This window comes from Lissotriton vulgaris, unplaced genomic scaffold, assembly GCF_964263255.1.
Source record: "Lissotriton vulgaris unplaced genomic scaffold, aLisVul1.2 SCAFFOLD_968, whole genome shotgun sequence".
In the NCBI taxonomy this organism is placed as follows: domain Eukaryota; kingdom Metazoa; phylum Chordata; class Amphibia; order Caudata; family Salamandridae; genus Lissotriton; species Lissotriton vulgaris.
In genome coordinates, this window is record NW_028255614.1 from 573,123 (window position 1) to 825,573 (window position 252,451).

Here is a 252,451-nt window from a genome sequence, read left to right on the forward strand (position 1 = left end):
GGGTACAGTGTCTGCGGGCACTCGGGAGACATGCAGGCGCTGTCTGGGAGGGGTGAAGGGGGTATTGCAAGGGAGGATGCGGGGAGGGCTGAGGGTGATGGGTGCAGGTATTGCCGAGCAGATTGTCACCTTCAGAGGTGGCGTGGATGGAGTGACCTGAGTTAGCCGGGCAGAGGGTGTGCGGTTTCACGGGGCGGAGGGGTGTAGGGCTCCAATTTGGATGAGTGAGGGAGTGTCGCAATGCTCGGGAGCAAGTGGAGGCGCCTGTAAGGGGATTGTGTCCCGGACAGCAGGAGGTTGAATGGCGGTATAGGAATGCTGGTGGGGGGGGGCGTGAGCACGTAGAGGTGGAAGAAGCAGTTAAAAAAAGTGGGCGGGGTCTCAGTGGAGGGGACAAGCCTTCTGGGCTAGGCTGGTAAATCAAAATAGCAAACATACACGCTGACTAGGGTTAGAAGGTGGCAAAAGCGCGCCAGGGGCAGCAATTTACATAGCTGAGGTAGAGATAGCAAAGGGTCTGATTACAGGGTAAAGGAGGGAGGGGACTGGGTTGGGGGGATGAGGTCGTCCAGGAGAAGGACTGTCTCAGATAAAGATATCAGGGCACGTGGTAGTTATTAAGGAGCTTTTATTGGAGGTCAATGGGTGGGGCAGAATCAAGACAAGAACCGCATATGGGGGAAGCAAGGTGGGGTCAGGGGGCCTGAAGCAAGAGGGAGGTTACAGTGGAAGTCAGGCGGAGGAGCGGCAGCCTTTAAAGTCTGATGCGAGGCACAGACAAATGGGGCAGTGGGGAAGAGCCTGTCAGGGAGAGCACTCCGAAGTGAACTCGAGCGGCCATATGGAGAGGGAGGGGGTGGGATGCCTGGTGAGTTTAATGCCCATGGTAACAGAGGGAGAGCGCGACGCGTGCGCACGAAGTCTCTGGGAGCAAATGAAAGCTCCTAAAACAAGCTTGGAGAATATGTAGGAGCGAGAATTAATTAGCATAATATGATTATGTCACAGGGAGCGATGGCACACAAAATTTGACATTAATGGCAAGAGAAGAAGGGGCATCAATGAAATGATTAAATCAAGGCAAGTTTAAAATACCGTCAAAGATGTCACTAAAGTAAACTTACTGCTTACAACAAGCTCTTGGCATTGCTGTGGGGAGGGAGGGGAGGAGAAATGCGAGACACGGCCGGGCGGCCGTGAAGTGTGAAGCAGTGGGCGGGGGAGCCCTTTGAAGTGAAGCTGTCCGAGGGAAAAGCGCCTGCTTGTGTTCATGTGAACTGTCGGAAATCTTCCCGATGGTTTGAGACACTAAAATTCGACCCTATCCATTCCTTACGGAATGGGATAGGCTCGACCTAATAAGTATCAGAGTTTGACCAGAGTCACAAAGGGAATGGTTTGCGCAGCACCGCTTCATCGCAATAAAGTGCTCGAGTTCCTGTTACAGAAGAAGTAGCAATAACAAACAAAACAAAATATAAAATGCTGAAATTCTCGGGCTCAAACCTTAAATCAAACAAGCATTTGCAATGCAAAAGGTCTCGCATTCGGAAAGTTTGAGCTATTGGTATTGTAAATTACAATTTTTTTATTTATGTGTTGGTTTTGAAAGTAGCGAAATTAATAGCTTTGTCATTTACAATGCCAATAGTTATAACTTTCGCAAATGTGACACCTATGGCATTTGTAATGCAATATGTGTTGTATTTACGTGACTTAGATGTATTGATGTTGCAAATAACAATGGATTTTAATTTTTTTTTAAATTAATACTTAAATAAAAGTTATTGTAATTTATAATGGCAATAGCTTAAACTTTTGTAAATAACTTTTGTGTAGATTATGTTCAGTGTATTTTATTGTGACGAAAATCCAAGAACAGAAGTGAAATATTAACATATTTTTGTGACATTTGTAATAAAGCTTGAAACATTGAGAGAACATATTTGAACCAGTTGTTGTTGAATGGTTGCACAGATTGATGCTGTGGTGGCGCTGAGTGATGTTGTGGTGGCGACCAGTGATGCTGTGGCGTTCAGTGATGCTGTGGTAGTGCATAGTGATGTTGTGGTGCCCCATAGTGATCCTGTGGTGGTGTGATAGATAGAGTGAAAGCGATAGATAGATAGATAGATAGAGAGATAGATAGATAGATAGATAGATAGATAGATAGATAGATAGATAGATAGATAGATAGATAGATAGATAGATAGATAGATAGATAGATAGATAGATAGATAGATAGATAGATAGATAGATGTGTGTGGTTGTGTGTGGTTGTGGTTGTGTTTGTGGTTGTGTGTGGGGGGTTGTGTGTGTTGTGTTTGGGGTTGTGTGTGTGATTGTGTGTGTTGTGTTTGAGGTTGTGAGTGTGGTTGAGTGGTTGTGTGTGTGCTTGTGGTTATGTGTGTGTGGTTGTGTGGTTGTGTAGGTGTGTGTGTGTGTAGTTGTGTGTGTGTGTGTAGTTGTGTGTGTGGGGGGTTGTGTGTGTGGGGGGGTTGTGTGTGTGGGGGGGGGGTGTGGGGGGGGTTGTGTGTGGGGGGGGGGTTGTATGTTTGTGGGGTTGTGTGTGGGGGATTGTGTGTGTGGGGGTTGTGTGTGTGGGGGTGGTTGTGTGTGTGGGGTTGTATGTGTGTGGGGTTGTGAGTGGGGGGTTTTATGTGTGTGGGGTTGTGAGTGGGGGGTTGTGTGTGTGGGCGGTTGTGTGTGTGCGGGGTTGTGTGTGTGTGTGGGGGGTTGTGTGTGTGGGGTTGTATGTGTGTGGGGTTGTATCTGTGCGGGGTTGTGAGTGGGGGGTTGTGTGTGTGGATGGTTGTGTGTGTGTGGGGTTGTGTGTGTGTGCGGGGTTGTGTGTGTGGGGTTGTGTGTGTGTGTGGGGTTGTGTGTGTGTGGGGTTGTGTGTGTGTGGGGTTGTGTGTGTGTGGGGTTGTGTGTGTGGGGTTGTGTGTGTGGGGGGTTGTGTGTGTGTGTGGTTGTGTGTCCATCCGAGTGAATCTGGACATAGAAATGATTTTCAGTAAAGCGAGAGCGTTTAGTTCATAGACCCACTCGCTAGCGGAGAGAGCCAAGTGAAGACCTCAGAGAAAAGATGTTCACATTCAGGTCAAAGAGCACAAATTGCAATGTATTTATATGGCTTGGTTTTGGTATTTTTGCTGTTTGTGTGCGATCTAATGAAATATTGTTCCTTATCTCTGTTACCGATACTAGATTATATGCTTTATTCGAGGGTTTGCATATAGCTATAATGAATGATTAATGCTGAAACCGACGGAGATGGTCTTTGGTAAAGACTCTCTAATTCGTAAATTTATGATCAATCGGGAAGAAAATTATACTACGGAGTCACAGTTTAAAGGCTGTCCAATATGCTGCCTGTCCATCTGAGAGAAAACATAAGCTTGCATCTTTCTGTAAACTTCTATACACTTGTTCAGATCAGATATGTTTGGAAAAACTGTTATGGCAGTATTATATTCCACTAAGACCCCACTAGCTCTTTTTCATGGCACAGAGAAACCCTGCGTGCATTTCGTTATATATGTAACAGTTTCGCTGGCTATAAATCACAGGGCCACAGCAATCTGGAATGATGCCAGGAATCTAAGAGCAACTGGTAGGGTGGTTGTGCAGGGGGAGCAAATTAAATAAACAATTTTAGCCTTCTTTTACTTGACAAAGCTAAACGTTTACCCAGCTGCAACCAAACAACTAATGGTGATGCATTTTACTATTAACTCCAAAGTAAAATCAATCTATCTTTTGCCCAGCAGGTGGCGCTTTTGCCCTATCAATTGCACGCAAACTCTAAAAGCTGCTAAAACACTGTAATCTTTGCTGTTTAAACAGGACAGAGCACCGTATTATCTGAAGCCAATAAAAGCATAGGCGTTTGGCTACAAAAATAGACTCTTAGGAGCTGCAGTCACCTAAATTATTGGAAAATGCCTTCGGCTTTTATCTGAGTGACAAGAACCCTAGTGGGGCCTGCGGCACAAAGCATCATCGATATGTTGCCGAGCCTGTAAACAAGCAGGAAGTGGAATAAGGGAGGGGGTGGCAAATGGTGAGCATTTAACGGCCGCTTTGATGTTCTCAGTGGCCACGCAACTCACTGAGAACATCAAAGTGGCCGTGAAAATGCTCCCAAAGGCTGTAGGCGGACAAATGGTGCGCGCGCCCGGCGTACATGCACTGTGCCCGATCTGCCTGCAGACTTTGGGAGCATTTTTGAAAGCCCCCTTACCATACTCTTGCAGAACATCGCATACGCGTTGGTTCAGCGAGACCTAGAAAATGGGAGCAGATGCCGTCCTCTTCCACCCATGGCAAGTTCAGACAGCAGGATGAGCCTTGGCACAGAAAATGGGCCACATATTTTCTAGTGAGCGGTTGAGCTTTGTTCTATAAGGAAGCCTAGAAGTACTTTCACAGATTAGGTCCCAACTTTACTAAAATGTAGGCAAGGAAGCCGGTTTTTAAAATCAAAAGTGCTGTATTGCAAGAAAGGTAAACAATTGTGCAGCATCATATTTATAAAGCGTTGTGAGTTGATGGCATCAGTGCTTATGTCGACAACAAAAGTATCTTTAGTATGATGCTAAAGTCTTGCATGACTACACTAAGGAATGTTAGGAGTGCCTTGCATGAGATCTGTATTCGAGGTGGACACTCCAGTGCAAATTTAACACGAGCACGAATGTGCAAGAGTAAGTTGTGTAAAATGAGTCATTTTGTCACAATTACACATGGGAATATCACAATTATGAGATGTGTACCTTGTCTGCTTGTAGTTTCATTTGACAGAAGGGTTTCAAGTAAAGTCAGGTCAAGTTATTTTAGAAGGTTTTTGCTTTGAATGAACCCAAAGGCCGCAGCAGCTGCGTCCCTACTTCCATGCCATTAAGCCCCTTTTGCATAGACTAGAAGGGAGCTGGTTCTCCACTCAAAGCCACTTGGCTCATGTGATGTACAATGCTCTAATTACTTACTAGTAATCTTCATTACTCTTCGTCCTACTCGCCCTCGTCACAGTCATTACAACTTGAGCTGGTTCCACCTTCCAGACACAAAAAAAAACGGAGAACCCAACCTCCCGGGTGCTATATAAGGGTAGCTTACCAAGTATCCTCTTGTTATCTAAGCATTGTCATAGGCAAGGAGGGAGGATGGGTGGTATTTGTTATGTTATGTTAACAGAACTTGTTAAGCACAACGTATACCCGGACGTGTCTTGGCGCTGGTTCAGCGAGCACAGGTGAGGAAAAGGTAAGAAAAAGAGAGCTTACTGATTAAAAAGCCATGTTTTCAGGTGCTTTCTGAATTGAAGTAGTAAGGTGGCTGACATTATATGGAACGGGAGGAGATTCCAAGATTTGGATGCTTCAACCAAGAAGCTGCTTCGCTAGACGAGTACGACTAAAAGTAATGAAGATTAACGGTAAGTAATCAGAGTATTGCCTGTATGTCCCTTGTCCTCATCCCACTCAATACAACTTGAGGCATACCAAATCATATGAAAATAAATAACACTTTGTCACAAGTATGCGCACCCAGTGATCGTTAATGTACTCTAACATGATAACAGAAATAAACAATCATACAGAATCAAGATCTACTCAAGAACTGATTTTAGAACCAATACTCTAAAATGTGCATCATAGTCAATCATATGATTCAGTTTGTAGTGCGTGACAAAACTAGAATCTGAGGGCCAGGTAGCAGACCTACAAATTCCCTGATTAGAAACCCCAAGTGGAACTCTGCCCAAGAAGGGGTCATGCCTAGTTGGTCTACCCTGACTGAGCCATACTTAGAGGATCCTTGATCGACATGCAGAATAGTAGATTTTAACCATCTGCTCAGTCATTTTGGTTGCCCTCTTTCCTCCTCCTGCTTGCATGAATGTTACAAACAGATATTCAAATATCCTGAAACTTTGTGACTGGTTAAGATAAATGCAAAAAGCCTTTAACATCCAACAAGTGTAGAGAAAACTCTTCTTGTGAGGCAGGGGAAGAAAACAAATGAGGAAAGTATCACCTCTTGTGACTTCTGGAAGGAAGGAAGGAATGAAGGAAGGGAAGGAAGAATTGATCTTAGGTAAGAAAAGAAGATCTGGTCTTAAGATTACTCAGTCCTCTAAAAACCTTAAAAATTGTGGAAGACAGAGTAAAACCGTCAACTTATCAATTCTACACGCTGAAGTTATGACTACTGAAAAGACAACCTTGGAGGAAACAAATGTGAAGTCCATCGCTTCTAAAGGCTCAAAAGAAGGAGCCTGAAGAGATTTAAGAAACATAGCAAAATCCCTATTAGGAGAAGAAGACTTCATGACAGGTCTCAAAATCGGGAAGCTTCTAAAGACCTTATTGATTAAAGTGTCAATCTCCTTCTGAGGTTTGTAGAATTCCCTAAAAGCCTTAATAGCAAACCACTTTTGATTTGAGTGTAGAAATAAATAGATTAAAGTGAGCTGTAGCCGCAGCGGGGGCCGCTTCTTCTCCTACATCATTGCCTCTTCACCTCTGAACTGCACCCTTACTGGTGGACTTCAGAAAGACACTCAAGACTTGACTTTTTGATGGAGACATGGCACTGTCGGTGCAGAGATACCCCTAGGGGTGACAGTGGTGTGCTATACAAATACTGACTGATTGAGAACTACTTCACAGAAAGCCATTTGTCAAATGTCTTCCTATGCCTAGAATAGGCCTTCAAAGTAAAGGGTCTTCTCAAATTCTAGACCATCTTAACCAAATTAGGAGGAAGACCCCAAATCAATAAGTTCGGCCTCTCAACTTCCAAAATGCTAGTTCCAGATTTAGACAAGGTTAACATGTCCTTATGAGAGATGGGTCTGGAGCAAAAATCCATGGAGGGCAAATTTTCATACTGGTCAGGGTTGGAAACCACGGCCATCATGACCAATTAGGTACTATTAGTATCACATCTGCGCTCTGGTTAATCTTTGATAACGTACTATAGTGTAGAGGAAAAGGTGGAAATACACAGAGAAGTCTTTAGGGCCTGTTTACCAGCACTGATCTGTTCTCCATGGTTCCTTTCCCGGGAACCTTGTACAAAACTTTGGGACCACTGCACTGTCTTCGAAGCAAAGAGGACTAGAAAAAGAGTCCAGAGCTTCCTGCATATATGTTTTAAGAGTCTCCGGGATAATCTGAGGTTCACTGAGGAAGGAAAGCTCCTGCTGAGATGCTCTTCCTGAACATGGTCTTATTCTCTGATATGAATTGCTGAAAGACTTAAAAGATTGACCTCCACCCAAAGTCCTTTTGATGTTGCTATCGGATTCCAGGATTTGGACCTAGTGCTTCCCTGATAATTAATATAAGCTATGGGGATTGTGTTGCCTGATCTCACTAAAATGTCCTTTTGAAAAAAATCAGAGAATAGCTCTGTGGATCGCCATATGTTCTCTCCAGTTTGATCTCTGTTCCAAAATGGACAACTTCTTTTGACACGAATTGTCCACAATTGTTGCCCCCTATGCATGTCTTTCAGAAGATTGTTTGACCTCATCCACCACATCAGATCTAGCTTGACCTGATAGGATACAGGAATAGGGAGATCCAAGGAGTGAATATCTGGAGAATAGGAACTGTACAGGTGCCAGAGGAAGGGGGGCAAATATAGACATGCCCATGAAACAGTGAAAACACAAGCTGCCATTTGCATCTGAATGTCCATACATAACTAGCTGGAACTTCCAAGCTGGGGAGAAGAAGTCTGATCAAACTCTGAAGACATGTGATCCTATCTAAAGGAAGAAAGATCTTCCTCATCTCTGTCTTGAAAATAACTCCAATTAATTGTCCTCCTGTGATGGCACAAGACTATATTTTGGAATATTGAGTGAAAGAACTAACTTGTCCATCATGGCCATAATGTTTTTCAAAATCTTGAATGGTGCCATTATGGAAGGAGAATGAAAAATGTCCTAGCTAGTGTAACAGAAAGTTTCAATTCTATTAAGGACTCGGAGGCAAGGATTATACTCATCTTTCTTCCCTTTATTAGATAGCAGCCACTTTAAAGTCAAACAACTACTATTCCCATGAACCAAAGGGAATAAACATCAAAACAATAGAGTGTCCATAGATAGAATGTCCCATCCAATGCACCAATCAGAGGTCCCCAGGGTGCTGATAGTCCTCTGTGCCTCACCATGAGTCAGCCAACACAGTCGAATCAGGAGTCTTGTTTAGTCGAATCCCCTGGAAAACCAAAAAGAAGGCATAAGCGACAGAAGTGGCTAAGGTTTAGCCCTGAGGAGAGAACATGTCAAACATGTACATGATGACAGTACCGTAAGCCAAATTACACACTGTACTTACTCCAATACGTAGGAGGGAAACAGTCAACCAAGTTGTACCCTGGGTGGGATAATCCTCGCCTCCGAGTCCTTAATAGAATTGAAACTTTCCGTTACGCTAGCTAGGAAATTTTTTATTCTATGTCAGGACCGGAGGCGAGGATTATGCTTGTTTAAAGCTTGCTCACTACCAACTGAGCCATGTGAATAACTGGTTTAAAGTAAAGCCGTTTAAAGGTGGAGTCTGAAGACCAGTCTGCTGCATTCAGAATATCTTCCAGACGAGCTCCCAGGGTAAAAGCTTTGGAGGCATAGCCCCTCTAGTAGAATGAGCGCCACAGATACTTAAATCAATGCCCACTTCCTGCATGATCCAACGGACCCAACGGCCAATCGTGGGGAAAGACACCGCCTTATGAGGTTTTTTGAGTTCAATGAGCAACTGGCATTCCCCAGGAGGCCTCAATTCCTCAGTCATTTCCTCGTAAGCTTTGAGACAAGCGACTACACATAGCTTTGGGGAGTCTGGAAATGCAGGATATGAGACAGAAGTCGTCCCACACTAGGGGCGTCTGCGTATGATAAATGTTACACCGGTGAGAGAAAAGATTCTTCCAGATACATCCAGAGCTCTGACATCCGAGACCCTTCTGCAAGAAATCAGACACAGCAGCATGGCTAGCTTTGCTGAAAACTCTTTCCTGGACAGGAACCTATTCAGTTGCCAAGAGTGGAAGAGGTTCAAAACTCTGTTGACATCCCACAACTTTAAATAACGAGGTTCTGGGGGAAGCAAGAGGTGTATACCCCGAAGAAGGCGACAAACCAAAGGGTGTTCTCCAGCTCGAGAACCATCCACCAAGGTGTGACCAGCGGAAATGGCAGATCTGAAGGTATTGATGGTCCTATAGGCGAGACCATCCTCTGCTAGCGAGGCCAAAAAAATCAAGATGGCGGTCACATCAGTTGCCACAGGATTGAAACTCTGTCGCAGACACCAACAACACCACCACCTCCAAGTGGATCGATACCGTTTGAGTGTGCTGTCTGCCCAGGCTTTGGACAAGAAAGTCTCAGCTGCTCCCGAAAGGTCCGGAACCGCCCATTGTCCCCTTTAATCCGCCACACCATGAGAGTCAGTGAGCCTTGCTCGATCAACGGATGAGGACAGCCGTCCGGATTGAGAAGAAGAGTCGGAAAGTGCGGGAGTGGAATTGGAGAATCCCAGGAAAGTTCCAGTAGAACTGGAAACCAAACTTGAGACCTCCAGATCGACGAAATGAGCACTATGGTCGCTCCCTGGTGACGAACCTGGGCCAAGACCCGGGTTATCATTGCAAACGGGGAAAAGGCATAGCTCGCTTCGGCCTGCCAGTCCTCGAGAAACGCATCCATTTGCTCCGCCAGAGGATCCGGCCTCCAGCTGTAGAACCGGGGAAGCTGGTAATCCAGGCGAGAGGCGAAGAGGTCCACCGAAAATGGACCCCAGAGACTCTGGAGATCCGCAAACATTCCTGGTGTAGTTTCCAGTGGCTCAGATCGTGGAAGTTGCGAGAGTCGAAATCCGCCACTTGATTGTCCTGGTCCGGCAGATATTCCGCCGAGACCGAGATCTGATGATCCAAGCAGGACTGCCAGAAATTCACAGCCAGGTCGGAAAGGGCTCTCAAGCGGGTGCCCCCCAATGGTTGATATACCAGACTGCGGAGACATTGTCCATCTTGAGAAGGAAGCAGAAACGAACCGAGTCCTTCGTCCAGCATTTGATCGTGAACGAACCCGCCAAAAGTTCCAGACAGTTGATGTGTAACCGTTGTTCCGAAGGGGATCACACACCTCCTGTGGTGAAGTCGCCGAAGGTTACACCCCATCTGGATCTGCTTGCGTCGGACTCGATAACGATATCCGGCGCGAATCCGAAAATGTCTTGACCATTCCAGGCCTCCATGTTGGAGAGCCACCACTGAAGTTCTTCCCTGGTTTCTGCTGTCAGGCACACCCTGTGGGAATGAGGGCAGCCTCTGAGGAGGTGAGCCGCTTTGAGCCACTGGAGCACTCTGTAATGGAGCGGGCCAGGAAAGATCCCCTAAATGGAGGCCGACAGGAGGACCACAATCCGAGCTAACTGTCTGAGGGGAAATCTGAGTCAAGGATAGAGCCCTCCGAATCTCGTGGTGAATCTTCATCATTGACGAGATGGAAGGCTGAGAGTGGACTCCACTGAGTCTATTAAGAATCCTAGGAAAACAACTCTCTGGGAGGGAGTCAGGGTGGACTTGGACTCGTTTATCACAAACCCTAGGTTCTGCAGCAGATCCACTGCGGTTTGCAGGTGACGAGAAAGGGTTCTGGGATCCTGCACCATCAACAGAATATCGTCTAGATACACAATGAGTCTCATGTTGGACGGCCGAAGCCGTTCTATTGCCGACCTCAAACCCTTGGTGAAACACCAAGGAGCGGAGAACAGTCCGAATGGAAGGGTAGTGAACTCGTACGTTTTGTGGCGCTAAGGAAACTGAAGAAAATGGCGTTGAGGGGAAAAATGGGCATTGCTAAATAAGCGTCCTGGAGGTCGAGACGCGCCATCCAGTCGCCAGGCCTGAGAATGTCTCGAAGGAGGTGGATTCCCTCCATTTTGAAGTGACTTTAGACCAGCCACTCATTGAATTCTCGCAAGTTGATAACCAGGCGCCGACCCCCATCCACTTTGTCTACAAGAAAGAGGTTGCCGGCCTGGACTTCCTGGTCGACCAGAACGGCGTCTGCCTCGGGAAAGCAAAGAGGTTGGGGAGGGGTGACTTGCAAAGGAGTTTCTAAAAATTCTATATGAAAGCCCCTTACTGTCTGCAGGACCTAAGCATCCCCGTGACAGAAGTCCACATTGGGAAAAAATGCGCTGGATGGCCCCCAACTCTTAGAAGGGAAGAAGGGAGAACACTCACCGGAAGAATTGGTGCCGCCTCCTCCTCTGCCACCTATGCCTTTGCCTCACCGCCCATCGGTGGGGTAGAAAGTTCCGAAGCGGGCTTGATCCTGATATTGTCCTTGATTGGAGCCTTGCCCTCTGTTCTGATTTGGACGGCCGGAGAGCGGCCCCTACCTCGTCCGGCCCCTCGGAAAATCTGGGGGCAAAACACCTTTCGAATGGAAGATTGTGCCCTCTCCAGGGAGGTAAAGGTGTTATCGAACCTCCCTAGCTCCTTGATAAAGGGTTCACCGAAGAGGCTCCCCTGAGCAACTGGGCCTGCTTCAGTGTGCGCCAGGTTCCCAAGCTTGGGGTCGACTTTGATGAGGAAGGACCTGTGGCGTTCAGTGGAAATCGCGCAGTTGGCATTCCCGAGGAACACCACTAAGCGCTGGGCCCATGAGGAGCAGTGATCGGGGGATATGAGGGAGCCTGAGACCTTCGCTTCTTCAGCCATATCCATGATTTTGGTAGCAGGCCAAAAGACATCTATCAATTTATGTTGACAGGCGCTCCAGGACCTGTCTGTGCCCTTTTTGGGGTTTTTAACAAATTTTTGTAGGAAGGGAGCCATTCTGGAGTCAATCTCAGGAGTGGCGGCTACCTTCCCCTCCAAGCAAGGGCAGGGACACTCTGCCCTAAGGCAATTACAGGTTGCGGGTTCAAGCGGGCAGTGGATCCTGCTGGCCACATAGTTGCTGACTTCTTCCGTAGGGGCCCAGTCAGAGGAGCGCGGGTGCAGGACATCGTCCGGGTCCAGCATATCTGCACACAAGTTTGCCTCAGTAGCTGCTGGCGCTGACTTGGAAGGAAGCCAGGGCTGGGACTGTTCAGGAGAGGCGTCCCCATCCCCTTAGTCCCCGGGGTCCCTGCCCGTCAAGGAAGAGAGAATTACAGGTGGAACCGTAGAGGAGTTTGCTGGAGGCACACAACAGGCTAGGAAAGTCTGCTTAAGGCAGGAGAAGGTGTTGGAATCAGCCCCTATGTCCCTAGCCCGTTTGGATGGTGGTTTTTGCTAAACTGTGGCAGGGCTATTGGGGGAAGGGCCTGTGGAAGAGGCTTGTGCAGCTCTGGTCAGCTTTTCGCAAGCTTGGTCGATTTTGCGGGACAGCCGCTCCTCAAGAAGGGTCATGGCCTGCTCCACTGCCTTGTGGATGGATTTGTCAACCGCGTCGTAAAAATCATCGCTCCAGGGAAGCGCTGCTAGAGGATCCTCTTCCCACTGATCTTCTTGGTAGACGTCATCTTGAAAGGCCGCCATAATTGGGTAAGTATAAGACACTTGTCAAGAATAGGTATAGACAATGAGGAGATAAGCCTCAACAGAAGGGGGGGCTGGGTGTCAGCCTTACTATGGGCAGACAGTGTCTGCAATAACCGGCCCGAAAGCCTAGGACCCCAACAGCCCTGGGGCGAAACTGTAAATGGGCAGTCTGCCAAATGGGTCCCTGCAGTGTAACCTGTGTTACAGACCCTGTAAACAGAGCGTGTAGACCTAAGCAATACAGACCCCCAAGGCTAGTAACTATATAACTCTTTCTAATGGCAGCTACTGACCCGAGAAACGGGCGTTCAAGGGGGCGTGAAATCACTGAATTCAAAATTGCCTAACGGCAAAGGTACAGACCCTTGTCAAGGGTGTTCAGGCAGACAAACAACAAGGCTCCCGCAGTGATGCAGCGCTGGTTTCCGACGTGTTTTTAGGAATGCGCGGAATCCCAAGCTTGCTCGCCGCCTCAGAGACGCAGTCAGGCACCATCATGCCGTGTCCGGAAGACACCGCAAGCCGGAACCAATACACGGCCACTAGGGAGCTGAAGACTCCCACGGCCAGAGTGGAGCGACGAGTAGCGGCAGCCCGCAGGCTAAATAAAAGTGCTGAGGAATGAAGCAAACAAGATTAAATAATACGGGTGATGCGCGTCAGAGTTAAAATGGCGCTCGCGCCCAGCACCACTGCGCCGTGAGGGAACCGGCAACCGACAGAATGCCGCCAGCAGACGTGGCGTCAGTATGCAATCATAATACAACACAATCAATAATAGTGCAAATAGCTCCTTTAGCAAAAGAAGGTATATTCACACATTAAAGAACAAAGTCAATGCACAAGAGGAAAAGAAGACTTATCTTGGCTTCTAGTAGCGAGGAAAGAGGAAGCATGGTCAGGGACAGAGGACTATCAGCACCCTGGGGACCTCAGATTGGTGCATTGGATGGGACACTCTACCTATGGACACTCTATTGTTTTGATGTTTATTCCCTTTGGTTCATGGGAATAGTAGTTGTTTGACTTTAAAATGGCTGCTATCTGATAAAGTGAAGAAAGAGGAGCATAATCCTCGCCTCTAGTCCTGACATAGAATGAAGCAACCAGTTGTCGAGGTATGAAAAACTGGTATCCCCAATAGATAAAGATGTGCTACCACCAGAAATATCATCTTTGTAAAAACTCTGGGAGCTGATTTGATTCTGAATGGTAGAACCATGAATTGCCAATATCGATTCTACACTGCAAACCTCAGAAACTGCCAATTTACCTTGCTATGGGATAAGTTGATGCTATGGGATAGGTTGATAGGTTTCCATAAGGTTGAGAACAATTATGAAAGGAGAAATTCTCTGCAGAGTCTCCATTTTAAATTTGATGCCCAATATAAATTGGTTGAGGTCCTTCAGGTCTATTACTAGGTGATAACCCCCAGATGCTTTCTTTGACCAGGAAGACTATTAAATAAACCCCCAGGCCTCTCTCCTTCGTTGGAACTGGAAATAATGCCCTTTTCTTGAGCAGAGAAGCAATCTCCTTATCAGAGCATGCTTCTTTACAGGATTCCTAGGGACTGGAGTTTGAATTATATCTGAAAGAACCAGGTGAGACTGAAACTCTACCCAATAACCTGATCTGATGATATTTAGGACCCATTTTTCTGACATTTGCCTTCAATCCAGAGAAAGTCTTTCATACTTGACCTTTGACCTGTAATGGTGGGACATTCCATGCATAGTCAGGAATTTCGAACTTGGTCTGCATTTTTTAAATGATTGAAACTAGGAAGAAGATTTCCCCTGAAATTTAGATGTTTGACTGTCACTGTGGCAGTTGCTTGAAAGATTACCATTTCAAGGATTTAGAGGGTTTAGGAGTGTCCCTCTTGAAAGATGAAGAAAGTTTCCATTCCTTGAATAGGAAAATGGAGTTTATCCTCTGAGTCTCCTTTGAATAACTTGGGACTCTCGAAAGACCTTTGCACTGCATCAGCATTCCAATCCTTCAAATACAAACTTATGTCTGGCAGCAACTGATGTTCCACTGGCTAGAGTGGAAGGCTTAATCACATCAAAGGATATGTCCGACAAAAATTCTATCTGTCATTCTATATTCTCCATTAGTTGAAAACAGCCTGATTCATCTTGAATAGCCTGAAACAGAGATTTAAAGTCAGAAATTAAAGATTTCTCTATGTGGACACCATAAATTTCAGCCCTTAGGGTAATATGAGAACTTCCTGAGAGAAGAATACACCTTCTTATTTGCGAATCCTTTAATATGTTCTCCTCCGCCATGGATGATCTGCCCACGAGGCTGGCAAACTCTAAATCCAGGTGTATATTATCTGGAAGAATAGTGTCCATATCTTCAAGGGGACAAATCTTTGCCATGAACCTGGGTAGGGAGATCTTCACCTGGTACTTCCACTCTCTCTCCTCCCCGCTCTGGCGAAGGTGGCGGAAAGACACGTGCACAGATCTATCTCTGACTTTATCGAGAATAACAACTTGTTGCACACTACTCAATCTGGGTTTCGTGCGAATTACAGCACAGAGACCGCATTACTTGAAGTCACCACCGCCATTAGAGAGGTTTTAGATACTGGAGGAAAGGCCATGTTGGTCATGCCAGACCTGTCGGTGGCGTTCGACACCGTTCCCCATGATACCCTCCTAACTCGACTCTGGAATTGTGGCCTCAGGGGGACGGTGTGGAACTGGCTTAAATCATTTCTAGCCAGCCGTCGACAAACGATCTGGGCGCCACCTCACTCCGCAGCTATGGCAGCCCTGGAAGTGGGGGTCCCTCAGGGGTCTATTCTTAGCCCCCTGCTTTTTAACATCTTTATGGCCCCCCTTGCAGAGGTTGCGGAGTCGTTTGGCGCTCAGATCGTGTCTTACGCTGACGACACCCAGCTCTTGTTTACTTATAACAAGAACGAGGTGTTTGATGGGATCCGTATCAGAGGCTGCTTAGAGGCAGTCTTTGATTGGTTCAAAAGACACGGTTTGAAATGCAACTCCGATAAATCGGAGCTGCTGTTCTTCGGATGTGTCTCTGAACCAAACTGGAAAAGTTGGTGGCCACAAGATCTGTTTCCTCCTGCCAATGCTAGTACCAAGGCTAAAAACCTGGGTATCATTGTTGACAATGAGTTAACCTTTGGGCCTCAAATTGCGTGTCTTTCGGGGAAATGCTTTGGAATCCTGCGGATGCTCAGGAAATTTCTCCCCTTGATTTCGGTGAACCATCGAAGGGTCATAGTCCAAGCACTTGTCGGGTCGCGTTTGGACTATGCAAATGCCCTCTATCTGGGACTCCCAAAATATTTGATAAGGAGACTGCAGGTAGTCCAAAATTCAGCCGCTAGGGCCATTTATGGACTCCCCAGACGAACTAGTGCCTCTAACTTGTTGAAGGAACTGCACTGGCTCCCTATAGCCAAGAGGGTTCTCTTCAAAAGCCTGACGTTAACCTATAAGGCTCTTCATGACTCAGGCCCTAGGTATATTAGAAAGCGCCTTGCTTTTTACAAGCCGAGCAGAGCTCTGCGATCTGCCTCCTTGTCTAAAATGGTCGTTCCATCCATCAAGCGAACCAGACAAGGAGGGCGTTCCTTCCACTACCTGGCTCCGTGCGCTTGGAATGAACTTCCTATTGTTCTTAGATAGGCCCGCAGTCTGTTGTCTTTTAGAAAGGCATTAAAAACCTGGCTTTTTACTAGTTAATTTTGCTGTTCCTTTTTTGCAGTTATGTTCCTTTCCATTAAAGGACTTCTTCGCCAAAGCGCCGGGACACTCCGACTGGAGTAGCTGTTGCGCTATAGAAGAGCCCAATTAACATAACATAACATAACATAACAGGTGTAATGACCGCCAAAACATGCTGATCTATGGCAAACCAGAATTAAGATGCAGATGGAACTGGCATATTACTGAATCTTGTAGAGTGGAAGGCTTCTCTGCTAAAGCAAAGTCCATGTTTTTCCTGACATGGGACAGCACTTCCTGTAACATCTTCTTTGAAATGTATTTGCCCTTGTGGTCTGGAGGAGGGTAGGGGTCCTCGCTGTCAGATGAGATACTTGAGGCAGAAAGTATCTCTCCAGCCAGCTTTATTTTGCGAGTCTCTTTCTTTGATTTGTCCTTAAATGCTTGCAAAGTTTCTAAAACAATCCTGCAAATCATTCCTTCTTCATCCTCCTCTCTTGTGTCTCTCAGGAGAGGGGGAGGAGTCCTCATATGAATGAAACGCGGATGGTGATCTAGAAGGAGACAGATTGTTGGAACCTGCATTTTCTGGTTGGCTGAAGGAATGACACCAGCCAGGCAGAACTTACCACTCCTGTCAAGGGTGGGTGATTACACGTGCTGTATAACCTGTGCTCACCCTTGGGTAGCTTGGTACTAAACAGTCAGGTTTGATCCAGAGGCAATGTGTAAGGCAAAGGCACAGCAGGCAGTCGCAATAAATGCACTGAGCATCACAAGAGAGACTATTCACACATTGTATGTAAAAGCATTTGTATTCAAAAACATAATCAATCTTTATAACATAAACATCAGGCACTTTAAGGCATAAAACACATTTTGTAATATTATTAGCAGTACTACGCCCCTCTCGTATTAATACATATAAATTGTATGTACATGGGGATAATTCCTAATCTAACCCCTCCCCCTCCCGAGAGAGAGCAATCTTGTGCGGTCTGACACGCTGTCTACCCCAGGCACACCCTGGCAATCCTGATAATACAGTCCCACACAGTTATATGGACACACCAGATAAGAATAATATCAAAAATATGTCCGTACACAAAACAAGAACACTTTTTAGCAGCTCCATGGACCGGAGCCACGCTGCTAAACCCAATGTCAAATGTATTATACGTGTGGCATAGCTACCAGTGTCGTGAATGACAGGCAGACTGCATACTATCACTCACACTCACTCACTCACACCACTCTACCGCAGCACAGTCCGTACAGAACACTCTTGAACACATACACACTCAGCAGCCTAATGCAGTGCCACTGGTACCCAGCAGATAAATAGATTACACTCTGCAGACTCCGTGGCCCCAGCCTACATCGCTCCTCTGATTCACCCCAATTGTCCTATTCACCTGGATGGAAAATAACCAACCCCGCCTCCCTTACAAGAGGCAGCACTCGACAGAAGTCACTTAGTCAGTGTCCTCAGGAAGCAGGTGAGAATATGTAGCAAGTCTTAATTCAGAGGTAGACGTAAACAAGGGGAGTTTAACCCCTTCGCTGCGGCGGCTATTCCGCTGCAGCGCTAAAGGGCGGGGCGGCCGCGCGGCGGCCGCATGCTGGTGACAGAACCGCTCCGTCACCAGCCGCGGTTGAGCTGTGCTGGTGACGGAGCGGTTCCGTCATGACCCGCCCCGCTCATTAGAACTGCCGCGCAGGCGCGGCGGCTGGGCCATGACGGAACCGCTCCGTCATCAGCACAGCCCAACTGTAGCTGATGACGGAGCGGTTCCGTCATCAGCAGGGGAGGAGTTAACAGCCACTCTGGAAGTTTACCCACAGGTCTCAAAACACAATGGAGTCACGCAGTCTCTTGACCCGCTTCCTCACTGTTTTAGAAGCATTCCTACAACCCAGTCAATCTGTTTCATTATTACCTGGCGCCAAGATGTCTTCGGGAGGGACCTGGTATGGAGAGGGCATTTGGTTCGCTGCAATGAGGGTCAAAAGGGAGCAACTGATGAATGGGAGGATGGGATGAATCACCCCGACAGGTACACGATGATCGGGATCATGCCCAGGCAGTCCGGGTACAGCGTCTGGTGAGCGTTGGTATAAGTCACACTTCAGATCGCAAACACAATTAGTTGCAAATTCCACACCTCCCTGGAGGCACACGAGTGCCTGCACAAACATATAGTAAATCTGGGTTCAGTTTTCCAAGATTCCTGACTTTACCATCTGCCAGAGATGTACATGACATAGATTTTAACATAGCACCAGGGCTCGAGTCGGAGTACCACGCGGGTGGACGGCGTCCCCCCACTTATTTTACCGGGAGCTCGATAACTGGAGCAAATGGAGCAACACATTCACTCTTTGGCCTCTCTGGGGCGAGATCGCTGGCTTCTCTGATGCCATTGCATCTAAGGGGTGAGCGAGAGGAGGCAATGAGTCTGATGGTGCAAGCCACCTTTTGTGATGTCACTTCCTGTTGTGATGTCAGTGCCCCCCCCCCCCCACTTCTTTTTTTAGGACTTGTGCCCTGCATAGCACATAAACCGAATTAAACAGATTGACAACTATATTACATCCTTGAATCACCTCCGCCGCACAGCCTCTAATCTACCAAGAACTGAACTATTTGACACACCCAAGTGATGGGCCTGCACAGAACTCTGCACTATATTCCGAATACACTGATCTAAGAACAATCAGCATAGCTGCTCACCCCCTAAGAATCAAGCCTGCAAACTATTTTTTAGACAGAAAAGCTACAAATTACACATACTGATGACATCAGGGCTTAAATATTCCTTAAACAGCTGAGCTTTCCCTCTATTTACGTCTTTCAGTGTAAGTACATTTCAATGCACTCTTTAGACGGCAGGTCTATCAAAAGTTTGGATGGATTCTACATATTCCTGCCACAGCAGAGCTAATCCTCAGGGCTCGCGCATTTCACTTATTCGTTAAACAACCGATTTGTGGATGATGAGATGGTAGATCTCCCTAAGACAGCAGAACTACCCCTCAGCGGAAACTGAGCGCGCATATACCTCAACCAGCCCCGCTGTGAGCAGCAGCACTGTGCTTAAAACTCCAGTGTTGGTTTGCAGGAACTATCTGGTAGAAGAACAGTACACTGCCTGTGTTTAAATTACATTCAAACCCGTCCTGGTACCTGAGGCTGGCATTGTGCCCGTCTACAGCTACCGAGCCTAATGCCAGCCCGCCCTGGACTCACCTGTTCTGCTTGTGCAAGTTTCGAGCTGTGCCGCCAGCGCACCTGTGCAATCACTGCGCCAGTCTGCGAGCTGCTCCAGCGGCGCGCGTGCACTCCCACCTGGACAGGTGCACGCGTCGCGTGGGCTGATCAGCATCCAGTTACCTTGGTATCCTCTGCCGTCAGCGCCAGTCACACCTGTGCCTCCTGGCGATCAAGTGTCTCCGGGCCGCCTCGCCTCGTGTCCGTCGCGTCTGGGAGACACACAGGGGAACTTGACACTGAAAGGAAAGCCCGTCCCGCCACAAACTTTCTCTGCAGCCCATCGCCTGCTTGAGTTACACATACAGGCTCCTTCAGTGACTTTCTAAGAATAAGGCGCCCGTAGACAAGGGCTAAGAGGCCCTTCTATAGTGTCCATTTCACTCCCTGAAGCAAGACCATAGAGTTGACCTGAAGTTCAGACTGTCTGTGCTCGCGCGCTATTATCACGACCCTTGGTCAGCCCCAAGGCTTGGTGGTATGCTGATACCGATGTTGCCCACACCACTCCATAAAGTTGGATAATGAGGTACTGCTGAATCTCCACCACCCCGTGAATCACCTTATTAACACCGTTCAAGAGCCATGTCTGGAGGAAGACTCTCACCTGCTCCCATGTTCCTAAACTATATACGTATCTGAACGTGTTACTTACTCATATGTTTCTCCGCCAGGCAGCTCAGCCTGAACATCTTTCACCACCTCTGCAGGTGTTCCCCTCGTCCCAAGATTCACTGTGCTCAGTGTTTTCATTTTGGGGGTGTGGTGATGAGGTCTCCAGAACTGGTCACAGTAATCATGAGGTGAGACCTCCAGAAATGGGCACAAATACTTTGGGGACGCAGATTCCACACAGTCTTTTCTTTTTGTGTTAATTTCTGGACTTATAAGGTCATTTGTTATTTTTGAAACCGCCACAAGTGGTTGGCCAAACTAGGGCTGTAGTTTCCATTGGTGCAGTGGCACTGGGACCCAGAGGCCTAAGTTGGCCACTGAACTATCAATATTGCTGCATTTTATCATCCAAAGGACAACCGGGGGCCTTTTACTTCCTTGCACTAGGTCCAATGACACACTGGCTAAGTGCCTGGTCCAAACCTCTCTTTAAGACCCGATGTGCGGACTTGGCCCATGTACCATGAGTGAGGGTGTCCACAGCCACCGACAGAGTGGCATGTTACAACCTCTGCAGTTGTCATTCAGATGCCCCTCAGTCTCATAAGCACAGTGACATGTTCTAAAGAACATTGAGAAAGCCAATGTAGTCAAGGAACTTCTGCATGTGGGAGGTGGGTACACCTTCTCTCTTCTTAGCAAAGGAAGATTTGTTATAAGCTGAAAGTAAACTGGAGCTTGTGGATCTGGGACACTGCTTCTCAAGAGTGCTCCCGCCCACACACATCCTCAAAGTACATAGGTGCACAACCTTAAGTGAAGCGAGTACTGATAAATGTGATCAAATTTGTGTCCATCATGTGCTGAAGTAAGTACCTGTAGGGCTGGGAGCCTGGATCAAGTCTGAAACCTAAAAATGTAGTTACAAGTGAAAAATACTTGAAGCAAAACAAGTAGAGTGAAAGTGTCCTCTAAGAAAAGAGAGCATTAAGGAACAAGTGTTTCTAAACTGGGAGAGAAATCGGAAAGTGAGAAAGATGCTGTAATTATTATTGAAGGGAAGCAAGGAGGATAGAAAAAGCATTCCAGAGCCGAAGTAAAGAGGATATCTAATGAACCTCCAAAGGGGGTAGCATGTTAGGGATTGGGGAAATATTTGGGGAGTGATGCACCAAGAATGGAGAACAAGAAAATGTTTTCCAGAAGTAGTACAGAAAGTGGGAATAGGGAACGAGCTGTTGACATTTCACAAAGGACTACTATATATGAAAGGTTTCTCGACCTGAAGAAAAGGAGGTTACTGTACGCATTCCTGTATAAACTCCGATTTGCAGTGAGTGCATAGTAAAGGATAAGCGCTATCATGCAGCGCTGTTGTGCTCTTCACCTGCCCTGAAGCCCGCAGTGCCCTGCGCCACCCTGCTAGTGGACTCGGGCATGTCAAAGACCCCGGCAGCCCCTACCTACGGGGTAGGTGGGCCCCAACCTTTCAGGGCTCCTCAAGCCTTCAGGGTCCACCCATTCAGCCGTAGTCCAATAAATAGCTATGATATACAGGAGTCTCAGGGGGTCCCTCGTCACACTCCGGAGGGAGGTGAATCAATCAATCAATCAATCAATCAATCAATCAGAGTACTAGTAGAGCGTGCTACTTACCCGTGAGGGTCTCAAGGCGCTGCGCTGGGGGGAGGGGGTGCTGCTACTGCTCGAAGATCCAGGTCTTGAGGAGTCTTCTGAAAGCGAGTAGGTCTTGGGTCTGCCGTATGTGGGGAGGGAGGGTGTTCCAGGTCTTGGCGGCGAGGTAGGAGAAGGATCTGCCGCCGGAGGTCGTTCGTTGGATGCGGGGGACAGCGGCAAGGGCGAGGCTGGCGGAGCGGAGCTGGCAGGTGGGGGTGTGGAAGCTGAGTCTGCTGTTAAGGTAGGCTGGTCCGGGTTTGTGGAGTGCTTTGTGTGCGTGGGTGAGGAGCTTGAAGGTGATCCTCTTTTCGACGGGGAGCCAGTGTAGGTCTCTCAGGTGGGGGGTGATGTGGCTGCAGCGGGGGATGATGACGATCAGTCGGGCGGAGGCGTTTTGGATGCGTTGTAGTCGTTGTAGGTGTTTGGCTGGGATTCCTGCGTAGAGTGCGTTTCTGTAGTCCAGTCTGCTGCTGATGAGGGCCTGTGTCACTGTTCTTCTTGTTTCGGTCGGGATCCACTTGTAGATCTTGCAGAGCATGCAGAGGGTGTTGTAGCAGGAGGAGGAGACGGCGCTGACCTGCTTAGCCATGGAGAGGGAGGAGTCTAGGATGACTCCTAGGTTGCGTGCATGGTTGGTGGGTGTTGGTGCCGTTCCCAGTGTGGTCAGCCACCAGGAGTCGTCCCAGGCTGAGGGGGTGGGTCCGAGGATGAGTACCTCTGTCTTGTCAGAGTTCAGTTTCAGACGGCTGCTCCTCATCCAGTCGGCGACGGCCTTCATTCCCTCATGGAGGTTGGTTTTGGCGGTGTGAGGGTCCTTGGTGAGGGATAGGATGAGCTGGGTGTCGTCAGCGTAGGAGATGATGTTGAGGTCCTGCTTGCGGGCCGCTTGTGCGAGGGGGGTCATGTAGATGTTGAACAGCATCGGGCTGAGGGATGAGCCCTGGTGGACGCCACAGATGATGTCGGTGGCTTCGGATCGGAAGGGTGGGAGGCGGACACTCCTGGGTTCTGCCGGAGAGGAAGAATGTGGTCCAGTCAAGGGCCTTCTCTTGGATTCCGGCTTCTAGGAGGCGTGTCTTTAGAGTGCGATGGCAGACCGTGTCGAAGGCGGCCGACAGGTCCAGGAGGATGAGTGCTGATGTTTTGCCGTTGTCTAGTTGGTGCCTGATGTCGTCTGTGGCGGCGATGAGGGCTGTCTCGGTGCTGTGGTTTCGTCTGAATCCGGACTGGGATGGGTCCAAGATGTTATTGTCTTCCAGGTGGCAGACCAATTGCATGTTGACGATTTTCTCGATGACCTGAGTGGATGAAGTTCATGACCTTGCGTGTCCCGTCGTCGTTGACGTTGGACCAGGAGGTCAGGCAGATGGCGCTGGTGGTGTTCGCAGGGGAGGTGGAGTCTGGCATAGTCGGGGCGGTTGTGGTGTTGAAGCTGTCGTAGATGTCAGCGATCTTGCGGTGGAAGAAGATGGCTAGTGAGTCGCACAGTTCTTGTGAGGGCGGGATGTTGTTGGCGCTGGGGTTGGAGAGTTCCTTTACGATGCTGGAGAGCTCTTTGCTGTTGTGTGCATTGTTGTCCAAACGGTCTTTGAAAGAGGATCACTTGGCTAATCTGATGAGGTGGTGATTTCTGCGAGTGGCGTCCTTGTGGGCTGCGTGGTTGTCCGGTGTGCGTTCGTGGAGCCATATGTTCTCCCGTTTCTGGCATGCGCGTTTGGAGGTCTGGATCTCGTCGGTGAACCAGGTGGCTCTCTTGCTGGCGTGGGTGTTGGAGGGTTTTTTGAGCGAGGCGAGGGTGTTGGGCAAGTCGTCGATCCACTGTCTGAGGTTGCGGGCTGCGGCGTCTGGGTTGGTGGGGTCAGTGGGGGGGTTCTGGGCAAGGGTGGTGATCAGCCAGTCTTCGGTGACTTTGCTCCTGCAGAGGCAAGGCAGCTGTTGGCTGCAGTGGTGCGTGGTTGGTTTCTTGAAGGTGAAATGAATGCAGAGGTGGTCGGTCCAGTGGAGTTTGGTGGCCTGGTTGAAGGTGACGTGGGTGCCTGTGGAGAAGATGGGGTCTAGCGTGTGGCCGGCGGCGTGGGTGGGTACGGTGACGAGTTGTTTGAGGCCGAGGTTGGCGAGGTTGTTGATCCGGGTGGCGGAGTTGGCGTCGTTGTTCTCGAGGTGGAAGTTCAGGTCCCTGAGGAGGATGTAGACCGTGGAAGCGAGTGCGAGGGTGCTGGCGAGGTCAGCGATGGAGTCGCTGAACTGAGCCCGGGGTCCTGGGGGTCTATAGATGAGTGTTCCCCTGAGGGTGGTGTTGGGGTAGGTGTGGATCCGGAAGTGCAGGTGTTCGGCGGTGTGGAGGGTGTCGTCTGCTTGAGTGGCGACCTTGAGGGTGGACTTGTGGACAATGGCTATTCCTCCTCCGGTTCCGTTGGTGCGATCCCTGCGGGTGATCTTGTAGCCGTCCGGGATGGGTATGGCGATGTCAGGCACCGAGGAGTCATACCACCAGGTTTCGGTCAGGAAGAACACGTCTCGGGCGGAGGTGTCGAGCAGATCACAGAGCTCAACGGCGTGTTTGCGAGCCGAGCGGGTGTTGAGGAGTATGCAGCGGAGGTGGTTGGGTCCAGTCCTTGGAGGTTTGGTGAGTCTGTCGCAGGTGAAGCTGCAGGTGCGGCAGGAGATGGGTCCGTGGGTCCGTTTCGGGGTGGCCTGGAAGCAGGTGTGGTTTCGGCCGGAGTTGAGTGCGTGGAGGCTGCTGGCGTCGTAGTGGAGTCTGGTGTCGTGGCGTTCGCGGGGTCCAGGGGTTCTGGTGCTGGGCGCGGTCCAGGCACGGATGGGCGCAGACGGGCTTGCCTTAGGTGCGCCTTTGGTGCGTGTGCTGCGCAGCCGCGTAGCTGGTGCCATTTGAAGGGCAACTGGGAGGAGGAGCAGCCGGGAGGCGGGAGGCAGAGGACGGAGAATGGGCGCGGGGGGCGGAGCCACAGGGGCAGCAGCGGTGGGAAATTGAGCAGTGGGCACGGGGGCAAGGGAAAACAGCTCCCAGGAATGGTCAAAAACAGAAGGATGCGGGCACAAGTGCTGGTGGAGCTGCAGCAGGGGGAAGCGACCTACCAGGCAAGGTCAAGGGTCACTCTCCTCACCGCGCAGCCGGCGCCTTTTGAAGGGGAGCTGGGAGGGAGGAGCAGCTGGGAGGCGGGAGGCAGGGGACGGAGAATGGGCGTGGGGCTGGGCCGCAGGGGCAGCAGCGGCGGGAAATTGAGCAGTGGGCAAGGGGGGCAAGGCAAAACAGCACCCAGGAATGGGCAAAAACAGAAGCTGCAGCGGGGAGAGCGACCTACCTGGCAAGGTGAAGGGGCATCATTTTGGTTACGCTACTACATGGACTTTTATCAGCACTCATACATACATACCAGCCAACTTAAAGAACAGTCTCACCGTGTGAGGAGGGGGCGGGCCTCGTGCCTAGAAGTACCTAGGAGGCACCTTTGAACCCCACCCTGCGCTCCCCAAGAACCCCCCAAAAAAGGCTTGCTGAGGCTGGTGCAGATGTCCTGGGGTGTTTTCACACCCCTTAACCAACGACTGCAGGTAAAAGCCTAGGGAAACGAGCTAGAAACCCACTATTTACAGTGGTTTTTAGCTCCTTTTCCTTGCCACCGTGTGATATCGGCTCCCCACCTGGTGACCATGTGAGGGTAGCCGACATCGTGTGTCACACGGCGACACTGTGTGAGTTGACATGTCTGCTCATGGGTCCTGCAGATAAAAACATTTTTTTTTCTAAAATTGACTTCACTGTATGACATGCATTATTGCCATGAGAGTGAAGAGCACCCAGAGGGTTAAACGACAGAGCACTGCTTCCAAGAGGTGCCCTGCCCAAACCTGTTCTGTCTGTCACTTCTTCGTGTCACTAACTCTATGGATACTGCTCCTGACTGTACTGGCAGCATGGAGGGCCGAGGCTTCAGAGAAAAGCCTTTTTACATTCAGCCTTGATTGAATAAGCTGGACTAGGGTAGCCAATGAGGGAAAATCAGTTGTTATTGTGCTCCCTCATATTTTATTCAAGCTGGTTTTGACGGTATCTTGACCAGGGCCGGTGCTAGGCATGGGCAGTGTGGACAGCTGCCCAGGGCCTTGCACTCCGCCCAGCAGCAGAGGGCCCACACCAGTTCAACACACCACAAGCCCTCTTGTACTCCTGCCAATTCAATTCAAAGAAAGGTGTCTCTTTGCAAGTGTGCCCATTAGAGGGAGGAGCCCTCCCTGGATCTCTTAGGGATGGTGTCCCAGTTGCAAGGAGACAGAGTTTGCATGTTTGTCCTGCAATTACGACTCCTGCCCGGCTGACCATTCAGAGACACTGCAGGATGCCCTTTGTTCAGCACTTTGGCGCCTCCACAGTTTTATCTCTCAGCCCCAAGCAATTCTCACACCTTCAACCCAAAATGGGCTGTAAAAGAGATGCTTGTAGGTGGCTGAGAGGAGGAGCTGCGGCCCAGGAAGAGTCTCCACAAAGCAGCTTCTGGAGCTCTGAATATGTCATGCATGCAAATTAGAGGGGCCTTGCACATTCCCTTTCGGCCCTGGGCCCCAACAATCCTAGAACCTGCCTTGATCTTGATTCTAAACACTTCGAGATTGCTAAGCGGCCTCTCTGTGCATGTGGTCTGCTGTTGTCTCCTTACACAGGGACAAGGAAGTGCTAACGTCCGTCTGTAAATTGAACTTTTCACGCAGGCCTTGGATGGCGCAACGGTCACATCATGGCTGCAGGTTTGCACTTCTTACTGGACTGGCGGTATCCTATGGCAGCTGGCTGTATCGAAGAAGGCAGACTCCGCTTTGACATGGTGAACGACCCACTCACCATATATACAATTATAAAATGATGTTTATATTTCAGCCTGCGTGTCACACCACAAGCACGAAACCTGCCTTTTACTGGAGGTCGAAGGAAGATGATTCCCTATTAATGACCCCACATGGTCGCTGACAGTACAAATGGACTAGGGCAGCTCTGGCAGAGACGAGTAGGCCGGATGAGCAAATCCGGGCTGCAAAGATAGAACCAGGTAGAGCAAAGGCGATATGTTCTTGGGAGGTCTGGGGCACAGGTGACTGTGCTTGTTTAGGTGGGATCCTCGCTGACCTGACAGGTGAGGCATCTAATGGAAGGAGATTCACCAGGGGTGGGTCACCAGGAGCCTTCACGGGGACTGAAGATATCTGGTAATCTAATTAGCCTCAGAAATGCCACCACTTGAAACGATTTCTAAGGCAAGTGGGGAAAACCCTAGTAAGCAGAGGAGAAGATACGCTTAGAGTCAGATGCCCGCCGACCCACTCTCTGGGACTAAGACCACTGCTTATCACTAGAGCATTTTGAAACACATCAGAAGATGGACAGACATCATAGTACAGACTGTAGGCCTTTCCATTACTAAGTGAAACTGCTGAGCAGATTTTGCAAAAGAGGGCTGTAGCAGCCTATGGAAATCCTGGGACTAAACACAATTTTCAAAAAGGCTGCAAGAGGTGGCCCCTTATAGACTCAGGAATTAGAAAGGCAAAACATTACTTTTACACAGAAAAGACCAATTGACCAATTCAAAGTGTTTGGAGCCACACATTGTTCAGTGATGTCCAAGGAGCCATCTTGTGGAGAGATGAGTGCTCTAAGCATAAGCAAGACTTGAAAAACAGGAACTGGCGACCTTTCCTCTAGGTCGCAACATGACAGTGGAGGGTCTGAAGATCCTGCCCTGCCTCAAAAAATCCACAGTCTGGGACTCCTTGAAGGAACTTTGAAGGTGAAAGCTTGGTCTGTGCCAGCTGGCACAAAGATAGTGATCCTGTCCTGCCTTCTCGTCAATGTAAAGGTGCAAGCACCAGAATGAGCTGGAAAACCTAGATTCAAGCTTCGTCTACCTCTGTTTCCTATACTCAGTCCTCTCTCAAATGCCTCCTCTACAATAGTAAATCTGCAATGCATCAAGAGCAAGAACCTTGACCTCCTATGCCTCACAGAGACCTGGCTCAACAAAGCCTGTCAACTACTACTAGATCTCCTGACTCCACCTGAATACTCCATCATTCACCTAGACAGGATCAAGAAAATTAAATTGCATGTGAAGTGGCAATCATTCATAAAAAACCCTTTAAAAGCATAGTAACAAAAAATGAATTCCACCCTTCTCAAAGCCTCTTGACATAAATTCAGTCTACAGACACCATTCTGACCAAATACCATCTGATGTACCACATTTCCAGAATTACCACTCCTTTGTAGAACACATAACCACACTCATCCTTGAGAAACTATCATCTTCAGCAGAACACATCTTCCTTGGCAACTTTAAATTGCACTGGGGTACAGTTAATGACTCGCATGTCTCACAGATGAGCACGGAGATCCTCATCCTAGGGGCCAACCCCCCGGCGTGGGAAGATTCCTGGTGGCCCACATCATTGGGGCCCCCCCTGCACCCACCAACCACGCACGTAACCTGGGAGTTATCCTCGACTCGAAACTCACCATGACCAAACAAGTCAACGCTGTCTCCTCCTCCTGCTTTAACACCCTCCGGATGCTCCGCAAAATCTACAGATGGATCCCTACAGACACAAGAAAAACAGTCACCCAGGCCCTAGTCAGCAGCAGGCTCGCCTACGGAAATGCCCTCTATGCCGGAGCCCCGACCAAGCTCATCAACAGACTGCAAAGAATCCAGAATGCCTCTGCACGCCTAATCCTCGACGTCCCGCGCCGCAACCACATCACCGCCCACCTGAGGAACCTGCACTGGCTCCCTGTCGACAGAATGAATCTCCTTCAAGCTCCTGATCTACGCACACAAGGCACTCCACAAGACGGGCCCGGCCTATCTCAACAGTTGACTCTCCTTCTACGTACCCAACAGGAATCTCCGCTCCGCAGACCTCTCCCTGGCTACCATCCCACGCATCCGCAGAACCACAGCCGGATGCAAATCCTTCTCCCACTACGCCGCCAATACCTGGAACACCCTCCCCCTCATCCTACAACAAACCAAAGACCTTCTAACCTTCAGGAGACAACTCAAGACCTGGTTGTTCGACCTGTAGCTACAGCATCCCCTTCCTCCCTACCCCTCAGCGCCTTGAAACCCTTGCGGGTATGTAGTGCGCTTTACAAAATATATGATTGATTGATTGATTGATTGATTTCCTCAGCAATAATGACCTCACCCAACTCTCCTACCCATGTTAAAGGCACTTTCTCAGACCTTGTGATCACTAATACGGATTAAATTTAAATTTAAATCGGAATTCCAGTAGAGTGGTCTGACCACTTCTTAATTCCATTCTCTCTTTTCTCATATAACATGAACATCAATAGCCAAGCTCAGCACCACAAACAATGGGCCAGAGACTTTTCAAATATCAACTCAATGGACCTACATACCAGCATAACAAGATCTCTTGCCATCGTTTCATCCTCCCCAGGGGTAGAAAACAAAGGTTAATCCACATCTGAACTCATTGCCCACAATCATTATTGATTCTGCTCCTTTAAACATTAAGAGACTCAAACAAAACCCCTCTATGTGATGGTTTACCCAGGGATTAAAAACAGATAAAAGATGAGAGAGTAGCAGAAAGAAGAAGGAGACAATGTCACACCATTTTCAATTAAAAGAACTTCAAACTGAGAAAAAACCCACAATAAACACATTTGAAGTCAAAGCCTCATGCATTTGCTCAGAGATCAACCTTGCAAAATATCAACCAAAAAATCTATTTCACATTACCAGGCAATCTACAAAGCCTCCACCTATAACGCTTCCAAAGAACAATCCTGATAAATCAACGAGAACTACGCTATATTTTTTTAAGCTTTTTTAAAAGCAAAATTGAGGAAATCAAACTCGTTGTCGTTATTGCTCCACCTTTAGCATCTCTTTGTGACCCTACCCAGAAGCCCACTGGCACGTGGTCAGAATTCAAAGAAGCTTCACAAGCTGCCCTTCATAAAGCCCTGTCCAAACTAAACAGTTCTTCTCACTTCTCAAATCTACTTCCACCACAAAGAACTTTAGCTCAGCCTTCACAACTTATCAATGCCTCTCTTTTTCAGGACATTGCACCGCACATTTTAAACATTGGGCAAGTTTCCCCAATATTGAAAAAACAAGAGTGTGGCCCAGTAAACTCAAACACCTGAAGCCCAGTCTCAAACATTCTTTTCTGGACAAGGCCCTAGAATGCTGTGTGCAATCTCAGCTAAAACATTTAGGGCCTTATTACGAGTTTGGTGGTACGGCTGCCGTAGGACAGCATCCCCCCTGCCAGCAGCCCACAGTGCTGGCGATCCAAAGACCATTGTATCACGAGTCGAAAACAGGGCCGGCGGTGTGGAGGTAGGGATCTTGCAGTGGTGGTGAGTAATATTACCAAATATATCGATGCCTGTCTGTGCATTTTAACTGTGTATGTGTCGGATGCACACGTATGCATGATATATGTGGGACAATACCATATACCCATTACTGGGTTTCAGCCCATATGTGGGCAGTCCTGGCAATGGGTATGTGGTACAAAAAGGACTCACCTGTAGATCGCTGCACACAGGGTTGTGTCCTCGGGGTGAAGATCCTGCTGTGAAGGGGGACCTGGAAAAGGGGATCAACGTGGAATCTGCCCGGAAGAAGAAGAAAGGGGCAAGTACGCACCATAAATTCCTTGTCACCACCACCTTGAAGCAGGTGGTCGGACCGCCGTGGTCTGCTTGTGGAACAGGCAACTCATAATATGCACAGGGTGCAGCTCCCCTGTACATCCCTATGGTGGCTGCCTTTCCCCGTTCGCGAATCTGGCAGTCGTCGGTCTGCTGAAGGTCTCTGCAGTCCAGCGGTGGTCTTTGCAAAGCCAATCCACCCAACTGGTAATAAGGCACTAAATCTACAACAACAATCTGGTTTGAGATCAGGTTGTAGCACTAAAACAGCAATACTCCACATTGTTGATGATGCTCTCATTACATTGGATAATGGGGAATTCTCCTTCCTCACCCTCCCTGATCATTCTGCGGCATTTGACTTACTCAAACATCCCGCTCTCCTTAAAACCTTGCAAATCCTAATGGGGCTGAAAAGGACTAAGCTCAGTTGATTTGTCTCAAATCTGGATGCCGCTTCCCATTCATAAAAATTCTTAATGTATCTTCTAATAATATTCCACTCCCTCAATTTGTTCTCCAAGGCTCCATCCTCTTCCAGCCTATTTACCCTTTATTTGATTGTTGTGGGTGCCTTCCTTAAAAATTGCAACATCTTATATCCCTTTTACGAGGACAACATCCAGCTATACCCGAAAGTCACTTTACAAAAGGACATAGACTTCCTAGATCTGGCACTTGAGAACATACAATGTTGGATGTCCCAACATGACCTCAAACTGAATCCCATAAATATAGAATTTCTTCTTTGATCCCACATACCAACAGTTCTATGCTGGTACAATCCTGGTACAATCCTGGTGAAAAGTTGCCAGTATCCTCAATTGCGAACTTTCCACCACTGACTATGCAAAGTCCCTAGGCTTTCAACTTGACAAAGACCTGAACTTTCAATCCCACATTAAAGAATTAGGATAGGGGGCTCAATTCCAAATCAAACTCCTGTGTAAAATGAAAAATGTATTAGCTTGGCTGACCTCTAACAGTCTCCACATCAATTCCAACAAAACGGAATTATTGTGCTTTCCTGCCTTTCAACCTTATATTTACTTAGTCCTAAATTGTATTCCTCCCACATCATTCGCTCTCTTACCACATGCAACCTTTGAATTATTGTCAACTTGCTTTGCTTTTTCTATTCACATCTTCTTATTGTCTGGCACCTAAAGGTATTAGTTATACCATCTTTACGTAAATTGTTTTTACATTAACTAAAACGGTCATCCTTACCACTGTGCGATCATGGTTTCACCATTGTTCAATGTTTTGTGAGGGTACCCACGTACATCTGCAGTCCATCATTTTTTGCCTCAATTAGCATTCTCTCTTAATTTCTTTATTCTCTATTGTCAGCATATGTGGCATATGTAAAGTTTCAATATCGTAAAAGGAACTCGCTCAAGCGCCATTTTCCTGTTCATGCTAGCACTGCTCACAGGAAGTGCCCATCTCTAAAGCGGAGTTGTTTTCCCCACTCTTGTTTCCTTTCGAATCAAAGATTGTATTTTTTTTTTTAAGGAAGTAATCACATGAACCGATTGGAAACTTGGAAGAATTAGTATATTATACATTTGTGCTTCATGGACAAACAGCTTGCTCCTTTCAAATGTACTAGGGGCGACTCTTGTCGGTTGACTCTGTGTTTCACAGACTATTCATTCTTTTGCTATTAAACACTCAGATTTCGATTAGTATGTCAGAAGATTTTCTTTAACAGATATCTCTCCCAGTTGGTTACCCTTTCTTTTTAAATTAGAATTCCAGCTTTTTTTATTGTTTTTAAATGCATTTGTGGTGTAGGTCTATCGTAACTGCTGCGGTCCCAACTAGTAACACCCCAACTTTCTCGTTACACCTTTCTAATTATACACAATATATATCTTAACATCCAGCGCGTACTCTCTCCTACTTCTGCTCTTTAAAGCGTAATGCCCTTAAGATCAGAAATTAGCTCCACACTTCTGCACACAATGCCTTCAACCTTTGTGTCTTATTGACAAAATATCTCTTCTCTGCAGCTTTCCCCATCCATGTTCAGTAATGATGTTTTCCCTAATTTTTAAAACTCAATTGTGAAGTTCGTACCTTTCTTGTATTATTCTCTATCTCTATGCCACTACACCAGCCCAATGTTATATCCAGAGAAAGGTCTGAGCAGATTTCCTGAAAGACTGCTAAAGAAATCCAGTTTCTTCCGCTGGCCTCTTACAATCTAGATGGCCTCCTCGAATCACTGCATGCTATCTTCATCAAACCACCCAACTTGGCGTCATTGCAGACATGTAAAGCAGGAGTCAAGGTGTACAAGAGCTTGCTCCTATCATTCGGTTGACTCTGTGATTCACAGACTGTTCACTTTTGATGCAAATCTGGCCATCCAAATAGACAAGACCATACACTAAAGGAACTGTCGAGATAATCTAAACCAGTTTAGCACAGACAATTCTGCAAATCCCACACGAGAAGTTACCACATGGAAGTCTAAAAGGCAAAGAGAACCCCTGATGGCTTCAAATCAACCAGGCATCAAACTAAACAAAGGAGCTTTTAAAAAAAACAAAATTTTTAGCAATTCATAAATTCAAAAGTCTGAAGAAACACATCGGTCACCACTAACCTTTTCTGTGGAACTTACCTTTTTAAGAAACAATATCTACAAAAGTCCTACTTGCATCTTTGACAAATAGGTGCATTCTCCAATTGATCCACTTGTTTAATCATCCCTTAATGTAGTCCTCTCAATCTCAGCAATCATGAGTCAGGACAAAGAAAGCCAGGAAAATAATAGCTTGAAATGTCCCAGCTAAGCAGTGGCCCAAAACCTCACTGAAAGATCATCAACAGGGACTGTCTGTAAGGACTCGGAAATTGGCAACAGTGACCACGGCCAATTTTACTCAGGGTCTGGCCTTGAATTGCCCTAGTTTGGATCAGGGTGTGGATTTAGCTAAACCACAATTGGAAGATTGGATAACGGGGGCACTCAATCAAATTGCATCAAGAGATAGTCATATCGCTAAAAGTTCTAAACCTTCGGTGGAATTGTTTAGTGAAGAACTACTTAAAACAGAACTGAACATGCCTAGAGCACGTTTGGCGCAGAAACTTTCAACTCTCTGATATGGCCAACTTTCAGGTGTCCTTGAAGGGATATCACAGGTATATTATGGTGGCTCATCATATTCTCTATGCTGGCAAAATTGAGGCGGCCCAAAATTCCACTCAAGAATGTTTCTCAATTATTTAAATCCTTGTCCTCCTTGGATCAAGTGTCAGTGGCTACTCCGTCCTCAGAAGGACGTTGCAATGCAATAGCTCAGTTGTTTGCCAACAAGGCTGCATCTATTTATTTTATGTTCCCTGGGGTGTCCAGAGGTGCCCCATGCCTCAGTTTTTGGTTTGAACCACTCTCGGATAGATTAGGGCTATTCTCATTTAAAGCCATTTAACTTGAGGAGATGCCTTCCCAGGTGGCAGCAATGAAGTCGGGTTATCCCTCTGACCCTGCTGCCCTAGGAGGTTTGGAACGAGAAATATAATTTATAGCATCTATGCTCTGTGACCTCTTGAACAGCTCCTTTAAAGCAGGTAAGGTCCCTCAACGCTGGAGGCAGGCCACTGTGGTGCCTCTTCTTAACGAAACGTGTTTAGATCCATCTAAGCCTGAACATTTCAAACCAATATTTATGCTCTTTTTTGCATCCAAGGCGGCTGAAAAATGGGTAAATCAGCAGCTTTCCATATTTATTGAGACAAAAGGGCTTCTTCATAGGACTCAGTCGGGATTTTGACCCCTTTATGCGCCCCCTTTATGACGCTGCTAGTGTCAGAATCTATCTGACAAGTCATTGATAGGGATGATACAGCAGCAGTGCTGTTGTTAGACCTTAGAGCAGCTTGCGACACTGTGTCCCACAACCTTCTGCTTGAACTATTGTGGAGATGCGGTGTCGAGGATAGTGCCTTGAAGTGGTTAGCTTACTTTCTGGAAGATCAATCCTTTCAGGTGTCATTAAAAACGTTTCTATCCCAGGTTTTTCCACTGCAGCAGAAGGTGCCTCAGAGCTCTTACTCACAGATGTTTTAAGGCATGTGCAATGTGGGTGATTGTCCAGGGCCCCCACTTTCCAAGCCCACCCCCTCGCCCCCGGGAAAGTACATTTTTTTTAAATCTAGCTTGCCTCAGTCTATTTCTATGTCAGCCTCTCTTCTTTATGCCTACTCTGAGTCTCTCTAGCTTTCCCAATGGCATCTTGAAGGTTTTTGGGGCCCTGCAAAGACATATTTCAACTGTTTTTGTGTGAACCCCAGTTTTTAAAGTTTGCTAGGCATCATGTGAGCTTCAATTGGTGATCATCCTGTCACAGAGTGAAACTGACACTGTTGCACTGTTAAGGGCCTGTTTGACAGAGGTGGCTCAATGGATGGGCCTCAGTTGTCTTCAATTAAATACTGGAAAAATTGAGGTCCTTATCTTGGGAAACCAGCCATCCATTTGGTCCTCTGCCTGGTGGCAGATGTGCTCGGCCCTTCAACTTCTCCTAAGCCAAAAGTCAAAGAGCTCGGCATATGGTTTGATGCCAAGCTTCTTTCGATAGTCAGTTAATAGCCCTAGCAGGCAAGTGCTTCGGGATTTTAAAAACCCTTAGCAATATTCTTGGACTCCTCCTTGAGTCTGCTGGAAAGACAGTAGTCCAGGACTTGGTTATTTCAAGGCTGGAATATTGTAATGTTCTTTATTTGGGTTGCGCAGTTTCAGTTGATGAGTCTTCAGTGTGTAAAAAATGAGTCAGCTTGTCTGCTCTTTCAAAGTAGCACTGGCTACCGCTTGAGAAACGACTAACCTTTAAAGACCTGTGTTACTGTCTTAAGATCCTTAGGAACAAAGGGCACTACTATTTGCACCCTTTCTTTAAGCCCCATGTTCCTACTATAAAGTTAAGATCTGATGGGTTTCTGCTAGCATCAGTCCCTATTGTTAAAAAGGTGCGGCTTGGAGGATGCTCCTTTAGCTTTTTATCAGTCAATTGATGGACCTCTCTGCCTTTTCCAATCAGACAGGAACCTTCAGGACCACTGTTCCGCAAAAAACCTGACTGTTTAGGTCAGCCTAATGGGCCATGTTTCTACTATAACTTATTGTGCTGGGGATCTGTGTCACTTTACCTAGAACTGGGACAGTTTGGTGCGAAGTAGCCTTGTGCTTTATAAGTGATTTTATTATTATTATTATTATTATTATTATACTCAGTAAATATTTTACAAATACCAAAAGTCTAGTCTTCAACAAGCCAAAATCCCAAGGCCACTAAAGCATTGGCAAAAAAGGTCACACATGAACCACAGGCCTTTGTGGAGACGAACAACCTGATAAACAAGCTGGACTCAGACCAAGGAGAAGAACAAAAAATCACTATAGCCAATATTTTAAAAGATTTTCTTACGACATGGCACCCCAGATTTCTTATTCCACTTGATTTATTTGGCTGCCTATGGTGAGGGCACTGGAATAATGCAGCAGTGGAGGAACAAATTAAGTGAAAGGATTGATTAAATTATGTGAAAAGGAAAGGCACATTTTTCTGTACTGAGTGCCCACTTGAAATTGCTGCTACCCTAAACATTAATTTGCACAATTAACAAAACAAAAAAATTTCAGCACAAGAAATTCAACTTAATTTCCCCCGTACATTTCACTGTGTAAGGTGGTTTTTCCCATTGTGCAGAGATAAGCCCTTCCCAATTCCATCAAGCGGGATCATTAATAAAATCTCCCTGTTAGCAATGGGGGTCTTTAGTTGGCAGGGGTAGGTCCCTTTGTCCAAACAGGGACACTTCTTCTAACTAGGGTAAGGGGGATACACACTCTAGATAACCCCTGCTCATCCCCTTGGTAGCTTGGCACGATCAGACAGGCTTAACCCAAAGGCAATGTATAAAGTATTTGTACCAACACTCACAGTAACACAGTGATAGCACCACAAATGGACACCACACCAGTATCTTTATTTAAACTTTAACAAGACCAAAACGACAAAAATCCAACATACAAGTATTACGAAAAATTACTTTCAAAAGGTTTTAACAACTGAGTCCATAGAAAACTATGAATGCGTGAGTTCTTGCAAAGTACCTGTTGTTGCAACAAAATTCACCAAGCCAAACAGCCACACTGATGAGAAGGGTCGATAAACAAAGAGATGCATTGTTCCTGAGACCTTCGTGGATGTGATGTGAGAGTTCCGCTGTACACAGGGGAGCAATGTGTCGGGATCTGGTCTGTAGGGGGAAGCGATGCGTCGATTCTGAGACGACTCCGAACCGCGGGTGATGCATCAGGGAAAACTTGCCGCACAGGGACAATGCGTTACAAACCGGGATCCGTTGCCGAATGATGCAGCAGCGGAGAGCGGCGCTGCGTCGACCTTTTCAGCCGCGATCCCTCGATGCGTCGATTCTTGCTGCTGCAACAAGTGCTGCATTGGTTTTGGCAGCGGCACAGTGATGCAGGGAGATTCTTCTTGCACCAAGGCGTTGCGTTGGAAAAACTGTTGCAAGAAGAGCGATCCGTTGATTTCCTTGTCGTTGTGTTGCTTTTCCAGCTCCCAACAGCAGAAACAACCTCCAGAGGCCCAAGATAGTCACAGGCACCTCTTTGCAGGTCAGAACTCCCAGCAAGGAAGTTCAGGGTAGCTGGGGGTGAAGTCTTTGTATTCCTGAGACTTCAAAACAGGAGGCAAGCTCTACTCAAGCCCTTGGAGACTTTCCTCAAGCAGGGGACACAGCGCACAGCAAAGTCCTTCTCCTTTCCTTGGCAGAAAACAGCAACTGCAGACCAAACCCAGACACACAGCAAGGGCAGTACTTCTCCTCAGTTTCTCCAGCTCTTCTCCTTGGCAAAGGTTCCTCTTAGTCCAGAAGTAGTCTAAAGTTCAGGGGTTTTAGGTCTAATATTTATACCCCAAAATGTCTTTGTTCTCTTTGTGCAAGGGTCTCTGAGCCCAGTCCAAACCAGTTCTGTCCTCTCTTGCGCAGCTGCCCGGCAGGAGGTGGAGACAGCATTGTGTAAGGCAGACAGGCCCTATTCAGGTGCAAGGGAAATCTCCTACCACCACTCTAAATGCAGACCGGGCCTAGTCAGGTGCTAGTGAGAACTCCCCCCCCCCCCAATCTGAATGCAGCCCAGGTCTATTCAGCCCAGCCGTGACTCATTCAGGTAAGGCAGGACACACATCAACCAACCCGCCCCTGAGAAAATGCACCTCCCCAGCCTCTGTCACTCCAAAACCAGACAGTCAATACACAAACAGGCAGAGGCACACAGAATGGTTAAAGAAGAAAATACCTACTTTCTAAAAGTGGCATTTTCAAACACACAGTTTAAAAACCATCTTTAGTAAAAGATGTGTAATAAAAATTCTGAGTTCAGAGAGCCTACACTTTATTTTTCTATCTTATCCCTATGGGAAGATTTGCTTGTAAAATGTTACAAAGCATTCCCCATTCTGTCCTATGGGGCAAAATACCCTTTCAATAGTGAAAAATGAAATTGGCAGTATTTCACTATCAGCACATGTTACACACATTAGTACATGTCCTACCTTTCACGCACACTGCACCCTGCCCAGGGGGGTACCTTGGGCCTACCATAAGGGTGTCCTATATGTAAGAAAAGAGAAGGTTAGGGCTTGGCAAGTGGGTGCACTTGCCAAGTTGACATGGCAGTTAGCAAACTGTGCACAGACACTGCAGTGACAGGTCAGAGACATCTTTTAAGGGCTACTCGTGTGGGTGGCACAATCAGTGCTGCAGGCTCAATAGTAGTATTTGATTTACCAGCCCTGGCACACTCAGTGCACTTTATTAGGGACTGACCAGTAAATCAAATATGCCAATCAGGGAGAACCAATCATAATAACAACTTACACAGAGAGCATATGCAGTTCAGCACTTATCAGTAGTTGGTAAAGTGCCCAGAGTCCTAAAACCAACAACAATAGGTCAGGAGCAAATAGGAGGAAGAAGCAAAATGTTTGGGGATAACCCGGCAAATAGGGCCAAGTCCAACACTCCCCAACAGTTTCATCTCATCAGTACCAGTTTAACGCTTGAATACATCATCAAAAACTGTGTAGTTGACTTTCGCAACTTGTCTACCAGTGCACTGCCCCATAAATGATTTTAGTCCTTTAGAAATGGTTGATCCACCTGAACTAGAATGTTTTTCATCTAGAAGTCTGCATATAATATAGCAAATGGTGGGAATATGTGGCAAGTGCGGTAAATCCATGGTTTGGCGCAGAGATGCTCCCTGGAGCGATTGTAGCGCGGTATAAATGGGCAATTACATTACATTACATGCAGAAATTATTGCAGCCACATAATTTCTATTGGCCTGCTTGTGATAACGAGGATTAAAAAATCCTTCTGTAATGTATGGAGAGTTGGGCTGGTGCCAGTGCGGTAACTCTGCAATGGCTATCATCATTCCTCTCGATTTTAAGTCAAGAATCAACATGGGCATTCTCCATCCACGCACGTCACTAACTGTGAGGGGCCCTCAAAGATAACCTCTGTCCCGATCAGCCTAGGATGTTTCCCTCTACAACATTCAATTTCAAATGTATGCAGATGACTGCCAACTCATAGACACACTGACAAAAATGCGGAAAAAACGTAAAATCATCACAAAACGCCTAAATACAGCTACTACTTGATAAAGAAACATTATCTCCAATAGAACGGCCTGAAGGCTGATCACTCATAAATGGAAGCTCCCCAGTAAACAACATGTCATCTGCGTAGCATGAAGAGCTAGAACCCGCCAAAACCCCACGGGCTCAGACAAAGAAGAAAATTTGGATCCAGTGCTTTAAGTTGGCCAGGTCTTGGCGGAGCTCAGCACCGGCACTTCTAAAAAGCAAGTGCTGAGACGGGTGCCTATCGAGCTCTCAATTTTTGCCCTCAGGATGAAAATCATAAATCTTAACTCAGCGGCAGTACCGCCCTTCCCTACCTTTGAGGTAACTTCAAAGATACTCAGAGTTCTTTCACAGTCCTACCATTTCAGAACTGAAGCATTTTCAACATGCTATAGTACGAAGCCATGGTTGTTGCCTATTCATGTTATGCAAAGAACACCCATTGATGAAGCCAATAGTGCTGGCTTGTTTTAAGTATAAAGTTACCTGCTGTATTATATATCTGGCTGTAATGACAGAAGTAGCGAAATACCAGTTGGTAGGCACACTATACTAAGCATAGATTTTTAGCTTATATGCTTTTAGGCCACGCCCGTTACTACATTGACCACGCCCCTTTAGGAGACCCCTTAATTTTTTCATATCACTTAAAGCCCTGCTTGGGTCTCTCCTTGACCTTCACACACCAAACCGCAATAGTGATGAAAAATATCAACTGCTCATGATGCAGGTTCCTGCCACGCCTCCATTTAAATGGCGGGGCTTCCGGAATGGTGAGGGCAATATGCCCCAGTGAGAGTTCACTATTGTGTTTCCCCGTCCCATTCATGACTGCACGCGGCACGCTCGCAGCCCTGGAGGGCAGCCGCTGTGCTTTGTTTCTGTGTCATGGTGACTGTCACTCTGCGGCTTCACTTCTCAGATCCAAAGCGGAAACCGCATGGCCCTCGGTGTAAACAATGAATAATGCACAGACATGTGGTATGGCAGGTTGTTAACGCGTCTTCAAGTGTCTGGCTTAAACGCCATCTCGCTGTGCGTCCGGTAATGGGGCGAGAGTTTGCCCCATTGTTCTTAATGTTTTAAACGCCATCTCGCCATTAAAGAACAAGCGGGCGGGGGAAACAGGCTGTCCCAAACCGGTTCAGGGCTCACAAACACACTTCTGGAGTATAAGCAACTGAACATGAAAACTAAACAAGGGTTGACAAAGCCAATAGGTTTGACTGTTCTATAGTATAAACACACAAACATACACACATCATTCATAAACGCATCCTTCATGCACATATCACTCATGCCCGCAGGGTCATGGATAATGCATAAATGCAAATATGCAGACAGAGTAAAATATCGGCTGGCATCTGTGCACATACAGAACAACACCTCTACAGCCACTCGTGGACTAAGAAGGGTACACACGGCACTGAGGCACACAGACCCACAGGCACCCCTACATACAGCCCCCTGACATGTAGTCACCAATAAACACTGCAAGGAAAAACATGAAACAAGCCTGCAATATCCCGAGGGATGGTGGCCGCCCTATGTGTTTTGTGATGATGGCTGCTTGTGTAAAGCATCGCAAAAGCAACAAGTGAGAGGGACACTAGAGGGAGTCTTGTGAACAGAAAGATCTTTCCCGAAACAGAGCACTGCTTGGAAGCCGCCTCAGGCCCGGTTGGCATGAAGGGAGTAGAGGGAATGCAGCAGCACACGAGGCCTGCTGCTATAAAGCAAGTGGAGGCAAACAGTGTGAGAAGTCACCTGACGTGGAGTGAAAGATGCCAGGCCCTACCAAAGAGAGACAGCTACCCATGGTCACAACCCAACACACCAAGGCTCACCCACGCACACCCAACAAACATACAGGCACGCAAAGTGCCCCACACTGCACAGATACACATGGAATGCGAGCAGACACACATGGAGGAACAAGGGGCAGAATAAACTGAAGTATGGCTGCAGGTCTCATGTCCACTTCTTCCCGTTCGTTGCTTATGAAATGACATTTGAATTAGAGGAAAAGCTGTCACTATTTTTTCTTGGTTTGATTAAATCAAGTATAAAGAAGACCTCTAGTGTAGAGACAAAAGTTCTCTTTGCCCAGCCTTACAACTCTAACAATCATCAACAATAGGCACTCTAGGATGTTTGCTTGATTGATGATGTCAGCTGGGTGTTGGGGATCAATTGTAACATAATTCACTAAATTGCCTCTTTAAATATGGACATAAAGGCATTTGTTATTTTGCCGGTCATTTTAGTTGAATTATGTTGCATGCAATAATGCTCTTTTATCAAATCGGTATATTAAGGTTTTTAATCATCAAATGTTAATCATAGCTCATAGTCATAGGAAGTTATTTTGAGAGAATAGTGAAACACAATTCTAAGATATCAAAGGAATACCCATCAGTGTTTTGAAAAGGATGATGTCAAAGGAAGCACTGATAATTATTCACATAGCTACCACAAAAATCATTGGCAAAGCCAATAGTCTCATCTTTCAATGGTGCTACCTGATCTTGCTTTGCCAATGCTTTTTGCCAATGCTTTTCCATATCAGAAAAAGAAAAAATGTTTATTAGTCAGTGCAGATCAGCATCATCAAAAGCAAAAAAAGCTGCTGCATCATGATACATGTGTGTGCATGAATCATCAAACATGCGCTTGTATACATTTTCATGATACAGAGGTTTTTTTTGTTTTTAATAATTAAACAAAAACAAAGAGTTGGATAAGAGCTAGCAGGTCCCTGCCGCTAAGCAGTGGGATCAAGAGGGAGCAGAGAGAGGGGAAGGGAGCAATGGAGGAGCCTAGTGACCGGGGGGAGTTGGTTGACAAAGAAAAGAAAATAAAAGCAACCCGTATGGGGAGCAGAAGGAGAAGCAATGGACACGCTGGGAAATGGGGGCCAGGGGAGGAAAACAAAGAGCATGGGGAGGGATTTAAAGAGGAAATCATCACACATTACACAAGAAAACACTTGCACGCCCATGTAAGCAGTAGAAATAGGATATAAGTTGTAATGTGAACATTGGAATGCTGGGAGCTCCATTTAAGACACTGAAGTGGCTCGGGGCTAATAATGGCTATTATAAGCCTTCTGCTCCAACATTCCAATGTTTGTCTTTCTGTTTCTCCTTTTGTACTTTAGAAAATTCCACCCTCAGTGGGCGGATGTTCTCTTAACCTTAAAACCTTTCTGCATCAGGCTATACCAATTGTTAAATGCCCTCTCCCTATTTATAGGCCCTCTCCTGTGACTCAGGCCTAACCCTTGGGCTCAGCTCCTTTAACAAAGGATAAAGCCTTGACAGCGGGATCTAAGGCCATAATAAATTGAATTATTAACAGAGTGGATGGTAGTCTACCGCAAATATTAAAGTCACTGAACTGGAAGACCACCTGTGCTCAACTCTTGGTAACTATGGCGCAGAACAGAAAGGCTTAGCTTAGAAGAAATGTATAAAGCATTTGGAAGTACAAAAACATTTAAAAATTTGAAAGCTCAACCAATAAACATCTCACTGTAACATATGAAAACAGAGTACACTTTAGCAGAACAAATGACAACAAAATGACAACATTCAATAATGGGAACTGGAGTTATGAATGTTTAAAGATGTAAGAGAAAAAGCACCAACAAAAAAATAAAGCACCAATAGAAGATACTGTGAGAGTGTAACAGGGACCTAGGAGGGATTTCAGGTTGACAGCGATAAAGCACCGGTCAGATATACCAAGCAGGTTCGTCCTAGTCAAAGATTTTCCTTTTGACTTAGTCTCCGAAATGGAAGTCTAAATCCTCCAATGGCCGAGGCCTGTGATCGCCGGGCTCCTCATCTATGCTCACCGTGATGCGATCCTCAGCTATGCCCGGCTCCACAAGGACAAAATGTCTTTTGAATCCCATCCCATCATGGTCTTCCCAGACTATACCAGGCTGCTGCAGCAGGAACGTCACTCATTTGTGGCGGCCAAACGACATCTTCGGGAGCTGAACTTATCCTACGCACTGCTGTTCCCTGCCAGGATGAAAGTGATATATAATACCAAGACTCTCTTCTTTGACTCCCCGAGGAGGTCTTCGCTTTGACTGATGAGAAACGTACTCTTAAGCCACACTCACCGCCACCGCTGGACTCAGACACTTCGCAGGGATCCCATCAGAGCAGCCGGCAGGACAGAGACACTGCGGCAAGGCGCCACAAATCCCGCTCTAATTTCCGTTCCCCGGGTCAATTGGGGAATGCTGACTGAGCCCGCCCTGGCTGTGGGCATATTCTAGCCTTCATCTTCTATAGAGCACTGTATTGAAGCTGTCGTTCAATGCTGGGTAGCGTCAGGTCCTGGTGTGCTGGGGTCTTCTTCACCTGCTCTGAGAGGGCTAGTCGATGACCGCCCTGGACGATTTGGGTAATGTTGGATGATGTTGGGTAGGGGGGATCCATTAGGGGACTTGCTTGTATCATCATGTTTGGGGCAGGATTCCACCGCAACAGGTACTCCTTGTTTTTGGAAGTATGGGGGTGAGAGGAGTGGGTGGGTCATGTTGGGTTTCAGGTTGTTTGTTTTCTGTTCTGCGCACCAGATACACAACTCCAAGCTCCGTCATTAATGCACCATTCGGACACTGCATACTTTAGAGAGTAGGGATGACTCAAGCCACAGGTAAATCTCCCCTGGGGGAACTCAATATTCTTGCATGGACAGGTGGCTAGCCCATGGTACTCCGCCATCTCTACCAGATACAGACTAATCCAATTGAAATACCTCCACAAGGTATATTACACGCGTCTCCGCCTTTGGAAAATGGGGGCAATTAAGTCCCCTATTTGTCTCTGATGTGGCGCAGATGAGGGGTTGTTCCTACATGCAATGTGGAGCTGCGGGGCATTACAGCTCTTTTGGTATGGTGTGTTGTCTTGCATGGGGCGGGTAGTAGCGTGGGAGGTCCCGACAGACCCTAGATTGGCACTCCTACACAGTACAGAAGACATTGGGGGAACAGGTATAAAAGACACCTTTTGTTTTTGGGGCTCACATTGGCTAAGCGGGACATAGCACAGCACTGGAAGTATACGTCCCCACCCTGTATAATCAATTGAAAAAAGGCCCTGGATAGGTGCATGTCAGCGGAGATTGCGGTGTTCCAGGTGAGGGGGTGTCCCCAGAAGCATGGGAAGATCTCGTCTCGGTGGGCCAAGTATAGCGGTATAGATCTGTCCTTAATGTCACAGACAGTCACCAGGGACCCTATTGAACGACTTGTGGTTAATTATTTACCTGTTTAAAGTATTAGTGCTGAAAAGACGTAGACGGGACTTCCTTTGGTTTGTGCATATAATACTATCAAAGTATGTATGGTGAGCTCACGGGGTGGGGGATGGGTGTTTCTTGTGGTCTGATGTTCTGCAGACTCTTGGGGTGGGAATTATACAGTACCCGGGGACTATCCATTCTGCATTACGATTGTACTTTGATAGCTGCCTTCGCCCTTGTGGTACGTTGAAAAATCAATCAAATCTGTTGTTAAAAAAAAAAAATCCTCCAATGGGCCAAGGCGGAAAGGTACACCTGGCAAAGTCCCTTTAGAGTTGGATAAGTGTTGAGCGAGAGTCCACTGAAGCAGTTAGTTCAGCCCAGAGTACAAAAAGCCAAATTTCATGCCCAAGGAAGTCTCCTCATCAGCCGGATACTTCTGACGCGTTTGCCTGGTCAATATTGCTACCTTCAGATTTAACCTCTTTTTTGCACCTCGAATTACTGCAGCAGGCTGTATTCGGGAAGGTCGCTCTGTAGTCAGACAAGCTTGCTGCAAGGGTATGCTGATTTTTCAGACAGCAAGCAAAAATGCCTGAGTTGGACCAACTGATTTTCTAGCCCAATGAGATCACGCCATGGATGGATTGAACAGGGTGGTTTGGTTCCAGTTCTCTGGAGGTCTGGATGGCCAAAAGTTGTCTGAGTCCATATTTTTCAGAGATTTTAGAATGAGTACTTTTGAACACCATTGGGGCTCCCAGGGACAGCACTTATGAGTCAGAACTTTAAAACTGCCTACGTCTATTAGTCATACAAGGAGGCAAAAATACAACTTGTGTCTCTATGATATTTGACTCCAATGAATATTATAATGAATTATTTATGAATCCATTTGCAGAAAATAATTTATTGTATTGCTGAAGGTAATGGTTTTGATGATTAATTGGATGGTTGGGCTTCAAAGAGTTGTGTTTTGGTCTCACTCCAGCAGAGGACCTCAAGATGGTCGAGTCCTCTTCCAGTTCCAACTGGTCACTTCAGGAAAAATGCCTCTTTAAGCTTGTTGTTTCCCTGTAGCCAGGCAGGCGATCAGCTAACTAACCTTTGCAAGTCACTTCTTTGTCCTGGGTACAAGTGAACTAACCCTTGCAGGTCACTTCTTTGCCCTGAGTACAAGTGGGAGCAGGTCCAGTTTTTTAGTCTCATTATAGGTCTTATAAAGCAGGTGCAGTCCTACTTCTGTTATTCTACAGGTCCAGAAGGTGTTCTGAGGTGGTGAAGTCCATTTTTGCATAGTTCAGTAGCAAGCGGGTGAGGGTGACTTCTGGACACTCCCTAACCAATGGGAAAAAAGTCCCCAACGGCAACCCTACCCACTTTTACAGCCCATCCCGAATACCTTACTGCAAACTATCCCAGAGTGCACTATTTTAAAGGAAATCCTAGATAGCACAGGTCTCTGAAGTTCGAAGGGAACTTGAGTGGGAGCCAGGGGTGTGATAAGGGGAACGAGCAGTCTCCTTGTCCCAATTTTCACAAACTGGTTCTGGAACCAGCTCACCCTCCCCCAACAGTGCTGGTGCCCAACTAGCTGCTTTGGGTTTCTACAACAAATGTTTCCTCTTCCTTAAGTTTCCATAAACTACAGATGGGTAGGCTTCATCTCTCCCTTTCAAGTGAATGAATTCCTGGAACCTTCCCTGATACTCTTCCTCAGCAGATAGGGATCACCTGCTGGACACCCAGTTAATCCTGCCACGAGGTCAAAGCTATTGTTCTGCTCTGGAAGCAGTCATCACACCTCATTAAGGTCAAGCACTGATAGGCAGTGACCGACAGGGTAATGCACATTAGCCTTCAGGAGCTTCACGCAGGGAAAAGGTAACTTTCTACAAGTTACCTTTCCTAACTATTTATCAAAAGTGCAAATGAACTATTTAATTGGAATCTTAATAACTATTAAAAAGTTGTAGGATGAAACCGCACATGCCTTTATTATTAAACTGCAGCACTCAGACTACATTAATAGGCCTGAGGCCATGTTTTCCCTGTGACATTAGTTAATGGCACAATACTGTTGTAGTCCACAGAAGACATTTAACTTTTCATGCCATGGGTATACTTTCTACACCATAAACTATGGGCTTACAGGACAGTTAAATATGCCAATCCGAGATTAGCCATTCGTTACTAGTTTTAGGGGTCGGAGCACATACACTGAAAAATTGATAGTTGTTTTCTAGTGTGTGGAGTCTAAAAACCAGACAATAAAATTTTGCAAAAAATGGGGTGTCCATGCAAAAAGGGGGCATTTTCTTCACACAAGTCATCTAATGAGAGGGATGGTAAAGTAGCTGTACTACAACAGAGGGATAATACAAGAAGAGGAAGATTAGCCATCAAATAGGAAACCAGCAAATGAGATTGACAGGAAAGCCAACCAATGGTGAGCAATAGGCTTGCCAGACACGTTCTGTAAGGGTTGGTATTGTACAGAATAGATCAGACAAACAATGGACTGTCTTAAAAGCAGTTACTTTAAATTATTCTCTGTACAAACTGCACGTCGACTCTACCAGCACCACCGGGCAACCAATGCAGTTCTTAATTTGTTCTGGAGTTTGCTATTAGGGCCCACAGATGCTTAGTTTTCGGGACCAGCACTTATTTTTCTCTACATGATTTTGACCTAGAGCAAGAAAGGAAACACAAAGGTAGAAGAGAGAACCACAAAACAGTACAATGCAAGAAAGCAGGGATGAAAAAGATTGAGATTATACGGTAGGGAGTGCCTGGTGGTGGACGAGAGGCAGAATCAAGACTGGTGTTCGTCACCCTGAACTTTGATAGCACCCCCACGCAGGTTTTTCAGCAAACCTTTGGGCCCCAGAACTTGTTCTTTTACAAATGAAGCACAGAGTCATGTAAACAGTAAAACAAGAGTTAGCACGTCAGAAAGTCATAATCCATTTCCAAGCCATGATACGTGCACACCCCTCACTCACAACCAGCCGCACCACGTTTCTACACACTTACCCACTAGTTCCTTCATATAGGTTTATATGAAGTAATGTACCAAAAACGCACCACTAAGGGCAAGTTAACAAATGCTGTATAGACACATTGTACGGCACATTTATCCTAAAGGTGTGAGGCTCGTTCACTTGTTCGTTTTCCCCTGAATCCTTTAGTAATGTGAACAGAAGCAGTCCTACACAAGCTAACAAATGATTTAAAAAAAAAAAGATAAACCAGCAGTAACACTGCTGTCAGATTCAGAACACTCAGTTCCTTGTCTATATTCGTTTATTATGGTCGCAGCAACCTAAATGCTCTTTTTTACGAACAGGTAGATGTGCCGCCACCTAGCGACCAGATCTCCATCACGAAAAAGGAAAGTTGCATTACATTGTAAGTGCATTTTTACAGCGCTTCGCACCTCCGTAGAAGTGCATTTTGTTGACAGGCGTGCTATTGAGTGGAAGAGCGCGAGAACCAGAGGTGTGCTCTTACACTGATGGACCACCGCCCCTTCCCCTCCGCCCCTCCACCCACACCCAGAAAACGAGACTCCAGCCTTATTCTCCTCATAGGACTTTACAAGGTGCAGATTTCGACATCGCAGGTGACAAGGATTAAACCAGAGGTCTCCAGCCTTTTCTGTGATGAGAGCATCCTATGGTCAATGAAAATCATCCCGAGTTACCAATATTAAGAGTGTTGTCAAAGTGACAAAACCCAATAAGCTTACATATATTAGGGGCCATTATATATACGTTTACCAGAAGCTGTCGCCTCAGTGCGTCAGGCAGGATTTCTAGCTGTAATGTAAACAACGTTTTGTCACTTTGGAATGTCTTTGCATAGTAAATACATATGAGCCATAGTTGCCGAAGGTAATCCTACTGATAGCAAAAAGTCTCACAAATGTCACATCATTTATTACTCAAATATCAGAAAGTATTCTGGAAATGTAACCATTTGTCTCCAAAATCAGCGTATTAGTTCTAAACATGCATGCGTTATGTCTCAAACACATATTTTAAAATTTTGGTAAAAATATATTAATTCAGTCTTAGCAAAAGGTTTTCATTTAGTAGGCTGGACTGCAAACAGAAGGGATTTACGGGGAGCTGAGGAGCTACCAGCAGCTTATGAGGTACTTCTTGGAGAAGCCTGGCTTAAAGAGTCTACACCAGATGCTAACTTCCTGAGGATAACTGGTACAAATCAGTGGACCAGAATCATTTCTTTAGATGCATGGAGCTCCTCCCTGGTGCAATTTAAAAGAAGACTAAAAGCGTGTTAGTCTCTTTTTTTGTCCTTACCTGGCATTGGAGCTATGATACCTAAGGATACACAGCCAGATGTACTGGAAAATGGTAAGGAGCAGCAGTAAGTAAGTGCATGGCCTAGGAATGTCTGCTATTGGACACCGCAGGTGTAACTTCAGGCAATGATAGGATTGTCACATGTCTCCCCCCCTAGGCTGTGGCTCGCTTTAAGGGATATTTTGAGGAACCGATGTGGCTTCCACAGTCTGCATCCCATGCGTTTGGGATTTTAGACCAAAGGTATGAACACTCTGCCTAGGCTATCCAGAAAGAATAAGTGGGTAATGGAACATTTTACCTATTTCCTTCTTCCCTCATTGGTCTGCATGCAAAGCACTCTTGCCTTCCTAATGGAGAGTATGGCAGAGGGGAAAGAAAGGGCAAAAAGAAATTAAAACAGATATACCAGGAGTCAACAGGAAAATAAGCAGACAAACAGGAAGATGGAGAGAGGACATGAGACATTAAAAATGAGGCCATTTGGAATGGAATGCCCCTGTGTGGGAGAAAAACTGTACCCCAACATTTAGGCACCACAAAAACTGACCTCATCCGGTACTCCCACAGGTTGAATTGCGCGGCAGGGCACACCTAAACATCAATTAGCAGAGTAAAACGTTCAAATAAATCATGGGTCCCACTCAATAAATTAGTTCTAGATCAAAATAAAACTGAAGGATGTTATTACAAAATTCAAAACTAAGCGGTACAGAGTCAATGCCATGAAGCCTCTCAAATGCAAAATTATACAGAGTATGTAGAAATCGGGGCTGACTGCGAAAATGGACTGAGGGCTGGGCCTCTGTGACACATGCCAACTGTGCAACCCAAACACCCAGTTCTATACTCTCCTCTTGGATGCTGTTGCAACCTTGCTTTTCCACTGCTTGTTTATTTACTGTGCTTTACCTCATTGTGCTGGAGCCTGGAATGTGTGATGCGTGCCTGCATCTTACATCCTTGGTTCCAGATTCTGTCCCAACTGTTATATCTCCTTGTACCTTTGACTTAACGGATGTGCTGTGCTTCTTTCCATCCAACTTGAAATAAACTACTATTTTTTATATAAAGGAGCCTCTTACTTTTTTACACTGGCGACGAGGGACTCTCATCAATTTTCTGCCACATTTCTTCGAAGCACAGGAGCAGAAATCAAAAGGATCCGCGTTATCAGCCTCAGAAGTCGTTTCATTTACTTCAGGAGTGAAGCGGAGTATTTCCTACGTATTTTTCTTCAAATCCGGTGAAGCTGCGCTAAGTATTCAGCTTTTTATCTATTTCTTCGTGTTTTCTTTGTTTTCCTTCGTAAAAACGGCAGCGGCCCTACGTCAGCAAACACCTACGCTTGGACCAATCAGTGTCTTCGAGGGTTTATTACTCCTGATTGGCTGTTGGGAACCAACCTCTGTGAGTCATCACGCGTCATCGCGTATCACCGCGCATTGAATCCCAAGCCATTGCGCATCACGCAGGCCTGCCGTGTTCGTTGCCATAGCAACTAAATCACCGAGTGTGTGCAACACGAAGGATCACTTCAATTTCACCGGGCAAACGCAGTTTTATCATTTCGCTCTATCTGAAACGACAAAGGTACTGTTTTACACGCTCTGTCTCATTGCGTGTGTGGTTCCTATATTTATTTATTTTATTGATTTTCTTTTGGACATAAACTTGTTATTTACTTCATCAGTACTATTTTTTTGGAATGTTATTTCAGTGACTTATTTATTATTACTTGGCTCCAGACTGCTTCTACGTTACAAGTTTTTTTCTTGAAGTTTTCTGTGGTAATCTTCAGTGGAAGTTTGTTCTCCTTTTATTAGACTACCATCTACTGGATATTTTTAGTATTTATTTTTTCTTTAATATTATTCTCAGGCAGTTATTTTGACATTTTTCTTCATTCCGCTTCCAACATGCAATTTGATCCACCATCAAAATTTTTACAGTCTAAGGGTGATCCACCTATTCCATGGACAAGATGGAAGGAGGAATTTTTTACATATCTCAAAGCCATGGATGGAGAACGCATGTCTGCGGAGAGAAAAAAGAACATATTTCTACACTGTCTCGGCTCAGAAGGGCAATTAGTTTTTAGAACCTTACCACCTGTAAGATCTGGAGGTGACAGTAGTGTTTATGATGAAGCGGTTGCTAGAATTGAAGGGAGGTTCAAACCTGTTACTAGTGTCGCTCTGAATAGGTTTAAGTTCTATACCAGAATTCAAGATGAAAAAGAATGTTTTGATGATTTCCTTACAGCTTTACGTGCATTATCTTTACATTGTAATTTTGGCCTTATGACAGACGAAATGATCAGAGATCAGATCATTGTACATGTAAAAAATAAGAAAGTTCAAGAGCAATTATGGATCTTAGGTGATCCTAGTTTGGAAATAGCGATCAGTACTGCTAAAGCTCTTGAACAGTCCGATAAATGGATAAAAACATTAGATAAAGCATCTACTGCTTCCACCTCTTCAACTAGTTCTACTTCTTCTAGCGAAGTTAGTGTTGTTAAACCCCAGGAACAAAGAAATGTTGTGCCTTCCAACAAGAATGATGGGAAGGCTAGACAGTTCTTTTGTTTTAGATGTGGAAATCCTGACCACATCGCTTCTTTTCCACAATGTCCAGCTATTTCTAGGCAATGTAATAAGTGTGGACGCTCTGGTCATTTTTCCAAAATGTGTAAAACTCCCACAAGACCCTTCCAAGACACAAAGAGGTCTTCTTTTTCTTCATCTAAACGTCCTTCTGGTAATATATCATATATCAATGACGATGCATGCAATGATCCAGATATTAAGGAATTTGGTATTGTCATTGCTATACAGGAGTCATTTGACTTATCTCAAGCAGATACTCTTTCCTCTCCTAAAAGTCCTGTTACCATTTTGGGTAAAGTGCTAGAGCTTATGGTGGACTCCTGTTCTCCTTGGACCATTATCACTCACGAGTATTGCATTAAGTCTTTTGGTGATCTAATTGATATTAATTCCTTATCGAAGCCTGATATACGTGGTTACAATTTTGATGGGTCCAAGATCAACATTATTGGCTTTAAGGAAGTTATGCTTACTATCAAAAATAGTTCTGCTAATGTGAAACTTTATATTGCATGGAAAGGTGTGAATGTTTTGGGGTGGAGGGACCAAGCGAGACTTGGTGTTTCTTTAAATCCTAGACTTAAAGATCCTGTGTTAGTTTTGGCTATATCTGACGGAGACTCCACTGAATCATCTGAATTCACAGAGATTTCTTGTACCTTTCCTAAAGTGTTTTCTGACAAGTTAGGCAAATTGAATGGGTTTAGCCATAAGATTAAAGTTAAACCTAACTCTGTCCCTGTGAAACAGAAATTAAGGGGAGTGCCTATTAGTATTAGGGACGAACTTAGAGATATGCTTGACACCATGGTGAAAGATGGTATAATTGAGGAAGTGGAATCGTCCGAATGGGTTTCCCCCATTGTTTTAGCCATTAAACCTGATAAAAGTATTAGGCTATGTGTTGATTTAAGGGCACTGGTGGACCCGGCCCATTAGGCAGGTTCACCCCTAGACTTTTTGCGTTTTCCTAGCCTATTTATGGAACCTGGTATTGGTGATTTTAGGCCTCTGCGCACTTTTTCACTGTGGTACAGTGTAAAGTGCTTGAGCTCTCTGTGGATGAATGGTGAGTGACCTGCCCTCCCATAGGAATGAATGGGGAATATGTATGCCCATGGTAGTTCCGGATGCGTGGGGAGTGCAGGGGCGAGTTTGGTATGAGAGAACTCGTGAGAATGAATGCTGCAAAATGATGTATGCGACATGGCTGTGTCTAGTCTAGAAGTCCTACTTTTGGAAGTTGGCATATTTGTGTAAGTTGGTGCTAGCGTGTGATTGGCTGGTGAGCCTGGCCCAGAGTGCATGGGCCTGCATGTGGATTGACTGTCTGGTTTGAGGATGACAGGGGCTGGAGAGCCCAGGAGGTTGTCTGAAGTCAGCCCATGGATGAAAGGCAGCATCTGCTGCCAGGGAAGTGGGAGGAGATGGCACCTGATAGTGAAGGGCTGTTCCTGTGTAACTACAAAGCTGGCTCCACCTCCCGCTGGGCGACTGACACCTCTGTCCCTGATACTGAAGGGGACTTCCCTCTAAACCAGTCCAGCTGGTTCTCACACTGCCTGCTTCAAAGGACTTCAAAGGTTTTGCACTGTATAAAAAGGGGTTGTATCCCCTTCCAAATTGTTCTTGTTTTCAACTTGAATTTGCCAGGGGCTGCTGCTGCTTGAGCTCAGGGGAATCCCTGGCTCTGCCCAGCCCTGGGCACCTGATGGACTTTCCTGGACTCCTGGGGGACCCCTCTGCCTTGCTGGGCTGATGGGGGGGACTTTGCTTTGCCCCCTGGGACTCTCTGGACCTTTGTGCAGCATGGTGGAGCTGCATTGCTGGAAGGACCCTTTGTACTTTTTATTCTAGCGCTTTGGGAGCGCTTTATTGCCCATAGCGCTTTCGAGCGCTTTATTTTTGATTATAGCGCTGAGGAGCGCTTTGCCAGCCTGGCGAGTGCCCACCTCGCTTATTTGCGACTATATTTAAATTTCGGCTGCCCACGCCGATATCTTTAATGCCTGCCCGCCTGAATGCCTAAAGGAGAAGGGCCGCTGCGCTGCCCGCAGCGACCCGGAAGTACCTGGCCGGCCGGCCAATCTCAGCGCGGCCGGCCGGAAGTCCCGCCCCCGCAGCCCGGGTGCCGAGAAATGATCACCGCCGGGCCCGGGGAGGAGAGGAGAAGAGTGATGGCGGCCGGCTGACAGGGCTCCCGTGAGCGGAGGGAGCCCTGCCACGAGAGGAACGGCCTGAGGACGGAAGCGGAGGGGGCGCGAGGCACATTTGTCGGTGCCTGCCCCCACCGCGAGGCTCCCCGGCGAGAGAGAGAGACCGGCAGCAACGAGAGCCCCGGTGAGTCTGGGCTGGGGTCGGGCGGAGTGGAGCAGAGCAGGGGAGGGGCGCCGGGACACGTTGTCGGTGTCCGCCCCTCCCCCGCAGTAGCGCGAGCTCGCGCTCGAGAGAGAGAAGCCACGAAGGCTTCAAGGGCGGCCCCAGATGGCAGTGGGCCGCCCCAACGTTACGCAGAGTGCCAGCAGGAAGCCATGAAGGCTTCATGGGCGGCCCCGGTTGGCAGTGGGTCGCCCCAACGTGCACGGAGCCCGAAGAGGCTCCCCGCCCCATTTTATTGTATTTAGAGCCCTGAGAGGCTCTGGGGGACATTTGGTGAAGTAAATGGAGAGTCAGGGCGGCCCCGTTTGGCAGTGGGTCGCCCCAACGCTTTGAGAGAGCCTGTGTGGCTCAGAGGGGCCATATGTGTTTTTAAGAGCCTGTGTGGCTCCAACGTTTGACCAGTGTTGGCCAGAGCCTGTGTGGCTCCAACGTGCACAGTGTATGTGTTTTAGAGCCTGTGTGGCTCCAGCATGGCGAAGTTTGCACCCAAGGGTCAGTGAGGACCCTGTCGCAGTTTATCTTATTGCGATGCCCAGGTGCCCAGCACTTAGTGGGCACCTGCCACGTTTAGGCTTTTTGTACTTTGGACTGGCGCTGCATGGCAGCGCGCCCTGACTTTGGACCCAGGGCATCCTTGCCCCAACAAGGCCGGTTGGCCTAGGGACTGCCACAGGTAGTGGCTTATGTAGTGTAGGCGCAATGTGATTTCTATGCTTTTAAATAGTAATTGCCTACTGTGTGTTTTTGCGCTATTGACTTATGTTATGGCACCTCTGAATGTTTATGCATTATGTGTCTTCCTTTCCATGCGCTGCACCTCTGAATGTTTAGTCATCATGTGTCTTCTTGCGCTGCACCCCTGAATGTGATTTTATTGCATCATGTGCTCTATTCTTAACACCTCTGAATGTTTAGTCATCATGTGTTTCTCCTTATTACTCCTCTGAATGTGTTCATGCATCATGGGTAAGGTGTTCTGGTTTATGCCCCTAAATGTGGTTATTCTTAGGTGGTTGTCTTTTCTACTCCTCTGAATGTAGGTTTATTGCATCATGAGTAATGTATTCTTTCTTAGACCCCTAATGCTGTGTAATACTTAGGTGGTTCTTCTTTCTTAGTACAGGTGGTCCTAGTAAGGTCCTGGTTCCTGTTACCAGTGGTTACTGGTTGTTATCTTTGTGATTACCATTTTATGTTTTATTATTTCTTATTCTAGAAGTGCTATATCTGACTATGACAGTGGCCCTTGTGGCCCTGTCTTGTGTACATAATCCCTGTGAATATTGCCCGTGCCAGTTGGCACCATGTATATGTGTGATTTTATCTGATGTGTTTTTACAATACAAAAGTTATTTTTATAATAACCTTGTGTGGAGTCTCTTCTGTGGTGTGCCTAGTATGTTGTTGCTGTTGTGCGCTGGCGCAAATGCTTTACACATTGCCTCCGAGTTTAGCCTTACTGCTTGAGCCAAGCTACCAAGGGGGTGAGCAGAGGTTATCTTGGCGTGTGACTTCCTTGCCCTGACTAGAATGGTGGTTTCTGCCTGGCTTTGGCGTCAGCCTTAGCCTACCAGAAATAGCCAGTTCTAACATTGTTGGTCAGCGGTGCGGATTTGGAACTTGTGTTTGCGCAGTGCCATAGCGACAACTGGCTACATTACAAAACTCTACAATTGTTTTTTCAGATAGTCACATGTTTGGGATTATTGTTTTTGATATTTTTTTCCTCAAGAGTGTCATTTTCAAATGTGTTTCTGCGCTTTATGTTTAGTGGCAGATGAGAGAAAGTGACAGGGCGGGACGCCATTAGAGGGGGAGGTTCCCCTAGATTAGGAATTCCTTGCTGGGTCCCGTGTCCAATCCCAAATCCTGTCCCTGTGTGGGTAGATGGAAGAGAGGGAGTGTGAGGAGAAATGACTAGCTCAGGAGGGTGGTTGTTCCCTGAGTGTAGTGTGTGTCTGGATTCCCCAGTGTGGTAGGATCCAGTGGTGGCAGCTTTAATGTGTCCAGTGTGTTAATTCCCATTCCCCGCTCCCAGAGTTTGGTACCTGTGTCACGTGTGGTCAGGTTGAGTGATCAGGGGTGGTGGAAACTGCCTTACCAGTCCGAGGGGGGGGAGTGTGCGAATGAGTGATGTGCTGAACTGGAGGAGTTGGTGTGAGTTTTCTTTTTGTTAAAAAGCTTGCATGAGAGGTGTACCTCTGGTGGTGTGCAGGAGGTCCTGCAGAGGCACTGGACAAGAAGGTGGATGTCTGGCGGTGTGCTAGATGTCTTGCAGAGGCATTAGGGAGTGGTTCCAAAAGGAGTGGCTTGTGTATCTGATGATCCTGTAAAGGGGAAGAGGTTCATGTGTAACCCAGCTTGGTCCCAGTAGTATGGTAGGGGTGTAGGGGCTCACGCCCTGTCTCAGTGGAGGCAGAGTGAGTGTAGGACGGTGTGTCCCGCGTTGGCCTGAAACCCTATCTCAGGGCCTGGAGGGTTCCTTAAGGGAGCGCCAGGTCAGGGGCCTAAGCTGTACATAGGTCATTTGAGGAGGATCTTCCTGTGTCTAGCGGACGGGGAGTGTCTGTAACCAGAACTCCGGCGGTCCTAGTGTTGGGCAGTACCGCTCCTAAGTGGAGGGTGCAGAAGTCCTGGCTCGCTGAGCATTTGACCGTCTAGAGTGCTTGACCATTTGTGGGGCCTCTGGAGGTCGTTCCCCGAGGAGGGGGGAAAGCCGGGTTGGGGTGTGGCCTGACCTGATAGGGAGTACTGGAGGAGAGTGTGTCGCTGATACGCCGCTGGCGTGTGCTCTGTCTAGCCTGAGACATACTGGAACTGGAAGGGGGTGCAGAGGGACGGTGTCCTTACTTCTGACCCCGGTGTAACCTGAGGGTTTAGATCTTAGGTTGGGAGATTAGGAAACTTCTAGGTCAAGAGGAATCTCTACCAAAGTGGATCAGCTGAAGAGACTGAGGGGCTGCCCTTGCTGTGTGTTCTGGGGCTCACCTGTAGTTTGTTGTTTCCACCAAGGTAGAGGAAAGGGGGCTTTGCTGTGTGCTGTGTCCCCCCACCTGCTTGAAGAGGGACTGTGCTGTGTGCTTTGTACTTCAGAAGTGAAATAGTTTCCAGGTGGTAGACCAGTGATGGAGTGAGGTCCTGATCTGGTAGGAGAATTGTGTTCTGGTGAAGTGCTTTTCTGTGAGGGTGCGGAAACCCAGAAGTAGAGGTAGGGTGGGGCATTCTTGCCCGTGACCTCTGGTCAGCCTGAGGGTATGGTCCCTAGGTTGTTGGATCAGTGGTAGTTGTAGCTACACTGAGAGAGAAAGTGGAGCATGGCTATTGTGTGCCAGGGGTTACTACCCCCCACTCTGTGGATTAGTTAGGACCTGTGATTTGGATGGCCTATGGCCTGGTCTTGGCTGTGGATGACTAGTGTGTACCAGTGGGGTACCCTAGTTGAGTCAGAGAGTTATTATTTGGAGGAAACCATGTAGGTTCAGAGTGGCAAAAAACTGGACGGTGTCCCTGCTGTGCGAGGCCGTGTCCGTGGTTTTGTCGCCCAAAGCAGTGAAGCCCATCAGTGGTGTGATTGGTCTACCCTGCGTTTTGGCTGGAAGGGGGTTGTGTTGGACCCGGCCCATTAGGCAGGTTCACCCCTAGACTTTTTGCGTTTTCCTAGCCTATTTATGGAACCTGGTATTGGTGATTTTAGGCCTCTGCGCACTTTTTCACTGTGGTACAGTGTAAAGTGCTTGAGCTCTCTGTGGATGAATGGTGAGTGACCTGCCCTCCCATAGGAATGAATGGGGAATATGTATGCCCATGGTAGTTCCGGATGCGTGGGGAGTGCAGGGGCGAGTTTGGTATGAGAGAACTCGTGAGAATGAATGCTGCAAAATGATGTATGCGACATGGCTGTGTCTAGTCTAGAAGTCCTACTTTTGGAAGTTGGCATATTTGTGTAAGTTGGTGCTAGCGTGTGATTGGCTGGTGAGCCTGGCCCAGAGTGCATGGGCCTGCTTGTGGATTGACTGTCTGGTTTGAGGATGACAGGGGCTGGAGAGCCCAGGAGGTTGTCTGAAGTCAGCCCATGGATGAAAGGCAGCATCTGCTGCCAGGGAAGTGGGAGGAGATGGCACCTGATAGTGAAGGGCTGTTCCTGTGTAACTACAAAGCTGGCTCCACCTCCCGCTGGGCGACTGACACCTCTGTCCCTGATACTGAAGGGGACTTCCCTCTAAACCAGTCCAGCTGGTTCTCACACTGCCTGCTTCAAAGGACTTCAAAGGTTTTGCACTGTATAAAAAGGGGTTGTATCCCCTTCCAAATTGTTCTTGTTTTCAACTTGAATCTGCCAGGGGCTGCTGCTGCTTGAGCTCAGGGGAATCCCTGGCTCTGCCCAGCCCTGGGCACCTGATGGACTTTCCTGGACTCCTGGGGGACCCCTCTGCCTTGCTGGGCTGATGGGGGGGACTTTGCTTTGCCCCCTGGGACTCTCTGGACCTTTGTGCAGCATGGTGGAGCTGCATTGCTGGAAGGACCCTTTGTACTTTTTATTCTAGCGCTTTGGGATCGCTTTATTGCCCATAGCGCTTTCGAGCGCTTTATTTTTGATTATAGCGCTGAGGAGCGCTTTGCCAGCCTGGCGAGTGCCCACCTCGCTTATTTGCGACTATATTTAAATTTCGGCTGCCCACGCCGATATCTTTAATGCCTGCCCGCCTGCCTGCCTAAAGGAGAAGGGCCGCTGCGCTGCCCGCAGCGACCCGGAAGTACCTGGCCGGCCGGCCAATCTCAGCGCGGCCGGCCGGAAGTCCCGCCCCCGCAGCCCGGGTGCCGAGAAATGATCACCGCCGGGCCCGGGGAGGAGAGGAGAAGAGTGATGGCGGCCGGCTGACAGGGCTCCCGTGAGCGGAGGGAGCCCTGCCACGAGAGGAGCGGCCTGAGGACGGAAGCGGAGGGGGCGCGAGGCACATTTGTCGGTGCCTGCCCCCACCGCGAGGCTCCCTGGCGAGAGAGAGAGACCGGCAGCAACGAGAGCCCCGGTGAGTCTGGGCTGGGGTCGGGCGGAGTGGAGCAGAGCAGGGGAGGGGCGCCGGGACACGTTGTCGGTGTCCGCCCCTCCCCCGCAGTAGCGCGAGCTCGCGCTCGAGAGAGAGAAGCCACGAAGGCTTCAAGGGCGGCCCCAGATGGCAGTGGGCCGCCCCAACGTTACGCAGAGTGCCAGCAGGAAGCCATGAAGGCTTCATGGGCGGCCCCGGTTGGCAGTGGGTCGCCCCAACGTGCACGGAGCCCGAAGAGGCTCCCCGCCCCATTTTATTGTATTTAGAGCCCTGAGAGGCTCTGGGGGACATTTGGTGAAGTAAATGGAGAGTCAGGGCGGCCCCGTTTGGCAGTGGGTCGCCCCAACGCTTTGAGAGAGCCTGTGTGGCTCAGAGGGGCCATATGTGTTTTTAAGAGCCTGTGTGGCTCCAACGTTTGACCAGTGTTGGCCAGAGCCTGTGTGGCTCCAACGTGCACAGTGTATGTGTTTTAGAGCCTGTGTGGCTCCAGCATGGCGAAGTTTGCACCCAAGGGTCAGTGAGGACCCTGTCGCAGTTTATCTTATTGCGATGCCCAGGTGCCCAGCACTTAGTGGGCACCTGCCACGTTTAGGCTTTTTGTACTTTGGACTGGCGCTGCATGGCAGCGCGCCCTGACTTTGGACCCAGGGCATCCTTGCCCCAACAAGGCCGGTTGGCCTAGGGACTGCCACAGGTAGTGGCTTATGTAGTGTAGGCGCAATGTGATTTCTATGCTTTTAAATAGTAATTGCCTACTGTGTGTTTTTGCGCTATTGACTTATGTTATGGCACCTCTGAATGTTTATGCATTATGTGTCTTCCTTTCCATGCGCTGCACCTCTGAATGTTTAGTCATCATGTGTCTTCTTGCGCTGCACCCCTGAATGTGATTTTATTGCATCATGTGCTCTATTCTTAACACCTCTGAATGTTTAGTCATCATGTGTTTCTCCTTATTACTCCTCTGAATGTGTTCATGCATCATGGGTAAGGTGTTCTGGTTTATGCCCCTAAATGTGGTTATTCTTAGGTGGTTGTCTTTTCTACTCCTCTGAATGTAGGTTTATTGCATCATGAGTAATGTATTCTTTCTTAGACCCCTAATGCTGTGTGATACTTAGGTGGTTCTTCTTTCTTAGTACAGGTGGTCCTAGTAAGGTCCTGGTTCCTGTTACCAGTGGTTACTGGTTGTTATCTTTGTGATTACCATTTTATGTTTTATTATTTCTTATTCTAGAAGTGCTATATCTGACTATGACAGTGGCCCTTGTGGCCCTGTCTTGTGTACATAATCCCTGTGAATATTGCCCGTGCCAGTTGGCACCATGTATATGTGTGATTTTATCTGATGTGTTTTTACAATACAAAAGTTATTTTTATAATAACCTTGTGTGGAGTCTCTTCTGTGGTGTGCCTAGTATGTTGTTGCTGTTGTGCGCTGGCGCAAATGCTTTACACATTGCCTCCGAGTTTAGCCTTACTGCTTGAGCCAAGCTACCAAGGGGGTGAGCAGAGGTTATCTTGGCGTGTGACTTCCTTGCCCTGACTAGAATGGTGGTTTCTGCCTGGCTTTGGCGTCAGCCTTAGCCTACCAGAAATAGCCAGTTCTAACATTGTTGGTCAGCGGTGCGGATTTGGAACTTGTGTTTGCGCAGTGCCATAGCGACAACTGGCTACATTACAAAACTCTACAATTGTTTTTTCAGATAGTCACATGTTTGGGATTATTGTTTTTGATATTTTTTTCCTCAAGAGTGTCATTTTCAAATGTGTTTCTGCGCTTTATGTTTAGTGGCAGATGAGAGAAAGTGACAGGGCGGGACGCCATTAGAGGGGGAGGTTCCCCTAGATTAGGAATTCCTTGCTGGGTCCCGTGTCCAATCCCAAATCCTGTCCCTGTGTGGGTAGATGGAAGAGAGGGAGTGTGAGGAGAAATGACTAGCTCAGGAGGGTGGTTGTTCCCTGAGTGTAGTGTGTGTCTGGATTCCCCAGTGTGGTAGGATCCAGTGGTGGCAGCTTTAATGTGTCCAGTGTGTTAATTCCCATTCCCCGCTCCCAGAGTTTGGTACCTGTGTCACGTGTGGTCAGGTTGAGTGATCAGGGGTGGTGGAAACTGCCTTACCAGTCCGAGGGGGGGGAGTGTGCGAATGAGTGATGTGCTGAACTGGAGGAGTTGGTGTGAGTTTTCTTTTTGTTAAAAAGCTTGCATGAGAGGTGTACCTCTGGTGGTGTGCAGGAGGTCCTGCAGAGGCACTGGACAAGAAGGTGGATGTCTGGCGGTGTGCTAGATGTCTTGCAGAGGCATTAGGGAGTGGTTCCAAAAGGAGTGGCTTGTGTATCTGATGATCCTGTAAAGGGGAAGAGGTTCATGTGTAACCCAGCTTGGTCCCAGTAGTATGGTAGGGGTGTAGGGGCTCACGCCCTGTCTCAGTGGAGGCAGAGTGAGTGTAGGACGGTGTGTCCCGCGTTGGCCTGAAACCCTATCTCAGGGCCTGGAGGGTTCCTTAAGGGAGCGCCAGGTCAGGGGCCTAAGCTGTACATAGGTCATTTGAGGAGGATCTTCCTGTGTCTAGCGGACGGGGAGTGTCTGTAACCAGAACTCCGGCGGTCCTAGTGTTGGGCAGTACCGCTCCTAAGTGGAGGGTGCAGAAGTCCTGGCTCGCTGAGCATTTGACCGTCTAGAGTGCTTGACCATTTGTGGGGCCTCTGGAGGTCGTTCCCCGAGGAGGGGGGAAAGCCGGGTTGGGGTGTGGCCTGACCTGATAGGGAGTACTGGAGGAGAGTGTGTCGCTGATACGCCGCTGGCGTGTGCTCTGTCTAGCCTGAGACATACTGGAACTGGAAGGGGGTGCAGAGGGACGGTGTCCTTACTTCTGACCCCGGTGTAACCTGAGGGTTTAGATCTTAGGTTGGGAGATTAGGAAACTTCTAGGTCAAGAGGAATCTCTACCAAAGTGGATCAGCTGAAGAGACTGAGGGGCTGCCCTTGCTGTGTGTTCTGGGGCTCACCTGTAGTTTGTTGTTTCCACCAAGGTAGAGGAAAGGGGGCTTTGCTGTGTGCTGTGTCCCCCCACCTGCTTGAAGAGGGACTGTGCTGTGTGCTTTGTACCTCAGAAGTGAAATAGTTTCCAGGTGGTAGACCAGTGATGGAGTGAGGTCCTGATCTGGTAGGAGAATTGTGTTCTGGTGAAGTGCTTTTCTGTGAGGGTGCGGAAACCCAGAAGTAGAGGTAGGGTGGGGCATTCTTGCCCGTGACCTCTGGTCAGCCTGAGGGTATGGTCCCTAGGTTGTTGGATCAGTGGTAGTTGTAGCTACACTGAGAGAGAAAGTGGAGCATGGCTATTGTGTGCCAGGGGTTACTACCCCCCACTCTGTGGATTAGTTAGGACCTGTGATTTGGATGGCCTATGGCCTGGTCTTGGCTGTGGATGACTAGTGTGTACCAGTGGGGTACCCTAGTTGAGTCAGAGAGTTATTATTTGGAGGAAACCATGTAGGTTCAGAGTGGCGAAAAACTGGACGGTGTCCCTGCTGTGCGAGGCCGTGTCCGTGGTTTTGTCGCCCAAAGCAGTGAAGCCCATCAGTGGTGTGATTGGTCTACCCTGCGTTTTGGCTGGAAGAGGGTTGTGTTGGACCCGGCCCATTAGGCAGGTTCACCCCTAGACTTTTTGCGTTTTCCTAGCCTATTTATGGAACCTGGTATTGGTGATTTTAGGCCTCTGCGCACTTTTTCACTGTGGTACAGTGTAAAGTGCTTGAGCTCTCTGTGGATGAATGGTGAGTGACCTGCCCTCCCATAGGAATGAATGGGGAATATGTATGCCCATGGTAGTTCCGGATGCGTGGGGAGTGCAGGGGCGAGTTTGGTATGAGAGAACTCGTGAGAATGAATGCTGCAAAATGATGTATGCGACATGGCTGTGTCTAGTCTAGAAGTCCTACTTTTGGAAGTTGGCATATTTGTGTAAGTTGGTGCTAGCGTGTGATTGGCTGGTGAGCCTGGCCCAGAGTGCATGGGCCTGCTTGTGGATTGACTGTCTGGTTTGAGGATGACAGGGGCTGGAGAGCCCAGGAGGTTGTCTGAAGTCAGCCCATGGATGAAAGGCAGCATCTGCTGCCAGGGAAGTGGGAGGAGATGGCACCTGATAGTGAAGGGCTGTTCCTGTGTAACTACAAAGCTGGCTCCACCTCCCGCTGGGCGACTGACACCTCTGTCCCTGATACTGAAGGGGACTTCCCTCTAAACCAGTCCAGCTGGTTCTCACACTGCCTGCTTCAAAGGACTTCAAAGGTTTTGCACTGTATAAAAAGGGGTTGTATCCCCTTCCAAATTGTTCTTGTTTTCAACTTGAATCTGCCAGGGGCTGCTGCTGCTTGAGCTCAGGGGAATCCCTGGCTCTGCCCAGCCCTGGGCACCTGATGGACTTTCCTGGACTCCTGGGGGACCCCTCTGCCTTGCTGGGCTGATGGGGGGGACTTTGCTTTGCCCCCTGGGACTCTCTGGACCTTTGTGCAGCATGGTGGAGCTGCATTGCTGGAAGGACCCTTTGTACTTTTTATTCTAGCGCTTTGGGAGCGCTTTATTGCCCATAGCGCTTTCGAGCGCTTTATTTTTGATTATAGCGCTGAGGAGCGCTTTGCCAGCCTGGCGAGTGCCCACCTCGCTTATTTGCGACTATATTTAAATTTCGGCTGCCCACGCCGATATCTTTAATGCCTGCCCGCCTGCCTGCCTAAAGGAGAAGGGCAGCTGCGCTGCCCGCAGCGACCCGGAAGTACCTGGCCGGCCGGCCAATCTCAGCGCGGCCGGCCGGAAGTCCCGCCCCCGCAGCCCGGGTGCCGAGAAATGATCACCGCCGGGCCCGGGGAGGAGAGGAGAAGAGTGATGGCGGCCGGCTGACAGGGCTCCCGTGAGCGGAGGGAGCCCTGCCACGAGAGGAGCGGCCTGAGGACGGAAGCGGAGGGGGCGCGAGGCACATTTGTCGGTGCCTGCCCCCACCGCGAGGCTCCCCGGCGAGAGAGAGAGACCGGCAGCAACGAGAGCCCCGGTGAGTCTGGGCTGGGGTCGGGCGGAGTGAAGCAGAGCAGGGGAGGGGCGCCGGGACACGTTGTCGGTGTCCGCCCCTCCCCCGCAGTAGCGCGAGCTCGCGCTCGAGAGAGAGAAGCCACGAAGGCTTCAAGGGCGGCCCCAGATGGCAGTGGGCTGCCCCAACGTTACGCAGAGTGCCAGCAGGAAGCCATGAAGGCTTCATGGGCGGCCCCGGTTGGCAGTGGGTCGCCCCAACGTGCACGGAGCCCGAAGAGGCTCCCCGCCCCATTTTATTGTATTTAGAGCCCTGAGAGGCTCTGGGGGACATTTGGTGAAGTAAATGGAGAGTCAGGGCGGCCCCGTTTGGCAGTGGGTCGCCCCAACGCTTTGAGAGAGCCTGTGTGGCTCAGAGGGGCCATATGTGTTTTTAAGAGCCTGTGTGGCTCCAACGTTTGACCAGTGTTGGCCAGAGCCTGTGTGGCTCCAACGTGCACAGTGTATGTGTTTTAGAGCCTGTGTGGCTCCAGCATGGCGAAGTTTGCACCCAAGGGTCAGTGAGGACCCTGTCGCAGTTTATCTTATTGCGATGCCCAGGTGCCCAGCACTTAGTGGGCACCTGCCACGTTTAGGCTTTTTGTACTTTGGACTGGCGCTGCATGGCAGCGCGCCCTGACTTTGGACCCAGGGCATCCTTGCCCCAACAAGGCCGGTTGGCCTAGGGAGTGCCACAGGTAGTGGCTTATGTAGTGTAGGCGCAATGTGATTTCTATGCTTTTAAATAGTAATTGCCTACTGTGTGTTTTTGCGCTATTGACTTATGTTATGGCACCTCTGAATGTTTATGCATTATGTGTCTTCCTTTCCATGCGCTGCACCTCTGAATGTTTAGTCATCATGTGTCTTCTTGCGCTGCACCCCTGAATGTGATTTTATTGCATCATGTGCTCTATTCTTAACACCTCTGAATGTTTAGTCATCATGTGTTTCTCCTTATTACTCCTCTGAATGTGTTCATGCATCATGGGTAAGGTGTTCTGGTTTATGCCCCTAAATGTGGTTATTCTTAGGTGGTTGTCTTTTCTACTCCTCTGAATGTAGGTTTATTGCATCATGAGTAATGTATTCTTTCTTAGACCCCTAATGCTGTGTGATACTTAGGTGGTTCTTCTTTCTTAGTACAGGTGGTCCTAGTAAGGTCCTGGTTCCTGTTACCAGTGGTTACTGGTTGTTATCTTTGTGATTACCATTTTATGTTTTATTATTTCTTATTCTAGAAGTGCTATATCTGACTATGACAGTGGCCCTTGTGGCCCTGTCTTGTGTACATAATCCCTGTGAATATTGCCCGTGCCAGTTGGCACCATGTATATGTGTGATTTTATCTGATGTGTTTTTACAATACAAAAGTTATTTTTATAATAACCTTGTGTGGAGTCTCTTCTGTGGTGTGCCTAGTATGTTGTTGCTGTTGTGCGCTGGCGCAAATGCTTTACACATTGCCTCCGAGTTTAGCCTTACTGCTTGAGCCAAGCTACCAAGGGGGTGAGCAGAGGTTATCTTGGCGTGTGACTTCCTTGCCCTGACTAGAATGGTGGTTTCTGCCTGGCTTTGGCGTCAGCCTTAGCCTACCAGAAATAGCCAGTTCTAACAGGCACTCAATAAGAGCTTAGTCACAGACTGTCATTCACTTCGTAATATTAACGAAATGCTTTGCATGTTGGATGGGGCTAGCGTGTTTTCAACGTTAGACCTGAGATCTGCATATCACCAGATCGAACTCACTGAAGACTCCAAACAGTTTACTGCATTCATCACCCCTCATGGGTTATTTCAGTTCAAGAGAATGCCATTCGGTCTAGCTTCGGCTGCTTCAGTGTTTCAGAGAGCCATGTACCATATTTTTAAAGACCTGTCATTCGTCAAATGTTTTCAGGACGATATCCTTGTTTTTTCCAAGAATAACGGTGAACATCATACTCATCTTAAAGAGGTCTGTTCCAAGTTAGAACAGTTTGGCTTGACCATTAAAGCCAGCAAGTGTAAATTTTTCTGTAAATCAGTTGAGTATTTGGGACATACCCTCTCTGGGGATGGGGTGGTACCAAAGAAAAACCTTGTAGATGCCATTATGAATGCACCAGCCCCTGATAGTAAAGAGAAGTTACTCTCTTTTGCGGGGTTGTGCGAATATTACAGTAAATTCATTCAAAATTTCGCCAACAAGATGGAACCTTTAAGGGAGTTGACTAGAAGTTCAGCCAAATTTGTCTGGACTGACAAGCAAGATATTGCTTTCAAGCAAATTAAGAGTGAGATTGTTAATGCCCCTACACTCAAATCTTTCTGTATAAGTAAGAAATGTGTCATCACTGTTGATGCTAGTTTGTATGGCATTGGTGCTGTGTTGAGTCAAACTGCGGGTAAGGATGAATGGTGTGTAGCTTTTGCTTCCAGAACCTTATCCTCCACTGAAAGGAGATACTCTGTTATTGAAAAGGAGCTACTAGCATGTATTTGGGCTGTAGAACATTTTAGAAACGATGTCTGGGGGAACAGGTTTGTTTTGAGAACGGACCACAAACCGTTAGTAGGAATTCTGTCCCCTGGTGGTGGTTGGAACTCGACTGCTACGATTGCTCTTTTGTCCTCACGTCTTCAGGAATATAACTTCGAGATTATGTATGTTCCTGGTAAAAGCAATGTAACGGCAGATTTTTTGTCCAGGTTACCATGCAGTGTTGATAAGGTTTCTACCATTGACCAGGATGTTGATGTTGTTGCTTCCATTGAAGATTGTATATCTCAGGAGTTCTTAACATTATCTGAGGAGGAATGGTTTAAAGAAATGGCAAAGGATTCTGTTTGTCAACAAATCTTAGGCTTTGTGAAAGGTGGATGGCCGAATAATAAATCCATTCCTTCTGACTTAGCTTCCTTTTCCCAAGTTGCTTCAGAAAGTGAAGAGTTTGGTGGCTTTCTGTTCAAGACTGGCAAGTTAATTCCCCCTGCTTCTTTACAAGAGAAGATTTTGTTGTTAGCTCACCAAGGCCACATTGGTATGTCATCCATGAAGCGCCTGGTTAGAGAAAACTTTTGGTGGCCTGGCATTGACAAAATGGTTGATAGAATGGTAAGGGAATGTTCTCAGTGCATTAGCAGCAACAAAATGCTTCATTTGTCTCCTGCTCCTCTTAAACCTGTGGCTTGGCCCAAATTTCCGTGGCAAAAAGTGGCTTTTGACATCTCAGGCCCTTTTAAACAGTTGCCTTCTAATGCCCGATTGGCCCTTGTTTTGGTTGATTATGGCCTGAAGTTAAATTTGTAAATAGTGTTTCTTCTCAGGTTGTTTTATTTTTTTTGAAAGAGACCTTTGCCAGGGAAGGTTTTCCAGAAACCTTTGTTACTGATAACGGCACACAGCTGATTTCCTCTGAGGTTAAACAGTTTCTTGACTGCTGTGGAATTAAACATCATACTGTGTCTTTGTACAAGCCTAGGGAGAATGGTCAGGTGGAACGTTTTAATCGTGTCCTCAAGGATTGTATTTCTGGGATTGGTTCTTCTGACGATTCTTGGTTGGAGGTGGTCAAGAAAAGACTTTGGGTCTACCGTATCACGCCTCACTCTGTCACTGGTGTGAGCCCTTTCAAACTCTTGAAGGGTAGAGAACCCTCTTCTGTCATTTGCCCCTGGTGGGTTAAAAAACTTAACAGGAATGATCCTAAAGTTGATATTGAAAGTGTTGCCAAACGTGTTGAAGATAAACAACAGTGTATGAAACTTGCTTTTGATTCTAAAATGAATGTTAAACTTCATGATTTTGTTGTTGGTGAGTGGGTGAGAGTAAAGAAACCTGTTTTTTTGGTTAAAGGTTTCTCCAAATTCTTTCCTCCTATTAAAGTGGTCAAGGTATTTAAAAACTGTGTTGCCACATAAGATGGGAGGGTTTGGAATGTTCGTAGGGTTGCTAGATGTCCTGTTTCTTCTAACTCTCTTCCATCACCATCACGAGCGCAGATCAATACGCCTCCTCCTGCACATGTCAATGCTTCTCCTCATGTGCAAGTTAACGTACCTCTCCAGAGTTTTATTCATAAAGATTTGTCTGTTGCTTCTAGGGTTAAATCTGATGTTAGACCCAAGAAAACTCCTAGTAGGTATCTGTGTTGATTTTTCTTTTATTGGGGTAAGATGTGTTGCATCCTTGCTTTTCCACTGCTTGTTTATTTACTGTGCTTTACCTCATTGTGCTGGAGCCTGGAATGTGTGATGCGTGCCTGCATCTTACATCCTTGGTTCCAGATTCTGTCCCAACTGTTATATCTCCTTGTACCTTTGACTTAACGGATGTGCTGTGCTTCTTTCCATCCAACTTGAAATAAACTACTATTTTTTATATAAAGGAGCCTCTTACTTTTTTACACATGCATGCAGCCCACTCTCCCATATTGATCTAATACTGCTCCCGGCCACTGATGCAGCCCACACACCCAGCTCCCACATTTTTCTTCTCAGTATTTCACACCACTCGCCGGTGACACTGACCTTTGATTTTTGGAAGGGAGGGGCCACAGCGAATCTGGAGGCTTAATGCACGGTGTCTTACTGATCGACATTTCATGCTCAAGGAATAAAATCATATTATGACCTTAATGCTGATACATTTGACTCACCAGGTACACTTAGGCCGACTGGTTAAGACAAACTACAGGGAGTGGCTCTCATCATTACTGAGGTCAACATTTATACAAAAGGCCTCACCAAAACGTGTTGCCTCAGGTAGTTCACTATCACCATTGTGGGTTTATGCCCCGCCGAACTACTAGGTCGAGACTTGGAGCATACTAAACATTGTGTTAGTAAAGCGGTCTCCCAGGCAAGTGCATTAAACCGATTTTATAAAACTTGCAGGAGACGCCATTTTAGCCATGTCTTATCTGTTTTCAAGGTCAAAATTCCACCCTCGTTAATATATGCTGCTGAGGTGTTGGATATGAATTATTGGCTCTTGTTTGATAAGGTGGAAGGACGAATTATGCGCCAAATTTGTAATCTAAACTCTTTGGCTGCCCCACATGTTCTGCGCCTTGAATTTGGACTAGTCTCGTCCATCATCTTAGCCCAGGCAGCAGTTCTCAGGTGGGGTAACTCTCTCTTCTTGGGGCAAGAGGGTACACCTAGGGAAGCCCTGGGAATAGAAATCTTTGGCACTCTAAAAGAACAATCAACGTTTTTTAGGTCTTTTTTATTTGCAAATGATACTTTTGGTCTTAGTTTAATTCCCTCTTCTCCTATGTCTAAATCTGGCTTGAAACAGTTTTAAAAGAAATTTAGATCCCCTATCAGTTTGGCGAGAGACGCTGCTTTAACCAAATCGAGGCCCAGTAACGTGGCGGTCAGTGGGAGCACTCTGGGGAATAAACCACAGCCTTATTTAACCTGGAATAACCCTCACGGGATTAGAAGGCTGATACTCCTACTGAGACTCAATCTGCTGCCCTTAAGAGATGTTACTGGCATCTGGGATAAAACACCTAGAGAGAAGAGAATTTGTGAATTGTGCCAGTTGCAAATCCAAGATCTAAATCATGTCCTATTTGTATGTTCAAAGCTGCAAAGTGCCAGGCAAGTGTTTTTAAAATCAGTATTTATCAGATTTATTATTCACTCTGATTAGGATGCACGTTCTTTGGTCTTGTCCCCTCCGAATGAAATGGCTTGTTTTAAGATACATATAGTTAATCAAAAAAGGACTAGCTGGGATGGGGTTGGTATGATATTATATTGTAATCATACTGGTGACTCAGTATTGTTTTGTCAGGGGGAGATGGCACCTGTTGGGTGTCTTTAGAAAGCCCTCACCCACCAACCTAGTTGGTGGCATGCTTCATCATCGGGCCCACCCAGTGACACCTAGCGTGTCCCGGGTGTGCTACGACGCCTGGCTACAGCGGAACAGGTATGCCAGGCGTCGTAGCACACCCGGGACACGCTAGGTGGGTGAGGGCTTTCTAAAGACACCCAACAGGTGCCATCTCCCCCTGACAAAACAATACTGAGTCACCAGTATGATTACAATATAATATCATACCAACCCCATCCCAGCTAGTCCTTTTTTGATTAACTATACATATAAACCGGGGATCTGGACTAGCTATCTGGTCCTCTCTCTCCCTCTTGATACACGCACTTGTTTTAAGATACACCAATTTTTTAGAATACTTTTGCCTATTTATTAGAACATTGTCCAACAGTAGTACTCTGGTTACGATTTAATACCAATTGGTTGGCTATCTGATTGTTTCATGTATTCATAGCACTATTTGCACATTTCTTGGTATGTTTGATATAGGGATTTTTATCGGTCGGTTATGGATTGTTTTATCATCATCAAAGCTTTATTTCGATATATATAATATCAAAAAAACACATTTATAATTAAAAACACAGTTCATTAACAATACATTTAATAGAAATTACAGATAAAAACCTTATATATTACAATAAATAATTAAAAATGCATTAAACTGTAACAGCTTTGTAGATATATGAATATATAAAAGATATTTTGCTTGTGCTTATTTCATCAAATAGCCTTCAGCCTAATCAGCCAAGCCCAACTTAAAAATTTGGCCACCCCACACACTAGAGTTGTACTAGCATCAGTCTTAAGTATTCTGAGTGCGACAGAGTGGTCCCTGGTTCCAAGCAACAGACACACAGGTTTGAGCCATTTCTGTCTAGGTTTTGTATAGGCTGGGCATACAAAAAACACATGAGCAATATTTTCAATAACACCTTTACAGGTTGGACAGTCAACGGGAGTTTGATGCGGTGGCTTCCACTTGCTAGTACGGTCGCGAAGATGAAGAGTACCCACCCTAAACTGAATAAAAAGAGATCTGTCTCTAGGCTTCATAATAAAATCTAAATAGGGCTCCAGGCGAGGCTTAGGCTTGTTCTGACGGAATGCCTCAGTTAGCCTACCTTGGTTTGGGTCCCTCTGCTCTTGGTCATCGACCCATGCCCAGTAGGCCTCTTAGTTTCTGCCTTAGATAGCAATGCCCCAGACTCCCAAGATGTTAAAAGTCCCATTGCCAGCAAAAACTTCTTTATATTGGAGGAGTGGTGTGGCTCACTGGTTAGAGGCGGCGGACCTGAGAGCAGAGGACGGCCCGGGACCAGGGTTCAATTCCCGACGCGGCAGGGTCGTGAACCAGGGTCAGCGGACTTGATAATTCTCATCTCTGTGCCTACTCTAACCAGGGATCACACTCAGCAACTCTGGGCATTAGCTTTCCTCATCTCCACAACGGCCCCCCACATACGCCGGGGATGCCTGGTTTCACCTTGGAGATACCCAGTAGAGACCATCTCACAGGGAAAGCCAGGACGGGTTCCCCAGCGGTCTACTGCGCAGAGATACTCCTTCGGGAGTCGATTCTAGCGCATTACAAACCCACAATTAATTAATATTAGCTAGCCAACTAATTTTATGAGCTCTTTGAAGGTTCATAACCTCTTTTAGGCCGTCGACGTACCTTGAAAGCTCCGGGGTCCGCCATAGTCGGGCCCAGTATAAGAGAGGGCGCAGAGTAGCTAGGTCCTTGATAGAACGAGGACCCAGATCACTGAGAAGTGGCTTAGTTGGGGTACCCCTTGGGAGCGAAACAAGCTCCCTAAAGAACTTGTTCTCTGCGATAACTAAGGCATCCACACATTCGAAGCCCCAAAGCTCCGCACCATATAGGGCGCAGCCTACAGCTTTTGCAGCATAGATGTCCAAGGCAGGAGCAACGGGCTTACAGGTGGAGGCACGATGTTCCCTCCCCAGTACTCCAACTACCCTCTTATGGTTCAGCGCCATTTTATCAATGTGTGGCTGCCATTTAAATTTATCGGAAATTTTAATCCCCAGGCAGTCAAACTCTTTTATACGTTCCAGAGACTCCCCGTCAAGAGACAAGGTAGATCTGGACGATCTACTTGGGTTAAAATAAAGAAGCTTGGTTTTCAAAGTATTTATTGCAAGGCCCCTCAGCTTGCAAAACAAACAGAAGCGGTCTAACAGCTTCTGCAATCCTGTGGGAGTTTTTGATACTAACAGCGTATCATCCGCAAAGAGTAATGCGGGGACTTTATCACCCGCCAGGACCGGGGCGTCAGCATTGATTTCGAGCAGAAAGGAGACTACGCCATTCACAAATAGCGTGAAGAGTGTAGGGGCCAGTACGCAGCCCTGGCGTACCCCTCTATTCACAGGGGTTTTATCAGTTTTTGTTCCTGTGCTCCCCATCAAATACGGGCATAATTTCCGTCATGCATACGAGCCAAAAGATTCAGAAGGGGCGAAGGAATCCCCATCTCTTCCAGGACCAGCCATAGGCGGTCCCGGGGGACCAAGTCAAAGGCGGTCTTCAGGTCAATAAATGCCAAATAAAGACCGCCTTTGCCAATGGTAACCACCTTCCAGTGTAAGAGCACTAGCCTAAATGCCTGGTCTATCGTGCTTGTGCAAGCCTTAAAGCCCGCCTGGAAGGGTGATATAATACTATTTTCATCCGCCCACAAGAGAATCCTCTCCAAGAGTACCCTGCCAACCAGTTTCTGCCCAGAATCTATAAGACTTATTGGGCGATAGTTGGCAGGGTCCCCCCTTGGGCCCTTCTTGTATATAGGGATCACTTCGGCCCCCTTCCAAGAATTCGGGACCGGTGAGCCTTTCAACAAGGCATTCGTAAGAATTTCAAAGTAGGAGGCCCAGCCTTCGATGTTAGCTTTAAAAAGGTCACCCGGTACACCATCTTGTCCCGGAGCCTTAGCGGGCACGATCTTGGTTAATGCAGCCAAGACCTCTTTCTTGTCTACTCTAGTGAATGGAAGCTGGGCAGACTCAGTAACCATGGCACCATGAAAGGGCCCTGGAGTACCCGAATGCTCATCACCCCCGTACAATTTCCTAAAATGGTCAAACCACTCCCCATCCTTTATATGGTTAGGGACTTGATCTGGGTCGAAGCCATTGGACCTTCTGACTAGAGTCCAAAATAGCTCACCATTTTTAGATTTACTCGCTGCTCTAAGGCCATCCCAATGGGATTCTTCCCACTCCCTCTTAGCTATTATGATGGCTTGTCTATAGTGTGATCTTGCCTGCCGAACAAGAACTGGATTACTAGATTTAATGGCAAGAATTAGACTATTTTTTTTCCTTCTGCATTCTCTATCAAACCACTTCTGTACTGGATTGACATTTGTTGGGCGCTTTTTTACTGGGAACTGAAAATAGAACACCAATCTGATCTATTGTATCAATGTAGATGGTTTCTGCCGCCGCAGGTCCGGCCACGTCTTACATGCTGCAGAAAGCCTTAGAGTCTGCTCACTAAGGATTTCTTCCAATGCACCCAATCTTTGCTCGTCCATAATAAACTTTGGCCATTTGAGAAACCTATTACAATTGGATGGTACAACTATCTTAGTTAATAATCTCGAGCTAGGGAAGGGGGTGTGCTCCTTCCTCTGCCATAGGTCCACCATTGTGAGGGACAAGGGGTTATGGTCACTGTCTACTGATGGAATAACGACCATATCCTCCACCAACTTCCATGCCCTCCTATCCACCATTATATAGTCAATTCTGCTTTCGCAGGAAACCCTGTTATATGTGTTTGCCCCCTGAGCATCGGAGATAGTGCGCCCATTTACAGCTCTCAGACCTGATTCTATCGTTAGGGCGTTCAATTGGATGTCAAACGGTGACCATTTCTTGACAGGCATGAGCGACAAAGACGGAATGCCCCATCTTGCATCTTCCTCATTAACTCCGAGGGTGTCATCTACTGCCAGAGGCTCAAACGAACAATTTAGGTCACCAGCAACCAGAACTAAGGAATCTGAAGGACACAACTGGAGCAAATCAGAGAGAACAGAAATGGTGGAGGATTTAGCCCCGCTTGGGTGCCTCTAGCGTATACATTAAAAAATTCCCAAGAGGTAATGCCATTCATACCCTTGATGGAAAGTCTCATAACATCTAATGTTGGACACATGTGGTGAGTAATCTTAAGGTTGAGGTCTATCCTTACCCATGCCATAAGCCCTCCAGAGGGACGACCTCGGCCAACCGAGATAGCAGGTACATGAAAACAAAAAAAAATCAGGCTTATACAAGGGTTAAAGACACCAAGTTTCCTGAAAAAAACACATATCATACCCATCAATAAAATCATTCCAATCCGGTAATAAGAGCTTATTTCGCAGTCCCGCCACATTCCACGAAACAAGTTTAAAATTATTGGTGGGATCATTACAGGAAATTAGAGCACGTGGAGATTGATGTAAATCCTGACTAACTGTGTTAATAGCCCTCAGAGGCGCTGTAACAAGAATTGGTAACTCTGGGCCCGGAGGCTGTGGTGATACAGAAGGGGAGGGGGAACATCTACTCAGGGGGGGGGAGAGGAGCTAGTCAGTACTCCTACTCTGTCCTGGAGTCAGTCAATAGCCTCCAAACAGCTGAAACGATTTTGTGTAGGGATAGGGTCCAAGGGTAAGAACGGCCCTGGCCTACCCCCTTGGGGTGGCCACCTCCCATTCCGCTGCACCACTGTGCAGCCATCTGCTAGTGAAGTGAAATGACCTGGGGGATAGAAATAAGACAGTGGAAGGGAGCGGATAGTCGCTCGTGGGCTAGGATATCTCCAGTTGCAAATATACTCAACAGATCTGGGGTCGCTAAAATTAACCAAAATGCAATCCCCCCTTATATTTTTGGCCAGATGGTCAATCCATGGCACCCTTCCAACCATAAGTATTTTACACACAATATGTAAGGGCAGTGGTCTGTTTATGTTTAACCAATGGACAACCCTGTTCCTCAATGTTGTAGGGGACTCCACCTCATGCTTGCCCAACTCTGGAACCCCTGCTAGAATTACCACAAATGGACATACTTCCGGGGGTAAATTTATGATGTTTTTCCTCTTAGGAATCTGGGTTTCTCTCACACAATTGTCTAGTGTTATGTACCTTAGCTACATTGGGCACGGTGGCAACTTGTTGGGGGAAAGCAATAATGATTCAGAAACCTTGAACTGTTCTCCAGAGGAAGCATGCGATGTATCATAAGAAGGTAACTGTAAGATGGGGGTGTTCTATGATTGGTGATGCCAATGCCACTATTAAGACCTTGGTAGACAGGAATTCATGCATTAGCAATATTTCCCATTGAAGACCTTCTTGCAATGGCGAGGTCCTGGGATACACGTCGCTCCATAATCGTGATCCCCTCGTCGATAACACAGTTCATCCTCGTTATCTATTGGTCCATGGTTCCCGTGAGGTTAACAACTTCCGCTTTCCCCTTGGCCTCCTTAAGGGGCATGAATAAAAAACCCGGCAAGACTATAACAATAAGGAAAGATACAATGTACTCACAAGTCAATGCCACACATGAGCTGAAAGAGGGGTGGCCCGTCCCGTCCTTGTCCGGTCTTGAACGGGCTTAAATGGGTCCGCCCTTGGCCCGGGCTTCGCCCGGCGCCCGTCCGCGCGGGTCCCGTGATGCGCGGGTCCCGTGGTGATTAAATACACCTGGTTCACGGTGTGCTGGGCGTGTCTGGGAGCCCCACTGCCTTATCGGCGATGTAGTTTCCCCACAGTCTCTGCCCTGAAGGTGGTTGAAGGCGAGCGTTTCCCGCGAAGCTGGAAACGCGAGAGGTTGGCAAAGTGACTCGCAAAGGGGTTGAATGCTCTGCCCCAACCGCTTTTCCTGCTACTGCTGCTCCACAAACTGCAAACCGACTGCAAAGGATTGTTTTATGCATTATAGCATTATTGGCACATATCTCAGTATGTCTGATATAATTTTATAACAATGTTTAAGGAAGGAATTTTGTATTGTATGTAATGTTTGTCCTTTTAATTGTTGCCGTGTTTTTGTGGACCTCCGCAGGAGTTCCAAAACAAAATAAATAAATAAATTGAAATTGAACCACTAGACTCTGCATTCACAGAGTCCAAGTGGCCCGTGCATGCCTTGCTAGAAAGAAGACCCCAAGGCTCTCCTACTCATAGACTATGAAAAGGTATTTGATTCCATTAATTTGGCTTTTCTTGATGAAGTGCTGGCAAAAATTGGAATCAGACCTAAATTCACATAGTAGATCTGGATATTATACTCCACCTCATGGGCCCAGATACTGATCAATGGTACTCTCTCTAACCCATTCTCGATAGGACAGGGTGCCCAACAAGGCTGACTATGGAAGACCAAATTATTCCCTATGTAGATGAGGTAATTCTGTTTATCTCCCACCTTTCCTTCATGGGTCCTTGTTTATTTCAGATGCTGACCCTTTATGGTGAGGCATCTGGAATGCAAGTTAACTGGTCCAAATCACTGTTTGTTCCACTGGGGGATGGTAGAGATGCAAAAGACTGGCAATCACAGTTGCGGGTCCACAGACTCCGGTTCCAATATCTGGGAATCTACATAGCCCTGGAGCCTCACATAACCTGGACCCACAATCTCAAACCTATAACAGACAAGCTCACCACTGATCTTGACAAGTGGGCAAAACTCCTTCCGAATATGGGTGACCCTGTCTAAAAGGAGTGCATGTCCTTCAAAACTTTCCATTCCTTTTACCCAAGACACAATGGCCAAGATACGTTCATTCCAGTGACTCAGCCGCTCCCAAAGTGGGCAGCCTTGGCGCGTCTCCCTCCCCAGCCGCCACTCGCTCGACCTGCTATGCCCCATCCAAACACTAGCACTGGGAGCCATGTATAGGATCAGAACCCATCGTCTGAACCATGAGCCAAAACCAGACACCCTGAGCACCTTCAATAGATACCCCCAGTCCACTGAGTCGAAGGCCTTTTCCAAATCTATGGAGACCAAGGCTAAGTCCTCATTTCTTTGCCGTGCTTCATGCGGAATATGTGTCAGTCGCCTAATATTCATGCCCATGTTGTGGGTTGGTATGAAGCTGCATTGATCCTTGTGGACTAGGTGTACCATACTAGAAGCCAGCCTAGCCACCGGGACCTTACACAAAATTTTGACTTCTGTATTTATCAACGTGAGAGACCAGTACGTAGAGGGATCCTGATCATTCCCTCCTGGCTTAAGGAGCATGACTATTTCCCCTTCACACATTGAAGGGGGAAGCACCCCCGCTTCGAAGGCCTCCTCGTATACTTGTAGTAAGGGCTGCACAAGCTGATTTGAAAAGGCCTGCAAAAAGGTCATCAGGAACCCATCAGACCCAGGGGCCTTGGCTCACGGCATGGCCTGAAGCACCTCCCATGCCTCTTTGGCGGTGATCTTAGCATCTAGCTCCAACACAGCTGTGGGCGAGAGCCGCGGGAGCGCCAAACCCTCAATAATGGGGACACATCTTTATGCTGTCACTCTGGGGTTCGCAGTATAGACACGTGGAAGATGGTGTTGGAACACCTCCAGTATACCAGCCTTGGTGTGGACTAAGTTCCCTCCCTCAGTTTTCAAAGTGGTGGTCAATGTGGGAGCCTTTTCCCTTCTGAGAATCCATGCCAGAAGGCACCCAGACTTGTCGCCCTCAGCGTGTGATCTCTGGCAGTAACGCGTTAGTGTGTACTTATCCAGCCTAGCCCAGACATCTGCTTTGCGCTTGCGCTGTTCCCGTTCCCTTTTGCACGCATCGGAGTCAGACAGGCTGTATGGCAGTTAGAGTTTTCTCCTTGGTGTCAAGCTCACTTAGTAGTTGTCTCCTGACCCCGCACACAAGTCCCATGCTCGCCCCATTTGCTGACACTGTTCAAGCCCTTGTATGCGGAGCCCAACACTCAATCAGATGCTCAGATCTCGAATGTGGAACCTTTTTAGAAAGCGAAAAAGACAATTCCACAGAGTAAAGTAACTTTTTCTTCTAATGGATACTTATAACCGCAGATTCCTCACCTTGTGAATACATACCAATAAAGTACCCTGAAGGTTGGTGGGCCAGTAACATGGTTTAGATCAAAAACTCCTGCAGAACTGAATGGGTGAAATGCAATTCCCAATTAATAGTAGTGCCTTGTAGATATGTGCACTGACACACATGTTATAGCCTACCAAATATCCAGAATGGGCTCTCCATGTGCCAACGCAGTTGGCTCTTTTGGAATCCGCCACCAAACCTTTTGGAGGCTGCTTATAAGCCAATGCATAGCAGATCTTACTACAGAGGGCGTTACATCTTGATAAGGTCCTTTTTCTGCACCTCCTAGCCTTTCATTGCCCCAGAGAATCCTACAAAGAGGTGATAGTCCACCTTATGGTCTTTGGTGCGATCAATGTAAAAACTCACAGCTCTTTTGGGGGGGCAGAAGATGGAATCTCACCTCCAGTTTTGGGGAGGGGTGTAAGTAAGATGGAGCAAAGAACAGCAGAAGATTGATGAACTATGCAACCTGAAAAGGAGTCACAACCTTTAGCAGAAATGCTACTCTAGTACTCAGCACCAGTTTATCCATAAAAAAAGGTGGTGTAGAGCAGCTGGACTGAAAGAGCCTGAAGCTCACTCACGCAACAAGCTGAAGTTATTGCAATGAGAAAGACTGTCTTCCACATCACAAGACCTAATGAGCAGCTGTGCATCGGTTCGAAGGGGCTGCACATAAGAAAAGCGAGGACCAGATTAGGATCCCACTTTTGCATCACAAAATGTTTTACAGGAACATATAAGTTAAGTCTTTAAGAAGTCTCATAACAACAGGTGATTAAACAAGGATGACTGGTCCTGCATAGGCACAAATACTAAATGCCTAACAAATAACCTTTAACAGTGCCCACTGCAAATCCTTGCTGGGTCAAAAACAGAACAAACAATACATCTGACAGTTTGACCTGCAATAGGTCTGTATAACAGGTGTCAACAGCAGGCCTCAAAGTTGTCCCAGCACCGGGCATAGACAGACTTTGAAGGACTCTTGACAGCAAGGATGACTACTTCAGGAGAGGAATTGACAGCAGTCATCTGCCACCACTCAATTTCCACGCATGGATGTAAAGACTGCACAGACCACCATGAAATATCAGTCCCTGTTGCTGCAAAAGAAGATCCTACTGTACCGGCAGACTGATCAGAGGACATATGATGATGGCTGGGTAGCACACTTGGTTAGCCAAATCTGTAACCACTGAAATGATTTGGGCCCAGTCATTCCTGATCTTCTGCAGGAGAGGCAGAGGTCGAAAGGCATACAAGAGTTCTGTGCACCACTGTAGGTGGAATGAGTCAATGAGAGAGAGCATTCTTGGGAATTACATCACACAAAAGTGTAGACATTGCGCATTCCCTGCAGCGATGAAAAGATCAAGCCAGGGTTCTCCCCACTGAGGGAAGACGCCATGTACCACCTCCGGGAGTTGTCATTTGTGATCCGCTAGGCGTTCAAAGATCATGGCAGGTGGAACAAGACCAGGGAAATGCCCTGACAATTCATCCAGAGGTCCTCCTGGTACAGAACCCAGGACCGCACCCACCCCTGCTTGCTGCAATACCACATGGCGGTGGTGTTTTCCATGAGTACCTCAACCATCCACCCTTTGAAGGATGATAGGAAAGCTTTTAATGCCAAGCGAGCAGCCGGCAACTACAACAGATTTATGTGAGTCAAGTCTCCATAGGAAGCAGAGTCCTTTAATCTCAGACTCTCCCAGATGACCTCCAGAGCCCACTAGTGGTGCATCTTTCAATACCATCAGCTCTGGAACGGTAAGGAGAAGGATCTGCTGCTGGTCCAATTGCAGCCGGACAGGCCCACTGCGGATCTTTTGCAGTCTCCTCTGAAACCTGGCATGGAATCCAAGAGGTTCCCTTGGTGCTGGGCTCCATGAGACATCAGACCCCACTGTCAATAAGACATATGTCACCTGGCATTTTTGACAAGCAAGATGCAGGAAGCCAACAGGCCAAGAAGCTTCACAGCCAGTCTAATTTAGACCCACAACCGAGACTGAAACATCTGGATTATAGTTTGAATGGCTTGCACATGTTGATCCAGAGGGAAGACCTAAAAACACACCATATCCAGAATAGCTCTGATGAACAGGAAACTCTGTGAAGGAGTCAGTTGTGACTTCGGCATGTTGATAGTGAACCCTAATGATGTAAGAAGGCTTGTCGTAGTCTGGGGGTGTACTGCGGCTGACTGTGGCGAGCCCACTTTCAACAGCCAGTCACCGATGTTGGGTGAAAACGGGTATATCCAATCTCCAAAGGTATGCTTTGACCATTGCTATCACTTCATTTACACCCACTGGGCACTGGTGAGGCTGTAGAGGAACACAGCAAATGGAAAATGCTCCTGGCCACCTTGAACACGTAAGTAGCATCTGTGGGCCTGCAGGCTGGGAACATCCAATTAGGCATCCTAGAGGTGCAGCACTACCATAAAGTCTCCTGGTTCCAGGACAGATAGAATCTGGGCCAGTGTGAGCATCTTGATTTTGTTCTTACCTAGAAAGACATTGAGAGGTTGAAGATCTAAACTAGGATGAAGACCTCCATGTTGTTTTGGCATTAGGAAATTGCAGGAGTAACATCCAGTCCCTATTTCCAAGGCCAACACACCCTCTCTTTGTCTCATATCACCCAAAAAGCCAGTTCTTCCTTAGACAAGCCGCTATGATGTGGGTGGACAGGACAAAATGGCAGAGCCCCATTGAGCGATCTGCAGAACCCACTTGTCAAGATGTTATATTCTGCCACCCATGGAGGAAAGGACTGATCCTGCCTCCTACAGGGTGGTCAAGTGCAGCTAGAAGCAAACTAGGGTTGTTTGGAACGTACATTTGTTCACTCGAGCTGTCACGAGCGTTCAGGTGTGTCTGGCTGCTCGTGACAAGCTCGTGTTGTTGTTACACTATGTGATTGTTTGAACATCTAGAATGTGGTCGGTTGTGGCTGCATCTGTTATCGTTATTACAAGCTTTGACTTGAAGGCGTGAGCATCTAATAAACTCCGTCTCTAACTGCAACCTTCTTGGTGTTATTCTTGACTTCCCTACACTGGCGACGAGCGGGAGTTACTTTACCTGCGTCTAAAGACTTCAAAAGAAATTGGATTAATTTTTTTTTAATTTTATTTTTCCTTTTACCCTGGATTTACATCGAAATTGTCCAGCGCTATCAGGATTTACATGAACAGCGTCGGATTACTGCTGTTTTAAGGGAAGCGGAAGACCATTGGTTTGTTTAAAGAACTTTAAAGTAAATTTTTCGTACTTATTTACCGTAGCGGCATCTTTTGGAATCGTCTGTTGCAGGGGTTCGCGCATAGAACTCTGAACAGCGTAGACATACGCTACGTCCTTTGTCATCGCGCAATTTTGATCAACGTGACGTCTTGGGTCATCGCGCAATGAGTGTCATCACGCAACGTTGCTAGGCGACCATTTTGCCAGTTTCTCATCGCGCAACACAGGAACAATAAGACGAGTTACGGATTGCACTCTTCTGATCCTTTTCTGTGGAGATCGTACCAAGGCTCAATTATCGGACAACTGTGGAATCCAAACCAAAGATATATATAATTATTTTTTTTATTTTCTGTTCATTAGAAGGTTCTAGTCACACACTGATTCGTGTTGTGCATCCTAAATATCTCTGTGACTTTAAAGTGTATTTTAAGTACATATATATTTTAGTAATAGATATATGTGTATTTCAACTTACTCATAGCTTGTAAATAATTAAGTTAACATGTCTGGTATTGTACCTCCTCCCTCATTTTTGTCATCACCTGGTGAACCACCCATGGCTTGGGAGATTTGGGAACCTGTCTTCTTAGCTTATGTTGATGTATTGGAAGAAGGAGAGTGTGAACCAGAAAGGAAGCTATCGCTGTTAAAACATTGTTTAGGTGGTATAGCTTTGAAGGAATTTAAAACATTACCTGTTCTAGTAAATCCAGGGAATATTGATGTATACGAATATGCTTCACAACAGCTATGCTTAAGATATGGAAAAAAAAGAACATTGTCATGGAGAGGTTTATATTCTATTCTCGGAAACAACGTGCTGATGAACCTGTTGAGGATTTTGTTTCAGCTTTAAGATCCTTGGCCGTAACATGTGATTTCAAACACATTTCTTATGAGCAAGTATTAAGGGACCAGATTTTGATGAGAACTAATAACAAAAAGGTGCAAGAACGTCTTTGGACAACCTCTGATATGTCTCTTAATAATGCTATAGATATTGCGAAGTCTATAGAACACTCAGAGAAATTTGTCAAGGAGATCAGAGGCAATGATAAAAGTGACGTTTTTAGTGTATCTAAAGATGTGGATAAGTTTAAGAAAAGTTTTTCCCAGAGAAATGAGTTTTCTACTAGAAACGATAACAAATTTAGGAATCAGAAATATGAGAGGAAAACTTCTAAACTATTGTGTTTTAGATGTGGAAGTGACGGACATTTAGCAGATTATAAGAATTGCCCTGCTTTAGGCAAAACTTGTTCAAAGTGCTACAAGAAGGGTCATTTTACAAAATTTTGTAAATCAGTACCAGGGAAGATGAATTGTGTACATGAATGCTGTGAAGAGTTTCAATTAGATGATGAGGAAACGTTTCAAGTTAACACTGTTATCAATGTATGTGAAGATGGAGATTGCACCAAATTCCCATCTTGTATTATAACCATTGATGAAGTGAGTTTTGAGATTTTTGTAGACTCATGTGCATGGTACACCATAATTTCTCTAAATGTTTTTAAGGATAAATTTCCGAATAGGAGCCTACTCGATTCTGATGTTTCCCCTGGTGGTTATACTGGTCACAAAATTGACCTAATTGGTTACTTCATAGCAAACATACAATTCTCTGACCGACACATATCTGGAAAAGTTTATGTGTCAAGATCTGGTTTGTCACTTTTAAGTTGGCCACACCAATACCAATTGGGGATGAAAATTGACCCCAGGGCTGATCCTCCTGTGTATGTTGTGCAACCTTTGAATGTGTCTAGTGTTACTGGGGACAGTTCACTACTTGTTGAGAATTTACGCAAATCTTTTCCCACTGTATTCAGCGGTACTTTGGGTCGGTATAAAGGTTTTGAACATGTCATCAAATTAAGTGAGAATGCCATTCCTGTAAGACATAGAGTGAGGAATGTTCCTTTATCTTATAGAGTTAAACTCAAGGATATGCTAAAAGATTTATGTGAGAAAAACATTATTGAACCTGTTGAGTCGTCACCTTGGGTTTCTCCGATTGTGATTTCGGTTAAGTCCAATGGCGAGCTTAGGCTATGCATTGACCTCCGCAGTGTCAATGGCGCTATTTGGGTTGATTCGCACCCTTTACCAAACCTCCATGAGATGGTGTCGACATTGGCTGGTGCACAGGTTTTCTCCTGTGTTGACCTAGCCAGCGCTTATCATCAAGTTGTACTTGCTGAGGAGTCCAAAAATATAACTGCCTTTATTACACCTGAAGGTTTATACAGGTTTTGTCGTATGCCCTTTGGACTGGCGAGTGCAGCTTCCGTGTTCCAGAGGCTAATGAGGGATACTTTGGAGGGTTTGAGTGGTGCCATAGCATTCCAGGATGACATTTTAGTGCATGGGAAAGATGACTCTGAGCATGACAATAATCTAAGGTGTGTGATTGCTGCGTTAGCGCAGAAGGGCCTCACACTTCGCCTTGACAAATGCAAATTTAGGCAAAAGGAGGTGGAATATCTAGGGCATACTATTAGTGGAATGGGAATCAAACCTAAGAAGAATCATGTTAAGAGCATCATGGATGCTCCTGTGCCTACGTCAAAAGAGCAACTCGTGGCTTTTTTAGGTCTTATCGAGTTTTACGCTAAGTTTATCCCAAACTTTTCAGTAAAAGTTGACCCGTTCAGATGTCTTTTGAAGAAAAATGCAAAGTTTGTTTGGGCTGATGAAATGACACATGCTTTTCAATCCTTAAAAGTGTTTATTGTGAATGCTCCTTGTCTCAAACCCTTTGTTGGCGTGAAATGCATCATCATGGTGGATGCTAGTTCTTCCGGTTTAGGTGGAGTACTTCTGCAGAAAGATTGTGAGAAAGAATGGGTTGTGGCCTATGCGTCTAGGGCTTTGCGGGATGCTGAAAATAATTATTCCGTTATAGAAAGGGAGCTACTGGCATGTGTTTGGGGTGCTGAACATTTCAGACCTTTTTTGTGGGGTACCAAATTTTTGATAAAGACTGATCATAAGCCCTTGGTGTATCTCATGGCTCCAGGTGGAGGAAGAACTATGTCAGCACGTCTCGCAAGATTAGCTTCTAGGTTGCAATCTTTTCAGTATACCATTGAATATGTTCAAGGGAAGGCGAATGTTCATGCAGATTGCATGTCCAGATTGATTTCTGACTCTAATGTTTCTGAAGCTGTGCATGAAGAGGAGTGTGAAGTCGCTTTCACTTTTAAAGATGTCAACTCTGTGTGTGGTGAACGATTTTCTTTGCAAGAGGACGTTTGGATGGAAGAGATGAGTAAAGATTTGGAATTGTGCAGTGTTAAGAAGTATCTTGTACAGGGTTGGCCTGAACAGAGGAAGTTGTCCGGTAACATGATGGGTTTTTTTAAGTTTCAAGAGGAACTTGCTGTGGAAAATTGTTTGATCCTTCGTGGTGATAAGATTGTCCCACCCTTTCAACTCAGGAATTCCCTCCTCGAAATTGCGCATGAAGGACATTTGGGGATATCCTTTACCAGAAGACGTTTAAAGGAGTTTTTCTGGTGGCCGGGTATTGACTCTTGTGTTGATCATTTTGTACGACAGTGTACCCATTGCTCTAACAGTGATAAAACAGCTGTCGCTCTACGTCCTGAGCCATGCCCCATTGATTTACCTTTGGGTCCCTGGCGGAAACTGGGGTTAGACATCATTGGGCCTTTCAGTTGTTTACCTAAGCAGGAGGCTTTTGGCATTGTACTCATAGATTATTTCTCTAAATGGCCTGAGGTCAAGATGGTTAGGGAAGTTACTTCGAGTAAAGTGATAGAATTTTTAGACGAGACTTTTTGCAGAGAAGGAATTCCTCAGGAAATTGTGACTGACAACGGTCCGCAGTTTGTGAGTAAGGAGATGGAACTTTTTTTTGTTAAATGCGGTATTGTCCATAGGAAGATTGCAGTTTTCCATCCTGAAGCGAACGGTCAGGTTGAACGCTTCAACCGTGTGGTCAAAGAGGCCATACAACTTTCTATTAAGGGTAATTTGAATTGGAGGAATGCTTTGCAATCCATGTTGTTGGCTTATAGAACTTCACCTAATTCTGTGACATTGGTCACTCCTTTTGAGCTTCTAAGAGGGCGGAAGCCCAGCACCAAGTTAGTTCCTTGGTGGCTAAAAAAGAATTTAGCTGGTTTTGAAAATTGTTCCAAGGTTGATTTTGAAGCTGTTCAACACAGGGTTCAGTCATATAAGGAAAGAATGAAACGTGATATGGTCAAAAGGATTGGTTCTACGTCTAATCGCTCTATCAAGGTGGGTGATTCTGTTTGCATCAAAAAGAAAGAGGGTGTGAGTAAGGGCTTTCCTGTCTGGTCAAACCCTAAGACGGTCATTGAAGTTTTTAGAAATGCGGTCAGGGTTGATGGAGGTTCTGTATGGAATTTGAGCAGGGTTTCCTTGTTTAATGGGCCTTGTCAATCGATGGATGATTCGGACAGCAATGTTTTTTATGATGTTGGGAGACAGGGTGATAATGGCGAATGCCCTCAAGCTGTGTGTGATTCTGACAACACTAGAGCTACACGCTCTCATCGTTTACCTGTTAGGTTTAATGACTTTGTGATGAATTGATCTTTGTTTTTTGGTTTTTCTTTTGTTGTTTTTTTTTTCTGTTTTCTTTTAAGGGGGGAAGGTGTGTTGGGAACGTACATTTGTTCACTCGAGCTGTCACGAGCGTTCAGGTGTGTCTGGCTGCTCGTGACAAGCTCGTGTTGTTGTTACACTATGTGATTGTTTGAACATCTAGAATGTGGTCGGTTGTGGCTGCATCTGTTATCGTTATTACAAGCTTTGACTTGAAGGCGTGAGCATCTAATAAACTCCGTCTCTAACTGCAACCTTCTTGGTGTTATTCTTGACTTCCCTACAAGGGTGGCTTGAAGATTGATGCACCAGGGACGGGGTCTGGAAATGTTGCTTTCCCTGAGGGCCTGTAAGTTCTGTATTGGATCCCAAACCCTCTAGCGGGGGTGGTGGGCTTTGCCATTGCCTGTATGGCAATCCCCTTGAGCGCGCACAAAAGGGACGAAATTGTTTGAGATAATACCTTGTGGGCATAGTGAGGGCCAGGGAATATGGAGAGGCTTTGCTAACTTTGAAGCAATCCAATGAGGAATTGGCCATTTCACCAAATAGGCGAGATCTGTCAAAAGGAATATCCATTATTAACAGGAGGATGGGAGCACACTGCCTCACATCCCAGCACTCACTTAGCCTCAATGCATCTTGGTAAATGCAGTGCATCATAACAATTACCTCAGTAGTAGTCCTTTAATTTTCACCCTTATTGGTGTAGCTTGTGCTATATAACTCTATACAAGTGTTTCTGCATTAATTCCTTCATCATGAAAGAGCAACAAGTTTTGGGGCTGCTGTAAATGCTGCCCAAAGTCTTCTAAGATCTCTGTACCACTCACTGGGAACAGATGCATGAACACGTTTGTCAACTTAGTAGCTCAAGGGAGCCTTTTCAAACAGGAGGAGGGTGGGAGTACACTGCCTCACACCCCAGAACTCAATTTGCCCCAATGCATCATGATAAATGCAATGTAGGTTCCTGAGATGGGGTATGATTTGGGACCTTTCGGGCAAGTCAAGTATGAGTTGTGCTGCTTCGTTCTGTATTTTCTGTTTAGGAGGCGTGCTGTTATTCTTACATAGAGTGTTTTTCAGTAGTCCAGCCTGCTGGTACGAAGGCTTGAGTGACGGTCCTTCTGGTGCTGGTTGGGAGCTACCTGAAGATTTTGCGGAGCATGCAAATGGTGTGGAAGCAGGCATATGATACTGCGTTGATTGTTTCTTCATGGAAAGCTTGCTATCCAGGCATAATGCGTGGTCTGTTGGGGCGAGGGTGGGAGGTGCCGAGTTTCACTACCCACCATGTATCATTCCAAGGTGAGGGAGTGATTCCCGAGGATGAAGACTTCCGTCTTGTCTGTGTTGAGCTTGAGGCAGTTGTCCTTCATCCAGTCTACAACATTTATCACGCATCTGTGGAAGTTGGCTTTGGTGGTGGAGGGGTCCTCGGACAGTGAGAGGATGAGTTGTGTGTTGTCAGCACAGGAGATGATGCTGAATCGGTGTAATTGAACGGTGTCGGCCAGGGGGTTCATGTAGGTGTAGGTGTTGAAGAGGGTCAGGCTGAGGGATGATCCTTGGGGGATTCTACAGATAATCCTCTTGGGTTCCTAGGTGAATGGTGGGAGGCGTATCCTTTGGGTTCTGCTAGTGAGGTACAAGGCTACCCATCTGATGGTGTTTCCTTGGATCCTGATGTGGTGGTAGATGGTCTCAAATTCAGCGTACAGGTCCAAGAGGATGAGGGCTGCTGTTGCCCTGTGGTCCAGGACGGCAATGATGTTGTAGGTGGCTGCGATCAGGGCAGTCTTGGTGCTGTGGTTAGCTCAGAATCCTGATTGGAAGCTGCCCTCTAGGTTGTGGTCTTCTAGGTGTTGGGTGAGTTGCTGATTTATCACTTTCTTGAGGACTTTAGCTGTAAAGGGGAGCAAGGAGATGGATGGGTAGTTCTTTAGTTCAGCTGAGGGTTTCTTCAGGAGGGGCCTCACTTCAGTGTATTTCTAGTCCCCGGGGAAGGAGACTGCAGTGATGGAGGTGTTCAGGACCTTCCTGAGCTCGCCACAGACTGTTTTGCATCCAAGAATGAAGACGTGGTGATGGCAGGGGTCCATGGGTGCTCCTGAGTACATGGATTTCATGATGGAGATTGTATCATGCTTGGTGAGGAGGTGTTCGGGTTTGTGTTCGTGGGTGGGAGCATGGTGATGCTGTCGGTGACGGAGGGTTGGTGTCTTAAGTTTTCTTAGATGGTTGAGATCTGGTCGTGAAAAAAGTCAGTGAGGGAATTACACAGTTCCTGCTAGGGAGTAATATTGTTCTCAGAGTCTGCGTGATTGGTAAATGCCTTCCCGATGGTAAAGAGTTCTTGGCTGTTGTTTGTGCTGGCCTCGATACAGTGTGCTAGAGTGTCCTCCTTGGTCTCTTTCAGGAGGCGGTGGTTTTTGTTGAGGGTAGTGTTATACTGGGCATGTAGTCTGTCTTCTCCCTTGTTCACTTGTATCATGTCTAGAGTGGAATGTGGGGACTATGACATACTGGGGATTCTGAGTCACTTTGTGAAGATGATCTGTTGGTGTCTGTGCCCCTGGCTTGAGGTTCCCGTGCTCCAATAAACCTACGAATAGTACTCCCCTACAGTTGGTGTCTCTTTTGGATGGAAGTGAATACATCCTTTTCGCGAGGAGGATGGGATGTGCCAAAGACACCAAATCCCATCCAATCTTCAGCTGTGTCTACTTGGAGCCTGTTGATGGAACCCTGTGCCCTGCCTACATCAGGCCCGGACTGGCCGTTGCGGGCACCGGGCAATCTCCCGGTGGCCCGCACGGGTGGGGGCCGGGTTGGGGCCCCTGGGGGCCGTTTTTGTTACAGGGCCGTTTTTGCAGCATAGCTGCAAAAACGGCCCTGTAACAAAATCGGCCGAAAACCGGCCCTGGCAGAGAGCGCGGCCCCCCCTTCCCCCGGGAGTTGGGGAGGTGGCCGGCCGAGCACTTCGCCAGGGCCTACATCCTTGCTCTACTGGCCTTGGTGCGGTAGGAGTTTATTATGTACCTCTTTCAACTGCTGCCCTGCAAATTTTTCTCCCAGTTGCGTTTTTCTTCACATTCCTAATTTTTTCATTTTGCCTCAAGGCTGTTTTCTAAGCCAGTTACGAGCGCCTCCTCGTGCTCTGGCCCCGCTCTCAACGCATCTCCTTTGTGTCTCCCTGCATCACCTACATTGACTCACACTCTCAGAGTGCAATCTCTACCACAAACTGCCTTCTTGCACATTTACTACAGTTCTGCTGACAACAATAGCTATCACGCGCTGCCTCCTCACGCGTCCGGTACAGTACTGCTGCCAACAATAACCATCACACGCTACCTCCTCGGGAGATGTGTTATACTGGGTATGTAGTCTGTCTTCTCCCTTGTCCACTTGTGTCATGACTGGAGTGGAATGTGGGGACTATGACATACTGGGGATTATAACTCAGTTGGTGAAGATGATCTGTTGGGGTCTCTGCCCTTCTTGGATGTGGAAAAGTGGCATACCTACTACTTCCATTGATACTTGTTTGTCTCCTAAGGTTGTTTTCTTTAAAGTAGGAGATCTAGTCAAAGTCAAACCAGGGGGTGTCAAACCTGGCTTTTCTAAATTTCCAGGTCCTTTCAAAGTTCTACAGGTGGGTCATAATTGGGTGAAGTTGGACAATATGCAAGTCTGGAACATGAGAAGAGTGGCTATTTTTCAAACAGGTGGTAGCAACTCTTCACCTGGTGCTGTGGTGTCTGATTTGCCTTTGTTGGATGTAAGATCTGAAGTCTATAATGCACCTCCTCTGGTGATTAAAGAAGGTGCTAAACATGTTGCCTTGCCTTTTGTCAGACCAGAGAGGCAAGAGTTCCATTAAGTTTCCTATGTGGCTCAAAGATTTTGTCACTTGTTGATCTCATCTGTTATCATTTTGCTTTTCTTCTTTGTTGTTTTATGTGTGGGTGTGGGTGGTGTGTCTTGTCTGGGGTTCCTCTAGGGTTTGTTTTGTCATCCTCGTTATGTTTGTGAAAGAGGGGGGATGTGTTATACGGGGTATGTAGTCTGTCTTCTCCCTTGTCCACTTGTGTCATGCCTGGAGTGGAATGTGGGGACTATGACATTCTGGGGATTCGGAGTCAGTTAGTGAAGATGGTCTGTTGGTGTTTGTGCCCCTGGCATGGGGTTCCTGTAATCCAATAAACGTACTGGAAGTACTCCCCTGCAGTTGGTGTCTCTTTTGAATGGAAGTGTCTACATCAGGTGGTCCTGAAGGCGCTGTGCTCTTCTGTTTTTTGGCTGAGGCGCCACTTTCTTTTAAGTTGACGGCAGTTGCATTTGACAGAGTGCAGTTGAGCAGTGAACCAGCTAGCTCTTCTGCCTGGGTCTTTGGCCTTGGCTATCTTGGCGGGGGATATGGTGTGGGTGCATTCTATTATCCACTGGGAGAAGCTCTTCTCCCAGTGCTTGTTCTGGGTTGTGAGTCGAGTCTGGTTGGTGGGAGCGGAGGATGTTCTTCCACTAGTCTTTTGATACCTTTTTTCCAGTTCCTCCATGTGTATCTGGGTAGTGTGATCCTGGGAAGGAATGCCCACAGATGGTGAAGTGTACCCAGTGGTGGTAAGTCCAGGTGAGTTATGTGGTGTAGTTATATCTGACTCTGTCGCTGGAAGTGAAGTTGGGGTTGAGTGTGTGTCCAGCAATGTGAGTGGGGTCCGTGACCAGCTGTTTGAGGCGGATGTTGTTCTTGTTCTCCAGGTGGTCGGTGTTGTTGGTGTCACCTGGGTCGTTGAGGTGGAAGTTGAGGTCTCTCCTAGGAAGATGCAGTGCTCAGAGTCGATTGCGAGCAGGGTGATGAGGTCTGGGATAGCCTTATAGAAGTTGGGGCAAGGTTCGGGTGGTCTGTAGGCAAGTGTGCCTCTGAAGGTGCTTTCACCGTCTCTGTAGAGTTAGAAGTTGAGGTATTCCATTATCAGCATCAGGTTATCCGGGGATATCTGGCAGCGGATTGTAGGAAAGTCAATGAAGGACGCAATAACGTTGTAGTTAGAGACGGAGTTTATTTTGATGCTCTCGTCTTGAAGATCAAGTCAGTAATACCAGACCAACAGAATGTGTTACAGCCATCACATTCTAGGTGTTTCAAAACATAACACGAAGCAAGGAACACGAGCTTGTCACGAGCATCCAGACATGCCTGAACGCTCGTGACAGCTCGAGTCAACAGGAATGCATTTCCAACACACCTTCCCCCCTTAAAAGAAAGAAAACAAAAAAAACACAAAAAAAAAAAAAAAACAAGATCAATTCATCACAAAATCATTAAACCTGGCAGGTAAGCGATGTGAGCGAACGGCTCTGGTGTTGTCAGAATCACACACAGCTTGGGGGCTTTCCCCATTATCACTCATGTGAGAGCACTCGCCATTATCACTCATTCTTCCAACATCATAAAAAACACTGCTGTCCGAATCTTCCATCAATTGAAAAGGACCATTGAACAAGGAAACCCTGCTCAAATTCCAGACAGAACCACCATCAAGTCTAACTGCATTTCTAAAAACTTCAACAACCTTCTTGGGATTTGACCAAACCGGAAAACCTTTACTCACACCCTCTTTCTTTTTAATGCGAACAAGGTCGCCCACCTTGATAGAACGATTAGACGTGGAACCAATTCTTTTGGCCATATCGCGTTTCATCTTTTCCTTATACGACTGAACCCTGTGTAGAACAGCTTCAAAATCAACTTTAGAACAATTTTCGAAACCAGCTAAATTTTTTTTTAGCCACCAAGGGACTAGCTTGGTGCTGGGCTTCCGCCCTCTCAGAAGCTCAAAAGGTGTGACCAAAGTCACAGAGTTGGGAGAAGTTCTATAAGCCAACAACATGGATTGCAAAGCATTCCTCCAGTTTAGATTACCCTTGATAGAAAGCTGTATGGCTTCTTTGACCACACGGTTGAAGCGTTCAACCTGACCATTCGCCTCAGGATGGAAAACTGCAATCTTCCTATGGACAATACCACATTTAGCGAAGAAAAGCTCTATCTCCTTACTCACAAACTGTGGGCCATTGTCAGTCACAATTTCTTGGGGAATCCCTTCCCTACAAAAGGTCTCATCTAAGAATTCTATGACTTGATTTGAAGTAACTTCCCTAACCATTTTGACCTCAGGCCATTTAGAAAAATAGTCTATAAGAACAATGCCGAAAGCCTCTTGCTTTGGTAAACAACTGAAAGGCCCAATGATGTCTAACCCCAATTTCCGCCAGGGCCCTAAGGGTAAATCGATGGGACATGGCTCAGGGCGTAAAGCAACTGCAGATTTATCACTGTTAGAACATTGGGTACACTTCCGCACAAAATGTTCAACACACGAGTCAATACCTGGCCACCAAAAAGACTCCTTCAGACGCCTCCTGGTAAAAGAAATCCCCAGGTGTCCTTCATGCGCAATTTCAAGTAGGGAATTCCTAAGTTGAAAAGGTGGAACAATCTTGTCGCCACGAAGAATCAAACCATTCTCGACAGCAAGTTCCTCCTGGACCTTAAAAAACCCTATCATGTTACCAGATAACTTCCTCTGTTCAGGAAATCCCTGTATGAGGTACTTCTTTACACAGCTTAACTCCAAATCTTTATCCATCTCTTCCATCCAAACATCCTCTTGTAAAGAAAAACGTTCGCTGGACACAGAATTGACGTCTCTAAAATTGAAAGCAACTTCACACTCCTCTTCATGCACAACTCCCGGAATGTCAGATTCAGAAATCAGTCTGGACATGCAATCTGCATGAACATTCGCCTTCCCTTGAACGTATTCAATAGTATATTGAAAAGATTGCAACCTAGAAGCTAATCTTGCAAGTCGTGCTGACATAGTCCTACCTCCACCCGGGGCCATGAGATAAACCAGTGGCTTATGATCGGTTTTTATCAAAAATTTTGTCCCCCACAAAAAGGGTCTGAAGTGTTCCGCACCCCAAACACATGCCAGTAACTCCCTCTCTATAACGGAGTAATTCTTTTCAGCATCACGTAGAGCCCTAGATGCATATGCCACAACCCATTCTTTCTCACAGTCTTTCTGCAAAAGAACTCCACCCAAACCAGAAGCACTGGCGTCTACCATGATAATGCATTTCACACCAATGACAAAGGGTTTTAAACAGGGGGCATTCACAATGAACAATTTTAAGGATTCAAAAGCTTGTGTCATTATATCGGTCCAAACAAACTTTGCATTTTTCTTCAACAGACATCTGAATGGGTCAACTTTTACTGAAAAATTTGGGATGAACTTAGCGTAAAACTCAATGAGACCTAGAAAAGCTACAAGTTGTTCTTTTGATGTGGGCACAGGAGCGTCCACAATGCTCTTAACGTGATTCTTCTTTGGTTTGATTCCCATTCCACTAATAGTGTGACCAAGATATTCTACCTCCTTTTGCCTAAATTTGCATTTATCAAGGCGAAGTGTAAGGCCCTTCTGTGCCAATGCAGCAATCACACATCTCAGATTACTATCATGCTCATAGTCATCCTTCCCATGAACTAAAATGTCGTCCTGGAAGGCTATTGCACCACTCAAACCTTCCAGGGTATCTCTCATTAACCTCTGGAACACGGAGGCAGCACTTGCCAGTCCAAAGGGCATGCGACAAAATCTATATAACCCTTCAGGTGTGATAAAGGCAGTAATGTTTTTGGACTCTTCAGCAAGTACAACCTGATGGTAAGCACTGGCTAGGTCAACACATGAAAAAACTTGTGCACCAGCCAATGTTGACACCATCTCATGGAGGTTTGGTAAAGGGTGAGAATCAACCCAAATGGCATTATTGACACTGCGAAGGTCAATGCATAGCCTAAGTTCACCATTGGATTTAATTGAAATGACAATCGGAGAAACCCAAGGTGACGACTCGATAGGTTCAATAATGTTCTTCTCGCACAAATCTTTTAGCATATCCTTAAGTTTGACTCTATAGGATAATGGAACATTTCTTACTCTGTGCCTTACAGGGATAGAATTCTCATTCAATTTGATGACATGTTCAAAGCCCTTGTACCGACCCAAGGTACCACTGAACACTGTGGGAAAGGATTGGCGTAACTCCTCAACAAGTAAGGAACTGTCCGCAGAGACACTGGATACACTCACAGGTTGTGCAATATACACGGGAGGATCAGCCCTTGGGTCAATTTTCATTCCCAATTGGTATTGGTGTGGCCAGCTCAAAAGTGACAACCCAGATCTTGACACATAGATCTTCCCTGAAATGTGGTTGCCAGAAAATTGTATATCTGCAATGAAATATCCAATTAAATCAATTCTGTGCCCCGTATAACCACCAGGGGAGATATCAGAATCAAATAGGTTCTTATTCGGAAATTTATCTTTAAAAACGTGTAAGGAAATTAATGTGTACCAAGCACATGAGTCTACAAAAATTTCTAAACTCACGTTATCAACGGTTATAAAACAAGATGGGAATTTTTTGCAATCACCATCCTCACAAACATTGATAACGGTGTTAACTTGGAACGTTCCTTCATCATCAGATTGAGACTCTTCACAGCATTCATGTACACAATTCGTCTTACCAGAAGTGGATTTGCAATATTTGGTAAAATGGCCTTTTTTATAGCACTTTGAACAAGTTTTACCTAGTGCTGGACAATTCTTATTATCTGCTAAATGACCATCACTTCCACACCTAAAACACAATAGTTTAGTGGTTCTTTTGTCATATTTCTGATTCCTATATTTGTTATCTGTCCTAGCGGACAATTCATTTCTCTGAGAAAAACTCTTCTTATACTTATCCCTGTCTTTAGATACACTGAAAACATCACTCTTGTCATTACCTCTGATTTCTTTAACAAACTTTTCTGAATGTTCTATGGATTTAGCAATGTCTATGGCATTGTTGAGAGACATATCAGAGGTTGTCCAAAGACGCTCTTGTACTTTTTTGTTATTAGTTCTCATTAAAATCTGGTCCCTTAGAACTTGCTCATAAGAGATATGTTCGAAATCACATGTCACAGCCAATGATCTTAAGGCTGAAACAAAATCCTCAACAGGTTCATCAGAACGTTGTTTCCGAGAATAAAAAATAAACCTCTCCATGACCACGTTCTTTTTTTTCCCATATCTCAAACACAACTGTTGTGAAGCATACTCATAAACATCTATTTCTCCAGGGTTCACTAAAACAGGTAAAGTTTTAAATTCCTTCAGAGCAATGCCGCCTAAACAATGTTTTAACAAGGACAATTTCCTTTCTGGTTCACACTCCTCTTCTTCTAATACGTCAACATAAGCCAAAAAGACAGGTTCCCAAATCTCCCAAGCCATGGGTGGCTCTCCAGGTGTTGACAAAAATGAGGGAGGAGGTACAATACCAGACATGTTACCTTAAATATTTATACACTATGAATGCTCTTAAAACTGTTGTAAAACTATGTATGATTACTTAAGAAAACACATGCAATGTAATTCATGAGTAATTGTAAAATACGAATGAATAATGACCAAAATCATGCAATACAGTCAAAAATGAAAAATGAATAAAAATAGTTATTTGGTGTTTATAGTTATCCTCAGTTGAGTTCCAGTAATAGTTCCAGAGTACTTTAGGAGAAAGGAACAACCGATTTCTGGTTCTGCGCGAAGGAAAACCGGCAATGAGTTGCTTGAAAACCGGCAATGAGTTGCTTAGCAACGCTGCGTGGTAATTGATGTGCGCGATGATGCAACACGTCACGTTGATCGTCGTGCGCGGTGATGCCTGGGGTCGCGCGATGGTAAACGTGAGATTGCGCAATTGGAAAGGAGCGCGCTGATCTCTTGCAGCAGGATTTCAAATAATGCCGGTAGAAGAAAACCAAGTAAGAAATTACGTTCAGCCTCTTTCCGAAACCCGACAAACCAGTAGTCCTTCCGCTTTCCTTAACAGCCGTAGTCCAACGCTGTTTGGTAGAGCTTTGGTCCGAAACTCGACAATCCAGTAGTCCTTCCACTTTCCCTAACAGCAGTAATCCAACGCTGTTTTGGTAGCGCCGGAAATTTCCGAACAAAAAAAAAAAATTCGGAATAGTAATAAATGTAAATAATCCAAGGTCTTAAACGCAGGTGATGAAGCTCCCGCTCGTCGCCAGTGTAGGAAAGTCAATGAAGGACGCAATAACGTTGTAGTTAGAGACGGAGTTTATTTTGATGCTCTCGTCTTGAAGATCAAGTCAGTAATACCAGACCAACAGAATGTGTTACAGCCATCACATTCTAGGTGTTTCAAAACATAACACGAAGCAAGGAACACGAGCTTGTCACGAGCATCCAGACATGCCTGAACGCTCGTGACAGCTCGAGTCAACAGGAATGCATTTCCAACACGGATGGTGTCCCTGTAGATGATGGCGAGAAAAATGATGTCCGGGGTGAGGGAAGAGAAAATGTCCCAAATCTCCGTGGCATGTTTGCAGATTGAGCGAACGTTTAGTAGGATGCACTGGAGTTGTGTTGTGGTGGTCTCGGTAGAAGCAGAGGACGTGGCTGCCTCGGAGGTGCTTCTGGCGTGGCTGATTTCTACGGTGCTGAAGGTGAGGCAGCAGTATCGGCAGGGCAGCGGTCCATTGGTGATCTGAGGGGACAAGTTGCAGCAGTGGTTGTTACGGCATACAGTGTCTAGGCCTTGTAGGTCGGCAGTAATGTAGCGGCACGGGGTGGAAGGACCAGGGTTCCTTGTTCTGGATGCGGTCCAGCAGCCTCCCTAAGTAGTCCTGGGAGGTTAGAGCGGATGTCAAGGAGGTGGGAGGGCAGGGAGCAAAATTGGCAGAGAGTCAAAAACGGTGGGGCGGGAAAATGCTCTCTGAATATCCAGTCAGTGTGAAATGTATACAATGAAATCCAATTGCTTTAGTATAAAAGTATTACACTACTGTGACTGAGTCTGTGAATAAAGGTACAGTGATTACCCCAGTCAACGGTGTCCCTGGACCAGAGGGATTGAACAGGAGGCCTTGGGGATTGCAAGCAGAGTGTGTTCCTTACAATTTTAACCTGTCTATCTAACCTGGAAGGAACCTGCAATAAAGGATTTTAACTTATCAAGTGGACTCTGCATCTCTTCCTTTACCACACAGAGTCCCAGGCTTGTGGAGCTAAGACGCAGCCAGTGAGCACCTCAGATCCTAAGGAGGTCGGGGGCAACTCAATGGAGCCACACAGCTGACTCCATAAGTAGTCCAGGGAGGTGGGAGGGGCTGTCGGGGAGGCGGAAGAGCAGGGATCGAAATAAGTAGGAGTGGCAAAGATGACGGGAAAATATTCTCTGAATATCCCCAGTCAGTCTATGTGAAATGTATACAAAAAAATCCAATTGCTATTTAAATGCTAGTAGAAATGTATTATTAAACCACTGTAACTGTGAGTCCATGAATAAAGGTACAGTGGTAACCCAAGTTAATCCCAGGAGAAGCGGGATCGAACAGGCAGTCTTGGGGACTGCAAGCTGTGTGACAGGAGTCCCAGGCTCCTGGAGTTAAGAGGCAGCAGGGGACTGGGGCACACGGCCAGGAGGTGAGCTTGCTTATTCACCAGTGGGCAAGAGCAAAGCTTAGCCAATTAGAATGTCAGTCAGGCTTGGTTTAATGGCAACAAGGGCTTGGACAAAGACTGCCTAGGTTGCAAAATATACATGAGAACAATAACTTCTCGTTTAATAGAAGGTAACTGTTAATCTAGGACTTTCACTGCATGTCAGATGACCACATCACAATAAATTAGACCATCCCTTCAGTGGAGGGACTGGGGGAGAATCTGCCCCAGAATCAAGGGGGGTTTCCAATCCATTGGCTCCTTATACATCGACACTAGAAACTGCACTATCATACTGTCAATCCATCATTCAGGGATTTTTTAGAGCGGACTACTCACCTGTGAGGGTCTCAAGGTACTGGGGGGGGGAGAGGGGTGGTTCGGGCAGCTCCAAGGTCATCCGAAGAGCCAGGTCTTGAGGTCTTTTCTGAAGGCTTGCTGTGTAGGGCTCCATGTGATGCTGAGGGGGAGTTTGTTCCAGGTTTTAGCCGCGATGTAGGAGAAAGATCTGCCCCCCGTTGTGCCTCTGTGGATGCGGGGGATCTTGGCAACTGCTAGGTCGGTGGAGCGGAGGTTTCTCTTGGGGACACGGAAGGAGATTCTTTCATTGAAGTATTAGGGTCCAGTGTTTTGGAGGGCTTTGTAGGCGTGTGTGAGCAGGTTGAAGGTGACTCTCTTTTCGATGAGGAGCCAGTGGAGGTCACAGAGGTGCTGGGTGATGTGGCTGTGTCGTGGGATGCTGAGGACGAGTCTGGCTGCAGCGTTCTGAATGGTTTGGAGTTTGCAAATGAGTGATTGTTGATGCCAGCGTGGGAGTAATTAATCCCCATTGTCGACCAAAGTTGGCAAGATTCTGATCCAAAAAGATGTTGGAGTGCTTTATGGTTGGTCCAAGGTAAAGGCAATGTTTTGCTAAATTTAGAATGAACAGGATCTGGGTGCACTGGAACTGTTCCGGGATGCAACCTTGGTTACAGTCCGAGCAAATTTGGTTATGAGTAGGACACACACATAGGAACGGCGTTCTCCTCCGGCACCTGGGCCTGTTTTGCCGCTTCAGGAACCAGGGTGGATCTTGCTGCCGGATTTGAGTCCGCTCCTGAGATGAATTTGAATCCAAAACAGGTTTAGGAGGCACAGACAACGCAGAGGGTGTACCCAAGGGTAGTCCCCCGACTGGAGGCCTGGGTGGATCCATGGGGCCCGAAGGCATGCCAGAGGGAACCGGAAGAGTGCTAAAGATTCTCAACATGGTTTCTCTGAAAGCCTCAACCTATTGCAACATTGCTGACAGACCAGGAAATTTGGGGTGCAACGGGATCAGCTGTGGAGTCAGCACCCTGGCAGGCGACCAGAAGCGTGATGGAGAGGCACTGTTATGTCCTCACGACTTCAGAAAAAGGAGTGTGCGCCAGGTACAAGTTTTGCTTGGCCTGCTGTGCCTTCGACTTACCTGCAGACTTGGGCTGTGACAATGACCTTCCACAGTAACAGCCAGAGAGTGGTAACAGGTTCCCTCTCGAGCACCCTGAACTTCAAGCCGTAAGAGTCCTTATGCAACTTCTTTTTTGGTGTTTGGCAACATACAGCTTGGCTTTGAGTTCCCAAATCACCTTTAGATTCACAAGGCCAAACTCTAAGCACAACTTGGTTGTCATGGACGCAACCTAATTACCAGAGACACACTTCATGGTGATCTGTCACAGACATCTGTTTGCAACAGTATCTACAAGGCTTACATCCTGTAGTGTTAGGAGGAGATATGTTCCCTCACACAATGGAAAACCAGAATTGTGAGAAAAGACCTGCCAATCAATAAGAAAAAGTTGGGATCTAGCACTGGATCCTCATAAGAATGCACAGGAAAAATGTAACTGCCATCATCGTGCAGGAGTGGAACTTATATGCCGCTCTGACTGTTATCTTCAGGGCAGAACAAGGCCAATGTAAAGCTGCACAACGCCATATACCTACATTCGGGGGAGCTGAAAACATCTGTTGAATCCAAGCTGGCTCCTGGGGATATTCACATGGTGAGGAATCGGAGGTTAGAAATTTTATTCAGAAAAGCCAGATTTTAAGAGAATAGCTATGGTTTGAGACCTTTCCTGAACAGTAAGAGATTAGAGATCATTTTAAGATTGATGAGAAGATTGTTCCAGAGAGAGGGCCAGACTGAAAAATCCTGCCCTCAATCCAAAAGGGTTTTACAAAATCTGGGAATGTTGAGTGTCTTGGATGAGTGGAGCACTCTAAGAAGTATCTCAACCACAGTAAAATCCCAAGAAAAGAAACCCTGGAGCTGATTAGTAGGAAAGCTGGAAGGAATGGAGATAGCACTTTTAATTATTTGACAAAAGGACAACAGGAAGCTGCAGCAAAATGAGGCAAAACAATATACTTCCTATTTTCAAGAAAGAACACAGAAATAAAATTAAGAGGGAACGTCAAACCAAAACATGATTACGGGAGGAGCACAAGATGCCAGAGCAGTATGCTGTTTCTGAGGTGGCATGGCAGGGCAGGGAAAATGGCATGGTAGAACAAGGTAAGCGGCACTTGAAACAAAGTGGCTGATTGAATAGAAAAATTTAACTTTGATACTCTGAGTAAATATTAGATTTTCAGTTGAGGTTGCTAAAAAAACTGGATGTTGATGAAGCAAGGTGGAAAACAAAATTTTGTATACCTCTTGTGAAGTTAATACTCCATAACACTGACAAGTACTAAAATGTGTGGTTTTGAAAATTAATCAACCTAGAGTAAACTGCATACACCAATACACGTGGGATACTAATTTGCATGCATTGCATAAGCAAATAATCTATTAATTTGTTGAGTATTGTGTAATAAAATGTACGCATATGTTATAAACTAAAAGAAAATTGCATGAATGTGCTTTCGTTTGTTTACTTGTGGCATAAAACATGAAGATTAGTAAGTCAAAATATGCATAATGGTTGCTTACAGCTAGGTAAATACTAACTGGGTTATCATTAGTAGTAGGGAGGTAAACAGAAAAGGCTTTATTTCGTAATGTTACATCTATTTGTGTTTGTTCTCGTGATAGTTCCTAAATTGAGGCCTAAATGGGTACATGAAATAAAAGAAAATGGAGTCTGTCTGAAAATCCGAGATGGTGACAGAAGTACACATGTGCCAGAGTCGGAGATGCAAGCTGCCTGTGACTGAACAGTGTGGGTCAAGGACAGCGTGGTCATTTTATGGGGCCTAAGCCAAAGATGACAGCGAGGCGAAAGTCCTACCCGTGGGAAAGAAGAGACAACTAACAATTTAAAGGACACTTCAAAGGAAGTCATACTTTACACAAAGAAACCCCAGTAACAGCAAAGTGGTGATGACTTGCAGGAAATGTGAATAAAGAATGATGAGATTATGCTCATCCGACTCCAAATTGACCAATCACAGACATTACAGAACTTAAGAGTTACGAATTTAGATAGATAAGTTAGTGAAAAAGGGTATAAAAAAGGAAGTTTCGGACATTGAAGAGAGCTCGCTTTCAATCTGTTTTTTGCACCTCGAGATGCTGTCGGTCTGTGCAATTTTTGCTTCGAGGCGCAGAGACTTAGAACATTTCTCTTTTTGACTTTAACTTTTGAATGGGTGTGACATCCAGAGAGGGAGAGAGAGGCAGAGAGGTTTCCATTTGGGATTATTGCATTCTGTACTGATGTCTTTGTCCCTCCATTTAGGTAATATTTTCGTTGCTTATTTCCTTTCGCTGTCATTTATTAATAAATGAATGTTATTGAAAATGTAATCTTTCCTTTCAGGGTTTTATTTGCAAATGGAGTTTTTATTTTAGCCATATTAAAACATAGAGATCTTTCTAGAAAACTTGAAATTTTGAGAAAAATAAAAATTTAATAAATGAAGAATTAAACTGGTTTGATACTTCCTACAGTCAACTTTTACTAGCAGATCCGAATTTAAATAGTGGGATGATATTTTGTTTTCCTTATTTGAAATAAAATCCATGGTTCTTATAAATTAAACTGCAGTTGTAAATAATGTGTAAACTATAGTTTAGGCATTCCACTATAGCAACGCAACTTCCTTATTGAACCCATACTGAATCCTCGGAACGGATTAAATGTGTGTATGAATGAGTGATGGGCCCAAATTTGTACGTTGCTGTAAGAGGTCAGTGGGTTTATTTGTGGTGATTTATGAAGAATTTTTGGAGCTGCGCTGCGCCAATGTGTTGGGGTGATGGAATAGGTCTCAAACAGGAAAGACAAGGTTTTAGTTGTCTTTTGCAATTAGCTTTTCTGACAGCCATGGGTGTGTCGTAGGTACAGAAATGGGGCTATGGGGAGGGGTGTCAGAAGTTGTGAAGTAAGGAAAATCAGAACTGTGCACTGTATTAACATCTGGTAAGCTTTGCAAAGATTTTGAATTAAAAAATGAAAAGGCAGCTTTGGTGGCCATTTGCAGCAGCAGGAAACTGTGCTGTGTGCCACAAAGGGCAGGGGGACTGCTGCCAATTAGCGACTGCCCCCTGCTGAGCCCTTACCACCAGCATGTCCCCTACCCGTATCACCAGCAAGGTTTCCTGTTCAGACCCCGATGCACCATTTCTAGGGCTCTAGCCTTTCCTCAGCTGCTAAGCCCCCCACACCTCTGTACCATGCGTTGGATGTCTGTTCCAGTGAGTGTGTCCCACATTTTATGGGTGCGACATACAGTAGCCGGACAAGAAACTAGCTGTGTGTCCTGGGGCATTTTACACTTTACTTCTCTGATGTTAGGGATGTCAAAACACTTTGCCTCCCTTTCCCATGTGGAACATCCTGAATTCACCCAACCCAGGAGAATGAAGAACCTTTGTTTACACCTGGTTAAGGGCTCCCCTGGGTTAATGGCTTATCCAAAGGGTTACCTTCCTTCCCCTGGTTAAGCGTGCCCCCCCAGGCAATGATGAACCACTGGAATTCTCTCCAAACTACAGGGTTCAACTCTGCCTCTACAGTTTTTGCAAATCACCTAAACAACTCCATCGTGTTTTCTAATTGTGTCACTGCCTTCACTACCATTGGTATTTTGTATGTTTTGAGGCCCTTATTTAGAGATATTTGTGAATATAATGTTTCCAAATTCAGAAGACTGAATATCAGTATGTTTTGCCATTAGAGGGAATTTATAATGCGCCACAGCCTACCACAGAATATTCAATGTTGAGAGCTAGTGGTATATAAGCATTTCGAAATATTCTAACAGCTTTTGCACCATACATGTGGCAATTACCAATAATAACTTTATGTCAACATTCAGCCTTTTGACTAATTCACATATCATTGTGGAGGAGCCTAACTGGTGGGCTCCTACAAGAACACATACCCTGTGTATCTCTAGAGTTTTATTAAGTTGGAAAGAGAGGAGCTCACAGACATGTAGTGACAAGGAATTTCTGTTGTGATTTAGAAGGTGTAACAGTGATCCGTTTCTAGGATATTTCAGCAGCAGTGCAAGTTGAGTAACAGGCAAACAATGGACCAAAAGTCAATGAACAACATCTCTACTGCTTTGGGTGAAAATATACTAGAGAAGATAGGTCCTGAAGGAATTTTTCTTCCATTCTCTCACCTCAAAACTGTGCAATACAGAACAGACTCAAAGTCCACATGGTCTTGACCTAGTGCACGTTGTAACGGAGACAGAAAGGACTCGTGAGCTACACAGTTTCTTCATATCATACTGTGCTGAATTGCATTTGTATTTATATTGCACTTTTTAAACCAGTTGCAAGGCCTAGCAGAGAGAAAGAAGCTCCTGCAGGATAATGGAAAGCACAGGGGAGATTAAAATCCAAGAGAATCTGTCATCTGTATATCAACTCTTTCCACTAAAATAAAGCGATCTCGTATTGATATGCATCAGTCTGGGTTACCCTAAGTCCATGTAATTATTTGTTTTGCTTCTAAAAGTCCAATGGGAGTCTTTTATTGACTTTGTGCTTCAATGATTAGTTCTCTTTTAAATGTATCTCAATGTAGAGGTAAGAGAATGAGGTGTACTGGGAACAATGTGACCTAACAGAAGGAATCCCTGCTTGCTGTAAGGACGCTGTGGACACTTAGGCCTGCCACATGAGGGTTAGAAATCACCTCATTCACTCCTCCAAGGCTTTGAGCATGATATCCAACTCATACAAGCAGTCTTCTCTCTCCAGGTCCTGGAGAGCATAATATAGTTGATCTATGCTTGTTTCTGGATATTTCTCAAAGACAAGGGCGGTAGAGGAGCACTTGGACCGTTGAGCATTTGCATCCAAGGTCTGAATGTCCTGGTGGGTTGCTTCACCTATCTTCTCCATCAAGGATCTCCAGTCTTTAAATGTGGGATGCTCAGGATCCAACAAGCAGCACAGCTGGTGCAGGGTGTCCGCATGCAGCCAACGGATACTTGCACAGCGCTTCAGTCTGGTCAAAACAGTGATGTCATAGCCAGCCATAAGTACCCTCCAAGGCTGGTCCTCTACACCAGCTGGTTTCCTACAAAGGGTTTCTTGTTTCTCTGCAGCTGCCAGGACTTCGTCGAGGGTGTAACCTGCGATCTCCCAGGTCAAGGATTCTCTTCTCTGATTTAAGACAACAGGACTCAAGTACAGCTTGTGCCAGTCGTCATCAGCACTTGTTTCGGCCAGAAGCTTTTCGATGTACTTCCCTACTGTTTGCAGCAGCCCCCAGCATTTGGATCTTGTATCCAATTTTGACCTCCTACACAAGCTACTCTCCCAGAATCCACGCACTATCACGTTCACAGATAGTCGTGACTCTGTCACCTGTACCAGCACCTCTGCCTCTTCCATACACTTGATCCCATCTTTCCAAATGAGGAATCGTTCATCTCCAGACCTGGTGAAGCGCTTCAACAGACGGATCTGCAAGCGAGCAAAGAATGCTTGGCTGAAGAAGCCAGTTTTTGACTTCCAGCTGTAAGCAATGCCATGGTATACATTAAACTGATTGTTGTCTTGCCAAACGGAGGTAGCCCTTCCGCTAGCCAGCCATGCTGGAACAATGTACTCATCTGTCCCAGGTGGAGCAAAGAGCAGCTCCAGCTGCTCCAGAATCTCAAAGACACATCCAATCTCCCCACTGCCATCCAGCTTCAGGCAGGACTCTAGGTCACTGCGCCTCCATCTCTCACGATCTGCTTGCACCACAGAATTCAAGGTGAAGTTTCCAAACGTGCCAAATATATCATGACACAACCACTTCAAGTTCAGAATGACCAGGCCATCGGTTGAGCCTTGACTGTTGTCAACAGTAGGAAAGTAGAGTAACTGTAAAAACAAAAGAGCAAACACATTATTTAGGAAAGTTCATACTACTGTGATAAGATGTATTAAAAACAAACACTTTGATCTAGTTCACAGTAACTTCAGCTGACAATCAAGGAATTCTTCAGAGAATAAAATGCATACTGTGGCTGCTCAAATTTTAAACTTTCTAAACGGGGCCTAATACTATACATAAAGAGAAATTGAGATGATTTAAAGCAGATGAAAAGCACTAACTAGTAAGGCCCTCTCCAAGCAAACTCCACCTTATCTCCGCACTTTTCTCTGCGATTCAAATTTTGTATGGAACTCATGATGCTAGCTGCCATTCTATGACTTTTCAGCTGAGTTAATGCTGTGGGTTTATTTATTTGTTGAATTTAATGAGTCCTCCTTAATCAGTGCATCCATTTTTAAGATACAAAAATGTATTTTACTAAACAATCATAAGGCACCGAACAGTAAAATCAGTCCCAGTGTATATCAAACTAAAACTTGATAGGCAACATTGATATTTCGTAGCTGTTAGGCCTGGTAGCCTTAGAGCAGTCATTTCCCAAACTTTTTGCCTTCACCCTTCTATTCTGTGGAATTTGTTTTTGTTGCCTTGGGACTCTGCACACTTTACCACTGCTAACCAGTGCTAAAGTGCTTTTCCTCCTTAAAAGAAGGTAAAATATTAGCTTACACCTAATTGGCAATTAGCATAGTTCACTTACATATAAGTCCAAAGTAAAGTGGTATAGCTCTCAGTGTTTTTAAATACATTGTCGGAGTGCTCCAGTGTATTGTTTCATTAGTAACAATACTGCAGCCTTTTGGCCCAACCTGAGAACAAATTCACCAAGCACCTCATGTCGCTACGCCCTAGTTCACAAATGACATGCATTCAACACCGCCAGTTTCTCACCGATACCTACCTCAGAAATATTGTGCAGATATTCCACTGCCATTATGAGTTGTTCTTCCTCGATGGGCTCAGCCAGATTCTCTCTCACTTTACTTAACAAATGCTTCCAATGCATGAACTTCATCTGCAAAAGTATCAGAAAACACACTAATAATTAAAAAGTGTCCTTTGATTTTTTTTTGTCATGCCTCCCTCTTTCTTCTTAAGAGTGCCAGGAAGAATAGTTTCTACCACTACATCTTTTGTGGGGATTGTCAGTACTATAGCTGGCTGCCACTGTTTGAGCCCATGCCTGATGTTATTTGGCTCTTTTTTCTCTCTAGAAAATGGGTTACTTGAACAAGGTTCTTCACCACAGGCTTCGATTCAGTTACAGATAAGGAATATTTGAGTCTTTATTAGCTAACACTAGTCCCAAGTTTCTTATCGCCATACTCTTCCTACCTCTACCCCAGCCACTCAAACCTTTCAAAGGCACACTTGTCCTAGTGATACTCACTGCAGTATAGGAACAAAGCATATCTTCACTCCTAGACCAAACAGCTCTATTTTTCATTGTACAACACGGAAGAGCTATAAGCTGCAATATATTATAACAATTTGCAAGTAAATGACATCAACCAGAATAGAAGATATCCCAAGCAGTGACTGATGATAATGCATGAGGTGTAAGATCACCTCCATCCGCACACAGGACCCATTCCAATTCGCTAACACTGCCAAACCCATTAGACACCTAATCCACCAACTAACGTCACTGATCTTCCCTCACAACTTGCAACGCCAATTTCCAGTTGTGTCCTTTATCCAAATACCACGCTTCAGTGCTCAGATCCAACCAGATATTAGGACTGCATTTAGCTTCGCTAAGGTCACGTTTGACATTTTAATGTACCACATGGCATAACTTTATCAACCCAGGAAGGGATAGGGCAAGTTTTGGGTAAATTTACCTACAGAGGGAAGGTTTTGGGTAAATTTACCCCACAGTATTACATTACATTGACAGATCTCAATTCTAGCAACAGCAGTTGCCGCTGGTGAATCGGATTATAACATTTATTCTTCTGGGTTGAGGTAAACAAGCTTGAGCACTGTAAGGATGGGAGTCAGGGCTGAACAAAGCTCCCAGGAACTGTGGCCTTCTCTGAGCATTGCTGGGACACACCTAAATGCTCCTAATAGATGGCAAATCCAGATCCTCAGGCATTCGCCTAAAGTAGGGCACACATATTTCTGATGAATTGGAAGCAGTGGAGCATTCTTACTGAATAAATTATTATTGTGAGTTTTTTATTTTATTTTCTCCAATACTCTTAAATGGATTAACTCTGATATTGGGTGGCTTTAGTCACTGATGATGCATGATGGCACTTGGCAATCAGTCAATCAATCAATAAATCAATCAATCAGGGCGGCAGATTGCATGTGTTTGGTGGGTAGGTGAAAGTTCAGGCCATAGCTGATGTATACTGGTCCTTGGTAGTGGGGGGGGGCCTTGTATGCGTGTTTCATCATCTTGAATTGGCGTCTTTTCTGGATGGGGAGCCAGAGGAAGTTCCTGAGATGAAAGGTGATGTGGGTCCATTTGGTGAGGTCCAGGATGAGTCTGGCAGCTGAGTTTTGTATCATCTGGAGTCTCTTCAGGAGTTGGGTGGTAGTGGTTTCTGCGTAAATCGCATTGCCGTAATCCAGCCAGCGGGTGACTAGTGCTTGAGTAATTCATGGTGATTTGCTATCCAGGATGATGCAGAGATTGCGGGCATGGTTTGTAGGGGCTGGGTGTGGGTCTGCGTTCGGAGGGCCACCAGCTGTCGTTCCACAGGGAGATGTTATTCCCAAAGGTAAGCCCTTCCGTCTTGTCCAGACTGAGCTTTAGGCACTTGGTCTTCTTCCAGTCAGCAGTCATGCAGTTGTGGAAGTTGGTCAAAGTGGTGCAGAGGTCTCCTGAAACCAAGAGGATGAGCTGGGTGTTGTCTGCATAGAATATGATGTTGAGGCCCTGGGTTCTGACGATGTTGGCTAGGGTCCTCATGCAAGTGATGAACAGAGTAGGGCTGAGGAAGGATGTGCTTCACAGGAGGGTGTTTCCCTGCATAGGAGCATCTTAATTGATTGTATATTAAAGTCCTTTTCATGTACACTAACCCTTACCTCCACCCTCACCATTTGTCCTGATAGATTCCTAGCAAGTATCCTACATCTAACCCTCGTTTTAGGACTATCCTGAACTGTTAACATAGCCCAAGGCAATTTCCTTACGCAATCACATCCCTAACTTGTTGAATAACCTAAATGCATCTGTAACGCTAAAATAAATCTGTTTATACACCTTTTTCTTAAATTTTGCAAAAAATATATTTTCTAACTAAACTGTTTTCGATTTGTTTTACAAGGTTTTTTCTTCGCACTTTGCACTTTTGGTGTGTTTATTTTTTTAACGATTGACCTAAGTGGGTTCCTGCATCATGATGGAGTAAACTATATTAGCAAGCATTTCTTCTCCCCCAATCTAGGTTTTTGATCATGTAGGTCAGGTGTTTAAAAAAAAACACTTATAAAAAAAAAAGAGTTACTCCTTAAAACAGTGTGAAAAACGTACGCAGTTGGCTAAAGTAGGAGAGAAATACTAAATATAAAAGGTTATTTAAGTGAGTCTGCCCAGTAAGTATTGCCACAGGTTTGGATTCTAAAGACCAGTCAATATTACAAAACTCAGCAAAATACTGATGGCACAGCCGAATAACAAATACCAGTTTTACCTCTAGGACAGTCCCTGAATTCTACTGTTTGTGTTAATCTGCCTCTTACGGACAGTTACAATGCCTTAGACAAAGGAGACTCCCAAATTCCTAATTTATGAATGTTGGTGTCAATAACGCACCCTTGACTTCTCTTTGGACAGTGCATCATTGTCTACTTTGGGGTTTAAACATCAAAATAATTTCCAGGTGCCATACCACTTTGAGATTCAGAAGCTCACTACAGAATTCCTTGGAGAAGTGCAGGTATGAAGTGTTCTACTTCATAAGAGAAGAAATTATCTGAGTGTTGACATGGGCTCATTCTTGGAGTGATCTGTGGTTTAAATAGTTCATAGCTGTACGGAATGAAGGACATCAACAAGTATTTTTAGAGACTGATAAGATTAGCGTCTTGGCAATATATAAAATGAATTCAGCGTTCAGAGAAAAATCGAATCAAGATAGATGCTCATCATTTCTTCTTCAGTAATAACATTTTGTGCAACGAGCTCTCTGATATTTGCTGATCTGTATTTTGTATAGGGTCTAACACTCATAAACAGTCTACCAGTCAAAACAAACTCTAGCATCTGTAATATAGAAACTAAGCAAGCAACACAAGGAAGTACAACGAGAAGAGACATATCTTATACAAATGAAGAGCATAGATGAATCTACCCTCTTAGCTGGAATGACAAAAGGGAGTAACATGTTTTGGAACAAAAATGGACAGCAGATTATGAAGAAATAAGAAGCTTTTAGGGCTGAAACCGAGATTGACAGGTTTGGATGAGTGGTTTTCAAAAACCTAAATTTGCAAAAAGAAAGGAGAGGGAAAAACAAATACTGTTGCACAAAGAGTACAAAGCATCTGGAGAGGTAGATGGACAACTCCACACACTGCTGATTTTTAGGTCTCGACCTACAGCATTGCTCTAGCAATGCTTGTTTGTTTGAGATTATAGTAGGGCTTTCAAAAGTCTACCCAAACTGCTGCAGATCGGGTACGGTTCATGTGAGCCAGGCGCGTGCACATTCACACCCACACCATTGCCAGCCACATCCCACACCATTTGTCTAAGCCTCGGCATCAGACTTCAAAGGAATGTGCTCTCCCGCCCCCGCCACAGGAATGCTGAGAGCTTGGGGTTTTTTTGGATTCATTTAACGAGACGGTCCACGTTGCCTTCCTCCTCTCCAGAATAAAAATACTGCCGCAGGCCTCTTTCGTCTCACTCCTGCAGGATTCGGCAGAAATCAACCTGACACCACACGGGGGTGACAATGCTCAACTTTTCCGATGAATAAACAGAATTTACATTTCAGAATGTTATCTCCCTACTTATTTTAACGCACTATCATCGTGGCGCATTTGTGACCCGCCAGTGCCCCTCCCCCTGTTATTTATCACGTAAAAGAAGCAAACTACAGAAGCCGCATCTTTTTCCAGTACAAACTGGGCGCAACCACTTTACCCCATGGGGTGGCTACACACCCCTGCCTCCACTTCCTCACTTCCACCCTCCCAAGTTTCAGAGGCAGCCTGCCAGACTTGCGACGAGTGATGGCGCTCTTGCGCTTCTCTGGTACGAGCTCTGCACTGACAAGCGGGGTTGTCGTCGGCTGAGCGCTTTACGTCTCACAATGAGTTTGGTAAGCAACCAAGCGCTATATGAATTCAAGCACAGTACAAAACACGTGCTCGGGCAATCGGATCTGTGTTGCTGCCTCGCTGAACCTACCTCACAATCCCTTATAAAGGTGACAATGAACACACTGAGAGGACTGTGCATGTAACCTGCACTCTGTGACAAATCTTGTTACACATCTGGTGTTTGGTCCTATATTTCAGGTTCGTTTTCCACTTCATTGCATATTTCTTTTGCTTTCTTGATGAACGGGTGTGCGCATATGCTTGCTTAGGGCAGGTCACGGGAACGCAGGACAGCTCTCCAACAAATATCCGTCCAGGCCCCCCACCACTCACGGTGAATCCGCAAATGACATGCCTCTGACTTGGAAAAGTGGACTTGGTTCTTATAAAAACATATTTTTTTGTGTTTTATATCTTGAACCACTAGAACATTTGTCTATTCCGATGTACTTTCAAGCAAAATGTGGGCAGCTGAGCAGTCACAGTTCACAGCTGTACTATTTGAAACTAACTGTAGACGTGCTCCCTCTTCTAATATTTCGCTCCTCTCTCCCTATTCGACCTTTTTTACTGTCCATTCTGCATTTCTCATCTCTCTCATTACCTCCTTTTCTCCTCCACTATCTTCACTTCTGTCTTTTTTTGCTCTCAACTCTCGTTTCTTCCTTTCACTTTATTCTCTCCTGTCTTCCATCGTCCATCTATGTATAGACCAGTCGCCTGCTTCATCTTTCTGCTATTTTCTTTTCTCTCTCACGCTCTTTCCGACACCTCTGCTTCGCTACCTCCAAAATGTGCTCACTTTATTTTCTTTCTCTAATCTCCTCTTTTATTTAATCGCTCATAACCTTTTCACCTGCCTTTCTCCCTTTTTCAACCATGCCTTTGCTTCACTGTCCGCCTTTAACATTTTTTTTTCTTTGAATATCTACATTTATTGGTCTCTATCTGTGCAACTCTCTCCAGACTGCCAACCGCTAGTTCTTTCTGTCTCACTCCCCACACACACAAACACACACACACACACACCCACACACACACAACCACACACACACACAAAACCACAAACACACAACAACCACACACACAACCACACACAACCACACACACACACCACACACTCAACCACACACACACACAACCACACACACACAAAACCACAAACACACAACAACAACCACACACACAACCACACACAACCACACATACAACCACACACACAACCACAACCACACACACACACACAACCACACACTCAACCACACCGTCAGCACACACTTTCACCAGGCACAGACACCACCAGCCGTCAGTGCACGCTTTCACTGGGCACAAACACCACCAGCCGTCAGTGCACGCTTCCACCAGGCACATACACACCACCAGACATCAGTGCACGCTTTCACCAGGCACACACCACCAGCCGTCAGTGCACGCTTTCACCAGGCACATACACACCACCAAACATCAGTGCACGCTTTCACCAGGCACACACCACCAGCCGTCAGTGCACGCTTTCACCAGGCACACACACCACCAGCCGTCAGTGCACGCTTTCACCAGACACACACACCACCAGCCAGCAGTGCACACTTCCAACAGGCACACACACCACTAGCCATCAGTGCACAATTTCTACAGGCACACACACCACCAGCCATCAGTGCACACATCAATTGTTAACACATCCACAATTAACTATTGTAGCAATCACAGTATAGCGCACTTTACTAAACATATTCATCTAAAGCGCAGCATGCCACCATTGCTAAAAAAATAAATACACATTTTTTTGGCCTACAATTTATAGACTTTTGTTGCAATTGGTATTGCAATATTTAGCAATGCCAATAGCTCAAACTTAATTAATGCGAGACCTATTGCATTGCAAATGCTTGTTAGAATATACTATTTAAGTGAATCGCAGGTTCTCAGTCTCTTTAGCTTAGGATTTCTTTAAACTTGCAAAGGATGAGTCTTGCAAACCAGTGGTATTGATGCTTCACTCTCATTTTGAGTTTTAGAAAACACTTGCAGTGCTCCAACATGCAGTGAATAGATTTGATAATAATCTCAACTGGGAGAAGGCCCAGTACTGCACAAGATGGGGAAGGATGTCCTGAAAAATTTTCCTACCTCATTCGTTTAATTACAAGGTTGTGGCCCAGGGTAGTTTGCAAACTACTTTCAGGGCCCCCTTTGCGAAGGATACCCCTCTCGTCCCTGACACCATTCTCTGCTCTGTGTGCATATATAGTCTATAAGAGATGGAGAGAGGGTGGCTGTGAGCAAGCCAGTAAACTGTTCTCAAATAAAAGATTTCTTTCTTTCACGCAGACACAAAAGCAGTTTGAGTTGGGTCCTGGGCAGTTCAACACTACGCCAGACTGGCTAATGTGGCACATTCGTCACAGATAAACTCTAAGAGCATGTAATTGTGAAGCAGTTGGAGGCGGGCAGACACTTGATAACACAAATGTATGCAGCTTTGGTGGTGGATAAGGGGGGTTCAACTGACCGAGCTAGAGAACAGTAAGGTGCAGATTGTACCAGAGTGGAAGAGAGCCAATGAACAGGCCAGACAGGGTTCCCCTAATGACAGATTTAAACAGATAGAATTTCACTATTTATATAGGACCTACAAGATGCCAGGCAAGCTGTCTAATATTTACCAAGCCAGATGTGGGCGAAAGAGGAGGGTGGGTGTACTGGCTGCTATACAGTGTCTCTGCTGGTTTAATGTACTATAGGGGTCGGGATTTTGGCTTCGCCATGAGCCTGAAAATGAAGTGCCTGTGTATGTTTGAAACCTCAATAAAAATCCCCTCCCTCCAAAAAACACTCGCAGTCTCAACGTCATTGGGAAGTCAGTGGGATTTTTATCAAGGAGACTGTACTTCGTCACAAACCAAGAATCTTCAATCCTGAGAAATCGCACATCTTTTCTCTGCTCCACACGGATGCTGAAATCTGCTTTGTGCTTCACACCTGACCTGTAATGTTTTCTCAACTATAACTAACAGGTGTATGTTCCATGTCTCTACGTTTATAGAGCTCCCAAGAGACAAAAACAATGGGGATTCAGAGAGTGGTATATTCTCAAAGTGAGCTAGCTGTCTGCCTTCGTGAAAAGGCTAATTTTATTTGTGGGTCAATCCTGGAATCAAGGACATTTCATAAAGTGTCCTGGTAAAATACCCATTAGATGTGCACAAGGAGTAGGGGGGTGGCCAAGATGGCCACCACATCAGATGCATTTTAATCTAGCTCCGTGCGAAGCCCACCATTTCACCTGTGACCCAGAGCCATCTACCTCTGAACAGGCTGGGCCCGTACTGCCCGTCCCTTGGTGACCTCCTGCGGGGCCACATGGAGCCGGCAATTGCCGAGGTTTGTCGCATAGTTGTCAAGTTTTCAGATTGCTATGTCTGACATGTTGATATTTTCAGTGTAATTATGAGTGACATTTCAACGACTATGAGTAACACTTTCATGCAAGCATAAAAATCAAACCCTGAAGACCTGCCCAACTGGACAAACGTGCTCCTGTAAAAGTATTAAGAAGAAGATGAATTACTTTACCACACCCATTACAAAAAAAAGGCTATTAAAGGAAAAATTATGTCTGGCAAACCTGGTAGCATCCAGACTGCATTGCCGTTTCAGAGCAAATCCAGGAGTATGCAGGGCTCACCTGTACACCTCCTTCCTGGTACAGGAGGATAGTGAGTTTGTGCAAGGACAGTGGTGGTCGCCTCCATGTAGAGCGATGAGACGTAGACACTATTAGAGGTTTCTGCAGGATTACACACACACTACACTAGTATAGTTTTGCATCACCATTGTCGATTGCAGATAGATGGCACTTGTGCAATCTTTTCCCTGCTTATCAAATACATGTGCAACATTTGCACAAACTGACCAGTGCAGAAATGTAGTTTGCACCGGTAGGTCATTCTTCTTGGACTTGTGCGATGGATAATATCTGGTGTTTGTTTATCCGTCTTGTAGAAGAGCACACAAGCAAGACAAATGTTTAACAATGAAACACATACATGTGAAATAAATACAAAAATGATACCAGATTATATTGATGCGTCAGTAGAGTTTTGCCCCAGTTTCTTGCTAAAGAGTGAAGAGTGGCCTCCACTGTCTTCGTCACAACATTTACTAAACAGCTGGCACAAGTGAGCGAAGTTAGTGACCAAAGTGAAATTAAAAGGAAGGGTTGTGCACAGCACCTGAAGGATGAGGCACTCTTGTAAAAGTAAATTAAATTTGATGAGGCAGTGACACTTATCCTAACAACGCATTGGTGATGTCACTGCCCCCGTCTACGCATGTTACAGTTTCACTCATGGCTGGTGGCAGTACATTGCTGGCGCAGGGGTCCACTTCTTGTGGGTGCGATGCCCCCAGCTCTCCTCCACAACCACCAACCACGTTGGTACTTGGCAGGGCTGTGTTGTCAGTGAGCAAGGATTGATGGTGGTCAAAGAACATGAAGGATAGACCCAGTCGCGAAGGGTACTTGCTAAGCGGTCCAAGAGGAGAGGATGGATTACGACTTGTAAGGCTGCATTTACTAGTGCACTGGACTGCAGTAAAGATCATCCACGCTGCAGAGGCACCTGGCTCCAGCACTTTTACCTTCAGATAGTGCTTAGCAGCACTGTTTGATACATATTCGAGTCCCTACCTCAATGAAAGCTACCAGCTGAGTAATATTCACATTAGCCCTCTGTGGCGGGAGAAGAATATCCCGGTGCATGCAGACACAAGGTTCTTCCGCCTCCTTTGGAATGGCAGATATGCTGGACCTCCGAGAGGTGTCATCTGTTTGTGTCAGAAAAAGGGAGATCTGCTAGGTGAAGTGACCCCACTGTGTAGGGTCAGTGGCAGGCGAACCATGGTTCAGACTGTCTCTGTATCAATATGCAGATGGGCCCGGCACAGCCACACGGCACAATGGGGTGCAAGCTGCAGAGGCAGGCTCCCGGCTGCACTACCTCAAGCTGGCTCAGACTGCCACACTTAAATGTACCACACCCGCCCGTTTGTGGCACACTGTCGGCTGTTGTGATTGGGCAATTGATCACATTAACTGACTCTCGTGATGGGTGTTGGGTGAAACACTGTAGCCAGCCGAGCCCAAAGTGAGCTAAGCCAACTCACAAGCTTAGCTTGCTAGATGCAACCAGTACACGTGCTGTCATCTAAGAGTGTGATGTGGTGTCAATCAGCAGCGTTTCGGCATTTGCTGAGGAGGCGCTATAAATGCGTGACAATGCATTTCAGTGCGGTGATGCGGACCACCACACTGAAATGCGTTAGTCTAATGCCTGATGCGTGATACTTGGCTGCGCTGTTGTCGGGCTTGCACTGGTTCGGACGGCGAGCGGCTGGAAGTGCTACCTACTACGAAAGAACACTGCCCGGAAAGGGGTTGGCCCTGGGGACTGTGTCGCGGGGCGGACCTCCGATCCCTCACTAATTGCTGCCCCCGGGTGGTTGCAGAGCCCGTGAGGGCAAACAGGGTCACTGTGAGAGGCGACGACAGGAGAGACCCAGCGTCGAGAGGACTGCACCTCGGTGAGGCCGCTGTGCTCTGACTGTCTCCATAGCCAGCCCACCCTGGGGAGGGTGCCAGAGGCCGCAGTGGAGTTCTGGGGAGCAGAAGCCCTGAGGGGCGAGCCGAGGACTCGCTGGAAGGAACCAGGGTGCTGCCTCCTACACCCCTCCAACACTGGTGTGGCTGCTGGGGATGCTCTGCAGATGACTATAGTGAGGGCTGTGACGTGACAGTCCAGTTGTGGAACAGGCCCCGATCCCCGTTGCACGGCTGTACTTGCTGAAGACCTGCCCTTTGCAGTGCGGAGTGATGACTGCCCTGTACTGGCACTTAAAGAGGGTTCCTGGGAACGCTGAGGAGAGCCAGGCTGAGGCAGACAGAGGACTCCATTCTCCCCCTGAATCACCGGGTGTAGACTCTGCAGCTGGAGGTGATGCAATGGTTGTTGGTGGCCCTTGAGGGTGCCACCCGACGCTGGAGGGATCCCCGGAGTGGTGGTGAGTCCACTGGTTTATGAGTAAAGGAGAGGGAGCCGAGGCCCGCCTGCCTGATAGCGGCCTAGGGCACCGAGAAGGCAGCTCATTGCAGTGATCACTACCGATAGAACTTGGACTTAGCAGTGAAACTTTGGGGAAAGAGCACATAACTGTGGTGGATTCACCATCTGGTACCCCCTTGTGAAATTAAGGCTTCTTGAGAGGGCAGTAGAGACACATGGAGCCCAATGTAGATGGTGGTTCTCTCCAGTCTTCAGTGTTACAAAGCCCCGCTCTGAGCCGGCTGACACCTCCCATACACCTCGAGTGCCCGGGAGACATTGCATGCTGATGGTGCCTACCTGGTGGATTTTGTCCTTGCGACTGTGGCAGTGAGGCTTGGGGAGTCTCGACTTGAGGCACTGTTGAGAGTGCGGAACACAGAAAAGCCAGTTGTAAGACACTGCAACACAGACCACCCGCTGCCTTATACGGGAAGCTGCCAGCGCAACTCCAGGTGCTTTGCCTTGTTTGTGGTGCCCTACTTACTGTAGCCTTGATAGCGAAGGCACAACTTAAATCGTTGGGGGTCCCGCCTGACATCGCGGATCCTACCCAAGACATAGGGGCCAATGGCGCGCCCAGACAGGAGACCCCATATGACTCCAACTGGATAGGATTCTAGCGGCCATGGAAGATATAGGCACAGTGACGGTGGGTCTGGGCCAACTTCATGCGGAACATCACAAGCTGGCAGACCGAGTCAAAGAGGTAGAAACCTCCATTATTGAACTCAGACCCGAACACACCACATTTGCTAGCCAAGTGTCTGAACTGAGAGATAGAGTACTGTTCCTTGAATGGAGAGCAGAAGATGCCGAAGGCTAAAATAGATGAAACAATATCAGAGTGGTGGGGCTTCCAGAGAGAATCGAAAAAGGGAGATATGGTGAGTTACCTGGAGACCTGGTTAAGAATGTAGGAGGCTGCTGGATTACTCACACCCTTTTTCGCACTGGAGCGAAAGCACCATGGACTGGCGGTGGCTTGACTGCTACATTACACGGACAGAGACATTATATTACGTAAGGCTCGCTCCGATGGCCCCTACGTGGTGGGTCAAAACAGGAGATCCACTTTCCCCTCAATATGCAATCTGTAGAGCCATGAGGCAGGGCTGCCCGCTATCACTGCTGTTGTTTGCCTTGGCCATTGAACCACTAGTGGAGCTATTTAGATGAGAAAAGCCTGGGCCTTGGCATAGCAGTTGAGGGAAGTGAACATATCATCTCCCTCTATGGTGACAATATCATTTTATATCTTGAGGATGGAACGAAAGGTGTTCTACGCACTCTGGAACACCTGTGGAGCTTTGCGGTGGTGTTTGGCCTGCGGGTCAGTAAGACCAAGACACATGTCTTCCCCATCTCCCTGAGTGTGGCGCAGCCCCAGTGCTTCCCCTTGGATTTGATGTGGTCATCTACCTCTTTTTGTTATCTGGGAATCCAGATCTTTCACTAACTGGAAGAGCTACGAGAAGCTAATGTGGGGACTGCTCTCCATTCTCTGAAGACCTGTGTCGCCTTTTGGTGGTCTCTTAAGATGCCTATAATAGCCAGGATCTTGCTCACTAAAATGGTCATGCTCCCAAGACTCCTTTACTTTTTGGGGAATTTACCAGTGGGAGTGCCACTCACATGGTTAAACACTTAAATGCCCTGGTACGGGACTTTATCTGGGATGGTGAGCTGCTTGGCTCACCGACGATTTTCCAAGGCCCAGGGGTGGTACTTTCTGTAGCATTGAAATGCTGACGTAGGTGCGGTTCAAGAACGGCAGGGACACAGTTATATGCGCCTGCTATGCCCTTGGTGGGCCTCCCTCATGGTGGCTCACCGCTTGGCAGTTGTTAGTGTGGACAGATACTGGGCTTGTCATGGTGGGTGATTGCTACCACCAAGGTACCTTACTGCTGTTGGACGAATTGATGGAGCTGTATGACTTGCAGCTGGGACAATTCCTTACCTATGAAGCACTGACATGAATGTTCCGAGACCGATGGGGGTGGGAATCGAGAAGAGCCTTTGACACATGATCTTTTACAAATAATGGTCTCAATGGGATGAGTTAGGCACCTAGTGACATGGCTCTATCGACCCCTTGCAACAATGTTACGTAGTCCTCTAGCAGCCTTGCAGGGCAGATGGGAATAGATCCTAGAATGGGAATTATCCAACCCGGAGTCGCAGAGTTTTGGCCTCCCCACGAAAGTTCTACAGGAATACGAGGTTAAAATATACTCAATTTAACTATATACATATGACGTGTATGACAGCTCACAAAGTACAGGTGGTATATGGAGGGGAACCCCGCCCCTACCCAAGTGGTCACTTAGATGACTATTATACAAACCTGGTATGGCACTGCTCTAAATTGCGGCCCTATTGGGAAGAAGTACTTAGGGCCCTGGAGACAGCACTTGGCCAGTCCCCTTCATGCACTCTGGAGGCATGTCTTTTGGGATTACAACTGAGACTGGGCACACTAAAAGTAGAACAAGGTTCATTGACTTAGCGCTGGTGCTAGCAAAAATACAGTTAGCCATGACCTAGAGGTCAACTAGTGATCCTACGGCTCAGGCCCTGAGGGAGGTTGTCACCCAATAGGCGAAGGCTGAGGAGAGGGCGTAGGCCAGAGAGGAGGCTAGAGGAATACAGGCTTGCCCTATTGCAGATTTTTGGACAGAGGTGCTGGTGACTTGGGATGGTCAAGGGGAGGAATCTGTAGAAGGTGACGAACAACCAGAGGGTGACTTAGCCAGGACACCTGTAGGCCAGACTGAAGGGGTGACCTCTGGATAATCCGGAAAATACTAACTCTGTACTGAGCTTTCCATACTGCTCAGACAGAGGACACATAGGAGACTAAATTCCCCTGCACTTCACACTATGCAATAGGCACTATCTGAAAAGTCCTGAATATCCTTAAGGACACCGGGAGGAAGCCCCCTCTGTTCACCCCTGTTTATTGAAGGCCATTGCCCATGGGCATTGAGAACTGGGGATGCGATACTGCTTGGTTTATTTCTATGTTTGCAGTCTCCCTGTCCATCAGTATCTTTTTTCTTTTGTGTTCCTTATTATTGATATTTGTGTTTCCGGTTACATACCTGGCAGCCTAAATCTCTCGTCATAAAGATCCATAGTATAGTTCTGATGCTGAAATGTCCCCTCTTCTTAAAAGCACGGGGTTATTTCCATATGATCAATGTTGATGTAAAACGTTTATGCTACCTAAACTTGTCTCAATCACAGTGATGGATGTCGTTATTGAGGCTAAGTGTTGTCTTATTACCCTGTAACACACTGCTGCGACATGTTCAAATATAAAATGGCAATAAAAAAAACTTTAAAAAGATGTGCACAAGGAGTGAACACTCACCTTTCCCATCCTGCAGAGCTGTGCTACCGTTTCCATCACGTGGTTACAGATGCTGGGGATGCTTTGGCCAAAGGTGTCCTGGAAACAAAGATTGAGCCATGTCTGTAATTCATTAACCTTTAGTGACAAAGTCTGCTTTAGAGGATGGTTATCAAATGACTGTACAAAAAGAGGAAAGACCAACCATAAAGAAGCAGCAAGACAGGAGGAAAGCCATCCACATGACTAAGTGGAAAAGATGTTTAGGGGCTGGAGCAGTGGCACCTGGAAAACTGCAAAAAAATGGGTGTGAAAGAAAAAAAGAGAGACAGTGAAATAAACTGTGCTGTCTAGTCAGAAAGGAACTATGATGGGGTAAATCTGAGGATGATGAGAAAGAAGTCTGCAGTGGAAAAAAGAAAGGATAGAAAGGGGAGTGAGTGGAAGAATACCATTGTATACAAATGTTGGGAATACTGAATAAGAAAGACCAAAGAGAATGATTATAGGGTGGGACATAATGCGAAGAAGGAAGGGAAATAGAGGTGCACAAGATGAAAAGACAAGAGGATGGAGGTAATAAGGAAAGGTCTGTGGCTGCTATCTGTGTACAGTCATATATTCCAATCCGTAGAGAAAGGACTGCAGGGTTTGCCAGAGATCCTCTGGCAGGTCAGCATCCGTTCACTCATTTGAGTAGCTGAGCCAGCACAAGGTTTAGACTGCAGCAGACAGATACCAAAAATTCCAAAAGCAGGTATAACAGATTGCCACATTACAGCATCAAATATGGCACTATTGTCTGAATAGTCAAGATTGCCTAGGATGTCAAATATCCCCGATACACAGACAGAGACAGACAAAGTTAGAAGTTTGATGCATAGGCATGCAGAGAGTTTGAATTCATTTTCACCAAGTTTAGTGGGGCAAAATTAGGCTTCTTGGGTTCTGGGATTCTGTACTAATGGGTACCCTGGACAAGCTATAGCCCTCTCATGATATCTAATGAGAACCAACCATGTGTCAGAAGTTGCCTTCCTTTATTCCAGATGGGTCCACATAGAATTTCACGAATCCAAAATCTAGAGTAATTTGTGTGGAAAAAGTACACTGAATGTCACTGGTGGAGTTATGTATTTCACTTGGAACATTCTTGGTCTAAAATGGAAGTCATTCCTGCATATTCTACGCGCTGCAACATCCTAAGTGTTTTCGAATGTTGAAGAAATTTTTGGTCACATTAAATAATATTAGCTTGAACAAGCATGTGTTTCCCATATGGTTGTAATACACCCAGACTCATCAAAACTGTTATGTCACAGATACTGTGAAACTTCAACACTGCTTCTTTACAGATAGAATAGCCCATCCCAAATTCAAAAGAAGACAAAGCGCTTACTAAACTAATGCATGCTACATAACCAGTAGCAAAGCACTACAGTCCACAATAGTAAGATGACAATCATAGGACACAGTTTGAAAACACATTTGAAAATTATGGTGTGGGCGTATGCCCTACTTGCAGCATTAAGTGGTAGCAGACAGCAGGATATGTAAGAAAATGACCCCCTCTTGGCAATACATTGCCATTTTCTGAGATTTTTAGAAGACTTATAAGTTAATTTTGCTTCAATCAGTGGTTACAAATGTTGTTTATCCCGCACTTAACCTCTCTCAATATTGGCTTTTAAGGAAAGAGACACATGGATTAGAACAAAGGTCTAAAGCTTCCACAATCAACGACTTCGCCATTAGGCTTAGGCCAACCATGGCCACAGGATAGAAGCCGCACAATGTCAACTGCAGGTATTAGGAAGCGGAGTCAAGTCTGCAGAACGCCTGGGATGTTCAGGATTTCAAGGGAATAGTATGTTTTCCTGCATTTTTATAGAAGATGAATTTATCCTACGTTTGTTAATTGCACACAAATAATCGCAATTTGGTATTAGCCACCTCTTGAATGTAATCCTCCTGCAGAAAATTAACTACTGCCTACTGACAATTCTACAACAGGGAACACTGTATTGTCAGTGTAAAACAACTTTGAAAGATGCTGCTCTTTAACTTACAACTGAGTGTTTTACTACAACGTGACAGTGAGCTTTTACTATGTTATGGACAGAGGGGTCCCAGACTAGAGAGAGCAGTCAATATGCAGTATAATAAAAAAAAATTAAATAAATAGAGAGAAAGAACAAATCACAAGTGCAATATTTATTATTCACACTGCACTTATATCAACCTTTTCATGGTTAAACATATCAAAAAGAGACATTATTTTTTACTTTTCAGTGATTTTTTGTGCCCATATAGGAATGACGGAGGGAGGGGAGTGCTGGGTGAGGATTAAGGAAAAAGTTGTGACTCCGTATTAACTAATATGTAATACAGACAACATACATTCTAGTTCATGTATATATTCTTTAGAATGGTCCCCAAGGTTCAGGGCCACACAATACATGCAAAAATCAATACGTTTTTATGCATAATCAAACTTCTCATTTATTATGCATGAGGATTCTCAGTTTCACAGCTGGATTACCATCTTCGGCATAATACTTCTGTATAAGGGTCACCACTATCATCATCCTTGTCTGACATGCCCACAGTACCATGCCACATTAAGGTAGAACCCCTGAGGGTATCTTTTATAAGTACCACATGTTAGCTGGGAAAACCAGAGGAGAAAGACGTCCATGCTGACACGCTGACATGAGAAGCTGATGTCTCTGCCTGCAGAAACTCCAGCACACAGTAGTCTGACATCCCTAGCGGGGTGTTCAACTCAAGATCAAGACGGGGTCCTACGCTCTCTCACATCAGGTAATGGGGTTGTCTCTTTCCTAGGGGGATTCTTGGCTATACACCTCCATACATTCTGAGTACACTTAGGTACATCTAGTTAGGATTGCATCATAGGAGTACGCATTACTACTGTCATGTATTTATATGCCTGCATATAGTCCTTGTTTTAGCGCTATGGCAGAATTCTATATTTTATTAACTCTTTTGGTGCTAATAACCATATATATCGGTTTCTGTCTCATGGTTGTTGCAGCACACGTATTTAACACTAGACTGACTCTAGTTTGATAAATACTTATTGAAAATGTCCCCACAGTTTATTCTGCATATCTCTCTGAGACAAAGTGAGCACGAGTGACTGAGCAAAAAGTACTGTACTGTTTCCATGTTCCCTGAGGGGACAGGGATGTAATGTTCGATAGTTCCCTGACACTATTCGCTCCTTGGTAAGGTTGTGGGGGCTTATAGTGGCACTGTGAGCTAGCTGGTCAACAGGCGAACATATCCTGTGGGGGTGTCTGGAATCAGTCTGAACACCAATCCCTTAGTTTAGATTGTCTAAGCGTTCAGATCCTGTATAGATTTATAGGAACTTCACAATATGTGTTCTGAGAGAATGTTTTTGCCAGACGTTTTCAGACCATGAGCACAGGCATCGAGCTAATGTGCCCTGACTGCAGCCAGTCTTCAGATAGCCCCTCGGAATTTAGTGAAACAACTTGAAACGAAAGCTTTAAAACTCCAAATATTTGAAATACAAAACTGAAAAAGGTTTGAAACATTTAAAATAAAAATAAAAATGAATTGTGAATGCAGATTACCAGCCAGGGCACAGGATACATTTCAATATACTTGGCATTTTACAAAGTGTGTTTAATGTGGTGCAAAATTTGTCTGTGGCTGCATAGGCAAGATTTTATTTTCACACCAGTGCATTTGCAAACCTTTGTTTCCAAAGTGATAGTCTGTAACTAATTCATAGACTTTACCTGCATCATCCCCACGGAGGTCTCCTCCAGCTTACCACGCAGAGTCTCCAGGTCAGCAGGGGAGGTACAGTTCACATAGAATTCCTCCACCTCAAAGCAGCTGAAGAGTTCCTTGAACCGGGTCCTGACGCATGTTGTGAAGTGCTGAGCTGGGGAGGGAATATCATCAGAGGGACTTAGACTTTATTGGACCACTGGGAGCCCTCTTATATATATTTTTGTTGTTGAAATTGCACTAGGTATGTGCAGGTGTTGCAGCACTTGATAGAGATTAATGAATTGCACATTTTCTAATACGATTTGGAGAAACTTTTGACTTTGTCAGGATTAGGCACAGACGATTTTCATGCATATTCCTCCTCTAGATTTACCAACAATCGACTTTTTTAAGGTCAGACAATACACTGGAGTGAAAGTTGCAGAAGCATGCATTAGCAATTAAACTGTATTATATGTATTCACAGGCAAAATAATTCCTGAAGCGCAATGAAAAACACTGGGGTTTGGGGGATTTTTTCCTCCTTATTTACACACTAATTGTCACCCACTTTATTGTAGATTACATTTCTGTGTGTAAATATGGTGGGCAAACACAAGGTAAAAATTCAATACCAATAAGACACAACTTTTCGCGTGTTTACTGCCTTTTGAATGGCCTTCGCCAACTTGCCCCCTTTTGGCATTCATCCCTCCAAAAGCAGAAATATCCAGTGGCAACGTCAGGGGATTTCACCTCTTTAAATCAAATGGGTTTCTAGCTTTCTGGGGAAATCTTACCCAAAATGTAGAGACCTCGGAACCAGCTGCTTCAGATTGGGAGCATTCACATTCTCCTTTGTTTCCTTCTGCACAAGCTCACACAGAGTAAGTCATTAATCGCTTTTTTATAGGCCTACTGCAGTATTTTAATATATTTTTAGGTCTCGGCTGCGAAAGGCTGGGCATGCCCAGTATCGCTGGTGCAAATTTATGTGTTTAGGTTTTTTTAGGTATGGGGCTTGAACCCGCCCCTCTTCTCCATTGGCTGGCTCCCTAAACGGAGGCCAGCCATTGGAGGAGAGGGGCTTCACTCCATTTAAGCCCCATCGTTTTCCAGATTCGGGGGCATTTCTCTCTCGTCTTTTGCTTTTTTAAGCCCCGCCCCCTTTCTAGTGGTGGGCGTTACACCCGCCCTCTCGCCAAGGTCCCAGTCTATTCCTCCTGTAATGTACCTTTTGCTACCTCTTGTATTTTGTTTGCTCACAATTGTCACTTTTGCCTCATGTAACTGATCGTCTGCTTTTGTAATTTGTTCACTCGTAATCTTCTCATGTATCATTACTGTTCCTATTGTGAAGCGCTGTGACGCCTCCGGGTACAGTCCGCGCTATATAAAAACGCATTAAATACATACAAATACCATCACCCCGTGTCGGTGTCTGGACTTGTTAGGGGTAGGGAGAGCTGCGGTGTTACTGACCCTGATTTGTGCTTGTTTGTAAGCCGCACACACGGCCGGCAATGATGCGCAGACCGGGACAAGAGGGAAGCTGAGGTGAAAGCTTGTTATTAAAACCCTTAGCTTGTGAGCTACGCATCCGTGTCCCCTTTCCATTTCCATGCCTTGATAGAATTGACCAGTGAAGCAAAGTAGATCTGCGCCTGCTAGTGTTGGGCATAGGGCAGGATGAATGCTGCTCCCCAAGATGGCGGCAGAAGAAGATGAACGAGATTAAGACCCCGTTCACCACTCGAGAAGGCCTCTACAAGCTGCTGAGCAACTCCGAGTACAGCCGTCCCAACCGGGTGCCTTTTAATTCGCAAGGCTCCAACCCCGTCAAGGTTTCCTTCGTCAATGTCAACGACCAGTCTGGCAACGGGGACTGGGTCTGCTTCAATGTGGGCCGTGAGCTCTACTTCTATATCTACAAAGGCGTGCGCAAGGTGAGGCTGACAGGGGTCTTGGGATGCCACAGGAGGTGGTGTTAGAGGGGTGCAGTCCGTGGGGAAGTTCCACCCTGAGGGTGGAGCTATAGTCAATTTAGTGCTGACTTTTAGAGGTTCTGTGCTTTGGAACGTTGTTACCTTGGGTGTGTATCTGTCTCTCTGTACCTTAGTGTGTGAATTGCTGTTGTGGGGTTCCATACGGTTTAGTGGCTGAAGACCTTTAGTCCTTTGTTGTTGCTACTTAGGGGACTGTCTCTTTAGAGATGCTGCTCCTTTGGGAGTGTCTGGCCATATGAGCATTGCCTCACTCACTTTGTGGTGCGTGGTGTGTTGTACCCTTTGGCTTGTCTCCTGATGGTTTTTTTTGGGGGGGGGGGACTGTTGCTTTGCGGTGCATATTTTTAGGGCCTTTTGGTCCTGTTCGTTATATTATTTTTAGTTTGTGGTTGATTTTCAATGTTTGGTATACTGTCCTTCACAGGTTATGATCCTGTCCTTCGCCAACCTTCACCCAACTCCCTCATCAGGGGCACTTGTACCCAGTGGCGTCACTAGGGGGGTGCGGGGGGTGCGGACCGCACCGGGTGACACCCTCACATGGGGGTGACACCATCTGGTTGCGCCCCCCGCCCCCCCAGCAGGCCTCTGTACATGGCACCCCCTGCACCGCACCCGAAGGCCTCGGAGAGACTCGATCCGCTTTAAAAACAAAAGCGAACCGAGATATTTTCTCACCTATTCGAATTAAAATGTTCTCATTAGATAAAGTTTGAAAAGTGTAGTAATGAGGGGCCCCCGCCATTTATATGGAAAAAGACACAGTGCTAAAGAGGGGGGGGGGGGCGGAGAGGGGGGGGGGTATTAACCGCTTGGAAATTAGCTTTTACTTTAGCTGTTACATATCGTAACATTCTCACGTCTACAAACTCGCTGGTGCCTTGTACACAGATTTCTTTTTGCATCTTGAAAAGCTTTAAAAAAACAACCACATGAAAGCGGCAGAGAGTGTAAAAGGGGGGGGGGCGGGGGTCCAGCCCCCTTCCTCCCCCCCCCCCCCCCCCCCCCCCGGGTTTAATGTGCGAGAGAGAGGGAGCTAGAGGGGGTAAGAAGACAGAGAGAGAGACGAGTTAGAGTGAGAAAGACAGAGACAGAGGTAGCTAGAGGAAGTAAGACAGAGAGAGAGAGGGAGCTAGACAGAGAGAGGGAGCTAGAGGGAGTATGATAGAGAGAGAGGGAGCTAGAGGGAGTAAGACAGAGAGAGAGGGAGACAGAGGGAGCTAGAGGGAGTAAGACAGAGAGAGAGAGGGAGCTAGACAGAGACAGAGGGAGCTAGAGGGAGTAAGACAGAGAGAGAGGGAGCTCGAGGGAGCTAGACAGAGAGAGGGAGCTAGAGGGAGTAAGAGAGAGAGAGAGGGAGCTAGAGGGAGTAAGACTGAGAGAGAGGGAGACAGAGGGAGCTAGAGGGAGCAAGAGAGAGGGAGCTAGAGGGAGCTAGACAGAGAGAGGGAGCTAGAGGGAGTAAGACAGAGAGAGAGGGAGCTAGAGAGAATAAGACAGCGAGAGAGGGAGCTAGACAGAGAGAGGGAGCTAGAGGGAGTAAGATAGAGAGAGAGAGGGAGCTACAGGGAGCTAGAGCGAGCAAGACAGAGAGAGAGGGAGCTAGAGGGAGTAAGAGAGAGAGAGGGAGCTAGAGGGACCAAACCGGAGAGAGAGGGAGCTAGAGGGAGTAAGACAGAGAGAGAGGGAGCTAGGCGGAGCAAGACAGATAGAGAGGGAGCTAGAGGGAGCAAGACAGAGAGGGAGCTAGAGGGAGTAAGAGAGAGGGAGCTAGAGGGAATAAGACAGAGAGAGAGGGAGCTATAGGGAGCAAGACAGAGAGAGGGGGGGGGCTAGAGGGGGTAAGAGAGAAAGAGAGGGAGCTAGAGGGAGTAAGAAAGAGGGGGCTAGAGGGAGTAAGACAGAGAGAGAGGAAGCTAGAGGGAGTAAGGCAGAGAGAGGGGGCTAGAGGGAGCAAGACAGAGAGAGAGGGAGCTAGAGGGAGTAAGAGAGAGAGAGGGAGCTAGAGGGAGTAAGAGAGAGAGCGGGAGCTAGAGGGAGTAAGAGAGAGAGTGGGAGCGAGAGAGAGTAAGACAGAGAGAGGGAGCTAGAGGGAGTAAGACAGAGAGAGAGGGAGCAAGAGGGAGTAAGACAGAGAGAGAGGGAGCTAGAAGGAGTAAGAGAGGGAGAGAGGGAGCTAGAGGGAGCAAGACAGAGAGAGGGAGCTGGAGGGAGTAAGACAGAGAGAGAGGGAGCTAGAGGGCGTAAGGCAGAGAGGGAGGGAGCTAGAGGGAGTAAGACAGAGAGAGAGGGAGACAGAGGGAGCTAGAGGGAGTAAGACAGAGAGAGGGAGCTAGACAGAGAGAGGGAGCTAGAGGGAGTAAGACAGTACCTAGCACCGTACATTTCCGACAGAGGTAGTCCATGCGGTAAGTCGTGAGGGGGTGACACCATGAGTTACCCGCACCTGGTGACACCAACCCCAGTGACGCCACTGCTTGTACCAGTTGTATAATGCGATGGTACAACTATGTTGCTCTAGTATTTGCTTCCTTTGGTTGTGGGACTCTGTTACTACCGCCCTTTACTAGTACCATGAGAGTCCTCTTACTCCCCGGTCACCTGATGCGTATATCTGGCTCCAATCACAGGCAAGCACTCTCTACTTGTCATCAACAGCAGGTACAAACTAGTCCGTGGTGGCAGGCACTCTTCATGGTAGGTGACAGAATGCAAATGAGGAGTTTCAGAGGCACAGAGTATAAAACATACAACTACCATCTTTTATTTTTCTCTCAGTATTTTATTTCTGTGGTGTGTTTCAAAAATGATTTAGTGGAATACTTTGGGCAACGATATAAATTTGAAAGACGCTCTGACTTCCGTTAGACATAAATAGAGAAAGAAAAATGGCAGCTTATACACAATGTAAAGTGTTAAAAGTATAACTGTCCCAAGTCAGAAATCGATATTTATCAACACTGATAACTTTTATTGGCATAGGGGATCAGGACAGATCTTTAGTTTCATGTTGACTACTACAGGCGCTTAAAAAAAAAAACAGGAATATTTAGTCCTCAACATTTAAGTGACATCAGTACTCGATAGGATTTAAATCTAAACGTTTAAAATTTGCATACTGTAAAATAACTTGCCTCTTGGATGTAACGTGCATTTTTAAAACGCATTTACTCACTTATGAAATTGCTTGAAGTCCTTGAGTATACAGCCTTAATTATTACCTGGGAGATATTGTAGTCTTCCAATAATGTGTTGCTGTTCGTTGCCGTTACTCAGTAGGATTTAATTATATTTATAATAGTAGATTACAATCTGCTCCTAGTAAGCCCAGTTGACTGAGCTGTCATTGCATTTCTGGGCATCAGTTGGATCCTTTGTGTCTGCAAGATGTCTCTAGATGCGGATGGCAATTAAAAGCCACAACAAATCTATTTGTATGTATGTCGTAATATAGGAGTACAAATTTAGTTCAGTCTCCAGCTCCCCATTGCTAGACCTGAACGTCCCTTGATTTTTTAGAATAGCACTTTTACTCTCTAATAGCACATGGCAAATGATTTGGCCACCGCCACACACTGTGTATGGAAGTCTTGAAATCTTTCTAACACTCTGGTACAGACCGTAATATGTGGGTAGATTTTTTTGTAGGTGGGGCTGTGTGAGGGTGACTTATTGGTATGTAGGTGGCTCTGTGTGGGTGGCTCCTTGTTTGTGTGGGTGGCTCTATGTGAATGGCTCTGAGTGGGTGGCTCTGTATGTGGGTGGCTCTGTATGTGGGTGGCTCTGTATGTGGGTGGCTCTGTGTGTGGGTGCAAATGCAATAGGTCTCGCATTTGCGAGAGATTAAGCTATTGGCATTGTAAATGACAATGCCATTTATTTATATGTTTTAAAAACAAAAACATAAATAAAAATAATGTCATGAGCAATGCCGATAGCTCTAACTTTAACAATGCTGAGATCATTGCATTGTAAATGCTTGTTTTATTGGCTTTCATGTGCTGTACTCCAGCAATCACAAAGTGTCCCAATTGCATTCAGGAGGCTACAAGCATTGATCTGAAATTGGTTCCTCTTTACCTTCATCCGTTCCTGCCAATGACATTCCCTTCTCATCCCTACTCCAATACTCAGGCCCTCATTAGGAGTATCATGAATTTGGTGCGAGGACACCAGCTGGAATCTTGTTATCCCTACACCAAATTTCACAGATTACATGTTTTTCCCCTAAACCGGGAATCATTTTTCAGTGGAGTTTGTCCTGATTTCAGCGGAAAACCCATGACATTTCCCACCTGCTTTAGGCAGGTGGAAAGTTTCAGCAGGAGGGCCAGGGGATGGGGAGGTGGAGTCTTGGGTACCAGGTGTGTGTGTGTGCTGAATCAAAGTAAGTGTTGTCTGCTCCCATCATTCTGTTGTAGGGATCAGGTGGGGGCTGTGCTGTAAAAGCCCACAGCTCATGCTGCCGTAGATATAGGCCTGGTATAATCAGATCCATAGTTTGCAGACCCCATAATTCCACGATCTGAGACACTTGGAATAGGAAGAATTGGAATTTCGCCCTGAGTTGTTGCTCTCAGTGAAATTCTTCAGCTCGTAATGAGGGCCAAAGTAGAGAGAATGTGTAATACTGTCACATTTTGGATGGTACTTTGCTCCATCTACAGAAATGTTAGCTGATCTCGATTATGTCTATAACTGCTGATGAATTAGGACCGCAGATACTTATTTTGCTACAGTGTTGAACTGAGATGCATAAAAACATTGAAAACCTAGCCCCATATGCGAAAGGCAACATATAATCCATTTAAGTAGGCACAACTTCCTTGCTTGACGCTGCAGCAACTCTTTTTTAGGTCTCTCTTACAGACCACTTTTATCAGTCTGCTGTTGAAGACCTATTGTGGACAATACCAATACTTACAGTGAGCTTTGGGTCGGTTCATTACTTACCATTGTTTGGCTTTCTTATCAATCTCATTTGCTTGGTTCTTACACAATGGCTTCTCTTCCTCTTGTTGTGTTTATCCTTCTCCCACAGCATAGCTTGTTTACTGTCCCTTTAAATGGATGACTTGTATCCTTCTGCTGCTTGTGTTCATGGACCACTTTTTTTTCCTTCTAGCTGCATTCGATTTGAGTGCGCTTGTTTTCTTCTGCTCTACCTCAAGTGCTGCTTCTCCCTAAAATCCCTCACTCAACCCTGCCCCCACCTCTAGCCCAAACATGGGAACCCTCAGCCACTGGATAAAGGGCTTAGGGGCATATATATTAGTAGCTTGCAAATGTGATCCTGTCTCAGAGAAAGCTTTTACAGAGGATTCAGACTGAGAAACTAAGTCCACTCAGCCAGCCTAGGACAATCAGGATTACAGTGCACCATGATGTTTTATCTTTGAAATCACCCTGAGTAGAACACACAAAAGTGGAAAGACAAACGGAAGAGAATTTTCCAATGCAGGCTGTAGAGCTGGAAATATATGGTACCTGGTCACAGACATGACTATGCTCTACTAATACAATGCTCTCACATCTCATCACATAATGTGCTTCCATCTGGTAATCAGTAGTCTGGAAACTCAACTTATGCCCACCATTCATCTAACCCAGTGAAGACTAACATTCACTTGTGTGTGAAAGAGAGAGGGTGCCATTGTTATTCAGGTAGAACTCAATTCAACTATATACACATCCACAACCATTGTTGGGTCACATATATGATACACATCTCATAAATTCTGAAAAGCATATAGCTAACTCCACTAATTCCTAACCTAGTAACTCTCAAACATTGAAGTTTCTTATTGATCTCTTATTTTTCACTGCGGCACGAGGCAACTTTGACCATGCCTCAATGTAACCCAGGAGTGTATCCACATTCCTTGTGATGGCCATCAATAAGCAATTAGGCAAAACGGGCACATGTGTTACTCAGGATCCCACTGAGTTTCCATGATTGTCGGTTGCTCCTCGAGCAAAAGGCTGTGAAACTAGTGGCTGCAAATTAAATAAGGTCCATGTCTGGAGATGGGGCCCCTACCTGGTAAATGGAACTCTCAACCAGTGTACTATCTCATCCCTCAGGAGCTGACATCCGTAACAGACAAATCCTGTCTTCCTACAGCTACTCCTCGGTACCAAGACACCTGGTCCAGAGAGGCTTAAGCCTACGATATCCTCTTGCAATCTATCTGCCAGTGGCTTAGCTCAACTGTGTGCTTGATCATCCACCCCTTTGGTTGTTCAGGGCATTTCAGGACATTCCCTTTGGGAGGGCCTGAGTTTGAAACATAGCTTCCTTTCCCGCTCAGTACCTGGCTGTGCACTTTCAAAGTCCCCAAAGCAGCATACCTGAAGAGTTTCCATGCAAGCAAGAATACCCTAATCCTTTAGAGCACTCTCTCACCCGATTAACCATTGGTTACCTGCATGTAAATATCCATTCACACCCCAACAGAAGTTTACTCCACAAAAACAAGATACACTACGCTTCTGAGGTTCTTCGTCACACTGGCTGTAGCAGCTCTGCAAAGGGCCTGTAGTTCTCTGCATTATGATGTAAATAAATCCAGCGTCCAAGTCTCTATCTACGATACAGGCATACTTTTGCCTCTCATCACATAAGAAATAGGGCACTTCTCATGTGCCATCTACTAGCAGGAATGTGGAAATATTTGTATTAAAGATACCACCCATGATTGACCCTGTAGGGCTCAAAACACGTATCTAAGTGGCCATTTTGAGTATCTGCTGTTTTTTAGGCACAAGGAAATAGCTGGGATGCCAACTTTGACTTTTTTTGTCAGGAGGGATCATCTCAACAGGTCCTTTGTTTAGCAAAGACAGGACTTCTTCGCCAGGATATTATTCTGTGGGAAATTAAGAGGCGGGTTCTTCTGGAAACTGTAGGGGGTGCACTAATCTGACGATTCAAAGGACATACTGGTCCTAAGTAATGTCTCCCATCTCACCAGGAAGCCCCTGTCCATCCCTCTACTGGAGTGTTGTGCACTCTGCAGACTAAGTCATGGGGTTGAACATTAGCTGGTGAAGTAGACTAGCGCAAAAAAGTCTTCATCTGTTGGTTAGCAAGGTCTGCTGAAGGAGAAACATTTGTAGTCATGGAACTTCCCTTACTGCTGAGGGAACTGGTGAGCTGCAGAGGCACGGGCGAGTGACCGAGCCATATTCTTGCTCTGTTTGAGCCTCTCCAAAGATCAGTAAACTTTATCTATCAAAAGGCATTCTATATCTAATACCACATTTAATTACCTAGCTTGTGCATTTTCTGATCTGACCACATCCAAGTATGTCTGCACAGCATGACTGCAGTATCCATGGATGTGGCAAAGGCATCTACAACGCCCATGTTACTTCTAAGGCTCTACATTTAAAGATTGATGTAAACTTTTTCTAGCTTGAACAATGGTGCTTGTTTATGTTCTTACAAATGATTTGTCATAAGGTCAGCCATCTCCCAAAATATGCAGGAGTAACAAGCCAAAAGGCTTCAGGCACAGAATAGCTACGCTACTTAAAGCAAAGACTCTAAGCCCTTCGGAAGTCCAGATGTTTAGATTCAGGATATGGTGGGCCAAGGAAAAGGAAGGAGGCTTCAATTTGAGTTTAAAGCCTACATTGACAAACTTTCTGAGGGAGGATCTGCAACGTCACCAGAGCACTGCTATAATTTCCATATAAGCTTCATTGAAAGACCTAATGACTATTACATCTGCATCCTGAAGGTAAGGAATTCAAAGAAAAGGCTACATTTGAGCACCACATTAGAAAGAAAAAAGGTTAGATCCTAAGGCCTAGAGAATGTCAGTCCCATGGCAGTTTTAACACCTAGGAGTGATATAATGTATTGTATTGTATTGTGTTCTTATATAGCGCTGCTATCACCCTACGGGTATCTTGGCGCTCAGACAGGAATTAACTATTATCCTACAGTTCCAGATTACAGAAGATGAACTAGCCCCTAGGGAATTGTAAGGTCTTCAACTCCTTCTTGAATTTCAGCAGGCAGCTAGCTACCCTAAGGCCCTGTGGCAGCCATTCCATAATTGTCCAGCTGCCACACTGAAAGCCCTGCCCCCCATTCTGGACCGTTTGAATCTGGGGACCAGGACTATGCCAGTGTTAGCAGACCGTAACTGCCTCACTATCTCCAGCTTCATCCCTTTGAGGGTATGACTCTCAAAATCTTGGAGAATCTGAAAAATCGCTAAATACTGTGCCCTTACAACCATTTTCATGAAGAATCATCACCAGGATAGCCTAAATGAACTTTTCCCCCTAGCAATCTGAAGAATGAGATCAGTCCACTGTGGCCATAAACACTTCTGGGTCACCCTCGCCTCTACTGCTGGCTTGGCCTGACCTCTGCCCGATAACTCTCTCAGAAACATTGAACAAAATCAAGACAGGATCCCCGTTAGACCCTTTGCCCACCCAGATTCTACGCTCCCTGAACTCCTCACATCTAGCCACCATCTGCAAAATGCTAAACAACTCACTTGCTACTGCTACCGTTCCTAGTTGTTGGAAACATGCCATGGTCACCCCGCTTTTGAAAAAGCCAACAGCTGATCCCAAACTATCCGCCAATTACCGTCCCATTTCACTACTACCGGCTTTTTCGAAAGTCCTGGAACGTCACATCCATGTTCATCTTTCAAAATTTGTGACAGACAACAACCTGTTACATACTTCCCAATCGGGATTTCGCCCCGGTTTCTCCACGGAGACGACCCTGCTGGGCGTCACGGATACCCTGCGTCTGCTCTTAGATCGAGGAGAAACAGTTGCGCTGATCTTACTCGATCTCAGTGCAGCTGTTGATACTGTGTTACACAGCATCCTTCTTAAATCCCTCGCAGCCATCGGTATTGGAAACAAAGCATTGGACTGGCTCGCATCCTTCTTATCTGACCGCACTTTTCAAATTTTCTCCAAGTCATCGTCCTCCAAGAGTTACCCATCCCCCCATGGTGTACCCCAAGGGTCTATTCTTAGCCCTCTTCTTTTTAATTTATATGTCACACCTTTGGCCTTTGTTGCACAATGTTCTGGATTAAACCTTTTCTCTTATGCCGACGATTCACAAATTGTTTTCTCACTGTCCCAAACTGATCCCACGGCTCACTCTCCTCTGCAAACAGGACTCAGCAAAATATCCGAATGGATGAACAACAACCTACTCAAGTTAAACGGTGGTAAGACGGAGGTCCTTGTTCTTGGCAACAAACCAGATCTCTGGAACCTGAGTCACTGGCCCACTACCATGGGTCCCCTCCCAACTCCATCTGAACAAGTGTGTTACCTGGGTGTAATCATTGACAGGAGACTATCCATGAAAGAGCAGGTCAACTGAGTCACAGCCACCAGTTTTAACATTCTACGCTGGCTGCGCAAAATCTTCTGGATGCTCCCCAAAAACACCCAGAGATCTGTTGTGAGTGCCTTGGTGACCTCCAGATTGGATTACGGCAACATGCTCTATCTGGGGTCCTCTAAGGCCGTCACACGGCGCCTTCAGTTGGTGCAAAATACAGCAGCCCAGCTTCTTTGTGGCTGTCACAAACGGGACCACATTACAGAACGCCTGAGAGAGCTGCATTGGCTCTGTGTTGATAACCGGATAAAATTCAAAGCTTTGTGCTTTATCCACAAGATTAGAATCGGATCAGCACCCCTCTACCTTCAAGCCCTTGTCATCCACTACCTCCCTACCCGTGCTCTTCGTTCTTCATCCCTTCATCTCTTCAATGTACCCAAGTTCAAACTTACCAGAATGGGCGGTAGTTCCTTTGCAAACTTAGGACCCAGACTATGGAATTCTCTTCCGCTGGCCCTACGAATGGAAAACTGTCATATACGATTTCGCAGAGCGGTGAAGACCTGGCTCTTTGATCTCTAATTCTCCTGCCTTATGTAGTCGATCTGTCCCTTAGCGCCGGGAAACCCTCAGGGGTAGCTGTCGCGCTTAATAAATTCAATTAATAAAAAAAAAAATAATAATAATTAAACCGGATCTGCTGGCACCAATGCTGAAGCTGCTGTCGCCATTATTCTTGCTTTGCCCAGCACTGTGAACTGCATAGAGGCTGAGGGCACAGACCAAAATATACTTGAACAGATTGAAATGAATACCACTACCACCAATCTGGGAGCCAAAGAAGAGGCAATTAAGCAAAAGCTCATACCGGGGGTTAGAATGATGTCTGATGAAGACAGACTGTAATGCGCTGCAGGGCATCGTTTGTGAAGGGTAGTATTTGTCTGCCTGAAATTCTTAGCTAATCAATAAATACTTTGGTGTCCTGTAAGACTCAGACAAAAATCTTAAATAGTGAAATCTGGTGGTGTTTGGGTGGCATGTGACAGAATGTAGTGTGGAAGTAAAGAGACAGGAAAGAGCTGGCGAGAGGTAAAGTTTCTACAAAGGTTATAGAGAGGAGAGGCAGAAAGAAGAGCATAGGAGAAATACACAGCAGAAGATATGAGAGAGAGTAGGCAGAAAATAGCTGTTTTAATTGATATATAAAGAAGCAGACTGTGCTCCCCAGCAAACCCATTTCATTTATGGTGAGTACCCATTCCTCCCAAAAAGACTCCTCCACAAACATTCTATGAATCAATTTTGGCAATACTAAGCTCTTTAGAGTGATTTTTTCCAAGTATATATTTTGCAAAATATAAACATAAATGCAAATAGTTTTGGGCATCCTCCATTTTGCAGTGTATTCTGAAATAAATATAAGACCTATATAAAATATAATGTGAATGCTGGTGGGATAAAATAATAAGCTGTTTCAACAGTTAATGCATTTCACCAAGTTATACCCACAGGAATCAAAGATTTAAGGGATTTACATCAATTTACTGGTAAATAGCTACGTAGGACTAGCATTTATTGGTTTCAAACTTAAAAACAGAATACCTCAGCTGGTGCATTACTCAACTGAGCTAATAAACCAGACTAAGCAGCCATACAAATGTGACGTTCTGGTAGGTTCTTGGAGTGAAGTAAATGGTAATTGGAAAGCCAAACATTGCTATGTTGTTATCCTCAAGCTAAGATTTTCATTCACAAGGTGACACATAATTTCAGTGCTGCTAGATAAATTAGGACAACCTCATTCATGTGTTGTGGAATAGCTTCAAATTGAGACATTTATGAGAATATATTGAATGGCATTCTCCCAGAGATATCGATGCTTGCCTTTTTGGCATCAGGTGTTAAGCCTCATCTATTAGTTTCTTGAGATAACCAAGCATTCACAATTTCACATAAGAAAATCATCCATTTGAAGATTGAAAAATATTTACTGAGATACGTTTTGCAAATACAACATTGTTTACTACAGGAATAGATTGCCACCATTGCAAACCCTACACGGTAAATATGCAGTGAACCCTCAGTTTCCAACAGGTATGTGAATATTAATTTTAAAGAACTTTTTTTAATGACATATTTCATCGAGTCTTGTAAATGTACAGTATGCATGGTAATGTAATGTAGATTTAAAAACAACCTTGAAACCATAACAAGGTAGAACAAAGGGAACTTAGTGTTCCCTCACACTTCCCCCAATCGCCCCTCCCTTCCATCCAACCATAACCAAGCACTTCGCCCGGAACTTGGTCCTGAATTTTAGACAATGTTTCCTATGGCTAGAAAAGTTTATGAACTATAGGTTGTAAACTATCAATGATTACCATTATACAATAGCTCCAAATTTATAGTCCAACACATAAACTGGCACAACAGCACAAAGTATCATAAATGGAGGAAAAAGAAAGACGCGCCGCTTTGAACCTCACAATTCCCTGATAGAAAAAAAAATCTTCATGTGCTGTTTATCATGGTTTAATTGGGTTCTGAATACATTTTGCCAATTTCCTCTACACATTCAAGGAATAATCGGTTCACATCAAAATAAAAATAAATACCCAGTAGCCTCATAAGCTCCTCTTCCCTCTTTGCTGCACTTCTCTATCACTGCATTTCTTTTTTTTGTAATAAATCTTTTTACTTTAGTAAGTAGACAAGTTGGTTGCAGTAATAATAACATAACAGCCAAAAATGTCCACAAATCAGGTAACAATATAGTTTGCTTTATTGACAAAACCCAATTTCTACAACACTGTTCTTAGAAAAAGTAAGGGAGGTCGACTTTCAGGGTTTCATGTGGTATAGATTGTATTTCAATTGGATCAGTACAAGCGAAAACAAACCAGCCGACACGTGTTTCGTCACACTGTGCAACAGTGTGACTCTTCAGGGCTGGGAAGGACATAAATGGAAAAAATATAACTGACAGAACGTGATGACCGACGAAATACATTTTTGCCACATGTCTAGTGCACAAAGGGAAGAACACAAAAGTCACTGATGCTACTGTGGATACCCTAAAGTGTAAAATACATTGTATAGTGACATATGGAGCACTATCGCTAGACCAACATCTTTTCACTCTTGTCCGACTGTCCCTTTGTTTCCAGCTACCACATTTACGGTTACCTGATTATTGAATTCAATTCGTGTATACCATGTTTACTAATTTCCTTTCCGGTGCTTACATTCTGATGTGGGCCTCCGCACTTTTTGTAGTCGCCTTACTGCAATTGCTCCATTGCACCAATACACTGATTACATTTACCAGGTGGGGTTTATCAAGTGCCTACATATTTCTAGCAAGGCAATTAGTTTATTTAAATATTTCAGGACCAGACCCAGCATATTGCCACTGATATCTCGTTAATCGCTTAGGTTTGCTTTTGACCTAATAATGTGTATTTTGAGTAGCATGTTTTAACGATTGTGTCCTACTGTGCACGTGTTTCAGAGATTAATATGAAGTGATTATGGGAACTTCTCATATTGCCTTACCGTTTTTAGCAATATTACTTAGAATAGTGTATTACCGCTGAGCTCACGCAATACTCTACATGAGTTTGGCCTGTTTTTTGTCCTTTATCGCTCTAGTTCAGGCATCTTAAATCTCACGACGGAAATATTATGTGTACTATTGATATCGCCACTTTCTGTATAATATACAGTTTTGCCCTCTCTTTTACTGCGAAGAACATACTTTATCTATTCCCATACATAAGATTGATCTTGCTATTTTCTTTGTCCTTATGGTTTTTGTTTTCTCTTAGAATGCGATGAACATACCGTCATTGTTTCAATTTATTGTCCCACTTTCTATTGTTTTCATGCACATCCGTCTACATAATTTTCGCAACTTTGTTTTTCACTCCCACTACACTACACTTATTTAGGTGTTCCAATCTGTGCTCCATATGTCACTATACAATGTATTTTACACTTTAGGGTATCCACAGTAGCATCGGTGACTTTTTTGTTCTTCACTTTGTGCACTAGACATGCGGCAAAAATAAATTTTGTTGGTCATCACGTTCTGTCAGTTATATTTTTTCCTTTTATGTCCTTCCCAGCCCTGAAGAGTTGCACTGTTGCACAGTGTGACGAAACACGTGTCGGCTGGTTTGTTTTCGTTTGTACTGATTCAATTGAAATACAATCTATACCACGTGAAACCCTGGAAGTCGACCTCTATTACTTTTTCTAATAACAGTGTTGTATACATTGGGTTTTGACAGCAAAGCCTAACTACTCTATTTACGTGTGCACAGGACTTTGTCTCATATGTGTTGTGTGGGTCTTGACCCACACACTTGCAGGGGTTGTTTCTCCTCTGGGTTTGGTTCCCCTGACCTGTCTGCACTGTGGACTCACGAGCTATGATCTTCAACTCCTAAACATACACGTAAGAGCGTCACTTCTTCCTGTACCTAATTCAAACCCTTCACAGTGTTTCAATATAGTTTGCTTTGTTAAATGTTACGCTTAATTTGTCCAATGTGTCTCATTATCGAGGTTTCCCATTTCCCGTGACAGCCCAGCTGGTGCACACAGAGGGGCCGGAGCGGAACCCACCACTATGAGCATTTCACTTACCCCAGACCCGTTCTCATTTAATTTGGCAACCCCTGCTTTCATATACAGCACGCTTGGTGATTGTGGACCAGTCCATGTCTCTTTCTCATTCCCCAAGGGCTGGTGTGAATTGTGTCCCCCAGTGTCAAGCTACATTTCGTTTAGCTATTGTCATACCTAATTGTACCCTTGTTTGATCTTTATGACTCAGATCCGTCGCCTCCCATATGTTAAGGATACACTGTTTCGACTCCGTCAGTAGGTTCGTCCCACTCCCTTGTGCCATTATGCGAATGACCGGTTCCCAGTATAGTCTGATCCTTGGACATTCCCATAGGATATGATAGAATGTACCTTCCTGCCCACACAGTCGCTGACATGTCAAGGTAACTTTTCAGCACATTTTGACCAACGTGTCTCTAGGAAGATAGGATCTATGAAGTATTCTGATTTGGATCAGCCATAGTTTCGAGGATATGGCCACTTCTTATGGGGAACAAAGGACTTCCTGCCAGTCCATGTCCCTTTGCCAGTGCCCATGGAGCCATTGGAGGGAATCTGAGGAGTTATGCACTATTTTTTGATATGTCAGGGAGATCACTAGGCAATCCATGAAGTCTGTCCTCCAGCGGGGAGGATTCAGGGAAGGTACTCACCAATGGTATTACTGCCATTAGGGCATGCCTACCCTGCAGATATCTAACATTTTTGGTTGTGGCGAGATTATACTACTGTTGTAAGTTCGCAAATGGAACTACCCTCCCCCTGTCCAGAGATCTCCACTTTCGAGATTCATAGGATGTCCCATTTATCGAATCAGGGGCACTTAGACAACCGATCCAGTCTCTTAGTTTCCCAAAGTGGTGTGGCTTGTGTTATTTTATTATGCCATTCCAGAATTTTATGTACTAGATTCCAGAGTTTGATCGTTTGCACCGTGGGACCTGGGAGGTTATTGCTTCTGGGTTTTGTGTATAATGCTCGTGTGTAGCCCCCAGCGCCCAGGAAGAGTCTGTCCATTCTATAGGCCAGCTCAACCTGAGCCTGGTGCATCAATTGATTAATGGCTACTAGTTGGGCTGCCTAGTAATATGTCTGAATATTCGGCAATGCAATTCTCCCGTTGTACCACCCCCTCACTAACATTTGCATTGATATTAGTGGGGGAGTCCGCACCTCAGAATCAATAGCCTGGAAGTAGGAATACCGAATCGCCTGTGGTGTGTTTTGTAGAGTATGGAGGAAGCAGGGAAGAGCCATAATTTTGAAAAAGTGAAGCACGTCCTAGTAGGGACAGCGGCAGTGTTCTTCTGTAATGGACATAACTTCGGAGGCACGTCAGTGGTGCCTGTGGGTTATGGACGTAAAACCAGTCTGGGTTTGCGGTGACGAAAATCCCCGAGATATCAGAAGCCCTCGGTCACCACCATTGCTTCACACTCCGCTGGAAGAACTGGGGGAGGGCCATGTAGTATAAAGATTGTGGACTTAGACCAATTTATAGAATTGTCAGAGTATTTACAGAAATTTCTGAATATATTCATTATCCTGGCTATGGAGTGGCGTGGTGTGGCGACATATAATAAATTATCGTCTGCAGAAAAGGATATTCGGTCTTCTTATCCCTCTGTCAAACAAAGTCTTTGTATCAGTGGGTCACCTCTGATCCAGGTTGCCAGAGGCTCGAGAAGCAGGGCAACGAGTAGCAGCGACAGGGGGCAACCCTGCAGCGTTCCCTACCCGAGAGGAATGGTGCCTGCATCTCGCCAGTTTACCACGACCTGCACCATGGGTCCCGTGTATAGGAGGCGAAATCACGCCAGGAATTTGGCAACAAACCCCATTCATTCTAGGACTGCAAATAAATATGGCCTCTCGACTGTGTCAAAGGCCATACAGGCATACAGGGAGAGAACCAATTCGTCTTCCTGTATTGTATTCTTTCTGTCGACCACCCCATTAAGTCAGTGCAAATTAAGGGCTGTGTTTCTCCCTGGCATAAAACCGGATTGGTCCGGGTGCACTAATTTGGAGATAAGCTAAATCAGTCTGGGAGCTAGCAGCTTAGCTAGTATGTTGGCTCTGCATTAAGCAGAGAGATGAGACAGTATGAGGAGCAGATCTTCGCTGGTTTAGCTTATCACTTGGTAGTACCCCTGCCCGTTCAAGTATATCTTGAGAAGGTGAGGTGCCACATGAGTGGCCGCTATTTTATAAAGTTTTATCAGGAGGCCAGTTGCCCCATCGCCTTTCCCGACTGAATACTATGAATAGCCAAGGTTATTTCCTTGACAGTGGGATCACTCTCCATGAATGCCAAGTCCTAGGGAAAGAGTGCGGAGAGGGAGATCTAACAAAAGGTATTTCGAGTTTTCAGCTGCGGTCACAGGAGTGTAGAGGCGAGTGTAGTGTTTAGCGAATGCCTCAGCGATGTCTTGCGGGTCACTCAAGGTCTCGCCAGTCTTTGTGAAGACTACCCGGACCTACCTGTCTGCACTCTCTCACCTATCAAGCCAGGCCAATAATTGTCCGGCCTTGTCTCTTATTTCTTATAATCTATGTTGTGTCGCTGACTGCTTGGCTCTAGCCGCTTCCTTTGCCTGGTCTATATTCCAACTTTTTGAGAGTTAGTGCGTTTTGAGTGTCTGTGTGATGGCTCGTCAGCCGAGCTTCCAAGTCTAATATTGCGTTCTCAAGTCTTTTTTGTGGCCTACCATAAAGGAGATTCCCTGGCCACTTATTACTGTTTTTAGGCCTCCCACAAGACCACAGTTGCACCAGTCCAGTGCAAATATGCGGAAACTTGTGGGTGTCGAGATATGTTTCGACGGGCACACTGTGTCTCCGCCACATAACAGTCCCACAGAGGGGAATGGTCTGAGATTCCCAGCACCAGATGGGGTACATCTCTGAAATGGGGAACATGATCCACCATGGTAAGAACAAAGTCAATTTGTGAGTGACTATTGTGAGCCCCTGAGTGGAATCCACCAGTTGTGAGTGATTGCATGGCGGATTCATAGGGGGGGGACAATCTTGAAGATGACACAGTGTCATGATGAAATCTCCTCCTATCAGGAGTGCTCCCTCCGGAATATTTAATAGGAATCTGCTCAGGTACGGCATGGCTATGTTATGTAATGCCGGTGGCATATAGACCGAGATAATATTTACTGGTTCCCCTCCTACTTCCCAGTAATTGCTGCAAATCTGCTCTGTTCATCTGCCCATGCCCAATCGATCATAAAGGGAAATTGTTTCCTTAAAAGAATACCACTACGCTCGATTCGGAGGTAAAGCCGGAGTGCACTGCTAGTACATAGCCCCACCTGTCTAAGGCTCTGCAGGAACTGCCCACTAGGTAGGTTTACTGTAAGAGGGCCATGTCAGGCAGATGTCGTTTAAGGTATTTCAGTACCAACCCTCTTTTCAAATTGTCTCCTAGGCCATTAATGTTCAAAGAAAGAAGTCGCATCCAGGGGTTATTTGCAGGGTCATGTCTCAGCGACAAAGAGTGCGATTCTCTTCCCACCCTTGGTATAATGTGTGTTTGTGGGGAGACCTTGGAGATGCTATCTGATTGATTGTTCGTGGTGGTGCGCGGTATAATGTTTGACTGTGCTGGTGTTCTACATCACAGGGTGTGTTGGTTAGTAAGTTTGGCTGCCGTTCCATCCTATCTCTAACATTACAGACTATAAAAAAGAAATAACTATTCCTTCTATCAAAAGAGAACTCCAACCCCCTCCCTGCCGCCCTGCATGGCTAACTTAGAACTACCCGCCTCCCCAACACTGCAGAGTGCCTGTCGTCCCTACCCAACTCCAACACTGGAGACGATTCCCCGGCAGCCCGCCGACCCCCCATCCCTCTACATCACAGCTTTCTAAACTTTCCATGTTTGTGACACACCTTCCCGTGAAAATTTTTTCAGGGACACGGTACCGCGAGCCACCCGTTCTCACCCCAAGAAATTTTTGAAAAAGTAGTGGGCAAATAGTGCAATTCCAAGCAGATTTGCTAATCTGGTCTAACAAAGCCAGTGACTGACAAAACTGAGTGTAAGAAAGGTTAGGTTTGTGCATGAAACAAGAATATAATAATGCACACATTGACTTATGCCCCAGTGATTTACGGCAAAAAAAGGGCAGGTGCACGCCCTGCCAACCATTTCAACCACGCACAAAGCCCACCTGCTGAATATGAGTTATATAAAAAGTCTGGAGCCCACGGAACCGAAGAAGGAGGTATCTAAGAGGACGTCGGACGTGCAGCAGGCAAGGTAAGTGAATTTATTTTGTATTATTTGCCACTCGCCTTGCATGCACTCACCCACCACTTACTTGCCCGCCTGACTGGTGCCCAAACATGCCAGCCACCCCTGCCACTTCCCAAGTCTACCATATCTCACAGATATTCATTGGCCTGTGTGGGGACCCTTGAAATGGCAGGGTACCATGTGAAAGGTTTGGGGGGCTGTGCCACAGGGGTTACAGAAGCTTTGTTATGCTCCTGCCAATCACTAGACATCACATCCCACAGAACTGATGCGTGCTTTAGAACATAACTTGTATTTATAAAGCAGACAGGCACCCTCAACGATATTTTGGCGCTGAAACAGAAGACGTTTATTGTTCTCCAAATCAATGGTACTCATTTTATCAACCTCAGAATGCAGAAAGGTTGAGTGGACCCACCTGATCAACAGATATCTAGAGTGAATGCATTAGTCCACTCAGCCACAAGACCGGACTACTTGTAAATGACAGAAGTAACACTCACCCTGCAGTCACCCAATTGAAATTTGAATTAAAATGTGTCTGCCACACAATCATAAAAAACTGGAGTACACTTTTTAGTGACAAACACTCTTAAGTAGGCGTGCAACGTGGGTCCACCAGAGCAGAATAGCTACAAGGAATACATTTCCATCCAAATCATCTACATGGGAACAATTTACAGTCATTCCTTTCATATGTCAACATTTTTATTCCAATAATATCTTAAAAGGTGCAGCTTTCCAAGTGGATCTGCAAACATCAGGTTACTCGTCTGACTTCACAACCCACAATGAGCCATGCGATTACCGTGGACCCATTCTAAACATGGTGAGTAAGAATCTATTAGTTTGGCAATAAATAACTTTACTTTACGGGCCAGTAAAATATGGAAAACAAGTCCGCATAATAACTCTGGATACTTGTATTCCTCTGTCTCTTAATCTACCCCAGGATTGATGGGCTTCAATTCAGATGGAAGGAGGATACGATTTCAAGACCAACAGCCCCTAATTCCGAAAGCAGATTTGCGCAAAGTCTCACCAGGTCAAAGTGCTGTGAAATAGCATCTACAGAGAATTCGGAGAGACTAGAGAAGCCCAGACAGTTATTAAATTATGATCGACAACAAATCACAACACCGATGGCCACCCGAGGACTCCGTGGCAAAACAGAAAACACAAAGACAGGGGAATATGAGAGCTGTACAAAGTACTGCCAACATTAAGACCCATTAGTACGTCCCGTTTTCCTGGAAGGAAGACGCTGATTTTAATTTTCACTTTGAAGAAAACGGCGCCATGCAACTCTTTACTTACCGAGTGGCTGGGGTAGAGGTGGGTCCGAGGTCACTACGTCACAAGAGGCCGCGCGCTCAGGGCACAGCAGTGAGCAGCGCTGCAGCACTACCCGAGGGTCGAGGTCAATAGAATTCTTCAAGTGGCCTCTCGCTATTTCGATCCAGGCCCGCGCCAGTCCCCCGTTAAAACTTGGTCAATGCCCTCACTGAGCCTCAGCATAGACAGGGAATCGAGCTCCGGACCACTTCGCCTTCATGTACGTCGCAATCACGTCCTGACTGAGGCTCGCATTCCCCCGGCCTAATATCGGCCGCGGCCGCAGACATGAAGTCATTGCTTTGCATCTCGCGACACACCCACACATGGGGCGCGACACAGTAATGTGTCGCGCCACACAGTTTGGAAAGCGCTGCTCTACATTATAATAAACCATAGATGGTACCAATAATATGTAAGTTGTCCAAACTGCCATCTAAACTACAGTAGGCCCCTCCTGGAGTACTTCGTCATATCGCTGAGTAATTCAGCCAGTCTTGGGCACCACTGCAACCAACAGTTATCTTGGTGTGTAATTACGTCTCTTGATGGTTTCCAAGTGGTGTCATGCCTCCACTGAGTTATGCGAGCAGAGTTCAAGGAGTTGGAGTTGGGGCTGGTGCCTCGTCAGTTGAATGCCCCCCAATTCCCCGAGTCCTCCCTGGTGAATTTGAAGTTCTTTTGTGTTATCCTCGGTCGCTTTCACCTTTCCCGCTTGTGCTGAAGCCACCTACTCATCACCATCCATCCAGCCACTCCCCAGTTTCCTCCTTAGCTGGGAAAAGCATAGCGTATTTCATCTCTTTGTCTCTTAGGGCTTTTTGGCTTCCATAAAGCTTCGTCTATGTTTTTGAACTTTGATCGTGAAGTCTGGAAAAAAGGTGATGGCGCTATTTTCATAATACACCAGGGGCGCACAGCAGGTTGTTTGTAGTATTACGTCTGGGTCTCGAAAGTTGATAATGCGAGCCAGGATCGGTCTTGGAGGCGCCCCTGGGCTTGGGTCGTCCACCAGGCACCCGGTGAGCGCCATTCCACAGAGAAATACTTTGAGAGGCCATGGGGTTGGAGGTGTTTGAGGACGTCCTCCACGAACAGATCCACTGCTGGCCCTTCTGCTCGTTCAGGGACCCCAAGAACTCTCACATTACTTGCTGCGTTTGGCCTCAAGTGTCTTGCTGTTGCCGTGGAGTTTATGGACTTGACGTTTGAGTGCTTCGGCATCGGCCCATCGAGATTTGCTGCTGTCTCTTCCACTTCTGTGACCCTTGTGCTCATGTTTCTGAGATCTGCTCTGACGAGTCATACTTCCGTGGTCACAGACTCTATTCGCATTTCAAGCAAGGTATGTACTCTAGTGAGGATGGTTATAATGTCTTGTAAGGTTTGTTCGCCCTTGACAGAGGGTGTGCGGGTGTCAGACTGCGTGGAATCTTGGGGTCATTCCGACACTTCTTTGTTTTTGTTCCAGGCAAATGTATCTAGCTTGGTTTGGTGGACATTTAAAGCTCCCTTCCCAACCATCATTGTGCATTAGAGGAACCGAGGGGGCAAAATAGTTCAAGAGTCACCAGTGCCTCACCAGAGTATTCACCACCACCATCCAGTTGATGTCATAGTATTCCACGCGGCCTGTCGGGTTTTCTCCCGGTGGGGCTTGCAGATCGATTACCTCACTCAAGCTCCAGTATGTCCAGTCCCTATCAAGGCACCCTATTAATGTGTCATACCCCCTTGTACGGAGGGGGTGGTAGACTTATGTTAATCACCTCTTTCTCCTGATATGGACAGTTAAGGTATTACGGCACGTGCTCTAAAGCACTGCACTCCAGAGTGCACTCACTGAGTCGATGACCATATCTAAGTGCTTTTCATGTGCCCAGTTCCTGTTGTTGATAAGAGTCCTGTGAAAGTTCCAGGGGTGATCGGTGGTGACTCCGATTTGCTGCGTGTGTCTTCTCATAAGCTCAAAGGGCTGATCAAGAACCAGCAGGTTCTCCTCACTGTTCCGCGGTCTGTGCTTTATCTAGTGGCCCTGCCCAGGCCACACTAGCTTCTCGGAGAAGCCGCTCACAAGTACGCCACAGCCTTCTCCTACATGCCTATGTCGCTGCAACTCCCTGCCATCACTGCTCACTGTTGCGGTAACCACTGCCGCCGCAGGGTTTGGCCCTGTAGTGCTAGAGGTACTCTTATGGTCTGACACCCTGTGATGACCCTTGACTACCATTATTTTAATTGACTTTGGTGTGTTATTTTATCCAAGCCTGAATGTACGACATCCCGCATATGTCTGGTTTCTCTTAAAGGTTTCTTTCTTGTAATCTTGCAGTCTTTCAGGGGGAGCTGTCATGGAGTAGGACAGCCTTGCCAAGAACAAAATGTGCGAGGGGTGTGTGTGTGTGTGTGTGTGTGTGTGTGTGTGTGTGTGTGTGTGTGTGTGTGTGTGTGTGTGTGTGTGTGTGTGTGTGTGTGTGTGTGTGTGTGATTGTGTGTGTGTGTGTGTGTGTGTGTGTGTGTGTGTGGTGTGTGTGTGTGTGTGTGTGAGAGAGAGAGAGAGAGAGAGAGAGAGAGAGAGAGAGAGAGAGAGAGAGAGAGAGAGATATATGTGCAATGTACTTTTTGGTCTTGAAGTGAGGTATTATGAGCAGTGGTGCACAAATGCGCACTGTGTTGTACATTGAGAGATGAAGTATGTGATGCTATAAGCAGTGACACACAAATGTGCATTGTGTTGTGCCCTGGGAAGAATTATTCATTTCTTAAAATTGACTTTGATATGGCCTCATGTCATTCTGAATTCGGACTCTGCCTGGCTTGAGCTTTTTCTGCATGCACATACATGCTTGCAAGTTGTTTGGGTTAGCTTGCAAGTTGTTTGGGTTAATCACGTTCAAGGATTGTTTTTGTGGGAGATTGTTTAATGTACCCTGGGAAGGCTATTGTGAGCTTCATCAAGATAAAGGCTGAAACATGCAAGAATGTAGAGGGGACTTGGGAACTTTCTGCCATGGAATGCTTGCTTGGAAGCTGGCAAGTTCCAGTAGGATTCCTTTATCGTAGAGGGGCAGACTCTCAAACCTTCTAGTGTGTGTTTTTAGACTATAAAGCTGAGGTTTGTTGACAGCTGAGTTAGGAGCTTACTTACAGAGTAGCCGTACTGTTGTAAGACAAATGGCACCCGAGTCCCAGTCGAGAGTCCAAGCCAGCAGTGAAAGTGCCCCCCCCAGCGTGAATTGGCAAGGATGTCGAGTGAAGTATCGGTTGAGGTGACTTGTTTCTGACTAGTGCCATTGTGATGCGTTGTTCCAGTGGCTGTGGTCATTTGAGGTGATTTATTTGTGATAATAATTTGATTTATCTACTATCTAAATATTTCTAATCTATTGCAGGACGTCCCATATTATTTGCTTGAGTTTTCTCATATTATTTGCTGCTTGTATTTCATATTCATGCCTTTAACTGTTGTGTTAATATTGCAACCATACAAATATATCCACACAAATCTGAGGTTTAGGTCAGAGGATTAATCCAAGTTATTATAACTATATATATATATATATATAACAAAGTGATTGTAGAGCTTATAAGTGGGTGCCTACATAATAATTTCTTTTTGTTTGATAAAGATTAATACAAGCAAATAAGGGGTGTGGCAATGGGGGCCTGCTTCTCCCCCAGCTACGCATGCTTGCATGTTGGCTGGTGGGAGGAGCAGGTCCTCAAAACCACCCATCGGGCACTCTACGATACACATATTGTATCATACTTGAGATACATAGATGATGTGCTCATTCTGTGGAAGGGTTTCAAAGAGGAAGCTTGTAGATTTATACGGGAAATTAACAACAATACTCTTATTCTCAGATTCACTTCCCATATTCACACAACAGAAATGGAATTCCTAGATGTAAGGTTGTATGTCAAAGATGAGAAAATTGAGAGTACCCTACACAGGAAACCCACTTCTGGCAATATTACCTTACATGCGACCAGCTCGCATCCAAGACACCTCATTGCCAGTATTCCCTACGGAGAAATCCTTAGGTTGAAGCGGATTTGTAGTAATGAGGTAGATTTTAAGAATTGTCAATCTGGGCTGGTCAGCAGGCTAAAAATCAGGGGGTATTCGGATAAAATTCTTACAGAGGCTATGGAGAAGGCTAGTACAAGATCTAGAAATAGCCTCTTTAGTCAAGAGCAGAATACATCCCTAATCCCTGATACAATAGCTGAATATAAAATCAAAAATACTCCCAGATTGATTACGACGTACAACAGGGAGGAATATAAGGTAAGAAGCATAATTAACAAACACAGGCCTATAGTGCTTACTGACAATATCCTCCAGGATAGGCTAGCAGATAACCCTATCATTACTTTTAGGAGAGGTAGCACTATGGGCACAGTTCTTGACAGGGTATCGCCTGAAATAAAGAAAGTTACATCTTGGCTGGGACCTGTCAAGGGTTTCAAAAAATGCACAACATGCAGAGCATGTAAATTTGGGTGTAATAAAACTGAGTATACCACCCCATTTAGTATAGATCCTCTTTCCATCCAAGGGTCATACAACTGCAAGACCGAGTATGCGGTATATGTCCTGACGTGCACCTGCGGGCTAAACTACATTGGTAGTACTAAGCAGCAGGTGCACGTCAGGATATTGCAGCATATAAGGGCGATCATCCACAGTGATGTGACTTATCCTGTGGCCAGACATTTTAAACAAGCTCATGCTAATAATATCAACTGCCTCACTTACTATGTTATTGATGCTGTGGCCAAATCACGAAGAGGGGGCAACAGAGAACGCCAGTTTAGGCAGTTGGAAACCAAATATATTTTAGAGTTCGATTGTAAATGGCCCAGCGGTCTGAACACAACTGATGATATGTACAATTTTTTATAAAGCTAACAATGGAATGGTTTTTAATTTGTACATATCTATAATGCAGTGAGATCCTACAGGAAGATATATGATATTTAGTATACAGGTAGTGACTCTGATGAATTGTTTTTTATTTCCACTTTTTGTAGATAAATATAGTGTTCTCTTTTCTTCTATGATCTGGTTTTTAATGAATTTCTTGAGGTTTTATAATGCATGGTGATATATATTTTTAATAGTATGGTGTACCTTGTTGACATTTTACATAAGGAAAGATATATTTAAGATATGTACCAGCATTTGTAAAATATAAGATCAGATCTTAGATTGTTTACAATTCTAATGTCGTCTACTTTAGCACTTTATATTTGCACTATTTTGCACAGTACACACTTCTTTGCACTAAAACAATGGAAAAAACAGAAGAAAAATTAATTTGCTGTAAATAGGACATACAAGTTGTTTTTATGCATGGGTGGATTCATCCAGTTAGAAACTTGTTTAACATTAATGACTGTTCGTTATGGGCATAGGTTGGATTGATCCAACTAAAGGAGAAAAACGTTAACAAATGGTATTAATATTACTTATTTGCACATAAACATGTGTTTATTAGTATTTACATGTATTTTAAATAATAATGTGCAATAAGTGTTGTTTAGATGCTATGTCTGATGTTTATATATCAGTACAAAGAACAACGAGCAGTCTGTTGTTTATGTATACTACCATGTGACCTGTGATGTCAAACAGGAGGTGTGTTTACTTTTAAACTTTAAAAGTAAGATGGCGTTTTGCACAGCTTTTACACGTGAACAAGGGCTTTAGGGCTTGAAACGCGCTGTGTTGGGGGTCGAATAAACTGAAGATTTCTTGCCCTTAAACTGTGTGGTCTGTGTCTCTTTCCTCGCCAAACCGCCACGGCGGTAGTTGGAAGTGATTCGAGTGTCCAGGATAGATATATATATATATTTGGCATCTGGGAAAGCCTTTCTGTTAGAGAGCATTGCATAAATAAACCCAAAGCCTTATTCCAAAAAGAGAGTCTTTCCATTTTGTAAAATAAACCCTTTACTAGGTGGTGTAGTGTTTTATGTCTCCTGCTTTGCCGTGTTTGAGCCACTGTGTGGGTGATTCTGTATTATCTGAAAGGCGAAGCAAGACAGGTCCGCTCTCCCAAAGCAGCCGGGCCTGCTGTCAGTCACTGGGATCCCGATTCGGGCATCCGCCACTCGCCCAATTTCTCTTATTTCGCCCTTCCCCTCTTTAAGGGAAGACGTGGGCCACCTGCACCTTCGACTCCAGTGCAATCGGCGTCAGGGATCACGTCACTCCAGCTCCCGGTCTCCACCAGAATGTAGGCCTAGTCACGTTTCTCGGGCTGCTGGCTTCTCCGGGCCTCCTGGTGACTGGGCGATTCCTGATGGTATCTGGCGAAAACTAGTCTGTTTTCTGTGGTACCACACACAGATTAATTGCCAGATTTACTGGGATGTGGGTCGGAGGGTACAGGAGCATCCCTAGATGTCGGCCATCTTGTTCTGTCGTAAGCACAGGTTTTGTCACTGCATTTTGTTACACTTTTTCAATTGAAGGGATTCAGAATATTGGCGAAGAGAGGAGGAGAGAACCCACAATCTTGGTGTGAACTGTGACTGAGCTCACACAAGGACCAAATAATCAGCCCTACGAAAGTAAACTGGTTTCTGGGAAGAATCCATGGCTCACCCTTGATAGTGTAGCATAAACAGCAAGGTCTGATAGACAATATATATAGAATATGTAAAAAAACTAGATAAACAATACAATTTTGATATAGAAAAAGTTCATGCTAAGCAAGCTTAACATTAAAGAGATTAAAGGTGAATAAGAAAAATGTCACACAAGTGGATGTAGGGATAAAAAGCTATACAGAAACTGCCACAAAGAAAATCATTTGCAAAAGGATTTTCAATGTTATGCATAGGGATCTGTGAAAGAAAAGAACCTCTGGTGGGAGACTTGTGTATGAATGCAGTCGGATTCAAGATAAAGGTTGACTGAGCAGACTAATGTTAACTTGGGACTCTATTCAAGTAAGATTGTCAGCATCCAACAAGGGCTCAATAAAACTGGATACAGTGACTGGATGACCTCAATGTAGTCTGGAATTTGGGAAAGATAATAAAGATGATCCTCCGGGGGTGTGGGGGGGGGGGGGGGGGGGGCTAGAGAGCCCTGAGCAAGATGGCCGCACTTTAGTGCTACTCTTCTGGTCGAGACCACTATCCGACTAATATCCTGTAATCCTGGCGCCATCCACAGCTGCAAGTGGCACTTCTTGACTCCCAAGGTGAAGCAGAACGATTTGGGATCACTGAATTTGCTGCCCGGTGTCACTAAATACACATACGCAGCAAAACCTCGCTTGGCTCAAGATGGCGGCTCCAGAGGGAACTGGCCGCTGAAATCTCCTGCAAAGAATCCCTTCCGCCCCGGCGCTGCAACTCGCACTCAGGGAGTCTGCCCGGCATTGCTAACCTGCCTGCCTGCCAATCCACCCTCGGGGCATAGTGGAGAGGCTGGGTGCGGTGCCCAGTCAGCCCTGCGTCTGGACAGACTGCCGCCATCTCACGATCCGGGATACAGAGGTGAGGTGTTCGCTCCATGGCCCCTGCCTGCTCCGGCGGTCACTGGGTCAGAAGACGCACTGGAAGACCGAGGATAGCAGACACACATGCAATACACCCATGCAAAAAGACAGACACTCGCTTCCTATTGACCCGCAACTGTAATCTATACGGCCTGAGGCTCACATACCTCTGCGAACTCTGATTTGGTGGGCCGCACTAGCGTTGGGAATATCCCACATCGGGGCCTCTGCTCTGGCTGCCCACTGCGTCTCACACTAGCGGCGCCGCTCACCCAGCTTAACGCTGATCAACGATCCAGCTTCAAGCAGATCCTTACATAATGTGGCATTGCTGTGCCTCCAGATGGACCGCGGAGATAGGCGCTAACACTGCGGATGCGCTTGGTGGGTGTAATGCGCATGAAATAGCTGTTTGATCCTCTTTGCATTCGGTGCCTGCTGAGACTTTCACTGTGCCTCCACACCTCGTGGCGCTATCTTACATAGTGCTCGTCAAGGGCCCTGGTTGCGCTGCTGTGCAGAGCTCGATTGCCGTGCCATTGTAATCTTCAGCGAACTTTCAGAGACAGCAGCACTATATCCCGCCTGCCTCACTGGAGTGCTACAAGTTTAATATCCACCTCTGTCTACTCGGCTGTGCTGCAGGCACTTCTGGGCATAACTGATATATATCTGCTATTGATAAAATCCCGACTGGGGAATTGCCAGTTTTAATAGCCTCCCCCTGGAACATTTGTTTGCGCTGGGGTAGAAAATAGCGCTAAGGAGGGGCTGAACACGTCTACATTGCCCTTCCATTTGGTGTGCTTCGGGCGGTGGACCAGAATTTCGCGTGGTGATATCTGCTGTGTGTTCCGGTCTTCTGTCTCTGCTCTGAACATATCCAAACATGGAGAGGACAGACAAGCAGCAGAGCGAATTGCACTTTGAGTCCAAACAACACACAAAATCCCAAACCCCGAATGCTTCGGATAGGTATCTGATCCTGAAGCTGGATCGAATATAAAGCTGGAGCGCCTAATGTTGAGTATGGAGCAAAGCTTACAATCTATCGCCGCTAAGCTTGATCACCTCTATTTGAGCATGGATACCATGGCGGCAAAGATAGACAAGCATGGCTCGCAGATCGCGGAGGTTGAGCAGCGCATCTCGACTACAGAGGATCGCATGGAGGTCGTTGGCACCAGGTTAAGAATGAGGACATTTAAGCTCGCTTCCACGGGAACAATCTCCGTATAACCGGCATTTCAGAATCTACCAACACCGGGCCCATGGAGACCTACGTTGAAACTCTGCTTACAACCCTATTGGGAGCAGAACACGTGTCTAAGCTGCTCATAATTAAAAGAGCTCATCGCTCCTTGGCTGCTCGGCCTGTACCAGGAGCGCCGCCCGGTCCCATTGTAGCCAGACTTTTGAATTACCGTGATTTTGACACAGCACTCCGCCTGGCTAGAGAAAAGGGAAATCTCAACTATCAAGGAATGAAAGTGGAACTCCCTCCCGATTTCACCGTAGCTGTGCAACAGGCGCGCAGAGAATTTCAAGCAGTCAAAAAGAAATTGCAAGCTCACACATATCCAATATGCAATGCTCTACCCTGCCGGCCTACGGATTCAACATTTTCACTACGCCCAAAGAAGCACTTCAATATATCCGGTGGATTGAGCAGCAGGAGACGCTACGTGAAAGGAGCGCGGATTCCGACTCTGAGGGCTGAACACGTGAGAAACACACTGGTTACCGAACTCAGTTGAAGTGTCGATCATGACTTGCAGTGAAGTCTAGTTTACTTTATTTAGCTAATTTTGGTTCATTATGCAGTGCTTGGTCTATGACAGATCTTCATTGTACCTCTCAGTATGTTACGATTATTGCATGTGAGTTGAGTGCTGCTCCTTCTACTGATAATGTACGAAGCTCATCTTTTGTTATCGAATTGCATGTGGCTCTATGCACTGAGACCTGTTAAATGTCACTGTGTTTTGGCTGGTTCGCCTACCTCTATTTGTCTCGACCCATCCTGTTTTAAGGGGGCTGATGGCTACTAGCGACCCTCAATATGGGAATTCCCCACAATGTTCTTCCTTCTGGTTGGGCGCCCCTTGGTGCCCCTGACGTGTTGAGTTTTTTTTCTTTTCTATTCTATGACTCATGGATGCTACTGCCTGCTTGTTGTTCTGTTTTGTGGGGGTGGGGGGGTACTTGCTGCATGGTTCTAGTGCTGAAGTGGGTGGGTTTCTTTTTGGGGAGCACTACTTCATTGTAATAGCATTGGGTATAGCATGCTGGCAGAACGTGAATTACATGACGCTCATTTCTCAGACAGCAACACAGGCTTAATCACCAACTTCTATAGACATGGCAGAATCCAAAATATCTACAATCTTGTTGATACGTTGGAATGTTAGAGGGCTTAATAATTCTAAAAAAGTGCGGCAAGTGCTATCTTATCTGGATCGTCACCATATCCAGAATGCCCTATTGCAGGAGATTCACCAAGTGGTTGGTCTCATCTATAGCCACTAGGTGGGCGGGGTGTGGTTGACTGCTTCTTACTCCTCCTATGCGCGGGGATTTATGCATCCCTTTTGTGCCAATACACATAGAGGAGGATGAAGGGGGGCGATATATCATAGTACAGGGAACACTTTATCATACGAAGTTGGTCATTGTGAATCTATATGGACTCAATGTTGATGACCCTGCATTTTTTGATACACTATGGGGTAAGCTACGCAGGCTACCTCCCCCAGCTCTTATTTGTGGGGGTGATTTTAATGTGGTTTTGGATCCTGCATTGGATAGGGTGACTGAGGCTGATCCTCCCCCCAAGAAAGCCGCTGTGTCGGTACACAATGGTCTATGGACACTGGGGCTTACAGATATATGGCAACTAAGACATCCAAGCACCAGAGAGGGTACATGTCATTCATATGCACGTCAAGAATGGTCCCGCATACACTACTGGCTGGTCACGCAGGACGTCTGCACATGGACTATACAGATTAAACATTTACCTCGAACATTACTGAACCATTCCCCAGTATTCCTTAGCATGACATTACTGTTTTACACACCCCCCCACACCCCCAATTTCAATAGCGACTGCAGTCATCCTCCCTATTAGACCAGGTCTTTCGGAAAGGAATTCAAGAGGCTATCTCTGACTACTTTTAACTTAACACTGGGTCTGTTCAAACTGTAGACATACTCAGGGAGGCATTTAAAGTGACTATTCGGGGGGCATGTATAGGTCTTCAGGCCGGGTGCTAAAATCACTACGCAGCACTATGGCAGCGCTTAAACAGTGACCGTGACCTGTGTGATCTAGAGCGCAAGTATGGTGAAAAGGCGAATCCCGAAACTCTGGCGCTTATTAAAGCTAAAATCATAGAATATAATTAAGTGGCCGATCAAGAAATCAGACATATATCGCACCGATGCAAAGCTCGTCACTATGGAGAAAGTGGCCGACCGGGCAGAACACTAGCTAGCCACATAATGGAGCCCCACAATAAAGCCTGTTTGGTTAAGGCAGTCATTGCAGACGACACAACGTATTATGACACGCCTAATATACTAAAGAAATTTGCAGATTATTATGCCGGGATGTAAGCTCATCGGCAAGCCACAGAAGAGGCGGAACTCTTGTAATATCTTGATGATGTTGCGTTAGTGCGGCTCTCACGTGGGTAGTAGGAGTTCTTGATGCATCCTATTACTCTAGACGAAGTGCAGGACGCCACCCCCGCATTACCTAATGGGAAATCGGCTGGTACTGATGGGTTACCAGCAGATTTTTATAAAGAATATATTGATCTGCTGGCCCCCTACCTCCTTCAGTTATATGAGGAAGCGTACGAGACCCAATGTTTGCCGCCGACCCTACTCGAGGCACTCGTGGTCACGCTATTGAAACCTAAGAAACCGCCGGATAAGTGTGAGTCTTATCGACCTTTATCCTTAATAAATACAGATGTTAAAATCCTATCAAGGTATTAGCAACTTGATTGAAATTACTCCTTCCCGTTATGGTTCACCCTGATCAATCTGGGTTCTGTCCAACTCGATCTACATCTCATAATTTGCGTACACTTTTTGCTGTGATGCATGTACTGGAGCCTACTCTACCGGCAGTTGCAGTGCTTCTAGGCGCTGCAAAAGCTTTTGATTTGATATCTTGGTCATATATGCTTGCAATTCTGCACCATATGGGAGTGCCATGTTTTTACTAACTGGATAAAACTGCTTTATACCAATCCTGTGGCACAGGTAAGAGTTAATGGGCGGCTGTCGGAGGAATTTCGTATACAGCGCGGCACACGGCAAGACTGTCCGCTATAACCCTTGCTCTTTGCACTCATACTTGAACCGCTAGATTGCATTTTTACTCATTCGGGAATATATCCGGTTTGAATGGTTTTCAGGACTGGGAATCAATTGGTCTAAATCGGTTATACTGCCTTTCACAGATAATACACACCAATTCAACATGGACTATCCCTTAACATGGTGCACTGACACTGTAAAACACTTAGGAATATGGCTCCACAGGAATCCGCAGGCTATCATACAATCCAACTGATGCCCAGCTATCACACGTCTCGAGGGACAAGTGAGTCGCTGAGTTAAATTGCCCTTGTCCTTTGCGGATCGCATAGCGCTGATGAAGATTGTAATCCTCCTGCGCTTTCTTTATCTTTTTTAAAATATCCCTGTACATTTAACACAACACTTTTTAGATATGCTCCGCTTCCTCTTGATCACATTGTCATGGGGAGATAAAAAGCCTCGACTCAAATGGGAAACACTTACCCTTCCTTATGATCAAGGGGGTTCGCAGCGCCAGACTTCCATCTTTACTACCTCTGCGCGCAGGGGCATTACGCCAGCTATTGGCAGCAAGACCCAGCTAATATTCCTCATGTGGCAGTGGAGGTGGGCGCGGTGTACCCAATAACACTTAAAGCCATGAAAGTCAATAGGCACACAGTATTTGTAAAAGGAGAATTCGACACTGTACATACCACGGCTTGGGCCTGGCAAGAGTTAGGAAAACGAGCACATAAATTGCCATTATATGCGCCCGGCATGCCACTATTGCCTCACTCTGAACTTTCTGTCACTGGAGAAACTGGTGCACTAAAGACCCTTACAGTTATGGCTATGTTGACAATGGAGGATGTGTTCCCTGGGGGTCAATTTATACCTTCAGAAAATATAGCTGTCGGGGGCAATGCCACCACCACACAACTGTTTGTCTACACTAGACTGCGCTTTGCTGTGCGTTTGCTTTATCCACAATTTCCTACAGAACCACCGGCGTTTGAAGCACTGCAACTTATATATACTACCACATCTAGGGCCAAGCTAGTCACAAGATTATATCAGGCGTCACAGAGGGATGCAGTTGCTGTGGGCATGGCTATACTAACGAAATGGAATGCCATACTACCTGCTCCACTTTCCGAAGATGAGTGGTTTGGAAGTTGCCATCTAACTGGCCAGTTGACAGTGAATGTCAACTTACGATTAGTGCACTTTAAATACCTACATCAATTGTATTACACCCCAGCTCAGCTCCATAGGTGTGGGTTGTGTAAACGCTGTGGCACACCTGGTGCCAATTTCTATCATTTAGCTTGGGAATGCCCCAAGGTGTATGCATACTGGAGATCAGTAACACAGATTCTACACCTGATGGTAGATATGACCATAGAATGTACTTCACAATTATGCCTGTTGGGCGCAGTTGCTAATATCAAAGCGTCTCATAGGAGATTTGTGGCTATAGCACTGCTGTTGGCTAAACGTAGGGTTTTCATGTGCTGGGGGGGGCAGGCCTGCACCTACCACTAAACTATGGTTACAGGACCTGGCATATTGTCGGCATCAGCTTACATGTCATGCGGAGGAATTGCCTACAACGTCCAAACCATGTGATATCTGGGGTCCACTTACTGCTGATATGTTAACGGTGACTGCTATTTGATGCCAGTTATTTTTGTAAGAATACTTTGCCCTATAATGTCATAAAATGCATTTTTTAATTACTGTCATGTCTATGTATGCCTGCACTATCGAGCTCTGTGATACTCGGTTATGCTAAGTGAGTTGTATAACAGGTCTATGCTGTACCATTGCTTTGATTTGTATAACTGTATGTTGTTCATTACTTTAGAAAATGCATAAATAAATTAAAAAAAAGATACAATTATCCTCCTGTATTGAGTCTGTATGTTGCCCTTAGTCCTCCAGTAAAAGAGTTTCTCAAAGTTTTTCCACAAGAAAACTGAATTGGCTCTTACAACTCCAGCCCACATTCCGAATTCCAAAAGGGTCTGAGCAACACAGCTTCCAAGTCCACCAGAAACACCCTATTTCACCTAACAAACTGGAATTAGTTCCGGCAGACATCAGTTTCCTATGTCTTAGTATCTTAAATACCCGCCAACCCTAGGAGTGTAGTTCAACAGGAGGCAAGCAGATTTCGTAGAGAGGACATTGACTCATTAAGGTGTGTGTGTCAAACATGAAGCGAACTGCTGGGTTCAGTGCATGAGGCAACCCTCTTCACAGATCTCAGGTAAGCAGGAATTCTTCAGAGCACTAGACAGTTTTCTTTCTGCTACAGTTCCATACAGTGTCATTCCATGCAGAGGGTCAAACATGGTATTTCAAAACATTGTGAGCTCAACCCTATCTTAATACCACTTCTTAGGGTGTCCACTTCCAGCAAAGTGAGGCCATTCATGTAACATAAATATGCTTTGTGGCAGTAAACATATTGCAGGGTTTCATGCATTAAAAATCCAAATTGGTGAATCCCTGTGCAGAGCTCTCCCCCTGCTTCCCAACTACATCATTGTCCATCTTAAGTCAGCCAGTTGGGCATCAAAGGGAATCTGGCTGCTCCTCAGACAAATATTGGTCTGAGCCTAATGCAGGGTACAGCTCAAATGAGACTCCTCAGCTTCCCTTCTGAGGCCCTTATTCTTAATACAATTTTGGGCAGAAACATTAATTTTCATCCAAACCCGAATCAAGACAACCTCTTTATTACCTCTATTGCTCTAGGAAAAAAGCTGAATTATGTGTTCATGTGAGGGAACCGGTGTAGTAGTACCAATTTCCACATGTTCTTCTCCGTTCTATATTGGCCAAAAGGCCTATGAACCCACAGTAATAGTGACATTCGGTATTACTAAGACTCCCATCCCCATTTCAGTAATACCAGATGCGCTATTAACAGTACTTGTAATTCAGAGGATGAAAGACTGCTTGTAGCCTGGACGGGTAAAGATGATATAGGTTCTATTCATTTACCAATGTCTGACTTGGAAGACTCCAGGAGACTACTTGTTATACCCTGGACATTGTTCAGCCTGCATTTATGAAGTGGTAAAGGGAGAGTAGTGTCATCAAAAGATGCAAACATCATGCAAATCGAGAAAGAAATATACATATACTTTAAAAACACTATAGCTTTAAACTGATAAAATATATGTCATATCTAATAACTGCTACAAAGGTATTTGGCACCTGGAATCTAAATCACCACCAGTCATTTAATCTAGGTTACCCATAATGTGATAGCATTTTCCCCTTGATTGTTACAAACTAAATGTCAGATTATATTGTATATAGTAGGAGATATGTTGTGCAGCAGAGGCTGGCAGTTAAACGTGCAATCTAGAATCAAATGCTGTGCTTTAGAAGACTTTGACACATAAATATCCTTCACTACTGCTTTCCACTACTATATTCTCTACCACTGCCATGGGCACCTGCACACAGACACCTGCTTTACCAGAGAGGCTATTATGGCAATATGGATTTCCCCAGTCCTTCTTGTAGCAATTTCTCACCATTGTCTCTATTCCTGTCATTATTCATCTATGCCGCATCTAATCAATTATCCTTTGGCACGTAATACATCTGTTCTTTTCCTATTAACTCATCTCTTCTCCTTATCTATACTGGGTTCATGGTAATATCTCTCCCAGGATCTTTGCTGACCTATGCCACTTCATTCCTATTGATTAACATTAGGTCTTGACCACACTCTGCTCTATTTCGCCCCTATCAACTCTAATCTGCACCTAACCTATCTGTTTCTTCAACAGAACCCCTACTGAGAGGCTAATATCTCAATGTTGATCTTACCTATCTCAGCTTGGTGCTCTGCTGGGATCTTATCATAGTGGGTACCAATCAGGAAAACTCTAGATTTTGGTTTGCTGTTATTTCCACTGGTGACGCTAAGGAACCGCAACCAATACTGAATCTGCAATCAATGGGAAAAGTGTGTCAAATACACTTCTTGATTGAACCAACCACTCCTGATGCTCTTCTATCTTGCATATAATGTGTACCTGTTCCATGGACTTCTGCTGGTGGTCCCCCTTATGATGAATGTCCTCCAGGCTAAAAAGCAGGCAGTAAATTACATTATGGCTGGTCGTGGCCAACAGCAAAGAGTGAGTGAAGTAGTACTCCATTTGACCTGCAAAGTCCCAGATTACCAGTGCCCCACCTAAGGTGAATGATGAAAAACAGATAAGCAGGTAAGCAGCTCTTTACTTTTAATTTTAGGACAAGCTCAACATCCAACAAACAGACAACCCATATCTACCACCATCTCTTTTATAAACTGATGTCTAGTTAGTCACACCCTGCTATACTGATCTCTGAAGCTGCTCTGTGAAAAAACAGCAAAACAAAATCTATCAATATGTAATGGCACATGAAAATGTCCACAATGAATAGGCTGCGGGCTGGCTGGCACAGTGTGAGGTGCCAACAAAACACAGCAATCCCATTAACTAGACAGAGAGAAAGAGCAAGAGACATAGAGAGAGAGAAAGAGGAATTTTCATTTCCAATTTAACAATTAAACTACATCACTGACCAATACGCAATGCCAACATTTGAGCACTTATCATCGATGTAGGAGTGCCAATCTCGACATTGACGTGGTAGTATGTGCATGTCTCTACAAAGGCTTCCAGTCACACATCAATAACCACCACCACAATGACCAATTGCTGATCAGTGCAAAACTCCACAAACACAAACTTTCAACCAATCACTAATGTTCACATGCACAACATCGCTACGCAACCTCCACAATGTACTCCAGGCATCTGCCAATATCCAACTACACTCTCCTATACCGCTTATAAACCACAAATGCACAGTATGGCTGAGATACCCGCCACCCCCTCTCAACACAATCCCCAAGAATGGGAATACGGAAACATTTCTGAACTTTTGGAAGGCGGCCGTATTTATTAAAATATGAAACAAAAGTAAAACATTAAAATAACAGTTTCATATCATGTACAATTTCATTTCCACATTACGATGTTTTGGCTGACCTTAACACATTTCTAATACAAAGGTTCTCCTAGCCGATACTAACATCCTACAAATGCATTTTAAATTGAAATTGTACATCCTAACGTTAAGGGCCAACGGCAAGGTCGTAACCGGTGTCAGATCCCTAAACCAGAACTCCCCCCTCACTTGTGAGGGGCGGCCGCACAGAGGACTGCACCTCATGTGCACATACCAATTTCCCTTTTCTTGACGGGGGCCCCAATTAACTCGACGCCATCTTATTGGTCGTCCGAGGACTCGTGTGAGGTGTCTAGAAGGTAGCGTAGACCCCCCTCCCCACCCCACACAACTTACCACATCTGCCGTCGCAGATGTCCTGGCCCCGGGAAATTCCCAGGAGGGGCCCGTAGCCCCTCCTATCCAGGGAGGGGCCTTGACCGCCTTCCCTTTCCTTTCGGCGTCCCCTCCTTAGAAGGGACCGCCTCCCCGTTGAGGGGCCAATGGCCACCTCCCCCCGGGCGCTCCCATCCGTAATGGGTGACGCCCCCCCCTAGGGATCTTCCAATTACTGCTCACCGATCATGACCTTACCGCCCGACCAAATAATAAATACGACAAACTAAACTAGAGAGACTAAAGAGAAAAGGACAAAAAATATTCCAAGTATGAACTGCTAAACATTACTGACCAACTTAGGTGCAAATACTTTATTCGATAAAACAGATTAAACGAAATATCCACTTTATTGCATACTGAATCATAACCTTACTCAGAACGACCTGAAAGAAAAGAATTACCACGTCACATAACTTTATTTCAAAAAACAACTTGCTGTCCTCAGGGGCTGGTGGGTGGGTCAAAATTGGCTCTTCGTTCCGTCTCGAGCTCACGTGCAGCGGGGAGGTGCAGCTTCAGAGCACAGGAACAAGAGGATGCTTCCATGGCTTGTCGCTCCTCTTATCCTTCTTCGGGCGGGCGTAAACCCGCCTCCGCCCGCCTCCGGGGGCGTGGCTGGCGGCTTCAGTGTCTAGGACAACCCACTCTTGGGCGGGAAAAAGCGCGCCCCGGCTACGCCGCTTTGGGCATACCAGCCGAGACTCGCCTCCCGCCCAAGATGGCTTCCCGGGGGGATCGGGGTACTCCACCATACGTTCGGGGGGACCGAGTGGTCGCCCCTTTCCATATGGCTGAGATACCCGCCACCCCCTCTCAACACAATCCCCAAGAATGGGAATACGGAAAAATTTCTGAACTTTTGGAAGGCGGGAGGGAGTTACCCTCCCGGACGTATTTATTAAAATATGAAACAAAAGTAAAACATTAAAATAACAGTTTCATATCATGTACAATTTCATTTCCACATTAAGATGTTTTGGCTGACCTTAACACATTTCTAATACAAAGGTTCTCCTAGCCGATACTAACATCCTACAAATGCATTTTAAATTGAAATTGTACATCCTAACGTTAAGGGCCAACGGCAAGGTCGTAACCGGTGTCAGATCCCTAAACCAGAACTCCCCCCTCACTTGTGAGGGGCGGCCGCACAGAGGACTGCACCTCATGTGCACATACCAATTTCCCTTTTCTTGACGGGGGCCCCAATTAACTCGACGCCATATTATTGGTCGTCCGAGGACTCGTGTGAGGTGTCTAGAAGGTAGCGTAGACCCCCCTCCCCACCCCACACAACTTACCACATCTGCCGTCGCAGATGTCCTGGCCCCGGGAAATTCCCAGGAGGGGCCCGTAGCCCCTCCTATCCAGGGAGGGGCCTTGACCGCCTTCCCTTTCCTTTCGGCGTCCCCTCCTTAGAAGGGACCGCCTCCCCGTTGAGGGGCCAATGGCCACCTCCCCCCGGGCGCTCCCATCCGTAATGGGTGACGCCCCCCCCTAGGGATCTTCCAATTACTGCTCACCGATCATGACCTTACCGCCACAGGCCGGATAGTTGACCGGCTATCCGGACCCCCCACAAAACTCCTACCTAAAGGTCATGCTATAAACTCTTTAACCAGGCTACGAAGTCTCCTATGAGTAAATCATTCCCCACCCGGGACAAATGGACCCCGTCTTCCAGATACATATGGTCCCCCCTGATGCACCCATGAGGAATCGAATGCAATGTACCGGTACGGAACAGTCTACCCAGTTTGTTATTTACCTTCTTCACAGAATGATTTATAGCAGACACTGAATTAGCCCCCCGCCACACTTTTCGTGGAATCATATGGGACCATGCAATCGTGCACCCTGGAACCCTTCTCGCCAACCAACTTACTGTGGATAGTATCGCCTCGAGAAGTAGTCGTCTACCAGTGGTCACCAAATCATTGCCCCCAAGATGTACTATGACTATAGATGGCGGTGACCTTGTCCGCCCTAACAAACCCTCGAAAAACGTGTGAAACTGGTCAATACAGAGCCCGCCCCTTCCGTAGAAGGTCACCCTGTACCCGTATTCCCCAGCCATGTGAATCATGTCACCTGCATTGAATACGTCCGCGGCACGCCTCACGTATGAGTGGCCCACGACCCACACCACTTTTTCCTCAGCCGGTGATCTTTGACCGCTGGTTCCCAGGTGTCGGGTCGACTGCACAGTCTGCCCCGCCTCGTAAGCTTGCGAAACTGTAAACCAAACAAAAACAAGAAGCGTGAGTACATAATATCAGCTTCACAACATGTGCAACCGCACATACCTCTTGTAACAATTCGAGGACCAACGCCCCAACTGTTTCACCTTTTCCACACTCAGACCCCTGGCTGTAGCCTCTGTAGCAGCCCCTATCCGGAAGGAATGGGTCCCAAATTCGCCCGGGTTCAAGCCCGCGGCCGAAATTGCCATTGCGAGCACCCGCTGGAACTGAAACCTCGTCAGTGGGGTGGCATCAGCGTGTCTCAGCAAGGTCCCCCCCATGATGCCGCCCTCTGCGCCAAATATTCCTCAACGCATCTGACAGGGCACATGGGAGATCCGGGAGTCCGATGGACTACTATGCTGTCCCCGATCGCACCCTGATCAGTCTTGGACCTGGCAAAAGAGACAATCATCGTCTCCCCCTTAACTTGGATGTGCTCTCGGCACAATCCCCCCCCAGTATCTCGCTTGTTCCTTGCCACCAGTTCGCTTACCCGCATAGCACCATGGAATGCTAATGCAAAAGCGGCCCGGAATAACACTGTTTCTGACTGGGATGAACATGTCACAGGGAGTACGGACATTAACAGGGCCAACCTTTCCAGACCTATCGGGTGCCTTTCATCTACTCTGCGACCCTCAAGGCGTTGCCACCCACGCAACGCTTTCTGTACTACAAAAGACGCTGTAGGGTCCTGGATACCATGAGCCCGAGCCATGAAGGAAATGGCGGCCCGATGCCTCTGGGCCGTGGCTACCGATTTGCCTGCCTGATGTAATGACAGCAAAAACTTTACGACAAACTCCTCCTGGCCCCAAAGTTCCCCCCTAGCAGAACCCAAAAAGGACCAATAGGAACGGAACGCCCCTTCATATGCCTTCCTTGTCCTGGGTGCTAAACTCTCTCCCACGAGGTTTTGTAGTTCGGGGCACCGAGAGACCAGAGAGCTTCGGGAAATGGTGCGCCCACCGGGTCCGCTGTGGGCAGAAAACCCCAGAAGGCCTGCATACGGAAACGAGAAAGCGCATCAGCAGCCTGATTCAGCACCCCTGGCACATGTCTCGCCCTAAAGAGCACATTCAATTGCATACAGAGCAAGACAATTTCCTTGAGCAATCTGAGTATCCATTTGCATCGTGCAGCCTGACTATTGATACACTCAACCACGGTCATGTTGTCCGACTAGAACACCACAGAGTGATCCCGAAACCCCTCAGGCCATGTTCTCAAGGCCACCAGAATAGGGAACAGTTCGAGAAAAGCAATGTTACTTGTAAGCCCACGCTCGTGCCACCATGACGGCCATGTTTGAGCCGACCAGTGATTACCAAATATGGCGCCAAAGCCTATACTCCCCGCCGAGTCTGTCCACAGCCCCAACTCCTCGGAGGACACCGCCGGCTTATTCCAGACAACCCGACCATTGAAATCCGCCAGGAATGCCAACCAAATGCGCATGTCCTGGCGAATCTCTGCCGAGAGCCTCGTGAGGTGGTGCCCCTCTTTCAGACCGACCATGGCTTGTGCAATCGAGCGGGAAAAGGGGCGGGCCATTGGCATTACTCTAAGGGAAAAATTCAACTGACCTACAGTCTGCTGCAATTGATGCAAATTCACCTTAGTTTCCCTCATACATGTTTCAAGTGAGGCCCTGAATTTCATCACCTTTTCTTTGGGCAACCGGAAACAACCCTCTTCGGAATCGAGTTCAATTCCAAGAAACTCGAGCGAGGTTGATGGCCCCACCGTCTTACCTGGCGCCAATGGCACACCAAACTGACTCATTAGACCACAAAATTCTTTTAAAGCCTGTGCACATTCAGTGTCCCCGGCTGCCCCCAGGAACAGAAAATCGTCAAGATAATGCATAACATGCTGAAACCCCGTCATTCTTGTGAATGCCCATTGCAAAAAACAACTGAATTTCTCAAAATAAGCACAAGATATGGAGCATCCCATTGGCATACATTTATCCATGTAATAACGTCCCTGAAACATAAAACCAAGGAGACGCTGATCGTCTGGGTGTACCGGGAGCAACCGGAACGCTGACTCGATGTCTGATTTGGCCATCAGCGCTCCGGGCCCCAGGCGATTCAACATGGCGACGGCATCATCGAAAGATGCGTACCGCACCGAACACACTTCCGGGTCTATCGCATCGTTCACTGAAAGACCTCTCGGGGTGACAAAGTAATGTATCAGTCTAAACTCACCCGGGTCCTTCTTAGGGACCACACCCAAGGGTGAACAAACAAAATTAGCAACTGGTGGCATGTCGAATGGTCCGGCCACCCGACCCCGGGTCACCTCCTTCCCAATCTTTGCTTGTACCACCGCCGTATTCTGCAGGACCGACAGTTGGTTCCTACATTGTGTTTTACCCTGAAAATTCCCCACTGGGATGCGGAAACCATACGAAAAACCGTCTCGCAACACCCCAGCGGAGACATGATCCGGGTATTCATTGAGCCAAGGAATCATTGCCATGGTATCAACCGGGGTAGGTAAAGGCGCCCCTCGGACTGTTTCAGACCTGTTTGGCGCTTCCCCTACTTCCGTTATCACCCGTTTTGGCTCTGCACATGGTCTCGGGATGCGAGGACTGCCCACATCCACCACAGTCGTGCCTAAACTTGCATGACCCCTGGGGCCTTGTACACTTTCCCCTGTTAAAATTCCAGCAAACCCCTTTTTTACCTGTACTGCTATTCGACCTTGAATGATGCTCGTTACTTGAACCCGCCCGAAAGGGCGCCCCAGATGCATGGCGGGAAAACTCGCCCCCGTTTCCCCCCAACAATGGCGCCTTTATCATGCCTGATTTCTCCATTTTTGCCAGGAAATGGAGTCGTAACAATCCCACGTCAGAGATGTATCGAACTCTTTGGCCTTACAAAACATATTGTCATAACAAAACCACTGATTGCCCTCATATGTCTGAGAAAACTCCATAATACGTGTCTGGTACACGGGTAACTCGGCCAACAGTTCAGGCCTCCGTTCCCCCATAATTGAAGTGAATATGCCAAACGCTCTGCCCCAATTTCGTCTCATCGACTCTAAAAGCGGCCATCTTGGCGCGCCAAACACTCGGGTGCATAAACTCTTTTTGAGCTTTCACATGCTCAATCTCGTAATGATCAGTCAGTAACGAAAACATGTTTACATATTTCTCAGCCCATATCCTCTCTTTGATTTCAATCGGAATATGCTGAGCCACTTTCTCCCTTCGCGAGGGTACTGACCCCTCCCCCGCAATCGGCAATAGCTGCTTACCTGTACCAGAAGCTGTAACCGTAGTTGCCGCCGAACTCACGCCCGCTGCGGGTTGACCCACTGGAGCCTGCAGGGGAACAAAAGGAGATGGGGCCTTCGCGGCCTCTCTTGATTGCCGCAACTGCCTCATTACTGCCCTGGCGTCATCTGCCGTAGCCCCCTCACTCCCTTTCCCCAACCACGCTGCCAGCTGTGCAGCCAACTCGGGAGGCATATCCTCCCCGTTCACAGGGGTGACTACAACAGGCATCGGTTGCCCCTCCTTCGGGACCGGGATCGGCGCCTCAGACGGTGTATCAGGGTGCGCCGGCGGCGCCTCGGGAACCCTGGCCTCTTCACCAGTCGCTCCCTTCTTGGCCCTTCTATTTCTCCCGTTAGGGACTACTCCCGGCAGTGCTGGTCCGACGACTCGCTTAGGGCCCCCTACACCGTTCATTGCCGCCACCTGCTTCTTCATCACGGCCATGTCCTTCACGAGCATGCGGAGCATCTGATCGGTTCCGACCCGCTTTCCGGCTTTCTTGCCCGGCATCGTCGAACTGATTCTCTGAAAAACAAAGACAACGATTAAAACGCTCAAAATTGGCTCTTCGTTCCGTCTCGAGCTCACGTGCAGCGGGGAGGTGCAGCTTCAGAGCACAGGAACAAGAGGATGCTTCCATGGCTTGTCGCTCCTCTTATCCTTCTTCGGGCGGGCGTAAACCCGCCTCCGCCCGCCTCCGGGGGCGTGGCTGGCGGCTTCAGTGTCTAGGACAACCCACTCTTGGGCGGGAAAAAGCGCGCCCCGGCTACGCCGCTTTGGGCATACCAGCCGAGACTCGCCTCCCGCCCAAGATGGCTTCCCGGGGGGATCGGGGTACTCCACCATACGTTCGGGGGGACAGAGTGGTCGCCCCTTTCCATTCTACTCACACTCCTAATCGCAAAAGTCCAATTACAAACCCCCACACACACCTCCTACCACACAATAATGTGCAGTCAAAGACATAGCCGACGCAAACAAAGTTCTCCTGTAACATACCTACCCTCAAACTCCCAACAATCTCCAGTCTGCATCTGCATGCACAAACACCCCTATACCACTGGTAAGTATGCAGTACAACACATGCGTCCAACCACAATGCAGTCTAGTTCGACATACACCTCTAACCATTTAAAGTTCAGTTCCACTCATAATTCCAGCCATCCACAGTTGTGTAATACCGAGTAACTCTTCACACATCTACACCTCAGTCCACCCAACAGGACTAGTTACTAAAACACAAAGTTATCTTTAGTTCCACACCCAAAAAACAGCATCAATTTCCACAAACATCTCCAAAACATTCAAGTGTTCAGTTCCACAAATGCATCAACCCTACAATGTACTGTTTCACTCACACCTTCTATCACTCAATGTTTAATTCTACATACATGCTTCTAACCACCCACCTCTGTACAGAAGTACAGATTACATATAATGTATGTACACACACACACACACGCATACAAGTTGAATGAAAAGTCACAGTTAAAAACAGAGCTATAGTTCGGAAATTCGGAGGTTATGGTTAGCAATGCACATAACAAACCCAGAACTTGTGTCACCTGAAATATCAGTCTCTCTTGATAGCTTTTTTTGTTTCGGTGTTGCTAGCAATTGGTGCATTAAACATGAGGGGGCACCATTGTGCTCAAAACACCATGCATATCTCCAACTGCTCACCATTGTACAGTAATACGCATTTCACAGCCACTAGCAATACTCAGCTCCAAATACGCACCTAATCGTTGACCAGTCTCCATATACCAGATCTAGATGTTATCTTATGTCTGTTGTTTATAGAGACAAGCAGGGGCTGCCCCTCCGTTATGGTGGAGGAACATCGTCCCACTGCTGGAACCAGCAGACAAATGTAAAGTAAAATAATAATAAAGAATTTAATAAAACCTTTTATTTTAAATCGGAGCCACAGCCGGGTCTTGAGGGCGGGGCCATCCTCTGAGGGACAGTAGCAGGAGGAGTGGTGGGCACAGAGCACTGTAAACGCGCATGTAGGTTTGGCAGGCCGTCTTAGGATGTATACTTGGATATCTCCCGGCTGTTTATTGGAGATATCAGCCGAGCTCAGAAACACAGAGTCCTGCTGGAGTGGGAAACCAGCCCGCTCTGCCCAATTCCAGAGCTTCTCTCATGCTGGGTAATACCAGTATGAGAGCAACATCTGGATTGGCGCAGGGGAGTCTGTGAGCCAGTGTGTGCATTGTTGGGAGCTGAAGAGGTGGTGAGGCGGGGGGAGGTAAGCTAGAGGTAAGTTTATTTTATTTTTTTTGTCCTACACGCTGCCCCACTACTTTTCCCTGCTAGCAGCCGTCACTGGAGACCAGTACAGTGGAAAGGAAAACAAGGATCTGTAAAGGAAGAGAAAAAAAACCTAAGAATTACATATTGAAAAGAGAAATGTTCAGCTTCCCATGGAACACTGTGAGCCTGGCAGAGAGCAGAGTTCAAGGGGAGCTATTTCCACTCCACTTTGGCGACTGCCACAGAAAAAACCCTGTCTCCAAAGGAGACAATTTTGGTCCTGGGAATCTGCAGCAACTACAGGCCAAAGGAGCACATGGATTGTTATGGGGCATGGAACTGGATTTTTGAGATCAAACAATTAGGTTAGGAGTGGTGGGTATTCTTATGTACAAACAACAATTTAAATAAAACAGTTATTAAAAGGAAGCATGTGGAGGTTTCCAGGTATGGCAAGAAAATGGTACCTTTACTTGTCTCCAGACATATGGCACACTGAGGTATATTGGACTAGTTGAAGACAACTGATGGTCTTGTCAGGGGTCTCAAATAGATGGAATTCCCATAGTCAAGTTGTGACAGAATCAAGGCCATCTCTACTGGTGATATGAAATTCTGAGGCAATGAACAGGAGGATTTTTCGCATCTGATTAATATGTCAACAGCAAAAGCTACCCGGTTTCAAGCTTTGCAGTACCAAGGAGATACTGGAATCCACAAATCACTTTCACAGAGAGCTCACTCCATGTCAAAATCAACACATGCAATACTCAAGCCAAATTCACACTAGCTCCATTAAAGCACAAGTTCATAAACCACACCTCATTTCACCAGTATCAACTTTGACATTCCTCCAAGGAGTCCAGCAGCATACAAAGGCTGCAATGTGAGTGCTGAAATATACACACTGTCATTTGTCCAACCAGTCACACACCACCATACAGTCATTTTATCATACCTTCTCCCACCCATCCATCTTCCATACCTGCCAACTCAGTGTGGGTAATATCAACACCTCGTGTGGAGAGTGGAGCTTCAGGAGTAACAAAGAGATACTGAAGCCTTGGGATGATGCCTTCCTGCATGCAAAACAGAGAAATGTGTAAGAGAAAATTGGAGGCAAAAAATTCAAATAATCTAGTTTTTATCAGGGTGAACAGTTCAATTTCTGCTATCGGGTTTCCAGCTTTTTCTTACGTTCATGAAAGGTGCATTTACTGGAAGTCAGTAGAGAGAATAAACTCTAGAGTAATGTGAACTTAAAGCCAGGAATTCATACTTAACCCAATGTCTACATGTAACTCTGCTCCCATGCATGCCATTGGCGTTATCAGAGAATAGACAGATACTATTCTATCAGTATACCCGATACAGCACCAGAGTTTGAACACAGTTCCAAAATTATTTGAAGGAAATCTTTATACATACTATGGAGCATATTGTACAATTTTAGATTTTACAAGAATAATTGCAAATGTTATAGTTCTTCCTAGAGCAAAGCTAGACGAGACTAGTGCAAACTATAGTATGTACTAAGGTTTACAAGATGCTATGTGTTTTATAGAAGCTAAGAAAGCCAAAGAACTCGAAAGTCCTGTTAAGACCCACCTAACATTAATGAGTGTTTTTATTCACGCAGAAATCTTACCAATGGTGTAATATGAATCATAGACGTATGAATTGTGAGAGCAGCACTGGTGAGTTGTAAGACTCCATAACCTCCCTCTGCCACAACCTGATGATGATATGTGACTGTTTAACAGCAAATAGTGCATATGAAATGTTGACCCACAATTACTTTACCGTTGATGTTATGGTGGGGAATATATTATAGTTATCAACTTTGTGACCACAGTAATGAAAGATAATGACTTATACAGCAATAATGGATGGCTTGACTATCATAAAGACAGCAAAACATGGGTTAGGATTCAAGGAGTTGAGCACAACTGAACAATGAGAATTGCACTTGTAAAACTCATACAAAATGGATGGAGAAGGGAAATTAGATGAAGAATGTTAGTCAGTAGGAATAAGAGGGAAACCGCTCTTATTCCTGCTGACTAACATTTTTGTATGGTTAAAAGTTACTTATCCGTCAGAAGTGAAAAAGTTAGAAGGGGCATCGCAAAGACTTTCTTTGCATAAAAATTAAAATTATTTGAACATAATGTAGAAAGGGATGTGGTTAAAAATGCTATTGCTTTTGGTGACAGTGACAAAGTGAAGTTTATACTGGACAAAAAGAATGAATTGCGAGTTGATGAAAGAATCTGTAGGGAATGTTTTGACAGACCAATAAGTGCCGGGAGTTGGTACATTTCTATCCATGAATGTTGTATAACAAGAAAAAAAATAAGTCCACAATGCTTCAAATAATTACTAGAAGATCTGAGGATCTATCCTATTATCGGACTCCCATAAAATATATTTTTTGAATACCCATTTATTAAATATCTCGGTTATATTTTGCCCTTTTTCCTCTTAGGAAATAGGCTGTAGTGTGCCTGATTTTTTGGAGGATTTGTAACTGTATCATTTGGAATGTAAGGCAAATTTAATGTGTGTAAGGTAAGGCTCAGTAAAAGAAAGGACATTTAAAGACTGATGGTTCACATGTGAAGGCAGGTTCCTTGGGTTCTGAACAGCACTTGTAGGTCACATTATGTCCAATTAATTAAGATTTGTGAATTTAAAGTCAACGTAAGTTGATGCTCAACCATTTTCCTTTACAACGGTTTTTCATGAATACCCATTCTCAGATCACGATCTTCATTCATTGATCCTATTTCTAGCCTCCAAATCTTGGATGAGTGACAGACCAAAGGACATGGATTAATAGAAGCTGCCTTCCTTTTTTCCTTTTCATGCCTCAACAGAGGGTACATGGTACAGTTTAAAAATAAAGTGCTACATTGAAGAGCTTTCCCAAAAGCAATAGAAGAAATAGTTTGAGAACCAGGACATGTTGTGGGTGAGATTTTTGTTTTGCTATGTTCAATTTTGAACATTCTTTGCAACTAGCCTAACCTGAAATCAATCAAAGGATTATGAATAAATTGCCTGGAACTAAAAATATCAACAAGATTTTGAACCCTAAAAACCATTTCCCAGTATCTCCAGTTGTAGGTTGATCCATGTTAAAAGAAAATGTAACCTCTTCAACCCCCAGTTTTTATCATCTTGCGCTTGCTCATATGACTTTCTTTTTACAAAATACCTTACTGCATATGCTTTTAAATGAACCAGGAGGAATGCATCTTTTTAAGGCAACAGTCAGTATATATGGCTTGTTCCATTTTACTGTACTAGCCATGTCATCAAAATGGTTTGGCATTAAAACTGAATTACACTTCAGTTTTGCTGCAAAACAGTTAAAGTGTGTTTTAATGAGAGACGGTGGATGGGAGAGGAGGTTCGATTGCATTCTTAGTTGTGGATGGTGGAAGTTCAACAGGATTATTGAAGTATTGGATAACAACTGTTTCAGACATCTGGAAGTTTTGAATTTCAAGGTTTTACCGGAAGCAAGGAGTCAGCTCCGAGGCTTGGTTTTCTGCTGGAAATAGTAAGGTGCTTGGTCAGGCAAGACAGATTTTCTAAATGCAGACCCAGTAAGTGTACTGCAGCAAATTTGAAACCTAATCACCCGTCTTTAGGTATACAGTGCAAGACACTCAGGATCAATGTGATATAATCGAACTTCCTTTTGAATGAGGCAAGTCTCGGTGTGGATTGAAGAACAGTCTTAATCGGAGCTAGAGAAGCTTGAGGTGAGGGGCACCATTCAGAATGGCACTGTACAGTCACAAATGATATGGCCAATTCAAAAGATCAGTACTGACTGAGGATACCCAAACATTTTACTCATGCTGCTGGTTTTTCGACTTTGAAATGTGCTGGTTCCTGCTGCCAAGGCCTCAGTGCATGTGCTACTCTGTACCCCTCAAAGTTGTGTACAATTAACTAATACCCACCGGGCTGACTTAACTTACCTATCAGTTAAACGGTGGGGAAGGAACAAAAGATAAGCAGAGCTAGTAAGTTAAATGTCACTTGTGACCGGCAGCACTTAATTGTGCCATAACTACAGAGACATGGCGAAAACATGGCACTAGGTCTGCCATCAGTCAGGTCCGGCAGTTTCTAACCTGCCAGCTTGACATGGTAAGCTAAACCCTTTTGCCAAGTACAAACGTCTCTTTTTAATGTTAATATGTTAAGAACTTGGTAGCCCACAAGGCAGGGTGCTAAATAATAAAAAGAGGTGCATGTTTATGTTATGTCCTGAAAGAGAAAACTGGAAGTTTCCGTTTTCACTATAGCGAGGCTGGTAGTCACATTGGCTTACATGGAGTGGCGTTAGTCATCGCGCTAAGTGATTAACTTCCAACTTCCACTTGGGACTACCAAAGACAGTACTAAAAGGTATCAAATGGATAGTTGCATTAAAACTGACTTTATCATTGAAGTCAGTTTTAATGTAACTTTTAAAGCGAAGGGAACTTTAGAAAGTCACCACTTCTTTTGCCTAGAGCTGTGGTAGCTGTTGCTAACTGCCTGCAGCAGTTGAAACTTGAGACAACAGGTTGTCCACTTGCTAAGACGTTCGATATGCTCCCAGGAACTAGGAACAAAGAGAAACCAATCGTGGGTCAAGGTGTGACCTTCTCCCACAGGATGACTACCAGGCGGTGGCTGCAGGCGGCTACCTTTAAAGAGGCTCTTGCCTCATTTAATCAAATGCAACTCACACCTTGACAGGCCCGCTCCTTTGTGTAGAAAGATAAGCTGGCATCTCCTCCTTGTGCAACCTCAGGAACCTGCAAAGAAGACTGTGCCTGATGTGCCTATTTGTGGAAAAGAGCTCCAGTTGTGCAAGGACAGAGGAAGTGATTGCAAGGTCTAGTTGGCTAGTCTCTTGTAAAACTTCAGGGCCATCAACAGTTGAGGAAACCTGCACACCTCGAGAGCCTGGCTGCCCAAGAATTCCTAACTGCTGATGGACACCGAAGTACCCACTGGAAGATAGAGTCCCGGCCCTCACACGGTGCCCTCAAGTCCATTGGGCCCGGGACCAAAGTCAGAGTGAACTCTGGTCCCCCAAAATTAAATATTGACCTCCCTGTAAGGAACAACTGAGACCACTGTAAAGGGAGACCAGTTGACCAGTGGATATAGGACATGCACTAGCTTCCTTTAGTGCAACGAGGGAGAGCGAGTCCTGAGGCCACAGACAACCCTTGATGCTTGTGGATATCTAGGTGGCCCCAGGAACACTCACTATATCTCTTCAGCACCTTCAGAATTCTGTATCCCAAGCATCAGTAGCACTTTTTTGATGGACTGTGGTAAAGGATAAATGTTGAAGTTGACATCCTTGGTGTGGTTTCCCCCAACCCTTTTCCCTTCACTCCTCCTGTTTTGCTGAATTCATTGTTGTTGGCCATACGACTCTTTGTATGTTTCCACTGCTAACCAGTGCTAAAGTGCTTGCGCTCACTCCTATAAAGATGGTAAAATTGTCTTACACCTCACTGAAATATTTCATTTACTTGTAAGTCCCCAGTAAAGTGGTATGCCACATAACAAAGGCTGGTATATTAAATGCTACTAGTGGGCCTGCATCACTTATTGTGCCACTCACTTAAATATCCCTTTATAAACTTGCCCCAGGCATGCCATTGCAGCCTGTGTGTGCAGTTCTAAACTGCCAATTCAACTTAGCAAAATAAACCTTTTGCCAAGAATAAAATTCTCTTAATGCATATAAGTCACACTTACACTGATATAGAATTACACAAATATCGAATATAAAATATCGAATACAAAAATATCGAATTCCTATCTACAAACAGGTAAGTACAAAAATATCGAATCAAAAATATTGTTAAAAAAAAGTTAAAATATAAAAAAAATTTAATGTCTTAAAAATAATTTAAAATTAATGAAATATTTAAAATAATTAACTAAAATATACTTAAAAATACTTAAATAACCTTAAAATTATTAAATAATTAATGTAGGTTATAAAAAATTAAACAATTTTATTTTTCAAAACATATACAATATTTTTACCGTAGGAGAGCGGGAGGGAAAAATTTACTATTACCACTCCAGTGAGTGCAACAGTAGGGAAAACGTTGGATAGCGTAGGGGTAAAAATTACTATTCCCACTCCAGAGAGTGCAACAGTAGGGAAAGCGTTGGATAGCGTAGGGGTAAAAATTACTATTCCCACTCCAGAAAATGCAACAGTAGGGAAAGCGTTGGATAGCGTAGAGGTAAAAATTACTATTCCCACTCCAGATAATGCAACAGTAAGGAAAGCGTTGGATAGCGTAGGGGTAAAAATTACTGTTCCCACTCCAGTTAGTGCAACAGTAGGGAAAACGTTGGATAGCGTAGGGGTAAAAATTACTATTCCCACTCCAGTGAGTGCAACAGTAGAGAAAGCGTTGGATAGCGTAGGGGTAAAATTTACTATTCCCACTCCAGTGAGTGCAACAGTAGGGAAAGTAAAAACTTCATATATTAATTAAAAATTTATATATATTAATACCAATAAAAAATTAATTAAAAGTAATTACCAATTTGATATAATATAATAATTAATCAATTACAAATACAAATAAAAATTAATTATTAAAATTCATTACCTGTTAATTCAAATTAATTACCAATTACCAATTAATTAATTTGCAATTAAAAATGAATTAACAATTAATTCAAAATAAATACCAATAAATAAATTAAAATATTTAATTAATGACAATTAAATTACTTCCCACCATATTCCCCTATACACCCACAACCAGCTACAGAATTAAATTACGCAAAAATTAAATAACATAAAATTCATTGCTCAAAATAAATTATAAAATAAATATACACTTTTCACACATATACTAACATACAAAAAACTTTAAAAAAATCGATATTATTTAAAATTCGATATATTTAATACCTATATTATATACTTCGATATTTTGTCTTTCTATATTTATGAAATTAAATTACTTACCTTACATTCGATATTTTTGTTGACTATATTCTGTCCATTCGATATTTTGTCCAGCCCCTATATTTTGACTTCGATATTAGTGCTATTCTATATTTTTGATTCAATATTTTGTCTGTATACCACTTCTTGGGTTACCTTATTACATTTAATAGGTGATCATTTGTGTTTGGGAGAACGAGAAATATTAAGTTTGGTGTCTGAGGAATTGTAATTTAACACCTTCGCTGCGGCGGCTATTCCGCCGCAGCGCTAACGGTCGCGGGTGGGCGCGCGGCTCATCTGCGCTGGTGACAGAACCGTTCCGTCATGGCTCACGGATGAGCTGTGCTTGTGACAGAACCGTTCCGTCACGGCCCCGCCCGCTTAATGAAACGCTCCGCGCAGGCGCGAAATCAGCTCCGCGCAGTCGCGGGGAGCGGGCCGTGATGGAACCGGTCAGTCATGAGCACAGCCCACCCGAGGGGCGTGACGGAACGGTTCCGTCAATAGCGTCGAAGTGGTTAAAACCATTTTTAATGGTAAAGTCAGAGTTTAAGTCATGATTTTGAAACTACTATATTTACATGTATAATCACATGATTAGGTGTAGCTGGTGGTAGGCCACTGTGATTTCAACCCGACAGCCACGCAATAGAGGGACTGGTGTTGGCAGGATGTGTAGGGAGATGGTTCTTTATATAGTATACCAAAAAGCAGTATATTGTGCAAAGACTCCAAGTATCCCCAATAAGTGGTCAGGGGCTTGCTCTAGAAATCCTAAGGTGCTCTCTTAGGGGGCAGTATGGTCAAGCAGCCTTAGTATTATTAGAGAGCAGTGTTAGACATCTGCTGCACACACACAGTCGATAACTGATGCAATAAGGAGATCCTCACCAATTTATAAAAATGAAACTTATCTTCTATAGTTTTAGGCACCAAGATCATCTGGATCAGGTAACTACGATTCTAGTTATACATTTTTACAGTTTTTAAAAGTCGCCACTTAGGGCAATTTCTGGAGCAGTAATGTTATTCTATAGAGGAAAGACATATACTGCATACAAGTACTTTACAGTGACTTACAGGACCAATCTTCTGGACTTAAGGGCAGTATGGGGCAGGGTCCAAGGCAGCACCAACCGCTCACCACAGGCAGCACTGGGGTGGCCGGGTGTAGAGGTGCTTTTCAGCATCAGGTGGCCTGTGTAAGTCAATGGGCATCGGACCGGTCAAAAAGGGCTGCAAGCTTGGACGGAGGTGGGCGGCTGATGTGGGCGGCTGATTAGTCCAGCTGAACCAACAAGGGGGCTCACGTCTCCTGATGATCTGAGACGAAGGGTCACCTTTGGTCTTCTTCTCCTTGGACCGGAGTGGCTGGGTGCAGACACGGTCTCAGGTGTTGGGTTTTAATGACCGGAGGCACTCGCTGTAGAAAGGAGGCCTGCACAAAGAGGCTGCAGGAGGTGTCGGGAAGTCCACTGTTGGCAAACCAAAAAGTGGGCTTTGTCTCTGGAGGGTGTGGGGATCACACTGGTACCATTGGTCCACTTCAACTCGGGCTAGGGGGCACAGGTGCAGTGGTGCTTTCTGGTGTCTGGCTTTTGGCAGTCTGCAGTCCTTCACCACAGAGGGAAGACAGATTTTCATACCGAACACTGTCTGCTCTTCGAAGCTCCCTGCCCTGGAATGCTAATTTACAAGTCATCCTGCTGGTGGGGGTGTAAAACACCTGCCAGGGCAGGTTTTATTCCTAACATCCTGAGTGTGTAGGCCCCCACCCCTGGGGGTCAGAAACTTGTCTGTGGTGTGAGGCTGGTCAGAACTAGTCAGCCAGCACACTAGTAGTTGTTAGGTTTTCAGCTGGCACCTCTAAGGTGCCCTCTAGGTGCATGCATTAATAAATCCATCACTGGAATCAGTGTGGGTTTATTAATACAAGATGTTCGATACCAAACATCTTAGGTTTCAGTGAAGCCATTATGTTGCTGGGGAACTTGTTTTTACCAGTGCAAAACACATGCACTTATAATGGCTTCCCTGGTCACTTCCACTGGCAGTAATTGAACTGGCCAGCACAGGGGCATATCATCTCATGCAGATATGTCCAAACGTAGTATAGTGCACCTGCCTTAATGCTGTAAGGCTTGCTGTAGGGGTGACTTACCTATACTGCATGCATTGTCCGCAGGCATGGCACAAAGGGATGTGTGCCACGTCATGTTTTCACTTTTGTCAGCACCATGACACGCAGCCTGCAATGGCAGTCTGCATGAGTTAGGTGAGAGGTATCTTAGAATGGCACAATACATGCAGCAGTCATTAGGGACCCTCTTTAGTACCCATGCCCTAGGTACCTAAGGTGCCATTTACTAGGGATTTACAGGGGTGCCAACGGTATTGCCAATAGGAGGGAACAATTGTACAGTTTTAGGGAATTAGATCTGGCACTGGGGACCTGGATAGCAGACACCCAATGTACTTTCAGTCAAAATTGCATTGAATACCAGGCATAAAGTGGGGGATGACCATGTCAAAAAGGGACATTTTCCTACAGGATGGGAAGTCGGAGGTGGCACCTGTCAAACTTGCACTTCAAAGACACTGCCTCAGCTCACACAGAAAGAACTTCACACTGGCTTATTGAGAATGCAGACAGATTGGGACCAGGGCAAGGGGCAGGACATTCAAGACACTGCCCAAAGTTTCTTCCATTTCAAAGCTGGCAACAGGTATGAAAACCGGATCCTCAGATTCACTCTTCAGTACACTCCTAGACCTGTGGATGCTGAAGGAGGACTGCCCTGCTATCTGAAAAGGAAGACTGGACCTGTCTCCTTCATCCCAGGCTACCTGATTCCCCCAAGGACACATTATCTAGTCTCCTGTTCTGAGTGACAGGAACATAACAAGCTGCAGTGGCCTCTCTGCAACTGCCAAGCTGGCTTGCTGCACTGGACCTGCAAATGGGCCTGACTGAGCCCTGCTGACCTCTGCTGCAATGAGTTCCTGATCCCCAAGAGGTGCCTCCCAGGCCCTGGACCCTTTGTATGGCATTAGCTGAGCTCCTCTTGGAAGAAAAGAAGACGTCCTGAAATGTTGTGCTCTTTGCAACTGTAAAAGGGACTGTTCGCACCAAGCTCTCACCACCTGCACTGACCTCCAACGCAATGCTCCAGTGAACTAGACTATTCACTCTATAGCGACGGCCAGCAATGCGAGATCTACAGCATCGACAGCCCACAGTGACCACCAACGGGAAGCTGCAGCAACAACCATCCACAACGAACGATAGGATCTTCGCACTACAACGACGACCATCCAAGAAACCCAGCCTGCTCAGCAACTACCATCCACAATGCTAACCCTGCTCCTCGTGGCCTCACCACCCCAAACTGGACTCTTCATGCTGGACTTTAAGAAGGTAACTTTTTCAGCAGGACAAACCTGGTCCCTGTAGCCGAACCATGCTCCATCGCGGTCGGCCTAAACTTGTGACTTTCACCCAGTCTCGCACTACCAGCTGGCCGCAAGGGGCACTTGGTGCTTTTAAGTGCTATGCTTTCCTTAAATCTTTGAAATTGCATATCTCTGGTTCAACTGATTGGATGTTTGTTATTGTGGTGTCAAATAATTCTTTACATTTTTCTAAATTGGTGAGGGTTTTTTTTGAGTGATGTTTTCACTTGATTACTGTGTGAGTGGTGCATAAATACTTTACACATTGCCTCTAAGTAAAACATGACTGGTTTTGTGCCAAGCTACCAGAGGGCTAACCACAGGTTACTTTAGTGACTTTTTGTGGCTCACCCTGAGAAGGATTGCGGCTGTTACTTGAGAAGGGCTAACATCCCCCTCAACCAACAACCTAATTTCTGACAACAACAAAAAAGAGAGGACCTTGAGATTGCTGGACCTAACAAGTCATTTTCCTCCTGGGCCTAAGTGGTCCCTGTGACTGGCTCCTAATCTGTTGGGGCCTGTTCAAGAGGAGATTGGTAGTCATTCTGGCCTACTGGCTCAGAAGCTGCTTCGCCAATGACAATGATTTATCGTACTTAAAAGAACTTGCTTTCCATTAAAAAACATTTGTATCTCTTGTTCCCCTCAACAGATTGTTGTCTGTTTGGTTACATTTAAAGATAAAAAAGACACTCTACTTTTATCAATTAGTGCCATATTTTTATTGTGTCAAGCATCTTACCTAATAACTGTTTTAGTATTTCTAAATGCTTTACACTTGTTTTTCTGATTAAGCCTGACTGCTCTGTGCCACATCTACTCAGGACTGAGCTAAGGCTTTTAGTAACAAAACCTAACTGGACCTGATAAAGATTACATTACAACTACACCAGATAATAATCCACTTTCCTACATGTGAAATACTGACCTTTTTGTTGTGCTCATTGTTTGCATGGTATTGAGCAAATATTGCAGTCAGTGGAAACTTGTGAGGACCGCAGGCCTAGCTGGACGGACAGACATGTACAAAGGACAGAAGTCATGATAAACTCTCCTGACTGACTTGACATGTGCAATACATGCTGATACCATTGTAAAGAGTGATTTATGTCCCTTTCTACATTGTATAAGGTTGACGCTAATAAAATGGCAATCATCTCAACAAAAAAATACTAAACATATCTTGATTATGTACCAGCTAAGGGCCAACAAGTATTTACGAGTGATCACTTGTGAATAGGGGCCAATATTGGACAGGTGGGACACCCATAAGAAGAAGAATGCTAAGATTGAAAGAGCTGTACATCTATATAGCATTGTTGCTTCTTCCATACAGTGAGCTACGTTTCTTCGATTAAACAACTGCGTTCATCTTCAATGCAAAGCTTACTGGAGTCTTTGAGCTGCATACCAATAATCGACGACCACACGTTGCTCGTTCAAATAAAGTAGGCAGGTGTTTTTAGAAGAAGGACACAACCATAGTTGTTCTCTTTGCTGTTCAGCTATTTGTAGGGAAAATAGTTATATACAATGTAATAAATGAAACTTGACCTATGGCTGTGAACATTCTAAAGAGATTGTCAGATGAGGAAGGTTCGCCTATTAAATCCATCAGCCTCCTCCTTTTGCTTCGAAATATGGCTAAAATAATTCAAGTCAATACTGTTAAAAATTAAATATCTTTCAGCATGGCACTACCTTTTGAAGAGTGTTAGCTAGGGTCGTTTTTCCAACACCACCGTGCCCACACATAAAGAGTTTTACTCTGCTGCGATGTACCGGGTCGTAGTTTTTCAGCAACTTGGATCTCTGCTGTTCCTAGAGTATGAAATGAGACATGAGAAATAGTTTATTAAAAGAAGAAGCATAGGAGAAAAGGGAAGAGTTTGGAGAAGGGGAAAGGATGCTCAATAAATGTGAAGAAATATTCGAAATGACAAAGAGGAGGAAAGAAGAGAATAGAAGAGCAGTGAAAGAAGAATAGTGAATAAGAGGTAAATTAGAATGATAGGTGAGTACGAGAAACACAAAGCAAGAACCAAAAATGTATTAAAAAAAGTAGGATAGACAATGTGAGACAAAAGGATAAAGCTGAAAAGGAGAACAAAGTGGGAGAAAACAAGGATGAAAAAAGAACCAATACGAAAACAAATAAGAAAACAATAACAGAGGAAGAGATAGAGGCAAAAGCTAACATAGAAAATTATAAACAAGTGAGTAATTGAGGAAAAAGAAGACGAAGCAGGAAAAGAGGACACAAGAATGAAGAGTGAAAATGGGCATGTGCAAAGAGTAACATATATAAAACAAAGTAAAATAGTTGGAACTTTTTCAGGAGTCCCATGGCAATCAAGGTTTACTTAGCTCCACGGGTAACAAAGGAAGGCTTTTACCCCGGTGTCCTGAAGCTACACCTTACTGTTGAATCCAAAATGAAGCACCTAGTAAACCCCTATCAGGTGTTTAAAAAGAAGCAGTCCAAGGCTTACTCAAGGAGTTGATGTGGGGTAGAAATGCAGAACTCAAAGCATTTAACCAGAATTAATAAATCATTATCCAGTCAATGCTTTTACTGAAGAAGGCAAATTACTTTATTTGTGACGCACAGCTTAACAATATACGTGTGATGTGGAGGGTAAAAGAAGATACTGCACGTTGTCTTCACTAAGAGGATAATTCTGCTCTGAAATTATTCCCAGATCATTTACTCATCAGTGTTTAACACAATTAGGCTTACCCAACACCAATGGACACAACCTTCTCCCTTGATCTCCCGGCTATGGTTCTGTTACTACTAATATGGGTAAGGTGTTGTCACCTCAACACTTATGTATAACTTTTGTTGTAACATATAGAGTTACTGTGAACCAAGTAACTATGGGTGAACACAATATCTTGATAATGTGAAATATCACCAGTCTGCTGCACTTTGCAGGCTTAGAGGTGGTGGCACTCCCACCTGTATTTGCACAAAGATGCACCGACACAAGCATGCTGAATCGGCTACAACCCGTTGGTTTCCACAATGGACTCCAAGTGGTAGTTTGTGCCTCAGAACATGCTTTCAGGTCTGAAGATGTAGGGCGGCACATGCGCAGCTCTGCAGAGGATGCAATCATTCACACTCAATATGAGGAAGTCTTCACTGCAGAATCTTGCTAGGGACCAGACTCAACCCACTTCTCAAGCAAGTGAAGAGACTACCCTAGGTTGCAGTAGTTAATCTGGTTGAGGGGCATAAATGAGTAACCACTGACTGCTGTTGGAAGTTTGTCTGGTACCAAGCTGTGTCAGGCACTTTTACTTCTTTTGATCAAACTGCTAAACGCGGTTACAATTTTTGTTAGCTCCAAAGTGTCACAGGTACTACTGTTGTTATTCTTGAAATCGCTGATCGTAATGGTTATTGTTTTATTCATCAGATAATAAGGAAAGTAGAATTGAACATAATGCACATGTACCATGTCCAATCTAGGTCCAAATTGGCCATATACCCAATTTTTTAGAATATTCACTGGCTATCTAAATGTGTTACATATGGAAATGTATCTTATGTTGATCTATCACATATCTAACCTGGATCCGGCTAACAATGACGTACATTACAAATCCCTGTTTTTAAATACAAAGTTTTGTTTTGTTATCAATAGATGAGTTACTTTTTACATTTGATGTCCAATTTGAAGATGGCTATGCTTATCGGATTGCACAACTGAACTATCGCTTCTCAGCTGACTTCTTAATGACTAGGCCTTTGAGTAAGGCTTCTCAAGAAATCTGTGCTGAGCTCCAGAATTAGAATGACCCCATGGCAAAGGAATTTGGTTCAGTCACTTCTTGCAAGACAGCATGACTGCAAGCAATGCTTTAAACAAGCATTTACAATGCAACGATCTCACCTTTGCAAAGGTTAGAGCTATTGGCATTGTTAATGACAACATTTTTATTTATGTGTTGGGCTTGAAAAATGTCATTGTCATTTACAATGCCAATAGCTTAATCTCTCGCAAATGCCACACACAAACACACAGACCCACACAGAGCCCCCCACACACGCACACACAGAGTCCTATACACACACACATCCAGACACACACACAGCCCTACACATACACAGAGCCACACACACACAGACAGAGCCACACATACACAGACAGAGCCACACGTACACTGACAGAGCCACACACACACACACACACAGACAGAATGAAGTGCTCAAATACCAGAGTGTTTAAGCACTAAGGCTATATTTCCATAAATCACAAGGTTAAAGCCATGAATATTATACAGTTAAGAAATATTGATATAAGTGGAGTGTGTCCTCGAAGACATTAAATATCAACGTCTTTCCTCCCAAACCCGAGAGTTAGAAAGTGCTGTAAACCCAGATCTATCTATCGGAAGGGTGCACGTTTACCCAACGCTTCGCTTCCGCACAGTGCATATCTACCTTTGTTTTGACCAGACCCAATATGTCTTTTTTCTCTTAGAGTCAAGAACCCATGGTTTAAACAGCCAGTAGTGTGTCCTGGAAGGAACGCTTGTGGCCTTAGAACGTGGTTTATTTGTATTTTTTTAAGGAAGGATGTTGAATAAAATTCCTCCTCTTGAAGCTACAGAGTTTGCAGAAGGGAAGGTGCAAGGAGGGAGAGTATGCGCACTGCGGGAAGCACAGGTCACCTTCGTAAGCCTCAAGAATGAAGAACTCCGCACACAACCAGGAGGCGAAGGGCACAGGCGAAGTGCTGCTCGGAGCCATGGGAGGCGGCACCCCAAGACACTACGGATATTTTGCCACAGGAAACCGCCCAGGAGTAACTACTTTTTATCCAGGGTAGAAATATACTAGTATATTAAATCATTAGGCCAAATAAAGAAGCGAACTCCCACAACCAATTTAACCATCAAGTAAACGTCAACGGAAATCCGGCCGCACCCCCACGATCTCACAAATATCACCCTAGGGTACTGAAGAAATTTCAATAAAATTGCTATATAATTAACTATAGTTCTCACAATTCTTGTAACCCAGGTTCCATTGCTTCGAAAACCGACCAAGCTCTTTTTTTGTTGTTTTTTAAACCACACCTGCCATTGCCTATTTAAAAGGGAGTGTTTTTGTCATGGTAAAAACATTTAATTTCTTTTCAACTGTTTCCAACTTTACACAGTAACCACTCCACTCGGAGTCAAAGGATGTTAAAATTCGTATTTTAAGTGTGAGAAATAAAAATATTATTTGTTTCCTATACACACGTGCACGTACCCCTCTTATAGCAAATAGATGATTTAGATAGTCCTCTCTGAACTTGTAATATGTATGCTTACCGGTCCGTGGAAGGGGGCCCGGGCCAAGGGCAGCAGCCTGAGGCAGGCGACCTACAAAGTGCGGACATGCTGGTGTCAGTTCTGGAGCAGCTCCTGTGAAATGTTACAACCAGCAAATGAAACAATATACGTGGCGACGAACATCGCCATCTTGGGACACGCTACCTTTGTATTTATTCATGGCTGTGCAAAGGCTTTATTTATTATACCTGAACCATCCGTTTTGAAATCAGTGCTTTAAAAATGTAAATGCGTCCATCCTCATTCTTTCCTCTAACAGCAATTTACCTTCAATACGTATATATGTAATTAAGGGATCTCCAGCAGTGCCCAATCCTCTAGCTCCCCTCTCATGCCTCGATGCCCCCGCTTCTCGCCGAGGCTCCACCGGCCCCCTAGGCTGCAAGGTCCCCCGCCATGCGGGGCTTTGCGTTTCTTCTACATCAGGGCAGCGCGAGCGGGGAGAGCTGCAGAAGGGCGCTTTTATTTCCCTGCTCCTGGAAAGGGCACGCGGGGAGGGCTGTCCACCTTGTGGAGGAGAGAGAGGGGTACTCTGGAGTGGCAGCGGAGTCAAAGAGGGCCGAGACTACAGTGGGGCCCAATTTCGGCAACGATGAAGCAGGCGTGGTCGCCGCCGATGTCATGGCCCGGGCATAGCTGGAACTCCAGAGGCATGGCTGGAGCTGTGTGTAGAGCCTGCGGGTTGCTGGTGCTACAGTAGTCGTGAGTCCCGGGCGTGACTGCCAGCCAAGGATCTTCCACGGAGGAGAGCAGAGGGGGAGGTGTTGCTCACGAGGCAACCTGACAAGGGACAAAGCTGCGTAATCGCTCTGCAGCCAATCAAGCACCAGCACCGAGGAGGAAAGCAGGGGACTTGCGCTGCATGCCTCTCTCCTAGGTTAGCGTTGGTGTCAACATCTAGGAACCATTGATTCTATTTGTTGCAGAGTCCGTCCCTCCCCGGTCGGCGGCAGTACAGCCAATGGCAAGGTTAGGAAGAAAGAGCGGGCGGGAAGACAGAGTCGAGGGGATGACTCACTGTATGAGGAGGAAGAGAAAAGCAGGGGTGGAACTACCACCCACATCAACTCATTCGCGCGCCCCAAGGCTGTAACAGTTACCACTGGGTGTCAGTTTACTTCCACCTACTCTCTAACACTTGCGTGGCAACTGTAAAAACAAGCCTCTGATGACGGGGTCGGCTGAAATGGGGGCAGGCACAGGAAGGGGCTGAAGCACCACCATCTTTCTACAACGCGATGCAGAAATGCCTCTGAGAAACGCAGCCTCATTTTGGGATTCGGGGCATGTTTTTCGTGCTCTCCCCTTCCCATTGGCTGGAAGGTAAAATTCCAGCCAATGGGAAGAGGAGAGAAAGAAAGTAAAAAACACACTCCGAATCCCAAAAAGACGGGGCTTAAACGGATTGACACCCCTCTCCTCCAATGGCTGGCCTCCATTTAGGAAGCCAGCCAATGGAGAAGAGGGGCGGGTTTAAGCCCCTTACTGAAAAACGTAAGATCTCCCCTGCAAGACTGCGCAAGTGCAGCCTTCGCAGGCGAAGACCTAAAAAGGACTGCAATCCATATGCATTCACAGAATAATAAGCATAAATAAATATTGTTATTTGATTTCATAAAAAATCATAAAAGGGTGGAAAACCCCCCTTACGCTCCTGGGTAGAGCAGTGTTATACAAAATGATGGCCCTAGCCTAGATTTCTCTATGCCCTTGACAATACGCCCTACCCGGTTCCACCCCGGTACTTTAAGCAAATAGCAGCGCAAGTGTCCGCCCTTCTATGGGGTCACCGCCCGGCACGCATAGCACAAGTTAAACTGTGCAGAGGTTGGTATGATGGCGGGATTGCGCTCCTGAACTTACAACTATATTACTGGGCGGCACAACTTAAAACCCTCAATCAATGGATCCACGGACCTCATGACGACCCAGCATATAGGGCGGATAGGGCACAGTTGGGCACGAATAACATGCTAGCCGTGCTCTACAACAGAGGGCTCGTCTTGAAACTGGAGGGGCCCACAAAACAAACGGTCACACTATGGTACACGGCGCAAGCAAAACTGGGATGGAGAGGGGTGATAACTAAACTTAACCCGCTCTGGGACACCAAGGCTTTGGGGCATTTGCGACGCAGTAAGGGATTCACACAGTGGGATAATATTGGCATCTCCACAGTGGGAGATTTATGGGATAAAGGAACAGTGATACCCCTTGTCCAGCTTCAACAGCAATATGACCTGGGCCCGAAAGAGACATATAGATACGTACAAATTAGACATGCTTTGTTGGCGGCACTCCCGCCGGATACTGACGTCCCGGAGGCCTTCCCGCTAGAAGACCGTTTACTTACTGACTACATGCAGAAACGCGCCACGTCACTTACGTACCGAAAGTTACTCAATAATCTACCAGACCCCACGGTCACACTACCGGAGAAATGGGTGGCGGAGGTGGGAGACATGGAAGACACAGAATGGATAGAAGACCTGGCGTCCACCAAAGGAAGTAGGAATTTCTAACAAGCTTAGGCTAGTACAGCTTAAAATCCTACATCGCATATACTATACCAGAACCACCTTGCACAAACTACAAAGGGCACAACATCCATTTTGCCTTCAAGGGTGCAGGGAGGAAGGTACTTTTATCCACACCATATGGGAGTGTCCAGCAATAGTAGAATATTGGCGCCAGGTGTTACGCACAATATCACAAACACTGTAGGTTTCCCTTCTGCCTGAACCGCGAAAATGTCTCTTAAATATGTGGGAACCCAATGATCTCACATGCCACAGACTGACTTGGGTCACGCTAGGCCTCATGATTGCCAAAAGGGATATAGCACAGAAATGGGGTGCGACAGACCTGCCCTCGCTGACAACCTGGTGCAGGAATATGGATCTTGCTTTGATCACCGAATGCACAGTGTTTGCAGCCAGGGGATGCCCGTGAAAATGGACTAAAATCTGGGCGGCCTGGAACGCATTCCGAAGAGACATATGTGACCCGCTGCCGGAGTCTGACGTAGACTGCTCAGATGAAGAGTTAGAGGGGGCGTGAGGATAGGGAAGGGAATGAGGAATTGTAGAAACTGATACGAAGGATATAATGTACTATTGCTATTATACGAACTTTATGTTTGACCATGTATAACTGCACCGATGTGAGATGATTGTCTGTTAACTGTCAAGATTGCCAATTTGAAGATTGTCTTGAATAAAAACTTAAAAATAAAAAAAAAGGGTGGACAACCACCATACATGAAATGTACATTTTGGAATAACAACAGATAAGTATAAAACATACAGACGATACCATAAGTGAGTTTCTAGACGGGTAATACTAAAACTTGTTAGGTTAGTTTTTCCTTTTTTCCAGTTCTGTTGCTGCGGTTTTCAGGAATTTTGTGGCTCTACAGGACAGTTGGATTGATAGTCCTCCAAGGCATTAGATGACAGCTGCTCTACATGACCTTATTTGTTCTTCCTAAAGGCTTCCCAGAGGACCGTTCTTCGAGTCTCTGCCAGGGAGGGGCAGATGCATAGTAAATGTAGAAAAGACTCATCCCCTCCTCCACTAGGAGGCATTCCTTGGATTGCCAGGGGTATTTCCATTTTGGTGTCAGGTCTTTTGATGGAAATGACCCCAGCCGCAGTAACATTAGGTAGTGCTTTTTCTCCTGGGAAAAGTGGTCTAGCAGGTAAGGTTGGGGTTTCAGCCGCTGATAGCCTTGGATCACGGCCAAGGCGTGTTTTTTTTTTTAGAAAGCTAATTTTGTTATTGATAAGGTAGTCCGTTTGATTGCCTTGTTAACTACAGTTTTGAAACTGGAATAGGTGGGGAGGGTGAGCCAGGCCTCCTCGAGCTGCAATGCCGCGAGGGAGTCCTTCAGAACACTGAACGTTGAGTTACATAGCCTGTCTTGGGTTTCGATTTCCTCCCAGCAGTGGTGCGCAAGGGATTATCCTCTGCATCCCGCATTCCCCAGTAATATTTGGCTAATGCCCCTTGTCTATCATGAGTCTGGTTTCTTAGTCCATACTCAAGTTGTATTTGGGAGTTGTGTCCGGGGATCAAGAACAGGTCCTTAAAGAAGTGCACACCCTTGTTTTAACCCATTATGAGTTTGGAACGTTTTTGGTTATGTTGTGCCTGTCTCCTTTCCGGATCTGAACCCACGTCTGTGAGAACAAGTTGAAGATGGCATCCAAGAGTTTAGTTGGAGCACCCCAGTTATGCATTTTTGCCCATAGCTTGGCTCTCTGGACTTTGTCAAAGGCTGCTTTGAGGTCTATAAACCATGCGTAAAGAGGCCTGGATTTTGCAAGGAATTGGTTGGCTAGCAGGGTGACCGCGGAGATGTTTGTGAGTGTGCCCATCCCTGCCCTAAATCCTGATTGGGTGTATGGAATGAGGTTACATCTTCTGACCCAATCCTCCAAGTCAGCCAACAAGTTTGATACATACATTTTTGCCTCCACATCGATTAAGGCTATCAGACGGTAGTTAGAGGGGTCGGAACGGGAGCCTGACTTGTGTATTGGGTTCAAAATGCTGCCTCTCCAAGAGTCTGTGATGATACACAATTCTAAGATGGAAGAGAAAAGTGGCGTGAGGAGTTCAGACCAGAATGAAGGATTATACCGGAACAAGCCATTTGGCAGCCCGTTGGGTCCTGGAGCTCCCCCTGGTTTGAGTTTTTAAAAATACTTGCTCTTTCCGGATTTGCAAGAAGTATTAAGGTGTTTCTGGGTTAGAGGTGATTTTGACACGACCTGCTACAATTGCCCACACGCCTGGTTCTGAACCACATGTTGCCGGACAGACAGTTGCCATTTCATTGCATAAATGATCGATGTGGGCTCTCCAGGAGTCCTCCATTATGTCCGAGTTGTAATGCCGGTTCTTGCTGTTTGTTAAGTGGTTGATTATTTCCCAAAAGAGCCTAGAATCCCTTTGTTTGGTGGAATGGTGGAGTTTGGCCGCCTGATTGCAGAATTTTTGATTTCATTCTAGGATAAGGCGCTCCCATGTCTGTGTGTTTATGGGTTCGATTTGAAATCTTTCCAGGAGGTGGGTGCATGTCCCCATGATGTCGTTGATCAAATCCGTTTTCCATGCAAGACGTTTTAAATTGTAGCATTGCGTTTGTTGGGATAATACTCTGGCTGGCACTGGGTTATCTATGTTACTTAGCAACGTGAACGATTGCGATTGGCGGTCGATTTTAGTCCTGTCCATTATTTGGAAGTTTGAGATCGATGGGAAAAGGTCGTGATCTGTAAAAGTGTAGTCTATTGTTGAAGCTGATTTTTGGGTGATTCTGGTGTATGCTGCTAGGCTGTCTGTCGGGCTGCTCCCGTTTAGCATACTCATTGAGAGCTCAGCCACACTGGCCGCGCATCTCTTGCCAAGAGCGTCTCGTTGTTTCGGTGCCTGTATTCACTCTTTAGTGGCTTGCAATAAGTTCATATTAAAAACCCCTGACAGGATGATGTTTGGGTCCTGATGGGCGAGTTTTAAAGTTGCCAGTGTTGCTAGGAAATGGCCTACTCTTATCTTTTTTCGCTTGAACACTGGATGGATATAGGTGTTAAGAATAAGCAGGCTAGTGAGGGGCAGGGCTTCGAGTTCGACACATTGCAGCCAGGAGATCTCTAGGTCTATTGTTGAAGCTTGCCATGGAGTTTCGGTTGAAATGAAGATTGGAAGGCCTCCTTTGGCTCTCCCTAGGTTGGCGACTTTTTTGGCCGGCCTCTGAAATTCCTTTTATCCGGTTATAGGTGTGGGATTTGTCATTCAGGTTTCCTGGAAGAGAAGAATTTTGTACTTTGAAATGAATTTCGTGAAGCCTGGATCTTCTAGTTTAGTGCTAAGGTCGAACACATTCCAAAAGCAGATGTTACAGCCTGGGAGTGAGTTGGTAGCTACGTGGGTGTTTGTTCATGGCATATCTGGGGATGATCGGACTGCGATTAGATCCCGAAATCCGGGGGGCTTAATGGCTCCTGGATTAGCAAAGGTGATGGTGATTTTTTTAGCTGTGCACTCTTTCCTCTTTTGATGGGTTTCATGATCTTGGGCTTTGGCTCCATTTAACAGGCCCACTGATTGGTTGAATGGCTAGAGCAGGTTGGGGTAGCAAGGGGGGGGGGGGGGGCAATGTTTTTTAGCTTAATGCCCCACTTTGCAAATTGGTCCCTCTGCTCCCAGATTTGTTCAATAAAAGAGATGGCTGAGAATGAAGCTGTAGTAGTTTCTTGGCCCATGAAGCGCGTGTTCTGTTTAAACGCTATACTAACAATACCGCTGGTGGTTATGTGGCTCAGAGGGGGCAGTGCTTTAAAGAATTTGAACGGGATGCTTCTATTTAAGATGTCATGGGTTCCCCTTGATACGTAGTGGGGGATAAAGTCCAATTTGTTGATGTTTAAAGAGGAGTCCCAGTGCAACGCTAGGCGTGCTGCCCTTCCAGATGCATTGGCGGACAGTAGTGGCTCAGTAATTGTCGAAGGAGTGGTCACAGTTTCATCTATGTTGTTTTGTATTGATTGTTTGTTGACCTTTATCCAGGTTGCTTGGTTGCTTCCCGGGTTAGGGTTATGGGCTATGTCTGGATGGCAGTTTTCTTTCCTCTCGTTGTCAGTAACTAATGTTCTACACTTAGGCTAGTTATGACTGACCTAATGGTTGTTCACCTTTGTCAGTTGATTAGAGGGCTGAAATATTTAGATTGGCGATGGTTATTACTGGACTAGGTACTGTAATGTCAGTCTGTGATTGTTCTAAATTGGAAACCGCACCACTGGGTGTCTGCTCACCTGCTGCCAGGCTGGTGGAGCTGGAATGCTGCCTGGTTCAGTTGAAGAGGCCTGGGCGTCGGGTGCCCAATGTGTTGGGCATACTGACGGAGGGGTTTATAGAAGACACGGGGTCCTGCTGAGTTGTTCCCTTGTTTGGGGTGATTGCTGCAAGAAGTTCGAGCCCTGCGTGTCAGGGAAAGGGAACTCCCCCTCCTGCAGGTTTGCCTGGCGGAGGGGCTGGCCCTAATCCTGTTCTGCTTGTGCTTCAAACAAAAACAAGGAGAATCCTGGCTTGACGCAGTTGTTTTTAGTAGAATTGGGGAAGACAAGCTCCTGAACTTCGATGTGTTGAACACCCTGAGGTTATGTCTGGTTCCCTGTTAGATACCCAGTTCAGTGCGAGAGGTTTGTGGTCGTCTCATTGGCAGGGGCCCCTGCTTTGTGACTTTGGGGCCCGTCAATACCTGGGGAAGGTAAGGGTGATATCTGATGATTGAGAAGGAGATCAACAGAGGCAGGACGGTAGTGTATTTGTGCCTCGAAGACTTGGTTGTTTTGCTTTTTTCTGAGTTCGAGCGGGATGAGAGCTTTGGATGAAAAGAGTTGGAGGCTTGGAACGGCTATGATTGCTTTGTATGAGACTTCCAATTGTTGAGGTGACTGGGAACCTCTCCTCCCGTACTCCCGGTTTGAAGTTTTTCCACTGGGAGTGCAGGTGGTGGCCTCGCTCACTGATGCTGGGCTAATACTGATTTTGTCTATTATTTTGGAGGTGCCAGAGTCACTTCGGTGTTGATTGACTGAGGTGGATTCTTTTACAACTTTTAAAAAATCCGAAATCAGTGCCTTTTTGCTGCTGTTAGGTCCAGAGTGGTGCCTGAGTGGGATGGCTTTGGCACTGCCACCCTGTTTCGCAGCTGGAGTCGCCGCTGTAGATGATGTTGATATGGCTTTTAGCCAGTTATTTGCAGTTTTTGCGGTTGTTACATTTGTTGGCAGTAGCGGTGCGTCTGTTGAGGCTCCGGGTTCTTGCCTCCGGTATGATTCATCTTTAACAGGGGGACCGGGGCCTGGCGATTTCATGCTTTGTAGTTCTTTGACTGCAGAGCTAGAAGTGGAAAAGACGCTCCTACTACCAGCTACATAGTAAGCTTACTTTTGACTAGTTCTGTACAGTACTTGGAATCTTTGTGTCTTAAAGGAAATACACTGACTGTACATCTAATACCGTTATGTATACACAGGTTATTTTAAGGAACCACCTGGATTATCAACAGTGGACAAGGATAAAAATTTCCATTTGATTGATTTCAACACAAGAAAATAAAACCCTAAGGCTCCTATTATAAAATACAAAGTAAGCATTAGATTACCTAACCTTTGTGGTGACAAAGAAGTAGTTTTGTGGATTAAATTAACACACTAATTGTACACAACATAATATTATGTGTACACAGGTCTTTTAAAGGAACGAGGCAGAAATATAAAAGTGGATAAGATTTATCTATCCCCAGGATTAAGACTGACAACGCAAATTGAATACTGCGAATTGAGTAAGAAATCATCTAATTTATACTCTAGACACCGATAGAATTGTAGAAAAAACTTTCTGTAAATGAGATCCCTCAATGAATGTATACTAATTGACTGTTCCATATATTTTTAGATTGAAGAAATTTGATTGTAGTCCTGAGGAAGGTGTATCATCAATCTTAAACACCGAAACGCGTCGACAACTTGGCTATTTTTAACTATTGTGAATATACATGTGTTCAATGTCAATGTATTGTGATTGTTTTTACATGCAAAACTGTTGATTATATATGATGCTGTTTTTTGACTAAGTTTTTAATAAATTTGATTTTAATGAAAATTATGTTTTGTTGAGATAATTGTGGAACATGTCAGGATATACATCACTGAGATCAGAAATGTTTTTGGTGTCTTATTCCCCAAAGCGTTTGGCGCTTTAATTCAGGAACCACAGAAAGGAACCAATTCCCTTTTGATTGTTCTTTGACTGCAGCCTCTTTGGCCTTCTCCTTGTCCTTTGTCAGGGTTGCACTTCTTACTTTCCCCGACTGCATTCCTGTTATACTACCTCAGGAGGGGGAGGAGTGGGTGTGACTATAATTGGTCCTGGGGGTATAATTGGGTGGGTAGGTGGGAGGGGTGGAGGAATGAAGCAAAATTGCCTGGAGCCGCTGAGTTCTGGTCACAATGTAGTGGTAGGTAGCAGTCGGTGGCGGTAGAGGGGGGGATTGGAGGGAGTGAGAGAGCAGCGCTCGCTGGAGGCCGCATCCAGCCTAGCTGGGCCGCCGCCGGGAACTCTCCCGGGCACTTCACTCTGTGGCCTCCTGCTAAAGGGGGCCGCACTCTTGCACTCACACTCTAGCACGCTTGAGGCCCACCAATGCTGCGGTGCTGCTGCGCACCTGCCCGCTTGCCTGCTTGGCTGCTTGGCTTGGCTGCTTGCAAGGCTCTCCGGTCGCTCCGGTCACTGCTTACACCTACCTGAACCGCTCCGGGCGCGGGTCCACCTCTACCTCCTTGCTGGAGTCACCTCCTCAGAAGGTGCGTTTCTTAATGATCTGTGTGGAGTACATTTCCTTCCCCAGAAAAGAAAACTTGAGATACAAAACTTGCTTCCTATAGTTACGTTAAAAGGTATTTTTACAAAGTTTAAAGTGTGTCAAGTGTCACATTTTTCCCACTCCAGGAAAAAATCTAGCACTTTTCTGCTGACGCACGGTATAATATGAGAGAGGTGCTTTAAAGTGTCTTTAGCTATGGGAAGGCAATTTTGGAGACCTTCTGGAGCGTTTTCCAACCTGACCCCCATAAAAGTTGTTTCTGTTGGCTTTGCCATTGTTACTGTGGAATGCATGAGGAATGTGTTAAGTGATTCTTGGATTTGATGATTGGCTAAATTTGATATGCAATGGCTCAGATTGTTTGATTTCTGAATTTCATATAGCGAATTTATCTATCAGGGAGTCACAGAGATCCAATCTGGTAATGAGTAAATCACAACCAATTTGTTGGGCTTCATTTTTCAGGCATTACACATGAAGCCTAGCATTACATCCAAGTACAAAATCATCTGTGGTGTCATGTCTCTCCATGCTTTCCATTCTTTGTATGTATCCTTCTGGAACCTTATGTCCTCACCGTACCAGAGGGTTCCAGTAGTGCCAGTTGCAGAGGAGCCCTTAGTGAATGTAGCCAAATGTACTGCATGCTCACTTTAGCTCTGTTATGTGCCTCACTGTCTCCCATGGTGACAAGCTGATGCATCAGGGACCCTCGTGGAGCTTCTTACGGCTGGCAACACAGCTGGAGGTGGGGTTGGTGTGTTGCTGTGGGAAGCAGTTCACAAGAAGATAAGGGAGAATCGGATGCATGACTAGTGAGTCAATTCACAATGGACTACTCCCCTACTTGAAGAACAAACTGTAACTCACAGATGAACATAGAAATTCTAGAAATAGAAACAGGCTAATTCTAGAAATCCCCAAAGAGAAAAAATAGAAACCATCAAAGCAAATCTTTTAAGGCATTGGAATAGCATCCATGACCACATCAGAATAAATCATAACTTAGTTGCTTTCTTTAAAGACCTAAAAGTGCTGTTTGCTGCTTTTTAAACTCTTCCTTCATGATCAATTCCTCTGACATGCCTTTACTTTTGTTACTGTTCTTGGTCATAATGTTCTCTTTTTATGAGCTGTTCCATGTAGGGTACTGTGCTGCCCTTGTGGCAAGATCTGCACAATAGAAAAGCTATAAATAAATATGTGTTATGAACAAAGTGGAGGCTACAATGAAAGCTTAAGGATAAGCTACCAAGGAACGAGTGTAATCTGGCAGTTTTAAATATCTTCCTGCTAGTGCCATTCCTTATTAAACTGGCCCTTGAACCTCATCATAAAAGGTAGCAGTCACTACCTAAAAACTTCTGAGAGCTTTCATAGTGTGACTCTGATAAGTAAGGTATAAAAAGGGGTGCTGAAATACTATTACCTTCTTGACAAAAGGTAAGAATCAACTGCATCTCTTGGATCAACTCCTGCCTCATAGCACATGAAGTGATGACCCAGTCATCTTTTGCACGGTTGAGCTATCTTGTTCTGCAATTTTCAGCTCTCTGTAAACTTGCTTATACGATTAACCTGTTATGGTGCTCAATAAACAGATGTTTTATTTGTGTTGCGCATCACTAACTTTCTGGCAAAAAACTTTTTTATATGTTTATTTTCATTTTTTAGATACAACAAACAATCATGATACAAATAATAGTAACATGCAGAGCAGATATATACTATCAGGAGCGTTACAGTAGCAAGGGACTCACAAACTTCCATTTCATCGGTGTGGACAGGAACAGTGGGTTAAAATCTCCGGAGGCCCGGTCTGGACTGCCCTAGTATTGTCAGGCTTCAGGAGCTTCTTTAGGCTCTCTATGGTCCCTCCCAAGGTCGCCCGCAGGTGCTTGCATAAGCTCGACCAATGAGGTCAATGCGGCCCATCGTTTGCTGGGGCGGTCAGATCTTGTAGCATTGCGGCCCATGCCAGACAATCCTACTCTATGTTTTCATTTGTCCTGACCTCTCGCATCCACCTTTCCTTTGCCAGTGCACATTCAGTAGTATATCTGTCCCACATACACAATGAATGGCAAACCAGGGACAACCACCTAATGGCCACTCTGAGCTTTACCAAAACGAACCCAGGTAGTGCCATCTTGTATTGCATCCTACCTTTTTAGGGGCATAAAAACAAATTCAAGAGACAGTGCCTAATAATCACTTCCAAATGAATGTGTGTGAGCCTCCAGAGTTCAAGCACCAATTCCCTCCAATATCCCTCTATGGGCATGCAACTCACCAACATGTGAAGAAACCCCTCTCCCCATCCGCATCTGGGGCATGCGTCTGACCTACCCAGGTATATGCTCTTCAATCTCACTGGCGAGAGGTGTGCGCGGTGCAACACATAAAAATGAGCCAAGTTGAACCGGGTATTGCTGTACACCCCCCACACGACTGCGCATGCTGCGCACTACTCCTTATCCATCAGTGGCTCTAACAGGTCGGTAGCCCACTTCTGTCTCACTAGAAACTCCCTTCACTGTCTACCCTGCATGAGGGCTGTGTGAAACCAAGAAACCAAATGCCTAGAGGAACACAGATTCAATGGTACGTACAATGTGCATGGACTAACTGGAATATCAAGAGAACACATCCATATTTTCACGGGCTTTGTGATTTCGAAAACTGCAGAAACTATCCTGAGCCCACTCCACAACACTCTTGGACCTCCTGAAACATGATACATTGGTCCCTGTGACACAAATCTCTGAGAGTATCGCTGATTTTATTGTGCGCTCCCTCATTGTGCCACCTGTCGCACAACAAAAGGGCTGTGCCTATTTAGTTGTCAACTGGCCAATAAGCTCCCGGGCAAATTTTCTACCAGTGAGACACCTGCCAGCAGACTCTTCTCCCAGTTTTGGCCTTCGTAACACCAGTTAGTCGCATGCTGAAACTTTCTGCCATAAACGTGAAGTCTAACTATTATGGTAGTTTGGCTCACAGTTGAAGGCTAACTTCACAGGCAGAATTGATGAAAATCAAATAACTTGACATCTGATGAGCACAGACCTGGTTTTCAAAGTAGTCCATAGAAAGAATGCGCCGACTTTGAAAAGATTGGATAGATGGAACAGAAAATATACTAGCAATAGGAGAAGGAACTGCAGATTATATTGAATCTGCATATGAAAATGATTCATGTCTGTGCTCCTTAATGGGTGCCTTTACATATTTTTCATTCACATGTTGAATTGATTTGCCCAGAATCACATAAACATTGGATAAATGGCAAAACGGGTCCTAGAACCCAGTTCTGGAGGGTCCAAAGTTAGCATCTTACAAAACAACACAATATCTTATTACTTTGATGTGCCATGCCTCCTTTCTCATCTAAGCCTTTGTTTCATAAGAGCAGAAGCTTACAATTACCTCTGTTTTCTCTTTGATGATCTTTCTGATGTTGACAGAAGCATCAAGATTTCTGGACACGTCCAGCAGAGTCAAGCCGGCCTGGGGAAAAAGACTTCACTCAATCACATGGTGCACAATGTCACTGCCTTCGCTTCACTCAGTATAGCAAAAAATACTCTCCCATAGTATTGAACAAAAAAAGGAGGTGGCACATTCTTCATTATCACTACAAGGAATCAGGCAAAGCAGAAAACTAGTTATATAAAAAAAATAAAGATGTGCACCTCATATATAAATTAAACGTCTACAATTCACTTATAAACCACAATCAGAGTAAAAGAAAATGTACTTACACTGTAAGCATCTGTTTATAACATGTAGCGCTGTAGATTCATATGGTTTCCATAGTCATGCCATCTAGAGTTGGCCTCAGACATTACAACTAGTTTTTCTTCTATGAGTAGTACTGTTACTCTATATGATTAACTACACAATCCATTGTTTGCACTGCTCTTGGAAGTGTACACAGTTCTTTGCTGGAGTAGAAGAGCTTGTCTGCAATTTAGCCCTGTGGTCCTCCCAATGTCCCGGTAGTACGGTTGTGCACCTCCAGGTCAAATAAAAAGAAACAGCTAACAAGTGCATGGACACTCTCACACCAGTGGAAGCAAGGGAAATTCTGGGATCTTCCTTCGAACCAAAGATCAAGCTCACCTGACAAACAAATGAAAAGCCTATGCAGGTCGCAGCAGTGATCTTGCTGATGTGATGAACCAGCAAGTGTGAACCACTGTAGTGGTAAGTCATCACAGGATCTGTTTCTTGTGGTTGAACATAAATTGCGGAATGTGTTAACGATGTTTCGTAGTGCTAACACGTTATGGTATTTCTTGGGCAGTTTTGTTATGTAGGAGGACCTTCCACGTCTCTGACTTTATGCAAAGCTTTGCAGCCTGAGCAAGGGCGTTCACGAGCCCCGGGAGCAAGCCACTCTCTGTAGAGACGCACTGCAGGGGAACAAGGATCACAAGGTCTTATAATGGTCTGGCGGTGCATATGAAGTTTCCAATACTGTATTCCACAGGTCCAGGTTTGGGAGTCATTTCAGGCAATTCCCTATGTTTGGGTATTCCTCCTAAACAGGTTAAGACATGGTCTTTGTCTTATAGTATCAACAGGAACTAGGGGTGGGAGTTGAAGCTCCCAGTCAGGGCAACTGACAACAAAAGGCACAAAGGAGGGAGAGGTTTCACCACTTAGCTACCTCTACACTATTTTGTGGGTAACATTTCTCTGGAGCTGGGGAAGTGTAGTGGCGGGCTGTCCAAATACTTCAAAGTGACGCTCTGTCTCCTATCCTTCACACCCTAGAGCAGAGGCCTTCAAACCTCCCCAATCAAAATATTTCCATGTCAATCCATTACTAGGGGACCTGCAGCATTCATTAGGTCACCCACTTAAGGAGCATTGTAAACAATGCCTAGGCATGACATTGCAGCCTGTGTCTGCAGTTTAAACTGCCATTTTGACCTGGCAAAATAAACCTATTGCCAGGCCTACTTTCTGTTTAATACAAATACGTCAACCCTTGGGTAGGCACTAAACAGCCAATAGGACAGGGTGTATTGTATTAAAAAAGTTGGACATGCTCTTTCAACTTTTACATGTCCTGGTAGTGAAAAACTCTTACATTTGTTTTTCATTACTACATGCCTACCACTCCCATGAGATAACATGGGGTTACCTTATTACATTTAATAAATGCTAACTTTCAATTGGGTAATACAAGGGAACCCAGGACGCAGTAAGCTAAGGACCATGGGTAGAAACTTATTTTCAAAAGACAACGGTCCTTAGAAAGGAAGGGAATTGAGACAATAAATATAGACTAGATAGAACTATATTGCTAAGAATGCCCAGCCGGACACTTTAATTTCTTGATGAAAGTAATATGAAACAAAAGAATGGAGCACAAAGTGCGATGGAAGTGGGACACCAGCCGATGTCCAACCAACACACTTGGGGAACACACAGAAGGGAGGGAATATTCAGGCAAAGATAGGTTATCAAACAATTAAAATTGCAAAATGATAATCCACATTATACACATATGCATGCTCAAAATATATGTTAACTCTGCATTTAGTGTACTTTTTGTCGACGACGTTTCGAACCACACATATTATTGGTTCATCCTCAGGACAAAAAAATGCACAGCGTGAGGATGTCTTCAACTGGTGAAGACATCCTCACGCTGTGCAAGGACCCCCATTGTGGACCTGCACTTTCCTGATTTCAGACTCTTGGACCAGGGCAACGTTCCCCCCGATTTCCTTGTAATTGCGTAGACTCTATCCCTAGAAAGTCACCTGAATTAATACTCTCACCAAAGCGATCCTCAGCTTATCCGGATTGGGGTTCAAGCTTAATTATTAATTCTTTAGGCAATCATTTTTTGTCCTGAGGATGAACCAATAATATGTGTGGTTCGGAACGTCGTCGACAAAAAGTACACTAAATGCAGAGTTAACATATATTTTGAGCATGCATATGTGTATAATGTGGATTATCATTTTGCAATTTTAATTGTTTGATAACCTATCTTTGCCTGAATATTCCCTCCCTTCTGTTTGTTCCCCAAGTGTGTTGGTTGGACATCGGCTGGTGTCCCACTTCCATCGCACTTTGTGCTCCATTCTTTTGTTTCATATTACTTTCATCAAGAAATTAAAGTGTCCGGCTGGGCATTCTTAACAATATAGTTCTATCTAGTCTATATTTATTGTCTCAATTCCCTTCCTTTCTAAGGACCGTTGTCTTTTGAAAATAACTTTCAATTGGGGGCAGGAAGGAATGTCAGGTTTGGTGTCAAAACAATTGTAATTTAAAACACTCTTTAATGGAAAAGTTGGATTTTAAGTCATAACTCTGAAAATGCTGCTTATAGAAAGTTTACACAAACAAACAATGCCAAAACTGACTGCACCTTTACAACCTCAGTTAATTCATGACCACTATATTCAATAAAAGTGATCACCATTTATTTTTTTGAACATCATAAAAAATACTTTTGTTTTTTGTCACACACAAAGAACCAATACAAAGCAAATCATAAATATTCTTCACAACCACCAACATAAATTAATACACATCAGTGGATACAAACAGAAATTGACGAAAAAATGCACAACAGTAATCAAAAACAAAATGTATGTACAGTAATGAACCAGTTCTGATTGTTTAATTGCAGTTGCTATCATTTCCTAATAATGTGATTAACTATATGAGTAACCTTTCGCTGGTTTGGAACATGGAGTTGTCAGAAATTGAGTTTCTGCAGTGTTCACTTTGGTCTGAATAATAGCGAATTTCAAAACTACACATCCCATGATCCCTTTCCCAGGGACTGAAAGTGCTAGATACGCTGGTGGGGCGATGAGCCAATTGGAAGTTGTTTTATATAAACCGCAGTGGGACGTTTCCGGTTTAAAACGGCCCTTCCGTATCGAGTCATTGATGACAGGCGATGTGAGAAGAATTGAAACCACAAATGAACAAGTAAAGTTTGCAGAGATGTAGGATATGCATTTTATCTGAGTATTAGTCGGAAGTTGGTCTTCCATATTTTGCAAAATGTTTATAGACAACAGATGTTATACCGACTGTGTTTAAGGCTTCTTGCGGTGAACCCCCGGGTATGATTCTGTTTGGTTGAATGTGTTGAAAGGACAATGTTCGATGCCACGGCTGCACATATATTTCGCACAGGTCTATTGATTTTTGTGTTGCAGAGTGGATACCAGTTCCGTGTTCCGAGGAGAACCCCAAAAAAGTGTTGTAGTGGGTTCGAAATGCGCAAACAAGCATCAGTGTACCCAACAACTATAAATGAATGACACGGAGAACCAGGAAATAAACAATTGAACTGTGAAATATGTCTCCTGGGCACAGTAGCCTTATTGTGTTAGGGGTGCACCATCCATGAATAAGAGCTTATGAGTTGAATGTAGTATCATGTATTATTGATAGATATTTAGCTCTTGTTTTGGACAATGAAACAACCAGAACTGATTCATTACTGTACATATTTTTTGTTTTTGATTACTATTGTGCATTCTTTTTGTCAATGTTTGTTTGTATTCACTGTTGTGCAATAATTTATGTTGGTGGGTGGAAAGAATATTTAAGATTTGTTTTGCATTGGTTCTTTGAATGTGACAAAAAACAAAAGTATTTTTATGATCGTTAGACTTGGCATCTTTTGGCATGTTTCCCCTGAGTTTTTGCTTTCTGCCCTCCCGGTTTTGACTGTTTTTGCTTGCGTAGTGTTTCTGCACTCTTTTCGCACTGCTGATCAGTGGTAAAGTGCAAGTGCTCCTGTGGTAAAGTATGTTATGGATTGGTGTTTCCCTGATTGGCTGTTTGTTTTTCTAGTCAGCCCCTAGTAAAGTGCACTGAGTGTGCCAGGGCTTGGCAATCAAATGCTACGCGTGGGCCTGCAGCACGGATTGTGCCACCCACGTGAGTAGCCCGGAAAAGGTACCTCAGACCTACCATTGAAGAGTCTATGCGCAGTTTGTAACTGTCATGTCGACGTGGCCTGTGCACACACTGGCCAGTGCCTAACCTTCCATTTTCTTACATGTCAGGCGCCCCTAAGGTAGGCCCAAAAGTACCCCTGTGGGCAGGGTGCAGTGTATGTGAAAGGTAGGACATGCCCTGGTGTGTGTGGCATGTCCTGGTAGTGAATTACAGAACATGTTGTTTTTCACTATTGCAAGGCTACCTGTTCCCCTCAGGACAGAATGGGAAGTTTGTTTATAATATCTTATAAATATAACTAGCCCTGGGAACTAGGTGGGAACGTACAATTTAGTATGCCTGAACTCAGGATCTAACGATGCATCTTTTAGTAAAGGTGATTTTTACATTCTTTTTGAAAATACCACTTTTAGGAAGTAGGTATTTTCTTGCTCAGTCATCCCGTGTGCCTCTGCTGGAATGTGGATTGCCTGTCTGGGTTTTGGACGTCGGATGGCTAGGAAGCAAGGGTGGCTCCAGATAGTCTAGGTAGGTCAGGAAAGGGCTGAATAGATCTGGACTGAGATGGGGGAAGAGGGAGGAGATTTCCTTGCACCTCAAAGGGCCTGGTCTGCCTCTGACAATGCCGTCTCCACGCCCTGCCGAGAAATCAGACCAGAGAAGGCATAACTGGTTCTGGCTGGGCACAGATACCATCTGCCAAGAGGTTCAAATGATTTTTGGATAAGAGCTGGAGAGCTGCGAGGTGGGACTACTGCTTTGCTGGGTTGGCCTACAGTGGCTGCTTCTGTCTTGGGCAGTGAAAGGACTGGAATGAACTTTCTGCAATCTATTTTTGTGAGTGGCTCCAAGGGCCTGAGGCAGAGCTTGCCCCCTGTTCAAGAAGTTTCAGGAACACCAAAGACTTCCAGCTCTTCTGCTCTCAGCACTGGGGACTGTGTGTTTTGTGCTGTGACATAAGAAATGCAACTCGACGACTTCTACGACGCGCTTACGACTCCGTGTCCTGAAGGCAACGCAGAGGGCACTGCCATAATGCCGCACCGCAACCCTGGTCTCACCGACGACGCCTGCTGACGCTGCGACCAAGCCGCTGCTCACACTGCGACCTGTGGGCACCGCACTCCTCACCGCCTCGCTTCACGCCGAAGCCTAGGCACCGCAGAGAGCACCGCTGCAATGCGACCTCGGTCTCAACGACGATGCCTCCTGATGCTGTCACTGAGTCTTCGCACGCACAGCAACCTGTGGGCACTGCACTCCGCACTGCCTCGCTTCACGACGACGCCTTGGCTTCCCCGATGACACCGCTTCACGCCGAAACCGCCGCCGCTGCTTGCACCGCTCGTAAAGTTACACGACGCGCTGATCACATCCCACACCGCAGCCTTGGCCTACCGATACCGGCACCATCGACTCGCGTTCGTCAGCCGACCACAGCACTTCAGCAACGACGACGACGCTGCTTGCACGTGTCCTGCCAGCACCAGGACGAGCACCGCCTTCACCTCTCACTGCGACCCTGGCCTCACCGACAACGCCATCTGATGCCACCACCGAGCTGCTGCTCGCACCGCGACCTGAGGGCACCGCATGCCGCACTTCGCACCGCAGCACCCGATGCTTGCCGACACCAGCGCTCCTGATTTCAACAGAAAGGAGCTTGACCTGCAACGCGAGTGAATTCAAGGGCCTCGGCGCCCTGCATCTCTAACAGGTACTGTTTGCGGGTCTTCCCGACACCGTAGCTGGTCCTTGACGCCTCAACCAGCCTTTACTGTTTGGATTTGTTTGCTCACGACGCCGTGATAGCCCCGGACGGAGCTATCGACATCAAGGAACTGTTTTTAAAGCGTTTTGATAACTGTAGATTATTAAGTACTGTATTGTGGACTCTTATTGTTTTTGGCCTTGTATATAAAAATATTGGCTATTTTTCTAAACTGGTGTGGTGTCCTTTTGTAGTGCTTACACTGTATTACTGTTGGTTATGTGCAAATGCTTTACACACTGCCTATAAGATAAGCTTGACTGCTCGTGCCAAGCTATTAAGGGGGCGAGCAGGGGTTATTTTAGGAGTGTAACTCCCTTATCCTGACTAGGAAGAAGGGTCCCTACTTGGACAAAGGTGAAAGCCCTTGCCAACTAGAGACCCTCATTTCTAACAATGATGTTCAAACAAAAATAAATGGTGATCACTTTTATTGAATATATTGGTCATGAATGAACTGAGGTTGTAACGGTGCAGTCAGTTTTGGCATTGTTTGTTTGTGTAAACACTTGGTGGCTCAGCCTATATGAGCCCAACCCCTTGTGTTTGGTTTAACTTTTAGAACATTGGCATTTTCTGGCCCCAACAATTGTTGCCTGTAGCTCGCATCCTCTGTCATATGACTAGGTGTAGCCGGCAGTTGGTCTTTGTGTATTTCTCCCAGACAGTGAGACAAAGGGGTAAAAGATGTTGGCAGGACGGGCCATCTCTGATTTGATAGGAACATAGAAGTTATCACCTGCCACACTTGTACATCACAAAGAATCTGCCTCAGCACACTCACAAAGGAATTCCCCCTAATATTTTGTGCCCCCAGACAAGCAGTGGCCAAATCAGAGAGGCAGGAAATTCTAAACGTCTCTGGGGTGGAACCCTCTAGAAACTTCTACTTGAAAGCTGACATCGGGTATAAAAAGTGGACCCTCAGACCCAACTCTTCTATACACATCTAGACATGTGCAAGACTCAGAAGGACTGCTGTGTTGCTCTGCTGCCTGAGTGAGGACTGGCCCTGGATCTTGAACCCAGGACCACCAGAGTGACTCCAAGAGATAGTTGGGTGGCCTTCCGATCAGAGTCTCAGGGACAGAAAAGTCTCCAACCACCTTAATCCCAGAACCTGGACTCTGCTGCGAGTCTTGCCCCCCAAGTGGTGCCACCCAGTCCTGGACCCTTGGAAGTGCGCCTGAAGGTGATCAGCCAACCCAACAGTGGTCCAAGCAGAACTGACACAGCATGACGCATTGCCTCGCAACCTCTCATCAGAGCCACCGCTGTACGATACATCCCCGACGTAGGACCTTGCAGTTCCTCGGAACTGCCACTGCAAACACATTCTTCAATGCAGTACTTGCATCACAGCCCGCAGCTCCTCCAAATTGCCACTGCCCGACGCAGAACTCGCATTGCAGAACCACAACTCCTCAGAACTACTGCTGTGGGACGCATCCTCGAATGCAGGACCTTGCATCGAAGGACAAAAATAATGGCTGCATGACACATACCCAACATGGGATCTCGCAATATTACGCAACCAGGAGTTAAGGTATGGTCTTCACTGGACATAACCTGGTCCTTATATCCACCCACACTCTAATGTGGTAGGCCTGAACTTGTGACTTAGCGCAACCAGATAACCACGGTCTGCGCTTTGTGCTATTAAGCACTATTTTTACCGGTTCTACAGATTTGGATTTTTGTCGTTCGGTATCAAATAATTTATTACATTTTACTCTTATTTTTCTAAATTGGTGTGGGAGGTTTGTTGTGTTTGCACTTAATTATTGATTGTGTGCTGCATAAATACTTTACGCATTGCCTCTAAGTTAAGCCTGACTGCTTTTCTGCCAAGCTACCAGAGGGTTAAGCACAGGTTAATTTGGGGTTTTATTTTGTATCACCCTGACAAGAATTGTGGTTGCTGCTTGAGTAGGGTTTCACCCCGCCCCAACCAGTAACCCAATTTCCTACTTTAGTGTTCAGCTGTGAGATCTAGGACTGGTGTTTGAACAGGGCCAAATACAGTGATAAAATCCCATATAAATAATTTTCTACCATTACAAGTTTATTTTAAATTGTCCTTGATTTATTCTTTTGCTTTTCCCAAATTCACCTTCATTCTACCCGAAGGTCTGTGCCTCTGGCTACACCTGCAAGGATGACATTTAAGCTGGCCAACCTGGATAACTACAATGTGGTTGACCACAAGGAGTTCTATAAGGAGAAGGGACTTCCAGCCAAAAGAAACACCAGGAGACTGAAGCTCCATATGGCTCTGAGGACCTGGGTGTAAGTTCATCAATCACTGGCAGCAGCAGAGGAAGACAAGGAGGGGGGAAGATGATGTGGAGGAGGAAATTTGAGTTCCTAACCACAAGTCTTGAAGTGCAGCACACAGTGGAGGTGGATAACTTGTCTCCTGATTTAAAAATCCCTCCCGGAGCAGTGTGTCCTCCCTAGGCATGTCCCCAGAGGAGCTGGCGGACAGTAAGGCTGAAAGGAAGTTTAGCCTGCAGATGGCTTAACTCAAGATGTAGGAAAAGAAAATTGAGGTGGAGAAAGCCTTGGCTGAAAAGAAACTGGCCATGGAGGAACGGAGAACGGCCCATGAGCTAAGTCTCAGAGAGCTAGACATCAGAGCCAGGCAGGCCGAGTCCAGCACTAACGGAGGTGACCGTTTGTAATTAGGGGAAGGCAGGAGGACATTATCCCCAGCAATGATTTATTAGTTAGAACCAAAGTGCAATTTCACTTTGAAAGAGAAAATGCCTGATTTGCAAGGTGTTGTATTCCCTTCTTCATAGGAAAAGCCTTACATCAGACCGTATTCAAGACTGCCCCCAAAATTGTTATCTCTTTGCAGAACTGAGGACCGGCACTGCATTAAGTAATATGTGCCTGAGCACCTTCTGCAACCGGAGCAAGGTGAATCACCAGAAAATGGGTAATACATTATGAGAAACCTGCTCAGTCCCCAACCCCTCTGTTGAACAGAATTCTTTTTTTTTTAAACTGGCTGCAGCACCCCTATGATGTACAAAGCCCAGAAGATGCTCAAATGATGCAGCCTCCTTTTGAACATGCTCCATAGTTCAGTGATGAATTGAAAATGGCACAGCTCAGGCCAGGCCAACTTAAAAGGTAGTGGTGCAAGATCTATGGCACCTTGAAAGAGAACGTTTTAATGAGGGTTTAAAGAAGTATAAAAGATTGCTCTTCGCCGAAACAACCTCTTTTTATTCTAATCACATTAATTTAGCAGCAAATAAACAAAAGGAAACACTTTAGATATTGAACAAAGTCACTTGTCCCAAGCGGGTTACCCAGGAGATAGAACCCTCTCAAACTTAAATTAAATCAATTAAGGATAGCATTCCGACCACTTCTTTGCCTCAACAACTTGGGGAGGATGTTGACTGTGGGTCCAATAATTCTCACTCCTTAGTTCAGTTTCCCCATCTAAAGCATCAGACTCTTAGTTCTCTCACGCATTAGGTGAAATCAGACTACCCGCTGGATCCCTGCCCTCCTTTTACTGTGCAAGCTCTGTCTGACATAACAGGCAAACCTCTGTTAGACCTTTTGATTAAGTCACTCGCTCAGGTTTAAAACTGCAGTGATAATTCCCTTGCTGATCAAACACAAAGAGAAGCTAGGTGACTATCCTAAGCAACTGATAAATTATCGCCCATTGTAACTTCTCTCCGATGCAGTGAAAATCTTTGAAAGTTTTGTTACTCAGGAGCTAAGCAGGTTTTTTATTCATCCAACTTTCTTCATCTATTGCAGTACAGAAGCTGTGATGCTTTCTGTCCTTGATGATCAATGACAGGATTTGGATTCAGGACATGTGTCCGCGCAAGTTCTCCTAGATCTATCAGCTGCCTTCGATACTGTTGATCATGTGATTTTGCTGAATCGTCTGAAGGAAGCCGGTTTATCACTTCAGGCTCTGAGTTGACAAGCCTTCTTTTTTTGGAGGCCACACACAGGAAGTGCAGTTAAGCCCATTTTCCTCTTCTAAGACCCATCTCATCTGTGGAGCGCCCACTGATCTGCATTTGCTGATTAATGTTTACATCTGCCCATTGAACTCAGTCCTTGCTAGAAACAGTGGTATACACCCGTTACAACGCATCTTTTACTCGGCACTACCATTACAACGCGACTTTTACTCCGCATACCATTACAACGCATTGCGCTGGGGGGCGCTCTAGGATAGGGAATAAGTATAATTTACTATCCAACACCTTCCCTAGGGTCCACGGGGACTGGAGTTAGAATAGTAAATTATACTTACCACTATCCAGCACCCCAAAGCGCTATGCGTTGTAATGGTATGCGTTGTAAAAGTCGCGTTGTAACTGTATGCGGAGTAAAAGTATGCGGAGTAACATGGTACATCCGACACAGTTGTAGATTCTACAACTGCATTGATGACTCTTTGCTCATCTTCTGGCTTGAAGGTCCTGCCCAATCCTACTGGCCCTCGGAGATTGTGCCCCTCTGTACCCGTGGCCTCTGCCAAGAGCCTAGTCATCACTGTAAATAATCAACTGTCTTTGATGCCCCAGATCAAGGTAATGCTTTGGTTTATTGAAATACATTAGGAAGGTTAGTCCTCTTCTGTCACTGGAGGCTTTGAAAGTGGCTATTGCAGCATTAATTGTGTTCCACTTGGACTATAAAAACGACCTGTATTTGAATTTCCCTGCAATTTTTTCACAAACTACAAATCATTAGAAAAACAACAGCGAAGATAATCAGTAAACTGCATAGAATAGCACATATCTTTCCTGCCTTAATAAATCTTCACTGGCTCCCCTGTCAAACACAGAACCCTTTTTAGGTCGAGCAGACGTAAAAGCAGGCGAAGCCTGCTGTCTGCGAAGACCTCTTTTGCTGGCGTGTCTGGAGGAATGTGAGACAGCGATCAGGCACGAGCCTCGCTGTCTCAGATTCCTCCTCGAGGGCGCGCACGGCACCACACACGCATGCGCATACACAGAGACACACAAGCGCCCATGCACGCACCCATACATACAGAGAACCCACCCCCGCCATTGCATACACACACGCGCGCACACACACACACACACTGCATACACACACGCTCCCCCCCTTACCTCACCAGAGGCACACACACACACACACACGCGCGCGCACACATCCCCCTCACACCCCACTCACCAGGTTCTTCTTGCGTGTCCCTCGGCAGCCAGCGGGTCATTCCGGTTAACAGGCGGGGGCCGCGGGGCTCTCCACGAGCACGGGAGCCCCGCTAGCTAACACGGAAATCCTCCGGCGGGCACTGGAGCGCCTGCTTCCTGTTTTTGTCCGGCAACCCCCCGTCCCAACAAAGGTTGCCTGGCTTCCTGTTAAAGCCGGGCTGTGGCGGTGAGTTTGCTTGTTTAAGTTGTTAATGCTGATGATTGATCGTAGTTCACTCATGAGAAGGTGTTCTGTTTTCTTCCACATTGCATCTAATATGTATTAGAATATGCTTGTAAAATATGCAGGAGTGCGGTACTAAAGCACAACTCAATACCGCTATCGGGAAAAAGTTTGTAATTAAGACACACTGGAGGTTTTAATGTGGTGACCAGACCATGGTCTCTGACCTGCTCCCAATTTACCACATCATGCACTCCTGGATGAATTAATATGCCTCACCCTATGCACCGCTGTTTCTTTAGGTGCTAAAATGAGGTGTGCTTGGAAATAAAAGCACAGCTGCTTCATATGTTGCTTGAGGTGTTAAATTGATGCTTGTATACTACTTAGATATGGGTTTAATGTCTTATTTATTACTAGCACATCTTAAAGTGACATATGCTCCAAAATGGCTCACTTGTTTACAGCTGTTTCCTTCAGAGACTGACTGCATCATAGACTGTTAGGGCTGGTTCATTAAAGGTAAAGGCGCCCGCTACGAATTTTAAAGTTTTAAATTACTGATCCGCCCAGGACAGTGAGGTAAGAAAGCCACTATTTATTTAATTCGCCGCATTGTCTTCGGCTAGTAAACTTTTTGTTGCGGGTAATTGAACAGGTGCATATATTATTGAATTGTATGCTTTGGGGCGGGTGCGAGGGAGTCCTGCAGAGGACCTCCGCCATTTCCGTGGTCATTGCTTATTTATTGTATATTTTAGACGTGTGCGCATTGAAAACACCTGTCGGTTGTGACTTTACCTCCCTCCTTTAAGTGGGTGGTCACGGCTCCGTTACGTTGTCGTTTCGGTTGTCTCGCTGAACCTTGCTGCAAAATACCGTTATAACCACTGCTCAGTGTACTACTTTCTACGCCGCCGCCTAGGCTTAATTTGTCGTACAAATCTGTATTGCAAATTTTTTTGCAAATTTAATATAGATGTTTTGTTTGTAGTAATTTTCTGTTGTTTAAATTACATGCTGTGTTTTTATAGCAAACGGAATGTGAGCTTATCATGTTATGATTATGGCGCTCATGCCTTATACAGCTCTTTAACCCGCATCTTTTAAAATAGCATTCACTGCAAAGAAGGCTGCAGAGAAGCTCAGTGGGTCCTGCATAACATCTATCTCTGCGTGCTCGAAAACATTGGCATGTAGGTGCATTCCTCATGTATGGCCTCGGGAGATAGTTCGGCATACCTCTGTTGAGTAGGAACCTGCGTTTCTTTTTCTTTCTTGGAATGTAGTAGGAAGGCTTTTTTGTAATTTTTTTTTAAAGAGAAGCGAGAAAGACCGCATATTTAAACGTGTTTATAGTGTTGTGTTTTCTGCCACCTGTTCTTGAGTTTTGAAACTGACAGCTTTAAACAGCACAATTTTTGGAGTAGTTTGTGAGTATAACATTTTGAGGAACGCGCTACAGTTTTAACTCCCATATTAGTTAGGGATCCTTTACGTGACTACTAAAAAAACTTGACCTAAAATGTGGTGCACCCAGCCGCAAGCCGTATTTAAAACTAGTGCAACATGTTATTTTAGATCAGTTTTCAAAGAGGATGCCGACACAATACTGTACTGCTGGCATGTGAATCGGGTACAAGGACAAGACTTGCATGGTCTGGGGCGGGTTAAACTGCTATCATCTTACTAAATTAGGCGGTTTGGCATGTAGACACGTATCAAACCGACAAACCACCATTCAGGTTCCGCTAGAGCTCGTGAGCTACCAATAGCTCTCCAGCTACCTGTGAACAGCTCAGACCAATAAACATAAAAGCCTTTTAGTTAAAGTATTATTTGTATGTCAAAATTAAAAAGCATGTATTTAAGACGGTAATGGATGTATTTTAAGAACTCAACAGCTGATGTTTGGAGAAATATGGTTCAATTTTCAAAATAAATTTAAAGCTAGTATTGGAGTTCGAGAGATTTAGTTCACATTTATTACATTGATGCTGGGGTATTGCTGTTATGGCTGTTCTGTATTACCATGTAGATCCATTCCAAATTGATAGTATTTTTAGGTCTCGCTATTCCATTCCGCAAGGAATGAATAGCGAGAATTATAGGGTTGCATCAGGAAAGCTAAACCAGCCGGCGGATTTCCACAAGTGCATGTGATCGTGAACGCGCATCCGCCTGATGGTTTAGCTTTCCTGATGCAACTCTAACCATCACTTCAACGGGATCCGCTCCGCCCCCTGCTGCACGCACTTTCCATCCAGCGCACGAAGCGCGTCCACACCAAAGCCATCTGTTGCTTCCCCCAGCAGGCTCGGCCTCACTTACTTCTCCTCCCCCCTAATTAACATCCCTCACGGCCGTGAACCAAAGGGATCACTTATAGAAGTGATCAGGCGAGTGCAGCATAGTTCGTTGGGGTTGGCATTAAAGTGTTTTAAATCCTATCTTAAAGAAGGCAGACAAACCCGCATGTACTTAGTCCTAGTAATTACCTCTTTTCATGCTCACACAAATGAATATGCAGTTGGTGCTTCGGGTCCAGTTCGAGCTATATAAAAGTCCATAAAAATATTAAAATTCTCTCCCTATCACCATCACACAATTCGTCCCTGCCCGTAGAGGATCTACCGTTTCAGGGCTAATTAATCGGTGACTTTCGTAGCACACATTCCACTCAAGCGCCAACAGGCTGCCAGAGCCGTTAATAAACAGTGCCTACTCCTCTGCAATCAAATTTTTATAAACAGTTTTGTGCCTATTTGACAATGTACTGTGCAAAACTGTTCCGGTTTAGTCAAATTAGTGCTGTATTGTTATCACGTGCAAAAAGCTTAAATTAGGGCAGGGTCTTCCGGGACGCTTAACACCGTATTTACACTTTTTTTAGAAACATTGTACACATGTTTGTTTGGCCTCCTTTTCTATTTTAAAAATTACACATAACCAATAAGGCTTATACATATACAAAACATCCTGCCTTTAAAATTTCCTTTTGCAACCCAGCTCCTTTACAGTTCCCTGCAGGCATATGCAGCACACTTCCCCCACTTGCAATAAACCTCCACCAAACGCCAAACTTTCCTACAAATGTAATCATGGCCTTGAGCGCTCCTACTAACATAAATTAACAAGTCGTTGTCACAAAGCTTCACAGGAAAGACCAGCGACGCCATATGGACAGCAGGCAGCCACAACACATCTTCCCCACTACTCTTTTCCTACCATTTGTTTCTCCCGTCAGTGATTTGTTCCTCATATGTTTCCTTCCAATCTGGCCCTATCTTTCCACACAACTTAACCTCATGCGCGCTATTGTTATTACTCTCGTATGCTGAGATTTAAAAAAAAACATGTAACATGACGAGCTGGGCTCGTCATCAGCGTGCGAGGAGGCTACACCATGACGAGCCCAGCTCGTCATCAGCGTGGAAGGGGTTAAAGCACTTTCTATAACATCCTCCTGTGTCCTGCACCTTTTCTCTTCCCTCAAACCCCTATTTCCACTTAAACTCCTTTTTTTTTTAAAAAACAAAAACTCTCCAGTTCTCCTTGTTTGCTTGTCTGCCCTTTGTTAGACTCGCTTTTTGTGCCTTTCTGCCCCTTTTAGACTCGTTTTTTTGTGTCTTTCTGCCCCTATTAGACTCTTTTTTTCCCTTGTTTTTCTGCCCTTCTGCCCTCTGTTAGACCCGTTTTTTGTTCCCTTCTGCCCCTAATAGACTCTTTTTTTGTGCCTTTCTGCCCCTATTAGACTCGTTTTTTACCTTTTTTTTTCTGCCCTTCTGCCCTCTGTTAGACCCGTTTTTTGTGCCTTTCTGCCCTTAGACCCGTTTTTTGGGCCTTTCTGCCCGTTAGACAAGTTTTTTGTGCCTTTCTGCCCCTATTAGGCTCGTTTTTTCCCTTGTTTTTCTGCCCTTCTGCCCTCTGTTAGACTCGCTTTTTGTGCCCTTCTGCCCTCTGTTAGACTCATTTTTTCCCCTTGCAACCCCAGCATCACTCAGCGCAACACCTGCATCACTCAGCGCAACCCTGCATCACTCAGCGCAACCCCAGCATCACTCTGCGCAACCCCAGCATCACTCGGCGCAACCCCAGCCTCACTCGGCGCAACCCCAGCATCAATCAGCACCACCACATTATCAATCAGCACCACCACAGCACCACTCAGCACCACTCTATACCACCACATTATCACTCTGCACCACTCAGCACAAGCCCAGCACCACTCAGCACCACCCAGAACCACCACAACACCACCACTGCATCACTCATAGCCACCACAGCTTCCCTCTAAACCACCACAGCCCCACTCAGCACCACCACAGCATCACTCAGGACCACCACAGCACCACTCAAAATCACCACAGCTTCACTAAAAACCACCTCAGCACCACCACGGCCTCACTCAGGACCACCACAGCACCACGCACAACCACCACAAATTCAATCAACACCACCCAGCTCCACCACAGCACTACTCGCCACCACCACATTATCACTCAGAACCACCACAGTATCACTCAGCACCACTAAGCACCACACAGCATCAGTCAGCACCACCACAGCACAACTCAGAACCACCACAAAACTACTCAGCACCACCACAGCAACACTCAGCACTCCACCCTCCAAATCCACCCTCCAACACCAACTACACCCTCCACCCTCCAAATCCACCATCAAACAGACTCAAAAAACAAAACCACAATCAAACTCCACCCTTCAAATACAAGTCCACCAAGTTATTTGCAAAATTTTTACCAATTACCATTATACATTACAATAACTTTTATTTAAAAGTTAATTCATACATTTCATTAGAAGCCATTGTTATTTGTAATATCAATACATATGTCACATACAAACAACACATATTGTATTATAATTGCAAAAGGTGTCACATTAAAAAAATTAAAACTATTGGCATTGTAAAATACAAAACTATTAATTCCTATATTTTCACTATTAAAAAACATAAATAAAAATTAATATAATTTACAATACCAAAACATCAAACTTTCCTAATGCGAGACCTATTGCATTGCAAATGCTTGTTAAAACGTCTTGTAGTATTTACAAATCCATTTATGACCAGGCTCCAGCCTTTGCAGCAAGCAGAATTAAGACTTATGTTCATATTGAAGCTCTCAGATCAGCTCTTGCCAACCAGTTCAGGATCCCTCAGTTCAAGCGACAGACAGAAGGTAGCCAACAGCATTGAAGAATCTTCTCTGTCCTGGCCCACATCTTATTGGAACACTGGACTTTGGATAGTCAAGCTGGAACCTAACTTACTATAATAATAATCCACATTTGTAAAGAGCACAATCACCCGTAAGGGTCTCTAGGCGCTGGGGGCCATCGGGAAGATTAAGCAAGCTATTGCCCAGAGTCACATGGTGCTGGGCTAATCTGCCACCGGTGCCGGGGATCGAACCGTGATCCCCAGATTCCGGAGTCAGCCGCCCTAGCCGCGGCGCCACACCTCTTCCCTTACTGAGGTTCAGTAAGCTTTCAAAGGCTTTGATGTTTAAGAAAGCTTTTGACTAGCCTGAGCATGCTCGCCTTTTTCTCCTGGTTGTCACAGAGCCAAGAAACCATTGGGTGTACGTGCACTCTAAGTTTTTCTAACATAACTTAACACACCTGCTGGGTAAATGTAGTATTGCTTGATACTCTATCCTAACAGTTACAGATAATGAAGAAGAGTCAATGATGCAGAAAGTTTTGTTATCCATCATGTAGATCTTCATTATATTCGCAAATTACCTGCTCAGTTTCCTCTTTAACAAAGATAATATATTTAAAATTGTTCTGGGCTCCCCCAGGAATGTGGTAGAAGTTTTTAATGAGATGAAAATACCTCTGAGGCACAGATACAATTACAGATCAAACACTTCACTGTAACTGTCCAGTCAGGCAGTCAGGCTATAGCTGATTTGTAATCTGTTCACAGAGGTGCAGAAACTGTACTGGTGACTTATTGTAGTTCTGTTTCCTTCAACCTTCTACTTTCAGATCAGTGGTTCTTAACCTTTTGTCTTCTGCAGACCTCTGTTGCAGGGATTCTGCTCAGACACAGAACTGTGCACAGAGACTCAGGACCTAAGTGAATTAGGGTGTGCCAAAAACTTACCTTAGTACCCTAAATCCCCTACAAGACTAGCAATCAGTGTCACATTAGCTCTTACCAATGATTCAGTGGCGTAACGAAACTTGAAGGGGCCCCCCTGCAAAGCACATGAAGGCCCCCCCCCCCCCCGCGGCGCGGCCCACCACGCCTCCCCCCGGCGTCGCGGCCCACCATGTACTACTGGGCCCTACCTCCCACTCATTTAGCAGCACACATTTACTGACCAGTGATGCTGGAAGCACAAGAGCCAGCATCAGCCTCAGGCTTCTAAGTGCGTCCTCTAAACTGCAGCATTACAATGTCCAGAGCCTGTCCGTCAAGGAAACTTGCTCCTGCCACATACACTTGGTCACTTTGCCATCCATCCATCCATCTATCCCCCACCCATCCACCCATCCATCCATCCACTCATACATTCACCCACCCCTCCATCCACCCCTCCATCCATCCACTCATCCATCCACCCACCTCTCCATCCATCCACTCATCCATCCACCCACCCACCCCTCCATCCATCCATCGCCCAATCTCGTTCTCAGAGTGCGATGCACAATGAATGTGACATTCTGCAGCTCGCTATACTGTTCAGCCCCTTGAGCGTGAACCGCTTGCACTTCCCATGGAAGTGAATCCCTCCCATCACTAGAGATCCACGTCTGGAACTCATGCCACATGCTATCTCTAAAAGGGCCTTCCTGCTGGCTACAAGCAGGGCAGAGCAGCGCCGCAGGGCGGGCTATTTACTTTTTAATGCTGTAGGCTGCCAGCTTGAACTGATAACTTTTCATTGTCTGTCCTTCCAAAAACAATTTTACTGGAAAAACACATCTAAAAACTCGCCAAGTGCGGCTACTCACTTTTGATTGCTGTAAGTGCTTTTTTTGCTGTGCTTACACTGACATTTACAAATAGCCCCGTGATGTATTCATTCAGCACAATTCAAGAAAGGCAAACGTGTCAGCACTGTACCTGGGCACATTCTAGGAGTTAAATTAGGCACACACACGTGTTAATCCTCACTTTAGATTATCACTTCCCCTATCCACTCAAACCTCTTCATTAGGGCTTAAAATGAATTGTACTCGATCCCTCTTAACGCTATTTATACATATCTAAATGACTTTCCTATTAAGAGCTTTTAACATCACAACCATTTAATAACCTCGTTTTTAATGTGTAATTAACACACATTTTAGTGCAATCCAATCAGCAAGTTGTTTCCTACATAACAGGCAATTTCGACGATTAGTACAAAAATGTTGTTCAGGCCAACAGCAGAAAGTTCCCAGCGGCAGTTCATGTCATATTAATAATTCAATATTTACTTGTTTGAAATTCGGCAGCCACTCCGATGTCTGTCCTCTGGGAGAAGAACTTGGACAGAAATCCAAAATTTCGTCCACGCGACCTGTACTTAGGGAGTGTTTTATATTCGGCAAAGTAGGGCACATGACATTTTTGTATCTGTAACAATCGGCCGCACAACTTCCCTCTCTCTCTGTGCCACCCACCCCCTTCTCTATCTGTGCTCCCTCCCGCTCCACCTGCCTCTCTACTTCTTGCCGCTCCACCTGCCTCTCTACTTCTTGCCTCCTGCCCCGCAAATCAGAAAAAAAGAGCGATGACTCGGTCACACTGGTTGCAATGCAAAGTAGCGCTTTTGCCTTTTTTTCTTTTTGTCTATTTTGGCAGCTTTAGGCCCCAGGACACATGGCATCCCGCGAAAGCTCATCTCGATTTGGGCTCAAGGATGCAAAAGCACCTCGAGCTGAGCCAGAGCCAAGCATCTGGCTGGGACCTGGCTCAAGTCAAGCCTTTAGTGGCTCCCCCACCCCTAACCCATCATGGCCTCCTGGCGGGATTCAGGGACCGTGCCAGCTTACCTTGTTCATGCCGTTGCCCATGGTCAGAGCCTCAGAAGAGGGAGGAGTAAGATGATGAAGAGGAGGGGGTGCTCGTATCCTGTGCCTCAGCTCACGGCTGTGTTGCCTTCTCCACCATTGCTGGTCCCTCACTCAGAGGGGTAAGTGACAGCTCCCCAGCACCTGGTCCGCGTCCCAAGGGGGGCAGGTGCGTCCTGGTCTCCAGGGGTAGGTACCTAGTGCCTCGTCCAAGGTCAAGTGGTGCATCGTGTGTGTGGCAGCACGTGGAGGGGCGGGTGCTGGTGTCTGATGAACCCGGCCCTAGCAACCAGATGGAGGGGAGCCCCGGCCTTGGTATCCAGCGGAGGCTGGCAGTGCACGGTTCTGGTGACCCAACGAGGGTGCCAGTGCCTGGCACCCCTGTGGAGTGGACCCTGACTGACACTGACAGTACATCCAGTGCTGGGTGGCCAGCGTCTGGTACCCTGATGGAGGGGTCTCGTCTCTCCTGGGATACAGTGCAGGGTCATCAGTGTCCGGTTCTGGTGTCCAGAGAAGGGGGCGGAGGTCTTGGAACGCAGTGGGGGTGTTCTGTTCCGAGGCAGGCCCCGAGCCAGGTTCCGACTTTCAGGGCCAGAACAAAGTGCGCATTCCTCCCCCTCCCTCTCCAAGCTAACAATGTCAGGGCCTGGGCCCCCACGGCCCTGTCAGAACCACACGGGACGGTCTGGGGGGGCCTCGGGTGTGTGTCCTTACTCGTTCCGAGACCCTGGTCCAGCTGTTCACGGACCCATCTGTGTTGCCCCCCCTCCCCCAACCATCTTGCCTTATGTCCCACCTTTCCTACCCCACTAGTAATTAATAAACATTAAACAACTACACTATGACGCATCCAGCGCTAGCTACGGCATAGTGATGCGTTAGCATGCTGCATAATATTTTTATCTGGTTTACAAGTTTAATGATAGCATTTGTAAATCTACCAACATGAACATTGAACAATGCTGCCATGTTCTCAAACATCTGGTGACTACTTACATGGGAGGACGCGCCCTGCTTCATCCTGCACGTTTTTACCCAGACTCACTGCCTTATATTATAGCAGTCGTAAATTAAAATAAATCCCACCCAAACTTTAGTCAATGAATTAGTTTATTACAGCGCGGTTGTTCCTAGTTCGGAAAAAATAGGAGTATATGAGTATACCTGTCACCTGATGAGTCCTCAGTCCTGAGCGTCCGTCAACGGTCAGCGTGGGCTTCAGTTCAGGCTTCCGCTTCCTTTCTTTGTCTCCTGCTCCGCAGGCCTGGTGATGCCACACCTTACACTATAACGGTAACGCGCTTTAGTGTCGTCATCACCTCATCATTGCGCAAGGCGCATGTGTTGTTCCCGCCCCCCTGACAAATGATGAGGCCATTGGTCAGCGTCAGTCACAGTCAGTGCCCCCGCGGCGCGCATACGCGTCTCGGAAGCCAAGGAAAGTGAAAGTCACCAGAATCATGAGCGGAGTAAACAACCCTGGCTGCCCTGCCGCCATTGATCCACACCCACCCACCACCACCACCATTAAGACTAGAGACAGTACTAGTAGTACTACCGTGTAACATGGCCCTGCGCAGGCCCGCACCATTCCTGCAATCATGGCAATGCATCCATTCCAGTCTCACACTCCGGGCCGCCCGGCCGGGGCCCCGCAGTCCGCACCCATGGCATTTGTTCGTGCTGCCTCAACTCTGCTCAGCCTCAGCTCAGCAGCCACTGCCAGCCACACACGGGCCCCGGACTTTCCTGCTGCAGTGCCAGCCTCACGGGGCCCGGCCCGACATGCTCAACTCTGCTCAGCTCAGCTTCAGCAGCAGCTGCTGCCAGCCACACACAGGCCCCGGCCGGGGCCCGCACCATCCTGCTGCAGTGTCAGCCTCACGGGGCGGGGGCCCCCGCCGGGGCCCGGCCCGACGTGCTCAACTCTGCTCAGCTCAGCAGCAGCTGCTGCCAGCCACACACTGGCCCCGGCCGGGGCCCCCGCACCATCCTGTGTTGCCAGCCTCAATCACGTCACGGGGCCCCGGCATGGGCCATTCTGCTGCCACTGCCAGTCAGCCAGCCTGCCTCATGGGCCCCGGCCGGGGCCCCGCACCGATGCCAGCTTCGCCCTCACGCCCCGGCTGGGACCGTTTAAAATTACTGTCAATGATCAATGTATTTAGTGAGGGGCCCCGGTGGGGCCCCCTGGAGCTCGAGGCCCCCCCGCAACGCGGGGGTTGCGTGGGCTTGTGTTACGCCCCTGCAATGATTAGACAACCCAGAACATGCAACTTAGGTTACCTCAGGTAAGGTGGGAAACATGAACACTCTTTGGTTATTCTCTCATACCGGTCCCGAACAGGGAGTAAAGGGAGACACGTGCAAGTTTAAAATATTTATTTAAACGCTGTGATCTCAAGTGCAGCATTTTAGCTAATACAAGCAGACATATAATAAGAAATAAGATTGTCAGCATAGTTACTGTTCCATAAAATACAAAAGGAGAAAGCATGTTATAATGCTAAATGGAAACAGGTTAAATATATATCTATATTTCACCCTCCCTTGCTAGTACGTTATTTTATAACTAGAGAAGGTCTCTTAGGCTTGCATAGGCGACCCCATACCTAAAGCTATGTAGGAATGAATCACATTGAGTTCTGAACAAGCTCTCAGCATACGAATCTTCTCCAAGTGTGTTTAATCATGCCTACACAGTGCATTATTAAAGGCGCCAGTATCTGAGGTGGCCGCAGCTACATATGTGTTATGTCTAGAACGTGCACTGATCAGTTCGAACAACAGCCACAGTGTTGAAATAAACTTGAAGGTCTCAGCACTCACTGTTCAGACTAAGCTTACCAAACAAGGTTACTAATGTAGAAAAACAAGTTATTCTCGTGTTAAGCAAACCACTCTGCCAAAACTCTAAACAATGAATAAAGTGTGTGCCGTGTGCAAAAGACAGCAGAAAGGTAAAATGGCGTTTAAACTTCTAATAAGCTTATGCTAACTTAACACTGTGTGAATGCAAGGCTCAGCCCCACTACAACGCATTCAATCAAAACTGGAAGTAAGGGGCCCCCCATCCATTTTTATGATTTGTACCTCAACAAGAATACACAAACAAGTGCACAATTTATGAACTCCGCACATCTACTTTCCTCTGCCACAGCAAGTTTAAACATGAATGCAACTGTACACTTGTATAAGACCAAGTGGATATTAAAAACTCAATAGGTAATTATGTGAAATCAGAGTTCTCAAAAGTGGTGGGAGAGAATAAGTAACTGCATTGGCATAGGACCAATATAGGGCAGCAAAAGAGCTTGGTATGGACCAAGCTGGAGAGCATACATGGCCTTTGTGTCAAAAGGGGACAAAAAAAGTGAATGCATATAAGCTAGCAGACCAGGAGCTTATCATGCCAGAGTACATGTTGCCTACTGCAGAGAAGTACATGCATGTCCCTTTTCCAATAAAAGGCGCGTAGGTGCTTGGAGTCTGTAAGTGCTTACCCATGTAGTACAGTGGATGGAAGAATATGCAGCCTGCAAGGGTCTTTTGGGCAGTCTACCTGTGAATACATGCATAGATCACTAAGCTCTATAAGTGTGCAGATGTGTGTGACTTTCTGAAAAGCATAAGCTATTAACACTGTTCTTAAGACAGAAACTGATTGATTGTTCAGTTTGTAGAATGTTTGAATGCGAACACTGACTTTGCATTCACAAATGCTCTGTCCTCAACCTAGCAGATCAGCTTCTGAATAAAAACTTTTTTAAAAATGCTTAGGATTATTTCTGATGGATACATCTAACCACAGATTCCTCACCATAGACTATTCTCCAGGGGTCAAGCTGGATCCCGAAAGTTTTAAGTAGTACCACTGTAAGCGTCATTCTGATCGGCTTAGAAAGTTACGTTGTGGTACATATATAAGAATCCCCCCGGCACGCTGACATCAGTTCCTTTTATTCCACACCAACAGCGCAGATCTGGAGAGCTACCCTATCATTTGTTTGACCAACTTTATTCGACTTTTTCTTGGCACTATTGAGGTTTGTTCCCAGTGTGCTAGGGACACGTCCCCTGCGAAAACTTTTGCATTTGATATAATTTTATCACCAAAATGCAATTGTTACATCTCTCTTTTCTCTCTACCCTCGTGCTATCTTCTTCTTGGAATATGGAACCACGTACCTGCATTGTACATTCCTGGTTCCATGTCCCCAGATTTCAGTTACTGCTGTTTTTCTCCATTAAAGCATGTACTGTGCCTCTGTTTAAATAAACTTCCAATTTATACTCATCTTTTGGAGTACCTCATATTTTACATTGGCGAGGACCTTCAGAAGACTTCGCTGGCTACTTACGGTCAGAGGCACAGGTGTTGCGACGTCTTCCCGGACCCATCTTCATGTTCCTGCGGTATCTTTTCTTCGAGTGCCGCTCCACTACTTCCGCGTGACTTTTGGGAGTGCTGCCATCCAAACCGTGAGTTTGTCATCCTTCAAACTTATTGGCAACATTTTAACATTTTCACATAATCTTTGAAGCAACAGCCATTACCCGAACTTTTTGTGTTCCTCTTCACTGCCTTCTTGCCTTTGTGACGTGTCTTACTTCACATGCGTCACACTTCCATATGGTTGCCTAGATACTGCGTTTCCTTCGATCCAACACTTCTCCTCCTTACGTTGGCTATGCCATACGTCGCCACGCCGGTGGCCATTTTGGAGCAGGATTTCTCCAATTGTTTTCAATGGGATCTTTTTCATTTCATGCACTTTGACTGTGCGTACTTCGGAATGTCCGACTTGTGCCACGGAAGTGTTGGTTTCTGCATATTGGAGTAATTTTACTTCAGCGATTTGGGTAACCAAGCGATTTGGCAGTGAACACTCTTGGGTATTGCTCACCCTTGTTCCCATATTACACGGTTATGAGCACACTTTTCATTGTATACACAGGTAGGAAAGCCTGTTCTTCATTGGTGACAGCACACCTTGACTTTACAGATAATTTTTATACTTTGTAATTGGCACATCTATTTATATGTACATTGGTTCTTTCTTCAACGTTCTGCTTGTCTGCAGTGACAAACACACCTTCTATAATGCACATTGTTGTATATTAGTAGCAAGTTCACCCTTGATGTTGTCTTGTGTGCATATATTTTATTGTTATAATTTCATTCTATTTATTGTTCGATATACTATGCCTTTATTAACACAATTTTCTATTAACAAGATCTCATTGTCACTATTTTAAATAGAATTAGAGTATTTTATACCTCAGTGACTATTACCTCAATATTGTTACAATGCAGTTTTTCCAGCCTCAAAATGTCTGCAAAACAAAGGGGAGCCGCCTATTCCATGGTCAAGATGGAAAGAAGAGTTCAGCTCCTACTTAAAAGCTATTGATGGTGAACGCATGTCTGCTGAGAGAAGAAAAGAACATCTTACTCCACTGTTTAGGATCTGAAGGACAGTTAGTCTACAGAACCCTGCCTCCTGTTAGATCGGGGGGTGATCACAATGTATATGGTGAGGCCATTTTGCACATCGGAAACAGGTTCAAACCAACTACTAGTGTTGCTTTAAACAGATTTAAATTTTATACCAGAACTCAAGAAGAGGGAGAGACTTTTGACTAATTTTTAACTGCTCTCTGTGCCGTCTTTACACTGCAACTTTGGTTTAATAACGGCTGAAATGATCCGAGACCAAATCATTGTCCATGTGAGGGACAAAAAAGTGCAAGAGCAACTATGGATAATGGGTGACCCCAATTTAGAAACTGCCATCAGTGCTGCCAAAGCACTGGAGCAATCTGATAAGTGTATGAAGTCACTGAATAAAGAGACTAAAAGCCTCACTTCCAGTGAGGCTAACAGTGTTAATCCCTCCACTTCAAAAGATTTGTCCAACAACAAAAGTAGTTTTAACCTAAAGAAGTTCTACTGTTACAGGTGTGGTAATCCAGGCTACCTAGCTTCATTTCCACATTGTCCTGCTATAGGTAAGGAATGCAGCTTGTGTGGACCAAGAGGGTGCTTCTGACACGAGAAAGAGTTTTCCTTTCTCATCCAAAAGGAAAATTTCCTGTGTATCTTGTGATATTTCAAATTATGACCATACCCATGGAAATTGAAAGTCTGGAATTGTGGTCTCCATTCAAGATTCATTTGACCTCTCTGAGGTCGACAAGATTTATTCCCCCAAATGTTTTGTACATGTTCTGGGAAGGGAATTGGAGTTAATGGCAGACTCTGGGTCGCCTTGGACCATTATTACTAAAGATTATTGTTTAAAATCCTTTGGAGATCTGTTTGACCAAAACCCTTTGTGCAAACCTGATATTGTGGCATATCATTTTGACGGTTCCACCATCGATTTCAAGGAAGTACAATTGAATTTAAAGAGAACACGGCTGTGATCAAACTTTATGTAACATTTAAAGGCACCAATGTTTTAGGGTGGCGGGATCAGGCCAAGCTGGGTATTATATTGAACCCTATGAACAAGGACCCCGTTCTGTTCTATCGCTGACCTCTGCTGATCTTGATTTTACAAAATTATTTCCTGATTTATTCTCTGAAAAACTTGGAAAACGTATTGGATTCAGCCATAGGATCAAAGTAAGGGAGGGATCAATACCTATTAAGCAGAAGCTGAGGGGAGTACGCATCGGCATTAGAGCTGAATTGAAGAAGATGTTGGATGACATGGTCATGGGTGGTATCATTGAGGAAATAGAGCCATCCGAATGGGTTTCTCCAATTGTTTTAGCCCAAACGCCTGACAAGAGTATTAGGTTGTGTGTTGATACGAGAACATTGAATGCCAATTTAGTGGCAGATTGCCACCCTCTTCCCAATATAAACGAAATGGTGTGCATGTTGGATGGCGCCCGTATTTTTTCCACACTCGATCTTTGGTCTGCGTACCATCAGATCGAACTTACTGAAGACTTCAAACATTACACTGCCTTTATCACACCTCATGGGTTATTGGAGTTCAAGAGGATGCCTTTTGGGTTAGCATCAGCTGCATCTGTGTTTCAGAGGGCCATGTATCATAATTTTAAAGATGTCAGTGATTTTGTGAAATGTTTTCAGGATTATATCCTCATTTTTTCCAAAAATGAGGATGACCATTCCCAACATGTAAAATAAGTTTGCCAGAGGCTGAGAAAGTGTAGTTTGACACTTAAAGCTGAAAAATGTAAATTGTTCTGTAAATCAGTGGAATATCTTGGTCATACACTCTCAGGAGATGGGGTAATGCCTAAAAAGTCTTTGGTTGACGCTATCATCAATGCTCCCTCTCCTGGCAATAGAGAGAAACTTACTTCTTTCGTGGGTTTGTGCCAGTATTACAGCAAATTTATAAAAAACAAATTGCCACTAAGATGGAGCATCTCGGAGAATTGACCAGGAAGTCCACTGAATTTATCTGGTCTGAGAGACAAGAGGCAGCCTTCAAACAGATCAAAAACGAGATAGTCAATGCTCCCACTCTTAAGTCCTTTTGCATCAACAAACATTTTATTATTACTGTTTACGCTAGACTTTATGGTTTAGGTGGAATACTTAGCCAGCACCCTGTGAAAGATGAGTGGTGTGTAGCTTTTGCTTCTAGGACCCTTTCTGTGACTGAGAGGAGGTATGCTGTCATCGAGAGGGAATTGTTGTCATGTATCTGGGCCATCGAACATTTCAGCAACTATGTGTGGGGAAACAGATTTATACTTAGGACTGACCATAAACCCCTGGTTGGTATCTTACCTCGGGGGAGGGGGTGGGGGGGTGGAACTCTACAGCTCGTATTGCTCGTCTCACTTCCAAGTTACAGGAATATGATTTTGAAGTTGTTTATGTTCCCGGCAAGAGCAATGTTACTGCTGATTTCTTATCAAGGTTACCATGTTCTGATGTTGGTGTATCCCTAAATGAACAAGAAGTGGACATAGTTGCTACTATCAAAGATTTCGTTTCTCAGGAGTTTGTGTCTTTGCCAGAATTTGAGTGGGTGACAGAAATGAATCCACCGGCACCCACGTCACCTTCGACCACACCACCAAACTCCACTGAACCGACCACCGCTGCAACCATTTCACCTTCAATAAACCAACCACGCACCACCGCACCCAACAGCTACCTCGCCGCTGCTGGAGCAAAGTCACCGAAGACCAGGTGATCACCACCCTCGGCAAAAACTCCCCCACCGTCCCCACCAACCCAGACACCGCAGCACGCAACCTCAGACAGTGGATTGTCGACTGCGCCAACACCCTCGCCCCACTCAAGAAACCCTCCAACAACCACGCCAGCAATAGAGCCACCTGGTTTACCGACGAGCTGCAAACCTGAAAACGCGCATGCCGGAAACGAGAAGATATGGCTCCATGAACGCACTCCGGACAACCACGCAGCCCACAAGGACGCCACCCGCAGACATCCCCACCTCATCAGATTAGCCAAGAGATCCACCTTCAAAGACCGCCTGGATAACAACGAACACGACAGCAAAGAGCTTTTCAGCATCGTAAAGGAACTCTCCAACCCCAGCGCCAACGCCAACGACATACCGCCTGCACAAGAACTGTGCAACTCACTGGCCATCTTCTTCCACAGCAAGATCGCTGACATCCATAACAGCTTCAACACCATGACCGCCCCGACTACGCCAGACCCCACCTCCCCTGTGAACACCACCAGTGCCAATCGCCTGACCTCCTGGTCCAACGACGACGAGACACGCAATGTCATGAACTCCATCCACTCAGGATCTCCGTCAGACCCGTGCCCAAACCACGTATTCAACAAAGCAGACGCTGCCATCGCACCCCAACTTCGGAAGGCCATCAACATCTCCTTCGAAACAGCGACATTCCCGGAAAGCTGGAAACACGCCGAAATCAACGCCCTCCTCAAGAAGCCCAAGGCGGACCCCAAGGACCTCAAGAACTTCCAGCCCATCTCCCTGCTCCCGTTCCCGGCGAAGGTCATCGAGAAAATCGTCAACATGCAACTGGCCTGCCACCTGGAAGACAACAACATCTTGGACCCGTCCCAGTCCGGGTTCAGACGAAACCACAGCACCAAGACAGCCCTCATCGCCTCCACAGACGACATCAGGCGCCAACTAGACAATGGCGAAATATCAGCCTTCATCCTCCTGGACCTGTCAGCCGCCTTCGACAGGGTCTGCCATCGCACTCTAAAGACACGCCTCCTAGAAGCCGGAATCCAAGAGAAGGCCCTTGACTGGACCACATCCTTCCTCTCCGGCAGAATCCAGAGCGTCCGCCTCCCGCCCTTCCGATCCGAGGCCACCGACATCATCTGGCTCATACCTCAGCCCGACGCTGTTCAACGTCTACATGGCCCCCCTCGCACAAGTGGCCCGCCAACATGACCTCAATATCATCTCCCACGCTGACAGCACACAGCTCATCCTCTACCTCACAAAGGACCCGCACACCCCCAAAACCACCCTCCACGAGGGAATGAAGGCCGTCGCCGACTGGATGAGGAACAGCCGTCTGAAGTTGAAATCGGACAAGACAGAGGTACTCATCCTCGGACCCACCTACTTAGCCTGGGACGACTCCTGGTGGCCGACCACACTGGGAACAGCACCGACACCCACCGACCATGCACACAACCTAGGATTCATCCTCGACTCCTCCCTCTCCATGTCTAAACAGGTCAACGCCGTCTCCTCCTCCTGCTACAACACACTCCGCATGCTCCGCAGGATCTACAAGTGGATCCCGACCGAAAGAAGAAGAACGGTGACACAGGCCCTCGTCAGCAGCAGACTGGACTACGGCAACGCACTCTATGCAGGAATCCCAGCCAAACACCTACGACGACTACAACGCATCCAAAACGCCTCTGCCCGACTGATCGTCAACATCCCCCGCCGCAGCCACATCACTCCCCACCTGAGAGACCTACACTGGCTCCCCGTCGACAAGAGGATCGCCTTCAAGCTCCTCAACCACGCACACAAAGCACTCCACAACGCCGGACTAGCCTACCTGAACAGCAGACTCAGCTTCTACACCCCCACCCGCCAGCTCCGCTCCGCCAGCCTCGCCCTCGCCGCTGTTTCCCGCATCCAACGAACAACCTCCGGCGGCAGATCCTTCTCCTACCTTGCCGCCCAGACCTGGAACACCCTCCCTACCCACCTACGGCAGACCCAAGACCTACTCTCCTTCAGAAGACTCCTCAAGATCTGGCTCTTCGAGCAGTAGCGGCACCCCCTCCCCTCAGTGCCTTAAGACCCTCACGGGTAAGTAGCGCGCTTTACAAGTACTCTGATTGATTGATTGATTGATGGATTGATTGATGTTGTGTGTCAACTGGTTATTGAATGTTTAAAAAAGGGTTGATCCAGAGAAAAGTCTGCTACCACCGAAATTGCTCCGTTTTGTCATGTCTCTAATGAGATTGAAGATGATGGTGGATTGCTTTTCAAAGGAGGTAAAATCATTCCTACTATTTCCACGCAAAAGAAAATGTTATCACTTGCTCATCAGGGACACCTAGGTATGTCATCAATGAAGCGCCTTATCCGGGCCAATTTTTGGTATAGAGCTGTAAGAGAATGTCCAGACTGCATCAGTAGTGACAAGATGCTCCAGGTTTCTTCTGCCCTTCTCAAACCTGTTCCTTGGCCGGAGCGTCCGTGGCAAAAAGTATCATTTGATGTTTCGGGTCTTTTTAGACATTTGCCTTCTAATGCCCGTTTTGCTCTTGTCATGATAGACTATCATTCCAATTGGCCTGAAGTAAAGTTCGTAACTAGCGCATTCACTCAAGTCATCATTAAATTTTTCAAAGAAGTTTTTGCTCGTGAGGGTTTCCCCAAAGTTCTGGTAACAGACAATGGGGTACAACTTACAGCTCAGGAGATGGAGCTTTTCCTACATATGTGTAGCATTAAGCATGTGACAACATCCTTGTATGAACCAAGGAAGAACGGCCAAGTAGAGCGGTTTAACTGCGTTCTTAAGGATGGTATCCCATCTGCTTACTTGTCCAGTGAGCCTTGGGGAGACGTAGTAAGGAAGAGGTTGTGGATGTACCGTATCACTCCTCATTCTGTGACGGTAGTGAGCCCTTTCAGACTTTTGAAGGGCAGAGAACCTACCTCGAATATTTGCCCTTGGTGGTTTAAGAAAGCTAACAAAGCTGATGCTAGCATTGATGTTAATCTTGTCGCTAAGCATGTAGAAGGAAAACAAAACAAGATGAAAGTCTTATTTGATTCTAAAATGAATGTGAAAGTACCTGATTTCACTGTAGGAGAATGGGTTAGGATTAAAAAACCTGGTTTCTTGGCAAAAGAGATTTCCAAGTTTGGTCATCCCATCAAGATTGTTAAAGTTTGCAAGAACAGTGTCATTACCCAGGATGGGAGAGTGTGGAATGTAAGGAGAGTTGCCAAGTGTAAGTCTTTAGGATTTAGCACAGACAGAGATGTAACCTTACCGTTGTGTGACTCTTCAAATTCAAACTGCAACTTCACTCATCCTGCCCATTCTGTAGCATCCAGAGTCAAAGGCAATAACTGACCCAGGTTTTTACTTGCTAGATATTTGTCTTAATCTCTATATATATATATTTTCCTTCCTCTCCTTTCCTCCTTCTTTTGTTTTGTCAGAGGTGAGATGTATTACATCTCTCTTTTGCCTTTTCTCTCTAGCATCGTACTATCTTCTTCTTGGAATATGGAACCATGTACCTGCGTTGTACATTCCTGGTTCCATGTTCCGGACTCCCCAGATTTCAGTTACGGCTGTTTCTCTTCATTGAAGCATGTACTGTGCCTTTGTTTAAATAAACTTCATATTTTTACTCATCTTTTGGAGTACCTCGTATTTTACAGCATTAAACAGACAACAAGAAATACAGAGAAAGTCCAAAAATGGGTGATAGTCTAATTGACCAACACATATGCCCAACATGCCAGAAATATTCATGAATCTCAACGCCCTGAGAAGATGCAGAGCCATTTAGGGTTGCACATGTATGACATTCCCATTAATATGTACCTTTGCTGAATTATATTCTTTACAGTCGACCTAAACTAATTTCTGTGCTCCAGAAATGGCGAGACAAAAAGGCAGCAAGTCTCATCACCAGCATTTGCAATTACAAACCACATCACTCCTACGTTTGCCCTCCTCGACTGACTGTCAGTCCCAGTTCTTATGTTCACCAAAGCCAGGTGCATGATCTGCAAGGTCGTGCCGAGGAGAAAGATTTCATGACAAGCCAACAAACTCCCACAACCCACTTCAGAGGCTCCCACTACACTAAACACCAATACATACCTGGGCATAAAAATGGGTGTTATAAGACATTCTCTGGGGCTATGGACTATCATCCTCCTCTACATCAAATTTGCTGCCCCATTGATACATTTCAGGATACAACTGTAAACATTTCCCTGTATGCAACAACAAATGCCACATCACATGAAACAAAGAACTATAGGCGATATACTTTTCTTCTTCCACCTTTTAAATGCATATCCTCTCATTTGAACAATGTTTGTATCATCCTTATCCATTCTCAATAAACTTTGTAAATCTCTAAGTTTGACTTCATACTTGTCTTTCTCCTGTTACACCAACTGTGATATAGTGCTCCTGTGTTTTTTAAGGTTAGGGTTTATAAATACCCAAAATACCGTAAATCTAAATAGCATGTACAGAAAATAACAACTTCAATACAGGCATCCACCCATAAGCTGAAGGCATGCAACAATACTTCTTCCAAAACACAATCTACTGATTCAGACTTACTGAACAGCCTCCTTTCAACAATCTAACAATGTATGGATTCAAACAGGAACAGATTCAAAGTGATAAAACTGAGATGGTGCTGATAGGCTAGAAGTCAACAACACAAACCCACTCTGGAGTTCTCATCTGTAGCACTACAAAGCATTCACATTGCCCCTCACCATAAATACATTTAGAATACAGCTTAACTTCAGGTAGACATTACCAGAAGGGATGCCAAATGAATTTAATAAATGTTGCTGTAGAATACAATTTAGCCACAACAGCATGGACAATAACTGGGTTACCAATAAAAAAGCAGATGTTCAAATTATGCGACCTTTTCTACTTGAGACTGTGTAAGGGGTAATGAGAACTATCCTCCTCAAAAGCACCTGAATGGCTCAAACGGCAGTGTTCTGTTATATTTAAAACCAAAGCTGGACACTTTAATAATCCTGCAAGTTACACTGCCAATTAACCCAAGTAAAGATTCAATATTACAGGCCACCTGTCAACCCTAAGGTTTGAGTCCCAACACAAGGCAAAGTCATCAAAAATAAGGGAAGTGGTGTTACAAAGAAGAATGAGCTGGGCACCCTTAGGGAATACTATGCCCTTTGTCGTAATAGGAAAAAGAAATCTTACCAAATTTGAATAATCCTCTAAATGTATTTCTTTCCAAGGTCCAGAGAATAAACCTTCGGAAAGACAGCACACAAATGTCAAAATCATAAAAAAAGAAATAATGGCAGATTTATGCCTGGCCCTCAAGTATCCATTAACCCTTTCCAGGCGGCCGCGATTCCCCTGGTGTGCTGTAAACAGCACGAACAGGGGCGGGCCGTGACGAACCCCAGCCGTCATCAGCACACGAGCACCGTAGTGCATGACGGCTGGGGTTCGTCATCAGCATGGAAGGGGTTAAACATTACATATGCTTTTCCTGGAGCATGCCGCTCTGCTGGTAATAACTGACTAATATATCCACCAATCAAATTACTTTCATAGTTTACTATACTAATTCACCAATAATCCTTTATGGGTTCCAGAGTAGCATGCTACTCACCAAAAAAGCGCCCCAACACCTCATCAGGGGTAGCAAGAACTATATAAATACAAACCTTTTTCTCTCTTCTATCCCTCCACTATAATTCTCAGTCCAAATTAACGACAAACATATCCACCACTCAAATTACTTTCATATTTCACAATACTAATTCACCATTAATCCCTAATGTACCTGAGCTAGCATGCAGGGGACTCTTCTTATACAACCGAAAAATGACTTATTGTCAAGAACAGTCTTCTCCATGCCTCCGTGCTTACCTCTCCATTCCAGCCCCTGCCACAGCTCCTCTTCGCGTTGCTCTGTTGGTACCGTTCTGGATGCCTGCAAACTGTAGGACATCATCTCCCACTTGGCTGTCGGATCCCTGCCCCAGAGAAAAAAATCACGCCGACTCCCCACTACCTACACTAGCAGCTCCAAGCGTTATCCTTATCACTTGCACAGAGTTACTCTGAAGATCCCTGGTGGACAGATAAAGTTGGGCAAACACACTAGAACGCATAGGAAATATGTGGTTACAATACCTTCTTCTCTAGTATGTAGATGTATGGCTCAATTACAACTTGCACACATACAATATTACAATAAACGTCTTTATGCATCCATAATCATGATGACAGATGATTACTCACCTCATTCCTGCACAGTAAGTCTTCATCTCGCTCCAACGTCCACCTTATCAGCTCTGTATGGATATCTCCATTTCCACAAGCAGCAGCTCTCACGGCTCGGAACAGGAAGGTCTCACCACTCTGAGAAACACATATAAACCAGTCTCACAGGGATATTTTGAGCAGACACATATTCTAGGTAACAGAAGGTAAATGTACCAAGATTGTGGAAAACTTGACCCTATCATAATCTTACTCTACTGAGGCTTGCATGTCTGCAGGGAAAGAGGACGCTGAGAAACATTAATACTGAGGACAAAGTGCCAGTACTAGCACAATCAGGGCCCAGAAATAGAGATTCCACAAGGTGGTTAGGATAGAGAACCACTTGGAACAACTGAGTCACTCACACTCACCTTAATAATGCTGTGTCTAGCGATTCCTCTTTTTTTAGAATGCATAGCAGACATCACGCTGGACAAATTACTGAAATAGTAGCCCAAGGTGCAAAGTGAAGTCCACCACTCACAACTGTGCTGCCAACATACTAGGAAGCAACATACAAATTGTACTAAAGGTGCCACCCGTGCCCTGACATTTGCTTGGGAAAAATTCCTCAAGCAATAGAGGTAACTAAAAGAAAAACTTGCAACATTAACACAATGTCTGTTAAGAGGATAGGTAGAGAGGATAGCTATAGAAGTTATTCAGTAAGATGAAGTATCAAAAACAGTCTTATCAAATGTGAATAACTGTGCTGCTAACAGATATATCTTTAAAGTGGATTCTCATATTTTGAGGTTGCTTCAGAATATCTTGTACTTACTTCCTGCTGCAATAAGTGTGAATTGGACAAAGGGCCTGGAAGATGAGCATCATCTTTGACTGTCTATGCAAGAGGTGAGGTTTTCTTTAAGTTGACTCCCTCTACTTTCAGATTACAGAAGAGCTCTGTGTAACACACCCCTTTTCAACTTATCACATGACCATATGAAGGACAGCGGGAGCTATTTTGTGGTCGTGAAGGTCATTCAGCGCGGCTACTGAATGTTGATTAATCAGAGAAAGTAGACACCTATAAAACAGAAGTATTTCTCCATGGTTGGACATACATTTGAGGGCTTATAAATATGGTGCATTGCTGCAATACTTCTTTATGGGCACTACCAGCTTTTATAATGATGGGCAACAAGCACTTGGTGGCTGAGGGGGCAATAGGATACATCCTAAGTGGTTGATGGGAATCAACAGTAAGCGTTCACGGGCTGGGTCACCAGGTTCAGTACTAATCTGGGGGTCTTCACCATGATGTGCGACTGCTACTCTAGAGGCTGGCACCGCAGATACAAGCAAACAAATATAAGAAAACTGAGGAAGAATAACATTCACCATTATGTGCTATTTAATGTTCCAGAAGCACCAGCCTGCACCTAGAGGCATACACAGGCCTGGTGGTGATTAGAGAAAGGCAACAGGGAATATATGGAAATCTCCTGAGATACTGCCATACAGTCTCTGTGTTTGAGCTTTAACGTGCAAGAAAAAGAATGGTAAAGGCGTGATTTTATCTGTTCATGTACTGATTTGAGGATACAGGAGACACAGAGAGTAGTGGCAAACAGGTGAAAGATCACAGCAGCAGGGGTAAACTTCACACTACAGATGTTTCACACTAAATAACTGCAAAAGGAAAACTGCCCTCTCTGCAATTAACAGAATGAAGGCAGTTCATACATGCCTATTCTGATTGAACAGACAAGAAACCAAGGTGTTGGTTTTATTCATTTCAATTTCTATCAAAAACACTACCACAGGGCGTGGCCAAGATGGCGGAATGATCGGACGTGTAGCTACGATACTCCCGCCAATGGCCTGTTCTAGCACCGGCTTTTGGGCCATTTTTTGCTGTTGTCGACCCTGAACCGAGCCTGGGGTGATTCCGGTGTGGCTGCGACGCTGATCTGGGACGGTGACGAAACCCCGGAGAACCCGTGCCAGGAGCGATGCAGCAGAGGCCTGCCAGAGTGGTGCGCCTCGAGACTAGAGGCGAGGCCTGGTGGCTACTGATGGGGCTGCGGAGTCAGACCCAGCGGCCGGGAGGAAGGAGCGACAGGCGTATCCAACGCACACCTTTGGGGCACGGGGCACCAAGCGGCAGCCCGCGGAGCAGTTTCACTGAGCCCGGCGGGGCTCTGGACGTGGATTCCCAACCCGCTATCTTGAAGGCGAGACTCGCTACCTACTAGCCCGCGCGGCTGCAGTCGAGGGCCCAGCAGGGATTGCGGGGCTGTTGCGTTGCGCAGACACGCCTGCCCAGCGCTGCCCCCTTAAGACTTGCGTGAGGCGCTATCAGGTGAAGTCAAGCGCGGCAGCTAAGCGCGCCGCCCCAGGAGTGCAGGAACCTGGTCCTGGAGAGGGGCGCAGGGGTAGAGTCACATTCACGGAGACCCCGTGGGTGCACGCCGCCATTTTAGGACAGTGCCTTGGCAGTTATTGGCCCCCCCCCTTCTGCGGTAGGGTTCCCTGTGGTGTTGTGGGCACCTCCAAGCAGCTGCACACTGATGTGGCCCTATAACACTGCTGAGCCGGAGTGGTCCTGTGGGGTGGTGCAACATGGACCCTGACTACGTGCTGCAGCACAGAGGGAATAGCAGCGAATCGCCGTTCCCTCCTGGATTTGCGCTGTCCCTGGCTGACAAGCTCTCTGAGAGACAGGTTCTGTGTGGTGCGGGAGACGCTGTGGAGGGGCCTACTAGGCCGGCTAAACGGAGGGCGAGGGGGTCAGTGCTGCGACTCGGTTCCAGGGTTGCTCCGGGGGCGTGGAGCCTCGCTTGGGAGGGTGTGTGTCAGAGCGCGGCCTACAAAAGACTGTGAGCCTTATAGCAAAGAGGACGCCGTGGACTGCAACGGAGAGCATGTAGGCTGGGCGGACTCCAGGGAAACCTTAAGGGGGAGGCGAAGCGCCCTCCAGAAAGGAATTCGACCGGTGTGGTAGTTTGGTGCCTTGGAGGGGGGTCAAGAGGCGGAGAGCAGGGTGCTTCTTGGATGCTACTCCGGAGCCCCGGGAGAGCGGGCGGCAACTACTGCGCAGTAGACATTGATATTGGTGGAGGGCCGACAAAGAGCCTGTGGATGAGTGCTCCGCACCATCGGGGGAATCAGGAGTGAAATAACACGAAGGTGGGCGGCTCAGAGCATTGGTGGGGATATACGAGTGGTGGCACCGGAGGTCCTCACCTTGAAATACACAGCAAGCTCTGGGCCTTCCGGTTCCCTAACGCGGAATAAAACGCAACTGACAGATGCGGTAGCCTTTTTGTGCACTGAGGCAGTGGCCTAGCTGTTTAGAAGTGTGTATTCAGCTAATAGGTCCTGTGGGGTTTGGAGTGCTACATGTCAACATTCAGAGGACGTAAAGACAAAACACTGAAAGATCTGTTTGCAAAGGCCCAAGCGAATCAACAATTAGCCAGCATGGCTTCAGGCACTGCTCAGCCCGTCTCTGAAAGGGAGGAAGGAACAGAACCGATCACCAAAGCCTTCTTGGAGTCGATGTTAGTCGCGTTGAGGGAGGACATTCACACTCTCAAGAAGGAATTCACTGAAGAAATAAAAGAAGTTGCAGAGACATGGATAGAATAGGTGAGCGAGTTGCGGAGCTCAAGGGCAAAAGCGATAGCAAAGATACTAAAATAGCAGTACTGCAACAGGAAATCATCCGGATCCACAACCAACAAGTTGATCTCCAGACTCATTTGGAGGACCTGGAAAATCGTTCCCGGCGACATAATATACGGATCCGAGGAGTGAAACTCCAGGAAGATACGAGGGACCTCTTCAATTACATGAAGGAACTCTTCATTCACATCTTAGGGAGCCCTCTGGAATCGGAACTTCATCTGGATAGAGCACACAGGGTCGGCCAATCGAGTGCCTCCTCCGCTCCTCCGCCGGACATCCTAGTCTGTGTACAGGACTTTCGCACTAAGGAAGAAATCCTCCAAAAAGCCCGTCAGATGCATCCACTGCCATTTCGGGACCAATCACCGGTCCTGTACCAGGTATTGTCGGCCCTCACCCTGCAGAAGCGCAGAGCCTTTAAACCTGTCACTGCCCACCTCCAGGAGCGCAACATCACATACAGTTGGGGCCATCCGTTCCGTCTGGTGTTCCGAATGGATAACAAACTTTATCAGCTCCGATCCCTGACTGAGGCCTGTCGATTGTTTGGCATAGATCCCCCTACCGAATAGTCTGATGTGGCGACCCTCTCAGCGGAAGTGGACGACTCTAAACCCCGATGGCGTCAACAGGGACGGCGGCGGCGTGCTCGGAAGCCTCCGGCAGCAGAAATCTTGAAGGGGCAGCAAGCCGCAGTGGATGCAATGTCCACGGAATTATCTACGTCTCAACCTGGCTGAATGCAAGACAGCATTGGGCCAATTGCTTCTCTGTTTTTTCCCGGCCCGTTGGCGGGAGGGGGTTTTTCAGAATTTGATGGACTGTCCAAACTTACTGTTTTCCCGATCATCTACGGATGGTGGACAATATGTCTTTGTTCATCTTTTTTCATATTGTGATTTTTCTTGGGGGGGGGGGCGGAACGGGGGGGGGATGTTGTGGCAAGGGTTGCAATGTTCCTTGTCCACCTTCCTTTTAGGGCTGAAGGGGGTCTGTGCTTTATGAGCTCTCTGGAGATGCTTTGTCCTTGTGCCTTGATAGTATCAGACACTACCTTTAAAGTCACCTTGAATGTAAGGGGTCTTAACAACCCAGTGAAGCGTAAAGCAATCGTTTTGTATTTAGAACAATCTCAAGCAGATATTTGTCTCCTACAGGAGACACACCTTTTGTCGAAGGATTTTCACCAACTCCGTTCCCGAAAGTTACCCCTTCAGTTTTTTCCCTCAAGCAATACTAAAACTGCATGGGCTGCTATCCTGGTGGCTCAGAAGTTTAAGGTTAGGGTCCTTCACAAAGATGCTGAGATAAAAGGTAGACTGCTGACCTATTGATTTGCCCTTGGCGACTTGAGGATTCAGTGTATGCCCCCAACGACGGCCAAGAGCGCTTCTTCCACTCGGCTCTTACGTACGCTACCACCACACCAGACTGCTGTATTCTTTTAGGGGGAGATCTGAATCTGGTCCTAGACAACACCTTAGACAGATCATGCCAACGCACGCATCAGACAGGCACTCTCTCCTCTGAGGGACTGACCCGGCTACATGATTTGGGATTTAGTGACTTATGGTGTAGTTTCCTCCCTCAAAAACGTGAATATTCTTATTATTCCAATGCACACAAAACATATGCGCTGTTAGATTATTTGCTGGCGTCTGCACCCTTACGCACGCTGACGACGGAGGTGGAAATAGGAGTTGCCTCCCTCTCTGATCATGCCCCAGTGACTGTTGTTTTTTCACTTCCACCACTCCATCACCCCATTAGGACATGGTGCCTTAGAGAGACATTACTACATCACAAAGATGTGGTCATACGGGTACAGCAGGTCATTAGTGACTATATCACTCACAACAGTAACACTGACACCAAGCTCGCCACGCAGAGGGCTGCGCTGAAGGCAGTGGTAAGGGGAGAGTGAATTGCTATCTCAGCCGCAGACAACATTGAGCACAGGCATAAAAGAGAGGAGCTCACCCAACAGACTAGGGAATTGGAGCAGATGCACCAGAGGACAGGAGCCCCTAGAGTGCGTAGACAGCTTAAAGCGGTGAGCCAACAGTTGGCAGCCATTGATCAGTATAGAGCAGAATTTTTAGCCTTGTGTCTAAGACATGCTTATTACACTGGGGGGGATAGGTGCGGGCGCTTGTTAGCCCATAAGTTGCGCGAGACTAGACAGCAGCAAAAAAATACAAGAGATTCTCCGAAAGGACGGTCGACGAGTCACGGAGGACAGGGGCATTGCTGCCGCATTTCGTGATTTTTATGCTGACCTGTATGCCAGCTTTCCACTGGAGAACGCGGGTAGAGAGGCTTTTCTCGACTCTGGACCGCAACCGGTGCTAACTAAAGATCAAGCAGACTATCTCGACAGAGACTTTCGACCTGAAGAGGTTATCTCCACCATCTCGCGTCTTAAGCTGGCGAAAACACCAGGGCCGGATGGCTTTTCTATCTTTCACAAGACATTTTGAGCACAGCTCGTCCCTCTTCTCTCCCGCCTTTTTAACTCCTTCTCGGAGCCTGGTGCGATTCCGGGGGATCTTTTGGAAGCTTCTATAGCAGTGATTCCCAAACCAGGGAAGGACAAATCGCAATGTGGGGCATACCGCCCTATCTCTCTTCTTAATGTGAATCTCAAATGATATACTGGGATTCTGGCTTCCCGCCTTGCACCACACATGACTGGGCTCGTTGACCCGGATCAGGCGGGTTTTATCCAGGAACGCCAAACCTCTGATAACACCAAACGCACCTTGCATCTCATTGAGAAAGCCACACGCACTCAGGGAGAGTACATGATACTGGCTATTGACGCAGAAAATGCGTTTGACAGGGTCCACTGGCTCTACCTGGAACTAGTCCTAGAGAGAATGGGGATGAGCATGAAATTTAGCACGTACGTGCTAAATTGCTACAAGTTCCCGAGGGCCACGGTTCGAGTCAATGGAGTTACATCTCCCAGATTCGCCATTGAGAGAGGCACTAGGCAGGGGTGCCCCTTATCGCCCCTGCTGTTCGCTCTTTACATGGAGCCATTGGCGCAGAGGTTAAGACTCAACCCATTGTTTACGGGGAGCAAATTTGGCGGGTATGTCCATATGATTAGCCTCTACGCGGATGACGTCTTGATTTCGTTATCTAACCCACGAGAAGCAATGCTTGCATGCCAAGAGTGTCTAGATTTTTTCACACGATCTGCCGGGTTCAAAGTGAATATGGAAAAGTTGGTGACCTTGGACATGTCATTAGAGAAAGCTACACGGGACCATTTGCAAAGCTTGCTCCCCATTCAATGGGCTGTGAAGGCGATCCCGTATTTGGGGATCCAGTTATCTCCCTCCCTTACGGAAACAGCTATTATCAACTATTCCGCACTACGGCAGAAGATCCAACAGGAACTGGAGCGTTGAAAACACTACCCTATGTCGTGGTTAGGCAAAGTAGCCGCAGTTAAGATGACAATCCTTCCACAGATCCTATACCTGTTTCATACAATCCCTCTCAGACCACCAACTGGCAGGATACAGCAAACACAATCAGAACTGGCTCAGTTCATATGGAACGGTTGGAAACCGCGTCTGAAGCTGAGGCTGGCGACACTTCCCCCGGAGGAGGGAGGGGGTGGAAGAGGGGGGGGGGGGAATCAGGCTCCCACACCTATTGTTCTACTTCCAAGCTGCTCAATTGCGTCATTTGGTGGAGTGGAGCCGTTGGGAGTCAGAGAAACATTGGTTATTCCAGGACCAGGCAGTGGCGGGTAGACCCCTGCAGGAAATTCCATTCCTTCGCAAACAACATTGTCCCCCTAACTTATACGCTTCGAATATCACAAGGATTCCCATGGAGATTTGGGATCAAACCGATGTTAAACACGAACTCACCACATTCCCGTCCCCACTTACCGCACTGATAGATAATCCAGATTTCACTCCGGGTATGGATACGACGACTTTTGCGAGGTGGCGGCCCTCGGGGAGCCGCTTCCTATATCACATGTATTTAGCTGAGGGAATCATCTCCTTTTCCCAATTCAAGCAGGACTATGACATGCCAGAGTCGGAGAGACTGCGTTATCTACAAGTACGACATTGGGCGCTCAATGACCACGTCCGTCCATGGGCGGATAGACACCTTCTCCCTTATGAGCGCTGGCTTATCCCTCGCAAGACAAAAGGCTGATATTAGACTTATATAAGATACTACAGGTCAGATTTGCTCACACCTACAGCTCCGGGAGAGCGCGTTGGGATTGGGATTTGGGCAGCTCACTCAGCCATAAGGAATGGGAGGGCATATATTATAGGGCACAACATTCTGTACACCACATGGGACTCACGGACACCCTTACTAAGATTGTAACTTATTGGTATTACACTCCTGAGCGTATCCATGCCGTGGACCACACTAGAGACGCAACGTGTTGGAGGGGCTGTGGACAGGTGGGCACCTTGGTACACCTCCCTTGGGACTGCGTTCACCTTCAAGCTAATTGGAAGCAGATATTAGACGAAGTAGACATGCATTTCGACACAGAGATTCCAAGATTCCCCTCATATGTCCTCCTGGGCCTCCCAAACCCTCTGACTTACCCATTGCGCTCCCGCAGAGGACGCCGGATAGCTATAGAGCTGGGTTCAGCAATGCAAAATATACTTTCGCACTGGCGGACGGCCCACGTTCCAACCTTCGATGGCTGGCTCCACCATCTGTGGCAGGTCCTTGGTATGGAAAAGCTTACGTTGACCATGGCAGGGGAGGAAGCCAAGTATGTCGAGCTGTGGCAGCCCTTCTTGTCCCTGTTTGCTTCTGAATTCAGGGAAGTTACTTGTCCTCAATACCTCCACTTATTGCTTCTTTCTGAGCCGGTACAGCCAGGGCTGGACTGGGAACCACAACCGGCCCTGGCAAAGTGCTCGGCCGGCCCCCCTCCCCACTCGAGGAGGTTGGAGGGGCCGCCGAGCTCTCTGCCGGGGCCAGTTTTCGGCCGATTTTGGCACTGGGCCGATTTTGCAGCTATGCTGCAAAAACGGCCCTGTAACAAAAACGGCCCCCAGAGGCCCAAAACCGGCCCCCATCCTTGCGACGCACCGGGGGATTGCCCGGTGCCCGCTATGGCCAGTCCAGCCCTGGGTACAGGAGGCGCAAGACCAGAATGTGTGAATGGCTTAGATGGTATAGGAGGTGGACTTGGAACACAGGTGGGGGGTGAGAGGGGTGGGTTTATTGGAGTTTTGTTTTATTTAGCTCTTTATTGCACACACAATACCTTTTTGCAATGACACAACCTGTTCTAATGCAGATGGACTTAGCCTGTCTTTCAAGACCTGGACTAAGCTTTGGTAAGCGATACGATGACCAAATCTGCATGTAATTTTGTCATGTGTGCTGTAAATTCTTTCAATAAAAATATTTAATACTAAAAAACACTACCACGACAAAGAGGGCTCTGCTGGTTGTCAATGCCATGTTAAGAAAACTGTGTGAGATAGCTCAAGTTAATCAACAAAGTCATAATTAAAGGCAAAACTGTCAGGGATCAATCATATGGCCGTGGACAATAAAATAATAGAGCTCCCTGTTTAATGGTATTTGTTTTTTTGACATTTTTGTCTGTATTTAACCATATTTATTACTTCTTAACTTTATATGTATGTATCCATATTTATTACGGGTTTTGTGAACAAATAAAGCTGAAACTGGTATATTTCTGCATTTATTCAATCAATAAATATTAAGTCATGCTCAAATGCCTGCTAGGTTTCAGTGATATAAACTCCCGCAGGTGATAAATCAATGCACTTATATGAAAATATGCACATTTCAGTATTATCCTTGTGCATATCTACTGCTGTTTAAGTCTCTTTACTAAAATTCCTTTTTTTAACCCCCTTATCTATCAATCCCACGGTTATTGGCCTGGCAGTCATGGCAAAGTGTATTTAGAATCACTCAAAAAGCACCCAATTTCTGTTTTTATCCACATTTAAAAATAAATACAGACAAGAAAATAAATGGTTTTCTGTCTGTATTTATCTGTAAAAATTAGTAAAAAATGAAAAAAGGGAGCCTTAATCAAAGCCAATGAGAAGACCAATGCGAAGAAAAGAACTCTGCAACATGCAGTGACTTGGGGCACTTGCCCAAGTTATACGCCTAATCAAGGGGCAGATATTTACCGCCATGCTAAGCAGGAACTTGGTACAGACCTAGCATCAGTGCTACTGAAACATCTTTATTGATGGTGTGATGTACCGAACGCAACAGAGAGCAGTAAGTCAGAGGCAACAAATGGGTCTCTACTTCCTGTCCCCATCAGTAGCTTCCCAAGGTAAGTCATGGCACTCATCAAGCCCCCTCTCTCCACAGCTGTACCTTATCTCTGGCACCGGCTAGAGATTCTTCATGCTGGAGCAACAGCTGACAGATAGGTAGTGACCCCTTCAATGCAGCCATGTGCAGGCAGGTGTCTCCATCCTATGGAAAGAGAACAGCGTGTGTCAGGCAACCATGGTGGCATTTCAGAAAACCTGTAATAAAGGCAATATAAAGATGATATGTATGAAACAACTACAGCAGAACACAACTTTGCTAGTGTGATGAGTGTTACACAATGCTGCAGGTTTCTTCTTTGCATGTCTGTGCCTAATACATTTTAACAAATATAACTAAAAAGGTTTTGGTGAAGCCAATCTTCAAGAAATCAAACAATGTAGGACTATGTTGATATATCAAGGTTGCATCTTTATCAAATTGTGAACTGCCGCTCTACTTTATTTGGCTAAGAGATTTAGAATCACAGGCACTATCTGGTGCTTTGAGCCTTTAAAAATCACCTACCTTGTGTAATGGCTGGATTTTCTGTTTAGATGGGATCAGCCCCCAGGGGCCCCTGTGACCCAGCCAAAACGTACTCACCTTCCGTCCTCAGGACTCCTCTATATCCAGGCACCTGGTACCTACCTGAGGATAGGGAACTCGCAATATACAAGCTCATATTATTAAGAACACCACTAAATCTATAGGGATACTAAGAATACTCACTGATTACTAGGGATATCCATACCCTACACCACACTTATTTACATCAGTTGGTCTCGCGGCCACCCTGACCCAGACCGTTCTACCCTAGGGCAGATCTGACACACAATCTGGTGCGTCTACACACGGGCCTGCAGAACCCAATGCTCCCTTTTCCAAACCGTTCGCGATCCTGCGAAACCTACACGACAGTGTCCCTCCTGTCGCTCTCATTTGTCTTATGCCACAATCTGGTGGATTTACACGGCGGTGTCCCTCCCGTCGCTCTCATTAACGCCGCATATCAACGACGACCACATTCCTATGAACACCTATACATATATATATATATATTGGGATATTATCTCAGCTGTCTACTCGGGATGAAACTACAATAATAACTTTGAGTGTGGGTCCAGATTATTATGTATTACCTGCTCTTGGCATCAAAGGTCCACTCACTCCCTATTTATGTGATCACCACTTACCTGATTGGGATTACTCATCCATTCATGCATCTAGCAAACACCTAGAAGTGCCATTTACCTTTAGTGAACAAGAATAGGGATTACACACCAGTTAGTTATAAACTGGGGGTTATTTATTACAGTAATATAAACATTTATGCAAATCTAACAAAGACTATAGGTAGAACACACCGCTTGAAAGAGAAAAGATTACACATAACAGGAACACTCCGCTGAAAGGGAAAAGATTAAGTGTAGCTAATGTGATGAAAACAATATCACCTGATTAGTGTGAAGTCTTGTTCTAGCTGTCATCTGGGTTCCTCTCTCGTCTGTGCCTTGGCTCATCTCATGCTCTCTCTCCTCTCCTGCACTCTTGGGTACACCTCTGCGCTGATCGCTCTGTCTCTGGACTCCTCTCCCCCACACGAACTGTCTCTCCACCTTGCGTCTTCACTCTTAATAGTTCCTGCCGCTCTGATCACCGTTCATTCTGTCTCTCTTATTCGCTCTATCTCTGCGCCAATGTCCAATTCCATCTGCTCCCATAGGTTAATCCACGAGCTCTCCTCTATCTCTTCTAAAAGGCATTACTTCAGACTCCAGCTATTCACACCTCCTCCTGATAAGCAACTGCTTCTGACTGCTTCCTTCAGTTCCAGCTCACTATTCAACTCAGCTCTTCTCCAGATTGAACCCTCTCTCTCTCTCTGCCAACTCCACTCCACTGCTCTCCTCTCTGCTGGACTCTCCTCTGCTCGACTGCCCTCTGACTGACTCTCTCCTCGACTGACTGACTCCGCCTCTGCACTTCACAAATATAGAATGCTGTTTCCTCATGGAAAGTTCCATCCATCAGCCCACCGCTTACCAGGTCTCTGCATCACCTCGCATCAAGGACACACACCAGCCGGCCGGCCTTTTGTTGTGTCTTCTACACAGAGAATAATACAGCCTACCGATAAGGGCTGGCCCAGACCGGTTCTCTCCAAGTGGAAAACAGCCTTAACTATAAACTTCGCCTTTGCCCTGAAAAGCCTCTCTGCTTCCATCAAGATGGAGTCTCTCTAGCTTTAGGCCTGAAAGGGGTGAAATGCTCCTTAGCTCTGTCAGAATACCTTCATGAACCATACCAATATGTCTAATATGTCAAAGCCAATAGGCAATAGACAGGTTAAAGTCAAGAATAAAGGCATATTAAGCAGCTATCCTCTTCTAGGTCTGGAAAAAGGGCTTAAAAGGGCCAACACAGGCTAAGAATGCCTATACTAGATGCGAGCAAGAATAATGATCTTTTATCACTGCTAAATAAAGCCAAAAACCCTGCCATTACACCTTGGCTCCCAAATAAACCCTGTTTTGCTGAATTAGCCTTGCTATTGGTCCACTTGTTGAGAAGCTGAGGTCAAGCTATAAACAATTTGAAATTTTCACCTGCTATTGCTGTGGCTCTGGCTTATGATTTATGAGAAGCACAGCAGTAAACCTTATAATCACATCCTTATATCCACTTAAATATACATTTTGTTGAATAACCATTTCTTTGTGCATTTAATTCTTTGTAACAGTTTGTAAGTCCTTGTAGTTTCTGCAAAATATTTGCAAACTCAGATACAGGAATAGACAACAAATCTGTAAGTGTACTCACTGCAAGCTCAATGAGATGATAGTAATTAACAACATTTGCTAAAGCACATCAATTCTTGCATTCAACTTTTTTTTTTTGTTTGAAAATTCTTTATTGTCAGGAGTTTAGAAGAGATATTCAAATCGGCATTTTGCAGTTGAAGCGACAAAGCAGCATTATGGTCCCCCGGTGGGGAAAGGATTTAACACAAATTATATCAACAGTTATCATTTCCATGTATGGCCCAGTAGTCAAGAAGAGAATAAACAGACATATGTGTCACAGAGCCCAATTTCACCCCTTCTTCTTAACGCCCATCCCGCCCATACTATTTCGATACAGTAGGCTGACTTCTCCCATTCATGGTATTAGCGGGGACATATAAGAATAAAGAAAACAAGTCAAAAAAACCCAACAACGGTCATCATTGTACCAAGAAGTGTGTACGTTCACATATACTATCCCACAGGCCTACACATTCAGCATTCCGTCTGCAGTGGCGGTGCATTCCCTCCGTCACCCAGCCCCTCCCTTGTTAATGCTAGCACATCCATAGCCACTAGTCCTCGTCGTCCTCCGATTCTGAGTCCTCACCCTCCGGTAATGCCTCACATGGGTCACCCCTATATGCGTTCCATGGCATCCACACCCGATTCCATTTGCGGGGGCAGGCTCTTAGTACATATACTGCTCTCTCCTTTACCATGAGAAGGTCCATGTTTCTTATCCACCCTGCCACCGTCGGCAATTCTGGAGCGCCCCACCTCTGTGCAATGTCTCGTTTGGCCACTGTCACTGCTAGGGTGACCCACAGTTGTCCACACCTGTTTAAGTCCGTAGGGTCCCAAATGTTCAACAGGCATTTACGAGGTTCCGGTAGGACAGAAACATTGATGGCCTGAGAGACTGTGCGCATAATCTGACGCCATAGTTCCCTGATTTGTGGACATTCCCATAACGTGTGTAGGAGAGTCCCTTCCTCCCCACATCCCCTGATGCAGTATGGGTGTGGCGCTCTCTGTATTTTGTGGAGTAATGTGCGAGTGTAGTAGGTGCGGTGTAGTACCTTGAGCTGCACCAGGCGGAATCTGGCTGATATTCCCACTTCCCTCGGCGAGGCCAATGCCTCATTCCACTCCGTTTCATCCATGTCGCCCAGTTCGTCCATCCATTTCTCTTTAAGTTTGTGTGTGGGATCTGGCATGTTGTTAATCAATTTTTTGTACGTGAGTGAGGTCGCTTTTTGCTCCATGAATTCGGTGAGCAGCCTATCTTCAAGTGGCGATGAGTCTGGGAGTGTGGTGTCTGGTGGGATCCCTTGCAGTAGTGCATGCCGGATTTGTACATAGCGGTACGTTTCAGTGGGCCCCAGGCCGTATTGTTGCTGGAGGTGTTGGAAGGGAATAACCGTGCCCTTGTCCCAGAGGTCCCCCACTACCGAGATCCCTATGTCGTCCCACCTCGCAAATCCCTTACAGGTCCGTAGGTTACCCAGTGTTTTAGTGTCCCATAACGGTGTTAGCCTGGTGATTTTACCCTTCCACCCTAGGCGTGATTGTGCTGTGTGCCAGAGTGTCGCTGTGTGGAATGTTGGGCCTAGCAGGGTCTTTACCTGCGGGTAGTTGTACAGCACCGAGAGCATGCCATCAATCCCCAGTTGCGACCAGTCCGCCTTATATGCGGGGTCTTCCCGTGAGACGTGAATCCAATGATTAATAACTTTAAGCTGTGACGCCCAGTAATATAGTTGGAGATTGGGTAATGCAATACCCCCCTCGTACCAGCTCTTCACCAGTTTTGCCTGCGCTATCCGCGCCGGACCATTACTCCACAACAGGCTGGAGACCAATGCCGCTACCCGTCTAAAATACTGTGGGCTAACCACATAAGGGGAGTTTTCTAGCACATACAGAAATCTCGGGAGAGCCATCATTTTATAGAGCGCCGCGCGCCCTAGGAGGGTCAGCGGCAGCGCCGCCCAGTATTGGACATCAGCACGCAATCTTTGCAGAGGCGGCTGCAGGTTTTCGATATAAAACTGTTTAGAGTCCTTCGTCACATAAATACCTAAGTACCTAAAGGAGGAAGTGGTTACTGTGAGAGGACAGTTAGCCGGCAGCACCGGCGCCGGGCCAGTAAGGACATAGAGTATAGACTTGGACCAGTTCAGGGTATATCCCGAGGCCCTGCCGTGTTCATCGCAGATTGCCAATAGGGCGGGGACCCCCTCAGCTGGGCCGGTCATGTATACTAACATGTCGTCGGCGTACAAGGAGACTTTGTCCTCCCATCCGTCGCTCCAAGTGATGCCCCGGAACAACGGCGTCGATCTAAGCAGGATTGCCAGTGGCTCCAGTACTATCGCAAACAACAGGGGTGACAGCGGGCACCCCTGTCTAGTTCCACTCCCCAGTGGAAAGGTCGAGGATATGCGACCATTTGCAACCACCTGTGCCATCGGTTGGGCGTAGAGCAGTCGCACCCATGCCATATATTGGGGCCCGAAGCCCATGCGGGTTAGGACAGCAAAAAGGTATTCCCACTCTACCAAATCAAATGCCATTTTAGCATCTAGGGAAAGTATCACAGCCTGCTCCGTAAGAAGATGCGCCTTCGCCAGTACCCCATGGACCCTCCGTAGGTTTAGCGCTGTGCTTCTGTGTGGCATAAAGCCCGATTGGTCAGGGTGTATCAGGGTACTCAGATGTTTGGTTAGGCGACTGGCCAGGAGCTTCGCCAGGACTTTTGCCTCTGCGTTGAGCAGTGAGATGGGTCGGTATGAGGCACTGTCTGTTGGTGGCTTGGTTGGTTTGGGGATGGCCACAATGGTGGCCGTGCGTTGGTCAAGTGGAAGCAGCGCCTTTTTTGCACTGTCGTTATACATGTCTAAGAGGGGCTTGGCCAGCACAGAGTCCATCGTCTTATACCACTCCACAGGAATTCCGTTTGGGCCTAGGGCTTTGCCTGACTGCAGCGCCTGTATTGCCAACTGGACCTCTCCCTCTGTCAGGTCTGCATCAAGTTCCTGCTGTGCTTCAGGTGTGAGTACGGGGACAGGGATGTGACCAAGTGATTCTGTGGCCTCCCGCTCAGTGACTGGCCGTGTCGGTGTGTAGATCCCCTCGAAGTGGCGAGCTAGAGTCTGGATTATTTGTTCCGGGTGAGTTTGCAGCACGCCGGCCGCATCGTAGAGCCCGTGTATCCCCTTGTTACTGCCACCTCGTTTGTCCAGCCATGCCAGCATCTTCCCCGCCTTATCACCCACATCATAGATTCTGTGCGCCGTGTTCGCGAGGTGCCCTTTGGTGATCACAGTGAGGTGTGCCTGGTGTTGCTGCTGACGGAGTTGTAGTTCATGAACCGTCTCAGGGGTGGGGTCTGCCATATGCGCCGTGTGTGCCGTGTGTAATGCTAATTCCAAATTGGCCAGTGTAGCCCTAGACTCTCTTTTATACCCAGTAATGGCTGATATGGACGCCCCTCTGAGGACCGTCTTGTAAGCCTCCCACAGAACTGAGGGTGAGGTGACCGACCCTGTGTTCTCAGTGAAATAGTGTGTGGTGGTTAACTTGAGTTTTTTCCTAATGGTAGGGACCTGCAGATAATTGGGATAGATCGGGTACAGCCTAGCCCGTTTACAATCTTTGGTAGAAATGTGAAGGGAGACCGGGGAGTGATCGGAGACTCCTCGTGGCAGGATATCAATACTATCCACAGAGCTCAGCCCAACCCCTAGAAAGAAAAAGTAGTCAATACGTGAGAGGCTATTGTGGGGTGCAGAGTAGTGTGTGTATTGCTGCGCTGTAGGGTTCAGATGACGCCAGATGTCTGTGAGGCCCATAGCAGACAAGAATCCCGGAAGTGTGGCAGTTCCTCTCTGGCGATCCCGCTGGGGAAAGGTGTCTAGTAGGGGGTCTGTGATGGCATTGAAGTCTCCCCCCAGGATCATGTCCCCCTCTGGGAGATCAATAAGGAATCGGCTAAGTGCTGGCAAGGCTGTAGCATGCAGTGCTGGGGGGATGTATACAGATATCACATTCAAGGCCCTCCCCTCCCACTGGCCTGAGAGTGCTGCGAACCGTCCCTGATCATCTGTCTTGTGGCCAGTGACCAAGAAGGGGGAATTGTTTCTGAGGAGTATCCCGGTGCCCCTGGAGCCCGAGGTGAACTCGGAGTGTACTGCCATGGTGTACCCACGCCTGTTCAGAGCCTTACAGGTGGTCCCTGCCAGATGTGTTTCTTGTAGCAGCACTAGGTCTGATCGATTACGTTTAATAGTTTGCAGCACCAGACCCCGTTTAATTTTGTCCCCCAACCCCCTGACATTCCATGTAAGGAGCTTCAGTGGAGGCACCATCGTCGTTACAGGGGTACCCAATGCGGGTGTAGCTCGATCATGTCGTGCCATTTGAGTGTATGAACCGTGTTCTCTATGTGCAGCAGGATAAGGAAGCCAGAACGCGGAGGCGGCGCATGCCGCCCATAGTGAGTAGTGTTCCCGTGCCTTGTGAGATTGCAATGATGATGACCATAAAACTTAACTTTAACTTGAACCTCGTAACTCCCATCCCTCCACCCCCTCCCTGCTCCCCTGCACCACGGACGAATTCCCGCCCGCATCCCCAACTTGGCAGAGTGCTTTTGTCCCCCCCTATCTAGTCTTACTTGCTTGTGGGGTTGGTGAGTCCCCTACAGGCTCCGGCCAAAACCCGCCCTACTCAGATCCATCGGCCCAAGGTCCCAAGGGCTGTGTCCAGATCTTGGTGCTTCCATTGTAGTCATTCAGCCCCTGCTAGGCTGACCTGAGTCAAACGGGTCCCTCTCGAGATCGGATTCCAGGCCCCCGGCCGCGCCCTGCTCAGTGGCCGGGCTGGCCGCACGGTGTTCCGGCGTTCTCTCAGTACGGCGGTCCTGGCGGTCTTTGTGTGGGCGGTGAGGCTTGCCCGCCGGTCTCCAGCCATCCAGCCATTCTCGTGCCACCTCAGGATTGTCGAAGAACCATGTCCTCCCCTCAGCCACAATCCGCAGTTTGGCGGGGAAGAGCATTGAATAGGGTAGTTCCCTGTCACGCAGCGTCTTCTTGACTTCATTGAAAGATTTTCGACGCCTGGCCACCTCGGCTGTGTAGTCTGGGAAGAACGCCAGCGTGGAGTTCAGGATTTTCACCGGCGGCGCCACCCTGGCCGCCTGCAAAATGGCGTCCCTGTCCCTAAAGTTGAAGAGCCTGGCCAGCACCGGTCGCGGCGCGGCCCCTGGTTTGGGCGTACCCCCCGGGACCCGATGAGCCCTCTCGATGGAGAAGAAGGCGGACAGGCCTTTAGGCTGCAGTTTGGTCTTAATGAGGTCTTCGATGTACAGGTCCATGGCCCCCTTCCCCTCCGATTCCGGAAGGCCTAGGATGCGGACGTTATTTCTTCTCGAGCGTCCTTCCTGGTCATCCAATTTTTCTTGTAGTTGTTTAGTAGTCCTTTCTAGTCGCTCCATCGCCACCTGAAGGTCTGAAGTGTCTTCAATGAGGGATTTCGTGACTACCTCCACTTGCGACACCCTTTCCGACATTTTCTTAAAATCTGCTCGTAGCAGGTTCACCTCAGTGGAGATGGTGCCTACCGTCGCCTGGACGTCTGTGAGAGTTCTCATTATGGCTTCCAGTGTGACTTTTCCAGTGCCATTGGCGTCAGAGGAGGCACCGGCGGAAGCACCGGCGGAATGTCGTCCAGGTCCCTGTGAGTGGCCGTTCTGGGCATAGGCAAATTTATCAAGCTTTGCTTGCGTCGTTGTCATGCTCCTCGTGTTTTTGCCCGTCATGTTGGCTTGCTTGGGTTGACAGTGTCCGGTCCTTCAATTGTTCCCGGCCCGGCCACCTACCGTGTAGGCCTTCCCCTTGATAATCGCCGTCGAAGCAGCCGGTAAAGGAGCGGGAACCGCAGGGCCCAGGTCTATCCCCGCCTGAAGTTTAGCCTTACTGTGGCTGCCGTTGGAGTCAGCAGAAGGGTTCTCGTGGTGCTGTTGGCGGCGTGTGCATCTCTCGCATACCGTAATGTTCCCTGCTCCACGTGGGTCGCGCCGCCGCCTTCTAGGGCTGCAATGGGTAGCCGGAGACTGGCGCCACTACGGTGTCTTCGGCCCTTCTGCCCAACGGCGGTCCGGAGTAATGTTCAGAGCTGCGGGGGAGCTGCGTCGACCCAGGCGTTCTTCGCCCTACCTTGCCCTATGAGTCTGGGCGTCCGCCCGGTAGCGCAGATCCAGGACTGCTTCGACGTTGTGCGGGGCCTCGCCCGCCCTCGATATCTGTGAAGTCTTGGCTCAGGGGGACCGGAGGTCGCTCCCAAGTGTGGCGTTATGAGAGCGCTGTGGTGGAACTTGGCGCCAGGCGGGGAGGTGCGGGCGCCGGCTGAGGTTGACTTCTTCCGGCCGGGCAAGGTGCGCTTCCGGTCGGCCTGCTTCCGTACTTTAGGCCGGTGCTGCTGAGTTGTCGTAGGCCTCGTCTCGCTGTCGGCGGATGGAGCACTTCCCGGCGTCGGATTTGCGCCGGGGGCGGCTCGATGGGCGCCGCTCGGTTCCCGGAGCCGATTTCACCCCTTCGGGCAGGTCAGTAGACGGATGTGCATGCGGATTACTGCGCGGGCCGGATTGCCTTGCGGAGCTCCCGAGTTAAGCTGCCGCCATGTTCGGCAGTTGGCCACGCCCCTCGCATTCAACTTTTTTAAAGGACAACTTTTTTTTAAAGGAGAATGCATTGCTGTTTTGCTTTCCCATATTTCCATGCTCAGCATTTGCATTATCTTTAAAATGCCATTGAAAAATGCACTATTCTGGGGGGCAGGGCCAAGTCGGTCACCAAGATGGCTGAGCGGCTTTGAAGCTCCAGAGAGCGATGCCCGCATATCCCTACACCATG

General features: G+C 46.1%; 2 protein-coding genes across 2 annotated transcripts in view; both read right to left on the reverse strand.

Moving 5' to 3' along the window:
• LOC147659059 (protein tyrosine phosphatase domain-containing protein 1-like) overlaps positions 1-19,587 on the reverse strand; it is a 209,779-nt gene extending 190,192 nt beyond the window's left edge. The window contains exon 1 of the mRNA XM_086952001.1: positions 19,537-19,587. The gene's annotated coding sequence lies outside the window, so the exon portion shown is untranslated. The remainder of the gene's footprint in view (positions 1-19,536) is intronic.
• An 83,164-nt stretch (positions 19,588-102,751) lies between these two features.
• On the reverse strand, positions 102,752-242,909 carry LOC147659060 (uncharacterized). The gene is made up of 11 exons (XM_086951999.1): positions 242,812-242,909; positions 232,771-232,890; positions 198,540-198,620; positions 182,063-182,182; positions 170,885-170,978; positions 160,728-160,888; positions 160,519-160,639; positions 123,258-123,406; positions 119,485-119,562; positions 105,611-105,724; positions 102,752-104,693 (listed from the first exon to the last, which is right to left on the reverse strand). Exons 1-11 carry the CDS (start codon positions 242,890-242,892, stop codon positions 103,518-103,520), a joined length of 2,295 nt encoding a protein of 764 aa, XP_086808125.1. The 5' UTR covers positions 242,893-242,909; the 3' UTR covers positions 102,752-103,517.
• Positions 242,910-252,451: the final 9,542 nt, after the last annotated feature.

Excerpts from the sequence above, each read along its gene's own strand:
- LOC147659060 (XM_086951999.1), bottom strand. The coding sequence starts at position 242,892 with ATGGCTGCATTGAAGGGGTCACTACCTATCTGTCAGCTGTTGCTCCAG. Across the intron at positions 198,621-232,770 it reads ACTTACTGTGCAGGAATGAG|GCCGGCTTGACTCTGCTGGA; the intron begins GTGAGTAATCAT and ends CTTTTTCCCCAG. Across the intron at positions 160,889-170,884 it reads TACCCACACTGAGTTGGCAG|GTGGGGCACTGGTAATCTGG; the intron begins GTATGGAAGATG and ends CATTCACCTTAG.